At 41.5% G+C, this 288,358-nt stretch overlaps 3 protein-coding genes and 1 long non-coding RNA gene across 11 annotated transcripts in view; 2 read left to right on the forward strand and 2 right to left on the reverse strand.

Moving 5' to 3' along the window:
• Window positions 1-45, forward strand: part of LOC132869205 (somatostatin receptor type 2-like) — a 1,107-nt gene extending 1,062 nt beyond the window's left edge. Inside the window, exon 1 of the mRNA XM_060902540.1 lies at window positions 1-45. This exon is cut by the window's left edge and continues 1,062 nt beyond it. Coding sequence (XP_060758523.1) covers window positions 1-45 — 45 coding nt within the window.
• Window positions 46-6,468: 6,423 nt separating this feature from the next.
• Window positions 6,469-188,948, reverse strand: LOC132868486 (ubiquitin carboxyl-terminal hydrolase 22-like). Of its 6 annotated transcripts, none has more exons than XM_060901397.1 (14): window positions 171,141-171,228; window positions 122,232-122,261; window positions 91,575-91,707; window positions 71,482-71,595; window positions 57,484-57,585; window positions 45,905-46,071; window positions 36,914-37,061; window positions 36,514-36,619; window positions 34,070-34,228; window positions 20,474-20,600; window positions 16,262-16,353; window positions 12,615-12,677; window positions 12,041-12,190; window positions 6,469-8,906 (listed from the first exon to the last, which is right to left on the reverse strand). In XM_060901397.1, the coding sequence occupies exons 1-14, from the start codon at window positions 171,201-171,203 to the stop codon at window positions 8,864-8,866; spliced, it is 1,497 nt and encodes a 498-aa protein (XP_060757380.1). In that variant the 5' UTR covers window positions 171,204-171,228; the 3' UTR covers window positions 6,469-8,863. The 6 variants fall into 6 exon arrangements, with proteins under 6 accessions (XP_060757380.1, XP_060757384.1, XP_060757381.1 ...); XM_060901399.1 differs by lacking the exon at window positions 171,141-171,228 and adding an exon at window positions 141,136-141,183 and having other exon boundaries at window positions 6,471-8,906; XM_060901401.1 differs by lacking the exons at window positions 122,232-122,261; window positions 171,141-171,228 and adding an exon at window positions 179,514-179,693.
• Window positions 188,949-191,289: 2,341 nt separating this feature from the next.
• Window positions 191,290-192,502, forward strand: LOC132869206 (general transcription factor II-I repeat domain-containing protein 2B-like). Its single transcript, XM_060902541.1, has 2 exons — window positions 191,290-191,700; window positions 191,810-192,502. Exons 1-2 carry the CDS (start codon window positions 191,418-191,420, stop codon window positions 192,163-192,165), a joined length of 639 nt encoding a protein of 212 aa, XP_060758524.1. The 5' UTR covers window positions 191,290-191,417; the 3' UTR covers window positions 192,166-192,502.
• Window positions 192,503-221,144: 28,642 nt separating this feature from the next.
• Window positions 221,145-224,953, reverse strand: LOC132869207 (uncharacterized). Of its 3 annotated transcripts, none has more exons than XR_009650919.1 (4): window positions 224,919-224,953; window positions 224,360-224,512; window positions 222,858-222,945; window positions 221,145-221,455 (listed from the first exon to the last, which is right to left on the reverse strand). It is a non-coding gene; the product is annotated as an uncharacterized LOC132869207 (long non-coding RNA). The 3 variants fall into 3 exon arrangements; XR_009650918.1 differs by having other exon boundaries at window positions 224,693-224,942; XR_009650917.1 differs by having other exon boundaries at window positions 224,360-224,938.
• Between the last annotated feature and the right edge of the window lie 63,405 nt (window positions 224,954-288,358).

A 288,358-nucleotide genomic window follows, 5' to 3' on the forward strand; every position in this document is an offset into this window, starting at 1 on the left:
ACTCAAAGCACACTACTAAATGGAGACCTACAGACCAGCATCTGAGAGAGAGGAACAAAGCACTTCTATACCTTTAGACACAGATAAGGTTATACTCCAGGCACTTGTGAAAGAAACAGATGGACAAAGATATTTAGGGAAAAAATACCCTGAGGAAAAAGACTGCTGAATTCAACAGACGGTAGGCATCAACCATCTGATGGCAGGCATTTCACTAGCTGACAAAAGGAAAAAGCATGACTTATCATTTTTATCCAGTTATAGATCAATGTGAAACTGTCCTACTGATGAAAGAAAAGGAAGGCCAGCCAAAGTATTCATCATCTTTTCGGAACATTTGTCTTACTCTTCATCTGCAATATGTTGAATATATTAAAACATTTTTCTAGTAATATTTCAGAACTATTGTAGACTGTAGGTCTGTGGGCATTATAATGTTTTGACGAAGCCATTGCAAATGGAAGAGCAAGATGACCATGGATTTCTCCAGAAAGCAGACACTCATGTAACTCTACCACGTATGGTCATCTGTTATCAACAAGTTACCCCAAGAGTACAGTCTTATCATTCTGGAGCATGCTCACAAATGCAACTCATATTATTAACAGTGCAGTACCCATCTATCCTTTTTCATGGATTAATCTCTTTTTCTTTCATGAGCAAAATGTAAGAAGTACTATTTTAATGAATGAAATTCGTATTATTGTAGGTGCTGCAGATATTCAGGATTTTGGGCTATTGAAAAGTAAAGGTGCCCATGTGTGGCATTGCCTGTGAATGCTTACTATGAATCTACAGAAGGTACCTGAACTTGTCTAATTATGTAATCTTTCCTTTCGGACAGGATGAATAGTTTTTTACTTTCCCTTTTTCTTGTAAACAGTATTTGCTAAGACCTCTGCTGATACACCATTCATGTGAAAAGTCCATCTCTTACCCAAATGTAGCTTATTTATAATATTTAATGGAATAGCTGTTGGCTTAACATGAAACAAACTGCTGCTAGATTGTATAGATTTCGATTTAATTCTGGAGATGTTACATTCTTGATCTTGTCATAACCTTGCTTAAAATGTTCTATCATCTCTGACTGGGCACATGTCTATTACAAAGAATAAATTACTCTCAGTGCTTTATATAGTTGTACTATATGTAATTACAATCAGTAAATATCTTAAATATCTTGTATCAAAACAGCTTGACTAATATTTACATCCCCTGAAGTGTCGATGTATTTGTATATCAAGTCTTAAAGGTTTTTCTTCTATATTATTTGTATACATTGGAACAAAATTTTGTTTTATTCAGGACCACAATGCAACACATAATACAGCAGTACAATACACAGGAAATACAAATACACATCAGTGGGAGGTCCTTCTTTATCTATGTTTGTTTACACCAGTCTTTATGGAGATTTCAATTTGAGAAGAGCTAGAACATGTGCCTTCTTCGGCAGTCATGTTCCTTTAAATTCCTGACAGTTTCTTTCACTCCTCTGTTCCTGAGAATTCATTGCCTGCTATAGTTCCTGGTAAAAATGGTACCACACCAGGTTATTGGTGTGGTTACATTTATCTGCTTGAAAGGGTTGCTTGGTGTGTCTTTTCCCATGTTTAGACATGTCAAGGTGTGAAGGTGCTCTGTTTAAATAGAATCTATTTCTAGTTCTTGTCCAAATGTCAATTTACTGCAAGAACAATTGTGTTTAAATCAGAAAACATCTGACTACTTGTAGATATTTCAAATGCACATCATTTAGATAAATAAAGGAAACTGTCTGTAGACACTGATACAGTGCCCAAACCCTTTCAGACTCACTGTACAATTTAAAAGCTTGCACATCAATGCTAAATTGTATGCGACATGATAGCGCAAAGAGTAGAGCATGCTATATGATACTGCAATAATAAATATTTTGCACCTTAATTTCTCATTCTCATCTCATTATCTCTAGCCGTTTTATCCTTCTACAGGGTCGCAGGCAAGCTGGAGCCTATCCCAGCTGACTACGGGCGAAAGGCGGGGTACACCCTGGACAAGTCGCCAGGTCATCACAGGGCTGACACATAGACACAGACAACCATTCACACTCACGGTCAATTTAGAGTCACCAGTTAACCTAACCTGCATGTCTTTGGACTGTAGGGGAAACCGGAGCACCCGGAGGAAACCCACACGGACACAGGGAGAACATGCAAACTCCGCACAGAAAGGCCCTCGCCGGCCACGGGGCTCGAACCCAGGACCTTCTTGCTGTGAGGCGACAGCGCTAACCACTACACCACCGTGCCGCCCACACCTTAATTTAAGGTTCATTAATCTTAAGGATGAACAGACAGAACAGTGGCAAATCCCCATCCATTTGTTACTGAGAGTTCTTGTAATGGAAGAAGCTGCATGGCACTACAGCACATTGCATTGCATTGCGGGGAAACATTGCCATCTGGTGAGGGACACAGTGTTTGTTGACCCACTGATATACATAACATAAATACAATTAGGAGTGTAGACTAGTATGATGCAGCAAACATTGTGATGCCTGCTTTTGTCTCTCATATAATCACTTTACAATTTTGGAAGTGTGCAATTCCAGTGACTGAGTTTGAATACTTGCAAATGACTCAATGACTGTCAGTTATTCTATGTTTTATTTTAGATACCACTAACCAAATACAGCATTTGTATGCTTCTGTAAAATATGTTTAATATTAACATATTTTATACTCATGATGGTGTTTGTTCAGTATTTTTACTTGGAAGCAAAACACTTTCTCATTAACAATCCTGCAATCTTGCTTTATGCCAAGGATTATATAAATGTTCAGTAAAAGAGCAACTCCAGTTGCCTTTATTCCTTTCGTTGCACACCATCTGCATCACCAACTGTCATGGTGCATTTACAGGGGTTGGGCTTGAGCGAGTCCTTTAATTCCTGACCACAACCTTATAAAGCCCAATTATGTACCCTCAACAAAACTTGATTGCAGTCTTCGTTGTTCTGTATGATAGGTGGATGAGTGCTGTCCTTGTGGAAGTAAAAGCTCATTATACAAGTGTTATTGAATTCTTGAAACTGATTAGTTAGATGATGTTTAACTTTCTGTAAAACTGCTCAAACAGTAGCGCTGGCTGCAAGGCAAATCACAGATTTATATTAGTGTCATTGTTTCTATAGTAACAACTTAGCCAGGGACTTATATGGCAGATGCTTCCAATAATATAAGACTAATAACCAGATGAAATAAACATTTATTTAACAAGGAAAAGTGTATAGTCATTGATAAGGTGACGTTTCTGTAAGAGAACATTTAACATTCACCATTTTGGGGTGGTAACACAGCCTCACATAATGGCATTGACTATTTTTCTATAATAGCACACCCTGGAGTGTTTCATAAAGCTGATAACCTTTATTAGATTGTATGCACTGGTAATGTTTATAACAATCTGATGGTCCAATAGCTACAGACAATTTGCATAATACCTTTACTTTCTCAGAATGAGACAACACAGAAATGAAGTTGTGGGATCCAATCAGTGAAATGATGCCTTGGCTAGTGTGAATTTAATAAATGAGTCACATACAGATGAAATAAAGGAATGAGACACAAAGCAGTGTGAACTGAAAAGCTTGACCGACACAGTAGGCTAAATAAAGATTGCTGTTCTATTTCTTCCAAGCTTAATTTTCATTGCTTGATGATTGACTTTATCTTAAATGCATCTGAGAGAGTTGTACCTAACACTCAGTTCCAAATAATATACTTTTGGCTTAGGCGCAACATTCAGTAAAGCAAAAAATAAACCTATAGAAAGCTAGAAAAATGGAAGAAAAGAAACAGCCTTAAGGAGATTGAAAACTACCCATGAGTGGTTTTTCAAGGAGTTAACTACATTTCCTTTGTAGGTTTTCCACTAAATAATTAAAAACCTGCCACTTAATGTTAAATATGTTTTCTCTGATTTCTCATTTATAGCAGCAAACCTCTCATCACTAACTGCCTCTGAAACTATACATTTACTAGCTCTGATTTTTGCTGTTCTGTCATTGTGCTTGTCTATCCCACACTAAAGATGTGTTTTAACAGCATGGGATGAGCTGATGTCATGGTGTGGCTCTGTAAAATGTGTTAGCAAAAGAACAGTTCTTTTGTCAGAAATTAAATAAGCATGATTTTTTTTTTTTTTAAATGAAATTCACAGTAGTCGCTCTTTAAGGAACTGTAACAATACCTTTTTGTTAAGGGCTACAGCCAAGTCACTTACATATTGCCTTTTACTGAGATGTACATTAATTACATGCAGTTATTTAGTTGAGTAAGAAAAGAGTCTAGTTTCAGAGAAGCATTATGAAGTTAAAATAATCCACTGGTAAAGGGAATGTTCAATTTAATTATGAGCTTTGTGTTGTTATGGTTTTGTGAAAGTCTCAAGAGGCAACAAGCCTTACTGCGATTAGCTAGTAAATATTCCTGAAGCTTAACTGACATTTATTTAGCGCATGATTAAGTTATTGACCAGTAACAAAATCTGGTCTCTCTGTGGGTCAGTGTTGGGGAGTGAATATTCCCCATCTGCAGGCAGAAGTGAAAGAGAGAGAAACTAAATGCATGTTCATAACTGGTAACTGAGAGCTTCAGAAATTTGTCACTATTTAATTAAAATTAGTATTTCACTACTTTTGAGTTAGTGAGAGTGGTGACACTGCCTCTTAATTTAAAGGTCACAATAAATTAGCATTCAATAGCAAAGCATTATTTTCTTTCAAACTACCAGAATGTTACTCTGAATGCTAAGCAGACTATAAAGTCTGAGTTGTTTGTCTTGGTGCATAACTGAAAAAGAGGGAAAACACCTAACTTGCCTAAAGAAGAAATCACTTGTAAAGAGCTGATTTCTTTGCTCCATGAATTACTGTGACTTAAAAAGCTTGTTGCATAAACAACAGAATCAGACATTTCACTACAAAGGCTTATAATTTACATATAATTAAACTGTACTCAATTCTTGAAACAACCAAGAGGAACCAAACAAAGAACATGTGTGCAAAAGATAAAGAAAGACAAGACACGGGTCCAGTTGGGTTTTAATCAGTTAAATACTTCTCCTGTTTCCCTGAATGACCAAAGTGAGATTCCAGACAAGCCATGATCGTTTGCTTCACCCCATTTAGTTCTGGCATAGAAAGGGCAACAATGACTAAGAAATGCAACAATGGATAAGAAATGGATTCTGCAAAAATGAAGACTCATCTAGTACATTAAAAACAAAACAAAAAAAACACCACAAAAACAAAAACCATAAGCACACCAGTTACATTTCGAGGTATTCGATGTGGCATTATGTGACAATTGCAACTGCTGACTTGCCATAAGCCGTGCAACCTTGATGTAAGATATATTTCTGTGAAAACTGGTGTTGTTAAAATATCACACAGACACACAAATATACTGATGTGTTATTTTCTGTCTTTAGCTTCACATACAAACAGCATACGGATTTAAAAGAGCAGCACTGGGTTTGTGTGCAGAGGCACCAGTGTGCACAAGGCACGATGCCTTAGAGAATACTGCCAGAGGCAGCCCCTTGTATTCCAACAATCCACACCTCCCACTCTAGGGTTGGTTAGTATGACACATTTGCATTAGAATACTTTCTTGACAGGGGACTGTTTGTGATTATGAAAGAATTTTTGTACTTTTGGTTGAGGTTAGCTCAAGCTGGAAGCTTTGAAATGAACAAATTTAAACAAATTTATCCCCTTCCTTCAGTTTTCCCTCTGAAGCTATGCTCTCAAAACACATAATGGCTAATACAAGAAGGTGGAACATTCAAAACAAACATGATTAACATACAGCTAGTGATGCCCCCTTGTCCTGATTTTTTTGGAGGGCCACAATCCCCACCCCGAGTTTCTACTCTGAGCTTTGAAGCAGAGATGTGAGGAAGTCAAATAGTAAAACCCCATTTCCAAAAAGTTTGGATGCTGCATCATGTTAGGAAGGCACCATGAATGCTGAATGATGCATACAGGTTTTGGAGTAACTTGCTGCCTTTCAGATGACAGCTTTTTCAGGAAAGGCCTTGTTTATTTCAGCAACACAATGTCAAACTGCATTCGGCATGTGTTACAACTGCATGGCTCTGTAGTCAGAGTGTCCGGGTGCTAAACTGGCTTGCTTGCAGTCCAGACCTGTCTCAGATTGAAAATATTTGGGCATTATGAAGTGCACCATACAACAAAGGAGACCCTGAACTTTCGAGCAGCTAAAAAACTGTATATCGGGCAAGAATGGGACAACATATCACTTTCAAAACTACAGCCTCCTACTGGTCTCCTCAGTTCCCAAACATGAGTGTTATTATAAGTAGAGGTGATGCAACAACTTTTTTGAAATGTGTTGCTGGAATCAAATTTTTTTTAATATATATATATTGTATTAGTGTGTGTGTGTGTGTGTGTGTGTGTATATATATATATATACACACACACACACACACACACAAATTCTCAGTTTCAACATCCGATATGTCATCTTTGTATTTAATCTTTCAAGTAAATATAGGGTTTCCATGATTTGCACATCACATTCTGTTTTTATTTACATTTTACACCATGTCCCAACTTTTTTGGAATTGGGGGTTGGAAAATATAAAAAAAGTGTTCTTAAAACTGGCTTAAAAACTGCTGACCTCACACCTCACCATTACCCAATAACTATCAGGTGCCCTAGAGCAGGACGGGTCGTGTGTTGGAACACAGTACGGCGGGGGGGGGAACACAACCACATAACACACACTATGCTACCATATGCTAGGTCATGCTTTTAAGTGCATAGGCTTCGGCGTGCTGTAGTGTGAGAAAAAATAAAATTAGGAACATTTCAAATGCCTTGCTTTCCATACTACTATGAGACGGAGACAGACTACCTGAGACGGAGGTATAGAAACATTTAGGTCAGCAGGGACAGTCAGCAATACAGCTTGCATTAAAATGCTTACAGTAACCACCTACATGGTAAGGTCAAATTAAACCACATTTTATAGAATCTCTGTATCTAATCTGTAAGAAAGTGACCAGACGTCAAAACAAATGTGCGTTAGGACAAAACCTGTGGCCAAATTCTTATCCTGGGTCACTCGTTATTAAAAGATCCAATAAATATTCTGAACAAGAAGTACACTGTTCCTGGAAGAGTTCCTTTTTTGTGTCTCTACCTGACTGTCACATTGCAGGGACCATTCACAACATAATAGAAGTGACGCAAACTGTTCGACAGTTACGTCATTTTGCATGCGGCAAAAGCACAGCATCATGGCGAATATAGAGGAACATGAGCATGAAATGGTTATATTTTACTGTTTTATTGTGTTTTTGAGAATAGTAACAATATAGCTAATGGAACATTTGAAACCTGTTGCATGCACAAAGTGCAATTTTATACTTTATGTCTATTTTTGACTGCTTGCCACTTGTGTGATGGTTTTGACTCGCCACATCTCGCACAGCGGAGATGTTCTGCTTCATCAGTCATGCTGTGCTGTTAATACAAGACAACCTTTAGGAATTGCTTGTTACATATATATTTATTTTAAATGCCGAGTGAGAGAGTTGATCTCTAAAACATGCGTTTGACCAAATCGTTTCAGTTATGAAAATGGCCTCTACCAATCACAGATAAAGTTGAAGCAAGAAGATGCTGATCGAATTTCTTAAAACTGGCAAACCCTTCTTTAACACCTGCCTTGCATAGGCCTACTGTACAGGCTTGGCTCTTGTGGGATGATCAAAGGTAAATCACACAGAGGCTCACAACAATAAAATAACACTGTCTTGCCAAATATTGCCTCAAAAAATGGTCAGGTCTGCTACTCCTCTTCATCAGAGGGCCAGCATTAGTTTTACAATACCTTACCAAAATTGTTCACAACACAATAGAGATACAAATTATAAATTTGGGGTAAGGAAACCCTGCAGACAGAAACAACTGCACTTCAACAAAACACGGAAGAGAATTCTAAAAACAAAAAGTGAATGCGGATTGCGTACTCAAGAATATTGAAATAAACAGAAAACGGAAATAGCACACACTTGCCTAGGCTCTTGGCTTCCGTGGCAGTGCTGACCCAGACCTACATAATTTACTGCTTCAGGCAAGTCCATGCTTAAAATAAATGGAGACTAGATACTGAATTCATACAGTATTTCATGACCAATATCAAACAATATTCATAATAATTCCTTTAAAAACAAAATAAAAAACAAACCTTTCTTTGATGTGCTAGTCCTTTTTTTTTTTCTTTTGGACATTTTGCTGCACTGAGTTCACAGTTCATATGCAAAATAGACAGTGACTCACCCCAGCAGGCTTCTAATGCTTGGTCAGTTTGATTGAGAGCACCATGGGGAAGAAAAAACAGAACAACAAAAGAGGAAAATAAAAAAAATAAAATAAAATAAATGGGGGAAAACCCTCTATAAAAACAACAAAAACGAGTCAAAAGTTGAGATGTGCCTCTACTCTTGTTTTCACAGATCTGTTCATTTCACCCTCCTCTCCTTTTCTTTAGCGGTGGAGAAAGTGACGAGAGGCGGAAAGCAGTCATGCACTTCTTCCTCTCCTCCGCTTTTCTCACATCAAGTAACAGTTAGCTCAGTGCTGGTTTGAATGTGTTGCATGATTTGTTTAGTTTTTTGTCTCTTTTGCTTTGGCCCCTATGTGGGAAGGAAGCGATGGGTAGTCACAGTTTCAGGTAGGCTCGTGTTAATTGTGTACTCTGCTGCAGGGGTGATGTCCCTCTCAGCCACTCTCACTGGATGAACGAAGCATTCCACAGTCAGATGATCAGTGTGTTAAAGCTACTCATATTCAAGGAACTGTTTATGGTAGAATAACAAATACCTGCAGTGAAGAGAAATACACACTTACTCAATATAGCATCCTCACTGAAACACTGGATTTAAAAAAAATCTTTGCAAATGGACAAGTCAGTTGTGAGACTCAACTTGGACTTGCTTTCATAAGATGGCGAGATTAATATTTTGCGTAGAATAATGAATGTTTTGGATTAAATAAAAAAAGATTAAATCAAAAACAACTGTGCATATTATAGTGGATGGCTTACCCATGATCACAGTCTAGAGAATACTATTTAATAATTAAATCAAAACATTAGCCTCAGGCTGCCATGTAAAAAGACATCTTAATCACCATTATGCCAATAAAGTAACAGCCACTGAATTCATATATTACAGAAATAATTAAAATATGCTTGGGCTGTCATTGAGTGTAAGGTTTTGTTTTTGAATAAACAATGTATGCCAGACGTAAATTAAGAAATGATTTAAGCTGGAAATGTAGCTGTGTATTCGCTATAAGCAAGCCTTTGGGAACGCTAAAAATAGGGAGATAATGAGCAGATGATTTGGATCAATGCACAGAATTTAAAAGGCAAAGACTAAAATAATTTAAGGTAACAATAATACAATAATTCATTATAAATTGATTATTTATAAAATAATATTTTAAAATGTGTAAATAAGCTAGCAGGGTGTACTTCCTGTAACTCTGATAGCCATTTTCTACATAATCATTCGCAAATTAGCAGTAAGCCTTTCCCCAAATTCTGAACAGAGTGGGTCACATATCAACTGGAGGCTACGAAATTGAATCATCTTATAAATCATAGCAGATTCAGTGGTATTGTCAAATACTGAATCATTGTCTTATGAAGCAAAACTGAATCATTTTATGGGAGCTTAATGATTATACCCCTAGTTAACAGTGTGTGTGTGTGTGTGGGGGGGGGCACTGAAGCTAGAAATTATTCTTCTAGACTGTATATTACTGTTAAACAACAGCAAAGACAGCTGTTATTTCATAGCAAGTTGTTTAGGTTACAATGCTAACATTGAAAATAAATAAATCAGTACCATACAAATCAAAATAATAAAATTTGTACATCATATTACACGATTTAAGGGCATACAAATTCTTAAAATTCAAGTGTGTGGATGACCTGCGGACAGAGCAGTCCTTATAGTTCAATGAGCAGCCTTTTTTGTTTGGTTTTGTTTTTGAAGGAGGGTGCTGTGTCTACAGCAGTATCTCAGAGATTTTTCTAGGCTGATAATGACCCAAGATTTGAACTCTTGCCTCAGGAGGATTCTGCAGAAAAATGCATTCAGAAGCAAGCAGAGGGGAGGAGGACTTTTCCTAGGGTAATCTTATGTGGTGAAATATAGAATTGGCTTAATCTAGCAGGAAATATTTTCAGACTAACCAAGTAACATGTTTTCTTAGAAGGAACCAGACAGCTACATATATCGGTATGGGTTGCTACTGATTCTACACTACATGGCCAAAAGTATGTCAAAGATTCACCACAACACCCATATGGGGTATCTGGTCATTTAGCACAAAATTATTTTCGCACAAGTCTTTTAGCACAAATCTAAAAAGTCTTTTTGCACAATTATTGTAAACAATGAAGATGCTGAAGTGTCAAGTGTTTGGCTGTAAAAATAAGCCAGATCATTGAAACGGTGAAAAAACACAAACGGTGAGCACACTCACCCAGACTTTGGGAGCAATTTGCTGCCTACAAACTTCACCGCTGGCCACTTTTTTTTAAAATTAAACTTTCCTTTGCATTTTTATGTGACATAATGACTGTTTATATTCACTGAGAAAAGCGGTCTTTTTAGGAGGCAAGAATTGTGTTGCTATGGCAATGGGATTGCTTACTAGTATCTGCGTTGGCACTGCACGTGTGTTATCTAGCCGAGTGAGATTCAGACTTCATAAAACTGAAGTCTGTTGATTTCTGTATTTTGTTGCCAGCAAAAACAAAAAACCAACCAACCAACCAACCAACCAACCAACCAACCAACCAAACAAAAAAAACCCCACAACACAGTTGCAGAAAATTTCTGATTAGATTTTTAAAATTAGAAGCCTTTGCCACATATACATTACAAACCTGGAAGTAGCTGGACTGGTGTATTGTGTTAAATTGTTTGGAGGGAGAATTGGTGACTAACCTATGGGCATACATCAAACAGGACGGTTTCAAGATGGCGGAGTGGCAAAACACAATTGCTTGTATTCGATCGGAATCTCAGCAACTTCTATATTAAAAAAAAAAAATCCATCAAACATATTTAAACATGATCAGTGGGTATTTATAAAAAAAATTAAAATGTTCTTTGAAGTTGTGCTAAAAGACTTTTGTACTCAATGACCGTAAACCATATATTGCCTTTCCCAAACTTTGGCCACAAAGTTGAAAGCACATAATTGTCTGGAATTTATTTTCTTTGTAAGCTCTAAGCATTACATTTTCCCTTCACTGGAACTAAGGGGGTGGCACAGTGGTATAGTGGTTAGCACTGTTGCCTCACAGCAAGAAGGTTCTGGTTCGAGCCCAGTGGCTGACGGGGGCCTTTCTGTGTGGAGTTTACATGTTTTCCTCATGTCTGCGTGGGTTTCCTCTGGGTGCTCCGGTTTTCCCCACAGTCCAAAGACATGCAGGTTAGGTTAACTGGTGGCTCTAAATTAACTATAGGTGTAAATGTGAATTGTTGTTTGTCTCCATGTGTCAGCCCTGCAATGATCTCATGACTTGTCCAGGGTGTCCCATAGACAGCTGGGACAGGCTCTAGCTTGCCCGCAACCCTGCACAGGATAAGCAGTGATGGATGGATCTAAGGGACCCCAAACACTGAACACATTTGGGATGAACTGGAATACCGAGGCCTCCTTGTCTGAGATCAGTGTCTAATCTTATTACTGCTCTTGTGGGTGAATGGGCACAAATCCCAAAGCAACATTCCACAATCTAGTGAAAACCCTTCCTATAGGAGTGGAAGCTCCTACAGCAGCAAAGGGGGAGGGAACCAATTTGATATTTATGCCATGTCTTTGGAATAGGATGTTCAAGAAGTACATACGAGTGTCATAGCCAGATGTCCAAATACTTTTGGCTATGCAGTGTACATTAGGTTCCTTTCATTCTTAATAGAATCTCTACACACCCTTCACTGTCCAGAACGTCCTTAATGCTGGCCTTGGTGATAATGGCATCGTCACATTTAAACCATTGGTCCTTGTGCTGGCGGATGAAACTGGTGTAGTGGCCACTTTCTAATGTGCCCTGGTGATTCACTACAGCAAACAGGGAGTATCTGAGGAAAAATACAAACAAATGCTTTAAGACGCATTAACATACAAACATGCATGCACATAAACGCATATACAGTAATAGAGGCAGGGGAGTTTTCAAAATAGTTGGGCACTAGTAGCAGCCCAGTAGATAAGATTCTGTGCTAACAACCAGAAATTTGTAAATACAAATTGCAGAATTGCCAGAGAGTTACGTGCAGAGCAAACCTAGCTAGATATATTTTTAAAATCAGAAAACGCAGGCAATTCTGGTTTTGTTCATCATTCCCACCCCCATTTATTCACTGAATTTTTCAGTAATAACAGAAAACTAAGCTTTCATATGCAGACTTGCATGATTATTATAATTCTTGCCACAATAGACAAAGTGGATATGGCAAGAATTGTTGAATATAAAAATAAGCAATGACTGAAGCTGTTACTTACTTATTGTCATTGTTTAATACATCTACTGTTTGCTGGTACTGGCCATTTACTCTGCTCTCTTTACTGCCAAAAGGGAAAAAAAAAATCAATAGTCATCTCTCATGCTCTCATTTTGCACACACACACACACACACACACACACTGCACTAAAGTACATTTATTCCACTAAATTTTATCATTTTAAAAAATAAAACTGTTTCAAAGCCAATAAATATGATTTTATATGTCAATTTTGAATTAATATGTAGTGAAAAATAAGAGTGATGTGTCAATCCTGTTATCGGTCACATTATATTTTACCACAAGCATTTTAGAATGTGATATTGCTACTAGAAACTCAATAACAGAAGAGTTAAAAATGACGAAGAAAAGTGGCAAACTCAGTTAAATGTGGGAGGACAACGTCTGTCTATCAAGGATTTCAGCAAAGTTACTGAAGTTCAGCCTGGGTTTTAAAGAGGCAAAGACATGGGTGGCAATAGCCATGTAATGAAAAAGGCCTTGTATTTCACAATAGTGCAACCATGTTTGCGTTCGTTTATGAGTAAATAAATGTGTATTGTCCACATTTGTGAACTCTCAAAGTTCTACAAGCCTCCTTTCTATTGCTCCTAGAAAGTCATTTAAACACTTCAGGCCATAAACAGAGTTACATTGCATTCACAGTGATGGGGTAATGACTGATGAGGTAATAAGTCCATCACCATTGTTGAGCAACGTCATGTAATGGGTCACCTTGAAATTCATCTTTTTGGCAATGGACGAGGATCGAATGAAAATATTAAATGTGATATAAATCAGAGTTACACAATTTTTTTCTAGAGGAATCTGCACTTTTTAAGTGCTGGAACGCAATGGAAACCATATACAAAAACGATATACTTATAGGACACCCATTCGCAATAAACAATGCAAAATAAGAAAATTAAGGTTTTTCATTTGATTCACTATCAAACAAAAAACAAGAATGGAATGCCTTTCAAAGTAACCTATATGCAATACAGTATCAATATGGCCAGATTAAATTGTGCACACAATTAGCTGTTACCACACAAGTAAACTACAAGCAGGTAATTTTCATAATCTGAATGGGCCACCCAGAAAATCAACCCAAGTACCTGAGTAACATTTGAACACCTGAGAACTTTCCCCATGTAAATATGGTCCATGACTCATTTGTTAATAACCAGGCTGGGTAAGCAGCATTCAGTGATCTCTACAGTGCTCATGTGACAGTCGCAAGTAATCTCCCACTAAATGTTATTTGGAATAATTGTATTCCTGACTGCTGCCAGTAGGTACTTTATTACTTTTTTACTTGCATATTAAATATAATTATCAATATTGTGAATACATATTACTATTTATTGCTCATTATTAAATATTATTTAATAAATATAATCATTACTACACATTATTTTATTATATAATCAATTATACCACACCATTTAATGCATTCTGAACTGTATTCAGCTGCTATCATTACCTCCACTGTTATGTAAATTACATCACAATCTAGCAATTTCTACTGGTGCATTCTCTGTGATGTGTGTGTTGTACAGTGCCTTGAAAAAGTATTCATACCCCTTGAACTTTTTCACATTTTTCCACCTTACAACCACGAACTTAAAAGTTTTTTATTGAGATTTTATGTGATAGACCAACACAGAGTAGCACATAAGTGTGAAGTGAAACGAAAATGATAAATGGTCTTCAAAATTTTAAACAAATAAAAATCTGAAAAATGTGGTGTGCATTAGTATTCAGCCCCCTGTACTCTGATACCTCTAAATACAATTCAGTGCAATCAATTGCCTTCAGAAGTCATCTAATTAGTTAATAGAGTCCTACTGTGTGTAATTTACTCTCAGCATAAAAACACTTGTTCTGTGAAGGCCTCAGTGGCTTGTTAGAGAACACTGAAGAACAAACAGCATCATGAAGACCAAAGAAATCACCAGACAAGTCAGGGATAAAGTTCTGGAGAAGTTTAAAGCAGGGTTAGGTTATAAAAAAATATCCCAAGCTCTGAAAATCTCAAGAAGCACTGTTCAAGCCATCATTCAAAAATGGAAAAAGTATGGCACAACTGCAAACCTACCAAGACATGGCCGTCCACCTAAACTGACAGAGCGAGCAAGGAGACCACTGGTCAGAGAAGCAGCCAAGAGGCCCATGATCACTCTGGAGGAGCTGCAGGAATCCACTGCTCAGGTGGGAGAATCTGTGCACAGGACAACTATAAGTTGTACACTCCACAAATCTGGACTTTTTGGTAGAGTGGCAAGAAGAAAGCCATTGTTGAAAGACAGGCATAAGAAGTTCTGTTTGCAGTTTGCCAGAAGCCATGTAGGGGACACAGCAAACATGTGGAAGAAGGTGCTTTGGTCAGATGAGACCAAAGTTGAATTCATCTAATCTCATTATCTCTAGCCGCTTTATCCTGTTCTACAGGGTCGCAGGCAAGCTGGAGCCTATCCCAGCTGACTACGGGCAAAAGGCGGGGTACACCCTGGACAAGTCGCCAGGTCATCACAGGGCTGACACATAGACACAGACAACCATTTACACTCACATTCACACCTACGGTCAATTTAGAGTCACCAGTTAACCTAACCTGCATGTCTTTGGACTGTGGGGGAAACCGGAGCACCCGGAGGAAACCCACGCGGACACGGGGAGAACATGCAAACTCCGCACAGAAAGGCCCTCGTCGGCCGCTGGGCTCGAACCCAGGACCTTCTTGCTGTGAGGCGACAGCGCTAACCACTACACCACCGTGCCGCCCCCAAAGTTGAACTTTTTGGCCTAAATGCAAAGCGCTACGTGTGGCGGAAAACTAACACTGCTCATCACCCTGCACACACCATCCCCACTGTGAAACATGGTGGTGGCAGCATCATGCTATGGGGATGCTTTTCTTCAGCAGGGACAGGGAAGCTGGTCAGAGTTGATGGGAAGATGGATGGAACTAAATACAGGGCAATCCTGGAAGAAAACCTGTTGGAGGCTGCAAAAGACTTGCGACTGGGAAGGAGATTCACCTTCCAGCAAGACAATGACCCTAAACATACAGCCAGAGCTACAATGGAATGGTTTAGATCAAAGAATATTCATGTGTTAGAATGGCCCAGTCAAAGTCCAGACCTAAATCCCATTGAGCATCTGTGGCAAGACTTGAAAATTGCTGTTCACAGATGCTCTCCATCCAATCTGGCTGAGCTTGAGCTATTTTGCAAAGAATGGGCAAAAATTTCAGTGTCTAGATGTGCAAAGCTGGTAGAGACATACCACAAAAGACTTGCAGCTGTAATTGCAGTAAAAGGTGGCTCTACAAAGTATTGACGCAGGGGGGCTGAATACTAATGCACATCACATTTTTCAGATTTTTATTTGTTTAAAATTTTGAAGACCATTTATCATTTTTGTTTCACTTCACAATTATGTGCTACTCTGTGTTGGTCTATCACATAAAATCTCAGTAAAAAACTTTTAAGTTCGTGGTTGTAAGGTGGAAAAATGTGAAAAAGTTCAAGGGGTATGAATACTTTTTCAAGGCACTGTAAGTCATGTTGAATGAGTGTTGTGACCAAACACCAAGAAAAATTCTTAATGAATAAATGTGTATGAGTGGTGAAGGAGCTCACCTGGAGGCCATGAAAGGTGTCATGTCCAGCTCTAAGGGGAACGATACATAGGTAGTGATCTTTCTGCGCAACTTGGCTGAATGTTCAAAGCGCTGGTACAACAAATATTAACAAATTAGAAAACGAGAAAAAGAGGAGCAGAAGGGTGTGGGAGTGAGAAGGAACAGAAGGAGAGATATGAAGTGTTATTGCAAAATAAATGTAGTCCAGAACCTTTTTACACTAATTCCCTTGATTGCAACAAAAAATCCGAAAGCTTTAATTAAAAAAAAAATGTTCCATCAAATTTTCTTTAAAATTATAGCTGTTATAGGACTAGAAATAAACATTTAACATTACATATTTTCCAAAGACCTTCCATTTTTAAACATTTGCAGACAAGTTCTACTTTTTGAGTGACTAACCTGGCTAAAAATTTACAGCTTTATGTAATTGTAGTCAAATTCCTATATTATGGTTTATTTAGGTTACATTTTATAGTTAAAAATTCTATTCGAGGTGTTCCATCATTAAATACTGTATGTAATGTTATGCCGGTAATGTTGATGAACAACTCTTCCTATTGCTCTTCAATGTGTAATAGATAATATTTTGAAAATAGACAGGTCACGTTTTGAAGGACAAACAAAACAAATTAAAAACTGAGCAAATGCAATTTCTTCATTCTTTTTGATAAACTATCAAGGCTAAGAGCTTAGTCAATAAATACAGTAGCTTTCCTAATTAAATACTTAAAGTGACAGGTCGATGTGCTGGTTCAGGAATCATTTAATCCACCCCCTTTCTGAATTGTTTGAGCTGATACCCATCTCCATATTTGATACGCATCATCTTGTTTCAATACATTTTATTTCCTAATGCGGGGCGTCCTAATCACGTGTTAGTCCGTTTACAAACCACTCAACAGCCAGTCCGGAAAAGTCATGTGAGGTCATGCGTAGGTCAGAGGTCACGACCGTGGAGCCACAGCAAACATGGCGGATCACCCAGATTGAACGAAGACTCCTAAATCGAGACAAAACACGACGATTTTAAGGAAGTATCTGACATTGTCAGAGGCAAAACACGCCACAAAAGAGAGAGGAAAAAACACGTCAGACAAGTCGAGTAAATATTGCTGGTCAGCTTTCCTGATGGAGAGCCAAAAAGGAAAAAGCAAAATGTGGCATCTGATGCCAACTTGGCCAAGATGCTGCTGGACAGGTGAGTGACTTTGAGAAACATCAACTTTTACACAGGTTAGAATTGAAATACTCCAAGTCTAAACGCACTTGTGAGCTTGAAGGCTCTTGAGCGCTCACTTCTGTATCGGAGGCAGCCGGTTCCGCCATGTTTGTTGTGACCTCGCTCATTATAATATTATAATGAGGATAATACTTTAGCTGTTTATGTACCAAGTGTAAACATTAGCGCGCAGTGTTTTTCCAGCTAATTCTCCTTCACAGGCATGAGGCAGCGGGCAATACAGCGTGTGATTCAAGTACCTAGGGGTTATTCCAGCTCCACAGGGTACTATTCCTCTTTTTAAATACATCGATCTTTGTCACTTTAAATACTTGGACTGCTGTTGCTGTACGTTTACCATCTTTAAAAACATTGTTACAAGTATACAGAAACTGACACGAAGGTGACCATTTTCACACCTTTAATTTCTGATGCTGTTTCAGCTGGGAATCAAAATATATACTTACAGGATAATCATTATAAGTGTATTAATCTTTACTGTTTATTCTACTATTGCAGATTTTGATACATCAGACCTGGAACAATATTGGCTACTAGAGCATACCAGCAACTTGTGTTGCCAGATTATGGGCAGAATCCTCTGCACTTTGTGTCATGCTCCTGCCTGTAATTTGTCAAAATTTTATCTTTACAGCTGGTTTATATATTGGGATAAAATTGCATTATGTTTGATTAAGAGCAAAGTTGATCATTAATGAATTTTGCCTCATAGTGTGTTTTTCCCTGGTTATAATTAATCATCTCATTACCTCTAGGTGCTTTATCCTGTTCTACAGGGTCGCTGGCAAGCTGGAGCCTACGGTATCACAGCTGACTACGGGCGAAAGGCAGGGTACACCCTGGACAAGTCGCCAGGTTGTCACAGGGCTGACACATAGGTGGGGTTTACATTAGACCGTATCAGTGGATCATCAGATTAACGTTTTTAAAAACGATTAGCGTGCACACAGCAATGCCAATACACGATTCGCGTGCACACAGCAACGCCAATACACGGATACGCTAATCACATGACTAATTCGGCACGTAAGTTGAAATGTGTCAGTGCAGCTCATCGCTTCCTCCTCAGCGGCTGCACTCCAAATCACTCCGCCCTGAACAGCGAGTGCCCTCTGGAGGGTGCGCACTCCGGCCCTGCGCAGCTCACAGAGCGCGCGAGTGAAGCGCACGAGCAGTGATTCGGGACTTTTTCCCTGGTTATAATTAATCATCTCATTACCTCTAGCTGCTTTATCCTGTTCTACAGGGTCGCTGGCAAGCTGGAGCCTACGGTATCACAGCTGACTACGGGCAAAAGGCAGGGTACACCCTGGACAAGTCGCCAGGTTGTCACAGGGCTGACACATAGGTGGGGTTTACATTAGACCGTATCAGTGGATCATCAGATTAACGTTTTTAAAAACGATTAGCGTGCACACAGCAATGCCAATAAACGATTCGCGTGCACACAGCAACGCCAATACACGGATACGCTAATCACATGACTAATTCGGCACGTAAGTTGAAATGTGTCAGTGCGGCTCATCGCTTCCTCCTCAGCGGCTGCACTCCAAATCACTCCGCCCTGAACAGCGAGTGCCCTCTGGAGGGTGCGCACTCCGGCCCTGCGCAGCTCACAGAGCGCGCGAGTGAAGCGCACGAGCAGTGATTCGGGACTGAGCCGCTGTGCGCAAGTCACTTACCACTTGCAAGTGGAAGGATGGTAAGCCTAAAGACAATCATAACTACACAATGGGCAGTATTTGCATCAGTATTTGCAGTATTTTCATACTTTTATACTCTTTAATGAAAGGTGATACAAGGCGGAAGTCTGCGCCGTTTTTCAGCAGTCGCGTCACATGACCAACGCCAGCGAATCAGGAAGGTGGATGTCACAGTGACGTTGTCCAATGACGACGCCAGCTAGAGCTCAGCACAGCGTATCCGCGTATTCTCAATGTTTACACAGCACCGGACCAGACACGATCTGGATTGAATACGTGGACCCTGGCAGATTCCCGTTTCCCGGCGTTTCCAGGTGTTTTAATGTAAACGGACAGTGCATCCGCGAAGAAAACGAGACAGATGCAGTCTAATGTAAACTTGGCCATAGACACAGACAACCATTCACACTCACATTCACACCTACGATCAATTTAGAGTCACCAGTTAACCTAACCTGCATGTCTTTGGACTGTGGGGGAAACCGGAGCACCTGGAGGAAACCCACACAGACAACATGCAAACTCCGCAAAGAAAGGCCCTCGCCGGCCACGGGGCTCGAACCCGGACCTTCTTGCTGTGAGGCAACGGCGCTAACCACTACACCACCGTGCCACCTATAATTAATCAAAAATAAATAAAATGAAAGGAGGCCCACACAGTGGTGCAGTAGTTAGCACTGTCGCCTCACAGCAAGCAGGTTCTAGGTTTGAACCTGCCAGTCAACCAGGGGCATTTCTATGAAGAGTTTGCATGTTCTCCCCATGCCTGTTTGGGTTTGTGCCGGTTTCCTCCCACAGTCCAAAGACATACGGATTTGGTCAATCAGGTATTTAAAACTGCCCATAGGTGTGAATGTGAGTGTGAACAGTTGCCTGTCTTTCTGTGTTAGCCCCACGATAGATTGGCGACCTGTCTAGGGTGTATCCAACCTCTCGCCCAGTGTCAGCTGGGACTGCCTTCAGCTCACCCATGACCCACAAGGGATAAGCAGTATAGAAAATAAATGAATGCATGAATGAGGCACAATTTTTTCCCCCCAATGGTAAGAAGTTAAATAATAACTAATATAAAAAGCAACACTTCTTGTTTTTCAGCCCAATGAAATTTCAGTCCTAAATTTCAATGTTTTTACATTCTCATGACTCTTCTTCTAGAAAAATACTCTGGCTTTTGCATATGGTACTGTACATTGATATGATATGGTGCTCTTGGTAATGATGTGCTCTCCAACCACTGTTAATGTTTATAATTGATTAAACTTACCTTCAGATGAAAACATGCAACTATAGGAAGCTTCTTCATTGTCAGCTGTTTGGTGGACTCCTGATAGCTATGACAGCCTCCACATTTAATTTTGGCACTGCTACCCAGATGCTCAGGCCGAGTGAATCTGCAGAGCAGAAGGAATACAAGAGAAATGTAAGGGAGACATTTATGAAACCATTAAAAATACCATAATGAAACCATTAAAACAGAAGAAGCATTTATGTCACATGTACACTCGAGCACAGCGAAATTGCTCCTCTGCATTTAACCCATCTGAAGCAGCGAACACACACACGCACACAAGTGAGCAATGAGCACACACACATACCCACAACAGTGGGCAGCTATGCTACAGCACCCAGGGAGCAGTTGGGGGTTAGGTGCCTTGGTCAGCCATGATACAGAAGGAGGGGAAAATACTGTTCATTCACTCCCCCCACATTTTTTTCCTGCCAGTCCAAGCAATCAAACCAGCGACCCTTTGGGCCCAAGGCTGCTTCTCTAACCTTTAGGCCATGGCTGCCCATGGTAGTCTCATCTCATCTCATTATCTCTAGCCGCTTTATCCTTCTACAGGGTCGCAGGCAAGCTGGAGCCTATCCCAGCTGACTACGGGCGAAAGGCGGGGTACACCCTGGACAAGTCGCCAGGTCATCACAGGGCTGACACATAGACACAGACAACCATTCACACTCACATTCACACCTATGGTCAATTTAGAGTCACCAGTTAACCTAACCTGCATGTCTTTGGACTGTGGGGGAAACCGGAGCACCCGGAGGAAACCCACGCGGACACGGGGAGAACATGCAAACTCCACACAGAAAGGCCCTCGCCGGCCCCGGGGCTCGAACCCAGGACCTTCTTGCTGTGAGGCAACAGCGCTAACCACTACACCACCGTGCCGCCGCCCATGGTAGTAATGATTTTAAATATAAAACATACAATTTAGTAAAATAACAAAATATCATGATAAAGATGGTGTTTCTCTACCTTGCACAAAAAGTAATGTCAACATAGAAATTAATTATTTTTGTATTTATTGCATCGTTTGCTGAAATTCTCATTACTGCAATGCATCCAGCTCTGTCTATATATCTCATCTCATTATCTCTAGCCGCTTTATCCTTCTACAGGGTCGCAGGCAAGCTGGAGCCTATCCCAGCTGACTACGGGCGAAAGGCGGGGTACACCCTGGACAAGTCGCCAGGTCATCACAGGTCTGACACATAGACACAGACAACCATTCACACTCACATTCACACCTACGGTCAATTTAGAGTTACCAGTTAACCTAACCTGCATGTCTTTGGACTGTGGGGGAAACCGGAGCACCCGGAGGAAACCCACGCGGACACGGGGAGAACATGCAAACTCCACACAGAAAGGCCCTCGCCGGCCCCGGGGCTCGAACCCAGGACCTTCTTGCTGTGAGGCGACAGCGCTAACCACTACACCACCGTGCCGCCCCTGTCTATATATGTTAATTTTAATTTATTTAGCTTTACCTTAACGAGATACCTGTGTACATATGTTATGGCTGGGAAACCACTACAGCTTGTGCCAATTACAGTGGCCCCATTGTACCTAATCTGCATGTCTTTGAACTGTGGGGGAAACCGGAGCGCACGGAGGAAACCCATGCAGACATGGGAAGAACATGCAAACTCCACACAGAAAGGCCCCCATTGGCCATGAGATTCAAACCCAGAACCTTCTTACTGTGAGGTGAGGTGACAGTGCTAACCACTACATCCACAATATTTTTTGGAATATTTTCATTTATATTTACAACAGTAACTATAAATGAAAATATTCCAAAAAAGGATCTTCTTCTAGATGTTTTCAAATGATAAATTATTAACTGAATAATCCCATATAATAATAATAATAATAATAATAGTGGAAGCATGAAGTGTCCATGACTGATGTTTTCATCCTCTGCAACATTTTTGAAGGACTGTTTGTGTAAACATAATTTTAAATAAAGTTTGATTTTTCAATGAAGCAACACATCTGCCAATAGCTTCAAGATGGCTAACAGGTAAGCAAAACTCTTTATATTTCTTCAGTTAAAAGTTAAATATTCTCGTCAGGCATTCAAACTCACAGATACGCTTCTTAAAGAGCTGCAGGATGTGGTGAAAACAGCAAGATATAGGTCAGGACCAGTAGCTAGCAAAACCTCTTAAGGTGTACATGCACTGCTCAAGTCTGTTACACCGGCTGTGGTGAGTCTTCAGGCTTTTCTGGAAGAGAGGCACAGTGGCAAGGCAGTGGAGGTTTGCTAAGGGAGTGTGGATTCCTCAGGAAGAGGACTCTAAGACAGTACAATGTCTTGCAAAAGTATTCATCCCCTTGGTGTTTGTCCCATTTTGTCACACTACAAGCTGGAATTAAAATGGATTTTTTGGGTGTTAGCACCATTTTATTTACACAATATGCCTACCACTTTAAAAGGTACAAATTTTTATTTATTTTTTTTTTTTATTGTGACACAAACAATAATTAAGATGAAAAAAAACAAACAAACCAGAAATCTGGAGTGTGCATAGGTGTTTACCCCCTTTCATGCGAAACCCCTAAATAAGAGCTGGTCCAATCAATTAACTTTATAAGTCACATCATTAGCTGATTAAGATCCACCTGTGTGCAAAGTATCACATGATCAGTCACATGATGTCTGTATAAATCAACCTGTTCTAGAAGGACCCTGACTCTGCAACACTACAAAGCAAGCAACATTCAAACCAAGTGTAATGTGAATGTGAGTGTAAACCAAGCAGCACTCCAAACAGGTCAGAGACAAAGTTGTGGAGAAGTATAGGATCAGGTTTGGGTTCTAAAAAAAATCCCAAACATTGAATATCTCACAGAACACCATTAAATCCATTATAGCAAAATGGAAAGAATATGACACCACTACAAACCTGACAAGAGAAGACCGCCCACCAAAACTCACAGACCAGGCAAGGAAGGCATGAATCAAAGATGCAACAAATACACCAAAGAGAACACTGAAGGAGCTGCAAAGATCCAAAGTGGAGATGGGAGTATCTGTCCATAGGACCACTTAAAGCCATACACTCCACAGAGCAGGGCTTTATGGAAGAGTGGCCAGAAAAAAAGCCATTACTTAAAAAAAAAAAAAAAAAAAAAAAAAACACACACCCGCATTTGGAGTTTGCCCAACAGCATGTGTCAGTCTCCTCAAACACATGGCAGAAGATTCTCTGGTCAGATGAGACTAAAATTGAAGTTTTTGGCCATCATGGGAAACACCATGTGTGGCGCAAACTCAACACTCCTTCACCCTGAGAGCACCATTCCTACAGCAAAGCATGGTGGTGCTGTGGGAATATTCTTCATCTGCAGGGACAGGAAAGCTAGTCAGGATTGAAGGAAAGATGGATGGCATGAAATACAGGGCAATTTTGGAAGAAAATCTGAGTCAGCCAGAGGTTTGAGACTGGGATGAAGGCTCACGCAGGACAATGATCCGAAATATACTGCTAAAGATACACTGGAGTGGTTTAAAGGGAAACACTTAAACGTCTTGGAATGGCCTCGTCAAAGCCCAGACCTCAATCCAATTGAGAATCTGTGGCATAACTTGAAGATTGCTGTACAGTAATGCAACCCATCTAAACTTGGTGTTGGAGCAGTTTTGCCTTGAGGAATGGGCAAAAATGCCATTGGCTAGATGTGCTAAGCTAAGAGAGACATACCCCAAGAGATCTGCAGCTGCAATTGCAGCAAAAGGTGTCTCTACAAAGTATTGACTTTGGGGGGGTGAATACCTATGCACACTCCAGATTTCAGTTTTTTCATCTTATTGTTTGTGTCAGAATTAAAAAAAAAATAAAAAAATTTGCACCTTTCAAGCAGTAGGCATATTGTGTAAATCAAACAGTGCTAATCCCCCAAAATTCCATTTTAATTCCAGCTTGCAATGCGACAAAACAGGACAAACACCAAGGGGATGAATACTTTTGCAAGACACTGTACAGTGGTGCTTGAAAGTTTGTGAACCCTTTAGAATTTTCTATATTTCTGCATAAATATGACCTTACACATCATCAGATTTTCACACAAGTCCTAAAAGTAGACAAAGAGAACCCAGTAAAACAAATGAGACAAAAATATGATACTTGGTCATTTATTTATTGAGGAAAATGATCCCATATTACATATCTGTGACTGGCAAAAGTATGTGAACCTCGAGGATTAGCAGTTAATTTGAAGGTGAAATTAGAGTCAGGTGTTTTCAATCAATGGGATGACAATCAGGTGTGAGTGGGCATCCTGTTTTATTTCAAGAACAGGAATCTATCAAAGTCTGATCTTCACAACACGTTTGTGAAAGTGTATGATGGCACAAACAAAGGAGATTTCTGAGGACCTCAGAAAAAAAACGTTGTTGATGCTCATCAGGCTGGAAAAGGTTACAAAACCATCTCTAAAGAGTTTGGACTCCACCAATCCACAGACAGACAGACTGTGGACAAATGGAGGAAATTCAAGACCATTGTTACCCTCCCCAGGAGTGGTCTACCAACAAAGATCACTCCAAGATCAAGGCATGTAATAGTCGGCAAGGTCACAAAGGACCCCAGGGTACAGTGGGGCAAAAAAGTATTTAGTTAGCCACCAATTGTGCAAGTTCTCCTACTTAAAAAGATGAGAGAGGCCTGTAATTTTCATCATAGGTACACTTCAACTATGAGAGACAGAATGGGGGGAAAGAATCCAGGAAATCACATTGTAGGATTTTTAATGAATTAATTGGTAAATTCCTCGGTAACATAAGTATTTGATCACCTACAAACAAGCAAGATTTCTGGCTCTCACAGACTTGTAACTTCTTTAAGAGGCTCCTCTGTCCTCCACTCGTTACCTGTATTAATGGCACCTGTTTGAACTCGTTATCAGTATAAAAGACAGCTGTCCACAACCTCAAACAGTCACACTCCAAACTCCACTATGGCCAAAACCAAAGAGCTGTCAAAGGACACCAGAAACAAAATTGTAGACCTACACCAGGCTGGGAAGACTGAATCTGCAATAGGTAAGCAGCTTGGTGTGAAGAAATCAACTGTGGGAGCAATTACTAGAAAATGGAAGACATACAAGACCACTGATAATCTCCCTCGATCTGGGGCTCCATGCAAGATCTCACCCCGTGGGGTCAAAATGATCACAAGAACGGTGAGCAAAAATCCCAGAACCACATGGGGGGGGGACCTAGTGAATGACTTGCAGAGAGCTGGGACCAAAGTAACAAAGGCTACCATCAGTAACGCACTACGCCACCATGGACTCAAATCCTGCAGTGCCAGACGTGCCCCCCTGCTTAAGCCAGTACATGTCCAGGCCTGTCTGAAGTTTGCTAGAGAGCATTTGGATGATCCAGAAGAGGATTGGGAGAATGTCATATGGTCAGATGAAACCAAAATAGAACTTTTTGGTAAAAACTCAACTTGTCGTGTTTGGAGGAGAAAGAATGCTGAGTTGCATCCAAAGAACACCATACCTACTGTGAAGCATGGGGGTGGAAACATCATGCTTTGGGGCTGTTTTTCTGCAAAAGGACCAGGATGACTGATCCATGTAAAGGAAAGAATGAATGGGGCCATGTATCGTGAGATTCTGAGTGAAAACCTCCTTCCATCAGCAAGGGCATTGAAGATGAAACGTGGCTGGGTCTTTCAGCATGACAATGATCCCAAACACACCACCTGGGCAACGAAGGAGTGGCTTTGTAAGAAGCATTTCAAGGTCCTGGAGTGGCCTAGCCAGTCTCCAGATCTCAACCCCATAGAAAATCTTTGGAGGGAGCTGAAAGTCCGTGTTGCCCAGCGACAGCCCCAAAACATCACTGCTCTAGAGGAGATCTGCATGGAGGAATGGGCCAAAATACCAGCAACAGTGTGTGAAAACCTTGTGAAGACTTACAGAAAACGTTTGACCTCTGTCATTGCCAACAAAGGGTATATAACAAAGTATTGAGATGAACTTTTGTTACTGACCAAATATTTATTTTCCACCATAATTTGCAAATAAATTCTTTAAAAATCAGACAATGTGATTTTCTGGATTTTTTTTTCTCATTTTGTCTGTCATAGTTGAGGTATACCTATGATGAAAATTACCCGCCTCTCTCATCTTTTTAAGTGGGAGAACTTGCACAATTAGTGACTGACTAAATACTTTTTTGCCCCACTGTAACTTCTAAGCAACTGAAGACCTCTCTCACATTGGCTAATGTTAATGTTCATGAGTCCACGATCAGGAGAACACTGAACAACAAATGGTGTGCATGGCAGGGTTGCAAGGAGAAAGCCATTGCTCTCCAAAAAGAACATTGCTGCTCGTCTGCAGTTTGCTAAAGGTCACAAGGACAAGCTAGAAGGCTATTGGAAAAATGTTTTGTGGATGGATGAGACCAAAATAGAACTTTTTGGTTTCAATGAGAAGTGCTATGTTTGGAGAAAGGAAACACTGCATTCCAGCATAAGAACCTTATTCCATCTGTGAAACATGGTGGTGGTAGTATCATGGTTTGGGCCTGTTTTGCTGCATCTGGACCAGGACAGCTTGCCATCATTAATGGAACAATGAATTCTGAATTATACCAGTGAATTCTAAAGGAAAATGTCAGGACACATGTTCATGAACTGAATCTCAAGAGAAGGTGGGTCATGCAGCAAGACAACAACCCTAAGCACACAAGTCATTCTACCAAAGAATGGTTAAAGAAGAATAAAGTCCTGACCTTAATCCAATCGAAATGTTGTGGAAGGACCTGAAGCGAGCAGTTCATGTGAGGAAACCCACCAACATCCCAGAGTTGAAGCTGTTCTGTCCAGAGGAATGGGCTAAAATTCCTCCAAGCCGGTGTGCAGGACTGATCAACAGTTACTGGAAATGTTTAGTTGCAGTTATAGCTGCACAAGGGGCTCACACCAGATACTGAAAGCAAAGGTTCACATACTTTTGCCACTCACAGATATGTAATATTGGATCATTTTCCTCAATAAATAAATGACCAAGTATCATATTTTTGTCTCATTTGTTGAACTGGGTTCTCTTTATCTACTTTTTGGACTTGTGTGAAAATCTGATGTTTTAGGTCATATTTATGCAGAAATATAGAAAATTCTAAAGGGTTCACAAACTTTCAAGCACCACTGTACTTGCGGTCAGGTCATACCAAAGGCCATCATAAAAATTATACCTACTGCCATCTGGTGAGGCATGCCATAATACAGATATGAGTAGAGAGTCAAACTCTCTCAGTTACCAGAGGGCCAGTACCCCCACTGTAACCCTAGCTATGTAATAAATGAGAGGCTGAGGGCTACTGAAATTGAGATTGGCGCCACCCGATGTGCCTTCTGGCATGGGAAGTTCTTTGGTGTTGAAAAAGGGCAGAGTCATAAAAACAAGAGAAACAAAAAGTTTCCATCTCAGGTAAACAAATCCCAATCCTCTTAGGTAAGCCAGAAAAAGCTTGGGGAAGTCTTGATAGCAACCTCAGAGATGGGATGGCAGTCAAGCACACCTATAAGGAGCTGGAGGGTTGGTTGAGCAATGTCAACAAAGAAGGCCTCCCAGGGAGTTTTAAAGTGTGGCTTTATCCAAACAGGATACTGCCAAGGATTCTATGGCTACTGTTCTTGTACAAGTTTTCTATCACCACCATTGCAGAACCCGAGAGGCGTGTCAGTCACTTCTTGAGGAAATGGCTGGGTTTCCCAAGGAGCTTGAATAGCACTGACTGCTGTAGAAACACCTACAAGCTGAGGCTCCCTTTGAAGTCCATCGAGGAGTTGTTTAAAAGTTATGCAGGCAAGGGAGGTGTTACAGTACCAAGACTTGAGTGACCCTAAAGTTTCAGAGGCATGAGTGACGGTTAAGACTGAGAGGAAGTGCAAAGTAGATAATAATAATAATAATAATAATAATAATAATTATTATTATTATTATTATTATTATTATTAGTTCAATTTATGTAGCGCCTTTCTCAAAACCCAAGGTTGCTTGACAATAATAGGCAGGGAAAAAAAAATGCTGTAATACAGGCAAAGTCAAGACCATGCCGCAGGGGCCTCATGGGAACAGTGGGCAGAAGAAGAATTGGGCTGGGAACCATCCAAACCCTATGCTATGAAAAAGCCCATGGGAAGGAACATCGACAGCTAACCCAGGATGAGGTCAGAGCTGAGACTGAGGAGAGGTACAGCAAAGCAGTGGGGATGGGGCAGCAAGGTGCATGGACTAGATGGAAACAATTTGAGAAGAGGAAGATCTTGTGGACTGACTTTTGGCAGATGTAACCATACTGCATCAAGCTCTTTTTCAGTAAGTCCATTATGTCCTTCCCAGCTCTTCCAACGTGCACTGCTGGAGCTTGCCAGAAACACCAGAATCCCATGGACTTTGTTATGGGAGGGGGATGCTTGAGCACATATTAAGCAAAAGTATTGGCAGAAGGGTGATATTGCTGGCAGCACAACCAGGGGTTGACCATTGCAGACACCATCTATTACCATCAGTACCCACAGAAACAAATCCACTATGCCTGCATCTCCTTTGTTAGACACAGAGAAAAGCCAGGAAGAACACTCAAAACACAGTCAGGACTCCTCCTCAAAGTAGCCTGGGATCGGCAGCTATTAGTAGACTTGAGGAAGTAACTTAAGTTCCCTCAGCACATCACGAAGACTACACTCCAACCAGACAGACATGGTCATGGTATTGGAAATAATGAAGATTGTGGCCATGTTGGAACTAATGCTGCTTTGGGGGTTTCAAATGGAGGAACCCTTTGAACTTGAATCAATGTGTCAATATTGTCTCATTTATTTTCTACATAATAATCGAGAATATAATGTTTTTAATCATATCCCAGTCTTAGTACACTTATTATAGTTACTGATTGTTATTTATGTATCAATCCAGCAACAGCTGTTTATTTAATGCTAATTTAATGAATGGACAAAGAGTAGCTTGCTTTGAAATGCATGGACAATTCTATACATTATGTTCTTTCAGGTTTGCCACATCATTTTGAAAATATGCTAGGTTTCAATGAAATAAAAAAAGGTTGTAGATTGCAGAAACTATTGCAGTAATGAGAGAAATCCATCAAAATCAAATAAAAATGTTAATTTAAAATATATATTGTTCCAGATTTTCAAGTGACGGTGCATAACTTTTAATAATCAGTGTATTAGCTTTCCTAATGGCCTTGATGTTTTCAGACTGTTGAGGTAGTGCGATTTTTAAGGAATTGTTTTGGAAAATATGTTCAAAAGGTGTTAAATTGTCAGTAAAGGTTATAAAATTAATGCTTACAAATACTTCAGAGTTTGTTATTAATGGATAAAAAGGAAATTTGTTGTTGCAAGTCTTTATTAAAAATCTCATGTTTGAAATCTTTGGAACCAAGATTTTGTGAGAATCACACACATAAGCCAAACCCAATGGTGAAATATAGCCTGCTGTCTCATTTAACTGGCCCAGAGAAATATTACCTAGAATTCACACCATAGGCATCTTCTAGTGACTGCCCATCCAAGTCCAAACCACAAGTGCCATTGGCACAAGGTACACAGCAATTTTATAACAAAAATAATGTCTATATGTAAATGGGAACTGTTGATGTTAGACCAGTTATCACACCATAATTCACTTTAAAAAAAAAAAAAATAAAATAAAATTAAATAAATAAATAAATAAATATATATATATATATATATATATATAAAATGCAGGGGGACAGTCAAACTGTACATGTGCAGTTGTTCAGCATACCCATAAATCATTATGTAAGGGATAATGTGCAACAAGCAAAATGATTGAATAATAAGTTAAATTATTGATGAAGCGATTGCTCAACAAATGATTGATTTTTTTTTTTTAGTAAGCAGCCATGCAATAATGCTTCACGTTGGTGTCCTGCATCACCGTCAGAGTTTATTTTGTCAAATAATTATCATCTCAGTGTACATTCTCCCACTTATTACAAAACTACTTACTACAGAAATCATTCATTTGACACACAATATTGATTTAAAAATGATTTAAAAATGATTTTATTGCTTTTGCTTAAAGGGCTGATGACACGAACATGACTCTATGCAATTTCTTAAATAAACTATACAACATGGCAAACATGTTAGATTTCTGTTATAATTAGGTGAAAAGAAGCTGTTGTTACGCAAATATCCAACTTTTAATTGCACAGCGCAAGAAAACTGGGTCCGTGGCTCGCGGCCATGTTGTGACGTCAGCGGAAGAACACGCTGCGGTTCACTGGCTGTTCTACTCTGGTTCTACTCAATGGAAATGGCGCATGAAAACGCCGGTGAACTCTAGTGCTAGCTCTTCCTCTTCTGGGAGTCTAGAATTGTGTTGATCTCATCCGAATAGAATCTATGATAGCCTACCCTCTTTACCCTTTGCCTCTCGTTGCTAGGCGGCAGTTACATGAAAGCCGCAAGCTTTCACAAGCAAATACATGACTGATATCACGCCGACTTTATGATTACATTTATGATTATCATGTAGAATCTATAGCTCTACGAACCTTTATCTTATGTCGTTTCACAACACATGTTCTGACAGGAGGACTGTCTTTGGATCCGGCATAGCTACTAGTAGACCCCCTCCGGAATACTGGCAGTGTTGCCAGATTGGGAGGAATCCCGCCCAGTTGAGCGGTTTCAAGTGCATTTTGGTGGGTTTTGAACATATTTTGGGCTGGAAAACTTCAGCAGTATCTGGCAACAGATACTGCTGACGGTTTCCAGCCCAAAATATGTTCAAAACCCACCAAATGCACTTGAAACCGCTCAACTGGGCGGGATTCCTCCCAATCTGGCAACACTGTGTAGGTACTGCTGATGGTAGTAACACACGTTTGTGCTGAACTGAACACCCAAAAGATTCCTTTAAGCTGGGAAGGGTGTCAAAACAATCCAAATCGAAGTGTTCAGAGCACAGGACGGATGTTGGTGAGGGCTCCCACTTGTCACAAGTGCGCCTGACTTGCTTCACCCACTTCACATGCAGCTCGGGATCTCTGGGAAACTTGAATAAACTTACCCCATCCTTGTGGGTTTTGGAGCAAAAGCCGGCAACACAACGCGAAGGCATAATAACTAATATATATATATATATATATATATATATATATATATATATATATATATATAAGTATAATAATAATACTAATAATGACAAACTGAACACCTGTCGCATCAACAACAAACTGGTAAGTTAGGAGGAAGGTTCTTTCGCTGACGTCATATAGCTCCTCCTCCTCTTTCGTCTCCTGGGTGCTGCAGCCCCGTCAAATTTGCCCAAATAGGCGCGTTTTTTTTTCATAACTTGTAAAATAGGCGCCTTCGTGAATTAATATATGGATCATCGGGAATTACTTTTTATGTTACAAAACATCGCCAAAGATGTCAAAAACGTGTCATCAGCACTTTAAATAAATTAGATTTTATGGTTGGAACTGTGTCCATAGCAATGTAAACTCTGTCTCCTTCTTAAGATTAGCTTACTTAGTGTAATAATTCACATTAAATTGAACATTAAACTTAATATTAGAAAAATCTTCCATGGTATTTTCTGATGGAGTGCCACACGGTGTCATGAAGGAACTGATATTAATTTGATTATTAAAGCAACAAAAGTTTCCTGGATGTCTTTCTGTGGATTGATATTACTGGAAATGGTCCCTCCAGAGTATAACTGTGTCCATAGCAACAGTCTGTTATTCATAGGAGCGGTCTGCTATTCAGAAATAACAGACCACAGAATGTTGTAATTGACGATCAGAATTGAGTAGTGTGTAAGAATCATTATTACTTATTATTGTTTTTGCTAAATGCCTGTAATATAATGTAAATGCAATGTTCTGCAGCTACTGGATACACAAAAATAACAAATGTACAAAAATTCTTCACAATGAACAGCACAAAGTGCCCCCCCCAAGCATTTGAGCAGACCACTAGGGAGACACATATTTTACACACGGATTTATAATTCCATTTATAAATTGCCTTTAGGTTTGATAAATAACAGTTTTTGTTTGTTTGTTTTTAAACAAAATTACACTTATTTTGTTTTGGTCACTGCAACACCCAACATGCACAAAGCTAAGCTCAGTTACATGTAATAAAACAAAATGAAATTAAAAGGCTTAATTTTACTGTTACATTATTTCTCATGCACTTCTACCACCTAGTGGCCAGATAACAAACACATTCATTATCACTGTAAATAAAACTGATTTAAATAATGTATTATATTTCGAAAATGTTTCGTAGAATTTGGTTAAAAATGCACCGACAGACACTGGCTGTATATAACCTCAATGCTGCTTCATTGTATAGATAAGCTTATTGAGAAAACCTTTCCTTCTGGACTTGTACAGTTCATGTGAATTAAAACAATTTTAAAAAATTAACTGAGCATTTTACATCCCAAATGCCTTCCTTCATTTAAGGCATGCTGTGCACACATATTTTACACATTTGATATGTGCACATTTGATATGAACTTGAATAAAAACGGGCACACTGGCAAAAGTTTAGCCGGTGCACAAAGAGGATAAACCTGATAATATCTGACCTAATGAGAAACCGGACACTGGCATCTAATCCATTAGAGGGCAAATGCAAAGTAGTAAATGAGGCAATTCGTTACACTGTTAATATGTAATTTGATTACATCAATTTACATTAGATACATAGTTATGGTCAACTTGTTTGTTGTAAACTACTTTTTGTACATGGATGACAGTTGTATATTTTAAGTGACAAAAGGCTGTTCATTATACAGAAAATTAGTACTACCCATAAATTGTACAGGTTATTATTTCACGTTCCCCATAAATATGTTTACAGTTGAACATAAGAAATAAAAGTTCTAACAGGTGTAACTGTCATTCAGACTAAAGCGCTTCATCACAAGTCTCCAAATGTTAGTGTTAAAATATTACCCTCTGTGGCACTTTCTTTTCAAGAAATCCCTTGTAAAATCTGACCCTTATGTGTCACACTGCCCAGTCAAATGCAAGTCAAAGGGTAACCGATATTTCTCATGATATTTTGCTAATTTACGCCATTCTATTTTGTCTCCAAGTTTGTGCAACAAATCAGCCAGGTTAATTATATTCTCTATGGGTTAATTTATTATTTTAAATTTCATTTTCACAGATGCCAAAGTCTACTAAATCCTATGCTTAAAGAAATATTGTGAAATCAAGAATAAGAATTTCTGAAATACACTGATATTGATCCATATTTAAATATTTATTAGAGACAATATAAATTATTGTCTGTCATTTTTCTGTGATATAATATGTGCATGTTTATGTTATATATATGATGTCAATGAACCAAATATATGTTGGAACATTGTGATGTGTATATTTACATGCAACAACCCACTTAACCAGGAGCTGCATTAACCATCATCATATACCCAGCGTTTTGTGCTACACATGGGGTCATCATAAACTTTCTGAAGAAAAATCAAGCTAAACTGAATGAGATGGAGTAAATGTGAACCCACCGACGCAGGCAGTCTGTGAGTGTGGTGGAACCGGTCATGTGACCCTCTCCATTAATCACGGCGCTATCACCTCCCGGACTCAGAGGCCAGAATGGTGTGGAAGAGCCGGGCAGGTCCAGACTGATGTCCCAGAACGGGTCTATCGTAGTGGAAACACCACTGCAATAGAAGAGAAGCAAGTGTGTGTTGATACACACGCGTATATTAGATAAGTGCCAACATACAATTATATCATGGTTGTCATTCCATTTGGGAAGAGATTGCTTAAGAAGGCAACATCTACAGTATGAGCAGTGTTTGTGTCCCCAAGTTTAAAATCTGCTTGCTTATTTTGGCCAAAATCAAAAGCGGCAGTGAACGTGTCTTTTTAATCCTGTTTACATGGCACACAGAACACTATGCTTATGGCGCTCTCAGGTTTCAAATGCACCTTTTCAGTTAATGCAGTTCAATTAAATGCCTTAAACTCCCAGGACCTGGAAGTAGTTCAAGACTTAACATTACTCACTCTTGTAAATACAGGACAATTTTTTTTGTATTTGACACTGAATTATATGCTTTAACATAAATAACCAAATAATAAGTTAAGGGGCAGCAAAGGTGACACCATATGTTGCATTGTGGCCTCATAGAAGAAGCTTTTGTCACATGCACACTCAAGCACAGTGAAATTTGTCCTCTGCATTTAACCTATCTGAAGCAGTGAACACACACAAGTGAGCACTGAGCATGCGCGCACACACACCCACCCAGAGCAGTGGGCAGCTATGCTACAGTGCCCAGGGAGCAGCTGGGAGTTAGGTGCCTTGCTCAAGGGCACTTCCAGCCCAAGGCTGACCCCATGTTAACCTAACCGCATGTCTTTGAACTATGGGGGAAACTGGAGCACCCAGAGGAAACCCATGCAGACACAGGTAGAACATGCAAACTCCACACAGAAAGGCCCTCATCGGCCACTGGGCTCAAACCCAGAACCTTCTTGCTGTGAGGCGACAGTGCTAGCCGCTACACCACCATGCTGCTTGGGGTGGTGTTCCAGGGTCCTGGTTCTCCTTGTGTTTACATGGGCTTTCTCTGTGTTCTTCCATTTCCTCCCACATCCCAAAAACAAGCAGTGAATAGTAAGCCAAGAATTTAGGGGTAAATCCAATAAAACAATAAGAATGCTGCTCAGCAAAGAGGACAATTACCTTAGAATCTTTGCAAAATCAGAAAAAGCACTAGTATTAATATGATTTAGCGCTAAAAAAAATTTTTGTTCACTGTTTCACATCTAAAACGTAATTCCATCCTCATGGTTAAGAAAGGAAACAAAAGCGGCAAAGGTAAAGGAAACAAAAGAGGCATCAACATAAGTTAATAATAAGCAACCATTTGTGTAATTTCAATAAATGCCCAGGCAAAGGCGCTAAAGGACAGACTTGAGTTGCTCTGATTACCAGTAATTTACCACAGCCAGTAAATCTGACATCTGAAACGGTACAGTATCATCAAATTTCAGTAGTTAAAATTACTGCATTTCACAGCATTTTTCACAACACTTTGAAATTGCCTTCAGGAGCTTGCTCTTTCTCCCACCCTCCAAGACTAAGCCAGAAGCTCGTGGGGTTATGCAAGTCTAACACTAACAATGGAAGAGCTCTCCCTCTGACCAGTGACCATAACTTGAAGCAGTGTGGCATCTAGCCGAGTCTGGGAAGACGCTACGGATTCAGCAACTGCTGAACAAACTAGTGACATTAGATTGCTGAAACTTGTCAAGAAACAAGGCCCTTAGAGCAAGATATGGCTAAATGATGGGTACCAAGCTTGGTCCATGCTTAGTTTATTCAGAATATTTGCCATGCTGAATCTAGGTAACAGATGAGCCCACCTATAATAAGTTTAGCCAACCTAATGTTACACTGAGCTAGGTGGCAGCCAGCCACTGTGATGATAGCACTATGGCTGCCATTTGTCTTCCTAGTCTACTTAACAGTCTATTCCTTAATGAATTCATAAATGAAAGAATAACAAGGCTATAGAAATAACCTTAGTCAGATGTCAAAATTAGCCAACTTATAAATCGTTCTTTCTACACCCGTTATCTACAGGCAAACAGAAGCAGAAAGGCACTGTTTTCACTCATCTAATACAGGTATTTAAACAATACAACTTTTGAGGTTTATTAATCTCAGTTTCTGTGAATATTTATTTATTGCATTGGTACCAAGCTAGTACCATTACCGTTTCTATCATGCCAGGCACCGTAACAAACCCAAAATTCTGGTACTGAACGAACCCTAGGACTGACACAGAAGGAGGGAATGACTAACAGAGACCGCGAGAGTAAATGCACAATTAAGTGGGAACAGGCAGACTGAGCCTCACAATACACATCCTTTTGGACCCTTGGCAAATACATGCATGTGTACAGACACGCACAGACACAAAGTTGGCCTTACTGGCAAACTTGACAGGTAACATCTGACTGTAGTCCGCCAGTGAAGATTTGGTCAATGATGCAGTTACAATGATTTGGATTGTTGGCTTTCTTCCCATTGTCATCATCTGAGAGAGAGAAAGAAAGAGATGGACAGACAGAGACAACATATTCAGAATGTGTTATCCTTAACTTTGTTTCTTATTTACATTGCTTTGCAATTAAAACCTCATTTCATATTTGACCTTCTGAACACAATCTACTTTTATCAGTTTGCATTTTTAAATCAGTCACTTTTTTGTCTCATTACTTTCTCTTATTCCTTCCCCCCCCTCCATTTTCTGACATTGCTTCTCAGAGGTACAAAATGCATACAGAGGTCTTTTCAGTCATCTATATGTGATTAGTGCAAAGTGAGAGACCTTTACAGTGACGGTGCAGTACATCCAGTGCGGCGATGAGAAATTCATGTGCATCCTGCTGCTCATAGCCAGCCAGGTGACGTGCATGTGTCCACACCAGGTGCAGCAGGCGGAATGGGATGTGGGGAGACCGGTGGCCTGAATAGAACTTGAGAGAGGAGAGAGAGAGAGTGGGGGGGGGGGGGGGGGGGGGGGGGATTTATAACTCAAGTTTAACATTTTCGCTGACTCTAGAAGCAAACCAGATTCAACAAGTTCAGAAGAAAACATTAACACACTCCTTCTGTGGTCTCAGTTTTTTCCATTTCACTCTATCAATTTTTTTTCTTCTCGTCTCCTGGCAGTATTCACACACTTCACAGCTCTTTAGTGCAATAAACATGTGTGGAATAAGAAAATATGTGAAGTTGTGGCCATCTGGACCACTCATCTATGGTACGGTTGCTTTGTTAATGTCACATCATGTCTCACTTTTCCATACTTTTACAATTCTTTGTACTACAGGTGAGTACTGAGGAACAGGGGCTCTGTGTTGTTTCACTTCTGAGCCAGAATTGAGGCCTTTGTAAAAGGGACAGCTGGAATGGCGGGAACAGAGTCCAAAGGTGTGCCGTTTTTGACATTGACCTCATTCTTCCCAAGACCAGTGAAAATTCAAATATCTCCGTCTATGGCATCTAAGGTCCATGTGCCTTTCTGCCTCAAATCTCTTCCTATTTCTGTTCACTTTCTCAACATATTTCTGATCCACACGGCTCATGAGAAACAGACTTGAGCCCCCCCGCCACTCTATAGAAGGTTGTAACTTATACTTTCTGCAACCCTAATTAGGAAAAACAAAAAAACAAAGATGCCCCTTCAACTCAGAATTCCTACTCAGGAACTCAGGATGGTCTCTTCAACTCCAAGCTCAGCAAGCAATGTCAGTTTAATCTGGCTTCCAACAACAAAAAGTAAACAAAATAGTCCTTATAGAGTCCCTACCAAAAGTCCTTACTTTTAAATGAGTTATGCTACATATACAACAACCTGCTTTAGATCAACCAACACAGAATATTAGCTTGTTAAATCTATAACATTAACTATACAGTTTGCTGGAGGATGTAAATGTACATCACAGTTAGCTGACTAGCTTGTTCCTAACAAAAGACTAACATGAAGAAATTGATGTCCCCCCCCACACTTTGTAGCTTGAATGCACAAAGATCACAATCATGTAATTCCAAGTTCAGAGTTCCCACTTCCAAGGTAAGTCAAATGCAGCATATCTTTTACACCAATTCTCAGGTGGGCGCACGCATCAACAAACAAGATTATTCTCATCATTATTCAGATGGGAACATTCCTCTCATCATTCCGCAATCATGCCTAACACACGGGGCCAAAAGGTGCCAGCCGATGATGACGTGGTAACCGTGAAAGAAATGCTCAATCAAAACAAACAGTACTATGAAGACCTCCTGAAAAGGCAAGAATCTGTCTTCCAAAACTTTACCCAAATGCTAATGGACTCATCGAATAAGAGGATTGATTCGCTGGTTAGGGAAGTCCAGGACCTAAAAACGTCCCTCCAATACTCGCAAGCCGAAATAGACTCGCTTAAAGCTTCAAATCAAAGACTCAAGTAAGAATTCTAAACCGGAAGATGAATCAGAGATGGCCAAAAAGGTCGACTACTTGGAGAATCAAAGCCAACGCAACAATATCATCATTGGTGGGACTGAAGGAGACAATATCAGGGAAACTTGGGCAGACACTGAGATCAAGGTAAGAGACATACTCACAAAGAACCTAAAGTTGGAAGCAAAGGATATCGAGATTGAAAGGGCACATCGGAACAGCGGGCAAGATCTCACCTAAAGAACACACCAATCTACATCAATGAAGCCTTTTCCGAGGCAGTTCGAAAAAAAACGAGCAGAACTTCTCCCGGAACTGAGAGCCACAAGAAATCGTGGAGAGTATGCTGTACTGAATTATGATAGACTAGTCATCCGAAAGAAACACAACCCTGATATACATTAGAGATGATGATCCTCTTGTTAGTATTGTCATTATTGTTGTACATGTATGTTATTTATGACTACAGGTGCTGGTCATATAATTAGAATATCATGAAAAAGTTGATTTATTTCAGTAATTCCATTCAAAAAGTGAAACTTGTATATTATATTCATTCATTACACACAGACTGATATATTTCAAGTGTTTATTTCTTTTAATTTTGATGATTATAACTGACAACTAATGAAAACCCCAGGCCAGCAAACACGCCTGACCTTAACCCCATAGAAAATCTATGGGGTATTGTGAAGAGGAAGATGCGATACGCCAGACCCAACAATGCAGAAGAGCTGAAGGCCACTATCAGAGCAACCTGGGCTCTCATAACACCTGAGCAGTGCCACAGACTGATCGACTCCATGCCACGCCGCATTGCTGCAGTAATTCAGGCAAAAGGAGGCCCAACTAAGTATTGAGTGCTGTACATGCTCATACTTTTCATGTTCATACTTTTCAGTTGGCCAACATTTCTAAAAATCCTTTTTTTGTATTGGTCTTAAGTAATATTCTAATTTTCTGAGATACTGAATTTGGGATTTTCATTAGTTGTCAGTTATAATCATCAAACTTAAAAGAAATAAACATTTGCAATACATCAGTCTGTGTGTAATGAATGAATATAATATACAAGTTTCACTTTTTGAATGGAATTACTGAAATAAATCAACTTTTTCATGATATTCCAATTATATGACCAGCACCTGTATGTCCACTACTACTATTGGTACAGGAAAACAAGGAATTGAAACTATATGTCCAAACATATTTGAAAATGACAGTTTGATTTTTGATCCTTTCTTCTTGAATAGCAAATATGAAAATGACTCTAAATATACAGATAACTGGAACCCTGATATAAATTTCTTAAGAAACTCCAAAAGCAATTCATGCCAGTACCACTCAGAGAACTCGTTTAACATTTTGTGCAATACACTATTCCACAATACATTTTCAATTTTACATCTCAATATTAGAAGCCTCCCACATAACCACAACCACTTCGTACATTACCTGTCCACTCTCCACCATGAGTTTTCAATCATTGGTCTCACTGAGACATGGCTACAAGATTCTACTTGACATCTGTATGATGTACCTAATTGCGCTTCTGTACATAGTTGTAGATTGACGAGACTGGGTGGGGGAGTGTCTATCCTAATACACGAGAGCCTTCAACTCAAAGAACGAAAGGATCTTGCCGTACAAGTAAAAGAAGAAAAATTTGAATCAAATCTTGATAGAAATCCCTACATCTTCCTCTACAATGGAAAAAGGTCTTATAATAGACTGCATATATCGACCCCCAAATTCGGATATAAAAACATTTATAAGTCACCTTACCCCAATCTTAGATGCTATTGATAAGGAAGACAAAAACTGTTACTTAGTCGGTGATTTCAATCTTGATCTTTTAAAAAATGAAAATCACTCATTAACTGCAGACTTCCTAAATACATTGTATTCGTGTAGCTATTACCCAACCATCACCAAACCGTCAAGAATAACAAACAAATCAGCAACATTAATAGATAATATTATGATGAACTCTTTATCAAACTCATACACATCAGGTCTCCTTGTTGCAAATATATCCCATCACTTTCCAATATTCTACATTACAAAATATGCATGTAATAGAGATAAGAAAATAGAATGTGAAAAACGCAAGTGCCGAAAATTTAATAGGAATAATATCGACAGATTTAAACGTTTTATCAGACGAAATCTGGGAAGGTGTATATGAAAACACAAATGCAAATACTGCTTATTGCAATTTCCAACAAATTTTCAATTCGCATTTTGATACGTTTCCCACTTACAACAACTACAGCAAAGCGCAACCTGGGTATCGACAAGCCTTGGTTCACGACAGGCCTGCGCAAGTCCTCCAATATGAAAAATAGACACTACAAGAAATATATAAAGAATCCTACACCAACAACATTACATAGATATAAATCGTACAGAAATAAATTTAACAGTCTGATTTGTAAATTCAAAAGAAAATATTACCAAGACCAATTTACAGCTGCATCCACTAACATAAGAAACACCTAGAAACTAATCAATGAAATTCTTAACAGAAAAAAAGTAACTAATGTTCTTCCTACTAAATTTCATGAAGGAGAATTAGAGGTATCTAATCCAAAAGCCATAGTTGACAAATTCAGTGATTTTTTTTGTGAACATTGGCCCCTCTCTGGAGAAAGAAATAGATGTGACTGATCGTTCTCCCTAGTCATATCTTCAAAATTCTTACCCATCTATAAGCTCTTTCGAAGAACCTACCAAGACAAAAATTCACGATATTATCAATTTAAAAAATGCAGCCCCTGGTCAAGACGGAATAAGTGCCCTGCTCTTAAAACAGATTATTCTTGAAATTTTAGAGCCAATTACATGTTTTTAAGATTTCTCTGAAAAGTGGAATAGTGCCAACAGACTTAAAGATAGCCAAAGTGGTTTCTCTCCGTGCTTCCACGGAAGGCAGTCACATTCTCTGCTCTCCCTCTCCCTCCTTTTTCCCCCCGCTTGTGCTTCTTTGTCTTGTCTCGTCTGATGTACTTTTTGAAGAGACTCTTCCCGCATTACTTTCTAAACTAAAAAAAGCATGGAATTGATAAACTGGTCTCCTAACGAAATTGACACAGTTTTCTCGACGAGAACCCTGGGTTTGGGGGAACCCGCCTGTCCTGCCGGAATGTTTGCGGCTGGTTACACGATGGACGCGTGGGAGCGGTGGCGAGTCGTGTTCCTGGCGATTCTTTCTGTGGAGGACATTGAAAATATCTACCTATTCGGAACCATGATTACAGGACTTTTGCTGATTGGATTAGGCATTGCCCTGGTATATTGAGGAACTCAGACAACGGTGACAGCTATTCAAAGCCCCACAAAGCTGCCCGATATGATTGGAGCGGTGGGCAAAGCTGTTGGCACTCAGACTGTGGATATTCAGAACTTGAATCACAACACGGTTGTTATCTTGGAGAAGCTTTCGGCTTTGCAAGGAATAAATTTTTCGGAGACCAATTTGAACAGAATGGACGGAATGGACAGATATGGATGAGCGGTGTGGACGTGCAAAGACTGCGTCTGGAAAGACCAAACAATTTATATCTTATCGACATTCGGCTCCCTGAGACAGCACCAGCCTCGGTTAAGGCCATTGCTGAGGCAACATTTCCCCCTGAAGGTCACTGCTGGGAGACGCTCTCGCATTCCTTCTCCAACTTTCAGCGGTCGCCATTTTCATCCCCAGTGTGACAAGCGGGTGCGTGACCAGGGCCTTCATGGCTGCAGGAGCGGACGGCTGCTTGCTCATGCCGGGTTACCTCTACCTCCTCCCCTCCCCCCCGATTGCCCCCTCTTTTCCCCCCTTCCCCCCCCCCCCCAAGTCCCGTGTTTAAAGTGTACTTGTGTTATTGTGTGCTTATGTGCAAAGGTTTTCCCACACTGTACTCCTGACAGGAGCATAGTGGGTGGGGTGTTCTTTTTTCCTTATCTCTCGTTATGTTGTGTTTCCTTTTCTTTTATCCCCGTCTTCCTGTCCTGTTCCCCCTCTGTAAGAACAGGTTGATGGTCAATTTCACTGGCAACAGTGATAATAAAGGGTTCATTCAAAAGCTGGAGATCCCTGCGTATTCATCAATTATCGTCCAATATCTCTCTTACCGGCCTTCTCAAAAATCCTGGAAAAAGTAGTTTATAAACAGGTCATAAATCACCTAGAAATTAATAATATCTTATATACACATCAATATGGATTTCGAAAAAATATTCGCCATACATGGCACTTTTACAATTTGTTGATAAAATCATTACATCTTTAGAAAATAATGAATACACTATAGCAGGGGTTTTCAAAGTGTGGGAGAGTCAGCCCCCCCTCGGAGAACAAATAAATAACAGCGCCCCCCCCACAATTTTTGTTGTTGCTATACTTAATGTTCCATTCGTATTTTTAAAAAATGGTTGTTGTACACATTTTTATTTTTTTCTTTTTCACATTTTAAACATCTGTGCTTTTTAAAACATCTTGTTTTACACATTTTAAACATCTCATAGCATCGTTAGCTAGCACATCTTGGCAGACAACACATTGTGGCAGTGGAGCATCTTCAGATCCAGTCCATGAAAATCCAAACTTTAAATAATCATGGTCATACTTCCTTCTTTTTTCAGTCCCCCCAGGATTCCGCGGGCCTTTTTTGTGATTGTTGTGGGCTAAAATGTCTGATGTTGCGGGGGTTTTCCAAAAAATTGCGATGAAAGTTGCGGTGTTTTTTAGGTTTTTGTTGCGATTACATTGCGGGAGGAAGTGAAAGTTGCGAGAAATTGTTGCGATTTTCTCTTTTTGTAATTAAAATTGAGTGATATGTTAAATATTAAGTTATTACTGAAAAACTATTGATTAAAAAAACAAAGACACTGAGAAATGGCCCTATAAACAACTTTACCAATATAAAAGATTACCAGGAGTACAAAAATGCAGAAAAATAGGCTTTACTTATCCAAATGCACCTGTTGGTTCAAAAGTTAAAGTGCATAGAACCTCACAGCACAACATGAAGTTACCTTAAAATATAATATAAATGCCTCAGCTTTCATGTAAGAAAAAAAAACTATTAATACTAGTACTGTGTGCAGGCAGTCTCTCCTGAAGACTAAATAAACCATAATTATAAACTAATAAAATAAATGGCTCAGGCTTCATAGAAGAAAAACAACAATTTGAACAGAATCTCACAGTATGATGCTGAAGCTGCCTAAACAATGGAAAATAAAATACCATTTTGGCAAAAATGTTGGCATCCATTAATTTCTTGTATTAAGTAAAAAATAATGTAAAGTGCACACAGTCCTTCACTGTAAACATAACACACTTTCAGTAACAGAATTTAAGCCTACATAAACACTGACTCGCACACGCAGTGTTGCCAGATACTGCTGATGTTTTCCAGTCCAAAATATGTCAAAACCCGCCAAAATGCACTTGAAACCGCCCAATCTGGCAACACTGCGCGCATGCTGCTTCTCTTGAACGTATACACGGAAGTAAGGAGGAAGGTCGTTTGTCGACGTCACCTCAAGACGACGCCAATGATTGGTCAAATTTGCGGGAAAGTTGCGGTGATTGGATATAATTGCAGCACCGCCCTGAATTCGCGGGGATTGGTTGAATTTGCGTTGAAGTTGCAAATCGCAACATCCTGGAGGGTCTGTTTTTTTGCTTGGCCCAGACTCGGTCTCCTCACTCACTGTAGCTTTAGGTACTAAAAATCGATCCATTTTGTCTTTGGTAAAGGCTAGCTGAAGTTCGCTAAATGTCCACAATAGAAACTTATTCTGGTTTATTTTTCCTCACATTGTGCCCCCCCTGAAGAACTCTGGTGCCCCCCAGGGGAGGCACGCCCCACACTTTGAAAAGCCCTGCTATAGGAATATTTCTTGACCTTTCCAAAACTTTCGATACAATAGATCACAACATACTACATGACAAACTTGTGAACTATGGATTTAACGGTTCCGCCCTACATTGGCTAAAAGACTATTTGACTGACAGAAAACCGTTTGTCTCTAATCGAAATAACAATTCTTCCCAAAATGTCATAACGTGGTGTACCCCAAGGACCCATTCTCAGTCCCCTTTTGTTTCTGATTTATGTCAATGACTTGGCATTGGTATCAAAGAAATTATTAATTTTTATTTGCAGAGAGACAAATTTATTTATGTCCCACAAAAATTGTGACACCTTAGTGATATCTATAAATAAAGAACTGTACAAGGTAAATCAGTGGTTCAAGGCGAATAAATTGTCCCTCAACATAAAAAAAAAAAATTCATTATCTTTGCAGGAGGAACAAGAAATACGATAAAGAGAAAGCTAGAATCTATATAAATGACAAACCTATCAATCAGGTAAGTCACATTCGCTTTTTAGGTATGTTGATGGACGAAAAACTTACATGGAAGAATCATATTGATTTTATTAGCAAAAAAATTTCCAAGAACGTGGGTATCATAAGAAAAGTCAAAACCTTGCTCTCACGAAACATGACCCTTTACTACAGTTTGATATATCCTTATTTAATATATTGCAATATTATCTGGGCTAGTACTTACACAACGTCCATCAAACCACTCTATCAACTACAAAAGCACTTTGTTAGAATCACAGCCAATGCCTCTTTTACAGCACACTCAGCGGCTCTGTTTCATGATTTAAAAGTTATGACTGTATGACATCAACAAACTACAAATTGCCTTATTTGTTTATAAAATTGTCCATAATTGCTCGTTTACCTGATCAATACAAAGGTTCTCTCAATTTCAACTCAGATATCCACCACCACAGTACAAGACAGCAGAATCTTTTAAGACCAATTATGACAAAATCTAGTCAAAAACAATTTACAATAATGTTTAGAGGCCCCACCATATAGAACAATTTAAGCCAACTACAGCAAATTTGTCTGTTATTACCCAGTTTCAAAAAACTTCGAAAGATGGATTTCATAAAACACCCAAGCACTACTTCCACCTGATTTGTTTGTTTTCCTTGTTTCAGTTATCCGCTTTTCCTTTTATGTTTAATAACTTTAGTTTAATTTTGAATTTCATTTCATAGATTTCAAGACTCTTATGTTTTTCATATGTGTAAGCTTCCGATGTATATAGATATTTTATTTATATAATTTTGATTTGTTTCTTTCATTAGTTAATTTTGTTTGCTTACATATGTATACTTTAACTACAATGCTAACATTCTCATATTTTTAAGTTTTGGGGGAGGCCCACGAAAAACCATATAAGTTTCTGGCCTCCCCTGCATATTTTTTTTTAAATTGCTATTATTATACAATTTAATGTCCTTATACATGCGAATAAACAATAACAATAAAAAGAAAAAAAATTAGGCTCACCTCCTGAAAGAGCCGAGACATCTCACACACCAGGCAGGAGTTGGCCTGCATCTCACACTTGTGCCGGTCCGACAGGAAGAAGTCACGAAGCAGTGGCGTGTGTGTGAGTGCCTGCACGATGCAATTCATGAAACAAGTGTTGCCCAAGTTGATCAAGCCCCGTAAACCTGAAGAAAACGTGTGTGCAAGTCAAACCTCAAAATGGGTCAATTACAAGCATATATTACTACATGAATACAAATTGAATGAGATGAGCTAGGCAGAGCAATATAGGGAAAATATTTTCACTATGAATCCACATTGACCATGTCCTCTTCACTTACAACAAAACAGACTTCATGATTCTTGCTGATACATACACCAACACACAGTTGATTCAAAGCATCAGCATTCCCTCTGACCACAATGACTCCAGGTACATGTCACAAATTCTCTCACACACTCATCCCCTCCACCTGCTCCGTCCAGTTTACTGAACACACTCTAGGAATTTGTAAGTTTACTTGGTATGGGTGTGATGCAGAGAAGATGAATGAATCAGTGCTGTGCTGAAGATGAGCCAGCCTCTGCAAAACTGTTCTGTGTGTGTGTGTGAGAGACAGTGCCTTTCTAGCCCACAATGCTTCAACTGGTACAAAAACAAACACACATGGCCAACACACCAATATGTGGTTCTTCCCCAAACTAATGCCACAAATGTGGGAACATACAATTGTATGGGTGTGGCAGTGGGGGCGTAGCCAAGCCTTGGTTTGTGAATGGAGGGCAGGGTCAGGGAAGATGAGTGGCAAAGTCAGTACACCTGCTGTCAATTAACATTGTTTTTGTGTGTTTTGCAGTGAGGACGGAAGGTAGAAAAGGAGGGAGAGAGTGATGAGAGGCGCTCTCTCCCGACCAGAATACGTGTGTGCATAGATATATACACATGCATACATACAGTGCTCAGCGTAAATGAGTACACCCTCCTTGAAAAGTAACATTTTAAACAATATCTCAATGAACACAAACGATTTCCAAAATGTTGAAAAGACAAAGTTTAATATAACATTTGTTTAACGTGAAAGTAAGGTTAATAATATAAACTTGGATTACACATTTTTCAGTTTTACTCAAATTAGGGTGGTGCAAAAATGAGTACATCCCACAACAAAAACTACTACATTTAGTACTTTGTATGGCCTCCATGATTTTTAATGACAGCACCAAGTCTTCTAGGCATGGAATGAACAAGTTGGTGACATATTTTGCAACAATCAATCTTTTTCCATTCTTCAACAATGACCTCTTTTAGTGACTGGATGCTGGATGGAGAGTGATGCTCAACTTGTCTCTTCAGAATTCCCCATAGATTAGATTAGATAAAACTTTATTGATCCCTTTGGGCGGGTTCCCTCAGGGAAATTAAGATTCCAGCAGCATCATTACAGATAAACAGAGAAAATAAATAGAGAAAACTTCTAGATAAATTAAAATAAATTATTTACATATACAAATATAAAAAGAATAAGATATGGGGAAGGGAGGGGGGAGGGTAAAATAAATAAATAAATAAATAAATAAATAAAAGGGGGGGGGGGGGGGGCAGGAGAGATATTGCACATTGTCCGGTATTGCTTATTGTTAGGCTAGGCTACTGCTCCTTCCCATCCTCTGCCCTCCTGTTACCCCTCCTCCCCCCCAGAGAGGAGTTGTACAGTCTGATGGCATGAGGGACAAAGGAGTTTTTAAGTCTGTTTGTCCTGCACTTGGGAAGGAGCATTCTGTCACTGAACAGGCTTCTCTGGTTGCTGATGACTGTGTGCAGAGGGTGACCAATTGAGGGCGGTCTCTGGCATGCTGGGGATCTGGACCGCAGCTTCCACCTCCATCAAGGAACACTGACCCTGGGGATGCCCAGGCTCCCCACAGCGCCAGCATACCAGCCCAGACTTCACCTTTGTTATTGGCATCACTCACCGGAATCATATACCAGTGAGTGTTCAAGGTGATATGCATCATGCATTGGTGGATTCCGGCTGTAATCAGACCTCAAGCCACCAAAGCCTGGTGCAAGGTGAGGCACTGGGGAGAGCACAAGTGGTGAAGGTTCTGTGTGTGCATGGGGATGTTCACAATTATCCATTAATGTCCATCCAGATTCTATTTCGGGGAGAAAATCATGACGTAAAGGCGGCGGTTAACCAGTGTCTCACCCACCCACTGATTCTGGGGACTGATTGGCCAGGGTTTAGAGGCTTAATGGAGTATACAGTAGGAGGTGGGTCCTACAATAATGTGTCATGGGGGGGGGATCCCGGTGTGGCATTGACTGGGGAAGCTGTCACAGAGTTACCTACGTCAGCACCACATCAGGACAATACGAGGAGTGAGGAGCAGCTCGCCTGTCCTCCCTCTCTCAGGGATTCCCCATTAGAGCAGTTGCGAGACGAGACTCTGCGTCATGCGTTTGACCAAATGAGAGTAACCGATGGTCAATCTCTCCAGTGAAACATGACACCGTCCCTCCTAATTATAAAGGACAAGCTGTATCGAGTGATACAGGACACTCAAACCGGTGAACAGTTAACCCAACTGTTAATCCCAAAGAGTCGTAGAGAACTTGTATTCCACAAGGCTCACTTTAATCCGATGGCCGGATATTTAGGACAAGATAAAACATGAGCCCAAATAATGGCCCAGCTCTATTGGCCAGGGATTTGCAGGGATGTCCATTGGTAGCATGCAGCATGCTACGAATGCCAACTAGTAAATCCCATGGCCACCCCAAAAGCATCTTTGCACCCTCTCCCTCTAATCGAGACCCCCTTCGAAAGAATTGGCATGGATCTTGTCAGGCCATTAGATTGCTCAGCACAGGGATAATTGCTTTATTTTAGCTCTGGTGAACTATGCAACGTGATATCTGGAAGCGGTGCCACTCCACAATATTTCAGCATGCAGTATTGCGGAGGTGCTCTTTTGTGTTATCTCCCGAGTCATGATTCCCAAAGAAATCTTGACTGACCAAGGCAGTACATTTATGTCACCAACACTTCGCGAGTTGTAAGGGTTATTAGGAATTAAATCCATCCACACCAGTATGTCTGTAAAGATTCTCAGTCATCCAGGTCATAGTAAACTGTGGGTGGTAAAAGAGAGCAACTGGACTTGCTTGAAGATTCTTGAAGATGTTTCACCTCTCATCCAAAAGGCTTCTTCAGTTCTGTCTGACTAATAGGGAGTATCAGGTATTTATCCTCTCATGGATGAAAAGCAATCCTAAGGTGTCATTGAGTCATCCTGTTGGTGTGGGTCACTGGGGGCTGGGTGTGAACGGCCTCGAGAGTCACTGGGGTGATCAATGGTTGTTGGTTCTCTCTGTCCTCCTGTGAGTCACTGAAAACAGCTGGGTTTTCGTGTGCATTCAGTTGTCTGGGAAGTGTGCCAAGTACTGCATTGTAGGTGGCTGATAAATGGTGTCTTAGACCACCACCTCTGTTCAGTGATGGCCGTTCCAGGTTGACAAAAATGGCTTCTTTAACTCCTCGTTCATACCAACGATCCTCTCTGGCTAAAATGCGTACGTTGCAATCCTGAAATGAGTGTCCTTTGTTGTTAAGATGAAGATAGACAGCAGAGTCCTGACCTGAGGAACTGGCTCTCCTGTGTTGAGCCATGCGCCTGTGAAGTGGTTGTTTTGTTTCCCCAAAATACAAGTCTGTGCGTTCCTCACTGCACTGAATTGCATACACTACATTGTCCTGTTTGTGTCTGGGTATTCTGTCCTTAGGGTGGACCAGTTTCTGCTTCAGGGTGTTGATGGGTCTGAAATGTACCGGAATGTTGTGCTTGTAGAAGATCCTCCTGAGTTTCTCAGATAGACCAGAAATGTAGGGAATGACAATGTCCTTGCGTTTGTTCCTGTTATCCTCCTTGTCCGTTATGTTCCTTTTTATGCTCTTGAAGAAAGCCCAGTTGGGATACCCGCAGTTCTGAAGTGCTTTCTTGATGTGATTTTGCTCCTTCTCTTTTCCCTCTACCGTTGTAGGAATGTTCTGAGCCCTGTGTTGCAAGGTCCTAATGACCCCCAATTTGTGTTCCAGTGGGTGGTGAGAGTCGAAGAGTAGGTACTGATCTGTGTGGGGGGGTTTCCTGTAGACCTTGATGCCAAGGCTTCTGTCTTGTCCAATGTGTACATCACAATCCAAGAAGGCTAGGTTATTCCCACTGACATCCTCCCAAGTGAAATTGATGTTGATATCCACTGCATTGATGTGCTTAGAGAAGGCTTCCACCTCATGGGTTTTGATTTTAACCCAGGTGTCATCCACATATCTGAACCAGTGGCTGGGAGCAACTCCTGAAAAAGTGGTCAAAGCTTTATGTTCCACTTCCTCCATGTATAGATTGGCCACAATAGGGGACACCGGTGAGCCCATGGCGCATCCATGCTTCTGTCTGTAGAAACTTTCATTAATCTGGAAATAGGTGGTGGTCAGGCAGAGGTCAAGCAGGGTGCAAATCTGATCCGTGGTGAGGTTTGTTCTATCCAGTAAGGTGTTGTCTTGAAAGAGTCGTTTTCTAACAGATTCGACTGCTTCTGTGGTGGGAATGCAGGTGAATAGAGAAGTGACATCGTAGGAAACCATGGTTTCATCTGAGTCTAGTTTGAGGTCTGCAACTTTAGTAGCAAAATCTTGGGAGTTTTTAACGTGATGTGGCGTGTTTCCACACCAGTATTTACCACCCACAAACAGATGGCTTAGTGGAACGATTCAATCAAACGCTTAAAAATTTATTTTGAAAGTTTGTAAGCGAGGATGCACATAATTGGAATAAACAGCTCGAGTCCCTGTTATTTGTAGTACGAGAGGTCCCGCAAGCCTCTACAGGATTTTCACCATTCGAATTATTATATGGGCGAAAGCCTCGTGGCATTTTGGACATGCTGCAGGAAAATTGGGAAGAGGGACCTTCAATGAGTAAAAACAAAATTCAGTACATTCTCAACCTGCATGCAAAGTTCCACACCCTCATGCACTTAACCCATGAGAATTTACAGCAGGCACAAGAACATCAAGCTTGGTTGTACAACAGAGGTGCGCACCTTAGAGAGTTCAACCAGGAGATAAAGTGCTCATATTATTGCCTACTTCGAGCTCCAAATTAATTGCCAAGTGGCAAGGGCCCTTTGAGGTCACATGGCGAATCAGGGATGTCGACTATGAGGTGAGGCGAACGGATAGGGGAGGGGCACTGCAAATAAACCACCTCAACCTGCTAAAACATTGGAATGAGGGGGTCCCTGTAGCATTGGTATCGGTAGTTCCAGAGAAGGCGGAGCTGGGGCCAGAGGTAAAAACAAGTAACTACTCAAACCACTCCAGTCCCCTGTGGAGACCACCTCTCACCGGCCCAACTCACAGAGGTTGCCAGGTTGCAAAAGGAATTTTCCAACATATTCTCGCCCCTTCCCGGTCACACCCACTTCACAGAACACAACACTGAAATGCCCCCAGGGGTGGTGGTGCATAGCCACTCCTACCGCTTAGCTGAACACAAGAAAAAGGTGGTTCAGGACAAACTCAAGGCCATGCTCGAAATGGACATAATCGAGGAGTCCCACAGTGACTGGAGCAGCTCGGTGGTCCTGATTCCCCAACACCAATGGGTCGGTCCAGTTCTGTGTGGACTACAGAGGGAAAAGAAATTTAAAAATCAATGCGGTGTCTAAATTTGACATGCACCCAATGCCTCACATTGAGGAGTTGCTCGATCAATTAGGCGCTGCTCACTTTTATTTGACACTGGATTTGACAAAGGGATATTGACAGATCCCCTTGACTCCTTTATCCCGAGAGAAAACAGCCTTTTCCACACCATTCGGGTTACACCAATTTGCCACGCTTACTTTTGGGTTATTTGGGGCTCCTGCCACCTTCCAGTAGCTCATGGACAAGATCCTCCATCCCCATGCCGCCTATGCAGCGGCCTACCTTGACATCATATATAGCAATGATTGGCTGCAGCACCTAGAACACCTTAGGGCTGTCCTAGAGTCACTGAGGCATGCAGGTCTCACAGCTAACCTGAAAAAGTGTGCGATTGGGTGGGTGGAAGTAGGGTATCTGGGTTTCCACTTGGGTCATGGACAGGTATGTCCCCAAATTGACAAGACAGCAGCGAATGCGGCTTGCTTGAGGCCCAAGACCAAAAAAAAGGGGGGGGGGGGGGAGACAGTTCCTGGGGCTGGCTGCTACTATTGCAGGTTCATACCTAATTATTCAGACATCACCAGCCCGCTGACTGATCTCACTAAAAAGGGAGCACCAGATCCAGTCCAGTGGACAGAGCAGTGTCAGAAGGCCTTCACTAAAGTAAAAGCTGCACTGTGTGAGGGGCCATCCTTACATTCCCCTGACTTCTCTCTCCCTTTTATTTTACAGACAGATGCATCGGACAGAGGGCTGGGGGCCTTTCTGTCCCAGAAGGTGGAGGGTGAGGAAAGTCCGGTGCTGTATATCAGTTGCAAACTCTCAATGCATGAAAGTAAGTACAGCACCATCGAGGAGGAGTGCCTGGCCATCAAGTTGGCGGTCCTCACCTTCCAATATTACCTGCTGGAGCGTCCCTTCACCCTCTGTCTGGACCACGCGCCCCTCCAGTGGCTCCACTGCATGAAGGATGCCAATGCACAGATCACCTGTTGGCATCTCGCCCTCCATCCATTTAAATTTGAGGTGGTCCACAGGCCAGGGGCACAGATGGTGGTGGCAGACTTCCTATCCTGTCGGGGGGTGTCCACTGCAGGCCAGGCAGCTCTACAGCCTGAGTCGGGGTCAGAGAAGGTGAGTGGCAAAGTCAGTACACCTGTTGTCAATTAATGTTATGTCTGTGTGTTTTGCAGTGAGGATGGAAGGCAGAAAATGAGGGAGAGAACGATGAGATAGGATCTCTCCTGACCAGAACACGTGTGTGTGTGTGTGTGTGTGTGTAAGTAAAACAAGCAAAATACAATAAATAAAGTTGTGTGAGAGCATCATCTCCCCCCCCCCGCTTAGCTTCAGTATTCCACCCACATCAGGGACTTACTACAATGGGATGTCCTTGTATGCTGTAGCATTACAATTCCTTTTCACTGGAACTAAGGGGCCCAAACATGTTTCCATGACAATGCCCCTGTGCACACAGTGAGATTCATGAAGACATGGTTTACTAAGGTTGGAGTGAAAGAAACTGAGTGGCCAGCACAAAGCCCATCAACTCCACTGAACACCTTTGGAATGAGCTGGAATACAGACTGTGCCCTAGGCCTCCTCACTTGACATCAGTACCTGACCTCATTAAAAAGTTCTTATGGCTGAATGAGCAAATCCCAAAAGCCATACTCCAAAATCTAGTGGAAAGCCTTCCCACAAAACTGGAGGTTATAACAACAGCAAAAGGGGGGATTAAATCTGGAATGGGATGTTCAACAAGCACATATGGGTGTGATGGTCAGGTGTCAACAAACTATTGGCCATGTATGTGTGACATACAGTACCTTGTAACTGGCTTCAGGCCATTGGCTTTCTAAAATTCAGAAAACAATTGTTTTCGAGTTTAGCTCCTGTTTAGATCCCAATTTCCCAGGCAAAAGTCATAAAATAAGTGAATGCAGCACTTCTGGGTCAAACTGAATGATTAACAAAAGAAGGAACATGACAGAGAAATAAAAACAGGATGAGAGCCAGTGACCCAGAGAGGCAAGCTTGTGTATTTTAGGGCTTTCCAAGACAATTTCTCTATTTGAGTTCTATTTAATATTACTTAAATAATAATATTTAGCATTATGTGATAAGATCTTAGGTTCTTTTAGCCACCCAATGCAAGTCTACAGAAAGCCAATTCCTAAACCTTTTTGCCAAATTATCATTGGGGCTTGACTATGTCTGAATAAGTGCATATACACCATAATTTAAAGCTCACTTTATTTACTTTAATTATGCATCAATACACTAAGTAAATTACCAACTGTTATTATTTTCTACTGCAGCGGAGGAGCACTGCATACATTGACAGCTGGTATCTGATTAAAAACTGAGCCAATCAGGCTTATATCCATTTCTCTAGGGCACATAGCCATCCAACAACTTGATTGAGAGATGACATTCACTGCATGAGAAAATCACATTTAAGCCCCATCAGGACGGGATTAAATTTACATGTCCTGGGATAAATGTCCTGTTTTACAGGTGCTCCTCGACGATTTTATTTCCATCCAGATCGGCCATGTAAGGCTTTTTTTCTCCCCCCTGCTGTCTTCATGAGGGGACATGGGACAATTTGTATTCCCATAAATTAATTTCAACCAGTCAGATTTTAGATTACATCAGAAGTTAGACTTTGCCCCTTAGAGTAAGCTACTTTTTTAGGAGCCACAAAGCTGAACACTGCAGCAAGGTACTGTATGTGCAGTTAAATATTTGTGTCAACCAAAACTTGTATTTTGGACTTCGCAATTCACCTCCATTCCATGATGTAATGTACACTGGTGAACTCGTGATTTGTTAGGAATTAAAAGTATGTAGCCGAGAGTTACCATATATATAGTATTATTTATTAAACTTAAATGCTTGGGGGTGGGGTGGGGATGTTTCTTTTTTTTTAAAGGATTTTTTTTTTAAATGGCCAAATAGGGAGAGTTGGGACAGTTCAGGTTCCAGTTTTTTTTTCTTGTGGTTTACAAATATAAAATTGTTTAAAATTTTGTTAAAAATGTGAGTGTACACCTGTATGAGGATTAAGCTTATTTCATTCTTTCTTGAGAATGGAACCGTTTTGTTTAGTCAGGTTTTGGTAAACTGACATTTTTCTACAACTGTGCCAGCATTGTGTGTTCTCATTCTCATCCCATTCTCATTATCTCTAGCCGCTTTATCCTTCTACAGGGTCGCAGGCAAGCTGGAGCCTATCCCAGCTGACTACGGGCGAAAGGCGGGGTACACCCTGGACAAGTCGCCAGGTCATCACAGGGCTGACACATAGACACAGACAATCATTCACACTCACATTCACACCTACGGTCAATTTAGAGTCACCAGTTAACCTAACCTGCATGTCTTTGGACTGTGGGGGAAACCGGAGCACCCGGAGGAAACCCACGCGGACACGGGGAGAACATGCAAACTCCGCACAGAAAGGCCCTCGCCGGCCACGGGGCTCGAACCCGGACCTTCTTGCTGTGAGGCGACAGCGCTAACCACTACACCACCATGCCGCCATGTTACAAGTTATGATAATAAATAAAAATGAAACATGTAGGCCTAGGTGTTTTTTGTTCCATGTCTCCCTACTATGTCCCAAGTCTCTCCACAAAAAATAATGACAGAAAAAGTGAAGCTTGAAGGCCAGTATATGTGACGAGCAACTGATGTTGTGGCAAGAGAGTATAGTGTAGTGGATATATCAAGTGTGCACACCCCATTAAAATGATAGGTTTTTCTGATGTAAAAAAAATGAGACCACGATAAATAATCTCAAAACTTTTCCCACCTTTAATGTGACCTATAACCTGTACAATTGAAAAACAATTTAAAAACAACAAAAATCTGTTAGGGGGAAAAACAAGAAATAAAAAAAACGTACAACAAGCTGGTTGCATAAGTGTGCACACCCTTACACTAATACTTTGTTGAAGCACCTTTTGATTTAATTAGAGCATTCAATCTTTTTGGGTACACACCTGCCATCAATTAAAATGCCTGATTAACCCCAAATAAAGTTCAGCTGTCCTAGTAGGATTTTCCTGACATTTACTCAGTGGCCTCCTCCAGCAAAAGCCATGGTTCGCAGAGAGCTTACAAAAGCAATCTCACTGTTGAAAGGTATCAGTCAGGAGAAGGGTACAAAAAAATTTCCATGGCATTACATATACCATGGAGCACAGTGAAGACAGTCATCAAGAAGTGGAGAAAATATGGGACAACAGTGACATTACCAAGAACTGGACGTCCGTCCAAAATTAATGAAAAGACAAGACGAAAACTGGGCAGGGAAGCTGCCAAGAGGCCTACAGCAACGCTGAAGGAGCTGCAAGAATTTCTGGCAAGTACTGGTTGTGTACTACATGTGACGACAATCTCCCGTATTCTCCATATGCCTGGACTATGGGGTAGGGTCGCAAGACGGAAGCCTTTTCTTACAAAGAAAAACATCCAGGCCCAGCTAAATTTTGAAGAAAAAAAAAATCAACTCTCCAAAAAGCATGTGGGAAAATGTGTTATGGTCTGATGAAACCAAGGTTGAACTTTTTGGCCACAATTCCAAAAGGTATGTTTGGCGCAAAAACAACACTGCACATCACCAAAAGAACACCATACCCATGATGAAGCATGGTGGCAGCAGCATTGTGTTTTGGGATGGTTTTTCTTCAGCTGGAACAGGGGGTTTAGTCAAGGTGGAGGGAATTATGAACAGTTCTAAATACCAGTCAATTTTGGCCCAAAACCTTCAGGTGTCTGCTAGAAAGCTGAAGATGAAGAGGAATTTCATCTTTCAGCAGGACAATGACCCCAAACATACATCAAAATCAACAAAAGAATGGCTTCACCAGAAGAAAATTAAAGTTTTGGAATGGCCCAGCCAGAGCCCAGACTTAAATCCAATTGAAAATCTGTGGGGTGACCTGAAAAGGGCTGTGCACAAGAAATGCCCTCGCAATCTGACAGAGTTGGAGCGCTTTTGCAAGGAAGAGTGGGCAAATATTGCCAAGTCTAGATGTGGCAGGCTGATAGACTCCTACCCAAAAAGACTGGATGCTGTAATTAAATCAAAAGGTGCTTCAACAAAAGTATTAGTTTAAGGGTATGCACACTTATACAACCAGCTTATTGTACATTTTTTATATTTTAATGTTTTTCCCCCTAACAGATTTGTTTGTTTTTCAATTGAATTGTACAGGTTAAAGGTGGGAAAAGTTTTGAGATTATTTATCGTGGTCTCATTTTTTTACATCAGAAAAACCTATCATTTTAACAGGGCGTGTACACTTTTTACATCCACTGTAAATACTCTCTAATGTGTGATATAAATATAATAAATAAATGTGTGACTGCTACCTGCAAAGAATTTCACACAATCTGCAAAAGCTGAAAACTTATCCCCTGTCTCCCTGCTCCGCCCTACAGGCTGAATTATGTACTTTTTTTGTTTGTTAGATAATTTTAGTCCTGTCCGAAGGCACATGTCCATGATTTCTATGCAGAGGTCACCTCGCGTTGGGGAGGGAGAGGAGGTTTGACTGCAACTACTTGCTGCATTTAGTTTTGTAGTGCTATATTGTCTGCGTATGATTTTTTTGTTTAACAGTGACGATTTTTCCTTTCCATGGTTGAGGAGATATAAGCCCATGGATATAGCATTACTGATACCATTATACTGATATTTCGTACTTGCCAAATGTCCAACTAATCATGCAGCTCACATATTCCATGCTATCCATAGAGAGGACACAATGTCTACTTTCTGTCCCAATGCATCTCCCTTTGCAGGGCCCTTACCATTCAAATATTGATAGAAAATAAGCCAAATTAAACATGGAGAAACAGGCTTGTCATTACCTATGGTGCAGTTGGAAGTAATTTTTCTGCGCTTTGGATTATGGCGTAGCAGCTCCAGCTCCCTTTTGGTGGGCTCCCACGTTGAATACTTTTCCCCTACTCCTGGAGACAGGAAACACACAAGCTAATAATCTGAAGGAATGTTTTAAGCCAAGAAGCCTTTATTTGTCACACGTCCACTCAAGCACAGACTTAAGCACACAGTGAAATTTAACTTCTGCATTTCACCCATCTGAAGCAGTGAACACACACATGCACACACAAGTCAGCCATGCGTATACATACCCAGAATAGTGGGCAGCTATGCTACAGCACCCAGGCAGCAGTTGGGGGTTCAGTGCCTTGCCCAAGGCTGCCCTATGTTAACCTAACTGCATGTCTCTGAACTGTGGGGGAAAAACGGAGCACCCGGAGGAAACCCACACAGAGACGGGGAGAACATGCAAATTCCACACAGAAAGGCCCCCGTTGGCCGCTGGGCTTGAACCCAGAACCTTCTTGTTATGAGGCACCAGTGCTAACCACTACACCACAATGCCACCCTAACATCTGCCTTAAAGTGCATATCCTGGACCAATTTCTTTTTTTTTTTTATATGAAAGCATGTCCCTTTACACACTCATCCAGAAGGGTAATTTTGCACAAGGCCATCTGTCTACAGCAGAAAAAAAAAAAAAAAACACGTCTGGAAAAATCCCAAGGGAGTCTGGAGCCAGATTCGTGACGTTACCTGCGGAAGTGCCAGCAGGCTGCGAGAGCTTGCACGGTTTCAGTGCACAGCCTGTGTAAACCAAGCGTTCCCATTTTTCTCTCATTGTCCGGTCTTTTGGAAAACGATGAGTACTAATCCCATCAAAATTGGTGTTGCTACACCCTCCTATAGCGGTGTTCACATGGCACATATTTGCATTGATGCTGCACCGATGTATTTTGTTGCGATATATCTTACACCGGTGTAAATTTTGTGGAGTGTTCACACGTCACAAACCTGCTTACTAGAGAGAAGCGTGTTAGCACCGGTGCAGCCCCACTTGTGTTCACACGGCAGTTTTTGCGACTGTGCTATACGAGAGTAATAATGCAGAAATGAAATATGCGGATGCGTGAAAATGTACTTCCTTTTCCCGGTTGTCATGGCATCACCAAGCGCCGGGAAAACAACGTGGATGAAGACACCAGTGTTGCCAGATACTGCTGACGTTTTCCAGCCCAAAATATGTTAAAATCCGCCAAAATGCACTTAAAACCGCCCAATCTGGCAACACTGGAAGACACGCAGTTCTGTTGTTGCTGTTGTTGTTATTCGCCATTTTGGAAGCGCAAAATACCAGGATGCAAATTATGCAATGCCCGTATGTAATCAACTCTCCTCACGCGTAGCGAGTCTACCCCTGTAGCGTTCAGACGTCCCATTTTATATCGGTGCTGCCCCGCAAACTAGCATTTACTCCGAAGTAAATTTCTTAAACCACCTCCTGAGCAGGGTTAGATTTGCACCGGTTTAAGCAGCTTTCAGGGGCTACACCGGTATAACTTTGTACCGTGTGAACACTCTACCGGGGCAGCCCCGGTGCTACACCAGAGTAAAAGTTGCCGTGTGAACACCCCTTATGATACATCTGTTAACCATTTTAATAATTATGTGATAACGTTGAAGAAATTTGCAGAAAACCACCAGGTCGTTTTCTCATAAACAAACCAGCGCTGATGTAGGATTCAGAAGGAGGCGTCTCGCACGCGACGTCACGAAAATCAATGTTTGCCGGGAAATCCAAATGCCAAGTTTTTTCAGAGGCGGACGAATTCACCTCAAATAGCTTGATTTCAACTGAAATTTTCTGGTATTGCGCAAGGTAAAACAAAATTGCACAAAATGCAAAATGTAACAGATATTTGACCAAAGTTTAATATAAAATAGGAGAATTACATTGATCTTGCTCCTGAATTTACCTGTGATATGCACTTTAATGTATTTATATGTTGAAAGTATGTGGTATATTGTCTGTATTATTTTGTAGGCAGCTTTCAATCCAGAAGGATCATGCATGTGCCCATAGTTGACTAGTATGAGGAAGCAACATCTTGGGTGCGAGACTTCCTGCGGACTCTCTATCAGCTTACTGCCTCAGCATGAACTTGTGTTGTGAGAGTCCCTTCCTCACATCAAACTTCTAGGCTCTCCTGTCTGACGTGACCAACTGCCAAGCACTGGAGTTGATGTCAAGCACTGCATTACTGGTGATCATTTCTCTCCATGTGATATGAAGTATATGCCAGAGGCAGCACATGTGGAAGGAGTTGAACTGCTGTTCCTGTTTTGAGCACAGTGTCCAAGTTTTGCTGGCATACAGCAATGTGCTCAGCATGCAAAGTACATTTGGACTTTGGTATTCTTTGTGGGCCTGCTGTTGGCCCAAACCTTAGTCAGTTTAGAGCAGAGGCTACTGGTGTACACTTGTGAGGCAAAGTGAAGTGTGCTGTGGAAGTTTGAGGAATTCAGTGCACTTTTATACAAGCTTCTGAACTAGTATTTTTAAATAAATCAACACCACTCCTTAATTTACAACATTTGTAGGTAGTCACTTATTTACAACTTTCAATTTTTATCAATTTGAGTTCAAAAATAATTTAGGTTCGGGAAGTATCATTACTGTAGCAACTAGAAAAGGTGGTTGCTCTAATTGTTAGTTCTACATTGCAAGTGCAACGTGCGTGTGCGCATTTATACTCTGTGAAAAGACTCGTGTTTTATATTGTGCTATTAATTGAGTTTTTTTATTTTATTTTAGTATGCTGCTGTTCATGACCACACTATGTTGAACAAGTCCTTGTGCCAATGCACTTCAATGTATTTTACTTTGAGAGCGCAGACCTCTACCAAGGCCAGATGGCACATCTCCCCCACATTAGTGAAAGAAAAAATAAATTATTTGATCTACCCCGTGACTCAGAAGCGCTCCAAAATTTAATGGGTTCTTCCAGGGGTGCAGATCCGATGTCAGGAATGGGGTGGGGGGGTGGGGGGGGGACAAAAGTGATTTTTTTTTTTGCCCGTATGCAACTCATACCATGCAGAGATGGAATGCAGAGTCAGAAATATATTTGTCAAACATCATTTGTTCCACCATTTCTATCTAAAATATGAAGAATGTGAAGTCTGAAAATACATTTGTTTGTACAATTTTGAATAATTTAGGGGATTTTTATTGGGGGGGGACAATTCATGTTTTTCAGAAATTGGGGGGGGGGGGCATGTCCCCCCCGGGATCTGCACCCATGGGTTCTTCCTTGACCCATGCTACAACCTTCCATCAAGTTTGATAGAAATGGGACAGTAGGTTTTGCACAATCCTGCTTTAAAGACAGACAAACAGACTTCACTGAAACCATTATTACCTCTGCAAAGGAAGTTAACTGTATGATTGCCTGTCTGATTTAACTATCTGTTTAATAATTGATAGTCTGCTATAGTGAAATATGGGTCAAATCTTGCTAATGACATTGTAGCTTACCACAATATTGGGCAACATTCTTCATAAATGATAACCAACTTTAAGTCTGTGTTCCTTGATATGCTGGTTTGACCTTTGACATGCCTTAGCCACAAAAAGGTTGAAAATGTGCTCGTTGATCTCATTCTCAAGTGAAAGGTTGCCGGAGATCATTTAGCCCGGGTAAATGAACTCATGGATCACTTCTGGATTGTTGTCAAAAATATATTAGTGGATGTGTTGATATCGAAATCTTGGCCCACCACTTTCGAAATAGATGCCTTCAGGTTGACTGCAAGGCCAAACTCCTTGCAGACTTCGGCAAAGCAAGTCAGTGTTTGTAGCTCCTACTGAGACTGGGTGGTAATAGCCATGTCCTCAGCAAACAAGAAGTCTCAGATGTCTGATCTGCACCTTGGTTTTCACTCTGAGCCTTGACAGAGTGAAGTTCCTGTTTGATCTTGTGTGGATATAGATGCCCTCTATGGCCTTTTCTTTGAGATGATCTTTGAACAGAATCTTAAAGAACACCTTTCTGCTCACAAGGTTAAATGCCTTGGTAAGGTCAATGAAGGCAAAATACAGTGGTTTCTGTTGCTCCCTGTACTTTTTCTGCAGCTGCCTGACAGAAAAGGCCACATCAAATGGTAGATCATTCTGCTTTAAACTCGCACTGAGATTCTCTGCAAAAACACCTGAAAGCTCATCAAGGCAACTCAAGCAAAGAGCTTCCCCACAGCATTGAGAAGGGAGATGCAGTGATAGTTGTTGCAATCACTTCTGTCACCCTTGTTCTTGTACAGTATTACAATGTTTTCATCCAGTATTTCTTGTGGTACACTGCCTTCTCTCCAGCTCTGGCAGAGGATTTTGTGCAGTTCTGGCATGAAGGTCTTTAGCACACCTCAGAACCTCTGGTGGAATACCGTCATTTCCTGGTGCCTTTCTGGGGAAGTGTGCTTCCAGTGCCTCAGGTGGGGTTTACATTAGACCGTATCAGCGGATCATCAGATTAACGTTTTTAAAACGATTAGTGTGCATACAGCAACACCAATACACGATTCGCGTGCACACAGCAACACCAATACACAGATACGCTCGGCTCCGCAGGCATCCTGTGCTCCAAATCACTCCGCCCTGAACAGCGAGTGCCCTCTGGAGGGTGCGCACTCCGGCCCTGCGCAGCTCACAGAGCGCGCGAGTGAAGTGCACGAGCCACGATTCGGGACTGAGCCGCTGTGTGTGTGATCCCAGCGCACATCACTTACCACTTGCAAGTGGAAGGATGGCAAGCCTAAAGACAATCATAACTACACAATGGGCAGTATTTGCATCAGTATTTGCAGTATTTTCATACTGCAAATACTCTTTAATGAAAGGTGATACAAGGCGGAAGTCCGCGCCGTTTTTCAGCAGTCGCGTCACATGACCAACGCCAGCGAATCAGGAAGGTGGATGTCACAGTGATGTTGTCCAATGACGACGCCAGCTAGAGCTCAGCACAGCGTATCCGCGTATCTCAATGTTTACACAGCACCGGAGCTGACACGATCTGGATTGAATACGTGGACCCTGGCGGATTCCCGTTTCCCGGCGTTTCCAGGCGGTTTAATGTAAACAGACAGTGCATCCGCGAAGAAAACGAGACAGATACGGTCTAATGTAAATTTGGCCTCAGAGTTCCTACAGATTGGGCTCTGCAACAAGTTCGATCATGGTGGGCAAGGTCTCAATGGCATTTAGGGCCCTCTTGGTGACAAGAGGATTGCTGGCGTAATGACTGGGAACAATTCTGAGTAAATGCTCAACCCAGCATTCCATCTGTTTTGTTTGGTCCTTTGTGATCTTTCTGCTGACTATAGAGCCATCTTGTTAAGTGACAGTCCGATGGCTTGTGTGATCTCATATTACATCCCTCTGATGTTGCCTGTGTCAGCTGCCTGCTGAATTTGGAATAGAGCTGGAGCCAGTAGTCATTGTTGGCACATCATCTGGCAACCTGCTGAACCCTGCTTTGAGGAGCCCACAACACTTCAAGGTCTTCTCACTAGGAGGGGATCTGTACACTGTCGGTGCTTTCCTCTTCTTGTAAATCAGAGGTATCAGCTCCTCAAAGTGGGCTATGGACCAAATCAGCAGACTGGACCATGCTCTTTCCAAACGTGGACATCTCTATGTTGTAGACAGTATTGGGCAAGTGGTCCCATTTCTTGCCAACACTGCTGCCAGGTAGAATAGGCAGGGCATCCTCCATTGCTTTCAAGAACTCAGCTGTCTTTGCTGGGTCACAGGTCTTGCTGACATCAATACATGCTTTCCTTCCTTCCTGGAACAATGCAGTAATTTCAACTGACATTTTGCTGTGCTGCACACAAGGGAGTGGTCAGTGTCAGTCTGCACTTTGGCAGCTGCATGTAGTCTTGATGTCATGTAGGCTGCTATGCCTTGTGATGATGTCAAGTTGGTGCCAATCTTGGACCTTGGATGCTTCCATTATGCTTTGTGCCAGGGCTTGGTGTTGAAGGTATTGGTATAGCAGAGATCATGCTGACAGCAGAGCTCAAGAAGATGCTGGCCGTTCCAATTCATCTTTCCTGTTCTGAACAGTCACATGCATGACAGCCAGATGCAGTGGTCACTGCCAACTCTGGCATTAAAGTCACTAAGAATAAACAGTGGCACTTGAAAAGGGGCCACACTGGTGGCAGTGCTGAGCTTGCAATAGAACTTGTCCTTGGCTTCCTGGGTAGAAGTTAAAGTGGGCAGATAGTCACTAAAGATGTTAAGGAAGTCCACTGATGTGTGCAACTGGACCTTTAGTAGCCTTTTGGCTCCCTCTGTTACAATGGTATAAAAGAGCCAGCCGGGTTGTTTCTGATGGCAAAACCAAATTCCCTAATTTAGAAATTCCCTAAGCTCCATACACCCAGTGGAACAAGTGGACCCTGGTGAGGCAGCACCTAACTGTCTGGGTACTGTCCAGCTTAAGGCAGGTGGTACCTGCTCAATGAAATCTGAAAACCTCTCCCACCAGTGGAAGCAGCCCCTGGTACCTCACTCCACCCCAATCAAGTACAAAAACTTGTAAGTACTGCTTCCCCTGTTGTGTTCGCACTTATGTGGTGATGGAATGTCCTCTCCAGGGCACAAGCCTGAGCAAGAAGATATGAAGAACCAGCTGTTGCCCATGCAGCAGGTTTCCCGTTTCCACACTGACCAAGGGAAAGGCAAGAGCTAGTACAGCTTGGCACCAGTAACATCACAGTAGTTGCCAGAATGAAGTGTTAAGCAGCAACAGACCGTCTTGGAAACACTGGTTCCGGATTCCTTTTTTCTCCTTCAAATCAGTGTTTACATCCCTAGCCTCTGTTCTATATGGTTACAGCCACAAAGCAGCAGAAGGTTTAAATTTGAGGATTTCGTTCTCCTAGATGGATTACTGGCCAAAGCTAACAATCTCCATCTGCCTGAGTGTCATGTTGGGTGGGGTCATCTACCCAACCCCCCAAACAAGTGCATTTGCACTTTCCCCCTACCTGTCTGCATTATACTAGTGCATCTCAAACAATTTGAATATCATGAAAAGTTCAATATTTTCCATCAGGTATTTAAGAAAGTGAAAAGTTAATATATTTTAAACTCATTGGATGTAAACTACAATATTTCAAGTATTTTCGATTTTAATTTTGATAATTATGGCCTACAGTGGAGGGAGAAAAAACACACACACACACACACACACACACACACACACACACACACACACACCTCTTGAAATATTTGAATATTTCAGTTCAGGTTTGAGTAAAACAGTATAAATACAATGTATCTCTTGGTATAGTTCAGTACATGCAACCATAATCATGGGGAAGACTGCTGACTTGACAGTTGTCCAGAAGACAATCAATCATATCATCGACACCCTCTGTAAGGAGGGTAAGCCACAGAAGGTCATTGCTGAAAAGGCTAGCTGGAAAAGGTGCACAAGCACCAGAGATGACCACAGCTTTGAGAAGTGTGTCAAGAAAAGTCAATTCAAGGACTTGGGAGAGCTTCACAAGGAGTGGACTGAGGCTGGTGTCAGTGTATCGAGCCGCCATGCACAGACGTATTCAGGAAAAGGGCTACAACTGTTGCTTTCCTAATAACAAGCCACTCCTGAACCAGAGACAATGTCAGAAGCATCTTAACTGGGCTAAGGAGAGAAAGAACTGGATTGTCGCTCAGTGGTCCAAAGTCCTCTTTTCAGATGAAAGTACAGTGGTGCTTGAAAGTTTGTGAACCCTGTAGAATTTTCTATATTTCTGCATAAATATGAACTAAAACATCATCAGATTTTCACACAAGTCCTAAAAGTAGATAAAAAGAACCCAGTTAAATAAATGAGACAACAATATTATACTTGGTCATTTATTTATTAGGGAAAATGATCCAATATTACATACCTGTGAGTGGCAAAAGTATGTGAACCTTTGCTTTCAGTATCTGGTGTGACCCCCTTGTGCAGTAATAACTGCAACTAAACGTTTCCGGTAACTGTTGGTCAGTCCTGCACACTGGCTTGGAGGAATTTTAGCCCATTCCTCCGTACAGAACAGCTTCAACTCTGGGATGTTGGTGGGTTTCCTCACATGAACTGCTCACTTCAGGTCCTTCCACAAAATTTCAATTGGATTAAGGTCAGGACTTTGACTCGGCCATTCCAAAACATTAACGTTATTCTTCCTTAACCATCCTTTGGTAGAACGACTTATGTGCTTATGGTCGTTGTCTTGCTGCATGACCCACCTTCTCTTGAGATTCAGTTCATGGACAGATGTCCTGACATTTTCCTTTAGAATTCGCTGGTATAATTCAGAATTCATTGTTCCATCAATGATGGCAAGCCGTCCTGGTCCACATACAGCAAAACAGGCCCAAACCATAATACTACCACCACCATGTTTCACAGATGGGATAAGGTTCTTATGCTGGAATGCAGGGTTTTCCTTTCTCCAAACATAATGCTTCTCATTTAAACCAAAAAGTTCTATTTTGGTCTCATCCATCCACAAAACATTTGTCCAATAGCCTTCTGGCTTGTGCAAGTGATCTTTAGCAAACTGCAGATGAGCAGCAATGTTCTTTTTGGAGAGCAGTGGCTTTCTCCTTGCAACCCTGCCATGCATACCATTGTTGTTCAGTGTTCTCCTGATGGTGGACTCATGAGCATTCACATTAGCCAATGTGAGAGAGGTCTTCAGTTGCTTAGAAGTTACCCTGGGGTCCTTTGTGACCTCGCCGACTATTACATGCCTTGCTCTTGGAGTGATCTTTGTTGGTTGACCATTCCTGGGGAGGGTAACAATGGTCTTGAATTTCCTCCATTTGTCCACAGTCTGTCTGTCTGTGGATTGGTGGAGTCCAAACTCTTTAGAGATGGTTTTGTAACCTTTTCCAGCCTGATGAGCATCAACAACGCTTTTTCTGAGGTCCTCAGAAATATCCTCTGTTCGTGCCATGATACATTTCCACAAACGTGTTGTGAAGATCAGACTTTGATAGATCCCTGTTCTTTAAATAAAACAGGGTGCCCACTCACACCTGATTGTCATCCCATTGATTGAAAACACCTGACTCTAATTTCAAATTAACTCCGACTTCAAATTAACTGTCAATCCTAGAGGTTCACATACTTTTGACACTCACAGATATCTAATATTGGATCATTTTCCTCAATAAATAAATGACCAAGTATAATATTTTTGTCTCATTTGTTTAACTGGGGTCTCTTTGTCTATTTTTAGGACTTGTGTAAAAATCTGATGTTTTTGGTCATACTTATTCAGAAATATAGAAAATTTTAAAGGGTTCACAAACTTTCAAGCACCACTGTACATTTTGCATTTCACTGGAAAATCAAAGTCCTAGAGTCAGGAATGGACAGGCACAGAATCCAAGGTGTTTGAAGTCCAGTGAAGTTTCTGCAGTCTGTGATAATTTGGGGTGCCAGGTCATCTGCTGGTGTTGGTCCATTGTGTTTTATTAAGTCCAAAGTCAACCCAGCCATCTACCAAGAGATTTTAGAGCACTTCAAGCTTCCATCTACTGACAAGCTTTATGGAGATGCCAATTTCCTTTTCCAGCAGGACTTAGAACCTGCCCACAGTGCCAAAAACTACTACTAACTGGTTTGCTGATCATGATATTACTGTGCTTGACTGGCCAGCCAACTTGCCTCACCTGAACCCCACAGAAAATCTATGGGGTATTGTCAAGAGGAAGACGAGAAACACCTGACCCAAAAATACAGACAAGCTGAAGGCCACTATGAAAGCAACCTGGGCTTCAGTAACACCTCAACAGTGCCACAGGCTGATCACCTCCATGCCACACCACATTGATGCAGTAATTCATGGTCAAGGAGCCACAAACAAGTACTGAGTGTATAAATGAACATACTTTTCAGAAGTTGGACATTTTCTGTATTGTAAATCCTTTTTTGTTTGATCTTAGGAAATATTCTAATAATTTGAGATACTGGATTTCTGATTTTCATGAGCTATAAGCCATAATCATCAAAATTAAAACAAAAACAGGCTTGAAATATTTCACTTTACATGTAATGAACACAAAATGTATGAAAGTTTACCTTTTTGAATTAAATTAACTTTTCATGATATTCCTATTGTTTGAGATGCACTAGCATAGGCAAGATTTTGTGTTCAACATGCCAACTACATTTCTATTAAATATATTTCCAATGCAGCCATTCACATTAAATATTCAGTGCACATTGGTATTAATGCAATAAAACTACAAAAAAATGTGCAATATTCAAATCCATAAGAAAGTTATATGCAACAAAGTCAAATGACAGGAAAAGAAACCCAGTTGATTGCACCAATTAGTTCTCCTACAGTGCTAATTAGAATCAACTGGCTTAGTGCATGTTGGCAGGTAAGTACTTCCACTCATTGAAAAAGGGGAATCCACCTCTGAATGAAAGTAAACAATCATTTGGCTGTCATGCAAGAAACAGCTCATGACATGTGGAGGCAAAGAGCTCTCCCAAGACCTTCACAATAAGATTGTTGAGCAGTATAGCAATGACACTGGTTACTGACCAATTTCTCAACTCCTAAATGTTCCTATAAATACAAATCATGACTATTATCTGCAAGTGAAAGGATCACCACTCAACCAACAACCGGCTTTGCACAGGAGCTCCTTGAAAGATTTCTGACTGGGCAGTCAGAATGTTAGTCAGAAGAGTAGCCCACTGATTTATGGACCACTCAAAAAATAGCTGGAAGCAGTGGGCACAGTTGTCACCAAAAAAATAGGAGGCAATGCACTCCTCAGGCATGGTCTCAACTCTCGCCCCAAAAGACTCCCTTACTGCAGAAAAGACATGTTGAAGCTTCTTTGAAGTTTGCTACAGAACATTTGGAGAAGCCAGTAGTTTACTGGGAGAATGTAGTGTGCTCAGATGAGACCAAAAAAACACCCTTTTCAAAGTACTTTGTTTGGTCTGCATATATGACCTGGAAAATATCATACCTATGGTAAAGTTCAGAGGTGGAAACAATGGTATGGGGTTGTTTCTCTTCTCATGGTACCAGCAGAATCCAAATTATCAAAAGGGAAAAAGAATAGTCATGTATCGGAAAATTCTTGAGAAGAGTCTGTTGCCATCCACTAGGATGATGAGGATATGACTGGACTTTCCAGCAGGACAAAGGTCCAAAACATACTGCAAAGGAGACTCTTGATTGGTTCGATGGAAAGAAAATAAAGAATGTTGGAATGGCCGAGTCAATCACCACATTTAAACCAAGTAGAAAATTTGTAGAATGAACTCAAGATCATAATTCACCATTTCATTTAAATAACGATTGTGTAGACAAATAAGACAAAATACAACCTGAACATGGTGGGATTAATGTGTTCAGACAGGAAGCATCTTGAAGCTGCCATTGCAAACAAAGTACTCTCCACCATGTATTAAATAAATTTCAGTTAGCATGTTCAATACCCCCCGATTGTCATTATCCTTTATCATGTTAATACCAAGGTCTGCTCAACATTTCATGTGAATAGCTGCACTGTAAATATGTTTAATAGAAAAATAGTTGACACGTTGAATATTTACCCCACTATACAGGGAGTGCAGAATTATTAGGCAAGTTGTATTTTTGAGGATTAGTTTTATTATTGAAAAACAACTATGTTCTTGATGAACCCAAAAGACTCAAATATCAAAGCTGAGTATTTTTGGAAGTTGGAGTAGGGCTTTCTTAGTTTTAGCTATCTTAGGAGGATATCTGTGTGTGCAGGTGACTATAACTGTGCATAATTATTAGGCAACTTAACAAAAAACAAACATATACCCATTTCACTCATTTATTTTCACCAGGGAAACCAATATAACAACTCAACATTCACTAATATACATTGCTGGCATTCAAAAAAAAAATCAGTGACTAATATAGCCGCCTTTCTTTACAAGGACACTCAAAAGCCTGCCATCCATGGATTCGGTCAGTGTTTTGATCTGTTTGCGATCAACATTGCGTGCAGCAGCAACCACAGCCTCCCAGACACTGTTCAGAGATGTGTACTGTTTCCCCTCCTTGTAGATCTCACATTTGATGAGGGACCACAGGTTTTCTATGGGGTTCAGATCAGGTGAACAAGGAGGCCACGTCATTAATCTTTCTTCCTTTAGACCCTTTCTGGCCAGCCATGCTGTGGAGTACTTGGATGCGTGTGATGGAGCATTGTCCTGCATGAAAATCATGTTTTTCTTGAAGGATGCTGACTTCTTCCTGTACCACTGCTTGAAGAAGGTGTCTTCCAAAAACTGACAATAGGACTGGGAGTTGAGCTTGATGCCATCCTCAACCCGAAAAGGTCCCACAAGCTCATCTTTGATGATACCAGCCCATACCAGTACCCCACCTCCACCTTGCTGGCATCTGAGTTGGACTGGAGCTCTCTGCCCTTTGCTGATCCAGCCACGAGCCCATCCATCTGGCCCATCAAGACTCACTCTCATTTCATCTGTCCATAAGACCTTAGAAAAATCAGTCTTGTGATACTTCTTGGCCCAGTCTTGACGTTTCATCTTGTGTGTCTTGTTCAGTGGTGGTCGTTTTTCAGCCTTTGTTACCTTGGCCGTGTCCCTGAGTATTGCACACCTTGTGCTTTTTGACACTCCAGTGATGTTGCAGCTCTGAAATATGGCAAAACTGGTGGCGAGTGGCATCTTGGCAGCTTCACGCTTGACTTTCCTCAGTTCACGGGCAGTTAGTTTGCGCCTTTTTTTTTTCAACGCGCTTCTTGCGACCCTGTTGACTATTTTGAATGAAGCGCTTGATTGTTCGATGGTCACGCTTCAAAAGCTGGGCAATTTTAAGAGTGCTCCATCCCTTTGCAATATATGTCACTATTTTTGACTTTTCTGAGTCCGTCAAATCCCTCTTCTGACCCATTTTGCCAAAGGAAAGGAAGTTGCCTAATAATTTTGCACACCTGATATAGGGTGTTGATGTCATTAGACCACACCCCTTTTCATTACAGAGATGCACATCACCTGGTATGCTTAATTGGTAGGAGGCTTTCAAGCCTATGCAGCTTGGAGTAGGCCAACATGCATAGAGAGGGTAATGTGGTCAACATACTCATTTGCCTAATAATTCTGCACTCCCTGTATGTGGCTTTTGAACATCCCATTCCAGATTTAGTCTCCCCTTTTGGAAATTTAGACCTCCACTCTTTTGGGAAGGCTTTCTACTAGATTTTGGAACATGGCTGTGGGCATTTGCTCATTCAGCTACAACATCATTAGTGAGGTCAAGCAGAAATGTTGGGTGAGAAGCCCTGACATGCAGTTAGTGCTCCAGTTCATCTAACACAAAGGTGTTCAGTGGGGTTAAGGTCAGGGCTCTATGCAAGCCAGTCATTCTTCTCCACAATCCTTGGCAAACCATATCTTCATGGACCTCACTCTGTGCACAGGGGCACTGTAATCCTGGAACAAGTTTGTTCCGGTGAGGGGAAACTCAAGACAGTTGTGTGCTTCCAAATTTGTGGCAACAGTTTGGGGAATGTCCACATATGGGTGACAGTCAGGTGTACACAAACATTTGGCCATATAGTGAATGCTTTTTAGATACTGATTTTTATTATGCGATCACATGTCGTTTGTCATCTGTCTGTCATCATCCATCCACAATTTACAAAAATCACTACTCCTCCGACAGGATTGATCAGATTTCGATCAAACTCACACACTATGTCCCCAGGTGGGTGTGCATAAAAGTTGTCAAGATGGTGGCGCCACCAGTCATATTTACAATTTTATGGGCATCTTGGCTGGTATGAGCCACAGCCTCATTGAGGCTTTTTTCCCCCCAACAAATCTGCCAAATCAAAGCAAAGTATTTAGTAGAATTTTTATATATGGGGGGGAAAAGAAAGTGATGAGAGCAGAAAGAATTCAGTTAATGAATTGAACACCAACCTTGAAGTTTCCAGGCCTTCCTCTGTTCTTCTTTGGCAATCTGTTCCATGTCTTTGTCGTATATGTAGTCTTGGCAAGCAAAGCAGTATATCCCACCATATAACAAGTCAATAGCTATAGCAGAGGTGAGACAATTATAAATTGACTTTAGTTTGTTTTTCAACTGAACAATACCACAATATACTTCTATCAAGAGTCACAGAAAGCTCTTTAGAAAATTAGTAAATTGTGCCTCTCTCACCTAAGGAAGTTAAAGAATAATACATTTGAGATATACAGTACAAGATGATAAATAGTGGCTGATTTACTGTTTACCCATTACAATTAAAAGTTAAGCAGGTGAAACATAGGGGTCTGTTGTGAGCTTACAGTACCATAGAACAAGGTGTGCTTTAGTGTTAAAAAGTCTTCATAAACAAGCATGTACATGAATTAAACATCTGATCAAAGAATAAGGTCCAATCAAAAAGTGCAATTATCAGGGTCCAACAATAAAAACTGACCCCAATTCAGCATTGTATGGCACCCTTAACATATTGTGGGAGAATTCGGCCAAACAAAAACTGTAAAGCAAGGTTTCCAAATTAAAAATTGCTAAGTAATAACTTCTTTATAAGGCTGTCCTAATGCAAGTTTGTTTTTCAGAGCTGACAAAAAAGTAGGCACCTGAGAAACAAAAATTAAACTGACTATACTAGTTCTGACCACAAATTTCTTCAAAGTATGAAATTCTCTTAAAAAATAAATTATAAATGCACCAAAAATACTAGCAACTAGTTTTTGGTCAAAAGATGAAAAAGCGTCAAAAGTTAACAGAATTGTTACCCTATTTCACTCATGTACTTTGAGTGCAGGTTTGATACTCCACCTGAAAGCAATGCCATTCAGTATGCAGATCATGGAAATAGGTGTTATATGGGGAACATGAAGTGCTTGTAACCTTATTGTTTTGTTTTTGGTAGGGGTCATCGTCTTCTGATTGTTCACTAAAATGCGATGGTCAGCAAAAACAATAAGCCACAGAAAAAACAGACTGTCTCATGGTGCAGAATTCCCACCACTATTCAGGGAAGTAAAGGGACGAGCCTGATGCTGCTACAGTGCAAAGGTTTACATTTTGTCCTACAGTCTTGCTTGAAAGTTTGTGAACCCTTTGGAAATATTCTATATTTCTGCATGAATATGACCTAAAACATGATCAGATTTTCACACAAGTCCTAAAAGTAGACAAAGAACCCAGTTAAGCAAAGGAGACAAAAATATTATACTTGGTCATTTACTTATTGAGGAAAATGATCCAATATTACATATCTGTGAGCAGCAAAAGTATGTGAACCTCTAGGATTAGCAGTTAATTTGAAGGTGAAATTAGAGTCAGGTGTTTTCAATCATTGGGATGACAATCAGGTGTGAGTGGGCACCCTGTTTTATTTAAAGAACAGGGATCTATCAAAGTCTGATCTTCGCAACACATGTTTGTGGAAATGTATCATGGCACGAAAAAAGGAGATTTCTGAGGACCTCAGAAAAAGGTGCTGCTGATGCTCATCAGGCTGGAAAAGGTGACAAAACAATCTCTAAAGAGTTTGGACTCCACCAATCCATAGTCAGACTGATTGTATACAAATGGAGGAAATTCAAGACCATTAATTTGACCTCCCCAGGAGTGGTCAACCAACAAAGATGACTCCAAGAACAAGGCGTATAATAATCGGCGAGGTCACAAAGGACCCCAGGGTAACTTCTAATCAACTGAAGGCCTCTCTCATATAGAGTAATGTTAATGTTCATGAGTCCACCATCAGGAAAATACTGAACAGCAGTGGTGTGCATGGCAGGGTTGCAAGGAGAAAGCCACTGCTCTCCAAAAAGAACATTGCTGCTCATCTGAAGTTTGCTAAAGATCATGTGGACAAGCCAGAAGGCTATTGGACAAATGTTCTGTGGACGGATGAGACCAAAATAGAACCTTTTGGTTTAAATGAGAAGCATTATGTTTCGAGAAAGGAAAACACTGCATTCCAGCATAAGAACCTTATCCCATCTGTGAAACATGGTGGTGGTAGTATCATGGTTTGGGCCTGTTTTGCTGCATCTGGACCAGGACGGCTTGCCATCATTGATGGAACAATGAATTCTGAATTATACCAGCAAATTCTAAAGGAAAAATGTCAGGACATCTGTCCATGAACTGAATCTCAAGAGAAGGTGAGTCATGCTGCAAGACAACGACCCTAAGCACACAAGTCGTTCTACCAAAGAATGGTTAAAGAAGAATAAAGTTAATGTTTTGGAATGGCCAAGTCAAAGTCCTGACCTTAATCCAATCGAAATGTTGTGGAAGGACCTGAAGCGAGCAGTTCATGTGAGGAAACCCACCAACATCCCAGAGTTGAAGCTGTTCTGTATGGAGGAATGGGCTAAAAACAGTTACCAGAAACATTTAGTTGCAGTTATTGCTGCACAAGGGGGTCACACCAGATACTGAAAGCAAAGGTTCACATACTTTTGCCACTCACATATGTAATATTGGATCATTTTCCTCAATAAATAAATTACCAAGTATAATATTTTTGCCTCATTTGTTTAACTGGGTTCTCTTTATCTACTTTTAGGACTTGTGTGAAAATCTGATGTTGTTTTAGGTCATATTTATGCAGAAATATAGAACATTCTAAAGGGTTCACAAACTTTCAAGCACCACTGTACATCTTGGGAACTGTATATTGTACACAATTCTTTTTTTCCTTGGGTTCTGCTGAATTCGGCTTGACCCTGGTCACCAATTTCTGCCATTATTTTATTTTTTCCAATAATTTACATAAGATGAAAAACCTACTTTTGCAAATTAGTCCTAGGATTTTTGACCAATCTTCACAAACTATTCAGGAGAGTGAACCTCAATTTTCACAAACGTTGGCATTTGTAAACAATATGGCCACCATGTCAGTCAATTACAACAAGGCAGCACTTTACTCAAAGAGCTGTAACTCATGAATGCTTGGATCGATCCAGATGAAATTTGACATGGACATACAGGACAAGATTTTGAGGTCATGTGCAAAGCCTATGGCATGGTAATACATAGGGATGGAGTTAAGATCGCACAACTCTCTCAAGAACTGCAAGTCCGATTAAGCTCAAATTTAGTATGGTGCACCACTATGCTTATACAACCCTGATTCCAAAAAAGTTGGGACAAAGTACAAATTGTAAATAAAAATGGAATGCAATAATTTACAAATCGCAAAAACTGATATTGTATTCACAATAGAACATAGACAACATGTCAAATGTCGAAAGTGAGACACTGTGAAATGTCATGCCAAATATTGGCTCATTTGAAATTTCATGACAGCAGCACATCTCAAAAACGTTGGGACAGGGGCAATAAGAGGCTGGAAAAGTTAAAGGTACAAAAAAGGAACAGCTGGAGGACCAAATTGCAACTCATTAGGGGCAATTCCATGTAAATGTCAACCTCACCATGCAAAAATAAAGCAACATGTAATACATCAAAACCACTCCCAGAGAGATCACCTAGGCCTGTATTTTACAGATGTGAATAAGTTGAACCAATTTGTAACCAACCTAATATGTCACTGTCAGTCTTTCTTTCTTAAAATGTAAAACCCAAGCTAAAATCAACTTTGATCATGTACAATTCTATATTATTGCCACAAGCCACAGAAATGTATGCTAAAATCCACAAAACAGCAAAACAATAGTCATCCTAAATATTATTTCAGAACTTTGATAGTTTTAGCTGATATTTAGAGTTTTTCAAAGGGTTATGGTGGTTAAATTGCTGATTTTCTAAACATATGCCATGTCTATTTCAGACGCGTCACATCCATAACGGAATTTCGTCACATCCATAACGCTGACTTTTCCTTCTGAAACTCTGCATGAAATATAAAATATTTTAAACAAAGACTTTTTAAAATTCACCTTGGACCCCTCTATCAAATGGATATCTCCATTTCGACATTAGGTTTACAATTTCACAGAGTTTGATAAAAATGTCCAGTCACCCAAGAAAAGTGATACTTTTTCTGTCACATCCATAACGCATCTTTTATTGGCGTTTTCTGGCATGCCCTAGATGTACTATGGGAATTGTTCTTGTTCTATCACTTCTCCAGTATGGTACAGCCTTAAAATATGCAACACCTGTTTAAATACTGGGAGACAATAAAACATGCACTGGGTCATTTGTTGCCATTTTGAGTTCAAGTGTCACGTCCATAACGCTGGAATTGCTCTTAGGTCAATTGGCAATAGGTCATTAACATGACTGGGTATAAAAAGAGCATCTTGGAGTGGCAGCGGCTCTCAGAAGTAAAGATGGGAAGAGGATCACCAATCGCCCTAATTCTGCACTGACAAATAGTGGAGCAATATCAGAAAGGAGTTCGACAGTGTAAAATTGCAAAGAGTTTGAACATATCATCTACAGTGCATAATATCATCAAAAGATTCAGAGAATCTGGAAGAATCTCTGTGTGTAAGGGTCAAGGCTGGAAAACCATACTGGGTGCCCGTGATCTTCGGGCCCTTAGACGGCACTGCATCACATACTGGCATGCTTCTGTATTGGAAAATCACAAAATGGGCTCAGGAATATTTCCAGAGAGCATTATCTGTGAACACAATTCACCGTGCCATCCGCCGTTGCCAGCTAAAACTCTATAGTTCAAAGAAGAAGCCGTATCTAAACATGATCCAGAAGCGCAGACGTCTTCTCTGGGCCAAGGCTCATTTAAAATGGACTGTGGCAAAGTGGAAAACTGTTCTGTGGTCAGACGAATCAAAATTTGAAGTTCTTTACGGAAATCAGGGACGCCGTGTCATTCGGACTAAAGAGGAGAAGGACGACCCAAGCTGTTATTAGTGCTCAGTTCAGAAGCCTGCATCTCTGATGGTATGGGGTTGCATTAGTGCGTGTGGCATGGGCAGCTTATGCCGCTCACTACAAACGCGGCTGAGTCGGGCTGAGCCGTGCCGTGCTGAGTCAGGCTGAGCGGGGCTGTTGGAGTTGCATTTCGACTACAACCGCGCTGAACCGTGCTGGCTGGAAGTGGGTGGACACATTGGGTGGAGTTAGCGAAAGTGGGTGGACGTCAGGTGATGTCGTTAAGCGGCGCAAACAGTGACATCAGTGAGCTTTTAAGCGGTAGTCTCACGACCCGAATAGTAAACAATAAACATGGAGTCGTTAGTGTTGCTGGTCTTGGTGCTGTGGCTTGTTGTCACCGACAACACGGACAGATACTGGCAAGAGCGTATAGATGAGGCGAGGCGCATAAGGCTTCAGAAATTCTCGTAATTCGTAATTATTCTTCTTCCGGGTTTGCGGTGTTTACAGATCCCAGCGCGCTCGCGGGGCGTGTGTGGGCATGTGAGGACACTCCTGCTCACCAATCAGTGCACAGGGGAGTGTCTGCTCACGCCCCCAGCCTCACTCGGCTCAGTTTGGCTCGCTTCAGCCCCACTCCAAAACGGTGCGAGTTTTAGGGGCTAAGCAGGGCTGAAGCGAGCCGAGTCGTGCTGGTTTTTGGTAGTCGAAACGCGAGCCGTGTCGGGCTGAAGTGAGCTGAAGTGAGCTGAAAAAGGGTAGTGGAAAAGGGCCATTAGACATCTGGAAAGACACCAATGCTGAAAGGTATATCCAGGTTCTAGAGCAACATATGCTCCCATCCAGATGACGTCTCTTTCAGGGAAGACCTTGCATTTTCCAACATGACAATGCCAAACCACATACTGCATCAATTACAGCATCATGGCTGCGTAGAAGAAGGGTCCGGGTACTGAACTGGCCAGCCTGCAGTCCAGATCTTTCACCCATAGAAAACATTTGGCGCATCATAAAATGGAAGATACGACAAAAAAGACCTAAGACAGTTGAGCAACTAGAATCCTACATTAGACAAGAATGGGTTAACATTCCTATCCCTAAACTTGAGCAACTTGTCTCCTCAGTCCCCAGACGTTTACAGACTGTTGTAAAGAGAAAAGGGGATGTCTCACAGTGGTAAACATGGCCTTGTCCCAACTTTTTTGAGATGTGGTGTTGTCATGAAATTTAAAATCACCTATTTTTTCTCTTTAAATGATCCATTTTCTCAGTTTAAACATTTGATATGTCATCTATGTTCTATTCTGAATAAAATATGGAATTTTGAAACTTCCACATCATTGCATTCCATTTTTATTTACAATTTGTACTTTGTCCCAACTTTTTTGGAATCGGGGTTGTACATTTGTTGGAATTTTGATGATGACCTACTCAGTTTAATTAATTAATTAATTAATTAATTTAAAACAGGCATTTGAAAATGTTACCACCAAGTTGTCATGAAACTGGAATGGTGGGTTCAAAGATGGACCCACAACTTATCTGATGCAATCTCAACTTGGCCACTGGGGGTGTTAAACATGATTTTGTTTACAAAAGTGAGCACATTTCTGGGGGGGGGGACTGAATCTTGCTGATTTGTTGACTCAACCCATATAAATTTACAATTTAAATAATTTAGCCCTGCTCACTCCAATTTACATAATATTCAAAACCTACTTTTCCAAGATAGTCCAAGAATTTTTGCCATATGGTCACATATTTGGTGTCAAAATACTCAAGAGACCCTTAATAATTATCAAAAACATGTAAACAGTGTGGCTGCCACATACCAAACAACCCAAGAGCTGGTTTACTTATCTGTCCAGCTGTATTTCATGAATGCTTGCACAAAATTACACAAAATTTGAAATGCATGAATGACAAAAGATTCTGAGGTAATGTACAAAATTTGGAGCATAACCACTAAAAAGGGTCAGAGTTAAGTTGAACTGGCTATTTATCAGATACCAAAAGTCCAATTGTACTGAAATTTGGTGCAGTAATCTGTAACTGGATTTTTAAAATCACCACTGAATTACTTCAAAAACTTGGTCACCTTCAGCCAATTGCTTTCAGCAGGCTTTTCACACTAGCTTTGAGGTATTGTCACAAAACTTCATGAGTATGTTCATGTACGGTCTCTTTATTGTTCTATGCACATTGACATTCCTTTGAAACCAGCTCCCTGAACCCATATCCTTCCCCATTTTCCCTCACCACCATAGTTCTTCCATTCCAATTTCGCCACTAATTCCCTGTCACAACTAACTCCCAGTTTCACCTGCAGAGAGAAACAATCCCCCACCAAGAATGGGGCAAACCCCAGGCAGGCCTGCATTCATGGCAGGAAAGCCAGGCAGTTCAAGTATCGGCGCTCCTCCACAGAAGCAGGAATTTTGATCCAGAGTCCTGATGTGCTTCAGGCCTCCCCCAACCAAGCAGGAACATACCACATATGAGTGAGTATTCAAGGGAGTACACATCAGGCCTTGGACTCTGTGTAACCAGTCGGAGAAAGGCAAGCAAGCAGCTGTCCGTTCCTGCAGCCATGACGGCGCTGGTTGTGCACCCGCTTGTCACACTGGGGGTAAAAAGCGGCAACTGTGGGAAGTGGGGGAAGGAATGCAAGAGCATCTCACTGCAGTGATCTTCAGGGGGAGCTGTTGTTCCAACAACGGCCTTGACCGATAAGATAAGATTGGGATTGTTTGGTCTTGGGGCGAGTAGACGCATTCTTTTACACAACTACTCCGTTTGTCCATTCTGGTCTCTGAATCGATCAATTTTCCTTTGCAAAGCCAAAAGCTTCTCCATGATGTTATCCATGTTGCGGTTCAAGTTCTGAATAGCCACAGTCTGAGTGCCGATAGCTCTGCCCACTGCTTCAATCATGTCGGGCAGCTTTATGGGGCTTTGGACAGCTGTCACCATTTTCTGATTTCCTCAATAAACCAGGGCAATGCCTAATCCAATCAGCAAAAGACCTGTAATTATGGTTCCGAATAGGTAGAGGTCTTCAATGTCCTCCACAGAAAGAACCGCCAGGCACACGACCCGCCACTTCTCCCACGCGTCCATCGTGTAGCCAGCTGTGAACGTTCCGGCAGGACAGGCTGGTTCCCCCGAACCCATGCTCCTCGTCGAGAAAATTGTGTCAATTGCGTTGAGACACCAATTTATCAATTCCATGATTTTTAGTTTGGAGAGCAGTGCGGAGAGAGTCTCTCAAAAAGACAGCAGACAGACGAGACGAGAGGAGCAAAGCAGGGAAGATAAGGGAGAGGAGAGGGAGAGAAATGCGACCGCCTTCCATGAGAGCACGGAGAAGAAACAGGCTAAGAGCTGAGCCCTGATGGAGGCCTACATTGACTGGGAAAGCTTCTGTTGTGACACCTGCGCAGCGTACCACAAGTATCCAATGGTGCTCATCAGTATTAAATTCCAGGGAGAAAAGTCAAGTCAAGTTTATTTGTATAGCACTTTTAACAATAGACATTGTCGCAAACCAGCTTTACAGAATTTGAATTACTTTAAACATGAGCTAATTTTATCCCTAATCTATCCCCAATGAGCAAGCCTGTGGCGACGGTGGCAAGGAAAAACTCCCTCAGACGACATGAGGAAGAAACCTTGAGAGGAACCAGACTCAAAAGGGAACCCATCCTCATTTGGGCAACAACAGACAGCAGGACTATAATATTAACAGTTTTAACATGAAGTCAGTTTCATCGATGTTATAACTCTTCATTGATGGAAACTTGAGTGCAAAACTGTTCATGACAACTGCAGTCCTAAAGTTAGCAAGTCAACTGTAGTCCTCAGCCATAAAAGCATTACTGTAAGTGTCCAGAGCGTCTTCCAAGTGTGACTTCCAACTGTCCATATGGAGCTGTCCTCCACAGGAGCGATGTGATGAGACTCCAACCAGACATAGGGCATCAGGATGGATCAGGCAGGTCCGAGGAGCAGAAGACAGGTTGTTAGATATGCCCAATGTCACCTGAATAAGCAGGAACAGTATACATTTTATGCTGAGTACAAGCAGGGACTCCGGCAAAACTAACTATGACAGCATAACTAAAAGGGGAGAGCCAGAAGGTAACACAGGCATGAGGGAGCTCCAGGACATAAAGCAGCCAGCCACTACACCATCAACAAACTCGAGTGAGCAAGCGAGTGGGGGACTGACAGCATTCATACATCCCAGTTTACCAAAACAATATGTCCAAGGACCCTCCAGATCTACTCCTTTACCTCATAAACATTAACAAAAGGCTTGACTAAACAGGTATGTTTTCAGCCGAGACTTAAATGCTGAGACTGTGTCTGATTCCCGAACACTACTTGGAAGGCTGTTCCATAACTGTGGGGCTTTGTAAGAAAAGGCTCTGCCCCCTGATGTAGCCTTCGCTATATGAGGTACCAGCAGATAGCCTGCACCTTTTGATCCAAGTAGGCATGGCGGGTCATAAAGGACCAGAAGTTCACTCTGGTACTGTGGCACGAGACCATTCAGTGCTTTAAAGGTCAATAATTGTATTTTATAATCAGTACGAAATTTTATTGGGAGCCAATGCAGTGTGGATAAGACAGGAGTGCTATGGTTATATTTTCTAGTTCTAGTAAGGACTCTTGCTGCTGCATTTTGAACTAACTGGAGATTGTTTATGCACTTTTTGGAACATCCAGACAGTAAGGCATTACAGTAATCTAACCTGGAGGTAACAAAAGCATGAACTAGTTTTTCTGTGTCGTATAGTGACATTAAATTTCTTATCTTGGCAATATTTCTGAGGTGAAAGAAAGCTATCCGGGTAATGTTACCAATGTGAGTTTCGAATGAAAGACTGGGGGGTCAATAATCACCCCGAGGTCTTTTACTGCTGCACGTGAAGAAACAGAAAGGCCATTCAGAGTTATTATGTAATCAGAAAAAAAGTTACTTCTAGCTGCATGTGGTCCTAGTATAAGTACTTCAGTCTTGTCAGAGTTAAGCAGAAGGAAGTTAATAAGCATCCAGTGTAATTTCCTTTACACATTCCTCAGTTCTGTTAAGCTGGTGTCTCTCATCTGGTTTTGCAGAAACATTCAACTGTGTGTCATCAGCATAACAGTGGAAACTAACACAATGTTTACGAATAATAATATAATTTAAAAAATTCATGAAGTCGTTGCTACTACATACTGCAGGTGTGCATGTGTCTATAGTGGACTTATTCCTGGTTAATTTTGCTACAGTATTAAATAGGAATCTAATTTATTTAACACAGGTTTTTGTGTTACACCCAGACCATCATTATAAATAACCGCGACGCCTCCTCCTCTGCCAGTTAGACGAGGCTGGTGTATATAACTGTATCCAGGAGGACTAGCTTCATTTAATGCTATCTATTCAATTGGCTTAATCCATGTTTCAGTTAAACAAAGTACATTAAACTCCTGATCAGTAATAAGTTCATTAACCATTAGCACTTTAGATGTAAGAGATCTAATATTTAGTAGCCCCACCTTTAGATCAAAGGTGCTGGCAGCGGCTGTACACTTACTATGACCTAATTTTATATTGATTAGATTACTGGAACAAACTCTGAGTATTTCTACTTTTTTGTTTAGCTCAGGGAACAGACACAGTCTCGATGTAGTGGACCCTGAGTGACAACTCTGTGCAGCTAGCAGACAGTCGGTTTAGCCTGTTTGTCTGCTCCCTGGCCTTGGCTCTGGATTGTCAGAAATTAACTTGATTTGTTCTGAGAATATGACCTATGCTGCAAGAAATGAGAGCAGCACCTTCCCAAGTGGGATGGATACCGTCCCGCCCTAACAGACCAGCAGTGCCCTCAAAATTAGCCCAATTATCAATAAAGCCCATACTGTTTTCAGAGCACCACCTGGACAACCAGCAGTTCAGTGACCATCACCTGCTGTAAGCTATATCGCCACGCCGCATTGGGATGGAGCCAGAGCCCACTACAGCATCGGACATTGCCTTCGCTAATTTAAACACCTCTACAAAGTTACTCTTTGTAACCTCAGACTGACAAAGGTGTATATCATTAGCTCCTGCATGGATAACTATCGTTGAGAACCTGTGCTTGCCTAGGGCCCTAAGATTACCTGCTATGTCCGGCACCCTGGCTCCCAGTATACACCTGACTAAAGCTGCTGGTGCCCCTAAAGGCTGAGCTAATTTCACGTGCCGTATGATAGAGTCCCCTATAACCAGAGCTCTTTCAGGTTTCTCAGTGGGTGCATCACTAAGGAAAGCAAACCTGTTCGACACATGAAGCGGAGAGGAGTGGTGCTCCCATGGGTGAGCCTCAGCAGTAGCTTTGGCTCTAAGCTTATGCTGCCGAGTCGTCACCCATTCGCCCCGCTGTAAGGGCTCTAATGCCAGAGTTGGGGGATTACTCACGCCACCTAGGGCATCCAGACTTTCCCCTACAGAAACTACACTGTTCTCAGTCTCAGTGGCCTTCTCTAAAGCCTGGATACATGCTTCTAAAACTGCAATATTCTCCGTCAGATAGCTAACTAATCTGCACTTTTCACAAATAAAGCTGTCACTAGCGACAGAAGACGAACAACTAAACATCCTGCACTCAGCACACTGAACAAGCTGAAGGTGTGCCATGATGAAAAGATTCATGTACCTTAATCGAAGATCTGTTGATATTAAAGCAGATCCGATTTGGATGGCCTCTGCTTGTGGTCTTTACGCAGGAGGAGAAAAAAAAAGAAAGCTTCCGGTCTTGGCGTTCTTCCGGAAAAAAAAAACACCCATAGCATGAAAGCAACAGTTAATCCTTGCTTCACCCATCCACTAACTCTGGGAACATACTGGCCAGGGTTTCAGGCATGAGTGAGAAAAATGCTTGTGGATGGGTCCTGCACTGCATTGGCTGGGGAGGCAGTCCCTGGGCACATATGTCAGCACCACGTCAAGGGGAAACCCTGAGACATGCTTTTGATCAAAAGCATTCATTTCATTATTTTAAGCCATTTTTGTTTACAGCATTTCTTTACATGCACCTAAGACTTTTGCATAGTACTGTGTACATATATTACACACACACACACACAAATTTGTTGGTACCCTTCCACATGGGGGGAGCTACAGTAAAAGATCACATTTTTCCAATACTGATGTTTGACGTGAACATTAACTGAAGTTCTTGATTTGTATCTGCATAATTTTATGCACGGTGCTGCCATCAAGGGATTGGTATGGGTGTACCTAATAACGTGGCTGGCGAATGTGTGTAAATTTTCTTGAACAAATAATCTTTGCATTGCTGTTGTACTGTTATATGGCATTTACTGTTCTTTTTGAAAATGTTACATTGAAAGCAGAAGTCATGATACTAGGTTTTACCATTTTTATACTGTGAATTTTTCATGCAAGCTTAGTTTCACACAACACAGTAACTGCAATTAAAAACTGTTGACAGATCAGCTCTTATTTGGATATGTAATACTCAAGTCACAGTAGGTCCTTGCTAGGTTTGTCACAGACCTTCCACTGACACAGGCCATTACTGAGCCAGATGAATCTGCCGAGTTATAAGTTTTGATCTTTTTCTTCAATTTGCTTATATTTGAGATTACGGTTTTCCTTGTCCACTAATTAAAGATGAGTACAAATGTGTTGGGGTTTTTAAAGGTGGTGTTTAAAATAAGGGCTTTGCTACCTATGCACAGTTGCCATGACAACCTATTTATAGGTTTATGATGCAGAACTGGTGAAGAAACAAAGGGGCGGAGGCAGCAGGTGTGTGTGGCTGGGTGGATGATGCATCGTGTATTTACATGCGTGTGAACAAATGCTGCAGGTGTCCAAAATGAAAAAGTGGCCCTCAAGTCTACAAAACCTGACAGCTTGCAATGTATTAACTGTTCATTTATATGTACTGCAAGTCAAAAGAAGAAAGTTGTCAAGTCTTAAGAATGTTCATTCTTATGAAACAGTGTTCAGTTCATACTCTCAAATGTAAGGTCTGAGGCTCTCAATTTTTTCAATAGAAATTTAGCCTTTTTTTTTTTTTGCATTTGTGTGCCCTTGGAAAAATACCATGTTTTAGAATCCTAAAAATGCATCAAAATGTTACAGAAAAATTCTGTGCACCATTAAGAGTAAGTAACATGAAATAAAAGACCACTTTTCAGATGAAAACCATCAAGGTTGTCTGGGATGATTACAAAGAGAAAAGAGAGACAGCCAAAGTATGCTCCCAAGAGAAGCTGTGCAGAAGAACTGATGGAACACAAAAGAGAGAGAGCATGCACGTGCGCATTGGAGCAGGAATAAGACTTATTAAATACACTCGTCGGCCACATTATTAGGTACACCCACACACCTGCTGTTTTACTGTATGCAGTTATCTAATCGACCAATCCCTTGACAGAAACACAATGCAAAAATCATGCACATACAAATCAAGAGCTTCAGTTAGTTTTCACTTCAAACATCAGAATGAGAAAAATTGTGATCTCTGTGACCTTCACTGTGGTATGGGTGTTGGTGCCAGATGGAGGAGTTTGAGTATTTCAGAAACTGCTGATCTCTTGGGTTTTCACTCTCACACACACACACACACTAGAGTTTACACAGAATGGTGCAAACAAACCAACCAACCAACCAACCATGGCATGAGCAACAGTTCTGTGGGTGGAAATGCCTTGTTGATAAGAGAAGTCAGAGGAAAATGGCCAGATTGGTTCGAGCTGTCAGGAATGATACAGTAACTCATACAATCATTCTTTATAACTGTGGTGAGCAGAAAAGCATCTTCTGCAACAGAAGACAACCATCTTGGGTTCCGCTCCTGCCAGCCAAGAACAGGAATCTTAGGATCAAGAACAAGCTCCTATAAAAGTGGCCGGTGAGCATAGACAAGTGTTTTACTGGAAAATACACCACTCTCATTTTTCATACGAACTACATTCGGGACATTTAGGAATATATTTTCCAACATTCTTACTCATGAGGATATCAATAAATTATTTTGATTTACTTGCATCATTTTTGTTTGTGAATGTGTCTAAAGAATAAAAAGAAAAATCACACACTGGCTTGAAGATATGAAGTTTATCTTCCCATATTGAAAGATATGAAATTTATCTTCTCATGTTATTTTCACGCCGATGACACTGTTCCCACTGACTTGATGCGCGTTGTCAAAACGGCACTCTGGTTCAAAGTTAAAATACTTTTGATTAACTTGCATTTTTTTTCATGGATGTGTCTATATAATAAAAATAATATTACACGGTAGTGCGAACATAAACTTCATATCTTTGCACCGCCATGTAATATTCTTGACATATTGAAGGAATGGGACAAATGGTAACGAGTAAAGAGTCAAGTCCATAAGTATTTGGACTGCGACCATTTTTGTAATCTTGCCTCTGTACATCACCATAACGGATTTGAAATGAAGCAATCAACATATCAACAGAGATGTGAAGTGTAGAATTTCAGCAGTAATTTGAGGCATTTAACAAAAATATTGCATTTACAGTTTTTACATAGCCCCTGCATTCTCATAGGCTCAAACATAATTGGACAATTGACAGTGATGAGCGGTTATGGCCAGTTCCCTTATTATTTCAAAATTAAGAACATAAAATGTCTAGACTTGATTCCAAATGTCGAATTTGTATTTGGCAGCTGTTCATAGGAACTCTCAATATGTGGTCTGTGAGGAGTCAATGCAAGTGAAGGAGGCCATCATTAAGTTGAAAAAAAGAAAAAAAAAACCACAGGCCTATCAGAGAGATAGCAGAAACTTTAGGAGTGACAAATCAACAATTTGGTACATTCTTAAAAAGAAGGAATGCACTGGCGAGCTCAACAAACAAAAAGGCGTGGAAGATCATGGAAAACTAACTCAAGTGAACAAACTGTCCTGGATGATTCCACAATATGATTCTTTTCTTGGTGAAGAAAAACCCGTTCACTACATATAGCCAAGTCAAGAGCAGTCTTGAGGATATACACCTATCACTGTTAAAAGTCTACACTGAAGAGATGTCTTCATGAATGTAAATACAGAGGGTTTACCTGGCCAGATTAGATTTTGCTAGTGAGCTTGCCCAGTTCTGAAGCAAGGCTCTTTGAACAGATGAAACTAAGATCTTGTACCAGAATAAGTGGAAAAGTATGGACAAATCAAAAGAAAGGCTCATGATCCAAAGCAGACAACATTATTTGTCAAACATGGTGGATATGGGCACATATGACTGCCAATAGAGCTGGGGCACTGGTGTTTACTGATGTGAATTCTGAAGTATATAGAGCTATACTTTCTGCTCAGATTCAGTCAAATGCTGCAAAACTGATAGGATGGTGCTTCACAGTAAAGATTGGTAATGAACCAAAACATACTACAAAAGCAACCAAACAGCTCCTTAAAGGAGATACACAGAACCATGGCCTCATTTTTTGTTTATAAATGTCCTGAGACCTCAAAAATGGCACAGGAATAGTTTTAAGCGTTAACAATAAATCTAATATAGTAATTTTTACAATTAAAATGATTCATATAGGTAGCGGTCTGAGTGAATGACCTTGACATTGTGGTGTCATAGTGGGAAGGCTATCGGTCTCATCACCATTTTCGCTATACTAAAAAACAGCGCTAACTGCAACTTAGATCCTCCATTTTGAGCTAATTTATCACCATGCCACGTAGATGTGTTGCTGGCGGGTGCAGCAACATGACAAAAGGTGTATTTATGTTGCATTCATGGCCCAAGAATATTCAAACTGCAAAGATTTGGACACGTTTTGCGAGAAATTCACGTGCACATTTTGCTGATGACTCGTACGAAACCTCTGATCTGTTGAGAAGCATTGGCTATAAGCCCGTATTGAAAGAGGGTGCAGCACCAACAATTAAAGGAAAAGAGTGTAATAGTCGGCGAGGTCACTAAAGGACCCCAGGGTAACTTCTAAGCAACTGAAGGCCTCTCTCACATTGGCTAATGTTAATGTTCATGAGTCCAACATCAGGAGAACACTGAACAACAATGGTGTGCATGGCAGGGTTGCAAGGAGAAAGCCACTGCTCTCCAAAAAGAACATTGCTGCTCGTCTGCAGTTTGCTAAAGATCACATGGACAAGCCAGAAGGCTATTGGACAAATGTTTTGTGGATGGATGAGACCAAAATACAACGTTTTTGTTTAAATGAGAAGCATAATGTTTGGAGAAAGGAAAACCCTGCATTCTAGCATAAGAACCTTATCCCATCTGTGAAACATGGTGGTGGTAGTATCATGGTTTGGGCCTGTTTTGCTGCATCTGGGCCAGGATGGCTTGCCATCATTGATGGAACAATGACTTCTGAATTATACCAGCGAATTCTAAAGGAAAATGTCAGGACATCTGTTCATGAACTGAATCTCAAGAGAAGGTGGGTCATGCCGCAAGACAACGACCCTAAGCATACAAGTCGTTCTACCAAAGAATGGTTAAAGAAGAATAAAGTTAATGTTTTGGAATGGCCAAGTCAAAGTCCTGACCTTAATCCAATCGAAATGTTGTGGAAGGACCTGAAGCAAGCAGTTCATGTGAGGAAACCCACTAACATCCCAGAGTTGAAGCTGTTCTGTATGGAGGAATGGGCTAAAATTCCTCCAAGCCAGTATGCAAGACTGATCGACAGTTACTGGAAATGTTTAGTTGCAATTATTGAAGCACAAAGGGGTCACACCAGATACTCTAAGCAAAGGTTCACATACTTTTGCCACTCACAGATATGTAGTATTGGATCATTTTCCTCAATAAATAAATGACTAAGTACAATATTTTTGTCTCATTTGTTTAACTGGGTTCTCTATCTACTTTTAGGACTTGTGTGAAAATCTGATGTTGTTTTAGGTCATATTTATGCAGAAATATAGAAAATTCTGAAGGGTTCACAAACTTTAAGCACCACTGTATGGACCAGAATATAATTAAACAAAGAAACAAAATGGCCCAGAATGTAACAGCATCTACAACAATATAGCATTAAAATAAAAATATGACTTTCAAGATCATAATGTTTTTGAGAAATTGAGCTAAGCAGATAAATAAGGAATTTTCAGAAGTAAAATGTAAAATGAGTCAGAACACAAGCACCTTCCACTTTACAGAATTTCTTTATTTGGGACTTTTGCCTTGTACTTTATGACTGATACCTGCACTCATTATTTGAAATGTTCTTAACCCTTTCGGACACAAGGAAAAATGCTATGGAACTTCATGTGTACAACTGTACACTTTATATCCCAAGGGGTTAATTATCACAAATGACAACACATGCGTGGCAACTTAACATGTTCAGAGTTTTTAAAACACTTGCAGAAGATATTGCTCAGGGCTCAACATTAACTTTTAAGCCCACTTGCCCTTGGGGGAAGTGGGAGTTAATTTCCACTGCCCCCCCAATATTATCATTTATCCCCCATTTTGGGAGTACTACTTTTTTTTTTTAGGAAAACCACAGAATAGTTGTGAATTGCAATATAAAATGAAGATCACACATTAAGGTGAAGTTTGGTTATTGATTAAGTTTATTATTAATTTTGGTTATTGGTTACTTTTTATTTTTAATGGACAATAACAATTTTATCCAAAAAAGTTTTTCCTGCCTTAGTCGATTTATTTCCATTTCACATGCATGCGGCTGTTGTAAAGTTCAGTGTGTTTGTGTAGAATTCTCTCAGACTGTAGGTTCATTACGCCATTATGTAGAAATCATAAAATAGAAATCTATAACAAAAAGTTTGTATAAAGAAAACAATCAGGTGCTAAGATTAATTTATACATCATTTTTTTTGTTTGTTTATTTTTGTTATATCATCCATCTCTACGTTTAAAAAAACAAACACAAAAAAAACCCACGCTGCGTCATGACAGACAGGATAATGTTTGAGTTTAAAATTATTGTTTAGTGTGTAGGTTGAGGGCGGCACGGTGGTGTAGTGGTTAGCGCTGTCGCCTCACAGCAAGAAGGTCCTGGGTTCGAGCCCCGGGGCCGGCGAGGGCCTTTCTGTGCGGAGTTTGCATGTTCTCCCCGTGTCCGCGTGGGTTTCCTCCGGGTGCTCCGGTTTCCCCCACAGTCCAAAAGACATGCAGGTTAGGTTAACTGGTGACTCTAAATTGACCGTAGGTGTGAATGTGAGTGTGAATGGTTGTCTGTGTCTATGTCAGCCCTGTGATGACCTGGCGACTTGTCCAGGGTGTACCCCGCCTTTCGCCCATAGTCAGCTGGGATAGGCTCCAGCTTGCCTGCGACCCTGTAGAAGGATAAAGCGGCTAGAGATAATGAGATGAGATGAGTGTGTAGGTTGTGGGTGTTTTATACAGACCTGGCAACCTATAACTGAATCAGTGCAGCCAGTCTGTCATGACACAGTGTAGTTTTTTGTTGTTGTTTTTTTTTTTTTAAACCTAGGAGGTGGATGATATAACAAAAAAATAAATAAATAAATAAAGATATATATAAATATTTTGTACAGGACTGTGTTCCTCTGATAACAGAAACGAAGCTCCAGCTCTCTCTGCTCTTAATCTGTTCTATTCTTTCAGGATTTATCGCGCATGTCACTCCTTGTTGAGTTTTTAAATGCCCGAATTGTTTGAAACCAATCTGGGTTTTCTGTGTTGAATAAGGAAGCTGCTTCACCTGTAAGAAAATCAAACACATACTTTCATGAAGGAGGTAACTCAAATGCAAGCAGAAAAAAAAAACCAAAAAAAAAACCACGAGATTCTTAAAGCAAGCAAACTCTTCCACACTCACTTCCGACTTTCTGTTGTTGTAAAATACATTTTAAATACAATTGTGAATTTCTTTGGAGTTTTCAGGCTTAGCTCCTCTCTTTGTATTCTTTAACCACTCATTTCTTCATCGTTCTTGAAGCATTTGCTTCCATTTCTTAACATTTTTCTTGATAGCGGGGAGACTGTAATGCCTTTTATCTATTTCTGTTTGAGCAAGCAAAAACAGCACAAAACCATATTGAAGACAGATTAAGCCTTGCTTGCATGAAAGACGGTGTCTGTCTGACCCCAGCTGTAATTATCATGTGATGCATGACATCATGCACAAAGGGTCTATAAACAGTACATGTACCATACAACAGCGGGGACAGAGAAAATAACTTGCAAAGCAGTAAATGAAACAGAGACTAAGAAAACAGCCAAGACATAATGGCGGCTGCATAGTGAGGGACGCTTTTAGGAACAGAAATAAAAGATCAAAAAGCCTAATTTTTGTGGTGCTAGTTCGTAATATATGCTCATTCCAACTTGCCCAGTTGGGCATGTCGGGGACATGTCCCACTTGTCCGAATGCATGTTTCACTTGCCCTGGGCAATTGAGCAGTCCTTAATGCCGAGCCCTCTTGCCCTCTAAGAATGGGCTATGTTTGCTTTTGTAGTACGTAAAATTAAAGTTGTCTCCTCTTTTTAATATCAGCAAATAGAAGAAGGTAAATGTTTATTCGTCAAAGTGGCAATGTGTCAGTACAGTGCTGTAAACTGCAAAAGCTGTAAGCATGCTTGTGGGTTGAAATATCAGAACAGCACTTTCAGATCCTACCAAAAGCAATGGTGAGATTATGAGTAAGATCTATGGCCTTTGGGAATTAAAAAAATGAGTGTTAAAGTGCCTCAGCAGTCATTCTCTCTCTCTCTCACACACACACACACACACACACACACACACACACACACACACACACACACTGTGTGTGCAAGATAAATCTATGTTTCCCTACAATGCTGATTATGCCAGCAAGGATAATAACAGCATCTGTATGCATGCATATCCACAGGCTTGCCACAATGGGGAAAGTGAGTGGGAGAAGAGGAAAAACAGAATGAAGAATAACCAGGTTCATCTGAGGATGATATTCATATTATACCTACTGTGATGATGCTTGCTACACTAGCCTCAGAAACTTTGCTCAATGTGTGAATTTTTTTGCCATTTTTAGCCAAACCGTGAAATAAAGAAGAAAATGGAAATATAAAATTGTGAAAATCTCAATAATTCAGCTACCAACCCCATTAGGTCAAAAATGACAATTTTTTGTATCAGCAAGGATGTTCGTGCTCATACTTAGGAAACCAAATTACAGACAACCAATAATAAAACATCATCTTTTGCTCCACTGCCATATTGGCTAGGTGTGTGCCTTACCTAGGTTATGTCGTTTGTTTTTGGCGTGTTCGTGGATGTGTTTCTTAGAGAAGCAGCCGAAGAAGACACAGTATAGGCACGAATGCAGTCTGTTCAGCTGTGCACCACACATGTGACAGATACACGACTTTGCCTGGTGAAAAAAGAAAGAGGTAAACAAGAGACAACAAAAGAGATGGAGAAATGTTAGGATGACTGAACAATCATATTACAACCCCAAATCAGAAAAGGTTGGGATGGCATGGAGAATACAAATTAAATAAATAAATGGGGGGGGGGGGGGGGGGGGTGTCCATTTCTAAATTTACTTTGGCTTGTATTTTCATGGCAGACAGTATGAATCCAAGATATTTAATGTTTTGTCTGGTCAACTTCATTTCATTTGTTAATATACAGCCCGTCTGAAGTTTGCTAGAGAGCATTTGGATGATCCAGAAGACGATTGGGAGAATGTCATATGGTCAGATGAAACCAAAATAGAACTTTTTGGTAAAAACTCAACTTGTCATGTTTGGAAGAGAAAGAATGCTGAGTTGCATCCAAAGAACACCATACCTACTGTGAAGCATGGGGGTGGAAACATCATGCTTTGGGGCTGTTTTTCTGCAAAGGGACCAGGACGACTGATCCGTGTAAAGGAAAGAATGAATGGGGCCATGTATCGTGAGATTTTGAATGAAAACCTCCTTCCATCAGCAAGGGCATTGAAGATGAAATGTGGCTGGGTCTTTCAGCATGACAATGATCTCAAACACACCGCCCGGGCAACGAAGGAGTGGCTTCGTAAGAAGCATTTCAAGGTTCTGGAGTGGCCTAGCCAGTCTCCAGATCTCAACCCCATAGAAAATCTTTGGAGGGAGTTGAAAGTCCGTGTTGCCCAGTGACAGACCCAAAACATCACTGCTCTAGAGGAGATCTGCATGGAGGAATGGGCCAAAATACCAGCAACAGTGTGTGAAAACCTTGTGAAGACTTACAGAAAATGTTTGACCTCTGTCATTGCCAACAAAGGGTAGATAAAGTATTGAGATGAACTTTTGTTATTGACCAAATACTTATTTTCCACCATAATTTGCAAATAAATTCTTTAAAAATCAGACAATGTGATTTTCTGGATTTTTTTTCCTCATTTTGTCTCTCATAGTTGAGGTATACCTATGATGAAAATTACAGGCCTCTCTCATCTTTTTAAGTAGGAGAACTTGCACAATTGGTGACTGACTAAATACTTTTTTGCCCCACTGTACATCCATTCATGTATTTCAGGTCTGCAATATATTCCCAAAAAAACAAACAAACCCTGGAACAGGGCAATTTAGGGATACAAATCGGATAAAACAATTAAATAATTATGTGATTTGAAACCAGAGATGTCAACAGATGATTGCAATCATAATTTAATACAAAACCAGTATCCAGGAAAGGCCTAGTCTTTGAGGAGCAAAGATGCAGCAAGGATCTCCAGTTTGTCAACAAATGCCTGAGAAAATTATTGAAATGTTTAAAAGAAGAAAATTATTGAAATGTTCCTCAAAGAAGGATACAAAGGGATTTGGATATTTCAGCCTTTACACTGCATAATATCATAAAACAATTCAAGGGATCTTGAATGTCGGTGCATAAAGGGCAAGGGTGCAAGCTAAGCTGAACACTCGTGATTTCCAATAGGCTTGCACGGTATACCGGTACCAGTATAGTATCGCGGTACTGAGGCATTTAAAACGGTACTATACTGCATTTGTAAAGTATCGGTACTTGCAAAAGCGCGGCAAACTCACCACGTGACGTCGCGTTGTAACTAGGCTACAGCTGAGTGGAGCAGGAGAGGAGAATGACTGCTGCACCTGTCAATTCCCTAGTTGACAAACCAGGAGCGCGAAGTGCAATATGGAAGTATTTTGGCTTTACCCCAGATGCGGAAGGCCAACCAATAAACTCAGATGCACCCGTTTGCAAACGGTGTTTAAAAACATGTCTGGCAAAGGGCGGCAACACCTCCAACCTTGCTAAACACTTAAAAGACAACCACCCAGACCTGCATGCAGAGCTCAGGGAACGACAGGTAACTCATGAACTGTAATTTTTTTTTTTTCTTAAAATTCCAGGGAGCCATTAAGCTTAAAATATTTTTGGGAAGTGAGCAAGTCACGTCAGGCCAAAAAAGTCACAACTTTGCATGTATAACGGCATACGCCTTCAATAGCAGAGAATGCAACATGCAGGCTACCCTTTTCAAATGCAATAGCTCAGTAGCCTAGTTAATAGTTCAATGTGCACTCACAGCGACCAACCACATTTCACATTTTCCAATATTGTACACCTAAAAAGTTTGATTCAGTTCGTAACACCCTCGCTCAAAGACGATCAGTAGTCTTTCACAAAACAAATTTAGTGATGTGTCGGAGACCCGGCTCTCTGAAATGACAATGGGAGCAGCGATTGCAGGCTGCTTGTTAGGAGCCGTAGGTGCTGCACTGTCTCTCGCTCCCTCATGCCGTGCGCTGCTGCATGGAGACCAGTAAGGGTTTTTTCCCCCTTCGGTGCCTCATCTCGTCACACTCTCCCATGCGAGAACTCCGCAGATACAACATTGACCAATCGAGTGTAGCTTTCATTTAAAAAGAAGCGGAGGGGAAAATTAGAGAGGGGGAATTTTCTCACACACACTAAGGTTGACTGTATTTGGAAAATAAAGCCATAAATGATACACATTTCATGCCATGTATGCCTATTTTACATTAGAAATTCAGGTTGCATACATTGCATTGTTTGGAGAGAAATTGGGCTAATGAATTAGGATCTGGTTTTTACCTGCTGAATGAATTTTATAGGCTACTCGAGAGGACAACGCCGTCAATAATAATAATAAAAATGAAACAATTGAAAAAGTTGTGACAGAGTTTTCTGACATATAGTCTACATATAGTCTTCATGCCGCCACTAACTTTCGATCTGAGCCGACGTTTCGGCAATCTTGATGGTCAAGTGCATATATTATATAGTGTAACAGCCCTGAGAGCGCGAGGCTATTTTCCCCCATCATGCGCTTCTGCCCGCGCTTTGAATTTTTAACCACAATCTGAGATGCATTCATGTTTTCACTCCTCCTTTACCAGAAAACACACAATTTGTGCCATTAATAAAGAGATGCAGGTTGTTTCCCTGCCTGCTCTTTTCACGCAATGGCAATAGGGCACATTTCGTTTTCATTTAGGAGGAACACGCGAGCTCGAATATCTGCTAAACTATCTGCTAAACTATTTTCACTGCAGAGCTCTGGTGCTTTTGGTCCAGGGACAGTGCCCCCACCCAGTGCCCCTACTTGGTCGCAATCTACTCTCCCAGATGTTTTTGAGCAGCATAGAAAATATGCAAAAGATTCGAAAGATGCTAAAAGGCTGAACAGAGCAGTTGCTGAATTCATCAGCATGGACCAAGTGCCAGTACAGTTGAGAAGGCTGGGTTCAGAAACCTGATTCAGCAGCTGGACAAAAGATATGACCTCCCCTCAAGGAATTTCTTCATGTACAACGAAATTCCACAAATATATGAAGAGACAAGGTCAATAATTAGTGCACAGATGGCAGACAAGCCATTCTTCTCCTGTACTACAGACATCTGGACAAGCGTTCTCTTTTTTTATTTGAAAAAGTATCGAAAAGTATCGAAGTATCGAAATACATTTTTGGTACCGGTACCGAAATATTGGTATCGTGACAACACTAATTTCCAATCCCTCTGACAGCACTGGATCAAGAACCATCATTCATCTATAGCTGCTATAGCCACATGGGCTCACGATTACTTTTGCAAACCTTCGTCAACAAACCTCAACATGAGGCATTGCCCGAATGCCCAATTTGCCCGATCAAGATGTTCGGGCAGAAATATTTTCGTGAGTTAGGTCCATTCAGGCACACCTATGGTCAGCTTCTTTAAGCACAAAAGTGACTTGAGTGAGTACGTTACAAAAAACAAGACGTATTACCCAGCATCCTCGCCTCCCATGATCGCCGTTTTGTTTTTTTTTCTTCCCGATTTGTAACGGCGATTCAGATTGGCTCGCTTCAAGCACACGTATACATTCGTGCTTTTCATCACACAACAAGACAAGTGAAGATGTCCGGCGTCTGCTGTCTGAAGAAAACTACAGCTAAAAAAAAAGCTGTACTACTGGATTACTTGGAGAATCTTAGTCAAAAAGAAGCAAAGGATAGATATATGTGAAAATTTGAGTTTATTAGCAGTTCTGATCCATATAAAATTCCTCAAAATGACTGGAGTGATGGTGCAGATTTGTGGCCTAGCGTTAGCTACATGTTAACATTTTTCTCGATAGCGGGGAGATTGTAATGCCTTTTATCTATTTCTGTTTGAACAAGCAAAAACAGCACAAAACCATATTGAAGACAGATTAAGCCTTGCTTGCTTGAAAGACAGTGTCTGTCTGACCCCAGCTGTAATTATCATGTAATGCGTGACATCATGCACAAGGGGTCTATAAACAGTATGCATACCATACTACAACAGCGGGGGTATATAAAATAACTTGCAAAGCAGTAAATGAAACAGAGACTAAGAAAATAGCCAAGACATAATGGCGGATATGTAGTGAGACGCTGAACTGAAATAAAAAATCAAAAAGCCTAATTTTTGTGGTGCCAGTTGTAATATATGCTCATTCCAACTTGCCCAGTCAGGCATGTTGGGGACATATCCCCACTTGCCCGAATGCATGTTTCACTTGCCTCAGGCAATCGGGCAGTCCTTAATGTCAAGCCCTGCACCTATGCCTTTGATCCGATTTCCTCATCTCTCCTCCAGACTATCACTCCTAACATTATCACCCCCTTGTCAACTTCTCCTTGTCCTCTGGATACAGCCTTTACAGCTTTAAATGGGCCCACATCACCACACTGCTGAAAACCCCCCACTTCTAAGCTGGACACTCAATCAAGACTATGCTTCTCTCCATCAGTGAGGCACTTTATGCAGCACATGCCACCTACTGCTCCTCTGTTAGACCTTTCTGCTGCCTTTGACACCATTAATCACCATCCTCCCATCATCCCCATCAGCACTGGGGATCTGCGGGACAGCCCTAGATTGGTTCAACCTCTCTGGTTGCTCCCTCCAAATTATCTGGGCTGGGACAGTATTGGCACCATGCTGACTTACCACTGGTGTCCAAAGATTCACTTCTTGGTCCACTTCTCTTCTCCCTCTACACTCAGCCTCTTGGGCCCCATTATATCTGCTCATGATCTGTCCTACCACTGCTATGCTGATGACGATTGTTTTTCTCTTTTCCTCCTTCTGACACACGGGTCAGCACACACTCTGGTCAGGTCACAATTGCATCTCTGCTTGCCTGTATGACATCCAAATCTGGATGGACAACTACACCTGAAGCTCAACCCAGGCAAGACAGAGGTGATCAACAGTGGATATAAAAAAAGGTGTACACACCCCGTTAAAATTATATATTTTTTTTACATCAGAAAAACCTGAGACCACGATAAATAATTTCAAAATTTCCCCCACCTTTAATGTGACCTATATCCTGTACAATTCAATTGAAAAACAAATCTGTTGGGGGGGAAAACATGAAAATAAAAAATGTACAATAAGCTGGTTGTACAAGTGTGCACACCCTTAAACTAATACTTTGTTGAAGCACCTTTTGATTTAATTACAGCATTCAGTCTTTTTGGGTAGGAGTCTATCAGCCTGCCACATCTAGACTTGGCAATATTTGCCCACTCTTCCTTGCAAAAGCGCTCCAAATCAGTCAGATTGCGAGGGCATTTCTTGTGCACAGCCCTCTTCAGGTCACCCCACAGATTTTCAATTGGATTTAGGTCTGGGCTCTGGCTGGGCCATTTCAAAACTTTTCTGGGGTTATTGTCATGCTGAAAAATGAAATTCCTCTTCATCTTCAAGGCAAGGCAAGTTTATTTATATAGCACATTTCATACACAATGGCAGTTCAATGTGCTTTACAGAAGTAAAAACAAAAACAGTAAACATTAGAGAAATAAAATTACATAAAATAATTTTATTTTTATTGTAAAACAATTAATTAAAAGAATTAAAAGAAAATAATAAGAATTAAACAATAGTAGAAATAAAATAATAAAATGAAGTAGTAGTTCAAATAGGAGGAAAAAAAACCCAGCAGAATAAAATAAAAATTAAAGTTAAAGTAAATTTAAAACATGCAGAGAAAGTAAAGATTATAAAAAATGTAAAGAAGACAATATTAATTATTTAACAGAAAGCATCTGAAAACAGCTTGGTCTTTAACCTAGATTTGAAGCTGCCAACAGCAGGAGCATTTTTAAATGTCCTCTGGCAGTTGGTTCCATAGCTGTACTGCATAGTAGCTAAAAGCTGCTTCACCATACTTTGTTTTAACAACTGGTATTAATAGTAAATTTTTCTGTTTCGATCTGGTAGATCTGATTGGGTTAGGCCGCTGCAACATATCAGAGAGGTAATTGGGCCCTGTACCATTTAGAGATTTGCACACCAGCAGCAATACTTTAAAGTCAATTCTGTAGCTTACTGGAAGCCAGTGAAGGGACCTTAGAATTGGAGTAATGTGCTCTGTTCTTTTTGTTCGTGTGAGAACCCTAGCCGCTGCATTTTGAATCACCTGAAGTCGTTTGATGGTCTTTTTTGGCAGGCCTGTGAAAAGGCCATTGCAGTAATCAACCCTACTAGAGATGAAGGCATGTATTAGTTTTTCCAGATCATTTTTTGACATAAGTCCTCTTAGTTTGGAAATGTTTTTTAGGTGATAAAATGCCGTTTTAGTGATTGCTTTCATGTGACTGTCAAAGTTTAGCTCGCTGTCAATGAAAACACCAAGATTTTTAACCATTTCTTTAGTTTTAATCCCTTTTGTGTCGAGAATAGTGGTAATCCTTAGTCTTTCAACTTTTTTTTCCCCAAACAGAATTACTTCTGTTTTATCTGTGTTCAGCTGAAGAAAATTTTGTGACATCCAGCTGTTGATTTGATCGATACACTGGTAGAGACATTCAAGGGGGGCATAATCATTAGGTGATAGAGCAAAATAAATTTGGGTGTCATCTGCATAACAGTGATACAAAATTGAATTTTTATTGATACGTTGCCCAAGTGGGAGCATATAAAGGTTGAAAAGTAATGGTCCAAGAATCGACCCCTGGGGGACACCACAGGTCAAGGACATTGACGTTGAGGAACAATTTCCCAGGGTAACAAAGAAGCTTCTATCTTTTAAGTATGAATTTAACCAATTGATAACTTTACCAGTCAATCCAACCCAGTGTTCAAGTCGATATAGCAGTATGTTGTGATCAGCTGTATCAAAAGCTGCACTGAGGTCCAGTAATACCAGGACCGATGTTTTGCCTGCATCAGTATTAAGACGTATGTCATTTATAACTTTAATCAGCGGTGTTTCAGTGCTATGATTGGCAAAAATCCTGACTGAAAATTATCAAAACGGCTGTTTGATATCAAGAAGGCAGTTAATTGATTGAAGACAATTTTTTCAAGGATTTTCCCGATGAATGGTAAATTTGATATTGGCCTGTAGTTATTTAATACTGAAGGATCCAGATTATTTTTTTTAAGTAGGGGCTTTACAACGGCTTTTTTAGGGACACAGGAACAACGCCAGTCTCTAGGGATGAATTTATAATTTGAAGCACATCTGTAATTATAAGATGAAGAACAGACTTAAAAAAGTTGGTGGGCAGAATGTCCAATTCAGATGTTGAGGAACTGAGATTTTGTACAGTTTTTTCAAGAGTCTCAATCAATTAAACAAAATTCTGACATTGTGTTGAAGTTATCTATCTGTGTCATTGGTGATTGCAGTTTTTCAATTTTTTGCAACTGAGATATATTATGAGGAATATTCTGCCGTATTTTATCAATTTTACCTTTGAAAAAGGATGCAAACTCATTGCATTTATTAACTGAGAGAAGTTCAGGTGCTAATTGTGGTGGGGGATTAGTTAGCTTCTCTACTGTTGAAAATAGCACACGGGCATTGTTCATATTCCTGCTGATGATGTTGGAGAAGAAAGACTGTCTTGCTTACGAATTTCATAATTATAATTACAAAGCATCTCTTTATGGATTTGATAATGGATGTGAAGTTTAGATTTGCGCCATTTTCTTTCAGTCTTTCTACATTCTCTCTTTAGCAGTTTAACAGCCGGGTACTGCTTCCATGGTGCTTTCTGCTTATCATTGACTCTTTTGATTTTGAATGGAAAGCTTTCTAGCAGACACCTGAAGGTTCTAGGCCAAAATTGACTGGTATTTGACATATGGAGAATATGGGAGATTGTCGTCACATGTAATACACAACCAGTACTTGTCAGAAATTCCTGCAGCTCCTTCAGTGTTGCTGTAGGCCTCTTGGCAGCCTCCCTGACCAGTTTATGTCTCGTCTTTTCATCAATTTTGGAGGGACGTCCAGTTCTCTGTAAGGTCACTGTTGTCCCATATTTTCTCCACTTCTTGATGCTTGTCTTCACTATGCTCCATGGTATATCTAATGCCGCGGAAATTTTTTTGTACCCTTCTCCTGACTGATACCTTTCAACAATGAGATCCCTTTGATGCTTTGTAAGCTCTCTGCGAACCATGGCTTTTGCTGGAGGATGCAACTGAGTAAATGTCTGAACTTTATTTGGGGTTAATCAGTCATTTTAATTGATGGCAGGTGTGTACCCAAAAAGACTGAATACTGTAATGAAATAAACATCAAAAGGTGCTTCAACAAAGTATTAGTTTAAGGGTGTGCACACTTATGCAACCAGCTTACTGTACATTTATGTTTTTCCCCCTGACAGATGTGTTTGTTTTTCAATTGAATTGTACAGGTTATAGGTCACATTAAAGTGCTGATGACACGTTTTTGACATCTTTGGCGATGTTTTATAACATAAAAAGTAATTCCCGATGATCCATATATTAATTCACGAAGGCACCTATTTTACAAGTTATGATAAAAAACGCGGCTATTTGGGCAAATTTGATGGGGCTGCAGCACGCAGGAGATGAAAGAGGAGGAGGAGCTATATGACGTCAGCGAAAGAACCTTCCTCCTAACTTACCAGTTTGTTGATGCGGCAGGTGTTCAGTTTATCATTATTAGTATTTTTATTAGACATTATTTTATTTATATATATATATATATATATATATATATATATATATATATATATATATATATACACACACACACACAAGTTATTATGCCTTCGCGTTGTGTTGCCGGCTTTTGCTCCAAAACCCACAAGGATGGGGTAAGTTTATTCAAGTTTCCCAGAGATCCCGAGCTGCATGCGAAGTGGGTGAGGCAAGTCAGGCGCACTCGTGACAAGTGGGAGCCCTCACCAACATTCGTCCTGCGCTCTGAACACTTCAATTTGGATTGTTTTGACACCCTTCCCAGCTTAAAAGAATCTCTTGGGTGTTCAGTTCAGCACAAACGTGTGCTGCTACCATCAGCAGTGCCTACAGTATTCCGGAGGGGGTCTACTAGTAGCTATGCCGGATCCAGCAGTCGCCTGGGACAAGGCGACTCCTCCAAAGACAGTCCTCCTGTCAGAACATGTGTTGAGAAACGACATAAGATAAAGGTACGTAGAGCTATAGAGTGCTCTGACATGATGCTAAAAATAGTAACCATGCGGTCTGCGCGGCCATCTTGGAAGTGACTCGCTCCAGAGCGCTCACAGAGTACACATCATAGAGTACACATTCATGATAATCATAAATGTAATCATAAAGTCGGCGTGATATCAGTCATGTATTTGCTTGTGAAAGCTTGCGGCTTTCATGTAACTGCCGCCTAGCAACGAGAGGCAAAGGGTAAAGAGGGTAGGCTATAATAGATTCTATTCGGAAGAGATCAATACATGATTGCTTAAAAATTAGGTATTTTAACAATTTGCATCTGTTTTGTGATTATCGTGACACTTGTGTGTTATATAGAACTGTATGTCTTATCAGCACATCGAGGATCTTCCACCGGAGGCTTTAGCAAGTACTCGTAGCAACACTACACTTTACCCTTTGCCATGCGTTGTTAGGGAACGGTAGCAAGTACCCCGATGACCGACTTCAAGAATATGTAGAAAAAATTTAGAAATTATACTTTCCAAAAGTCATTTGAGCTTAGTATATTGCATTTCCATTTATATTGTAGGTTCTTGCTGATGTTTTTGCGGAGTATGACACAGCTGCTGAATCAGAAGCTGCAGAGTTTGTATGTACTAGTTGTGAACATTCACATTATTATCAATCTCATTTATTTAAAATCAGATAAAATCATGCCATCATGATCACTGCTTAAAGTACCAGTATTTGGTTGTTGAAGAGCTAGCACTAGAAAGTTCACCGGCGTTTTCATGCGCCATTTCCACTGAGTAGAACAGCCAGTGAACCGCAGCGTGTTCTTCCGCTGACGTCACAACATGGCCGCGAGCCACGGACCCAGTTTTCTTGCGCTGTGCAATTAAAAGTTAGATATTCGCGTAACAACAGCTTCTTTTCACGCAATTATAACAGAAATCTAACATGTTTGCCATGTTGTATAGTTTATTTAAGAAATTGCATAGAGTCATGTTCGTGTCATCAGCACTTTAAAGGTGGGAAAAGTTTTAAAATTATTTATTGTGGTCTCATTTTTAACATCAGAAAAACCTATCATTTTAACGGGGTGTGTACACTTTTTATATCCACTGTACATTCCCATTCCATCCTCTCCACCCCTGAACTTCATCATCTCCCTGGGGGATGTCTCTATATCACCTTCACCCAGCATAAAGAACCTGGGGTGGTGTTCAACGACAGACTCTCCTCTTCGGCGAGCATCGCTGCAGTGACCCGGACATGCAGATTTCTCCTTTACAATATTCAAAGGATCCGCCCCTTCCCCACCACCTATTCTACTCAGCTCCTGGTCCAAGTGCTGATCCTCTCCTGCTTGGACTATTGCAACTAGGGGAAGCCATGGCCTAATGGTTAGAGAAGCAGCTTTGGAACCAAAAGGTTGCTGGTTTGATTCCCTGGACTAGCAGGAATGGCTAAAGTGCCCTTGAGCAAGGCAACTAACCCCCAACTGCTCCCCAGGCTGCATATCGTTCCTGATAAGAGTGTCTGCTAAATGCCTATAATGTAATGTAACCAGGGCTTTACATTAGCACCCGCCAAATTCGGCTTTGGTGGGTAATGACTTTAGTCTCACTAGCCACTTTGGCGGGTGGTTTATTCTGTGGTATGACAATATATTTTAATTGTAGTTTTCTCTGAAGACATCTGATATAATAAACGCATTGCAATGTAATATTACGCGCCTACAACTCCCATGGGCACCTGCATAAACATTCTGACATCATGTTAGAATTGTTTAGAACATTCATTAACGTCTCAGATAAAATCAATGATACGGTAACCTGCGGTTAATGAACAAAACAAAGTTGCTGACGACTGACAAGCGCACTATGTGGCGGCATATAGCTGGAATTTCAAACCCTGCTGCTCAGGGAAAAAGGGGCAGAGATGAGCAGGGCCGGAGCAGCATTTTAAAATCACTGAGGTCCGTGATACGCAAAGCGCGCCGAAAAATGTTCGACATACAGTATTAAAATGAGAGGGGTGAATTACACATCACACAAGACATCTATTCCTGAAATTACTTTTAATGGTGTTTGAATTGAATATCATCTCATCTCATTATCTCTAGCCACTTTATCTTGTTCTACAGGGTCGCAGGCAAGCTGGAGCCTATCCCAGCTGACTACGGGCGAAAGGTGGGGTACACCCTGGACAAGTCGCCAGGTCATCACAGGGCTTGAATATCATCAGTTTTGAAAAAAAATCATGTATGTGGCAAGAGTAAGAATAATTTAAGCTTGTTTCAAGGTTTGATCTGGCCCAAGCAATGAGGACAAAAGATATCTTAACCATGCACCCTATGTAACTAAGATACATTAACAATCTGGCATCCGTTACACCGACACAAAAAAAAAAAAATTCTGGGGAAAAAAAAAAAAAAAATCAGTATACACCACCATGTTTTAGGCAAAGTTATCCAAGGTAAACATAAGTTGAAACTTTCCACTCTATTGCTTTGGCTTATCGAATTATTTATTTTTAAAATCACAAACAAGGCACCCTATAGAACAGGATAAAGCGGCTAGAGATAATGAGATGAGATGAGACAAACAAGGCAGGCTACAACTGCACTGCTTCGAAAATGTAAATTTAACAACTTCATGAAAGTGCGCTGATGGTTACCATGAAAACAACATGTCTGCTGCACTGTGTTCCTCCCCTGAGTCACGCGCTCATTCGCTTTTGTGTTCTTGGTCTCAGAGCCGCACGCACGAAACAGACACAGAAGACCGAATCAACGTTTAACATAATTAACAATGCACTTCTTACGGAGACGTTTTAATGTTATTCTTTATTTTTTTATCCAGTTGAATATTTAGCGTACAAATGTATTTTCAGTTCTTAAAAATGACCAAGGTCCGGACCTCGGTGGCCTCATAGCTGGCTACGGCCATGGAAATGAACAAGACGCTAATAGGAAGATAAGACAGTTCAATGACAAATGGAAGTTCGGGTGAGATTGGCTAGTTCATAGCAAAACCGAAAATACCCTGTACTGCGAAGACTGTAGAAAGTATGGCAAAGATAGGCACCAGCAATTTTAAACTCGAAACTATAAAGGACCACGAAAAGTCAAATGCACACATCGGTACTATAACATCAAAACAGGCGAAGACGGCTGGTTCACTACAGGACAGCATTGCTTTCAAGTCCCTGGCTGTCATGAAGTCGGCTGAGCTGGAGAGGATGGAGCTGCTGTTTAGAAACGTTCACGTGATTGGAAAGAAGTTGATCCGCCCCAGCTATCAACTTATGGCATGCTGGAAGCCTCAGGTCACGAAGACCATTTTTCATGGACTATTCAGACTCATCTGATGATGAATGTAATGAGGACATTTAATGTCTCTTTCTACACATGTTCTCTCACACACACACTTAATATATAATACATAAGACAGCGGTCTCAAAAGTAGCCGGTCACCGGCGGCAAATCGCCGGCTATGGCTTGTTATGCCGCCGGCTATTGTCAGTCGAGTCACAAAATTTAATATTAAATATTTCTGACAGCAAAAAAAGTTGTGAACGTAAATTACATCCACTATGTCATGTATGTCCGTTGCCACATCAAGGGTGTTTACATCCTCGACATGAGTGCAGCCATTACTGCCGCCTGTGTTGCCAGATTGTGTTTACATCCTTGACATGAGTGCAGCCATTACTGCCCCTGTGTTGCCAGATTGTGCATTTTCCCGCCCAATTTGGGCGGTTTTAAGTGCATTTTGGCGGGTTTTGAACATATTTTGGGCTGTAAAACGTCAGCAGTATCTGGCAACATATTTTTTTTACTTAATACAAGAAATTAATGGATGCCAACGTTTTTGCCAAAATGGTATTTTATTTTCCATTGTTTAGGCAGCTTCAGCATCATACTGTGAGATTCTGTTCAAATTGTTTTTTTTCTTCTATGAAGCCTGAGCCATTTATTTTATTAGTTTATAATTATTGTTTAATTTTGTCTTCAGGAGAGACTGACTGCACACAGTACTAGTATTAATAGTTTTTTTTTCTTACATGAAAGCTGAGGCATTTATATTATATTTTAAGGTAGCTCCATGTTGTGCTGTGAGGTTTCTATGCACTTTACCTTTTGAACCAACAGGTGCATTTGGATAAGTAAAGCCTATTCTGCATTTTTGTAGTCCTGGTAATCTTTTATATTGGTAAAGTCGTTTATAGGACCATTTCTCAGTGTCTGTTTTTTTAATCAATAGTTTTTCAGTAATAACTTAATATTTAACATATCACTCAATTTTAAACAACCCCCGCACCTCCCCCATGGCTTGCCCCCATAGTCTCCAAAATTTCTGTGGGAAACACTGGCGTGTGTAACAATGCTCATCAAGCTTAAGCTAGACGACCCGTCTCAAATACCCGTCCCGGGTAAATGGTATCCCAATTTTAGATGGCCTGTTCCAAACCATCCCGCCCCATGAAAAATTCGTACTTGCATCTATCTATCTATCTAGACGGCACGGTGGTGTAGTGGTTAGCGCTGTCGCCTCACAGCAAGAAGGTCCTGGGTTCGAGCCCCGGGGCCGGCAAGGGCCTTTCTGTGTGGAGTTTGCATGTTCTCCCCGTGTCCGCGTGGGTTTCCTCCGGGTGCTCCGGTTTCCCCCACAGTCCAAAGACATGCAGGTTAGGTGACTCTAAATTGACCATAGGTGTGAATGTGAGTGTGAATGGTTGTCTGTGTCTATGTGTCAGCCCTGTGATGACCTGGCGACTTGTCCAGGGTGTACCCCGCCTTTCGCCCATAGTGAATGGTTGTCTGTGTCTATGTGTCAGCCCTGTGATGACCTGGCGACTTGTCCAGGGTGTACCCCGCCTTTCGCCCATAGTCAGCTGGGATAGGCTCCAGCTTGCCTGCGACCCTGTAGAAGGATAAAGCGGCTAGAGATAATGAGATGAGATCTAGAGATCTATCTATCTATCTATCTATCTATCTATCTATCCCTGCATGCTTTGCGTGCATTATGTCTGCCGCTGGCAGACATTTTACCATTTTGCACCCTGCTGTAAATTATTTGTACCCTGCTATTCTCCCAAACTTTGAAGCCCCTGATAAGATACATATTAATACTTGATAATACACAATACTTGCATATCAAAACATCAAATGTTTTTCAATGGACCACGAAAAGTCAAATGCACACAAAACAGGCGAAGACGGCTGGTTCACTACAGGACAGCACTGCTTTCAAGTTTTGAATTGGACTTTTAATATTAGAATCAGTTCAGTTGTACTGCATGTTATTTTTCATATTATACGATATTTCATATTGTCAGGGGCTTGAATTTGAGTTCAATAAACAGAATACTCTGTTTATATTTTTGTCTGAATTGGTTGCATGTTTTCATATAGGGAGCTACCTTAACAGTACTGAATACTTGAGTGCTACATTATACGCTGCCATTCATAATTAAATCTAGATCTTCCGAACTTTAACGGAAAAAACGCAGTTTTTTCTTCATGTTGAAGAAAAAAACTGCAATTTCCTGGCAACAAAATTGTGGTTAGTGAAAAGGCTGAATGGCTAGTGACTCGGGAAAACCACTAGCCACAGTGGCCGGTGAGCAAAAAAGTTAATGTAAAGCCCTGAATGTAACGTAACGTAACCCTCCTTGCTAGCCACCCAGCTAGCAATTGTCTGCCACCAGACCCCTGCAGCTCATGTGGTGTAGTGGTTAGCACAGTTGCCTCACAGCAAGAAGGTTCTGGGTTCGAACCCAGCGGCCGGCGAGGGCCTATCTGTGTGGAGTTTGCATGTTCTCCCCGTGTCTGTGTGGGTTTCCTCCAGGTGCTCCAGGTTCCCCCATACTCCAAAGACATGCGGTTAGGTTAATATGGGACGGCCTTGGGCTGAGATGCCCTTGAGCGAGGCACCTAACTCCCAACTGCTCCCTGGGCGCTGTTAGCATGGCTGCCCACTGCTCTGGGTATGTGTGTGTTCACTGCTTCAGATGGGTTAAATGCAGAGAGGAAATTTCACAAATGTGTGATGAATAAAAGTTGTGCTTTCTTTCTTTCTCATCCAGAACACTGCAGAATTACACGAGGCGTTATTCTGTCACTTGTTCATTTGACACTAGAACTTTGTCAATAAGTTCAGCACTTCTTGTATCTGACTTTTATACTTGTACATCGCTCTGGATAAGAGTGTCTGCTGAATGCCTGTAATGTAATATTTACAAAAATCAATAAAGTTTATCAGTTTGAACATTAACCCTCTAGGGTCAAGAGCTTAAATTAGAATTTAGAATTTAATTCTAATTAATTTAATTAGAATTAAATTAAATTCTAATTAAATGAATTAATTAGATGAAACATAAAACTTGTCACCTTACTCAGTCACACCGGAATCAGTGCGTTGAGCGCCCACTTGCGCATTCATAAAAGACTATTCACATAGTAACAGCATGATAATCAGAGAGAAGAAACCTTTGTCACATGCACACCCAGAACCTTCGTGCTGTGAGGAGACAGTGCTAACCACTACGCCACTGTGCCACCCTCCTCCTTTTTTTTTTTTTTACTCTTTCAGTTTCCATTGGTTTCTGTTTCACCGTGGGAACACCCACCATAAACAGGATAAAATCTGTCAGACATAGTTTAGGCTGTTTGGAGGTAAAACTTGTTGCGAGATGGCACACGGATTTTATGCGCTTCGAATGATTCAGGACAGCAATTCAATTCAATCTTAAGAAACTACAACACTGATGAGCAGTGCTTTTTTTTTTTTTTTTAAAAGTTTGACCCAATCCAGCCAAAGCTCAACTCGAGTAAGTGTAAATATTCCTCCTATTTCTTATGAGCATATCCGTTGATATGCATGCACTGTAGGGCATACAAAGGAAAAAATGACTGACCAAGTTTTCCAGCGTTAAAAGTATTTTCCTCAAAAATAGTTAATTTTGCTCTATTTTGAGTTTAGAGAATAAAATCTAGAGTTGGAGTGGGAGCAAAATTACAGAGTAATTGTGTAACAGAGGTGGTTGTGGGTCTGAACTTAGTAAAATGGTACAAGAGTTAATTTCAAGACACACTGAATAGTCAAATACCAAAATAAAGTCAAATACCAGATAAATTAAGCTGTTGTAAAAAAAAAAAAAGAGTTTTAGAACGGTGTTGGAATGTGTGAAAAAAACTTTACCTTACCCATTGTGATGAACCGTTTTGACCACTTGACCTGATGGGATTAAGGAGTTGGCAATGGGAGGGGTATTCACTCTTCTCACTGAATGGAATGGAGTTTTTTTTTTTTTTATTTCTCACCTCATTGAATACCCCTCCCACTGCCAACCCTTTATCCCAAAAGAACTGAACAAATTTTTTATGGCCAATTAATTGTCCAAATCAATGGAGCAGATGCAACTTTTTGTGCTTGATACAGTCCTAAGATAGGGTAACTAGACGTCCCGGTTTTACCGGGACAGTCCCGATTTGGGGTTGTGTGTCCCGAGTCCCGACAAAAGTCTGTCGGGACATGGATATGTCCCGGTTTTCGCCACTCGCGACGTTTGCGACTGAGCAGCATGGGAATCATTAGTGGAGAAATGTCTGCATTTACTATTTTGATGAATTGACAGGAATCACAAACTTTCCTGGTTACTGCCCCCTGGCCCCGTGGCATGGGTGTTTATTTAGCCACATTATTCCAGACAACAGAACGGGTTGCCATGCAACAATAAAATAAACATTAACTGGCGCGAATGTTCCTTGCCTAGCAGCTAGCAGCAGTAATGCCGCAGCAATTATGCTGAAAAGAAAATGTACCTTTTCCAAAGATTTACAGGGCACCTACCCCTTCCTCCGAGAGGTGCAGAACAATGCGCACGAAGCCTACTGCACACACTGTAACTGCTTTGTTCCTGTACCGAGTTGGGTAGCCTGTGTTGCAAATGATGTGTGCTCCTGTGGGGGCTTTCCTCAGGCTGTCGCCCCTCTCCTCCTTTACTGCTGAAGCCGCGAGAGGCCCTTCATATAATCTTTTTTTTATTTCACCTTGTTATCCCGAGATAACGACATAATTAATTCAGGATCTCGAGAAAATAACACAACTAATTCGAGATCTCAAGAAAACAAAGCAATTATTTCATGATCTCAGCTGGATCACTGTATCTCCGTCGGTAGAGACGAAGCCGGGCCAGTCTTCCGCGGAGGTGCCACGGACTAATTTTGAAATTATCCCTTATTAAAAGACTTAATGCAATCTCTCCCTGTGTCAACCCCTGATCAAAATATTGCCTTATTAGGTGATCGATTATTCCAGACATTCTAATGACCAAAGTTGCGGCGATACAGAATGAGAAACAGCCCCAAAGTCAGCATATCACAAGTCTCTTGGCGCACCTGAATGAACCATTTCTCAGCTGTTTACTCGAGATCACGGAATAATTGTTTTGTTTTCTCGAGATCACGGAATAACGGTTTTGTTTTCTCGAGATCTCAGAATAACGGTTTTGTTTTCTCGAGATCTCGAATTAGTTGTGTTGTTTTCTCGAGATCCTGAATTAATTATGTCGTTATCTCAGGATAACAAGGTGAATTAAAAAAAGGATTATATGAAGGGCCTCTCTCGGCTTCCGTATATATTCTCAAATCACTTGTCTCTTTTTTGTTTCTGTTTAACGTACCCAGGGGCGCCGCTAGGGGGGGGAAAGTTAGGACGATTCTAAGGGTCTGGCACTGACGGGGGGGGCCTGTGAGGGATATTAATATTATTTTAATAGTATTGCCTTGTGTAAGTTTTTGAAATAAAATATTTAATTTTATCTGTTAAAATAAGCAAATTATACATGGTTATGATTTGCTATAACATTTTTCTTGAATTATTTATGATAGTCATTTCACCCCTCCACCCTTTTTACTACTGGTACAGTCTGATTCTGGGAGCAGGACACGTGAAATGTGTAGCTCCATGTATGCACAGAGCTATTAGCGCAGCTTAGATCAGCTGTCAGTTTTTCTATGTGCGCAACAGAGGTGTACATTCTAGAAGTTGCTAAGCAGGAGCAGGTGTGATAAATTATGAAGTCCGGATATCACACCGTGTGTGAAAAAAAAAATCACCTTTTTTCATAGGTATCTTTATTGTATAATTAAGTCTAGATGTTTTGCCATTGTTCATGTGTGGATTTGTTGATACTGTTAAGTATTTAACTTTAATATTTTGCACATTAGCTGTGGTCATAGATATCATTGCTATCGTTCATGTGTGGATTTATTGATACTGTTGCTAAGTATTTAACCTGAATATTTGAACATTTGCTGTGTTTTCTAATAAATGTGTGATGCCTAAAAGAAACCAAAAACACTTAGTGGATTTCTTGCAGTGCACTATGTAATTGTATCAGAAAACTAGTGTAGTTATTCATCAAGGCATACATTTGATCACATACAATAAGTCAATAAATGGAGGAAACAAAGGAATACATTTTGTAATCCTGATTATTGATGATGTTTGCTGGAGGGCTCTGGAGTATCCATAATGTGCATACAGAATGTTATACAGTAAATCCATACTGATACAGTGATGCATGCAATTTCTCTCAACACAAACATTTGGATTGAATGAACTCCATAGGCTACTGAGTGGCCTAATAATAGTTGCTCATAAAAGAAAAAAAATATATATATAATCATGGAATTTTCATTTCAAGGCAACAGTCTATTCAGTCTAATTCTGACAGTTCTGCATTTAAAATGTTCATATACCAAAATAATTGTATTACCTAAACTTGCTAGGTAGCTGATCACATGCATAGTAAAGTAGAAGTGCCAGCCAAAAACAGACTTGAAATTCAGTTGCTTGAGCTTGAAAATTTTACCGGGGGGGGGCCCTAAATTGTAATCTTTCATAGGGCCCAAGATTTCTAGCAGCGCCCCTGAACATACCATTCTGACAGTTTGGCCATATTGCTGTGTTGAACAGCTTGTTGCACCTTCAATTAAAGTGTTCACTTTTGTACACATCTTCTTCTCATCTCATCTCATTATCTCTAGCCGCTTTATCCTGTTCTACAGGGTCGCAGGCAAGCTGGAGCCTATCCCAGCTGACTACGGGCGAAAGGCGGGGTACACCCTGGACAAGTAGCCAGGTCATCACAGGGCACACATCTTCTTGCTTTATTCATTCAGTTGTAGGGAATGGTTAGTAAGGTTGATTCTGACCTAGGCTATGTTGAGGTCACATATCTACTTTTTAAGTTCATGCTATAGTGCATACAATTTTAGAGATATAGCCTACATGTGCATATGCATTATTCTTGGTGTTCTCACAAACAGGTGAAATAAATCAGTTTAAATTTGGCCTATGGACATAGCCTGGCCTATTCTCAGCCATTACAAAATCTGTTGTCTGACCATAATTTAACTGATCTGTATACCACTATGCTACTAGATAACAAAATGCCTGTTTGTTTTATTTCATGTGAGATGTTGATAAATGTGAGCTTCAACAAAATGATAAGAGCACCTCTCTGAGTGTCATGTTTACGTAAAAAAAAAAGGTGTGCGTGCACGAGCATGGTCGCGCGCAAAAGTGTCCCGGTTTCAGACTAGGGAAATCTGGTCACCCTATCCTAAGACTGAACAGAAATCACCTCAAGTGATCAAAATGATTCATCACAATGGGTAAGGTAATGTTTTACACACATCTCAACATAGTTCTAAAACTGCTTTTTACAACAGCTTCACTTAAGTTATTTTTTTTAAAGAACAATCATGGCATATATATACACAACAGATATTTTTGTAGCTGAACTTGTGCCGAATATACAAAAAAAAAAAAAAAGTCATATGACTGAAAATACTGCTTAGATTTGTTGAAATTGAAAAAAAATCAGAGCATACCAAAATTATTAGTGTGCCAGAAAATATCCGCAGACCCCAGAGGGTTAAATATCTTGTCTTTGTATCGTATCCAATTAAATATTGATCAAACATAATTCCCATAGCATTGCATTATGTTTTTGTGTTTTATACAGCATCTATTTTTGGAATAGGTGTTGTACACCTACACGTGTATGAGAAAATGAAACACTGATGGGTGTGTACAGAGGCATCACTACCTACAAAAATGCATTCCACTCATGCGGGGACAAAAGACAGTGTACGTAAAATACAGAATTTCAAGTACAAGATCGAAAACCAGCCTGTCAACATCACATGTGATTAAGCCATAAAATACAACATGTACTCTGATAAAAAAACAACACTTCAGGCTATCAGTAACGGATCATTGCATCTTGACTTGGAAGGGATTTTACTTGGTTTGTATCAAAACAACAGCATAGTGGCAAACATGAACTAACAAAGGAGAAAAAGAAATGTTTCTATGGGATATTTGTTTTATGTGGGGCGGCACAGTGGTGTAGTGGTTAGCACTGTCACCTCACAGCAAGAAGGTCCTGGGTTTGAGCCCAATGGCCGGCAAGGGCCTTTCTGTGTGGAGTTTGCACGTTCTCTCCATGTCCGCATGGGTTTCCTCCGGGTGCTCCAGTTTCCCCCCAACAGTCCAAAGGCATGCAGGTTAGGCTAACTGGTGGCTCTAAATTGACTGTAGGTGTGTGTGTGTGTGTGTGTGTGTGTGTGTGTGTGTGTGAATGGTTATTTGTCTCTGTGTAAGCCCTGCAATAACCTGGTGCCTTGACCAGGGTGTACCCCACCTCTCACCCATAGTCAGCTGGGATAGGCTCCAGCTTGCCTGCGCGCCTGTAGAACAGAATAAGCGGCTACAAATAATGGATGGATGGATTTGTTTTGTGTGTGGGTGTGTCCACTGGCCCAGTGTGGGTGGGTGTCTGTCTCACTCGCTCACCATGGTGACAGGTCTGTGGCCATGTGTGTTTGCAGTGAAGAGGAGCGTTCAGGTGCAGTGAATCACACTTGCACTGGAGAGAGTTTACAGGCCCAAACTAAGTGTGCACAAGTACAAATATGGCTGAGGGGTTAGTCACCACCACCAACTGGCATGCAAAAGTGGTATGAGGTGTACACTTCTATATATTGTCGTATTTTGAACACTCAATGCTGCCTGTGTTCATCTAATGTATAAACATGTTCTGAGTAAACATTACACTGTTACCCCTTTTCCACCAAAGCAGTTCCAGGGCTGGTTCGGGGCCAGTGCTTAGTTTGGAACCGGGTTTTCTGTTTCCACTGACAAAGAACTGGCTCTGGGGCCAGAAAAACCAGTTCCAGGCTAGCACCAACTCTCTGCTGGGCCAGAGGAAAGAACCGCTTATGTCGGGGGGGGGGGGGGGGGGGGGGGCGTGCGGAGTTGTTAAGACCAACAACAATAACAAGACCACGAAAGATCGCCATTTTTAAGCGATGAGAAGCAGCAGCTGTACAAATGCGAAGTCATCCATTATTATTATTATTATTATTATTATTGTTGTTGCTGCTTCTTCCGTGTTGTTTTTGCTTCGATATTTGCGCCAAGGTTTATGCAAACGTAGCGACGTAACTGACGTATACAACGACGTAACTGACGTATACAGCGACGTAATGACGTGGCTTCCCTTAGCACCACGAGCTATGGAAAAGCAAACTGGTTCTCAGCTGGCTCGCAAGTTGAACGAGTTGTGAACCAGCCCTGGAACTGATTTGGTGGAAAAGGGGTATGTGTGTACAGACCAAGTAAATCAAACCCTACCATGCTGTGTAGAACCTTTAGATGAATATTATTGCTTCAAAGCATGTACGTGTGTGTGAGAAAATGAAACATTAACGGTTATATTTGAGGCATCACAAGCTGTGAAAATGCATTCGACTCATATAAGGTTGAAAGACAGTGCAAATAAAAGAGAATTACAAGCGTAAGAAAGAAAACCAGTTTGAATCCAAGGCCAAACAATATTCAGACATCGTCCTCTCTGTAGTCCTTGAAGCTCTGCACAATGCCAGGGACAACATAGTGTCTCCAGGTTCTCATTCTTCTCGATCTCTCAGCAGGCTTTTGTACTGTCAATTTCCGAACCCTCATCTCCACTCTTACTGATCCTGTAAAAATGGTTTTCATCTACTTATGAGAAGCTGTGCTGATTGCACTCAACTCATCCTCTCCTTTCTCACTTCCAACACGTTTCTGTACAGATTTCAGCATGTCTGGCAGACATCTCCCCATGGAAGGCAGCTCATCAGTTGCAAATCTCAAAAAATAAATAAATCTCAGAGATGCAACCCCCCCTCATGTAACATTGCTAAACTGACTCACTCAGGCCATGCTCATGGCTCTACAACATTACGAGGATCTGGCAGTGTCTGTCCACTGAGACCACGGTGTTGCTTGTTCAGTCCCTTGTTATTCCAAGACTGGACTACTGCAGCTCACACCTGCCAGGTCTGCTCCTGTGCACCATCCAACCTCTGCAACTCACCCATGAATGCAGCTGTATGATTTGTTTCCCAACCTCCCCAAGTTCTCCCATACCCCACTGCTACATTCTCTCCACTGGCTGCCTGTAGCTGCCCACAATTAATTTAAAACAACATTTGCCTACAAAGCTAAAAGCAGACCAGAGGCCACAGACCTTAAAGCACCTTACATCACACCTCACTCTGCACTAGACTCCTTCCACTCTTCTAGCACTCCTCAACTGGACACACTAGCTCTCAGGGTACAAGGATGATGCACATCAAGGCTCTTTCCCTGTCCTGGCACCCAGGTGGTGGACCAAACTTTCCCCATCACTGGCTGTCTTCATATAAAGACAAAAGATCCACCTCTTCACCAAATTACTTAAATTAGCACTTTGTTATTTTTAAATAAATAAACAAACAAAAAACAAACAAATAAATAGCATCCACTGTCACGTATTTCATACTGTACTAACCTCCCCAACTGGGTTTTTGAGACCAACGGTACTCTGTCCCTGACCTAGTGAAATAGCATGAGAATGTATTTTTTTAACAGAGATGACAAATCATTTGTGCAAGTCAATCTGGATAAGAGCTAGGGATGTCCCGATCAGGTTTTTTTGCCCTCCGATCCGATACCGATCATTTGATTTTGAGTATCTGCCGATACCGAGTCCCGATCCGATACTTCTTATAAGCCATAAAAAATAAAGACAAGGAAAGAAACGGATCCAGGATGTTCCTCATTTTTTATTTAACACCTTATTTTAACATCCAACAACTCCGTTAGCAAACAGAGCACTTACGTGAGGCAGTTTCAACAATAAATAACAAATTTAAAAAAATAACCTTAAAATACCTGGCAGGAATGTAAACAAATAAAAAAAATAAAGTGCCACAGTGCCGGTAATTTGCTTTTAAGAACACATCTCACAGTGGTGTACAGTAATTTCAATTAAGGAAATGAACGTTTTTCTTGATGAAAACAAGCATTTCTACCCTTTCAGGTTTGAGCCCGTTTCTTTTGTCATCCAACAAAAAAAAAAATGATCTCATGCTTTGCTTTCCGCTTCGAACTGTTTCCGTGTTCAACTTTGCCGGCAACAGGCAGCCAATAACCAATAGCGTCTCCGCTACAAAGTGATGTCATGCCGCACGCGTTGGTGTTGCTGTGTTGAGACAAGAGGTCTGGTCTCACTCTGTGCCAATGCATAGCTATTGATGTGTTAAAAATGAGAATATATTATATAGATATATATCCGATCCCTGATCGGGAGGCAATGCCCGATTCCGATCGAGTCTGAAACCATGTGATCGGGCCCGATTTCCGATCACGTGATCGGATCGGGACATCCCTAATAAGAGCGTCTGATAAATGCCATAAATTTAAATGCAAGTTTGAGCTCTTAAAATGAGTTTGCTGGCCAAAAAATAGTTTGAGAATCTCTGCACAAAGGTCTAAAAACCTGCATACAAGGGATGTGCATCATCGCTAATTTTAAGGTGTGTAAGTGTTAAAAAGGTATTCTGTTAACTGCTAGGAGTGGGCAGGCTTACTGAATATCAACCCATTATTTTAGCCGGCAATGCTATTGTAGCACTGTGTGACCTAGCATCAGATAAAATTCAAGTTTTAACATAATAACTAAGAGTCAAACAGAAAAAAGTGCATACCTTTACAAAAAACAATTTTGTACTCGTTTCTGTATTCGTGTTCAAACTTAACCTTTGCTGTAATTCTAAAAACTGCCATTAGTCGTAAATGTTTTGCAATCCCTACAGATTCGCTAAGCATTTTAACGCTCAGTCTGCAGCAGTTCGAAAGGTCACACCTCTGTCCTGCAGTGCCAGCTGTCCCTTTTACACAGACGTTGATTCTGTCCATTACTACCAATTGTTTTGGCTCAGAGGTGAAACAGCGCAGAGCCCCCATTCAGACATTTTCTTTAGAACGCAAGGCGGAATAAAGGTGTAAGATTCCTGCCTTGAACAGGCTGAATAAAAGGGCCTTCTGACTCAGAGCAGTTGTGTAGAAGGAAAGAAGACCAATTGAAGCTGCCTATGTGTGACTCAGAGGTTGACTGATGAGTAGACATACTGCAGTTTAATTCTCGGGTCAACATTTACCTTGCAAGTATTGATCCAGGACTGGCTCCTCTCTGTCCATAAACCTGCATCATTAACCCTGTGTTTATAATGGCAACCTTCCCCCCACACAAATCGTGAACACAAAAACTGTTAGGTTTCACCTAAATTGGTAGAACATTTACTCTTAAATGCAATTAAGTAAATTGAACTTAAAGGAGTAGTTTTAATGCACCCTTTCACTGTTAAAGTACATTTATGATTTAAAAATTTACTTCTACTCTTACATTAGGCTACACATTTCTCGCTACTTCATTTATTAACATGCGCATAGCTTCCACAACATTGACTGTTTTGATACACGAAGTGCGAACACACAAGTGGACAAACAAATAAAGATTAGAACGATGTTGAGTTTTAAGAGCTATGACTCTTAAAAACAGTGTTGTGACTTTTTATCCTCCCGGCATACAATGCAGGGGGATATAGCTACTGCTCTGTCCGTCTGTCAACATTTTAGTGTCCGAACCATAACTCAAACTATTGGGAATTTTATCATGAAACCTGACAGTTATGTTAAGTGACTAGAGGAGTTGTGCCTTTTGACATTTCTGTGATTTTTATTTTTTCCATATTTCCATGGCAACCAATACAACTTAGGAAAATTTGGAGTGGGGTTTCATGTGGGGGCCGGGGGGATACGTCATCTCCTGATGACTCTTGTTTTTAAAGCAATACCAAAATACCAAAAAGTGTGCTTTATTTTCCTTCACTTTTCAGCAATTTTAGTCTATTCTGCACACAAGTGTGTGCATGCATATACGAACGCACATGACTCTGCTCAGCTCACTTTATCCTGGAAGATTTATAAAACTAATCTGTGGCAAAATTGCTTTATATGTTATTTAGCAATTATTATATACATTTTACAAAATGCAATATAAACAAAAGTCTGCGATTTAATTCACGTGAACCTTTTGTTAACTGACAAAAGTACAAAGAAAAGATTTTCAATAGCTTTACTGACCAACTTAATTTGCATCCTCTGGGTGCTCCGGTTTCCCCCACAGTTCAAAGACATGCGGTTCAGTTCACATGGGGCAGCCATGGCCTGAGGTTGGGCTGAAGTGCTCTTGAGCAAAAGCACCTAACCCCCAAGTGCTCCCAGGTGCTGTAGCATAGCTGCCCACTGCTCAGGGTATGTGTGTGTGCTCATTGCTTACTTGTGTGCGCACGTGTTCACTGCTTCAGATGAGTTAAATGCAGAGGAGAAATTTCGCTGTGTACTTAAATCTGTGCTTGAGTGGATATGTGACAAAGCCACCTTCTTTCTGATATAGAATTCTCCTTTTTCCTTGCAACTCTAAGCTTTATTTATTTTAATGTTTTAAATTGTCACTAAATATTGCTTAATTTAAAATTATTGTAAAAACAAATAAATGGTGTTTGCTTGTCATCTTGGCAACTTGAGTCAGTCCCTGTTATAACATTGAGACTCATCATCATAAATAAGAACATTTCATCATATTTCTGAGGTAGATGAAAACAGGGCAATTGTCTCAGCTTAACATGCTGTTCGTTCACACACAAGTCCCTTCAGTAAAAATAGTTGCAGTTAGATACTTGGAATTCAGCAGACTATAAAACACTGTACAGTGACTTGACCGAATCATATTTATAAATGGCAAACATATAAGAACATGTTTTTATATCCCTTTATCTGTGTACTGTATGAAAATCAGCACCCAAATGCCAAAATACCGTAAAAATCCCAAAAATATATTTTGAACGTGAATTCTTACTTATGGAAGGTGATCTCTTGATTTCTAATATCTGTTGGCATAATGGCTGCAGTTAATCAATAAGCATTCATGTAAGGAATTTTCAAGGATTTTCATCCACTTACTTACCTGTTCTAGGAAAGGACGCCAAAAAATTAGCTTTCCAAGATGCCGTCCTGATGAGCCCAAGACTCACCAATATGTTCGATGCAGCACATCCATTTTAGTGCGTTATAGGATTTGTGCACAACAAGCATCTTCTTTGGAGTTTTACGGCATCCGGCATTAAATTACTGCCACCTCCTGGAAATAGTCTGTCACTGATTCCAGGCAGAAAACAAAATGAAAACGAAGCTGATTTTACCTCAAATTCTATTTTTGTTTTACTTCATGTTGCACTGTTCATTGCATTTTTTTTTTAAACTTGATTTTTTTTTTTAATTTCAGGAAACATTATTTTTCACTGCTAGCTTTTGTTTTAGTCTTAGTTTTCATTAACTGTATTAACCCTGGTGAGAAATGATTGGGAGTGTTCATCACTGAAATGATAGCAAGTTTGCTATGAAAAAAAAAGCCTACGGTGGAATTTATGGCTAACTTGCATGTTAAACTTCCTAGCTTGACATTTACAGTGCAGATGTCAATCACATCTGGTCACCTAGAAATCAAGGATATACAAGTCATGTGAAAAATAAGAATATCCCATGGAAATTGCAGATTTTTCTCAACATATTTAAATAAACACGCAAGCATTTCACTCTCTTTGATACAATGTCTGGTGGTGGAAATGCTACAGTTTGGGGTTGCTTCACTGCCTCAGGGACTGGGAAGGTTCCATTCATCAATTCAACTATGAATTCTGAATCATATCAAAGAGTACTTGAAGATAACGCAAGGCCATCTGTTCAAAAGTTTAAATTGAACCAGAGGTGGACCTTTCAAAAAGATAATGATCCTAAGCACACAAGGAGCAAATCCACTGAGGAATGGCTCAGAAAGATGAAACAGAGGGTTATGAAAAGGCTCAATCAAAGCCCAGATTTGAACCCTATTGAAATGTTGTGGGGAGATTTGAAAGGGGCAGTAAATGCAAGAAAACCCTCAAACGTATTGCAAGTGAACAAATTTTGCATAGAAGAGTGGTCAAAAATTTCAGCAAGCCGATGTCAGAGACTAGTGGACAATTATGCAAAGCATCTACAAGAAAGAGACATTTTGTTTAAATGTGCTAACATGCTGACAAGAACAGGAACATAGAAGAGCGGAGACATGAGAGCAGCGCATGCATCGAGACTTTTTTTTTTTTTAAACACTACTTAAAGAGCTGGTACAAAATTACCTCGCAAGCCGGACTCAGCCCAAGGGCCACTAATTGAATAGCCAAAGGCTAGACCTATATATTATAATAATATCTTCATAATTCTATAGTTATTACTCATTTGCAGAAGGGAATAGAAGAGATTTAGGTGCAGAAGATACTCTGCATTGTTCAATTTATGGGATTGACTTTTTTTTTTTGGTATGCAAGTGACAGCGCAGCGGAGCACCGCGTATCCGCACTTTGGGGAAAGCCATGTTATTTTTATATAATATGGGACCCACAAAATAAATAAATAAACGAGGTTTTTTTTTTTTGGGGGGGGGGGCAGCAATCATATTGTGCAATTTTTGATCAGTCCTTCCCACACCATTCATGGCACATTTGGCGGCACAGATCTCTGTTTCACAGCCCTCTGCCTCTTGCCTATATTACATAGCTAGGGTTATGGGGGGGCTAGTCTGGTAACCATGAGAGTTTGACTCCCCACTCGCATTTGTATTGCAGTGTGCCTTGCCAGATGGCAGTAGGCACCATTTTTACGATGGTCTTTGGTATGGCCCGTCCGTGAGTAGAACTCGCAATCTCCCGATCAAGGGGCGGACACACTAATCACTAGGGCACTCACGATGCAATTTTTGGTACAGCTGGTAATTTAAAAAAAAAGTCTAATTTCTGATAACGGCCGAAATACATTCCTTGAAGAACGTGGGGAAAAAAAATGTGTTCATTCAAACAGAAATGTATTAAAATATTGTGAATAGTATTTAAAATTTTTTTTAAAATAAATAGCATTTCTTTTGTCCTGTTGAATAAGAGTAAAAGATAGTATCTTGCTTTATCTGGCCTCCACTGTGGAAAATGTTTTTGATTACAATTCAAATGTTTTTGTAAAATTGACTTACATATAAACTACATCATGAAGAATTAAAGCCCCTCCTTCACAGATAAGTGAAAATATTGAATAAATTTCCTCTTTTTGATTGCTTGGGTTAAAAATGCCAAGTTATGATGACTGAATTGATTATTCACTTAAATATGAATAATATTATACATTTTGGGGATTTGATATGGCGAAATAGGACAATAGGACACAATGGAAAAATCAAGAACACACCAGAAAGATGAGAATAACAGCGGTGGTAAAAGAACAGCGACTGTACCGGCTGAAGGTCGCACGGGTCTCTGCTGCGGCGCGTGAGCAATGGGACATCATTACTACATTGGACGAAGCGTGAGGCGGGGGCGGGGCAAAATGACTGGCCGTAGATTCTATCAAAAGTTTGATCTAAATTGACCATGGCTGCAAAATATTGGCCAAAAATAAGCAAACACTACGAAATATGAAAGTAAGGCCAAAAAAAAAAAAGGTGTGTTTCAGGTAACATGAAATACTAAAATAAGGTCGGTAGATAGGAAAAATTTTTTTTTCTTAAATTTTTTTTTATTTTGTTTGAAAAAATTAACACAAGTAAACATCTTACAAAATAGTATTTTGGCACAGAATCCTTTATACCACACATCATAATAAAATTTAAAAAAAGTGTTTCAAATATTTAAACGAATAAAAAAATATATATATATATCGCGAGAGTTCCAGTTATGATCTACGAACACGTATCGCTGCCACACTCAAAAAAAATTGGCTTAGAATCAAGTAATTACGTGAAAACTTTGTTGTAACAATATCTTATCACGTTTTTACAATATATTTATCATGTAATAACAACATCACGTAACTTCATGATACGAAATTTTCATGATACGAAATTATCACGTTATTTCATGATATTTTCATACAATAACGTGAAAACACCTTATCAAGAAATAACGTGAAAGTATGGTTTAACGTCCTAGACTAGGCTACTTCCATTAAAAGCAGACGGCCTAGCCTAGCCTACTGTAGAACTTGGGTCGAGCAAAAACACCGAGCAAAAACATGGCTGAATCCTGAATGATTCGTATAAATAGGGGACTACATAGGGGGCAAAATGTAGTGTTTTTCCTGCCATGGAAGTGCACTTGTATACTGAAGAGGAAGCAATGTGCATTACAGCCTTGAATGAGGATTCAAAATGGCGCCTCGGCTCAGTTTTCCCTTCCTCCTTCAGTATACAAGTGCACTTCCATGTTTATGCAGGAGGGCTGATAGAAGTGGCGAAACATTTTACTTTTTATCGTTTCTTTCACAACTTGAATGCGTTGAAACAAAAAATTATGACAAACTAACGCTGCTTACACTAAAATATCGAGAGAAATTTGTAATAAAAACTTTACGGTCGGCAATTTCGACGCGGAAATTCTCGATCGGTTGGGTTATCGGAAACACACTTTTTTTTTTTTGGCCCAAGATGAAAAAGAAAATCATTCTATTGCCTTATACTGCAAGACTAAAACAAAATAAAACTGTCAAAACTCACATTTTCAGTGATAATGTCCGAACAGGTCACCTGCGTAACAGAAAGACCACAAATGGAAGCACGATCAACTTCTAACTGTTGGAGTGGAAAATTCCATTCTACACATGCAAATTGTTAATGTGTGTCCTTCCCCGCACACAAATAACACGCTACGGTAAAAAATAGACCACAACTCATTTTATAGCTCAGAAATTCATACAAGACCAGCTACCATTGTAACATATTCTGTAAGAAACACATTCTATACCTAACTTTCAGCTTACGTTTTAAAACACAAAATCGCAGATTTACAACTAAATTTTTATATGGCATAGTGATTTTAAGTTACTACTTTTGGTGAGGTACTGACCTTGACCCTGAGGCTTTCCGTTTAGATCAAAACACACGATCATATTGGTTTTGGGTATGTGGAAAATGGAGTTACGACAGTGATCAAATATTTTGCATGATGTTTTATTACGGTTATAATTATTCTGTGAGCACACCAATCCTTAGGTGTATAAAGTTACAACTTAAAATACAATTAGTGATAACTGTAGACTTTTCAGTAGACTACAACTTCTTAAGGGAATGCGATGTAGTCAACCATTTATCATGTCCCAGACCAAGCCGCCATTTTTCCACAAATCTATTCAGAATTTGGCAAAAATTCTGCATTCACATCAAAGATTTAGTTTTATCTGTATTATTTCTTTCATCATTTTATTTTAAATTAAAACCAACATCAATATTCAAAACCGTATAGTTTATTGACTGAGTATATTTAGTGGGGTACCCCCACAGTATCCAGTTTCTGAGACAGACCAATATATATTATACACACACATACATACATACATACATACATACATACAACCCCGATTCCAAAAAAAGTTGGGACAAAGTACAAATTGCAAATAAAAACGGAATGCAATAATTTACAAATCTCAAAAACTGATATTGTATTCACAACAGAACATAGACAACATGTCAAATGTCGAAAGTGAGACATTTTGAAATTTCATGACAAATATTGGCTCATTTGAAATTTCATGACAGCAACACATCTCAAAAAAGTTGGGACAGGGACAATAAGAGGCTGGAAAAGTTAAAGGTACAAAAAAGGAACAGCTGGAGGACCAAATTGCAACTCATTAGGTCAATTGGCAATAGGTCATTAACATGACTGGATATAAAAAGGAGCATCTTGGAGTGGCAGCGGCTCTCAGAAGTAAAGATGGGAAGAGGATCACCAATCCCCCTAATTCTGCGCCAACAAATAGTGGAGCAATATCAGAAAGGAGTTCGACAGTGTAAGATTGCAAAGAGTTTGAACATATCATCTACAGTGCATAATATCAAAAGATTCAGAGAATCTGGAAGAATCTCTGTGCGCAAGGGTCAAGGCCAGAAAACCATACTGGGTGCCCATGATCTTCAGGCCCTTAGACGGCACTGCATCACATACAGGCCTGCTTCTGTATTGGAAATCACAAAATGGGCTCAGGAATATTTCCAGAGAACATTATCTGTGAACACAATTCACCGTGCCATCCGCCGTTGCCAGCTAAAACTCTATAGTTCAAAGAAGAAGCCGTATCTAAACATGATCCAGAAGCGCAGACATCTTCTCTGGGCCAAGGCTCATTTAAAATGGACTGTGGCAAAGTGGAAAACTGTTCTGTGGTCAGACGAATCAAAATTTGAAGTTCTTTATGGAAATCAGGGACGCTGTGTCATTCGGACTAAAGAGGAGAAGGACGACCCAAGTTATCAGCGCTCAGTTCAGAAGCCTGCATCTCTGATGGTATGGGGTTGCATTACTGCATGTGGCATGGGCAGCTTACACATCTGGAAAGACACCATCAATGCTGAAAGGTATATCCAGGTTCTAGAGCAACATATGCTCCCATCCAGATGACGTCTCTTTCAGGGAAGACCTTGCATTTTCCAACATGACCATGCCAAACCACATACTGCATCAATTACAGCATCATGGCTGCGTAGCAGAAGGGTCCGGGTACTGAACTGGCCAGCCTGCAGTCCAGATCTTTCACCCATAGAAAACATTTGGCGCATCATAAAACGGAAGATATGACAAAAAAGACCCAAGACAGTTGAGCAACTAGAATCCTACATTAGACAAGAATGGGTTAACATTCCTATCCCTAAACTTGAGCAACTTGTCTCCTCAGTCCCCAGATGTTTACAGACTGTTGTAAAGAGAAAAGGGGATGTCTCACAGTGGTAAACATGGCCTTGTCCCAACTTTTTTGAGATGTGTTGTTGTCATGAAATTTAAAATCACCTAATTTTTCTCTTTAAATGATACATTTTCTCAGTTTAAACATTTGATATGTCATCTATGTTCTCTTCTGAATAAAATATGGAATTTTGAAACTTCCACATCATTGCATTCCGTTTTTATTTACAATTTGTACTTTGTCCCAACTTTTTTGGAATCGGGGTTATACATACATACATACATACATACATGCATGCATGCACACATACATACATACATACCCATCTGGAAACATACACATTTATTAGTTATGCATTTTCAAGGTATAGCCTAGTTAATTAGAAAAAAAAATTAATTAAAATCACTTAAATATAGCATATACAGTCAAGCCAGAAAGTCTGCACACCCCTTTCATCTTCACCACATTTTATTACATTACAGACTTATTCTACAATAGATTGAGTTCATTTTTTGCCACAAAATTCTACACAAAATAGCCCATAATGACAAAGTGAAAGCAGGTTTTTAGACATTTGTGCTAATTTATTAAAAATCAAAATGTCAAATACATGTACACAAAAGTGTGCACACCCTTTGATATGACGCCCTGAGGTGAGCTGAGGTGCATTTTGTTTCCACTGATCCTGCTTGAGATGTTTCTACAACTTAATTGGAGTCCACCTGTGGTAAAGTCAACTGATTGGACATGATTGGGGATTGCCAACATCTGCCTATATAAAAAGGTCCCACAGCTGATAGTGCACGTCAGAGCAAACTCCAAGCCATGGGGTCAAAAGAATTATCTGCAGACCTCAGAAACAGGACTGTGTCAAGGTATAGATCTGGAGAAGGGTACAGAAAAATTGCTGCAGCTTTACAGGTCCCAAAGAGCACAGTGGCCACCATCATTCGTAAATGGAAGAAGTTTGGAACCACCAAGAATCTTCCTAGACCTGGCCGCCTGGCCAAACTGAGTGATCAAGGAAGACGGGCCTTGGCCAGGGAGGTGAGCAGGAACCCGAGGGTCACTCGGACAGAGCTCCAGTGTATCCTTGCAGAGATGGGAGAACCTTTCAGAAGATCAACAATCCAGGCAGCACTCCACAAATCAGGCCTTTATGGTAGAGTGGCCAGACAGAAGCCAATCCTTAGTAAAAAGGCACATGACCGCCCGCTTGGAGTTTGCCAAAAGGCACCTAGAGGACTTTCAAACCATGAGAAACAAGATTCTCTGGTCTGATGAAATCAAAATTGAACGTTTTGGCCTGAATACCAAGCGTCATGTCTGAAGGAAACCAGGCACCGCTCATCACCTGGCTAATGCCATCCCTACAGTGAAGCATGACTGTGGCAGCATCATGATGTGGGGATGTTTTTCAGCAGTGGGAACAGGGCAACTAGTCCTGATAGAGGGAAAGATGAATGTAGCTATGTACACCCAGATCCTTGAAGAAAACCTGCTCCAGAGTGCTCTAAACCTCAGACTGGGGTGAAGGTTTACCTTCCAACATGACAATGACCCGAAACACACAACCAAGAGAACAAAGGAGTGGCTTCAGAGAAAGTCTATGAATGTCCTTGAGTGGCCCAGCCAGAGCCCAGGCCTGAATCCAATTGAACATCTGTGGAAGGAGCTGAAAATGGCGGTGTACCGATGCTCCCCATCCAACCTGACGGAGCTTACAAGAATATGCCAAGAGAAATGGGCAAAAATGTCCAGAAACAAATGTGCCAAGCTCGTAGCTTCTTTTCCAAGACACCTTGAACCTATAATTGCTGCCAAAAGGTGCATCAACCAAGTATTAGGATTTTTTTCTTTTTTTTTTCCTTTTTTCTTTCCAAGATGGCGGCGCCCTGCTCGGCTGCAATGGCTCATGATAGTGGAGATAAAACGGCAGATATCCCATCAGTTATTTCAATGGAAGTCGGCAACATAGTTACTCCAGACCAGCATACAGTCTAGTGACTGTCAATGGTGTTGCGCTTAAGAACGTAAGAGAATTCTGGTATCTAGGACATCTGATGACAAACACTAACAAAACATCAGCCTTCCTTCACCAAAGAATTGCCTCAGCATTTGAGAAATGGAACGAGCTGAAATACATCCTTACTGAGCGTGAAATCTGTCTAAGTACACGAATGAAGATTTTAACCTCCTGTGTCCACTCAAGGCTGCTCTACAGTGTTCAAGCGTGGGATCTCACATCAGCAGAGACCCAAAAGTTAGAGGTTATCTGGAACAGCTTCCTGAGAAAAATGATCGCGGGAGGCTTTGCCCGTAAGAATGCTCCACCGAAAAACAAACAACGAAAGGGTGTGGACTAGGGTTGGGCGGTATTACGGTAAGAAGGTATCCCGAGGTATCCAAAAGTACCAACGGTATCGGTCTCATTACCGTCATTTTAAAAAAATATATAATATCTAAATAAATATGGAGTACATGAGGTCATAATATAAAATAATAAATTGAAGATCATCCCGAATAACTGGGTGATCGTATTTTCACTAATTCTATCAATTTCCTAAAGAAGTTCTCATCGCGTGCAGGGTTGTTTATGTCGTTACCATGGCAACCCTGCGTGACATTTGGAGTCTGACAGAAAACTTCGCAAGAGACTGAGACCGGGGGTGTCATGGCTCAGATGGCTAAGGCACCGTACCATAAATCCGGGGACCCGGGTTCGATTCCGACCCGAGGTTATTTCCCGATCCCGTCTCTCTCTCCCCCGCTCATTTCCTGTCTCTCTATACTGTCCTATCTAAAATAAAAAAAAGGAGACTGAGACCGCGGTTGAAAGATGGCAAGTCAAGATAACGAGTTAGTGGCAAAAAAAAAATACAACATCGGCAGTGTGGCAGTATTTTGGTTTCAAACCAAACGAAAAATCTAATATGTCCCCTAAGGCACACCATAGCAATGCGCTTGCTATCTTTGTTGGGTGTGTTAAACCGTATGGATTTAAGTGGAATAATTGTAAGGAGTTATGTGATCAAGACAACGTTTTAAGCAAGGTAAGGCCATTTGATTATTAATTTCCCCGCCATGGCATGACGTGGGCCCATATGATTTTGCCTTGTGCAGCTATCACGCATTTGAATTAGGTTCGCCTCATTTGCGCTGAAGAATATGGTTTATCGCGCAGTCTAAACGGACTTGGGTGTTGGTTGATTCTTTTTCTTTTTTTTATTTCCCATGCTTGAAAGGGTATGATCCTGCTCATCGTGTACTTTTTTTTGATGGAGTAGGTGAAATAGTGCTGCAAATGGCGTTTCAACGCAGACATGTGTAAACGACAGTTGAATGCTATTTTCAAGATGAAGGAAGAGTTGCGTGATGCTTTGAAATATCTCTTAATCCATTCATCAATGCACAAAATTCGCTTTGCTGCTTAATCCATACCACAATGCACACAATTCGCTATGCTGCTTTTAAATAGTACATTTGAAGTACACGTTACACAGTAGGCCGAAACAAAATATTATTTTTTTCTCGGTAATACCGTATACCCCGGGAAAACACAGACAGTTTAAAGGTATCAAAATTTGGATACCGCCCAACCCTAGTGTGGACTCATCCTCCCTCGTTGATGGAGAGCTTGACTGGGCACATAAAATCTCAAACAGTAAGCTTCAGAGCATCACTGGCTCTACACCGATAAAAAACACTGCTACCAGACCAAACATCTACAGTATCATGCACACATCTGTCGGATGAACAACGACTCCCTACTGAAGAAAGTCCTTTTCGATAGAAGAACTAACTGGAATAAGATGGAGGAATGCCTGAATATGGACAAAAAACAGATCTTGACAATGATGATGCACAAGACTGACTTCACGCAGCTGTTGGCCTCTTGTTTTCCATCAGCCAAGCAGCTGCCCCCCAAGGCCGACCACGTGCCACGCGGGAAAACACGACGATGATGATGAATACGACTGTCAGGCAATCCTAGATCTATGCAAATCCGGCAACGGAGTACTTGTAGAGGTGACCACTCTGGATCCTCTCCATAGCCTTGGACTGCTACATCGGCTACATCCAGCGGCCTATGGAGCAGCGGAACCTCGTACCAGAGGAGTCCGCCAGTGGAGGAGATGGAGACGGTGTGACAGAAAGTGGAAGCGGGGATGCCGAGTGGGGCTAACAGCTAAGCTAAAGGCTAACCCGTGTAGAACGCCGCTTCATTCCATCCTGCTGTCTAACGTCCGCTCCTTAGAGAGAACAAACTGGACTACCTGAAGCTGGAATTAACAACAAAACGGGAAGTGAGCAACTGCTGCACCATAATTCTCACAGAGACATGGTTAAAACCATCCATCCCAGTGGACGCCGTTAGCATGGAGGGGCTGACAACATTCCGGTCGGACAGATGCAGCTCTCTTACGGGTAAATCCCGGGGCGGCGGTGTTTGTATATACACCAACAATAACTGTTGCAACAACGGGGAGATACAGTGGTGCTTGAAAGTTTGTGAACCCTGTAGAATTTTCTACATTTCTGCATAAATATAACCTAAAACATCATCAGATTTTCACACAAGTCCTAAAAGTAGATAAAGAGAACCCAGTTAAATAACACAGTATCTGGTGTGACCCCCTTGTGCAGCAATAACTGCAACTAAACATTTCCGGTAACTGTTGATCAATCCTGCACACCGGCTTGGAGGAATTTTAGCCCATTCCTCCATACAGAACAGCTTCAACTCTGGGATGTTGGTGGGTTTCCTCACATGAACTGCTCGCTTCAGGTCCTTGCACAGCATTTCAATTGAATTAAGGTCAGGACTTTGACTTGGCCATTCCAAAACATTAACTTTATTCTTCTTTAACCATTCTGTGGTAGAACAACTTGTGTGCTTAGGGTCGTTGTCTTGCTGCATGACCCACCTTCTCTTGAGATTCAGTTCACGGACAGATGTCCTGACATTTTCCTTTAGAATTCACTGGTATAATTCAGAATTCATTGTTCCATCAATGATGGCAAACCGTCCTGGCCCAGATGCAGCAAAACAGACCCAAACCATGATACTACCACCACCATGTTTCACAGATGGGATAAGGTTCTTATGCTGGAATGCAGTGGTTTCCTTTCTCCAAACATAACACTTCTCATTTAAACCAAAAAGTTCTATTTTGGTCTCATCCGTCCACAAAACATTTTTCCAATAGCCTTCTGGCTTGTCCACATGATCTTTAGCAAACTGCAGATGAGCAGCAATGTTCTTTTTGGAGAGCAGTGGCTTTCTCCTTGCAACCCTGCCATGCACACCATTTTTGTTTAGTGTTCTCCTGATGGTAGACTCATGAACATTAACCTTAACCAATTTGAGAGAGGCCTTCAGTTGCTTAGAAGTTACCCTGGGGTCCTTTGTGACCTTGCCGACTATTACACGCCTTGCTCTTGGAGTGATCCTTGTTGGTTGACCACTCCTGGGGAGTGTAACAATGGTCCTGAATTTCCTTCATTTGTACACAATCTGTCTGACTGTGGATTGGTGAAGTCCAAACTCTTTAGAGATGGTTTTGTAACTTTTTCCAGCCTGATGAGCATCAACAACGCTTTTTCTGAGGTCCTCAGAAATCTCCTTTGTTCATGCCATGATACACTTCCACAAACATGTGTTGTGAAGATCAGACCTTGATAGATCCCTGTTCTTTAAATAAAACAGGGTGCCCACTCACACCTGATTGTCATCCCATTGATTGAAAACACCTGACTCTAATTTCACCTTCAAATTAACTGCTAATCCTAGAGGTTCACATACTTTTGCCACTCACAGATATGTAATATTGGATCATTTTCCTCGATAAATAAATGACCAAGTATAATATTTTTGTCCCATTTGTTTAACTGGGTTCTCTTTATCTACTTTTAGGACTTGTGTGGAAAATCTGATGATGTTTTAGGTCATATTTATGCAGAAATATAGAAAATTCTAAAGGGTTCACAAACTTTCAAGCACCACTGTAGTCTCAAGTCACTACTCTACTGATGTAGAACTACTGACTGTTAAATGCAGGCCCTTTTATTTACCCCGGGAATTCACTATCATCATCATCATCATCATCACAGCAGTGTACATTCCACCCGGTGCAAACACCAAAGAAGCCCTGAATGTCCTATACTGTTCCATTAGTGAACCGCAATCTACACATCCTGAGGGAATTTTCATCGTGGCAGGGGACTTTAATCAGGCCAATATGAAAACAGTGTTTCCTCACTTCCACCAGTATGTGGATTTTGCAACCAGGGGAGAGAACACGCTGGACCTGACTTACAGCAACATCAAAGAGGCATTCAGAGCTGCACCCCACCCCTACCTTGGCTCCTCAGACCAGGTCTTTGTGATGCTAATACCTGCATACAAGCCCCTGCTGATCAGGAAAAAACCCACAGTGAAATAGGTAAGGGTTTGGCCTGCGGGAGCAATGGAAGCATTATAGGACTGCTTCGAGCACACAGACTGGGACATGTTCAAGGCAGCTGCAACAGACAATGATCACACACAGGAGTATGCTGAGTCTGTCTCTGCATTCATTCAGAACTGCATGGAGGATGTTAATGTGATCAGAAACATCTCCACACGGGCCAACGAGAAACCCTGGATGACCAGAGAGGTACATGCAATGCTGAAAGCACGGAATGTCGCTTTTAAATCTGGCGACATGGTGGCACTCAGAACAGCTAAAGCCAACCTGAACCGTGCCATAAGAGCTGCAAAGCATGCCCATGGGCAGAAAGTGCAGGACTTCTTCCATGACCCCACGAACACCAGACGAATGTGGCAGGGTATCCAAGTCATCACAGACTATAAAGCTACTACTCCCCCCTGCGATGACATCAACTTTCTTAACGAACTCAGTAACTTCTTTGGGAGGTTTGAGACACTCAACACCACTCCTGTGAGGAAATTTATTCCTCGCCCTGATGAGCAGCCGATCAGTCTGGACACAGCTAATGTCTGCAGAACCCTGAAGAGAGTGAACACACGGAAAGCAGCCGGTCCTGATAGCACACCAGGACGGGTGCTCAAAGAATGTGCTGATCAGCTGGCTGGGGTTTTCACAGACATCTTCAACACCTCGCTGATCCAGGCTGTGGTACCAACATGTCTAAAGACTGCTACAATCATCCCGGTGCCTAAAAAACCCATAATCTCCTCCCTCAATGATTACCGCCCCGTAGCACTCACCCCCAAAATGATGAAGTGCTTCGAGAGGCTGGTAAAGGACTACATTATCTCCAAACTCCCCCCTGCATTCGACCCATACCAGTTTGCTTATCGCCCTAATCGCTCCACAGAGGACGCCATCTCCTCTGTACTCCATCTGAGCTTAGAACATCTGGAAGGGAAGGACACACATGTGCGGATGTTGTTTTTGGACTTCAGCTCAGCGTTCAATACCATCATCCCACAGCACCTAGTGAGCAAACTGGCCCCTCTTGGTTTCAGCTCCCCCCTGTGTAACTGGCTGCTTGACTTTCTCACCAACAGAAGTCAGTCTGTGCGGGTGGGCAACAACACCTCCAGTGTCATCTCTCTGAGCACTAGCTCCCCTCAGGGCTGTGTCCTGAGCCCGCTGCTGTTCACCCTGATGACCCATGATTGCTATCCCAGGTCCACTACTAACCATATCGTGCAGTTTGCGGACAACACAACAGTAGTGGGCCTTATCCAGGGTGACAACGACGTGGCCTACAGAGAGGAGGTGATACACCTAGTGGACTGGTGCAAAACCAACAACCCGGTCCTGAATGTCGCCAAAACCAAGGAGATCATCGTCGACTTCAAGAGGAGCCGGCCCACTCACACACCACTCATCATCAATGACACAGCAGTGGAGAGAGTCAGCAGCACAAAATTCCTGGGGGTGCAGACAACGGACACCAGGGCCCTTGTAAAGAGGGTTCAGAAGCGCATGCACTTTCTGCGCCGGATGGAGAAGGCACATCTCCCCCCTCCAATTCTCACCACTTTCTACAGATGCACTATAGAGAGCATACTGACTTGCTGCATCTCTGTCTGGTCAGGAGCCTGCAAGGACTTCCAGAGGGTGGTGAAGACAGCAGAGAAAATAATCGGGACTTCACTTTTAGATTAGATAAAACTTTATTGATCCCTTTGGGAGGGTTCCCTCAGGGAAATTAAGAAATCACTTCCTCCGATACAGGATATTGCAGAAAAACACTGCCTGACCAGGGCTCGCAATATCAGCAGAGACACCTCCCACCCCCACCATGGACTGTTCTCGCTGCTGGTTTCTGGAAAGAGGCTACGCAGCCTCCAGAGTAGAACAGCCAGGTTCTACAACAGCGTTTTCCCACATGCAATAAGACTGTTGAACTGAATTAATCCCCACCACCACCTAAGCAATATACTTTATATTCAGGCGATATGGGAAAGTCATATCATGATATTTTTTTTATATCAGTCAATATCGATATATATCACAATATAAAACAAATCACTATTTTGTGAATTTTAAATGTTCCCTGTTACTCTTAATTGAGATTTGATGATATCAGAAGGTTAATTTTTAATTAAATATTTATTTTCTGACGGCACGGTGGTGTAGTGGTTAGCGCTGTCGCCTCACAGCAAGAAGGTCTGGGTTCGAGCCCCGTGGCCAATGAGGGCCTTTCTGTGCAGAGTTTGCATGTTCTCCTCATGTCCACGTGGGTTTCCTCCGGGAGCTCCGGTTTCCCCCACAGTCCAAAGACATGCAGGTTAGGTTAACTGGTGACTCCAAGTTGACCATAGGTGTGAATGTGCTTGTGAATGGTTGCCTGTGTCTATTTGTCAGCCCTGTGATGACCTGGCGACTTGTCCAGGGCGTACCCCGCCTTTCACCTGTAGTCAGCTGGGATAAGCTCCAGCTTGCCTGCGACCCTGTAGAACAGGATAAAGCGGCTAGAGATAATGAGATGAGATGAGATATTTTAAATTAAAATCCTATATCTGACCGGTCAACTCCAAATAAATAAAAAAATTCTAAAACTTATATCTTAAAGCTTTCAAGTTTAACAGGAGAACATAATGTCTGTTTTGTTTATTTTGTCAATGTCAAATGTCTCGACTCTCTCTCTACACTCGTTATACATCTGTGGGAGTGTGGTCTGGGAGAAATGTTTATGCCCAGGCAATCTGTAATGAGAGTCCATAACTTTTAGCATCCACTTGAACCCCTTATTTTCCACTGTGCTTATTGGTAGCATGTCTTTTGCAAGACAATAAGCTACTGCATTTGTAATTTCACGGTGTCTCTTAGATTTTGTCATATGGCATGGCGCTGAATAAAGCAGACTCTGTGGTCTTCTGTTGCTGCTGAACAGGCGTTGTTATCGGGGGAACATAAGCACTTGTTCTGGGTTGTATTTGTAAAAGTTTGCATTCTCCGTGCTTAAACGGGTGGCGCTGCTTCAGGTGATGAAAAAGATTAGTGGTATTCCCTTGTCTTTGTCGGAACATGTGCTTGACATAATTTGCAGTGCACACTACTCTGTTTCATGTCAGACTTCACAAAACCAAAATACCTCCACACCACCGAACTTTTCGGGCCCTTCTTATCAACAATGTCATCAACAATGTCATCCCTTATGCCTTGGGCTGTCTTCCGTCATTTCTTCCGAGGGAGCACTCATTTTCTTTTTTTTTTATATGACTGCAGCAGCACAAACAAACACACCACGACTAGCTGCTGGCATGGCTCTATTCTAGCCATGTAATTGGTTCAGCGCTGCGCAACTCCCGTTGTCATTGGCTATTCGTATTGTCTGTCAAAAGATGGATGAATGTAATCTATCGAAAAGTATATCGACCATGTTTCATATCTCTATCGAGGAAAAGTTATTCCTCAATAGCTATCGTTATCGTTTGACAACCCCGATTCCAAAGAAGTTGGGACAAAGTACAAATTGTAAATAAAAACGGAATGCAATGATGTGAAAGTTTCAAAATTCCATATTTTATTCAGAAGAGAACATAGATGACATATCAAATGTTTAAACTGAGAAAATGTATCATTTAAAGAGAAAAATTAGGTAATTTTAAATTTCATGACAACACCACATCTCAAAAAAGTTGGGACAAGGCCATGTTTACCACTGTGAGACATCCCCTTTTCTCTTTACAACAGTCTGTAAACGTCTGGGGACTGAGGAGACAAGTTGCTCAAGTTTAGGGATAGGAATGTTAACCCATTCTTGTTTAATGTAGGATTCTAGTTGCTCAACTGTCTTAGGTCTTTTTTGTCGTATCTTCCGTTTTATGATGCGCCAAATGTTTTCTATGGGTGAAAGATCTGGACTGCAGGCTGGCCAGTTCAGTACCCGGACCCTTCTTCTACGCAGCCATGATGCTGTAATTGATGCAGTATGTGGTTTGGCATTGTCATGTTGGAAAATGCAAGGTCTTCCCTGAAAGAGACGTCATCTGGATGGGAGCATATGTTGCTCTAGAACCTGGATATACCTTTCAGCATTGATGGTGTCTTTCCAGATGTCTAAGCTGCCCATGCCACACGCACTAATGCAACCCTATACCATCAGAGATGCAGGCTTCTGAACTGAGCACTGATAACAACTTGGGTCGTCCTTCTCCTCTTTAGTCCGAATGACATGGCGTCCCTGATTTCCATAAAGAACTTCAAATTTTGATTCGTCTGACCACAGAACAGTTTTCCACTTTGCCACAGTCCATTTTAAATGAGCCTTGGCCCAGAGAAGACATCTGCGCTTCTGGATCATGTTTAGATACGGCGGCTTCATTGAACTATAGAGTTTTAGCTGGCAATGGCGGATGGCACGGTGAATTGTGTTCACAGATAATGTTCTCTGGAAATATTCCTGAGCCCATTTTGTGATTTCCAATAGAGAAGCATGCCTGTATGCGATGCAGTGCCGTCTAAGGGCCCGAAGATCACGGGCACCCAGTATGGTTTTCCGGCCTTGACCCTTACACACAGAGATTCTTCCAGATTCTCTGAATCTTTTGATGATATTATGCACTGTAGATGATATGTTCAAACTCTTTGCAATTTTACACTGTCGAACTCCTTTCTGATATTGCTCCACTATTTGTCGGCGCAGAATTAGGGGGATTGGTGATCCTCTTCCCATCTTTACTTCTGAGAGCCGCTGCCACTCCAAGATGCTCTTTTTATACCCAGTCATGTTAATGACCTATTGCCAATTGACCTAATGAGTTGCAATTTGGTCCTCCAGCTGTTCCTTTTTTGTACCTTTAACTTTTCCAGCCTCTTATTGCCCCTGTCCCAACTTTTTTGAGATGTGTTGCTGTCATGAAATTTCAAATGAGCCAATATTTGGCATGAAATTTCAAAATGTCTCACTTTTGACATTTGATATGTTGTTTATGTTCTATTGTGAATACAATATCAGTTTTTGAGATTTGTAAATTATTGCATTCTGTTTTTATTTACAATTTGTACTTTGTCCCAACTTTTTTGGATTCGGGGTTGTATCTCCCAGCCCATATATTTTTTTTTTCAGGTAATATACTTGCTGCTGTTTCATTCTGCACTACACTGAGCCAAAGCAACGAAATCTCGTTCTGATGTGTATTGTTTGATGCAAATCTGAATGATAAAGTCTAAGGGTGTGTACAGATATGTAACCCCTAAATAACCTATTTTTGTCAGTAAATTAAAATTGCATATTTTCTAAAAACCTGCTTTCACTTTGTCACTATGGGCTATTTTGTGTAGAATTTTGTGACAAAAAATGAACTCAATCTATTGTAGAATAAGTCTGTAACGTAATAAAACGTGGAGAAGGTACAAGGGGTGTGCAGACTTTCCGGCTTGACTGTATCCAATGTTAATATAACTGAAATACTTTAGCATAGTTTATTCATTTATTTATATAGGAATTGTCCCCCCCCCAAAAAAAATCAGTTAAATCTAAAAATACAATTTATACACATATGCCATTAATTTAAGTGTACAACTGAAACTGACATTTTTTAAAATAGCTGAATGTCTTCATCTGTTTGGCACGCCCTTTTCTGCTCAACTCTGCATAGGTTAGCTGATTGTTGTGATTTGTGGAGTTACAAACGTATTCCCAACAGTTTGAGTTGTAGTCTGCCCTCTGGTGGACAAAGTACACAACAGCAACCCTCATAACATAGTTAAAAGTAGACAGCCTTTCGATTTCATAAAATCAGTGAAATTTAGTTCCCTCTGAAATTTCGTCATTGTGATACATTTATTTCTTTAATATCTTTTTAAAAAAAAAACCCTCAGGCCATTCTGTGGCTGGGAAGTTATTTAATTTGAGGGGATTCCTGAGCAAATAATGTGCATGAAATTGCTCGCGTCACACCGTCAGCAGACAAAGGAAGTCCAGTGTGCGCATGCGCACACTTACCTTTGACTGTGCACTGACAGTTATATCATTCTATTGCCAAACAAATAGCTGATTGCACTGAGGTGTTCAGTGACCACCAATATTTATTAGTTTCGTCCTGAATTCAAATCACAGACTTTCAATTTTTTTTATTTATTTATTTTAAATAGAACAATTCTCTTTTGCAACATAACGTCTTTTCTTCTCGCACTCTGTTACCATAGTCGGTCTTTCACGGTTCATGTGCATACTCATGTCCCTCCATTTCCCTTTCCTGTTTCAAATTTGTATCCCACAATGCCTTACATGAACAGGCAAAGTCCACCACGTGATGCATGATGTAATCTCTTGTATTGAGTCACGGTGAAGCAAAAAAAAAAAAAATAGAGAATTTCGGGCCACCGGGCCCTAAATTCATGAATTGTTCTATTTAAAATAAATAAATAAATAAAAATTGAAAGTCTGTGATTTGAATTCAGTAGCTTTCAGTCCACTAAACAAAAATAACTGGGCGTCAGGGAAAATTCTTTTTATGACCTAAACTTGAAAAATCTGAGTCTGTCTACCCTTAAAGAATCCATCTTCCAGCTCTCCTTTTTTAAAATTGCCTTATTAGCCATTATAAAAACTGAGACCAATTTATCAGCAGTCAGCTCATATTGGCCAATGTCATCGGCTTGCTGATTATACAGGCATGTTGGTTGGGCCCTATCGCCAAAACAGCTTGCATCTGTACCTTCAGTTAGCAGATCTCTGAAGTTTTTAAATCAGCACCATGATGCTGTGGGCTGTGCAAATGACTGGCTTCATTGTGTCACCCAATAGAAACTTGGCTGTCACAGAGAGAAAATATTCAGTTCTTTCAAAATAATGAGCAATCTGTGTTGAACACCTTCCAGTGACTATATGTGTCATCATCTCAGTTTCTTTGAAGTTTTTGTGTATAAAATTGCACGCATCTGAGCATTGCATAGTTGGCTATATATATATAAAAAATTTTTTTCAGTCTGAGAGGAGTACATGCCATCATGTACGGGTCATGCAGTGTGAGCCATATTAAGATCACCAGTGCTGCATTTAACTGTGGTAATCAATACAACTTTTCTGAAATCATAACCAGCTCCAAAACACAAGCTGAGCTGAATAAGCTGGGGATTACTTTGTCGTTGTGTCATTTTCTTGTCGACTGTGTTAGCAGCCATCCATACTTTTAATAGGCTTGACAGCGTGCCGCTGTGCTGATGAACCTCCCATATGTTTGTATGAGAGAACAGGATGTTTTCATTTGGCCTTTAAAGACATTTAAAACATTAAAAAAAAAAAAAAAAAAAGTGTTTAATCTACATACCCTTACAGAAAAACACACATGAATTTCCCATGTATTTCACATGTGATCACATGTGGAATACATGGTATCTGATTTTGTAACATGTGTTACCATGTAGAGCACATGTGGAAAACATTCCCACATGTGATTCACATAAAATTGGGCCAAAACCACGTTTCCCATGTGCAAATAACATGTTTCCCATGTGCAAAACACATTTTCCACATATTTCACATATGAGAAATCACATGTGAAGTAGAGGTCTGCGCAGGTCGGATTTTTCAGTCCCGCTCCCGCCCGCATTGTGCATTCCACTCCCGCCCACGCCCGCGAAGAATTATGATTTTCAGTCCCGCTCCCGCCCGCGCCTGCCATATTTTGTCCCGCTCCTGCCCGCAAATCCCGCATGATGCAGACGTTCGCGTTATTTCTCAGGAAAGTTCTTGTCTTGACACAGCGTGATGGTGCCCCGCCCCCTACTTTGAGTGGATTTGAGCATAAATATCTACAGCTCACATTTGTTATTGTTTACCTTGTTTCTGAATTCAGCATGTAGTATCTCTAATAATAATAATAAATAATAATAATAATAATTAGTGCTGTCAAACGATTAAAATATTTAATCGCAAATTTTTATTACATGAGAAACCATTGTAATTCTCTGATCAGCATAAAAAAGTGAATGGGCTTGCTTTGTACCAATGTTTTTTGTTTTTTTTTATTGCAAAGCAGAGCTAGTAAAAGAAGTGAATTGATTTACTTGTTGCGTTAGTCTACAACTTTAATCAGAGAGACAGGTTACACAGTGACGGTAGGCTTGACTCAATGCTATCCCAGAAATCCTTCCTGTAATATGCAAATTTGGCAGCCTCTGATTGGACAGTCAAATTTGCATATTACAGGAAGGATTTCTAGGATAGCACTGAGTCAAGCCTACCGTCACTGTGTAACCTGTCTCTCTGATTAAAGTTGTAGACTAGCGCAACAAGTAAATCAATTCACTCATGGTTCACTTGCTAGCTGGGTGTGAACTGCGAGTCATTAGAGTGATCATTGGCAAGTTAAAGATGCCATTCCTCACTCAATCTGGCAATCTGACTTTGTCTGCAAATTTAGGCATCTTAAAATGTTTTTATTAATGTCAAATAAAATATCCAGCACAAATTATATATGATAGACATAAATTAATAATTTATAAATTTTATTTCAAGCACGTTTTTAGTTAGCGAGACTGCAGCTTATCACTGCTCCCACCCGCGCCGCATATGTGCACTCCCGCTCCCGCGCGCATATGCGCACTTCCGGTCCCGCCCGCAATGAGCTTTCAAAATTTGTCCCGCGCCGCACTGCTTTGCGGCAGGTCCCGCGAGTCCCGCGGGACTCCCGCGGGAGTGCAGGGCTCTAATGTGAAGTTCATGTGTTTTTTCTGTAAGGGTCAAACTAGTGTCGATTTAAGAATAAATAACATTTACCGAATATATTGTTCATTTTGTTCAGCGTTGTGAGGAGTTTTAACTTTAAGCTTTAACATTGTGTAATGCAATACATCAAACTTACGGGCACCATCATCTTGTTTTTTTTTTTTAGTGATAGTAGTCACTGGGGCGTGTTTTGTTGTTGCTTCCAGCTCGCTCACTGTTGGTTCAATCAGCTTGAAACTCACCACCTAGTGGTTGAATCTCTCATGCTGACTTGATTTTCTAATAAAAATCGGCTGAACACTTTGCTGTCTAGTGCCCATGAAAGATAGGATCACGAAGGAAAATTTTGTATCCTTCCTAAAAATCAATGATTTTCCTAATTTTTTTTTCATGGAGAAAAAATGAGAAGGTGTATAAATATCAATCATACTGATTTGAAGAGAATTCAAGGTTTGACCCTCTTATACATAGTGCATTTGAGTACAACCATCGTTAGTCATGCTTGGTGCCCACAATTTAAAAGTGAACATACCTGCTAAATTCTGGCTTTTATGTTTAAACACAAAGAATGGACTAATTTCATTGATGCATTACTTTTAAGCCTTCTAGGTGCATATACAAGATGAAGAATTTATCTATAATTTTTACCCTGGTACTCAACATTCTAAAATCTCTTTATTTTTGCCTTTTTGGTCTATTAATTTCTGATTGAGGTTTGTTCTCATCAATGGAAAATTAAAACCAGTGGAAAATGATTGCTGGTTTGGGACCGGGGCAACGGACAGAAATGGAAATTTTATAAAACCACTGGATTTTCAAATGTTCATAAATGTTTTTTTTAAAGACATATTTCCAAAATTAAACAAGTTTTCAATTCAGATCTTCACACTCTTTAATTTGATACATTACACAACACTATGACAACTACTTTATAAAATGGCTACTTTTAATTTAAGAACTTTTACCGACCCCCCAGTTTTTGAAAATGCTGTAGGCTCATTTGGGGGTGTTTGTTATTGAATAATCATTAGCAATTCACTTAAGCTCAACAGCAGCAACCACTATAAGCGAAGCAACTTTGCCAAGATTTCTGAAAAGGGAAAGTTTCATTCATTTCACCTCTGACCATAATGCAGAAAAAGCTTTTAAAAGATGAGCTTATGTCCAAGGCCAGTGGGTAACACCACTCCCCATTGCTCAATATTAAAAAAAAAAAAAATTTATTCACTTCATGTGCTTGGCTCAATTCTTTAGATCATATTTATATTATTAGTTTAACAAATTAAAAGTTAATCGAATAAAATTGGTTTCTGTTGCATTCGATCCATTACTTATCTGGAACCTGTATATATTCCTGCAGCCAGGAGATGCCTCAGGCATCCTTTATGTAGGGCTTTTGTACAGCTGTTTGAATAAATGCAGTGAAGATGTGTATACTAAGCATTTAAAAAACATCATTTACAACCGCACTGCTGTGAAATCAGAAGACTTGGCTACTGTGACTTGGATATCTGTTACTAAAAGAGTAGACTGAACACACAGGTTCGTTAAATCACACCCACCTATTCAATGGCTACACAATTTGACTCCACAGGATGGATAGCACTGAAAAAGCTGCTTCTGATTATGATTTACAGGACAGGAAAAACTGCAAAGGCAAACTAAAATTAGTGTATCTCAAACAATTAGAATATTATGAAAAAGTTCATTTTTTTAATAATTGAATATAAAAAGGTACATTTTTACATATTCTGTATTCATTAAACGTAAAAGTGAAATATTTCAAGCTTTTTTGTTTGAAATTTTGAAGATTATGGCTTATAGCTCATGAAAATCAGAAATCCAGTATCTCAAATTATTATATTATTTCCTAAGATCAATTAAAAAAGGATTTGCAATACTGAAAGGTCCAACTTCTGAAAAGTATGTTCATTTATACACTCCATACTTGGTTGGTTGGCATTATTGAAGACCAGGTTGCCGTAATAGCGGCCTTCAACTTATCTGTATTTTTTGGTCAGATGTTTCTCATCTTCCTCTTGACAATATCCCATGGATTCTCTATGGGGTTCAGGTTAGAGGAGTTGGCTGGCTAATCAAGCACAGTAATATCATGGTCAGCAAAGCGTTTGGTAGTAGTTTTGGCACTGTGGGCAGGTGCTAAGTCCTGCTGGAAAGGAAATCAGCATCTTCATAAAAGCCTGTCAGCAAATGGAAGCATGAAGTGTTCTAAAATCTCCTGGTAGACGGCTGCGTTGATTTTGGACTTGATAAAACGCAGTGGACCAACATCAGCAGATGACATGGCACCCCAAGTCAGTGTGCCAAAATTCAAAAACTTATTACCATACAGTTCTATGGATTGCCATAGAACACACTAGCCAGACGACTATGAATAAGAAGAGGTAGAAAGACAAATGGGTGCTTTCGCAGCTTCTCTGCTTGGCCCCCCAATTAAGCTGAACATCCGACATCTTGGTTTTAGAACTGTTGTCTCATCTCATTTTCTTCCACTTATCTGGGGCCGGGTCGCAGAGGCAGCAGTCTGAGCATGGAAGCCCAAACTTCCCTCTCCCCAGACACCTCGGCCAGCTCCTCGGGAAGAACACCGAGGTGTTCCCAGGCCAGCCGAGAGACATAGTCCCTCCAGTGTGTCCTGGGTCTTCCCCGGGGCCTCCTCCCGGGGGGGGGGCATGCCTGGAACACCTCCCCAGGGAGGCGTCCAGGAGGCATCCGAAAGAGATGCCCGAGCCACCTTAGCTGATTCCTCTCAATGTGGAGGAGCAGCGGCTCTACTCCGAGCTCCTCCCGAGTGACTGTGCTTCTCACCCTAAGGGAGCACCCAGTCACCCTGCGAAGGAAACTCATTTCAGCCGCTTGTATCCGTGATCTTATTCTTTCGGTCATTACCCAAAGCTCATGACCATAGGTGAGAGTCGGAACATAGATCGAGCGGTAAATCGAGAGCTTTGCCTTTTGGCTCAGCTCCTTCACCACGACGGACCGGTAAAGCGACCGCTGCACCAATCCGCCTGTCAATCTCACACTCCATCCTTCCCTCACTCGTGAACAAGATCCCAAGATACTTAAAATCCTCCACTTGAGGCAGGACTTCTCCAACCTGGAGAGGGCAAGCCACCCTTTTCCGGTCGAGAACCATGGCCTCGGACTTGGAGGTGCTGATTCTCATCCCAGGCGCTTCACACTCGACTGCAAACTGCCCCAGGGCATGCTGAAGGTCCTGGTTTGAAGAAGCCAACAGGACAATCATCCGCAAAAAGCAGAGATGAAATCCTGTGGTTCCCAAACAGGATTCCCTCCAGCCCCTGGCTGCACCTAGAAATTCTGTCCATAAAAATTATGAACAGAACCGGTGACAAAGGGCAGCCCTGACAGAGTCCTACATGCACTGAGGACAGGTCAGACTTACTGCTGGCAATGCGAACCAGACTCCTGATCCATTCGTACAGGGACCGGACAGCCCTTAGCAAAGAGCCCCGAACCCCATACTCCCGAAGCACCCCCCACAGAATACCATGAGGGACACGGTTGAATGCCTTCTCCAGATCCACAAAGCACATGTGGACTGGTTGGGCAAACCCCATGAACCCTCGAGCACCCTATGAAGGGTACAGAGCTGGTCCAGCGTTCCACGACCAGGACGAAAACCGCATTGTTCCTCCTGGATCCAAGGTTCGACTATTGGCTGAATTCTCCTCTCCAGTACCCTGGAGTAAACCTTCCCTGGGAGGCTGAGAAGTGTGATTCCCCAATAATTGGAGCACACTCTCCAGTCCCCTTTCTTAAAAAGAGGGACCACCAACCCGGTCTGCCACTCCAGAGGCATTGTCCCCAACCGCCATGTGATGTTGCAGAGGCATGTCAGCCAAGACAGCCCCACAACATCCAGAGACTTGAGATACTCAGGGCAGATTTCATCCACCCACCCCCGGTGCCTTGCCACCGAGGAGCTTGCAAACCACCTCAGTGACTTCGGCTTGTGTAATGGATGAGTCCACCTCTGAGTCATCAGCCTCTGCTTCCTCAATGGAAGACATGATGGTGGGATTGAGGAGATCCCACCACCCAACAATATCCCCAGTCGAGGTCAACAGCTCCCCACCCGCACTGTAAACAGTGTTCGCAGAGTACCGCTTCCCCCTCCTGAGGTGCCGGACGGTTTGCCAGAGTTTCCTCGAGGCTGACCGATAGTCCTCCTCCATGACCTCACCGAACTCCTCCCAGTTCCGAGTTTTGCCTCCGCAACTGCCCAAGCTGTGGCACGCCTGGCCTGCCGATACCAGTCAGCTGCCTCAGGAGTCCCGGAGGCCAACATGGCCCGATAGGACTCCTTCAACTTGACGGCATTCCTTACTTCCGGTGTCCACCACCAGATTTGGGGATTGCCGCCACGACAGGCACCAGAGACCTTGCGGCCACAACTCCGAACAGCCGCGTCGACAATGGAGGCAGAGAACATGGTCCACTCAGACTCAATGTCCCCCGCCTCTCTCGGAAGCTGGGAGAAGCTCTCCCGGAGGTGGGAGTTAAAGACCTCCCCGACAGAGTGCTCGGCCAGACGTTCCCAGCAGACCCTCACCATACATTTGGACCTGCCACGTCTGTCCGGCTTCCTCCTGCACCAGCGGTTCCAACACACCACCAGGTGGGGATCAGTTGACAGCTCAGCCCCTCTCTTCACCAGAGTGTCCAAGACATAGGGCCAGAGATCAGATGAAACGACAACAAAGTCGATCATCGACCTCCGACCTAAGGTGTCCTGGTGCCACGTGCACTTATGGACACCCCTATGCTCGAACATGGTGTTTGTTATGGACAAACCATGACTAGCACAGAAGTCCAATAACAAAGCACCACTCGGGTTCAGATCGGGGAGGCCATTCCTTCCAATCACGCCCCTCTAGGTGTCACTGTCGTCGCCCACGTGAGCGTTGAAGTCCCCCAGTAGAACAATGGAGTCCCCTGTCTGAGCACCTCTCAGTATCTCTCCCAGGGACTCCAAGAAGGCTGGATGCTCTATACTGCTATTCGGCCCGTAGGCACAAACAGCAAGAGCCCTCTCCCCGACCCAAAGGCGCAGAGAAGCGACCCTCTCATACACTGGGGTAAACTCCAACACATGGTGGCTGAGCTGGGGAGTTATAAGCAAGCCCACACCAGCCCGCCGCCACTCACCGTGGGCGACTCCAGAGAAGTGGAGAGTCCAGCCCCTCTCAAGGAGCTGGGTTCCGGAGCCCAAGCTGTGTGTGGAGGTGAGCCCAACTATCTCTAGCCGGTACCGCTCAACCTCCCGCACAAGCTCAGGCTCTCCCCTACCCCCACCGAAGTGACATTCCATGTCCCAACAGCTAGCCGCTGTGTTCGGGTATCAGGTCGTCGAGGCCCCTGCCTTCGACTGCTGCCCAATCCACACTGCACTGGCCCCCTACGGCTACCTCTGTGGGTGGTGAACCCACAGGAGGTCGGGCCCATGTCACCACTTCGGGCTGAGCCCGGCCGGGCCCCATGGGCAAAGGCCCAGCCACCAGGCGCTCGCATACGAGCCCCAACCCCGGGCCTGGCTCCAGGGTGGGGCCCCAGCTGAGCCATACCGGGCGACATCACGGTCCTTGATTTTTTTTTATTTCCATAAGGGGTTTTGGTGAACTGCTCTTGGTCTGGCCTGTCACTTAGGACCTGTCTGCCTTGGGAAACCCTAACAGGGGCGTAATGCCCCCGACAACATAGCTCCTAGGATCATTCAAGCACACAAACCCCTCCACCACAATAAGGTGGCAGTTCGAGGAGGGGATAACTGTTGTGGCTTATTTAAAATTTGATGTGAAAATCTGACACACATCATTATAGAGCACAGGAAGAGAGAGAAGGAAGGCCAGACTGTGTCTCGGCTGAGGTACAATTTGTTTCAGGAAGTACTGAACAACAGCTCAAGATGAGTCACACCACCAAGAAAGAGGCTATTATGAACCAAGTGGAGCATGTTACACTTAAAAAAAAAAAAAAAATTGTCTTCTACTTTTCTTTCTTTGCGCAGTAATTGAGCTACAATGATGCTCATTAAAGTTTAACAAAAGGTGCTTTCAGAGTGGAGGAACTTTTTCATAGCTCTTAGAACCACTGGAGGAAGTTCCCCCCCTTTTTTTTTGCATGTCCACACTGCAGGAACTGAGAATAATTATAGTTCTTTGAACAATGTTTTGAAGGACTTTTTTAGCTCCTACTTCAGGTTAGGTACTCTCTAGGGCTGTACGATGTCCCCTTAATTGGCATCGACGATGTTTACAGTGCAAACATCGTGATGGACGATCATATCGTGGGGGGGATTTTAATACCACATTATTAAATATTTTATTATTATTAAAATTATTAGATACTCATCCGAGGCTTTGGCACGTAAAGAAAAAAAAATTCCATTGCGCTGAGAATTGAGATACTATATCCCATAGCCTACTATCTCTTTAAATTTGAGCTACCTAATTTTCTATGTTTGATCTTCATGCCACAAAATCTGAGTTGATGGAAGAGATGGTGACAGAGATCGTTCCGTCGCTGTCAGGTGCTACAACACCCGGTCCGTCACATGATGAAGGGGAGGAACCAGGTGACGGCGCCGTGGCAGTGCCTAAGAAAAAAAGAGAGGGTCTTTGGGCAGCCTTCTTGGAAAGAGAGCAGCAGCCAGAGCATCCACGCTTACTGATGAAGAAAAGTCTGAGGCAGAAATGACCATGTACCTGCAGGAAATTGTCATTGATGGGGAGGATGTTAGGGTTTTGCTGGGATTCGAACCTGGTTCGTTGGTGTGATAATCCAGCAAACCCCCACTAGGCCACCAGGGGGATGACTCAAATGCAGAGGCGTGAGGCGGAAGTAGAAAAAGAATCAAAAGGTTTATTTAAACTATATACACTATATACAGGGCAAAACAAAAGACAAAAAAAAAAAACCAAAGAGTAAAATCCAAAAGAAAAGCAAAGTGCAAAAATACAAAAGCTAAGAAGATCAAAAAACACAGTACAAAGGAAACTGGAGATAAACATAACAGCACAAAGACTCCGTGACAAGAGGACTGAACTCAGGGGTATAAATAGACAAACTAATTAAGGACACAGGTGAAGATAATTAGGCAATTAACACAAACACAAAACACAGGAACAGTGGCGGCCTCTAGAGGCCAAAATAAACACGACATGAAAAGGAAATAACAGCGGCCTCTAGAGGCCAAAACAGTCCTAGTCCTAACAGGACCCCCCCCTCTAGGAGCGTCTCCTGACGTTCCCAGGGCGATCCGGATGGGCCGAATGGAAGTCCCGACATAGTTCTTTATCAAGGACATCCCGAGCAGGAACCCAGCAGCGCTCCTCAGGACCATAGCCCTCCCAGTCCACCAGATATTGCAACCCGCCGCGGACCCGGCGGGAGTCAAGCAGGCGATTCACAGTGAACACAGTCTGCCCCTGGAAGATGCGGGGGGGTGGGGGGTTCCTAGGGGCAGGGGCATACGTAGACGTCAGTACGGGCCGTAACAGGGAAACATGGAAAGTGGGGTTGATCCTCAGAGTCCGGGGCAACTGGAGCCGGTAGGAGACAGGGTTCACCCTGCGCACCACCTTGAAGGGGCCAATGTAGCGAGGAGCAAGCTTGCGGTTCTCCACCCGCAGTGGAAGGTCCTTAGTGGACAGCCAAACACGCTGCCCAGGGCGGAAAGCGTGTGCAGGTCTTCTATGGCGGTTGGCCTGAGTCTGGTTGGTTCTGGAGGTCTGTATGAGGGTCTTCCTGACCTTGCTCCAGGTCTTGCGACACCGTCTCACATATTGGTTGACCGAGGGCACCCCCGCGTCCTCCTCCTGGTCCGGGAACAGAGGTGGCTGGAACCCGAATTGGCACTGGAATGGCGACAGCTTGGTGGCCGATGACTGCAGGGTGTTGTGGGCGTACTCCGCCCATGGCAGCCAGGTGCTCCACGATGTCGGGTTATCCATAGCCAGGCCTCGCAGGGTGGTTTCCAGGTCCTGGTTGAGCCTCTCCGTCTGACCATTGGACTGTGGGTGAAACCCAGAGGAGAGGCTGGCAGTGGCTCCGATGACCTTGCAGAACCCGTGCCACACTCGGGAGGAGAACTGGGGCCCTCGGTCTGAGACGATGTCCTGTGGAAGACCAAAGACTCGGAAGACATGATTAAACAAAAGTTTCGCAGTTTCAAGAGCAGAGGGGAGTTTGCACAGTGGTATGAAGCGGCAGGCCTTGGAGAATCTGTCAACTAAGACCAAAATGACCGTGTTACCTTGTGACTCAGGGAGACCCGTGATAAAGTCGACTGCCACGTGGGACCAGGGACGCCGGGGAATGGTCAGAGGATGCAGGAGACCCTGGGGACGCTGTCGTGGGTTCTTGGTTCTGGTGCAAACCTCACAGGACAGGACAAATGACCTTACTTCCTTCTCCATGTTAGGCCACCAGAAGCGTCTTTTCAGGAAGTCCAGGGTCCTCCGAGCTCCCGGGTGGGCGGTGAGAGGGGAAGAGTGACCCCACTGGAGAACCTTGGCCCGGGCTTGATGTGGGACGTACAAGAGGCCTGGTGGCCCCGTCCCAGGACCGGGGTCCTGGCGTTGGGCTCGTCGGACAGCCTCCTCAATACCCCAGCGGACAGGGGCCACAATCCGGGACACAGGGATAATAGGCCCGACTTCATTCTCCCTGTTAGTGGCAGAGAACAGTCTGGACAGTGCGTCAGGTTTGGTGTTCTTGGAGCCGGGGCGGTATGAGAGGGTGAAGTCAAACCGACTGAAAAACAGGGCCCACCTAGCCTGTCGAGGGTTCAGTCTCTTGGCTTGCTGGAGGTACTCCAGGTTCTTGTGGTCAGTCCAAACCAGGAATGGATGTTGTGCTCCCTCCAGCCAGTGCCTCCACTCCTCAAGGGCCAGTTTGACCGCTAGCAGTTCTCGATCCCCCACATCGTACCGGGACTCAGCAGGACTCAGGCGGTGGGAGAAGTAAGCGCAGGGGTGCAGCTTTCCTTCCGAACGTTGAGAGAGCACCGCGCCGACACCACTGTCCGAGGCGTCCACCTCCACGATGAATGGTTGGGAGGTGTCCGGGAGAACCAGAATGGGTGCCGTGCAGAAGCGGTCCTTGAGGTCTTTGAACGCCTTTTCTGCCTGAGGAGACCAGCCATAAGATCCACCTGTCCCTTTGGTGAGGTCTGACATGGGTGCTGCCACAGAACTGAAGTTCCTGATGAACTTGCGGTAGAAGTTAGCGAATCCTAAGAACCGCTGAACCTCCTTAACGGACTTGGGAGTAGGCCAATCCCGGACGGCCAGGGTCTTGGCAGGGTCCATTTGGAGTTGGCCTGTCCGTACAATAAATCCCAGAAAGGAGACCTCGGGAACATGAAATTCGCATTTCTGGGCCTTGGCGAACAGATTGTTCTGTAGCAGCCTCTGGAGAACCTGGCGGACATGGTGGCGGTGCTCCTGCACGGTCTTGGAAAAGATAAGGATGTCGAATCCTGTTAGGACTAGGACTGTTTTGGCCTCTAGAGGCCGCTGTTATTTCCTTTTCATGTCGTGTTTATTTTGGCCTCTAGAGGCCGCCACTGTTCCTGTGTTTTGTGTTTGTGTTAATTGCCTAATTATCTTCACCTGTGTCCTTAATTAGTTTGTCTATTTATACCCCTGAGTTCAGTCCTCTTGTCACGGAGTCTTTGTGCTGTTATGTTTATCTCCAGTTTCCTTTGTACTGTGTTTTTTGATCTTCTTAGCTTTTGTATTTTTGCACTTTGCTTTTCTTTTGGATTTTACTCTTTGGTTTTTTTTTTTTGTCTTTTGTTTTGCCCTGTATATAGTGTATATAGTTTAAATAAACCTTTTGATTCTTTTTCTACTTCCGCCTCACGCCTCTGCATTTGAGTCATCCCCCTGGTGTTCTGTTAGGGTTTTGCTGGGATTCGAACCTGGTTCGTTGGTGTGATAATCCAGCAAACCCCCACTAGGCCACCAGGGGGATGACTCAAATGCAGAGGCGTGAGGCGGAAGTAGAAAAAGAATCAAAAGGTTTATTTAAACTATATACACTATATACAGGGCAAAACAAAAGACAAAAAAAAAAAACCAAAGAGTAAAATCCAAAAGAAAAGCAAAGTGCAAAAATACAAAAGCTAAGAAGATCAAAAAACACAGTACAAAGGAAACTGGAGATAAACATAACAGCACAAAGACTCCGTGACAAGAGGACTGAACTCAGGGGTATAAATAGACAAACTAATTAAGGACACAGGTGAAGATAATTAGGCAATTAACACAAACACAAAACACAGGAACAGTGGCGGCCTCTAGAGGCCAAAATAAACACGACATGAAAAGGAAATAACAGCGGCCTCTAGAGGCCAAAACAGTCCTAGTCCTAACAGAGGAGGACCCACTGATGTGGTGGAAAAGGAACGAGAAAAGACTTCCATTAATGGCAAGATTAGCACATAAATATTTGTGCATATGCGCCACCAGTACTCCATCAGAATGAGTGTTCAGCACCGCGGGTAGTATAGTTACCCCAATCCGCAGCTCATTAAAACCAGACAAAGTAAACATGCTAGTATTTTTGGCCAGAAACCTCGACATTTAAACATGGTGACCATTGCCTGCACTGTTAACCCATTAGGTTAAATTGCTTCGGACTACCTGCGTTTTCTTGATTTTGATTTTATTATTACTATTATTGTTATTTATTTACTTGTACTTGTATTAACGCAGGCTCTCTCATTTTTTTTAATCGCTGTTCTTTGCTAACTGAGTCGACTTCATGAATATTTGGTAGCTTTAATTTCACTGTAAAAAGTTAATGCCCAGCTATGTTAAACTTTGTGAGCGCATTTCGTGCTGCGCACGTTCCGGTTCTCTTCGTCTTGATCGTTCATCTTTAAATAAATATATGTTTACAAAATCATGTTCATGACACTTTATTTTGTAGCATTTTTACAATAAAAAGTTAATGCCTAAGCCTGGTTAATGCCTAATGCCTAAATTAAATTGTGTAGGCTGCCGTTAAGCGCATGCTTGTGCGTTCCTGTTAGACTTGATTTGTTGTTCAGCCTACTGTATCTTTTCACGAATACCGGTTCACAGAATCACCTTCATTCTTCCATTTGGTTTGACATTATGGCTTAGAGTGGACCATTCTGTGTCTGAAAGTAGGCCTATTTACCAGATTAAAGTTATTTGACTTCTGCCGAAGTCTGCGCTTCACTGCCGTTTGATAAGGTGCAATATTTCCCGACTGAAGTCGTTAATAGTGGCTATTTGTTTGAACAACATGACAAATTTTACATTAAAAAGTATAGTGTAGGCTAAAAAATGAAGTCAAAATTTATTATTAGTAGCATACTGCATTTGTGTAACCACGTTATGTTCACTAGCACGTCCCTGCACCATAGCCTACGTGAACAAGCGGTAATAGGATATTACTTTATAATGATTTATATAATTATGTATTTATATATAATATGTTATATAATATATTTATATATTAAACAAAACTAACAAACTAAACTAACAAAAAACTAACTTTTTAAGTTAGTCTTAAGAAACGAACTTAAAAGAATAGTTATAATTATCAGACATAATGAATTTTCACTACATATAACTTTTTAAGTTAAATAGGCCCAGATGATATATGCATGTTTATGACAGGAGGGGGCGTGGTATCACGATGGTGGCTCTCCATCGTGATGGATGACCACCATCGTCGATGGACGATGGCATCGTCTATCGGCACAGCCCTAGTACTCTCCCAGCATGAGAAGAACGATGAGTGATGTAATTGTACAGTGATTGGTTCAGGTGATGGGTTGAACATATGAGCCAATGCAAGCTGCATTACATAGCACTGGCAAAAGACAATCCATGTAAAATGTTAGCCAACAGCTCTTAAACATTAAAAAACAAGAGTGCTCCGAGAGCACAATATCCCCCGCTGGCAATTATGCCATACAGTAATTCTGGGAAAATGCAACTGAATTGAACAAAATTGCAATACATGAGTATTACCGACATAGAACAAAGAATCCTGTTAAGTTTCATGAAATTCCTCCAAAAATTGTGAAAGGAGTTGATTTCAGAAGGTGAGTACCCTTCCTGGGATGGATGGACATTGCCACGACATAATACCCCTTCGGGCCTTTTGGTCAGCAGGGAATAATAAAAATTGTGAGGGAAGTTGATTTCAGAAAGCAAGCAGACCTTGATGAAATTGAAAGTACAAGTTTGTTAATAAGGGCATAACTCTGGTAAAATCTGCCCAAATTAAACAAAATTTCAATATGTGTATAACTGTCATACAACGAAGTCTTTTGCCAAGTTTGATGAAATTCCTCCATAAATTGTGAAAGGAGTTGATTTCAAAAGAATGTGCACCCTCATGAAATTGTCAAAGTACAAGTTATTTAATCAAGGGTCAAAACTCTAGTAAAATTTTCACAAATAAAATTAAATCACAATACGCGTATTACTGTCATATAATAAGGCCTTTTGCCAAGCTTCGAGAAATTCATCCAAAAATTGAGAGGAGTTGATGTCAGAAGGCAAGCACACCTTCATCAAATTGTGAAAGTACAAGGTTTTTAATCAAGGGCCACAACTCTGGTAAAATGCGACCGCATTGAACAAAATAACATATGCGTACTACCGACATATAACAACATCTCTTGTCAAGTTTGGTGAAATTTCTCCACAAACTGTGAGAGGAGTGGATTTCATAAGGAAAAACACACAGTCATGAAATTGTCAAAGTATAATTTTGTTAATCAAGGGCTGTAAATCTGGTCAAATGTGACTGTAATTTCATTAAATTCAATCAAGTTCAAGTTTTATTTGTCACATATAATTACAAGTAATTACAGTGAAATTCTTATGTACCTTAGGTCATTGAGAGAAAAAAAAAATAAGATAAATTAAAAACAATAGAAATAAAGGGGAAAAAAAACTCCATATTAATGAGTGGAAACATGGCAGAGATATGATGATTGTGTGGTTACGAGTCCTTAAAGTCCAAAGTGCAGTAGTGCATAGTAGTGTACTTTGTTATCATTATGAAGAGTTCAACAGTCTGATGGCCTGAGGGAAGAAGCTCCTCCTCATCCTCTCAGTGTTGGCCTTCAGCTGTTGGTAGCGTCTCCCTGAAGGCAGCAGGGAGGACAGTCTTATTTGGGTGACTGGGGTCACTGGCAATCTTCCTGGCTCGGTCCCTGCAGCGGTTGGAATAAATGTCCTACAGGTTAGGGAGGGTGGTCCTGATGGTCCTCTCAGCAGAGCAAACCACCCTCCTGAGAGCCAGCTGGTCTCACCTGGTGGTGCTTCCCATCCAATTAGTGATGCTCCCACTCAGGACACTCTCAATAGTGCAAGAGTAAAATTCCTTTGTGCCGAGTGGGAGTATGAAGTCCTTCAGTCTCCTTAAGAAGTAGAGGCACTGGTGGCCTTTCTTAACCAGGGTGTTGGTGTGACAGGACCAAGAGAGGTCCTGTGAGATGTGGACACCCAGGTATTTGAAATTGTCCACTCTCTCTATCTGAGCCCCGTTGATGCAGATGGGTTGGAGGTCCCTCTACTGCTTCCTGCTGAAGTCCACTATCAGCTCCTTCGTTTTGCTGATGTTGAGTGTGAGGTTGTTCTCACTCCAGTCCATGAGATATTTAATCTTGGTCCAGTAGGGAGACTCATCGTTATTGGAGAGGAGGCCCACCACAGCTGTATCATCAGCAAACTTAATGATTGTGTTGGAGTCTGAGGTGGCCATACAGTCATGAGTGTACAGAGAGTACAGAAAAGGGCTCAGAACGCATGCTTGGGGGGAACCAGTGTTGAGGGTGAGGGGAGATGAAGTGTGGCAGCCTACACGTACCACCTGCGGTCTGCCTGTAGGGAAGCTGTGGCTCCACCGGCACAATGAGGGGTGCAGGCTGAGATCACACAGTTTTTGGACCAGCCTGGAGGGGATTATGGTGTTAAATGCTGAGCTGTAGTCAATGAACAGCAGTCTAGCATAGGATCCCCTCTTGGTGTCCAGATGAGCCAGGGTGGTGTGAAGTAGGTGAGAAATGGCGTCATCTGTGGATCTGCTGGAGCGATAGACAAACTGTAGCGGATCCAGGGTAGCAGGCAGGGAGGTGGTGATGAGGGGTTTGACTAGCCTTTCGAAACACTTCATCACCACAGATGTTGGGGCTATGGGGCGACAGTCATTCAGGCAGCTGGGCTGGGGTTTCTTAGGCACAGGAACTAGAACAGACTGTTTGAAGCAGGTGGGGACAATGCACTGAGAAAGGGAGAGGTTGAATATTACCATGAATACACTTGCTAGCTGGTTAGCGCAGGCCTTAAGGACACGACCTGTGATCCCATCCAGACCTGCTGCCCTCCTGGGATTCACTCTCCTGAGTGCCATCCTCACGTCGTGCTCCATCACAGTGAACGCTGTCTCCTCTCTGCCAGTGATTATGTTGGCGCGTTGGCAGGTCGTCTCGAAGCGGGCATAAAAGTTGTTCAGTTCATCGGAGAGAGATTTGTCGGTGTTCATCGGAGGAGCGCGGGCTGATTTATAGTCCATGATGATCCGTAGTCCTTGCCATAGCCCCCTGGGATCCTGCTGGTACAAATGATCCTCCAGCTTCCTCCCATACCACCGTTTAGCCTCCTTCACTACTTTACAAATATTGGAAGAAGCAGCCTTGTATTCCTCCATGTTCCCGGTTAACAGCCCGGTGTTGTAGGCAGCAGTACGTGATCTCAGAGCGTCGCGAACAATGTTATCCACCCATGGCTTCTGGTTGGGAAACGTCCGGACTATGCTTATGGGGGCACAGTCCTCCGCTAGCTTCCCAATGAATCCCACCACCGCTTCCGTAAACACGTTGATGTCATCACCTGAGCTGTGCGGGAACAAATCCCAGTCGGTGATGTTGAGTGCATCTTGTAAGATCGCCACTGATTGGTCAGACCATCGCGTCACCTCCCTGCATGGCGGGGCTTCCACTTTCAGTTTTTTAATGTACTTGGGCATGAGGAAAATAGTGGAGTGATTTGACTTACCGGGGGGGGGGGGGGGGGGGGGGGGGATGTAGCCTTGTAGCCCTCTTTGAACGGCAAGTAGCAGTGATCTAGAGTCTTGCTTCTTCTGGTAGGACAAATGATATGTTGCCAGAAGTCCAGTCTTATCGTCCTCAAGTTGGCTCGATTGAAATCGCCAGCTATGATGAGAGCTGCATCCCTGTGATTAATTTCATAGCTGGAGAGGGCTTCGTGGAGTTCAGATAGGGCAGTGTCCGTTTTAGGTGGAATATAAACGGCGCTAAAGATGACTGACAAGAACTCTCAAGGGAGATAGAATGGCCGGCATTTGAAAGTTAGGAGCTCCAAGTTGGGTGAGCAGGAACGGGTTAAAGGTGTTATGTTCCTGGGATCACACCATCTGTTGTTGACCATTAAGCACACTCCCCCTCCTCTCAACTTGCCCGACTCCTTGGTGCAGTCCATGTGGTAGACTGATAGAAACTCCGTCGGTTGCACAGCATGGTCCGGGACCGAGGGGAACAGCCATGACTCAGTGAGACAAATAATGTTACAGTCTCGTATATCCCACTGGTATTTGAGTCTAGCCCTGAGGTCATCGAGCTTGTTTTCCAGGGACTGGACGTTGGCTAGCAGAATGCTAGGCAGAGGTGGACGATGTGCCCTTCTCCTCAGCCGGTTCCTGATTCCTGCTTGGTTGCCTCTGGATCTTTTCCCTCGGCCTGAACTTGGCGTGCCCTCCATTGTTGTTGGACCCCCGTAGTATCTCGTCTGGCAGTGTGGAGCTGAATTCCCTTAAAAATAAAAAAACATTGCACTTCTGTCCAATGTCTATCAGAGTCTGTCTGGTGTACGTAGTTAGAGTGCAGGCTGTGCAAAAAAAAAAGCTGAAAATAACAATAATTAATGCTAAATACACAAAAACGACAGGAGCAGGTATGACAGCTGCCTGCCTCACTGGCGCCATCTTGGTAGGGGCCGGTGAGGCAGGTAGTACTACTATTGTACGTACTACTGACATATAACAATGCCTCTTGTCAAGTGTCATGAAATTTCTCCAAAAATTGTGAGAGGAGTTGATTTCAGAAGGTGAACACCCTTCCCGGGACGGATGGATGGAAATTGCCACACCATAATCCCCCTTCAGGCCTTTCAGCCAGCGGGGCATAATGAAGGAAGATGAAAAAAAAATGGTCAGATGAAGAGAGGCTTCACTGAGCCTATATGCAGTGGAGGAAATGCAGCATGATTTTGGTGTGTTTAAGTGAAATATGAATATCTTAATTGCACTAAATTTTGTTGCATATTTGGGTTTTTTAAGCCATCATGTAAGAAAACCTTTAGCCTATAAAATAATAATCCACACAAACATGTTAGGTAAACATATTTTAAGCATCCATTTTCCACGATGAACTTGCTCTTTATAATGTAAAATCAAGAATTTACTGTCAGTGCGCAACACTTCCTGGTCTCCCCCAATTCTACAGCACAGTAGAAGTTTCTATAGAAACATGCGACCAAAACAGAACACACGATAGTGGACAAGTGTAAATCCTAAATGTTGCTAGTTTGCTGTTTTCACAGCAAAACAAGAACCTGGACAAGAAGCACATTCATATGAGAACAACAAACTAGTGATGCCACCGTTGGCCAGTTTACGTCATTTCAGCATTCCTAATGGTGGTGCAAATGCAAACAGAAAAAAGCCCTTGAAGATAGTTCTCAGGAGAGTTCCCCAGAGGGTCGTTCCTCTTAATAAAGTCCCTAGAACTGTTTGGTCTGAAAGTGCCTAAAAGCACCTATCCCTTTTCCATATTTAACTGCCATGAAAGTCACATGAATGCTTCCCTTAAGGCCAATTTATGCTGACAACGCAGTCCTCGGAGATGGCGTCTGCGTAGCCCCCCCCCCCCCCCCCCTTCGCAGACACTCTGCGCGCACCTCCCAAAAATTGTGACCACCGCAGAAGCCTCGCAGACAGCACTGCAGACAAGAGGGCTCTGATTGGTCCACTCTACATCCGCTGTACACGCACTTCCGCTTCCCTACTTTCCCGGTTTGGTTTGTTTTCACTACCGCCATTTTTAAAAACACGAGCGAAAATGGAGCAGCACGAAGAGCGGTTGATCGAGGAAGTATGTACATCTATACGACTCCAGTTCTAGTCATTATAAGTAACCAGAGGATAAACACTCCACTAACCACACCCACCAACTACTCCTAGCGATTTCGCGACTTCGCGCCCCCTTGCGTTGTGGCGGTGAATAACATCGCGCACGCCTATTACTCCCCGCTCAACGATAAATTACAACTGTCTGCGAAAAGCTATCTGCAAAAGCCTTGTCGCAAGAGCATGCAGAGGCCCTTAGTTTTACTGATGCACCATACATGAAACAAATGAAAGCTTCTATGCCCATTCATACTGAATGGGAGAAGAGGAGAGCTGGGGGTGTAAATGTTTCCCTAAACAATGCAAGCATGTTGCCTTTAAGTAAGCCCGCATTTAAAAATGGTTAACTCCTATTAGTTGTTGGATTCTGATTTCAGCTGCATGGACAACTGTTTAATTTAAAATTTTAACAGTGTACAAAACAAAAAGCATATCTTTCAATTTACTGCAAAGACTGAGTGCTTTGTTATCTCACAAAACAGGCTCAACGTATTGATGTGCAAATTATTAAAGGATGATGACATGGTACCTGGAAACATTTAGTCAAAACTATAGTTCCTCACTAATAACATGAGATAATCTGACAGGTTTGGCGACTGCTAAAGGTACAGGATGTAAGATTTTGGAATTCCACCCTGGTGGAAAATGCCATTGCAAGCTGCTTGCAGAAGAATATTTCTTAAAGGGAGTTGTGCGGTGTTCTTCCTCCAGCACTGCGGATACATCTCACAGCTAAGTGCACACACATTTAGACAGAATTCAAGGCTGTGTCCCAAGAAGTATGACACATGCTATGTAGTACATCTAAATATCAATGATACAAAATGGTGTAGTAATTAACAATAAGCACTGCAGTATACAGTTTGGGGGCGGCACGGTGGCGTAGTGGTTAGCGCTGTCGCCTCACAGCAAGAAAGTCCAGGTTCGAGCCCCGTGGCCGGCGAGGGCCTTTCTGTGCGGAGTTTGCATGTTCTCCCCGTGTCCGCGTGGGTTTCCTCCGGGTGCTCCGGTTTCCCCCACAGTCCAAAGACATGCAGGTTAGGTTAACTGGTGACTCTAAATTGACCGTAGGTGTGAATGTGAGTGTGAATGGTTGTCTGTGTCTATGTGTCAGCCCTGTGATGACCTGGCAACTTGTCCAGGGTGTACCCCGCCTTTCTCCCGTAGTCAGCTGGGATAGGCTCCAGCTTGCCTGCGACCCTGTAGAAGGATAAAGCGGCTAGAGATAATGAGATGAGAATGAGATGAGTATACAGTTTGGGATGCAGCAACTTGGAGTCACTCAGTATTACAAGTTTTATAAGAATAAATGTTCTGTAGCAAACTTGTACAGATAGTGTGTGTGTGTGTGTGTGTGTGTGTGTGTGTGTGTGTGTGTGCGCGCGTGTGTATTACACGTTTCCATTTTGAAATGGTGTGGCTCTCAACAATTATGGACCTACCCACCATTATGTATCACTTCTGTTTTCTTTCAAAATGGCAAGTTAACACATTTCTCTGGAACCACAAAAATATTTTATCTCACACACACACACACACACACACACACACACACACAAATAAAAAAAAACACACATTCTATATATACACTTTTAATAATCTAATGTTTTTGTTAATCAAGACGTGCACTGCCATTTTTCAAGCTCAGACGTAATACAGGCGCGCACGGTTTTTGTGCCGTGTTGCCAAAGGCTAGTTGAAAATTGATTCATTCTGGGATTGGTGGCCTTCAACAGAAAAATAGTAAAAGAAAATATGATTTTTTTTTTTTAAATTCAATGAATGGAACACACTGCCAACATATGCATTGCCTTTTTCAACTCAAGTTCAGACGCTATATGGGTGTGCTCTGGTCACGCTGTGTAGCGAAATGCTCGTTCAAAATAAATTCATTCATGGACTGCTCAACTTCACCAGAAAAGAAATAAAATAAAATATTGCTTTCATGTTCTTTGGTTGTGATTGGACAAGTTTTAGAGGTATTCATCTCAAGTTCAAGTGACCATGCACGCTTCTGGCTGTTCCATGGATCTAAAACAGATTTAGTTCACTTGACTGAAAACACTAGCTCTACTGAGGAAAGGTAAGACAGAATTTAGCTGGTTTATTTTTTGCTTTCATTTATATGTCGGAAACAGATTGGCACAGAGCAGCACGGTGCTTTTCCCACATGTGATAATGGAAGGAGGGGTTGGGGGAAGAGAGAGTTTAGCTTCGCTTGCATTTTCTGGTTGTAAATATTAGTTTAGCCATAACAGTCGCCAAGGAAAACCAAAAAAAGTGTCAGCATATCTACTGAACGCCACTGACCTAAAACTGCAGTTCTGCAGTCAGATATTATCGGAGGCTGCAGCTTTCCCAGTATTGGGCGTGGTTTTAGTACCTTCAGCAGACATGCCTCCAGCATCTCCAAGCAGAGAATACTACTAATTATTATACATACGGGCAACTTTTTCCATGTATTCAACATGTATTCTATTCCCCTCTAGTTGGTTTATTGATGGCATGCAATATTATCATCATATCCCTTATCCTCCATGTATTACACCACTCTCCAATGGAGAATGAGCATGCAGTATTGTTATAATATTGCACGTTGTCAAGACAACACAATGTCACACATCAGAGCTCATGCAAAGATCCAATGACAAAACTTTTCTGCTGTGCACACAATCATTTCTTTGTCAGCCAGGAAAGAGAGAAGACAAGGCTAATCCAGTGCTAGGTTTAAGCACTAAATAAATAAACTGAAAACAAACTTAAGATGCACTGAACACCCGAAAGGCAACCAAAACTTCATTACATGTTCTCCACACATATTTACAAGAGAAAAACATATCAATGGACATCGAAAAACTGGAAGAGACACACATCGGAGATGTAAAACTATTGTGCTAGTGAGTGACTGACAGTTTGTAAACAAACATGGCTGCGAGGTTTACTTCATTAAAAGCAGATGATGTTGAGAGAATTTTGGCTGCCAGGTCCTGCCGTTGTGTGTAGTTGTCGATGTTGATTTTAAAAGTAACCAGGTAAATTACATTGGAAAATGAATACTTACAGTGGTGCTTGAAAGTTTGTGAACCCTGTAGAATTTTCTATATTTCTGCATAAATATGACCTAAAACATCATCAGAATTTCACACAAGTCCTGAAAGTAGATAAAGAGAACCCAGTTCAACAAATGAGACAAAAATATGATACTTGGTCATTTATTTATTGAGGAAAATGATCCAATACTACATATCTGTGAGTGGCAAAAGTATGTGAACCTTTGCTTTCAGTATCTGGTGTGACCCCCTTGTGCAGCAATAACTGCAACTAAACATTTCCAGTAACTGTTGATCAGTCCTGCACACTGGCTTGATGGAATTTTAGCCCATTCCTCCATACAGAACAGCTTCAACTCTGGGATGTTGGTGGGTTTCCTCACATGAACTGCTCGCTTCAGGTCCTTCCACAACATTTTGATTGGATTAAGGTCAGGACTTTGACTTGGCCATTCCAAAACATTAACTTTATTCTTCTTTAACCATTATTTGGTAGAATGACTTGTGTGCTTAGGGTCGTTGTCTTGCTGCATGACCCACCTTCTCTTGAGATTCAGTTCATGGACAGATGTCCGGATATTTTCCTTTAGAATCTGTTGGTATAATTTAGAATTCATTGCTCCATCAATGATGGCAAGCTATCCTGGCCCAGATGCAGCAAAACAGGCCCAAACCACCACCATTTTTCACAGATGGGATAAGGTTCTTATGCTGGAATGCAATGTTTTCCTTTCTCCAAACATAACGCTTCTCATTTAAACCAAAAAGTTCTATATTGGTCTCATCTGTCCACAAAACATTTTCCCAATAGCCTTCTGGCTTGTCCACATGATCTTTAGCAAACTGCAGACGAGCAGCAACATTGTTTTTGGAGAGCAGTGGCTTTCTCCTTGCAACCCTGCCATGCACACCATTGTTGTTTAGTGTTCTCCTGATGGTGGACTCATGAACATTAGCCAATGTGAGAGAGGCCTTCAGTTGCTTAGAAGTTACCCTGGGGTCCTTTGTGACCTCGCCGACTATTACATGCCTTGCTCTTGGAGTGATCTTTGTTGGTTGACCACTCCTGGGGAGGGTAACAATGGTCTTGAATTTCCTCCATTTGTACACAATCTCTCTGACTGTGGATTGGTGGAGTCCAAACTCTTTGAGATGGTTTTCTAATCTTTTCCAGCCTGATGAGCATCAACAACACTTTTTCTGAGGTCCTCAGAAATATCCTTTGTTCATGCCATGATACACTTCCACAAACGTGTTGTGTAGAGATGCACCGATTGCAATTTTTTGGGCCGATTCCGATTTCCGATTTTCCATGGAGTGTGACCTGCCGATACCGATTTTGGCCGATTCCGATTTCATTTTTTCAAACCACTTCACAGCACACACAAAGACTATTTTCTTTTTATCTTTTCTTTAATAGAACATTCTGCCAGATTTTCAGTAATAAATTTTCAACACCTCAAAGGTTGAAAACAAACAAAAAGACATTGTTCTTTGTAAAATCTTTCTTCATGTTTGGTATTAACATATTAATTCCTGTAATAGGAAATTCACACAAACATTTTTTCTTTTCCCATCCAATATCTGGCACAAAAACAACTTCCCCCTCATATATTATTTGCCAACTGCTACGGAACACACTTTCATAAGCCTATTTACATCTGAAAACTTATGCCTTATAGAACAACCCATTTCTTCATTCAGTATCAAAATACAAAAATAATTTCCAGTCATACTTATACCACAGCCATTCTATCATCTTTGTCAAATGTGTATTTGTAGAGTAATTTCCAATGGAATCAAGTGCAACCAAGGTCGTAAAACAAACAAAAAGACATTTTTTTCTTTCTCTCTTTGTACAAATCTAACTAGATGTTTGGTAATAGGCTAACGTATTAATTCCTGTAATGGGAAATTCACACAACCACAAATGTTTTCTTCTTTTCACATCCAATATCTGGCACAAAAAAAAAAAATTAACTATCGTGAATTTTTTTTTTTGTTAACGGCGCGCGCGCCGGTGCTCGTTAGGCGCTCAGGACTGACACTGTTCTGCGCAAGCGCAACACAATCGCACTAGAAAGCATGTTCAAGCTGCCAGTGTAGCTGCAGCCTTTTTAGTTGCGAATTACGAGTATTTCCACTTTCATCTCTATGTGATACACAAGTTGTGATCGGCAGAAAATCGGCATATTTTAATTTTGACCGGCCGGTCGCCGGTCATGGCCGATCACGTGAAAATCGGCCGATTCCGATCGGCAGCCGGTCAATCGGTGCATCTCTGGTGTTGTGAAGATCAGACTTTGATAGATCCCTGTTCTTTAAAAAAAAAACAGGGTGCCCACTCACAACTGATTATCATCCCATTGATTGAAAACATCTGACTCTAATTTCACCTTCAAAATAACTGCTAATCCTAGAGATTCACATACTTTTGCCACTCAAAGATATGTAATATTGGATCATTTTCCTCAATAAATAAATGACAAAGTATAATATTTTGTCTCATTTGTTTAACTAGGTTCTTTTTATCTACTTTTAGAACTTGTGTGAAAATCTGATGATATTTTAGGTCATATTTATGCAGAAATATAGAAAATTCTAAAGGGTTCACAAACTTTCAAGCAGCACTAAGTCTGAGTGAAAAATGCTGTGGTGAGTGTGCGTGGAAGAAGAGTCTTGGGACAGAAATCTTAGTTTCTCAGTTGTTAGCCTGTGCTACTGATGAACCCTACGCCGGCTGGAAGGTGACTTCACTGCTGCGCTGACAGCGCCAACATGCAGGTCAGCTAGCATTGGCCTACGAGAATGCTGATATAAAGGAGTGTGTGTATGTATTATAATAATAATAATAATAATAATAATAATAATAATAGCAGCTTTTTTGTGGTATATCAGATATATTCCACTGAGTTAGCATGATATTGAACTCATCTTCGACTCGTTCAATATCATGCTCGCTGAATGGAATATATCTGATATACCACTCAATGCCAGCTAATATTATTTAATTATTTCATGATTCTGTAAAACTTTCTATTAATTAATCTATAGAATAAGTTTTAACGGCAGCCCTCATGTTATTTTAATGTTTCTGCAAAGAAAAAGTGCATAGTGATGCGAATTTTATTTGTGGTTTTCAATATAAAACTTGGTAAAATTATTTTAGTTTGTGTATTAGTACTTTTTGAATATTTTCAGCACATTTTAATATCACAATAATACTGATAACCGTGATCATTTTTGTCAATTTGATCACCATTTCATCTCTAATCTCAAATAGGTATTTTCTTAATTTCATACTTGTTTTGGACAATGAAGCATCCAGTGAAGCTGTTCTCCAGCTTGTCAGAAGGGGCTTTGCAAGCATTCTTACATATCTGATGAAAATCCCCAACATTCTTCCTCAAGAGTTCTGCAGACACCAAGGTAAAACAAACACCATTTCAACTGTAGTGAATGAACTGGAAATGCAGGACCTTACTAGAGAGTACTAAGAAGAGGAAGTGTTTGTGCATGGAGCCCACTGACAGTAAACTAATGATGGGTATATCCACAAGCAGTGAACTAGTCTTGGTTCAAGTCCCTGCAGACCCCATAAAAGGCAAAGCTCATTGCACTGAAAACAAGAAACGGACATTTAGTTGTCAAAAGAGCACCCCCAATGGGCAGAGTGTGCTAAACCATAAAGTAGTATCACACTGTCATCTACCAGAGACACAGACTAACTCACATTTTATAGCATGCCATTTCTTAGCAAAAATTACAGCAATTTTTCTAAAAGAATGGCTAGTGTTATTCATCTTAACCCTCTGGGGTCTGAGGGTATTTTTTGGCACTAATGATTTTGGCATGCTCTGATGTTGTTAATTTCAACAAATCTAAACAGTATTTTCAAAGTCATATGACTTTTTTTGTATTCAGCACAAGTTCAGTTACAATAATATCTGTGTAATATGTCATGATTGTACTTTTAGAAAAATAACAAATGAAGCTGTTGTAAAAAGCAGTTTTCGAACTGTGTTGGAATGTGTGAAAAACATTACATGGTCACTTGAGGTGATTTTGTTCAGTCTCAGGAACGTGTCAAGTACAAAAACTTAAATCTGCTCCATTGATTTGGACAGTTAACTGGCCATCAAAAAATTTATGTCCTACTGTTTTGGGATAAAGGGTGGGCAGTGGAAGGGGTATTCAATGAGAAGAGTAAAAAACTCCATTCCATTCAATGAGAAGAGTGAATACCCCTCCCATAGCCAACTTTTAATCCAATCAGGTCAAGTGACCAAAACAGTTCGTCACAATGGGTAAGGTCATGTTTTTTTTCCACACATTCCAACAGAGTTCTAAAACTGCTTTTTACAACAGCTTCATTTATTGGTTATTTATTTTAAAAGTATAGTCATGATATACATACTACATAAATATTATTGTACCTGAACACACACACAAAAAAAGTCATATGACTGAAAATACTGCTTAGATTTGTTGAAACTGACCACGTCAGAGCATGCCAAAATCATTAGCGTGCCAGAAAAAAATGAATAAAAAAAATAAAAGAGAGCAAACAAGCACCAGTACGCATTTTATTTATTCAAGAAGCCATGCAAATCCATTATGCACTACATCGCACGCATATCACCTGACATGCTCATAAGAAATATTTACACTTACGAGTTGAGCTTTGGCTCGATCGAGTCAAAGTTCAAAATGACACTGCTCATCATCAGTGTTGCAGTTCTCAAGAGCCAATGAAATACTGAAATTAAATCGCTGTCCTGAATCATCCAAAGCGCCTCCTGAGCATCAAATTGGCGTGCCATCTCGCAACAAGTTTAACCTCCAAACAGGTAGCCTAAACTATGGCTGACAGAGGTGGGGTTTACATTAGACCGTATCAGCGGATCATCAGATTAACGTTTTTAAAAACGATTAGCATGCACACAGCAATGCCAATACATGATTCGTGTGCACACAGCAACGCCAATACACGGATACGCTAATCACATGACTAATTAGACGGCACGCAAGTTGAAATGTGTAAATGGGTAATGTGTAAATTTCTCCTCAGCGGCTCGGCAGGCATCCTGCGCTCCAAATCACTCTGCCCTGAACAGCGAGTGCCCTCTGGAGGGTGCGCACTCCGGCCCTGCGCAGCTCACAGAGCGCGCGAGTGAAGCGCACGAGCAGTGATTCGGGACTGAGCCGCTGTGTGTGTGATCCCAGTGCATATCAGGCATGCGCAAGTCACTCACCACTTGCAAGTGGAAGGATGGCAAGCCTAAAGACAATCATAACTACACAATGGGCAGTATTTGCAGTATTTTCATACTTTTATACTCTTTAATGAAAGGTGATACAAGGCGGAAGTCCGTGCCATTTTTCAGCAGTCGCGTCACATGACCAACGCCAGCGAATCAGGAAGGTGGATGTCACAGTGACGTTGTCCAATGACGACGTCAGCTAGAGCTCAGCACAGCGTATCCGCGTATCCTCAATGTTTACACAGCACCGGACCAGACACGAACTGGGTTGAATACGTGGGCCCTGGCGGATTCCCGTTTCCCGGCGTTTTAATGTGAACGAACAGTGCATCCGCGAAGAAAACGAGACAGATACGGTCTAATGTAAACTTGGCCAGAGTTTATCCTGTTTACGGTGGACATTCCCACCGTGAAAGAGAAACCCATCGAAACCGAAAGAGTGAAAGTAATTATCATTCCATTACCATGTGAATAGTCTTTTGTGAATGCATAAGTGGGCACTCAGCGCTCCTACTCAGGTGTGACTGAGGCCCTGTCCACACGGCAACAGATTCAGGTGAATCTGATAAAATTGTTTATCATTTCGGCCTGGCGTCCACACGGCACCAGCGTTTTGGGTGCCCCAAAACGAAATCTTTTGAGAACTGGTTCCAGAGTGGAAAAATCTGGCAACGGCGCTGTTGCGAAGTCGTCTGGATGAGTAGAACGGATTTGTTTACGATGACGTCACAACCACATGACTGGTCAGTGCTTCACGCCGGGTAGAAGTGTAACGAACTCGATGCAAGTCATCAACAAATCCTATAACTTGGTTCATGAAATGCGCTTACAAAGTATCTTCACTGCTTTCCAAAAACAAAAACAATCCCGCCAGCAAAAATAGGGAAAAAAAAAAAAAAAAGGAGTGATCTCACCTCTTCAGATGTTGGTTTAAGTCCGACAATACATTCCTCAAAAAGGGCGTAGAAGAACAAAGTAATCCATCAACGTGTAGCATTCAATTTATTCTGGACCATTAAAGAATTCTGGAGGATATCAGAATGTTGGCGTACCGGCTTCTATCTACCCCCATTCATTCCTCTTTCCACGTCTTTCGTTTTACGCTACTGATTAATAATCAAAACTTTATGTGGCTGATGCTACAGAAGAAGGGGTTTTTGCGCATGCGTCTACTTCTTCTATTTTTCTGGTGTCTCCGATGGGACCGTCTTACAGCGCACGTAGAGGTGTGGCATGTGTATTGCATCGTTTTCAGCAAGCGTTGCGTTGCCAGATGTACCTGATATTTTACTGATCCGTTGCCCATGCGGACGCGATATTTTTTTTTTTTAAATCTCGTTGCCGTTGTCGTGTGGATGTAGCCTCAGTAAGGCGACAAGTTTTATGTTTCATCTAATTTAGGTAATTAAAAAAATATAATATTGTTTGGCAGTGGGCACATAGGAGAGTGTAAAGTATAAAGTCTGTCAATATATTTATCATGCTTGGATAATAAAAACTCAAACATACTGATCTAAATACATGACCTACTCATTCTAAACCTGCGGAGCTTCGCCAGCGAAACTCTCGACCCCAGAGGGTTAATTCATATGTGGTTTGGATTGGTTTCTTACAAGTTATTAATGCGTCAAGAACATAATTATTTAATTAAATGAATGAGGTCCACTGAGTTTAAAAGCACGTATGCAGTATGAAGCACAGTTCCAGATACAGCCTCAAAGCCTTTATCATGCTTGTATCAGAATGAAGCCTCATGACCCATAGAGTAACGCAACTGGTTCATTTGGCATGCTGAGTCCTAGATAAACAGAAGTGAAGAACCGTAACTTGCTGTTTTTTTTTTCTTGGCACCACGTTTAAACCATGTCAAAATGAGAGCTTTAATTCATGCATATTTTGCATTCTGAGTACAAGAAATACTAAATAAACAATAGAGGTAAACAGAACTTTGAACTCATTCTTTTGCACATAGGATTATAATTGTTACACTGTCATAACATTGTCAACTATTTTAGAGTTTATTAAAATGCATATTTACTACTTCCAGCATTAAAACATTTGCGTTTTGTGCTGAATAATCAAGATTTTTACAGCCTCAGGGATGAGAATGAAAAATATTTAAAAAGTCTGAAAAAAACAGGGCGGGGCCCATGGCCCAGGGGGGCGGGGCCCATAGCCCAATGGGGCGGGGCCCATGGCCCGGGGGGCGGGGCCCAGGGGTTCCAGGGGCTAATGATTTTTGGCTTTTTTTTTTTTTACCCCAAAACCATTAATTTTATCAGCAAAAAGTTGCAATGTATTTGGAAATAAATTCCTCTTCTTGGTGGACTACCAGGTGAAAATGATTAATATGGTACAAGAGACTTGTTTTTAATCAATTCACATTTGATGAGTTCAAAAAATCAATGCACCTTTTAATATAAACGAGCTCTACAGTATTATATAGAGATCTTGCAGTCACGTGACCGGAAAGTACACAACCCCCATCTTGTCGGTCAAAAACACCGCTGAATACTGCTGCACTCGTGTACAGAATGGATCAATTTCAACCGACGGACTACACGGCTCATTTTTCTAATGAACAGATAACTATATGTCTAAAATAAACGATCTACAGATTTGTGACCCTTATGGTTTACCGGACGGAGTTTTCATGACCGGATTTTGAACTGCCAGCGGAATACCCAGACGTGTATGATTACCTCATCAACTTTCCCTCGCTGTTCAGTGGTGAAGCACTGCGTGCTTATAAATCTCTGGACAGTTTTCTTTACAGAAATTCAGGATTTGTCAGCGACTCAGATGTGGCATCTTGTAAACAAGAAAATAATACTCATTGGATGGGTAAGTCACTTAAGTATTGAGTATAGCACTGACCAGCCGATTATAGAATAGAATAAGGTAATTCCAAATCGTCCGTGTTGTTTACATGGATCTGGCGTTGGAGAGGTAGAGGCTTGGCAGTGGAGGTTTGAGTAGCTGTTTTCTGAGCTTAGTCAACAGGCCGGCTCTGCCTGTAGCCTCGCTTTTGCTTCGGCTCCCGGCGCCACCTCCTTCGCTTTGCTTCCAGTAACAATCCACGGAGACCCCGCTGGTCTCGCCATCTCGTCCGGAATATTTTTTTTTTCTCGTCCGGAATGTTGTGCATGCGATGGAAATCGCTACAAACTGTCATTTTCTGCTGGAAACCAATGTCCAGTTAGTCCATACGGTTGTAGTGGATATTCAAGTCCGGTACAGACGAACAACACGCAAAAATACACACAAAAAACATAAAAAACGTGCACAGGTAGGGAGAGCTTGTAGCCGCAGCCGTTGTAGTAGAATTGTATATAGTAGGGTTTTCCAGAAGAAAAGGTAGAAGTAAAAGAAGAAGTAGAACCAGAAGTAGAAGGCGGAATATGGCGTTTGACCGACACGATGGCGTCCATCACAATCTGGATCGGCTGTGACGTCACATGCAAGTGCTCCATTTCTGCATTTTTGCTATTCATGTCTTTGAATACTCTAATCCTTTACAATGAAGTGCAAACCAGAAAAAAGTTCTGTCATATAATTCTCTGAAGCTTTCTTCTGATGTTATCATGGTAGCAGGAGCTCTTGCATATTAAGCAGGCAACATTCAACATCACTCATCACTTCCCTTTCAACTGTTGTGTGTACTAACTAGGTTTTATCTGGACAGGATGTTGTGTAATGTAATGCATATACCATACGGTCAATTTGAAGATCGAGATGGTGATTTTGAGTTAAAGAACAGGCATGTACAATGGGCATTACAAATTGGAAAAAAATTTTTAAATCAAAAACTATAAGTTCATCTCGGCCTAAAAAAATGTGGGCAGACGCTCCCGCGCGGCACATCCCAGCAATTCCCCCCCATGAAATGAGCAATAAGTAGGAGAGTTATACACGGTATCATACCTAAAATTTTATCAGAAATATAGATATGATACTATGATTCTCCCCAACATGCTACATTAGACAAGCTAACCTCATTTATAAAAAGATACACACATATATGACGTGTATTTGATATATATGTGATATATATGATGTAGGGCGGCACAGTGGTGTAGTGGTTAGCGCTGTCGCCTCGCAGCAAGAAGGTCCGGGTTCGAGCCCCGTGGCCGGCGAGGGCCTTTCTGTGTGGAGTTTGCATGTTCTCCCCGTGTCCGCGTGGGTTTCCTCCGGGTGCTCCGGTTTCCCCCACAGTCCAAAGACATGCAGGTTAGGTTAACTGGTGACTCTAAATTGACCGTAGGTGTGAATGTGAGTGTGAATGGTTGTCTGTGTCTATGTGTCAGCCCTGTGATGACCTGGCGACTTGTCCAAGGTGTACCCCGCCTCTCGCCCGTAGTCAGCTGGGATAGGCTCCAGCTTGCCTGCGACCCTGTAGAACAGGATAAAGCGGCTACAGATAATGAGATGAGATATATGATGTATATTCATACATTGTTACTTTACGGAAATCTTCAATAAGTTTGGTCTTTTCATGACAGCCTGTTGTAGACCTATAATGCACATGAAATGACACTCCTCACCTCAACATGTCCTTTACAATCATTTAAGCCGCCATGGGCAATGCTGAAATCACTGCTGCAAACAGTACATTGCGCGAAACTGTCATTATTTTCTACCCTTATTAGACAGGGAGATTCTTTTGTGTAATCTGAGCTGAAGTGGGTTTTGTACTTTCGTTTTTTGGGGCGCGCGCTCTCTCTCTGCTATGCCGGTCAGTCCTCGAGAAAAGGGATAAAAGCCCGCCCACACTGAAAGCTGATTGGCTTATTTTGCTGAGTAACCCAATCAGGATGCTCTTTGTCTGGCATGCGCTACATGAACAGGCACACAGGCAGTGTTGCCACATTGGGTGGTTTTAAGTGCATTTTGGCGGGTTTTGAACATATTTTGGGATGGAAAACGTCAGCAATATCTGGCAACACTGCACACAGTCTCCCTCGCGCGCGCACATTCTAAGATGCGTGATGCAGACCTTAATGTTGCGCGCGCACGCTCTTGCTTGCTTCCATCAATATGCAGGAGACTCCCAGAAGTTCTGGGAGACTTGGGATGTCTGCGTTATAAGGTGACCACAGATCGTTAATCATACCCCCCCCAAAAAAAAATTTCTCAACGGATTTACATCGATCTCAAAAACGATCATTTTGGTCTGAAAAAGTCGGAAATCCACCGATCGGCGGAAAATTCTCATCCCTGCAGCCTTGAGATGGAGTCAGAAGCAAAAAGAAAATATTCACTTTTATGGCAACATTTTACAATGGAATTAACTAATAAGATACATTGTAACTTGTATTTATCATTGTTATTACGCCTGTTTTACCATTAGCATTGTTTTTCACATTGACATCATTAAATTACTACTTCTCCTCCCCAAAGCCCGCAACGGCCATAAGGGCACCACTGATGACATTTAACAGTCCATCATTGGTGTGTCTAGGGCATTTAAACTTGACAGAGCCCATTCCTCTCCAAGCTTGATAAATGGACAACTTAGAGTAGCCAGTTAGCCTAACTGCAAGTCTTTGGACTGTGGGGAAAACTGGAGCACCCAGAGAAAACCCACAGATACCCCTTTTCCACCAAATCAGTTCCAGGGCTGGTTCGGGGCCAGTGCTGGTGCTGGTTCACAACTCATTCAACTTGCGAGCCAGCTGAGAACCAGTTTGCTTTTCCATAGCTCAGGGTACTAAGGGGAGCCATGTCATTACGTCGCTGTATACGTCAGTTACGTCACTGCGTTTGCATAAACCTTGGTGCGAACATAGAAGCAACAACAACACGGAGAAGAAGAAGCAGCAACAACAACAATAATGGATGACTTCACGTTTGTACAGCTGCTGCTTCTGGCTTTACGGTGCTTCATTGGGATCAGAAAACGGCAGATCCAATATGTTTGTGTTGATCGACAGGTTTTGAGTGGACGGCGATTACGTTCAAGGAGACAGGTAATAACCTAATAACGTTTTGACTCTTACTTACACTGAATGAGAGATAGGGCTGTGCCGATAGACGATGCCATCGTCCATTGATGATGGTGGTCATCTATCACGATGGAGAGCCACCATCGTGATACCACGCCCCCTCCTGTCATAAACATGCATATACGGTATCATCTGGGCCTATTTAACCTAAAAAGTTAGTTTTTTGTTAGTTTAGTTAGTTAGTTTTGTTTAATATATAAATATATTATATAACAATTATATATAAATACATAATTATATAAATCATTATAAAGTAATATCCTATTACCACTTGTTCACGTAGGCTATGGTGCAGGGACGTGCTAGTGAACATAAAATGTGGTTACACAAATACAGTATGCTACTAATAATAAATTTTGATTTCAATTTTTAGCCTACACTATACTTTTAATGTAAAATTTGTCATGTTGTTCAAACAAATAGACACTATTAACGACTTCAGTCGGGAAATATTGCACCTTATCAAACGGCAGTGAAGCGCAGACTTCGGCAGAAGTCAAATAACTTTAATCTGGTAAATAGGCCTACTTTCAGACACAAAATGGTCCACTCTAAGCCATAATGTCAAACCAAATGGAAGAATGAAGGTGATTCTGATAAATGTAAAGACAGTAAAAAAAAAAATTAAATCATGATTTTAAAAGCTGGCGCAATAATTCAAACACTAATAAATTGGAAAAATTAGCGCGTTCAAGTGGCGGCACGGTGGTGTAGTGGTTAGTGCTGTCGCCTCACAGCAAGAAGGTCCGGGTTCGAGCCCCGTGGCCGGCGAGGGCCTTTCTGTGTGGAGTTTGCATGTTCTCCCCGTGTCCGCGTGGGTTTCCTCCGGGTGCTCCGGTTTCCCCCACAGTCCAAAGACATGCAGGTTAGGTTAACTGGTGACTCTAAATTGACCGTAGGTGTGAATGTGAGTGTGAATGGTTGTCTGTGTCTATGTGTCAGCCCTGTGATGACCTGGCAACTTGTCCAGGGTGTACCCCGCCTTTCGCCCGTAGTCAGCTGGGATAGGCTCCAGCTCGCCTGCAACCCTGCAGAACAGGATAAAGCGGCTAGAGATAATGAGATGAGATGAGAGCGCGTTCAAGTGCGCACTAAAGGCCGAAACGCATCATCAATTGATATGGTGTAAATAAACAGTCACTACGTTTACATGCACATAGAGAGAATCGAATTTCTGCCGTTGCTCGACTGAAATCGAAGTTCAAAATACCATGTATACACCTTAATTCGGCTGAAATTGAACCGAACTTGATTTCTCGGAATCGAGCTACACGACCTAGTTTATGCGATTTCTGCCGAGCTACTTTGTGCATGTATACCCTATCGAGCGAGTTGTCGAGCTACTTCCGGAAGTGACGAGTGACGAGACCACAAGCGGGAAACACAACAGCCTCGGTCGGCATGACAACGAATCATGACAACGGCATGAATCGTTTCTTTTTGTGGCATTGTTTGCACTGTTAAAATTTAGCTCACTTACTGTATCACCAAATACATCTGTACAGCTGTTGCATAGCTGTGAATTGTGTACATAAACAAGTCATTGTATTTGTGTGTGTATATATATATATATATATATATATATATATAAATATTAAAAAATCTCTCCTTCTCACCCCCGGCGGGGGGGGGTGGTATCCATGTCATCCTCAAGCTCGGGTCCTCTACCAGAGGCCTGGGAGTTTGAGGGTTCTGCGCAGTATCTTCGATGTTCCTAGGACTGCGCTCTTCTGGACTGAGGCTTCAGATGTTGTTCCTGGGATTTGCTGGAGCCACTCTCCCAGTTTGGGGGTTACTGCCCCAAGTGCCCCCACTACCACGGGGACCACGCAACCCTTGACCTTCCACATCCGTTCCAGCTGCTCTTTCAACCCTTGATACTTCTCAAGTTTCTCATGTTCCTTCTTCCTGATGTTGGCGTCAGCTGGGATCGCCACATCTATCACCACCACCCTCTTCTGCTCTTTGTCCACCACCACTATGTCCGGTTGGTTAGCCAGGATCTGTTTGTCAGTCTGGAAGCTGAAGTCCCACAGAATCTTGGCCCTGTTGTTCTCAGCCACCTTCTGTGGTATGGCCCATTGGGACTTGGGTATTTCTATTCCATACTGGTTGCAGATGTTCCTGTATACTATCCCAGCCACTTGGTTGTGCCTCTCCATGTACGCTGATCCAGCTAGCATCTTACACCCTGCTACTATGTGCTGGACTGTTTCAGGGGCTTCTTTGCACAGTCTGCATCTTGGGTCTGATCTACTCTGGTAGATCCTGGCCTCTATGGCTCTTGTGCTTATGGCCTGTTCTTGTGCTGCCATGATTAGTGCCTCTGTGCTGTCTGTCAGTCCTGCATTATCCAGCCACTGGTAGGATTTCTTGATATCAGCCACTTCCTCTATCTGACGGTGGTACATGCCATGTAGGGGTTTGTCTCTCCAGGTTGTCTGTTCCTCCTCCTCCTCTGCACTCTCATCAGGGTTCTGCTGCCTGAGACATTCACTTAGCAGTTCATCCTTTGGGGCCATCTTTCTGATGTATTCTCGGATTTTCGATGTTTCATCCTGGACCGTGGTCTTGACGCTCACTCGCCCTCGGCCTCCCTCTTTCCGCTTAGTGTATAGTCTCAGGGTGCTGGACTTGGGGTGGAACCCTCCATGCATGGTGAGGAGCTTTCTAGTCTTGATATCTGTGGCTTCTATCTCCTCCTTTGGCCAGTTTATGATACCAGCGGGGTATCTGATGACTGGTAGTGCGTACATGTTGATGGCTCGGACCTTGTTTTTACCATTCAGCTGACTTTTCAGGACCTGCCTTACTCTCTGGAGGTATTTGGCTGTGGTTGACTTCCTTGTGGCCTCTTCATGGTTTCCATTAGCCTGTGGGATGCCAAGGTACTTGTAGCTGTCTTGGATATCACCTATGTTGCCCTCTGGTAGGCCAATCCCTTCAGTCCGGATCATCTTGCCTCTCTTTGAGACCATCCGGCCACACTTGTCCAATCCAAATGACATCCCTGTGTCATCGCTGTAGATCCGGGTGGTGTGGATCAGCGAGTCTATTTCTCGCTCGTTCCTGGCATACAGCTTGATGTCATCCATGTAGAGCAGGTGGCTGATTGTTGCCCCACTACGGAATCGGTACCCGTAGCCGCTCTTCGTGATGATCTGACTGAGGGGGTTCAGGCCTATGCAGAACAGCAGTGGTGATAGCGCATCTCCTTGGTATATGCCGCACTTGATGTTGACTTGGGCAATGGGTTTTGAGTTGGCCTCTAGGGTTGTCTTCCACATTTCCATTGAGTTCTGTATGAAGGTCCTTAGGTTCCTGTTGATCTTATACAGTTCCAGACATTCCAGTATCCATGTGTGTGGCATTGAGTCGTAGGCTTTCTTGTAGTCAATCCAGGCAGTGCACAGGTTGGTCTGTCTCTTCTTACAGTCTCGGGCGACTGTTCTATCGACCAGTAGCTGGTGCTTGGCTCCTCTGGTGTTACTGCCAATTCCTTTCTGTGCCTCGCTCATGTATTGAGCCACATGCTTACTCATTTTTGCCGCAATGATGCCTGACAGGGCCTTCCATGTTGTGCAGAGACAGGTAATTGGCCGGTAGTTGGATGGGATGGGTCCCTTCTGGGGGTCCTTCATGATTAGGACTGTCCTGCCTTGGGTTAGCCATTCTGGGTGGGTTCCATCCCTCAGCAGCTGGTTCATCTGTGCTGCTAGGCGTTCATGGAGTGCAGTTAGCTTCTTCAGCCAGTACGTATGGATCATATCGGGGCCTGGTGCTGTCCAGCTCTTCATCTTTGACACTCTTTCTTGGACGTCTGCCATTGAGATGGTTACTGGTTCTTGTTCTGGAGGTTGCTGTGGTCAGCTCTTAGGTCAACTAACCATTGGGCATCAGTGTTGTGTGATGCCTTTCTTTCCCATACGTCTTTCCAGTATTTTTCCACCTCAGCTCTTGGTGGGTCTGACCGGTTGTTGTTCCCCTGCCATTGAGAGTACACCTTGGCTGGTTCAGTGGAGAACAGCTTGTTTATTCTCCTGGCCTCTCCCTCCTTGGTGTATCTCTTCAACCGGGTGGCCAGAGATGTTAGTCGCTGTTTGGCAGTTTCGAGTGCCTCTGGTATGGAGAGTGAGTTGTACTTCCTGGGCGCCCCTTTATTCACCATGTTCCCTTTCTGTAGTTCAGCTAGCTGGCTAACTTCTCTCCTTGCTGCCTTTATCTTGGCCTCTAATCGTCTCTTCCATGGTGGATACTGTTTGTTATGTCCCGAGCCCACCTTGTGTCCAAGCATCTCCATGATTACTGTTGCTGTACTGTGTATCAGCTTGTTGGTCTCAGTGATGGTTCTTGTGGAGATTGTCTTCAGAGCAGCATTCACATCTACTAGTAGATCTTCTGAAGGTACTTGGCAACTCAGCTTCGGTATTCGTCGGGGGCTCCAGGTTTCCAGTTGGGTCATGATCTTCCTTCTCAGGTCAGCAGCTCTTGTGTTGAGGCTGTTAGCTGTTGGGGCTTGGTACCCAATCTCTGGTTGTGGGGATGATGACATCTCCCCGCTGACCTGTCTTCCTGGCTCCCCCTTGCCGTAGCATCGTTGTTGTATTTCATTAATCTCTAGTTGTGATAGCAGATTTCGATTATGGATGTTGGAACACTGGGCTAATAGCTGTTTCTTTGTTAGCCTTGATTGTGGGTTTCGAAGTATCCAATGGTCCCACATTCTCTGCATGTATCCCCTCTCTCTGGGATTGCTTGTATAGTAGCATTCCAGCAAATCCATATTTTCTGTCCTCGTCCATCGATGTCTTGTTCCAGTAGCCCATTTCTCATCAGTTTGCCCTGGTTCCCTAGCAACTGACGCAGACCTTGTTGACCCGGGCGACGTCTGAGCCGGTATGACTATCAGTTATGTTTTCACTCATTCCTGAGGTAGGCTGATATATCATGAGGGGTTTTGCCTAAGGACCCTTACTGGATGATGTTTTGCCCCGACCGGGATTCAAACCCCGATCTCCTGCGTCGTAGTCAGTGAGCATTACCACTGTACTATCCAGCTGAGATATATATATATATATATATATATATTAAAAATAAATAAATAAATAAGGGTTGGGCGGTGTCCAAATTTTGATACCTTTAAACTGTCTCTGTGTTTTCCCGGGGTATACGGTATTCCCGAGAAAAAAATATTTTGTTTCGGCCTACTGTGTAACGTGCGCCTATGCCTCAAATGTACTATTTAAAAGCAGCATAGCGAATTGTGTGCATTGTGGTATGGATTAAGCAGCAAAGCAAATTTTGTGCATTGATGAATGGATTAAGAGATATTTCAAAGCATCACGCAACTCTTCCTTAATCTTGAAAATAGCATTCAACTGTCGTTTACACATGGCTGCGTTGAAACGCCATTTACAGCACTATTTCACCTACTCCATCAAAAAAAAGTACACGATGAGCAGGATCATACCCTTTCAAGCATGGGAAATAAAAAAAAGAAAAAGAATCAACCAACACCCAAATCCGTTTAGACTGCGCGATAAACCATATTCTTCAGCGCAAATGAGGCGAACCTAATTCAAATGCGTGATAGCTGCACAAGGCAAAATCATATGGGCCCACGTCATGCCATGGCGGGGAAATTAATAATCAAATGGCCTTACCTTGCTTAAAACGTTGTCTTGATCACATAACTCCTTACAATTATTCCACTTAAATCCATACGGTTTAACACACCCAACAAAGATAGCAAGCGCATTGCTAATTCCCACCAGAAACCTAACAGTTTACGCTACGATGTTTTCTTCCGTTTCTTCAGTAGATGACATTTCAAACGTTTATTACCCACATCCCAAATGTCATACATTATATTATTTTACCTTGTTGTTACTCATGTAACCTACTCAAAACACAACTCATTGGAGAGATCTCGTGGAAGTGGAGTACCCCAGGCTATGGTGTGCCTTAGGGGACATATTAGATTTTTCGTTTGGTTTGAAACCAAAATACTGCCACACTGCCGATGTTGTATTTTTTTTGCCACTAACTCGTTATCTTGACTTGCCATCTTTCAACCGCGGTCTCAGTCTCTCTTTTTTTTTTTAGATAGGACAGTATAGAGAGACAGGAAATGAGCGGGGGAGAGAGAGACGGGATCGGGAAATAACCTTGGGTCGGAATCGAACCCGGGTCCCCGGATTTATGGTACGGTGCCTTAGCCATCTGAGCCATGACACCTCCAGTCTCAGTCTCTTGCGAAGCTTTCTGTCAGACTCCAAATGTCACGCAGGGTTGCCATGGTAACGACATAAACAACCCTGCACGCGATGAGAACTTCTTTAGGAAATTGATAGAATTAGTGAAAATACGATCACACAGTTATTCGGGATGATCTTCAATTTATTATTTTATATTATGACCTCATGTACTCCATATTTATTTAGATACAGTGAACCCTCGCTATAACGCGGTTCATCTTTCGCGGCTTCGCTGTTTCGCGGATTTTTTTTTTTTTACAGTGCATTGTGTTCAGAATCCTGATTGGCTAAGGGACTGTAGTCTAGAAGTGAAAAAAGTTGATATTGGTCTTTCACTTACACCAGTGTCAACCGTTTCCGTGCCTCGTCTCTGTACAGCCTGCCAAATTTACGTTTGCAATTTTTTTTCCATGCCAAAACCCACAATGTCGACGAAACGTCCTGCACCGACAAAGGCACCTCCAGACGCGCCCAAAAGGCAGAGGAGGATGCTAACTATCGCAGAAAAAGTTAAACTTTTGGACATGCTGAAGGAAGGTAGAAGCTATGCTGCTGTGGGGCGCCATTACGGAATAAATGAATCTTCGGTTCGTTCCATAAAGAAGGAGGAAAATAAAATAAGGACGACAGCAGCAATGTTTTAACAAGGATGCAAAAAGGGTTGTGACTGTCCGCAACAAGACCATCGTAAGGATGGAGTCTGCTTTAGCTTTGTGGATTAAAGACTGCAGGAAAAAGAACATTACGCTGGATACCAACATTATCCGCACAAAAGCTAAAAAACTTTATGAAACCTTTGCTGACAGCGATGACATTCATGACAGCGAAGAGGAGGAGGATGTGGATCTCGGGCCATCGACGAGTGCTGTTCATGCAGTATCAAGCCCATTTAATGCCAGCAAGGGCTGGTTTGAGACATTTCAGAAGTGTTTTGGACTTAAAAATGTTTCTCTGCACGGAGAGGCTGCCTCTGCGAATACCGCTGGAGCAGAGGCATACGTGAACAACAGATTTAAAGCGATCATTGAGGAAGGGGAATATAAGCCTGAACAAGTTTTTAATATGGATGAGACAGGCTTATTTTGGAAACGAATGCCCTCTCGCACCTTTATCATGCAGGAAGAAGCCAAAGCCCCGGGATTGAAGTCAGAGGGACTGTGAAATGCGCGTGAGTCGCAATGTGTCTAACCTCGTATTCATTATTAAAAATATTATTTTACAGTATTTACAGTATTATTATTTTAAAAGTATTAAAAACTGTCAGTTATTTGCAAGAACGTTTTTTTTAATTTCTTAAACAAATGCTTTACATTTGTATTGTATAATAGTTGTAAAAAAATAAAGTTGACTATTTCACGGATTTCGCCTATCGCGGGTCCTTTTTGGAACGTAACCCCCGCGATAAACGAGGGTTCACTGTATTATATATTTTTTTAAAATGACGGTAATGAGACCGATACCGTTGGTACTTTTGGATACCTCGGGATACCTTCTTACCGTAATACCGCCCAACCCTAATATATGTGTGTGTGTGTCCAACATCTGAAGAATGTCAATAAAAACAAAACAATTGAACTTTTTGTGTGTTTATTAAGACATAAGTTAAATTGTAAGCAAAAAATGGACTTTAGAAAAATATTATTGTGCAAAATAAGTTGTCTTACAAAACAGTGGTCTGCGCCGGACAGTTTGTAGCCATAGTCTGTTAGAGCAAGCCTAACAGCTTGAACACGGAACTGCTAGTGTTGCCAGATTGGGGGTTTTAAGTGCATTTTAGCGGATTTGAACATGTTTTGGGCTGGAAAACGTCAGCAGTATCTGGCAACACTATAGCTCTTCTTCATGACGACAACCGGAAGTGTACCAACACGATGGGGTGTGTAGCGCCACGTGTGGCTCGGGTGCACAATGCACCTTGCACAACAGCCCGATTTCACTTGTGCATGTAGGATTGGATTTCTCTGGCACCCCTGCTGGGACCCTTTGCTCGATTACCAACAGCAGCTCGATTTGGACGTGCATGTAAACGTAGTCAATGAGTAATAGCTTAAGTGTAGTTTCTTCTCATAGTTTGAATACTAGTCTTTCATTGTTAGAGCAGATTAATATCTTACCGTGATCAGTGAGTGCTCGGGGAGGTTCATTTCCACCTGCGCTTTGCGCAGCTCATTTCTCCGAAGCCAGCTGTGCGCAAACGCAGTGTTGACTGCTCGGCAAACTCCAAACGCTCGGTCTGTACTGGCCCTCTGTTGCGCAAGCGAGTTGGTTATGGCCAGGTTCAAATTGTGCCCAAAACAACAGCCATTTCAATTGCCTGATGGCTGTGACAATATTCGCCCCGTTGTTATACAGTCAATCTTTTTCTCCTCTATTTTCCATTCGGCAAGTGTCTCGCGCAATGCGTCTTCTAAATTGTCTGCTGAATGTGTCTCTGGCATGAAACTCGTCTGCAGGCATTTGGACTGCATTGCCCACTCTCGGTCCACATAATGTACGGTAGCTGACATATAGGGCATCATGTTGCAGCTGGACCACATATCCGTTATCAAGGCCAAATATTCCACATCACCTAGCGCTTTTTTTTCTTTACGTGCCAAAGCCTCGGATGAGTATCTAATACTTTTAATAATAATAATAATAATAATAATAATATATTTAATAATGTGGTATTAAAATCCCCCCCGCCCACGATATGATCGTCCATCACGATGTTTGCACTGTAAACATCGTCGATGCCAATTAAGGGGACATCGCACAGCCCTAATGAGAGATGGTTATGTTAGCCTTTGTTATGAGCTAACGTTAGCCAGTGTTATGTCAGCTTTGGCGGTCTTGCTATTGTTGTTGGTCTTAACAACGCCGCCCCCCCCGACGTAAGCAGTTCTTTCCTCTGGCCCAGCAAAGAGCTGGTGCTAGCCTGGAACCGTGTTTTCTGGCCCCAGAGCCAGTTCTTTGTCAGTGGAAACAGAAAACCCGGTTCCAAACTAAGCGCTGGCCCCGAACCAGCCCTGGAACTGATTTGGTGGAAAAGGGGCAACAGACACAGGGAGAATATGCAAACTCCCATTACAGCTATTGAATATTTACAGTAATTTGCTATTTCAAAGGTGAAGTGCTTATGTTCCACAGATCTGTTATAACAACGCATCCTCCATGGTGAGGTATTACCATGCCGTCCATGATACAGAGGAGCGTGTTGCAGACCCTACTGAAAGTAGAAAATGTTAAAGCGTAATCTAATTTAATAGGCATTATATTGTGTATTATAAGATTGTAATAGCATACATAGTATTAGCACATTGCTTACTCTATTCATAGTATTCCACCCAGCCATCCATATCCGTAACCGCTTATCCTGTGTAGGGTCGCAGGCAAGTTGGAGCCTATCCCAGCTGACTATGGGCGAGAGGCGGGGTACACCCTGGACAAGTCACCAGGCCATCACAGGGCTGACACAGACACTACGTTTACATGCACATAGAGAGAATCGAATTTCTGCCGTTGCTCGACTGAAATCGAAGTTCAAAATGCCATGTATACACCTTAATTCGGCTGAAATTGAACCGAACTTGATTTCTTAGAATCGAGCTACACGACCTAGATTATGCGATTTCTGCCGAGCTAGTTAGTGCATGTATACCCTATTGAGCTATGTATTCGAGCTACTTACTTCAGCACTGCCCCTTCCGGAAGTGACAAGACCACAAGGGAAACACAACAGCCTCGGTCGGCATGACAACGAATCATGACAACGGCATGAATCTTTTCTTTTTGTGGCATTGTTTGCACTGTTAAAATTTAGCTCACTTACTGTATCACCAAATACATCTGTACAGCTGTTGCATAACTGAATTGTGTCGAAAAAACAGCCTCGGTCGGCATGACACTTCACCTTAGCCGCCCACTTTATTAGGAACACTTCTGTTCGTACATACAAACTACAAACACTCTTCTTAGAGTTTATTTTATTTTTAAAAGGGACAGTGTACAAATTAAACATTATCCTTGGGTCAGGACAGATGTCTGTCCCAGGTTATAGCAGTGCATGCTAATTTCCGCCTGTAGTCACTTTGTGAATAGCTCTTCTTCATGACGACAACCGGAAGTGTACCAACACGATGGGGCGTGTAGCGCCACCTGTGGCTCGGGTGCACAATGCACCTCATAACAATAGCTCGATTTAAACACTGTGCATGTAGGATTGGATTTCTCTGGCACCCTGCTGGGACCTTCCGCTCGATTACCGACAGCAGCTCGATTTGGATGTGCATGTAAACGTAGTCACTGATAAATCATTCACACTCACATTCATACCTATGGTCAATGTAGAGCCACCAATTAGCCTAAGCTGCATGTCTTTGGACTGTGGGGGAAACCGGAGCACCCGGAGGAAACCCATGCAGACACGGGGACATGCAAACTCCACACAGAAAGGCCCCTGTCAGCCACTGGGCCCAAATCCAGAACCTTCTTGCTGAGAGGCGACAGTGCTAACCACTACACCACCTTTCTATTCATAGTATTCTGTTCTAGTAACTAGGAAACAAAAGGTAGATGAAGCCTTGGTGAACATGGTGGTGAAGGACACAACCATTCAGTATTTCTGAAGATGAAGGGTTCAAAGAACTGATGAAAATAGTGGAACTGACCCATGTTTCTCCTACAAGGAAGGTGTGTATGTACATTTAGTATAAACACACAGGTGATTATAGAAAACTGCACACGCTGATTGGTCGAGAAATTCGGACCATTTCATGTTAATCACCTTGAGCAACTCGGCAAAACAGCGGCCAATCGCTTAGTCACCACAAGTGAGGAAGAATTACAAATTATGAAAGAAAATGCTTTTCCTGAAATCACTAAATATGCTATGAAGTTTGGTCTGAAACTATTTAAAGGTCATGTGGAATTGTGATTTAGTTCAGCCTTTCTCAACCGGGGTGCTGTGGCACCCTGGGGTGCTGTCTGGCTTCATTAGGGGTGCCGTCAAAAAATTATATATTCTGACATTGAAATAAATAAAATGAATTAAAATTCCAAAAAACGATAGTTACACTGATGCAGATCATCGCCGCCTCATGCATCATCAAAATTTGTTTCATGGCCCCCTTTCCCATGTCACAACGTCACTGCCGGGGTCAGCGTATGGCCAGTGTGACTGTGTATATTTTATATGGGGATGCCTTGAGAATTTGCATACTTCTGAAGGGTGCCGTGACTGAAAAAAGGTTGAGAAACGCTGATTTAGTTAATCAATTTCAAACCAAAGTATTTTATGTGACTCGGTATCGATAAGTAACAAGTCTGCATGCGCCTTTATTACATTTGCATGCCGCTTTTGAAGACTGAAATAATTTAATACAATTTTTTAATTCACCTGTGTATTTATACTAAAACAAATATCAGGCTCAGTGAAGATCGGTTAATAATAACCTCGACTTGATTGCAGTTATTATTCAGTGATCTTCACTTTGCCTTCAGTGAATAATTGCTAAATAGTATCTGTTAAATACATGTTCATTTTAACATCATTTCAACACTAAGTATTATATTAATACTTCAGGCTTTGAAAGCAATGGTTGGGAGCCAAATATAGCACTGAGAAAGAAGAAGCGAAAGCAGAGGTAGAAAAAGCAACCGCCATGAGCCTCACTGGAGATATGTGGACTTCAATCAATAGTGACAGCTACCTTGCTGTCACCTGCCATTTTATGGACAAGAGTACCACGGCAATGGCCATAGTTCTCCTTGGAGTTAATTACTTTCCACAGGCTCAGAATATATCTGCAGATCTTACACCTCTAATGGAAGAATGGGGCATCAAAGATTTACATGTATAGTCACAGATGGTGCTACAAATATGAAGGCCTGTGCCAAAGATTTACAACTGAAGCATGCAATTTGCATAGCCCACTGTCTAAATCTAATGGTGAAAAAGGCTCTCGACCAGACCCCTGAGCTACCAGAGATTCAAAACAAAGCAATAAAGCTTGTGGGATTATTTAGAAGCAGTACCACTGCAAAAATATGTTGCTGTAATTATTGTATATTCCTATAGTCACTTATATTGGACCATTTTAAAAACCCAGACATTATTTTTTCCATGTTTTACATAGGAGAGGCTCATACAGAACCAACTGCAGATAGAACTTCCTCAGTTAAAACGGATCCAGGAAGTACAAACTCGCTGGGAGAGTACGTCATGCTTGAGCATTTGTTAGATCTGAGGGAAGGCAGTAGGTGCTGCAATAACATCACTGACAACAAAGATTACCCCAATGACTGCAAAAAAAAAAAATGTACATGTATAGGCAAGTATTGGGTGATGACCTTTTTATGATGCAACCAAAGAACTTTCAGGAGAAGACAGTGTCTGGCTCAAAGGTTATACAATAGGGTGCATCAGTTGCCCCCTAAAAATGAAAAGTTCCTCCGATCATGATGCATTTTTGTTTTTATGTTCCTTTTGGTAAGAAAACACACTGGGTGAAATATTTTGACAAAATTCAAAAGTTTAATGGTGGCACCAGGAGCTCAAAGTTATGGAAAAAGCTGCTATTTTATGACTTTTATGACAAAATTTCGATCACTTTTCATGAAACATTATGGCACCTTATAGAGTATACCAAATATCTTAGATACACATTTTTAGTACATATTCTCAATATATTATCCAGCACAGTTTGAGTTTTAGCTGTTCATTGAATCATTGTTCAACTACTTTTAAACAATACAAATGTATTATGAATCACATTAATGCTTCTCAATCCCTTGCAAAGGTTCTTAACATGATCTCTGGGTCACAAGAAATCAATAAATGGAGTCCAACATTGTGATTCAAACCTTACGCGAAAACATAAAATAAGCGTTTTTTTTGGCAAAAAACTGAACCTCATGGTGCCACCATTAGACTTTTGAATATGGTCAAAAAATTTTACAGGATGTCTTTATTGGTGAAAAGAAACACCCAAACAAAAATGCATCAGATTTTATGAAAGTGAGGGCAACTGATGCACCCTATTATACAATTATTAAAAATGACTAATCAGTCATTGCAAGAATCGTTGTCTAACAAGACTACACCAATGGCACACCAAATGGGTGAGATTATCCTACAACAGCTCAGAGAGAGGGTCAGTACTCTTGCAGTCGACGAGCATTATGACAGCATCAACACTGCTGGACCCAAGGTTTAAAACTACAGGATCCCTCAGCCCCAACAAAGCAAACAAAGCAATAAAGCAATTAACATCTAAATGTGCCAACATAATAACAAGAGTGCTCTGAGAACACAATATCCCCCGCTACAATATATTGCAAACGAAATTGCAATATGTGTATTACTGTCCTATAACAAAGCCTTTTGCCAAGTTTCATGAAATTCCTCCAAAAACTGTGAGAGGAGTTGATTTCAGAAGGCGAGAACCCTTTCTGGGACGGACAGATGGATGGACGGACTTCACCATGACACAATTCCCCTTCGGGCCTTTCGGCCAGCGGGGGGAAAAAAAAAATCATAGAATCATCAACATCATCAAACCCACAAGTATCAACCTCCCAAGCTGGACATTATTCCAAAGCAGATATCTTCTTTATTGATTCTTGCTCATATTCAAATATAGCATTCGCCAACAAATGTCAAAATTCCTTTTATTAAACTCTGAGACCATTTCAACAACAGTCCAGGGTTCTCAAGAAAATCTGAAGCCAGCTTAAAAGAAAGGAAAAAAAAGTAGGCAGCTAATGCAATAATGCTAAGGGGGTCTAGGAGCATGCCCCCCCATAAAATTTTGAAGTTTACATGCCTTCTGGTGCATTCTCAGCTAATAAATTACTAACCATTTCCCTGTAAAATACTTGCAAAGTATGTATGAAATTTCCCTCCAGATGTATGCGCTTGGCTTTCTCAGTTACCCTCTGTATTACGTTGCCTGGCTCTGTAACATAACTACATGGTGTAATGTAACTACATACACTATGGCGTGGTCACATGGTCCAGCTCAGCCAATCACAGCACGAGAATCAATCAACAAATTTGGCATCACTTCCAGTCATGACCTGAATCAAAGACAATTTTGTGCTAAAATAATTGGATTTGCATCAAATTAGATGCAGTGGAGAAAATATAAATCCCTTGAATATTGAAAGGCAAGGGGTTTTTTTCTTTCTGAGATTGAGTAGCCGGCGCAGACCATCTGCGTAGGCAGAGAAAACTGCCTCGTGGACATCTTTGACAGTCTAAAGCCCCGTCTACACGATCATACATTTGTCCAAAACATTATCATACAAATGTATGATGATGTTCAAGTTTGTATGATCATGTTGTGGATTTCTGTCCACACGATCATACATTTTGTATGTCACATGACAGGCAGCGTAGATCACATGACCCGAATTAACAATCTGATTGGTGGATGACCCAAAATGTTGTAAGATGTTGTGAACATTTGTTGGAAAGTAGAAACACGATTCTAAAAATTTGAACATCATAATACAACGTCATACAAGTATGACGTTGTTCAAGTTTGTTGGGAAAACCGTCCACACGATTATACATTTGTCCATGAACATCATCATACATTTGTATGACGATGTCCATGGACAAATGTATGATCGTGTAGACGGGGCTTAAACAGACTTTTCAGAAGTTGGACATTTCTGTATTATAAATACAGGTAGTTGTCGACTTACGACCTATGCGACTTACGACCGATCGACTTTACGACCGTCTGGTTATGACTGGCACGTGTTTCCCAGCTGAGCATACGACAGTTTCCGTCCCAGCTCCCGGCAGCGCCCAGCATCCAGCCAGTGTTGCCAGATACTGCTGACGGTTTCCAGCCCAAAATATGTTCAAAACCCGCCAAAATGCACTTCAAACTGCCCAATCTGGCAACACTGCATCCAGCCTCGTCTATTATGTGTGCAGTGTTTCGCTAGACAAACAACGAGCGAGCTACAGCGCACATACGGCTTAACCAGATCTTGTGCTATAACGTGCGCAGCTGGTAATCAAAGTAACTTTCACTTTTCTGCTCTGTTACACTGTTCTGTGTCCAATGTCCAAAATGAAAAATTAGTTTTCAACTGTTCAGCTAAAAAAAATGTAATTAAAACGACTGTGTTGTTGAAATGGTGTTTGCATTTTATTTATAATCAAAAACTGATACAGGTGGATGAAAGAGTGATAGTGTGATAAAAAAAGTACTATACTAGTACTACTGAGTGATAAGAAGTCCTAGTGAATGCTTGATAAGTAGACAATAATAAATAATTAGGTGCATTTTTCGGCACGCGCTGCGCGTGCTCACTATGGCTCAAAATAATATACCAGCAAGAAATAAAAGTTACTTTCACCCAAGTATGCAGTGTTTGATTTAAACCAAATAATGAGCCAAGGTAATGAAATAAGAAAATGTTGATAAAATAAGACTTTAAGATGATTACAATATCATTACACATCACAATATACTTACGTTCATTTAACATAGGCCGACTTACGACCAGATCGGTTTACGACCAGTCAGCCGTAACCAAACACAGTCGTAAGTCGACGACTACCTGTAATTTGATTGATCTTAAGAAATGTTCTAATCATTTGAGATACCGGATTTCTGATTTTCATAAGATAAGACAAATATTTCACTTTACATATAATGAAACTAGAGTATATGAAAATTTACCTTTTTTGAAATAAATTACCAAAATAAAAACTTTTTCACATTCTAATTGTTTGAGATGCAGTAGTATATATGCGCCAACAGGTGTCTCTAGTGAGTACTTGAAGCCTCGAGAAATGGATCACTTTTCAGCACAATTTCAAAATTTTAAGCCTTTATCCATCACATGTACATTAGAGCACAGTGAAATTTATCATCTGCATTTAACCCATCCGGGGATGCAAGCGAGCAAGCACATACACACGTGGGCAGCTGTGCTACAGCGCCGAGGGAGCAGTAGGGATTAGGTGCCTTGCTCAAGGGCACTTCAGCTATGGATGTAGATGCTGTTCACTCATTCCCCCCCACCCACACATTTTTCCTGCTGGTCCTGCTTCATGTTTCTATTGCTAAAGACCACTGCCCAAAGATAATTTTGAAATGTCCTATCAGATGAGCGCTGTTCAGGCAGACATGGAAATGGCATTACTTTTAACTTGACAGTTATATTGATGACTGTCAGGTTCATAAACACGGCAGCTTTAGAAAAGCTTCAGGAATAGAACTTTGCCAACATTTAATACAATTTGTACACACTCAAGATGCCTAGAAGGCCTGAGGAAAACACAGAACATACTCTGCTTCAAACCTCTGAACGAACATAAAACAGTACTAGTTTATTTTTCAGCTACATTGGACCCCTTAAAGTGGCCCAGTGATTTCTACAGATGAGAGGTTAGCTGTGACTCCACACTTTCTACAAAGTGAAGGCTGGCTGCGTTTCCATAATCTCTACAGACAAATAGACGGACCTCATCACACCACACGGTTTGTGAACCTTGTACCGGTACATGCTCACAATCATGCAATCCAGATGGTCAGTCCTCTACATGTCTGAACCTCTGCAAATACACGATCCAGTTAATAGCAACAGGACCTGCAACAGCATGCTAGCTCAAATGAAGTCTACATCACTCATCATGGTGGGCGTTGTTCTAGCCTCACCTCACCTCCTCTCCACACACACACACCTCGACCAACTTGGACTATTGATAACTCTGAGAACTGGGCGTGAAAAAGCAGACAGGGCGGGGAGACAGCAGACAGCCCTTATCTCAATGCAGTAGTCGCCTTGGTTCTGAGCATCACGTCGTACACTGTATCCCATTTCTCCATACACTGACCGGCTAGAACGCTAGTAGCTGGCTACCCATACCGGATACACAACCACCCAGTTTTCCCAAGATACTCAGACTCTGTGGCTAGCCTGCGCCTGCAATGGGACAACTTGTACACTCAACTGCATGTAGATACATGGATTGTGTGTCTGGTGTGTGATGTGCTTCCAACTGTGCGTGGGGCGTCGTGCACAATACATTGAACTAGGTTACAATGAGAACGCAATTCGGTTTCACTTTGCATCTGAACCTTAGCTAGCCGTAGCGGGATTCCCTTTTTTGTTTGATTTTGTTTCTTATGTTTTACCTTCCGTCTCCTGGTTTCTGCGGTGCCGGTCCACACAAAGCACTGATATATGACGCGCAGGTTTTGCTTCCAATTGTCCACTTTGAAACCGATCACATGGGAGCACCCGGCCGGACACATGACAGAAAGCACATTCAGCTTTGGGGGTTTTAAAGGGAGGAAACGTGTCCAAGAAGAAATAACGTGAACTAGCCCTCAACACTAGCAAGCTAACTGTCCGGCACGGTTTCCGAATGAAAACAGATCCATTAATGTTACTGAAAAGTCCAGGACGAAAACCAGGCATCTACTAAGAAAAAGTGCTGCTCGTTATCTTGACCTTTGTTACATCAGCCGGTCTGTAGACTGCTGTTTGTAGCCGTATCGCGTTAGCTACGGTAGCATTTCACATTTGCTACTTCCAGCACTTGCACTCAACAGATTTTTATGGTAGGCAACAGCAACACGGATTTCAAGAGTACACCATGAGCTCTGCAGCGCCCGCCTACCTCGCTTCTTAATTGGCTTTCACGAAGGCGTCTTCCAAACGATTGGTTGGTGACATTACTATTTCCCATCTGTGCCACGCCCATACAAGTTACAGTATGAATATGATTGGTGAAGAGCGATGCCCTTTTTTTAGTGGTTCTTACCAGTCTGAAGTAACCTATGAAGCATACGGATTTTTTTTAACCCAAAAAAAATCGCAAATTAAAAAAACCCAAACTAGCACAAAAAGGTTTAGTCAATTTATAAACATTTGTAAAGATAATAATAATAATAATAATTATTATTATTATTATTATTGTGCTTGTAAAGAAAACTTATTATTATCTTCTGATTTCTGCAATTAATTCAGCTCGAACCGTTTAATGTAAAAAATTTGTTACTTTGTTTTTACGTCTATCTTGTAAATGACGTTTTTTAAATTTTGCTTCTCCCACCGTATCCCTTTTTCTTATCCTTCTATCTGTCTATCCCCCCCCCCCCCCCCCCCCCCCCCCCCGACTTTGAATGAGAAGTTTTTCAAACTTCTCCCCATATAGTAAATTTTCGAAATAATGCCTCCAAACTTACTAGGCATGTTCTGGGTAATATTACAAAGCACTCCACCTCTTTTCATAACTCCATTTCTTTTTATACCTCTGCTTTTTTTCATCCCTCGCTTTTCCTCCCATTGACTTCAGTTCATTTTTTGAGGCCTACCTGCACCTAGAGATTTTGTGCTAGAAACTTAATTCCAACTGTAAAATGTTTGGCCCATTGAGCAGAACTGTGTTTGTATGCTTCTTTTTGATATTCCACTTGCATCCCTCCTTTTTATCCCTCTATCTGTCCAATTTCTTCCATAGACTTTGAATGGGAAATTTTTCAAACTGCTCCCATTTAGTCAGTTTTCAAAATAATACCTCCAAACTTATTAGACATGTACTACAAAGTATTCTGCCTCTTTTCATACCTCTATCACTCCTGTTTTCTGTTTTTCATCCCTCGATTTTCTTACCATTGTCTTCAGTTCATCTATCTATCTATCTATCTATCTATCTATCTATCTATCTATCTGTCTGTCTGTCTGTCTGTCTCAACTGACACACACCCATCCATCATGAACTGCACTCATCTGTTTTTTGCACTGAGTCATCCATCTATCCCCCATAGGCAACAGTTCATTTGGCAGAGATTTCCCACTTCAAGATATTGACCCCAAACCAACTTTAAATCACTGTCCACTTTATTAAGAACATCTGAACAGAGAGGCAACTTTATTAGGAACACTTGCACATGCCGGCCACTTTATTAGGAACACCTGCACTAATGGCTAGCAGCTAAAATGCTAACAGCTAACATGCTAATGACTAACATGCTAATGGATAACATGCTCACTAATCTACCTGTACCACGCACAGTGAGGAGGATGGTAAGAGAACTTTTTACCATCACAGTGAAGAGATGGTAAAAAGTTCTCCAAAGCTCACTGTTAGAGAATTGTATCAAAGGAGTAGCATCTTGGGGTCACAAAGTTTCCATAACAACCATCAGGCGTTATCTACATGTCAACAAGCTGTTTAGGAGGCATACATGGAAAAAGCCTTTTCTCACTTACGTACAAGCGTAAACGTAAACGTCTGGAGTTCACTAAGCGGTACTGGGACTTCAACTGGGACCGTGTGCTTTGGTCAGAGACCAAGATAGAGCTTTTTGACAACAAACACTCTAATACATCACAAAAGAAGAGTATGCGGAAAAGCACCTCATGCCCACTGTGAAGTATGGGGGAGGATCGGTGATGCTGTGGGCCTGTTTCTCTTCCAAAGGCCCCGGGAACCTTGTTAGGGTGCATGGCATCATGAACTCTTTGAAATACCAGGATATTTTAAATCAAAATCTGGTGGCCTCTGCCTGAAAGCTGAAGATGGGTCGACACTGGGTCTTTCAGCAAGATAATGACCCTAAACATGTGGCCAAATCTACATAAAAATGGTTCACCAAACACAAAATCAAGCTCCTCCCATTGCCATCTCAGTTCCCAGACCTCAACCCAATTGAAAACCTGTGGGGTGAGCTGAAGAGGAGAGTGCGTAGGAAAGGACCCAGGACTCTGGACGATTTAGAGCTGGGGTGCCATGGTAACGGCCCGCGGGCCGGATACGGCCCGATTGGTCATCACATCCAGCCCGGTGGTTCATGAGACTTTTTTTTTAAATAATAAATTAATAAAAATCGAATGTTTTGTGTGTTTTTTTTCGTAATGATTTTAAATCTAATGTTTCAATTTGATTCCATTTTCGTGTAATCCATCGGTTCGTTTTTAGCTGCTCTCTGCTTGCTGCAGCACGCGCAGGTGCAATGACCCGGATTTAATGTAGAGTAGGCTAGTTGTTGCTCGTTCACAAGATGTTGTCTAAAAAGAGAAAAGTTGATTCTGAGGGTCGCATCTTTCAGGAAAAATGGAGAGAGAAATACTTTTTATGGGAAGTAGGGGGAAAACCTGTTTGTCTGATTTGTTCGCAACAAGTGGCTGTACCGAAGGAATACAATGTCAAAAGACATTACGAGACCGACGCCGACAAATACAGCCAATTCACCAGGCAACGCAGGACTGAAAAGCTAAATGAGCTTGCCTCAAACCTTCAAAAACAGCAAGCAGCTTTCTCAAAGTCTCGAGAGACACATGAAGGTTCATTTTAATATCATACATCATCTTCAGTTCTCCTTTAATGTTAAATGCGGCTGTTTTCAAAGAGGGGTGTCTCAATATCTTTGTTGTACATTTTATTTCATGTTAGGGGCAGTGAAGGCGAGCTACATCATCGCGTGGGAGATCGCAAAAGTGTCCAAGACATTTTCGGAGGGTACATTCGTCAAGGATAAATACGCATCTGTTGGAATCCAATCTTTCTATCAGTCATTGCCACCAGAGTACCCAATTATCATGGCCTTTGCCAGTAAAATACTCTGTATGTTCGGGACAACATATTTATGTGAACAGGCATTTTCAGTAATGAATATTAATAAATCGAAACTGCGTAGTCGTCTGACCCATGGACATCTCAACGATATCATGAAAATAGCAACTGCCCAGAGTCTGTCCCCCAATGTCGACAAGCTGGTAAAAAGTAAGACTTCTGGCTTCCACATGTAAAATGTAGCTGGTATTTCTCCCCCATGTAACCTTGTGCTGTGTGCTTGAGGGGGAATAAACAGGATGGGTGTGTGGAAATATATGTGGGACTTGACCAGCAAAGTTAATGTGCCATCTGTAGTTTGTTTTTATTGGTATGTTCAGTCATATTTGGCTCTTTTAAACTAATGCTACTGGATATTTAGTCACTTGACCTATTGGTGGAATTATTTACTCTGGCACTTCTTCTTTCTTTTGACTCATTTAGGCCTACTTGCCAATCGTTTTAATTGGCCTAATTAGGCCTATGCATTGACATGTTTTTGATGTGCAAGATCAATAAATCTGATCTAAGTCATTTACAGTTTACACTTGTGTTATTTGTGTCTTAGTCTATTTCTGTAGCATTTTTTTTTATAAATGTAGGCTACTTGCATGCTTAGACTGTCACATTTTCAGAGGGTAAATTGCTTTTGTCTGCCATGTTATTGTGCGCCTCATTTTGAGGCTATAGCTTTACAATTCCTTTTGGGCGTATAGGCCTTCAAAAATCATATAAAATAATGTCCTTTTGTTGAGTTAGTGTCTGGTCTTTTCAGGCCAAAAGTGTAATTCGGCCCCCAAGGTCCCACTTGAAAAAAATCTGGCCCCCTTACCAATTTCACCCTGGCACCCCTGATTTAGAGAGACTGTGCAAAGAGGAATGGTCAAATATCCCTCTCTCTGTATTCTCCCATTTTGTGAAATGTTATAGGAGAATATTAAGTGTTGTCTTGTTGGCAAAAGGGAGTTGTACAAAGTATTAACATCAGGGGTGCCAATAATTGTGGCACACATGATTTCATGTAAAAGAATTATTTCTTAATGTGGGATTTTTCCCCACTGAATAAATGCACTTGAATTAAAGGTTGGATTTTTCTCTTTCTTTGCATTGTTGTCCTATATTTTTTTTTAAATGAATTTATTAGACCCCTCCTAGAACTGCCACCTTATTGTGGTGGAGGGGTTTGTGTGCTTGAATGATCCTAGGAGCTATGTTGTCAGGGGCATTACGCCCCTGTTAGGGTCTCCCAAGGCAGACAGGTCCTAGGTGACAGGCCAGACCAAGAGCAGTTCACCAAAACCCCTTATGAAGAATAATCAATCAAGGACTGTGACGTTGCCTGGTATGGTGTAGCTGGGGCCCCACCCTGGAGCCAGGCCTGGGGTTGGGGCTCATATGCGAGTGCTTGGTGGCCGGGCCTTTGCCCACAGGGCCCGGCCGGGCTCAGCCCGAAGTGGTGATGTGGGCCCGATCTCCTGTGGGTTCACCACCCACAGAGGTAGCCGTAAGGGGCTGGTGCAGTGTGGATTGGGCAGCAGTCGAAGGCAGGGGCCTTGACCTGATACCCGGACACAGCGGCTAGCTGTTGGGACATGAAATGTCACTTCGCTGGGGGGGAAAGAGCCTGAGCTTGTGCGGGAGGTTGAGAGGTACCGGGTAGAGATAGTCGGACTCACCTCCATGCACAGCTTGGGCTCCGGAACCCAGCTCCTCGAGAGGGGCTGGACTCTCTACTTCTCTGTAGTCACCCATGGTGAATGGCGGCGGGCTGGTGTGGGCTTGCTTATAGCTCCCCAGCTCAGCCGCCATGTGTTGGAGTTTACCCCAGTGAACGAGAGGGTTGCCTCTCTGCGCCTTCGGAATGGGGAGAGGGCTCTTGCTGCTGTTTGTGCCTACGGGCCGAATAGCAGTATAGAGTATCTGGCCTTCTTGGAGTCCCTGGGAGAGGTACTGAGAGGTGCTCAGACTGGGGATTACATTGTTCTACTGGGGGACTTCAACGCTCACGTGGGCGACGACAGTGACACCTGGAGGGGCGTGATTGGGAGGACCAGCCTCCCCGATCTGAACCCGAGTGGTGTTTTGTTATTGGACTTCTGTGCTAGTCACAGTTTGTCCATAATGAACACCATGTTCGAGCATAGGGGTGTCCATAAGTGCACGTGGCACCAGGACACCTTAGGTCGGAGGTCGATGATTGACTTTGTTGTCATTTCATTGGATCTCCAGCCCTATGTCTTGGACACTCAGGTGAAGAAAGGGGCTGAGCTGTCAACTGATCACCACCTGGTGGTGAGTTGGATCCGCTGGTGGAGGAGGAAGCTGGACAGACCTGGCAGGCCCAAACATATGGTGAGGGTCTGCTGGGAATGTCTGGCCGAGCACTCTGTCGGGGAGGTCTTTAACTCCCACCTCCAGGAGAGCTTCTCCCAGCTTCCGAGAGAGGCGGGGGACATTGAGTCTGAGTGGACCATGTTCTCTACCTCCATTGTAGACACGGCTGTTCGGAGCTGTGGCTGCAAGGTCTCCGGTGCCTGTCGTGGCAGCAATCCCCGAACCCATTGGTGGACACCAAAAGTAAGGGATGCCGTCAAGCTGAAGAAGGAGTCCTATTGGGCCATGTTGGCCTCCGGGACTCCTGAGGCAGCTGACTGGTATCGGCAGACCAGGTGTGCCGTAGCTCGGGCAGTTGCGGAGGTAAAAACTCGGAACTGGGAGGAGTTCGGTGAGGCCATGGAGGAGGACTATCGGTCAGCCTCGAAGAAATTCTGGCAAACCATCCGGCACCTTAGGAGGGGGAAGCAGTACTCTGCCAACACTGTTTACAGTGCGGGTGGGGAGCTGTTGACCTCGACTGGGGACATTGTCAGGCAGTGGAAGGAATACTTCAAGGATCTCCTCAATCCCACCATCATGTCTTCCATTGAGGAAGCAGAGGCTGATGACTCAGGGGCGGACTCGTCCATTACCCAAGCCGAAGTCACTGAGGTGGTTAGCAAGCTCCTCGGTGGCAAGGCACCGGGGGTGGATGAGATCCGCCCCGAGTATCTCAAGTCTCTGGATGTTGTGGGGCTGTCTTGGCTGACACACCTCTGCAACATGGCGTGGCGGTCGGGGACAGTGCCTCTGGAGTGGCAGACTGGGGTGGTGTTCCCTCTTTTTAAGAAAGGGGACCAGAGAGTGTGCTCCAATTATAGGGGAATCACACTTCTCAGCCTCCCAGGGAAGGTTTACTCCAGGGTACTGGAGAGGAGAATTCGGTCAATATGTCGAACCTCGGATCCAGGAGGAACAATGCGGTTTTCTTCCTGGTCGCGGAACACTGGACCAGCTCTATACCCTTCATAGGGTGCTCGAGGGTTCATGGGAGTTTTCCCAACCAGTCCACATGTGCTTTGTGGATCTGGAGAAGGCATTCGGCCATGTCCCTCGTGGTATTCTGTGGGGGGTGCTTCAGGAGTATGGGTTCGGGGCTCTTTGCTAAGGGCTCTCCGGTCCCTGTACGAATGGAGCAGGAGTCTGGTTCGCATTGCCGGCAGTAAGTCAGACCTGTTCCCAGTGCATGTTGGACTCCGGCAGGGCTGCCCTTTGTCACCGGTTCTGTTCATAATTTTTATGGACAGAATTTCTAGGCACAGCCAGGGGCCGGAAGGAATCCTGTTTGGGAACCACAGGATTTCATCTCTGCTTTTTGCAGATGATGTTGTCCCATTGGCTTCTGCAAACCAGGACCTTCAGCATGCACTGGGGCAGTTTGCAGTCGAGTGTGAAGCGGCTGGGATGAGAATCAGCACCCCCAAGTCCGAGGCCATGGTTCTCGACCGGAAAAGGGTGGCTTGCCCTCTCCAGGTTGGTGGAGAAGTCCTGCCTCAAGTGGAGGAGTTTAAGTTTCTTGGGATCTTGTTCACAAGTGAGGGAAGGATAGAGCGTGAGATCAACAGGCGGATCGGTGCGGCCTCTGCAGTGATGCGGTCGCTTTACTGGTCCGTTGTGGTGAAGAAGGAGCTGAGCCAAAAGGCGAAGCTCTCGATTTACCGGTCGATCTACGTTCCGACTCTCACCTATGGTCATGAGCTCTGGGTAATGACCAAAAGAACAAGATCACAGATACAAGCGGCCGAAATGAGTTTCCTTCGCAGGGTAGCTGGGCGCTCCCTTAGGGTGAGAAGTACAGTCACTCGGGAGGAGCTCGGAGTAGAGCCGCTGCTCCTCCACATCGAGAGGAATCAGCTGAGGTGGCTCGGGCATCTCTTTCGGATGCCTCCTGGATGCCTCCCTGGGGAGGTGTTCCAGGCATGTCCCCCCGGGAGGAGGCCCTGGGGAAGACCCAGGACACACTGGAGGGACTATGTCTCTCGGCTGGCCTGGGAACACCTCAGTGTTCTTCCCAAGGAGCTGGCTGAGGTGTCTGGGGAAAGGGAAGTTTGGGCTTCCATGCTCAGACTGCTGCCTCCGCAACCCGGCCCCAGATAAGCGGAAGAAGACAAGAAATGAGATGAATTTATTAGAAGCCTACGAATATATCTTAACGAGGGGTGCCAATAATCGTGGAGGGCGCTGTACTTTAAATTGGAAAATTTTCAAACTGCTCCCATATAGAGTATTAGTCAAAAGTTTGGAAATCATTCATAGGTTTTTCTGTATTTTCTACACTGTAGAACAATACTGAATACATCAAAACTATGAAATAACATATTGAATATATTATTGGTAATTATGTGGTAAACAAAAAAGTGTTGAAAAAATATGTTTCATATTTTAGATTCTTCAAAGTAGCCACCGTTTACCTTGATGACGCTTTGCACACTATTGGCATTATCTTAACCAGCTTCATGAAGTAGTCACATGGAATGCTTTTCAATTAATAGGTGTGCTTAATCAAAAGTTAATTATTGCAATTTCTTGCCTTCTTAATGCGTTTGAGATCAAACAGTAAATAGTAAATAATACAAATACAGTAAATAGCGCTATTCCACAACTGTATTAATCCATTTTATGTCAAGAACTGCTCAACTAAGTAAAGAGAAACAACAATCCATCATTACTCTAAGCCATGAAGTATCTTTTAATTAATAAAAATAAAGAAAAACAATTGAATTAGAAGATGTGTCCAAAAGTTTGACTGATACTGTCGTCAATTTTCAAAATAATACAGTACCCTCCACAAATGTTGGCACTCCTTGTAAACATTAGTCAGAAGGGTTAGAAAAAAATCCACCTTCTGGTGAAGTAGGCCTAGCTTCATCTCATACTGAAAAAAATTAGAAAAATCCAACCTTAAGTTCATCCATTATCTGTAGCTGCTTATCCTATGGACCCTTTTCATGTGACGTCATGACAAACGCTGCCACCATTTTGGACATGTACTACCAGTAGTTTACCACAGCCAACATTGAGGAACGGCAGCAAAGAAAGTGTTTATTTTCAGCAAGACTTCCATCATGCCACTATAGAGGGATCCCGCATGACGTCACCGCGCCGCGAGATTTCGGTAGTCGCCATATTGGAAGACCAAGTACACATCTATGCAAGTACATACATACATAAAACAAACTACACCTGAAATGTAGCCAGGGCCGGTTCTGCCCTAATCTGGACCCGGGTGCAACATCGTGCAAACCCCCCCCCAAAAAAAAAAAAAACCCACACCAGTCTAAATCAGGACAACCAGTGTTCGAACTACGGGGGTACTTGGGGGATCCGAGATCCCCTGAAACAGACATGAGATCCCTTGAAAACATGATTTGGGAAATGTTGAGGGGTCTCTAAAACATTGGCAAAATGATGTTTATTGACATAGCAATCGTGTGTAACGGGAAGCATTTGCATATCCGAAGTGTTGTGTTTACATCAAAGATAAAATAAACCGATATGACAACGACTGCTGCTGCCAGGTTGGTTGTTGAGTAGCCTGACTGGTTTTTTTCTTGCGTGTGGTATCATTGTTGACGCGAGGTTGTTTTTTGAACATGCCAATGCGGACACGATTTCCCCTGATGAGTTATGACTTCAGATGCGATGCGTGTGTGGAGGTGTGGAGTCCACGTGATATGTGCGTAAGATAGGCTTCTCATGTGTTTGGAGATCCGCGCTCCGAGACAAGCGCAAGCACCCCCCAGGGAAAAAAGGGGACCCCCCGAAAATATCGGCATAGTTCGAACACTGAGGACAACCATCACATAACTATAACTATAAACATTTTAGATCAACTATTTTAACTAAATGGGCTATAATAAATAAGCCTGCAGGCAGCCACGGCGGGCTGCCTCAGAAAAGTAACCATTCAATGACACAACTGAAAGCCTGCAGCCACGGCGGGCTGCCTCAGAAAAGTAACCATTTGTCCTACCTTAAAACTCGTTTTGCATTTTCTGCCTCCTTTTTTGTATTTTCGACCCTGCGTTTATTTTCTTTCCTTTTCTGAAAACCCAATTTGTGTCCAGACATTTTGTTCTGCTCCCAACGAACTAACTCATCAGGTCTCGTCTCTTGAGTCCGCGATGAAGGGCAACAATTGATACATTTTTACAAACAGCCAATAAACAGCCAATAGGGAGGTTGCAACGTTCAGGCTCTCCTTTGCTCACAGACACTCAGTAATGCACTTATTCTCTGTCTCCTGGCAGAAAGCTCCTTAGTTTGCTCCCCTTGTGTCTCAATCACAGCTGGTATTCTGAAGAACGACTTCTTTTCACCTTTCCCATCAGCTTTGTTGGAACACCCTAACACAGCACAAAAGTTTACCATTGTAGGTTTATGATGAATCAAGTGCCTCATGGGTTTAAATTCCGCGCGCTGCCGTTATTTCCCCCTGATCACGAGTTTGTTGGTCTTCCAATATGACGCAGGGTCTGTTTACTTCCGGTTTCTGGTGACGTCAGTGGGAAGGGTCTATATTGTTGTCACCTGGATGTAGTAACCATCAACAAACAAGGCAAGGGTTATCATTTTATCGGATCCCGGTAGATGCTGACCGATGGAGAAGATGGATAGCGGCATACCAACGCTTGTGTAGTGACCACTTTGTTGGAGGTAAGACGAATAAAATTAGCCAGAAAAGGCATTACATTGCTGTTAACATTCCATTCTAGTTTACTGTAATTATGATCTGGCAGCTATTTACACCGGATCCAGTGTAAATAGCTGCCGGAGCCAATGTCCGAGGTTCCGGAGCGCGCTAGCTCGCGGCCGGCCGGAGCGCGCTCCGGCAAGCTCGGACGTTGGCTCCGGCAGCTATTTACACTGGATCCGGTGTAAATAGCTGCCAGATCATAATTACAGTAAACTATTAAATACAGTTTTCTGCATCTCGCTCCTTTTTCTTTTATGTTTGTCGCCTTCCTCGCATTCAAACCAATTCGAGCCGAAGTCCACTACATGTCCAAAATGGCGGTCATGTCTACGAAGGTCACGTGACTGAAAAGGGTCTATACAGAGTCACAGGCAAACTGGAGCCTATCCAAGCTGACTATGGGCGAGAGGTGGGGTACACCCTGGACAAGTCACCAGGTTATCGCAGGGCTGACACAGAGACAACCATTCACACTCACACCTACGGTCAATTTAGAGCCATCAATTAGTCTAAGCTGCATGTCTTTGGACTGTGGGGGAAACTGGAACACCTGGAGAAAACCCACACAGACACAGGGAGAACATGCAAACTCCACACAGAAAGGCCCTCGTCTGCCACTGGGCTCGAACCCAGGACCTTCTTGCTGTGAGGTGACAGTGCTAACCACTACACCACCATGCCACCCAACCTCTAATTGAAATAAATTTATTCAGAGAAAAACAAATAACCATTATTTTCAACAAAAATGATTGACACTCCTGGAAATTATGATGAATACAATGTAACTGAAGTCTCTCATCTCATCTCATTATCTCTAGCCGCTTTATCCTGTTCTACAGGGTCGCAGGCAAGCTGGAGCCTATCCCAGCTGACTACGGGCGAAAGGCGGGGTACACCCTGGACAAGTCGCCAGGTCATCACAGGGCTGACACATAGACGCAGACAACCATTCACACCTACGGTCAATTTAGAGTCACCAGCTAACCTAACCTGCATGTCTTTGGACTGTGGGGGAAACTGGAGCACCCGGAGGAAACCCACGCGGACACGGGGAGAACATGCAAACTCCGCACAGAAAGGCCCTCGCCGGCCACGGGGCTCGAACCCAGACCCTCTTGCTGTGAGGCGACAGTGCTAACCACTACACCACTGTGCCGCCCATAACTGAAGTATGTTTCCCATTTAAATTGTACATTTTAAGTTGATTGGAGTGTGTAGGAACTTTCAAACTATAATCCACTTGATAATCCGTAACTGGGGTACAAATATGAGGTGATATAGAGGCCAAATTCCCTTAGTCATCTATCTATCTATCTATCTATCTATCTATCTATCTATCTACTCACTCACTCATTCAGTCACAATATCTTTCTCTTTATTTATGTCTTTGTCTTTATTACCCTACCAATTTTAATCTTTATTTCTTTCTCTTTACATACTCCAGTCTCTCTATCTCTTTGTCCCTTTCTATCTTTCAATCTATCAATATTTGTGGTGGAATTTTTATGACTTAACATTCTATAACTGTTGATTGTCAACAGTCAGTTGTTACTGCTGCAGCTCTGTCTATCTTCCCGTCTCTCTGTCAGTCCTGCGCGCTGTGGCGCGTGCACCAAAAGGCATGCCTCGGGCTGCGCACGCGCCGAGTGAGCTCCAGCACGCGCGCCGTGAATAAGGCGCACCTGTTCTGATGCAAGGACGAGGTGGGTCTGGGAAACGGGTTTTCCAAAGCAACAACAGTTCGGGTTTCTTTGTCTTGATTGGCAGGATTAGAGTAGTTTGAGTGGAGGGAATACTCTGCGAGAATATCGGCCGACGGCCTGTGTGGGTCCGGTAGACGATATACACATTCTTTACCATGGCGGGGAGTCAGGGGGAAGATTGTTGGAGTACGGATGACTTAGATGAAGATGATGGTAGTTGGCAGTTAAGGAAGATATATATAAAGCTAAGCGGTTGAGGCAAAGTAACGAGAGTGAGGAGAAATGGAATGTTGTTGTGAGGTTTGAAGAGGGAGGAGTGAAAAATATGGATCCAATAAAGCTGACGAAAACAATTTAAGAATCAGGTTGGGGAAGTTAAATATGCAAGAATTTTGAATGATGGCAATTTATGAATTGGATGTGTATCTGAAGAACAGATTGGAAGAGCTGAACATTTGCAAGCAGTTGGGAAAGCAAAGGTAATGAAGATTGTGAGAGTTGATCAAGGAAGTAAAGGGGTGATTTATGGGATTCCTTTATCAATGGAGATGAAGGATCTAGTTAAGCATTTAAAGGAAAAGTGTGATGCTGTTCAGAGTGTAAAACGATTGACTAGGGGAACTGAGGAAAAGGAAACTGAATCAGTTTTAGTTTGGTACTAAAGAGATGCCTACAGAGCTATATTTTGGGTATATGAGATATAGTGTGAGAGTTCATTCATAAACCAATGAGATGTTTCAAGTGTCAAGTTTGGGCATGTAGCTAAAATGTGTAAAGGGGAGAAAAAGTGTGCAAAATGTAGTGGAGCTCATGATTATGGGGAGTGTGGAGAGAAAACAAGACCTAAATGTTGTAATTGTGGAGGGGCACACAGTGCAGCTTACTGGGGGTGTGAAGTAATGAGAAGGGAGATGGAGACTTATGATGTGAAAATGAAGAACAAAGTTACCTATGCAGAAGCAGTTAAAAGGGTGGAGCAAACAAGGGTTAATGGAAGAAATGTCAGAGGGGAAGTAGCCACAGGGAAAGTATGGCTGCAAAGACAAGAATCTGTTAAAGAGAAGGAGAAAAAGGGGGGGGGAAGAGGGACCTAGTTATCTTCATTGCAGGGGTGATTAATGCAACGGCTGAAGTTAAATCAAACTGAAAGGATTCAAATTATTACAAGGGCAGCAATTCAACATTTGGGTATGGCAGGTTTAAAATGGAAAGAGGTGTGAGATGGTCTTATTGTGACATCAGCAAGCCAGGAAGGAAGTAGTGTAGGATGATCATATTGATTGTTACTTTTACAATGGAATGCAAGGAGTATGTTAGCAAATGGTCAAGATTTTAAACAGCTTATAGATAATAGGAGTGCAAAACCAGATGTAAAGTGTATCCAAGAGACTTTTTTTTAAAAGATTTTTTGGGGGGGCTTTTTTCACCTTTATTGGACAGGACAGCGCAGAGACAGGACAGGAAATGAGCAGGAGAGAGAGACGGGGAGGGATCAGGAAATGACCTCGGGTCGGAACCGAACCCGGGTGTATCCAAGAGACTTGGTTAAAACCTAGATTTGATTTTGTTTTAATTATATTGTCATTAGACGAGACAGAGCAAGGAAGTGGTGGGGGCTGTGCTACCTTTATAAGGCAGGGTGTGCTTCATAGGGTGTTGCGTACAGGTGAGGAACAAGAATATGTGGTAGTGGAAGTATGGGCTGATAAAAAGAAAATAGTAGTAATAAATTATAACCCTTGTAAACTGTTAGAATTAAATTAACTAGAGGAAGTAGGACAGGATAGAGATGTTATATGATGTGGAGATTTTAATGCTCATAATACAATGTGGGGAGGGGAAAAGACAGACAATAATGGACAGGTGATTGAGGAGATAATGAATGATAGGGATTTAGTTTGTGTGAATGATGGTAGAGGGACTAGGATTGATATAAGAACTGGTAAAGAATCAGTACTAGACATTACGTTTTTGTCTAGTAAATTGGTGCCAAAGTGTGAGTGGGAAGTGTATGGAGAAAGCACTATTGGAAGTGACCCTTACCCAATTATATGTAAACTGGATGTTTACATATAAGATGGTAACATCTGGATGTTGATGTAAGGTTGAGCACAGAAGATAGCCATGGAAGGTGGATTTTCAAAAAGGCAGACTGGAAGAGATTTATGGAAATAAGCGATTTGTATTTTAATTCAGTCCAAGAAACAGATGATGATGAAATTGAGTTGCGGCAGGGTATTAATATGGCTGCAATGGCTACAATACCAAAAAGTTCAGGAAAACTAGTAAGAAAAGCGGTCCCATGGTGGAATGTTAAATGTGAAGAGGTGGTTAGAGAAAGGAATAGAGCCTTTAGAAGGTTAAAAAGAACTCATAATTTTCAACATATGATAAGCAAGCACAGGCAGTAGTGAGAAGGACGATAAGACAAAGGAAAAGATCATACTTGAGGGACTATTGTAGTTCAATTGGAAATACTACTAATATAAATGATGTATGGGGAATGATTAAACAGATGGAACGTAATAGAAAAGAGTGGAATTACCCAATCCTTTCAGATGGAAATCAGTTGGCTATATCAAACCTAGAGAAAGCAGAAATGATGGTAAACACACTGGGTAAGGTGCATAGTTCTGGTAATCTATCAGAAGAAAGAAGAGGTAGGGAAGAAACAAGGAGCATATATGCAGAGGTTATTCAAAAGAAGGGAAAATTAGAGGATAAATATAATGTTCCATTCACAATGAGAGAATTAAGAAATGCATTGGATAGGTGTAATCATTCAGCCCCTGGTAAAGATGAAATTTGTTATAGCATGTTAAGACATTTAAGTGATAAGGGAATTCAGAAGATCTTAAGTGTATTTAATAAAGTTTGGGAGGAAGGAAAGATTCCTACAGGGTGGAAGGAGGCAGTCATTGTTCCAATAAGAAAACTGGGAAAAGATGCTAGTAACCCAGCAAATTATAGGCCAATAGCTTTAACTTCTCATTTAGGTAAGTTAATGGAAAGGTTGGTTAATGGAAGGTTAATGCACTTTATTGAAGAAAGGGGGTTGATGGCTAGCTATGAGTGGTTTTAGAAAGGGGAGAAGTACTATTGATTCAATTATGTCTTGAGGATGAAAGAAGAAAAGCACAAGTAAAGAGACTGTTGTGGCAGTATTTTTAGATGTGGAAAAAGCATATGATATGCTATGGGTAGAGGGTCTTTTAATCAAAATGCATATGTTAGGGATTGGGGAAATTTGTTTAACTGGGTAATGGACTTTTTAAGTAATGGAAGTATTCAGGTGAAAATAGGGAAAGAAATATCTAGGTGTGTGGTTGAAAATGGGATTCCACAAGGCAGTGTTTAGTCCATTACTTTTCAATATAAAGATTAATGACGTTTTTTCTAATGTTCAGCCAGGGATTGAAAAGTCACTATTTGCAGATGATGATAGCAGATGGAAAAGGGGGAAGAATGTGAAGTACGCCCTGAAGAAGGTGCAGGAAGCTCTAACCCTGGTGGAGGATTGGGGAAGGAAATGGGGTTTTAGACTATCTATTGCAAAGACTAAGGTGATGTTCTTTACTGGGAAGAAAATAGATGAAAGTTTAAAACTGGAACTATATGGTAGGACTTTGGAAAGGGTTAAAAGTTTTAAATTTCTTGGTGCATTTTTTGACAAGACTTACATGGAGAGATCATGTATCAAAAGTAATAGACAAATATAAAAGGGTTATGAATGTAATGAGATGCCTTGCTGGCACAGAATGGGGAGCAGATGTAGCTGGGTTAGATATAGTTCAAGCTAAGGCACTGAGAATATGTACAAGAGCTGTGCGATCTTCCCCAGTATGTTCTTTACAGGTAGAAACAGGAGAAATGCCACTCTGTTTGCGGAGAAAGCAGCTTCAGGCTAACTATTGGGTTAATCTGATGGGTCAAAGGTGTGATCACCCAGTTAAAAGTATAATTCAGGCAAGCTGGGAGAGAGAGAGGTGGTGAGACGTCCAAGTTTTGGATGGGTAGGAGAGACAGTGGCACAGGAAATGGCTATTCTTGACAAGAACTTTTGTCCAGGAGTAATGTGACCATCAGTTCCTCTATGGCAATTGGAGTCCCCAAAGACTGATTTAGAATTGCTTGAGATTGTCAGATAATCCTGAGGCAGATTTGGTGCATGAATTTCAATGTCATGGAAGAGAAAGGTATCAGGAATACATATTAATTTTTACTGACGGTTCAAAGGATCAAGAAACGGGTGCTACAGGAGCAGCTTTTGTTGTTCAGAGGTGGAATATCCAAGCTGCTAAGAGAACCTCAAACTTTCTAAGTGTATTCACAATGGAATTGTACTGCCATCAGGATTGCATATAATGGGCTGAACAGATTCAGAACCATAAAGTATTGATATGTAGTGACTGTCAATCAATAGTATTGGGGAAAGGGTCATCAAAAAGCTGACAAGACCTTATATATGATATTCTTTTGGCAATTAGAGATGTGAAAAGGAGAGGGGTAGAAATATCATTTGTATGGGTCCCAGCACATGTAAGTATGGCATCAAATGAAAAGGTTGATACGTTGCCTAAGGAAGCCACTCAAAAGGTAATAATAGATGTCAACATAAATCTGTCCAAGGTGGAGGGTAAAAGTATTGTGTGGCAGGAAACAACTTTAAAATGGCAACAGCTTTAGGAGCAAGAAAACAAACGGAGGCATCTATTCTCAATTGTCGGTAGGGTAACTGATTCAGTTAATGTCTGTAAAAGGGGGGGGGGGGGGGCGCTAGACATAAGGAAGAGGTAATTATTTCTAGATTGAGGATTGGTCACATTTCTGAACAGCACTTTATTTTGGGAAAGCATCAAAATGGCCTGTGTTCTTGCCAAGAGGGCGAGACAGTGCATCATGTTTTGATTTCTTGTAGAAATTATGACCGCCAAAGGCAAGATTTAATTAGACAGCTGTGGGAGATTGGCTTGGAAGAAGTATCTCTGAAAGGTATATTAGAAATAGGGTCAAGCGGGAGGGGAAGACGATGTTTTTTCAAGTTCTTAATGGACACTGGTGTATATATAGCAGGATATAGTGCACTAAGGTGATAGTCCTGTAGATGGCAGCAATGCAACTTTTTGGATGCTGGCTGCCGTAAAACCTCGAAGAAGAAGAAGAAGAAGGACGAGGTGAAGTATACACCACGTTTAGTACGCATTACTGAGCCTTGTTTCCCGTGTTTGTGGTTTTCCTGGTTTCTTGACTCCTGGTTCTAGTTCTCGTTCTGCCTTCGACATCCTGTTTGCGCCTCGATCGACCCTTCGCCTGTTTTCATGTTTATGACCTCGCCTGCTGATTTGGACTGTTTGCTTTGTGTGTGTTTCATGCAGTGGCAGCTGGTAGTCTTTCAAACAGGGGAAGCTGGTCGGTTACGATATTTCCAGATTTTAAAAGAAAAAACACATCAATTTTTCCCATACTCTTGCCTCTGATCTGGCTGATTGTTGGCAGGGTCACAAACTGTGAAATAACAGGTTCTTTTGGCCCATTAGCCTACTGTCCAATATACATGATGGTGGTGTTGGGGGGGTATATTTTAACATTTTATATTTTAAAATTGTGGCATGTGGCATGTTGTTTAAAAATTGATCATTATTGAAAGCAGCTCTTTGTCAGGAACCTCAGCAGTAACAGCAGAGTGTTCTGGAATAGGCACAAGCACTGACCTTGGGGAGCCAAACGTAGAGCTGGGTGCCACACATTTCATTCAATAACACTTTCCCTATATTTTACTTATTTTGACTGAGAAATGGTTTTATTGACAATTTTGATAACCCTTCGCTTTTAATCCAGGTCTGTAGTGTGAAATGTTCTCGGCTGTGTTTTTGTTTAAAAATGTTTTCCAAATTGTAGCTGTGTTTAATTCATATCCAGAGAAATATATATTCCAATATAATATACTCAGCATAAACATTTTAAATAGATTCTATATTTTTGGTCCATCCATGACATATTACTAAAGTAGCCTATTTACTGTTGTTGATGTGGGTCACTTGCTGTTAGCCAATTCACTTTCTCGTACCAGGAGAGCTGAAAGGAACGAGTATTATTCCCTACCTTTTTCACCAAGTCAGTTTGAGGCATTGGTCTATCATGCTCTTTAATTTTAATTTTTTCCTCGAAAGGAAGACTGGCAAATGGCTTCGCCAAAATTAAATCAACATTGCTTGGCATCCGTGCGCAGCTTTCTTGCTAGCTGACTAGCCCCCTCAAGTTTAAGTTCAGTCACTCAAATAAACGAAATTTCTGGAACTAAGATAGCAAACTTGACAACACTATATTTACACTTTATTTACAATGAAAATATATACAAACTAAAAAAGCTGGTAGAAACCGTATGTAATGAATGAAATCGAAATGTAAGCTGATCTCTTACAATACACCACTTGCGAATCCGCATGGGACTGAACTGATTATTTGTCCAATAATTGTCTTGCATTTTGATATTGAAAAACGCATAGCTCCCAAATGCCATTGAAGTCCACTGAGGCTGGACTGCATCGCGTTGTCACGAGGGGGAAAAACTCACGCACACATTAGGCGAACTGGGGAAAGTTATAACTGAATGATTTCGCACTGTAGTTGGGTTGAGCACATATATTTCAATGATTCTGGATCTGAAATAGCAATGTTATAAGGTCGGCTATAACATAAGCCTAGCGCAATTCATCCTACACAATGTTCGTCATTTTTAGAGGAGGCTGAGCCTCCCTTGTTGTCTTTGAGCAATCGCCTGTGGTTTCATGCACTTTTTGTATAGATTGCACTGTATTATAATAAACACTTCTGCACTTACATCCGCCTCTCTCGCGCATCTGACACTTCTGTCTGTCTTCAATTTTGAACTTTTTACTTTGCAAGCACTCGTATTTCCTTCAGGAAATGCAAATCTTATTGTTTTTATTTATTAATTTATTAGAATATCTGAAACACCACACAGACAGGAACCCAAGTTCAGGATTGAACCACCCTGGAGCTATGAAGTAGCAAAGATATAATACATGTATGTTTCATTTTAAAAATACTTGGTCTGTGTTTCATAAGCTCTAGTGTAAAATAATTGTTTTGTATACCCTATAGTAAACCACATGTAGTGCATGCCATTTGCTATGTGGTGTAAAAACATATGATGGTCTCTGACATCATCTGATCTTGGCCAATAGGAGCATCTTTCTGGGAGAATCAACATGGTGGTACTGCTTATTATTACAGTTTCAGGACACCTTGTACATACATCCATATTTTTGCAGTTGGTTAACTATAACAACTATGGTTATATAACTGGTTAAATACAGCTAGCTAAGTGTTATATACAACATTACATTACAGGCCTTTAGCAGACGCTCTTACCCAGAGCAACGTACAATATACTCAGAGCAGCCTGGGGAGGTGCCTTGCTCAAGGGCACTTCAGCTATTCCTGCTGGTCCAGGGAATCAAACCGGTGACCTTTTTCTTTGACTGAAAATAAATAAATACACAAGGTGTCTGCTGTGACCTCTCTTTAGTGTGGAAAAAGTGGCCTATGTCTCTGTCTTTACATATTTAGGCATAATTGATTAAGATTTTGGGGCGGCATGATGGTGTAGTGGTTAGCACTGTCGCCTCACAGCAAGAAGGTCCTAGGTTTGAGCCCAGTGGCCGACAAGGGCCTTTCTGTGTGGAGTTTGCATGTTCTCCTCGTGTCTGCGTGGGTTTCCTCTGGGTGCTCCGGTTTCCACCACAGTCCAAAGACATGCAGGTTAGGCTAATTGGTGGCTCTAAATTGACCGTAGATGTGAATGTAAGTGTGAATGGTTGTCTGTGTCCATGTATCAGCCCTGCAATGACCTGGCAACTTGTCCAGGGTGTACCCTGTCTCTCGCCCATCATCAGCTGGGATAGGCTTCAGCTTGCCTGCGACCCTGTAGAACAGGATAAGTGGCTACAGGTAATGGATGGATGGATGGTGGTGTAGTGGTTAGCACTGTCACCTCACAGCAAGAAAGTCCTGGGTTTGAGCCCAGTGGCCGACAAGGGCCTTTCTGTGTGGAGTTTGCATGTTCTCCCCATGTCTGCATGAGTTTCCTCTGGGTGCTCTGTTTTCCCCGCACAGTCCAAAGACATGCAGTTAGGTTAATTGGTGGCTCTAAATTGACTGACAGTGTGAATGGTTGTTTGTGATGACCTGGCGACTTGTGCAGGGTGTACCCTGCCTCTTGCCCATAGTCAACTGGGATAGGCTCCAGCTTGCCTGCGACCCTGTACAGGACAAGTGGCTACAAATGATCGGTGATCAAGTTTTTTTTAAAAGTTATTCTTAGAAGTATAATTTATTTCTTTTGCCACCTCTCAATCTCAGTCCACTGTTTTGTGTTAAATCTTATTTAAAACTGGATTGCTGATAGAGACATGCATCTGCTTTTCTCGCATCACAAAAATCTCCCTCAGCTTGCTGCTTGCCATGCACACTGACCATGGTGATTACTGCTTAAAAGTCCTTCCCGCGCCATGTGGCGCATCGGGCGGCGCTGATCTCCGTTTCCGTAGCCCTCGGCCTCTCGCCTATTACATAGCTAGGATTACAGTGGAGGGCTAGTCCTCTGGTAACCACGGGAGTTTAAAAGGTGTGTCTATAACAAGTTGTTCCCACAAAAAAAAAGTATAAATGTGTGGCTTTCAAATATAAATTTTATTACTATGCCTATCAAGGTGGGCATGTGAACAGAAAATATGCCTTAATTCATTCTTTCATTTTGGCACTTTAGCTCATCTCATCTCATTATCTCTAGCCGCTTTATCCTGTTCTACAGGGTCGCAGGCAAGCTGGAGCCTATCCCAGCTGACTGTGGACGAGAGGCGGGGTACACCCTGGACAAGTCGCCAGGTCATCACAGGGCTGACACATAGACACAGACAACCATTCACATTCACACCTACAGTCAATTTAGAGTCACCAGTTAACCTAACCCGCATGTCTTTGGACTGTGATGGAAACCGGAGGACCCGAAGGAAACCCACACAGACACGGGGAGAACATGCAAACTCCACACAGAAAGGCTCTCACCGGCCATGGGGCTCGAACCCACACCTTCTTGCTGTGAGGCGACAGCGCTAACCACTACACCACCGTGCCGCCCCGGCACTTTAGCTACTTATTTTAACTCACCAAGAGCATTGATTGTGTTTCCAGAGACCTCACTAAAGAAATCTCTGTGCATGAATTTTTAGGAGCAATGTAATACCGAACTATAAATGCAGACCATGTTTTGGGGCCAGAAAATAGCATCTTTTTAGAACTAAAATTCTGAGGCAGAAAGTGGCAGTGGCAGAGTGTAATACAATGCTCAGACCATAATAATTACCAGATATTCCCACAACATGGCTCAATTCTGGATATTGTGATAGGCCTATTCATTAGAAGACGTGTCCTATAACTCCAGGTGATTTGAGATGGTGGTGATCAGTCTCTCTGTGCTGTTTTAAACGGTCTTCTTGTCATTTCAGATGTCCTGCCCCTATAAGAATATGACTGCTTTGATAGGTCAGAATGCCTGGAATGTTCCTATGATACACTAAACTGACATTGATGAGCATTGCATTATGCTCAGAAAGTTTAATCAAGTTCAACTTGAACCAATACTCTGCTCCTACGTCACTAGTATAATGCTAGTGGTATCAAGTGCCAAACTATCGCAAACAACAGAAAATCTGCCACTTCTGCCACTGCCACTTTTCAGTGTGATCCCCACCTTACCCTTCTTGAGGCCTTTGCCTGACTGGTTAAATCCAACATGGCTGCACATATTTGTATTAATTTAAACTTGCTGAACTCACTGCTTGAGTCAGATTTCACTGCACAGATCTGTCAGTGTGCTCCATTGATGTATGTGTCAGAGCAGGCTGAGAAAATGATGGTACTGGTAGCTTAGTAGACATGTTTCTGTGCTAGTGTTTGTTTGGGCTCTTGAGAAATAGGCCTTTTTCCCTCAACTGCCCTATTATTATTTCACCTTCACGAACTGCTTCCTTCTGATCTGGGTCATGGTGGATCCATAACCTATCCTAGGACCAGTGTGTAAAAACTCCACATCTCAGCCAGGTTCTACCTCAGACCCGCCCTTAAAGCAAAACAAAACCCAAATAATAAACTCTGTTTGCCGATTATGGCAAGATGCCCTGATGAATGCATGTTTAAATAAAAAAAAAACTATAACAATTTATCCATTTTAAAAGTTACGATATTGCTTGGGGCATAGCTTTCCCACTAGTACACTGTTTACCTTAGGAACACAGAGCCATCAAATAAAGGTTTCTAAGGCTTCTAATTCTTAAAAAAAAAAAATCCTCAGGTGCTGGAGCACACCTCCTCACTGCTGTGTGTGTGTGTGTGTGTTTTCAATGTTTCAGATGGATTAAATGCAGAGAAAGGACTTCACTGTGCTATAATGTATATGTGACAACTAAAGACTTCTAATTCTAAAAATCTAATCAGAAATTTTCTGTAACCATGTGATTTTTTTTTTTTTTTACTGGCAACAAAATACACGAATCAACAGACTTCACTTTTATGAAGTGTAAATCTAACTCAGCTAGATACATACACTGTGTGCACAATTATTAGGCAAGTGAGTACTTTGACCCTACCATTATTTCTATGCATGTTTTCCAACCGCAAGCTAGATACACTTGAATGCTAATTGGATTTAAGCATTCTCAGGTGGTATTTATTTGTGTAATGAGGGAGGGTGTGACCTAAAGTCATTAATACCCTATATTAAGGTGTGCATAATTATTAGGCAGCTTCTTTATCTCAGGCAAAATGGGCCAAAAAAGAGATTTAACAGACACTGAAAAGACAAAAATTGTAAAATGCCTATCAGAGGGATGTAGCACTCTTGAAATAGCTAAGCTATAGAAATGTGAGCACAGAACAATCAAACGTTTTGTTGCAAATAGTCAACAGGGTCGCAAAAAATGTGTGGAGAAGAAAAGACACAAATTAACCGCAAAAGACTTGAGAAGGATTAAACATGAAGCTACCAGGAACCCATTATCCTCCAGTGCCACAATATTCTAGAACTGCAACCGACCTGGAGTGTCCAGAAGGACAAGGTGTTCGGTGCTCAGAGACATGGCCAAGGTAAGGAAGGCTGAAACACGACCACCACTAAACAAGACTCACAAGTTGAAATGTCAAGATTGGGCCAAGAAATATCTGAAGACAGATTTTCCAAAGGTTGTATGGACGGATGAAATGAGAGTGACTCTGGATAGACCAGATGGATGGGCCCATAGCTGGATAACTAATGGACACAGGGCACTTTGACTCAGGCCCTGTCCACACGGCAACGGATTCAGGTGACTCCGATACAATTGCTTATCGTTTAGGCCTGGCGTCCACACGGCACCGGCGTTTTGGGTGCCCAAAACGCAATCTTTTTGAGAACGGGTTCCAGAGTGGAAAGATCTGGCAACGTTGCCGTTGTGAAGTCGTCTGGATGAGTAAAACGGATTTGTTTACAACAGTGGTTCTCAACCGGGGGGGCGCGCCCCCCTGGTGGGGCGCGGAGGTACTCCAGGGGGGTCGTGAGTAGGCTTCATGTATGGAGGAAAAAAAAAATCTGGGGCTAACAGGCTATAGTAGCTAAGCAGATGCAACACATTTACCCATGTCAAAATGCAGGACATTGGACTATTACATACAAATCAATACTATTATAAAATCTATCAACAATCTATCATAAAATCTTGTGTGTGTGGCCGCATCAGTCGGGGGAACTGTGATATGTTCCCAAGCCTTGCAGACTTTATCAGTAATGCAGGCACTTCCCACGATTTCTCATCTGTCTTTCAAGCAGCGTCAGAGCACCTGTCGGTAATTGAGAAAACAGTTTGCGGCATACTTCACAGAGGATTATCGCTCTTTTGCGTGGGTTCGAGATCCATTTGTGTGTACTGCTGACGAACTTCCAGTTGACATGCAGGAACAGCTTATTGAGCTGAAGAGTGACAGTAGACTTAAGGCAGTCTTCACCTCATGCCCTCTTTCGACATTCTGGGCAGCATTGATGCAGGAGTACCCGCAACTGTGTGACGTAGCCTTGAAACTGCTCATCCCATTCGCATCGACCTACTTGTGTGAGGCAGGATTTTCAAAAATGACTGCGCTCAAAACGAAATATCGCAATCGTGCGCAAATTGAGGATGACTTGAGACTGTGCTTGTCAAACATTTCGCCAAGAATCGAGGATCTTTGTAAGGCAAAGCAGGCTCAGGTCTCGCATTAACGCAAATGCAGATCACAAAGGCACAGTAAAAAGTAAAACCTAAATTCACGCCTGGTCCCAATTCCCAATGATATCAATAGCCAGCTAATGATAAGCCTAATAAAATACCTAATAAAAACACTCATAATAATAATAATAATAATAATAATGATGCCTATTAATAATAATAGCATAATAATAATAATAATATCAACAACAGCAATAATAATAATAATAATAATAAATAATAATAATAATAATAGGCCTAATAATAATAATAATGCCTGAAAGAACATAAGTCTTGTACTACTGCCAACAGCTTAGTAATGATAATAGGCAATAATAATAATAATAATAATAATAATGCCCGAAAGCAGATTAGAAATGTGGTGCTACTGCCAATTATAACAATAGCCTAATAATGATAATAGGCCTATGTATTTCTATGGAATGGATAATGCTACTACTGCTGCTACTACTACTACTACTACTAATAATAATAATAAAAATAATAATAATAATAATCTAGCCCAGGGCTATCTATCTATCTATCTATCTATCTATCTATCTATCTATCTATCTATCTATCTATCTGTCAATATAAGGTGCTGTAGGTCGGGTGGCGTCACTGCGGGTGAGTGTGTTGGGGGGGGATGGGGGCGGGGCGAGAAGAGGGGCCCCCAACTGCAATGAACCAGCTTTGGTGGGGCCCAGGTTGCAAAAGGTTGAGAACCCCTGGTTTACGATGACGTCACAACCACATGACTGTGAGTGCTTCACGCCGGGTAGAAGTGTAACGAATATCACCAGGAAAAAGCCTTACAGAGCACTAGTGAGAGTGAAACACGAGCTTAGATATTATTATTATTATTATTATGTTCAGTGTTAGTTCACAGTAGTAATGCAAGAAGCAGAATAATGACAGTAATAGTGAAGCAAAAACATGCAATTGTACAAACACTGCAGCTCTACAGCAAAATATTCATTTATGAAATGGTCTGATTCTTAACACCAGTAGTGCCAATGATCTTCTCATTGCGATGCGAGTTGTCAACAAATCCTATAACTTGGTTCATGAAACGCGCTTACAAAATATTTTCACTGTGAATATTTATTGTGTAATGGTGCAAAGTGAGAGAGAGAGAGAGTCAATCCCGCCAGCAAAAATAGAGAAAAAAAGAGCGATCTCACCTCTTCAGATGTGGGTTTAAGTCCTACAATACATTCCTCAAAAAGGGCGTAGAGGAGCAAATTAATCATTATTTAATTAGCATTCAATTTATTCCGGACCATTAAAGACACCGCCTTCCGCGTAGAATCATAGGTCATCCTCGCCGCCATTTTGGAGAGGTCAAAGCGGAGAATAAAGATGAGCTGCGTTTAACTGTACCAACAGGTTTGCCATCCAAACGAGATCACATGGGATTACCTTTCACAGGTGAGACTGGAAAAATACTTTTCATTGTATTTGGTCATTATAATGTAATTTTACAAACAGATTTTCCTGACTTTGTGGCTAATATGCATCCTTACTTCTTCTATTGTTCTGGTGTCTCCGAAGGGAACGTCTTACAGCGCCCCTAGAGGTGTGGCATGTGTATTGCATCGTTTTCAGCAAGCGTTGCGTTGCCATATGGACCTGATATTTTACTGATTGTTGCCCATTTGGACGCGATATATTTTTAAATAACATCTCGTTGCCGTTGTCGTGTGGATGTAGCCAGCAAGGTGGTGGAGGGGTAATGGCATGGGCTGCTATTATTAAGGATGAGCTAGTTTGACCATTTCAGGTTGAAGATGGACTTAACATCAACTTCCAAACCTACTGCCAGTTTCTAAAAGATACATTCTTCAAGCAGTGGTATGGGAAGAAGTCTGCATCATTCAAGAAGGCCATGATTGTTATGCAGAACAATGCACCATCACATGCACCCAAGTACTCCACTGCTTGGCGAGCCCACAAAGGCCTTAAAGATGACAAAGTAATGACATGGCCCCCTTCCTCACCTGACTTAAACCCTATTGAGTACTTGTGGCTCCTTCTTAAGCATGAGATTTACAGCGAGGGAAGACAATACACCACTCTGAATAGCATTTGGGAGGCCATGGTTGCTCCTGCACAAAAAGTTGATCGTCAACAAATCAAAAAACTAACAGACTGGATGGAAGGCTCATGGCAGTTATTGAAAAGAAGGGTGGCTATATTGGTCACTGAATATTTTTGAAATGCTAGAAGTGTTTATTTGTTAATTCTGAGTTGTTTATTTGTTACACTGAAAATTAAAATAAACAAGTGAGATGGGAAACTTTAAGCTTTTCATTTAGTTGCATAACAGTTCTGCACACTAAATGTTGCCTAATAATTCTGCACACTTGTATATTCCCCTGAGAAGGCCTAAACTCCCCTTTCCTTTGTTAATCATTCTGGTTTTAGGTTTATTAACAATTTGGATTGACTGAGAGCACTGTATTTGTTCAACGATAAAATTAATCATCAGGAATACAACTTGCCTAATAATTGTGCACACAGTGTATACAGTACTGACACAGATACTAGTAAACAATGGACATTGTCATAGCAATGCAATTCTTGCTGTCTCACTGAATAAAAACAAACAAAAGAATGTCACATAAAAATACAAGGAAAATTTAAATTTTTTGGGAAAAAACAAACAAACAAAAAACACTACACTGCGAGTAGCTAGTGATGGAATGTTTATAGGCAGCAAAGCAGCCTGCTGGCTGGGTATGTGTCTGCTCACTACTCACTTGTGTGTGTATTTTCATTTCTTCAATGAGCGGGCTTATTTTACTATCAAAACTATTTTTGATAGTTACTTAGTCTGTTTAAATCTTGCCTGCTTTGGGTTTTTCCACAACATCTCATTCAGCACACAAATTCAGGTGAGTTGGGATGAAGTTACTATGCATGCTGCAGGAATTGGGCAGTTTTTTTACTGATTGGATCCCATCATTCAGAGACCATACCATTGTTTATGATTAAATTGACCAGATACATTATTGTTTTAGATTTTCTCTGGTTGAAACGACACCACTTAAAGAAACAAACTGGTAACTGAAATGCTCAGCAGCTTGTTATCTAGAGATCCAGTTTCCCAGATTGGACCAGATCTCCACCTTCCTAGAAAGCATAGAAGGGTCATTCCATGCCAAATCAACAAATATCTGACAAATTTATGCTCGACCATCTCAGATTTCAATGAAATTTGGAGGGCTCAGAGATACTATTAAAAGAAGTTAATCCCCAAAATTTGAGCTTCCTATCTCCAACGGTTTCAGAGATACAGGCATTTGAATTTTTCGATTTTTTTGCATTTTGCTCAAAACATATTTCAAAGTGTAATATACAGCAATCTTTATTATGCAAGATAGAAACCTAAAATTTTGCACAGAGAGACTCAATGTCTTGTACTACAAGCTTCAACTTAGAATTTCAATGGTCATTGTATATTAGATGGTGATTTTAACAAGGAAATTAAAAAGGCAAATTTGGAACTGGACTAAAGAACTGGACTAAAGAAAGGAACTTTAGTCCATAGGAACTGGACTAAAGAAAGATTCTGACTGCCATAAACTAACATACAACAGAAATTGTAAGTTAAATACACTCTCTCAGTATAGTTTCATATTCATATTTCATCAGAAACAGTTTCTCATGATGCAGACATACTGTGTCTGTGCTTGAAATGTTCTCAAGTTCAGTTCTCTGTTTAATTAATGAAATTTGCTCCAAACTATACTGAGAGAGTGTATTTAACTTACAATTTCTGTTGTATGTTAGTTTATGGCAGTCAGAATCTTTCTTTAGTCCAGTTCCTATAGAACAGGGAGGAAGTTCAGCCATTTCTAGATGTCTAAGAACAAACTCATTTATACTGATCTCAAATTGAAAGCAACTACAATTAAATTCCCTAGTCAACTATTCAAAATATCCAATCCTTGCAAAGAAACACATTCAGTTAATAACATTGGTAAATTTTCTCAGTGCTCTGTATTACAATGTATTTAATATAATCCAAGCAATATAATGTTATCTGAACAAGTATGCAGTTTACAGACTCTAAAACTATAAGATATGAGCCACCTGTTCTGGTATCAAAGGTCACCTATTGTGCTGTGTTGATATTGATAAGGCTGGCTGTTGACTGGTACACAATAGCTGGTCATTGATTGCTAATGTTACACAGTCTTAGATTAAAATCAATTTACAAATAATTAATACTGAGCATTAATTGAAATTTTATTTAAAATTGAGGAAGAAACATGTCTCCTAACCTACTTGAGCCTTATTGAAGCATTTATTAACCCTCAAATATCAGTTATATGAAAATATATCAAAAATTCGAATTTGGTGAAAATTGATTTTTAAACCCCTGTAGTTTAAAAATACTTGAGAGACACAGAACAAAAATTTGGAAATATAAATTATGGGTCTTGGGGATTACTGAAAAAAATTTACAAGTTCCTAACTGCTATCCCACATTGGATTTCTTGCTACTGAAAATGGCATGTTTTAGAAATCGGCAAATTTCAAAACCCTATTACAGACAAACTAGAAATTGTGGAGACTTGGTAAAACTGAAATTGGTAGATATTTCTGTGTAGATTTGAATAACATTCTTAGTTTAAGCATTACTGCCACAGGCAAGCTTCCAGAATGAATAAAAAAATGCAAATTTGTCTTTTTAATTTCCTTGTTAAAATCACCATCTAGTATACAATGACCATTGAAATTCTAAGTTGAAGCTTGTAGTACAAGACATTGAGTCTCTCTGTGCAAAATTTTAGGTTTCTATCTTGCATAATAAAGATTATATTACACTTTGAAATATGTATGTTTTGAGCAAAATGCAAAAAAATCGAAAAATTCAAATGCCTGTATCTCTGAAACCATTGGAGATAGGAAGCTCAAATTTTGGGGATTAACTTCTTTTAATAGTATCTCTGAGCCCTCCAAATTTCATTGAAATCTGAGATGGTCGAGCATAACCTCTTGTTGATTTGGCATGGAATGACCCAGAAGCTAAGGGCATGGAGAGTGTGCCTAGAGCGGCAGTGGTCTTTATTAAACAAGTTACCACCAGACTCAGTCCACACCAACGCTGGGATTGTGCTGACCTGCTGGCAGGGGCCATTCCTCTATGCTCTGACATCTTTCCCTTGTCAAGGGGACTGTTGCTATGGATCAGTACACCTGCAGTACAGTGAAGGTAAAAATTCATTCAACCTTCTACATCACCAGAATCTGCTGGCTTCTTCTTCATGGAAAAAAACAGACAGATGCCTGCATTTGTGTACTGGTTACTGTAGTTTCACTATAGTTTCCTGAAGCCAGAGTTCTCACCAAACTAGACTTGAGGAGTTAATGTGTACTTTCTTCACATCCACTAGGCACTAGAAATATCTAATGCCCTTACACCTGGCCAGTGCCCCAGCTGTGTTCCTGTTGTACATTAATGAGGATCTCCATAGCATGCTCCACAGGTATGTAGTGGTTTACACAGAAGACCTCCTGATGTATTCTTGCAAACTAAAGGAGCCATGATGGCATGACTTCTGGAGCCCAGACTGTACATCAAACCAAGGGACTGTCAATTTTGCAATCCATGACTATCTGAGAACGACAGTGGTTCTTTGGTTTCATGAACTATCACCAGTGTTTCATCTTCAACCACAGTGTTGCCACACCTTTCACTTCTCTAATCAAGGTTGCTTCACACCCCCACCTACTGCAGAAGAGATATTCAACTCCCTCAAGCAGTGATTTACCACAGTAGCTGTTCTCTATCAGCCAGATCCATCTATATTTTGTGTCAGTCAGGTTCTACTTCAGCTATGCATCGAGTACTCCACTTCAGCTTAGTAGATTGCAGTGCACTTGCAGGTTGTACCTTACTTAACTAAGGACTAGTTGCAAGCACACTTTACTATTGTTCCTGCAACATTGCTCCATCTATATGCTCTTGCTCTGCCATGTTCTTGCCATTATTCCTAGAATGTGTAGTTCGTTTGATGTGTGTTCCTATATGTTGTCTAGCCTGTCATATATTTTTGAGTTTCTGTTATAGTTACTTAATGATTATTGATAGTTATTTAGTGGGCAGCATAGTGGTGACTATCTTCATAGCAAGAAGCTTCTGGATTCTAACCTCATGGCTGTCTGGGGCTTTTCTGTGTGGGGTTTGCATGTTCTCACCGTGCCTGCATGGGTTTCCATCCAAATACATGCAGTTAAAGTCAACTACTCTAGATTGTCCATCGGTGTGTGTGTGTGTGAATAGTTGTTCATCTCTGTGTTAGTCCTGCACAGGGCAGGAATTCCACGAGGGCCATGGCCCTCATGCCCTCTCAATTTGGCCTTGTGCCCTTGGAAAAAAAAATATCTGCCGTAAGGCCACAGTGGCCTTGATGCCCTGCAGTTTTGCTGTTTTGTAGTCTGCCTCGTGACTGTCAATAGGCTTTAACATCACCTGCATCTATTGAGAAAAAAATACATCTTTTGATGACATTCTGGATTCTTATTGGGCAACTCATCAGTGGTGGATCGGACTCGAGCCTGGCATGAACCACTCTGACGTGCTATAATAACACCAATCTATCACCAGCCAACCAGGAGACTTAATCAAACGCATCCCCCGCCCACTTGTGTCCACGTCTGAGACATTGAATTTTCACAGAAGGAGGGAAGAAGTTGACTAAGACTCATCTCATTATCTCTAGCCGCTTTATCCTTCTACAGGGTCGCAGGCGAGCTGGAGCCTATCCCAGCTGACTACGGGCGAAAGGCGGGGTACACCCTGGACAAGTCGCCAGTTCATCACAGGGCTGACACATAGACACAGACAACCATTCACACTCACATTCACACCTACGGTCAATTTAGAGTCACCAGTTAACCTAACCTGCATGTCTTTGGACTGTGGGGGAAACCGGAGCACCCGGAGGAAACCCACGCGGACACGGGGAGAACATGCAAACTCCGCACAGAAAGGCCCTCGCCGGCCATGGGGCTCGAACCCAGGACCTTCTTGCTGTGAGGCGACAGCGCTAACCACTACACCACCGTGCCGCCTTGACTAAGACTGTGTGATAAATTAACAAACGAATAAGATAGGAATTTCAACATATAGGGCTTAAGTTTGTTACCGTTAAATAAGCATTGCTTGTACAGTAACGGTATGTCATTACAACATTGACCCACTTTTAACGTGCCAAGTACCGACTGTAGCCAGTAATAAATGCTAATTAGCTTGCTGTCAAGTTTTTCCTTTGTCGAGCTTTAAGCATTAAGTCACAGGGTTGTGCTCCTGCCGATTACCAAAGCCAAGAATCTGTGGCAAGATGGTGGACAGCTGGCATCAATAAAAAGAGGCCAAACATTCACCCATATGGTCCAAGAGTGAGGCCCAAAACATGCACTTCAAATCTCGCTGACTCCCCATCCCCATCTTCAAATGAGGCTAGTAGTGACTCCGATTAAGGACCCACGTGACATAGTGACACAGCTGTACACTCCATAATATTATAAGTCAAATACCCTCAATTCTAGCTTTATTAAAAAATATGAATATTACATTTTAAAATGGGTGGCATGGTGGTGTAGTGGTTAGCGCTGTCGCCTCACAGCAAGAAGGTCCGGGTTCGAGCCCCGTGGCCGGCGAGGGCCTTTCTGTGCGGAGTTTGCATGTTCTCCCCGTGTCCGCGTGGGTTTCCTCCGGGTGCTCCGGTTTCCCCCACAGTCCAAAGACATGCAGGTTAGGTTAACTGGTGACTCTAAATTGACCGTAGGTGTGAATGTGAGTGTGAATGGTTGTCTGTGTCTATGTGTCAGCCCTGTGATGACCTGGCGACTTGTCCAGGGTGTACCCCGCCTTTCGCCCGTAGTCAGCTGGGATAGGCTCCAGCTTGCCTGCGACCCTGTAGAACAGGATAAAGCGGCTAGAGATAATGAGATGAGACATTTTAAAATATTATATTTAGAGTAATTTAATTCCAATTAAATTATTCTTTTGTCAATGACCACACAATGCAGTACATTTTATTTATTTTATTTAGACACACATCAAAGCAACAAATATGTATTAACAATGATGCTGTGTTAAATACCAGATGCAAATCCAAAATAACAGCAAGACCTTGTTTTCATAAAATTATTAAAGTGGGTCTTTGCCAACAGTATATTCTTACTTTTTGCTGCAGATATTACCTTATAGTACCTTTCTATGATGCAGCAAACAGAACATGTATATTGAATTAGGAATCGATTTCCTTCCAAATACAATCACAGCATAGTTTTTACATTTTTTGCTCTGTGCTGGGCTTGCTGGGCTTGCAGCACTGGTGTCCTCATAGCAGAGGATTCCCATGGGAATGTCCACAGAGTCTCCCTCATTAAGATCCTATAGAGGGACAGAAGGAGGATATTCAGCCCATGTTTACATTAGACCGTATCAGCGGATCATCAGATTAACATTTTTAAAACGATTAGTGTGCACACAGCAACACCAATACACGATTTGCGTGCATACAGCAACACCAATACACGGATACGCTCGGCTCCGCAGGCATCCTGCGCTCCAAATCACTCCGCCCTGAACAGCGAGTGCCCTCTGGAGGGTGCGCACTCCAGCCCTGCGCAGCTCACAGAGCGTGCGAGTGAAGCACACTAGCAGTGTTTTCGGGACTGAGCCGCTATGTGTGTGATCCCAGCGCATATCACTTACCACTTGCAAGTGGAAGGATGGCAAGCCTAAAGACAATCATAAGTACACAATGGGCAGTATTTGCATCAGTATTTGCAGTATTTTCATACTTTTATACTCTTTAATGAAAGGTGATACAAGGCGGAAGTCCGCGCCGTTTTTCAGCAGTCGCGTCACATGACCAACGCCAGCGAATCAGGAAGGTGGATGTCACAGTGACGTTGTCCAATGACGACGCCAGCTAGAGCTCAGCACAGCGTATCCGTGTATCTCAATGTTTACACAGCACCAGAGCTGACACGATCTGGATTGAATACGTGGACCCTGGCGGATTCCCGTTTCCCGGTGTTTCCAGGCGGTTTAATGTAAACGGACAGTGCATCCGCGAAGAAAACGAGACAGATACGGTCTAATGTAAACTTAGCCTCAGGTTAACAGCAATTTGTCTACAATCAGCTGTGTGGTCTTTTCGATTTTCATAATTCACAGTGGTTTTATTTTAGATAATATTGTGTAAACAAGCTATTAGAGGCATTTTTTGTGTGTTCATGTATAGGTGTCTGTTGTGGTGTAGATTCCCTGTTTTGACAATAGGTTGTGTATTGGACAATGTGTTATGTGATAAAGAAATAGAGAAGGGGTTAATTACTATTCAAGTATGCTGCTGACCAGGGAGAAGCACACAGTTTTTTGAGTATTAGTGGCCTAGAGTATTAGAGTTTATTCTCCATTCAAGTTATTATTGAGATAAGTGTGTGTAGATCATTAAAGGCAATATTAGAAATACATTGGAGATGTTTGGATTCATTCTGTGGAGCTGCCACAAACTATGCGTCGACTGGAAGTGGTTTAGGTTTTTTATTTTTGCAGAAATCAAGTGATTATACAAGCCCTTTGAATTTTAGCATAATTTGCAGTATTAAGTGCAGTAATTAATTTCCTCTTGCTAACAGTGAAAGCACATTATCAAGTTAAAATCAACTTAAGTTTAATGAAACATCTTCATAAATGCTAATTATCATAACTCATCATCCTAAATAAACAAAACATAGGAGAATGGAAAAACTGAGTCAAACACCAATCAAAAAACTTTACTCACCGAACTGCTCTTAAAGAACATAGACGCATCATCTCCAAGAATGACTGGAAGTCCTCTCAGCACAAGGCATCTATTGGCTGTTGGTGCTCTGCAAAGAGATATAACACAAGAAATATATTTTACATCAGTTTATTTGTTCACATAGAGAAGTACCACAAGAGGAGGTGGGAGAATTATGCCGCTTTTCCACTACAAACACGGCTGAGCCGTGCCGTGCCGAGTCGAGCTGAGCGGGGCTGTTGGAGTTGCATTTCGACTACAACCGCGCTGAACCGTGCTGGCTGGAAGTGGGTGGACACATTGGGTGGAGTTAGCGAAAGTGGGTGGACGTCACGTGATGTCGTTAAGCAGCGCAAACAGTGACATCAGTGACAGTGGCGGAACAAGTCAGAGCCGGGCCGGGGGCGGGGCAAATGACCGGGCCCTTTATTAAAGCTTATCATAACATCATTTTAGGCTACAAAATGTCCGCAACTGCGGTGTTTACCAATTTCAACACTACCGGGTGCAACTATGTTATTTAGTACATCAAGTCCTTCAAACGAACATGTTACTCAGAAACAAAAAACATTAGGATACTGTACATGGCTCATAATAAAACATCAATAGCCTACACTGCGCACATTATTTGAAGGGCATACGAATGAGCGCTCAGAGGTTGCAACGGTGACAGGAAGAGTCAGAAATAAAAGGAGGGCGGTGCAAACCTCACTGAATGCACTGTGTTTACCAATTTCAACACTACGGGGTGCAACTATGTTATTTTGTACATTAAGTCCTTCAAACGAACATGTAACTCAGAAACAAAAAAACATTAGGCGACATACTGTACATGGCTCATAATAAAACATCAATAGCCTACTGCGCGCATTATTTGAAGGGCATACGACGAGCCTTGCGCTCCGCGAACTCGTCCACGATGCTCTGTATGTCACTGATTCAGTGAGCTTTTAAGCGGTAGTCTCACGACCCGGATAGTAAACAATAAACATGGAGGACATGGTGTCGTTAGTGTTGCTGGTCTTGGTGCTGTGGCTTGTTGTCACCGACAACGCCAACAGATGCTGGCAAGAGCGTATAGATGAGGCGAGGCGCATAAGGCTTCAGAAATTCTCGTAATTCGTAATTCTTCTTCTTCCGGGTTTGCGGTGTTTACAGATCCCAGCGCGCTCGCGGGGCGTGTGTGGGCATGTGAGGACACTCCTCCTCACCAATCAGTGCACAGGGGAGTGTCTGCTCACACCCCCAACCTCACTCGGCACGGTTTGGCTCGCTTCAGCCCCACTCCAAAACGGTGCGAGTTTTAGGGGCTAAGCAGGGCTGAAACGAGCTGAGTCGTGCTGGTTTTTGGTAGTCGAAACGCGAGCCATGTCGGGCTGAAGTGAGCTGAAGCGAGCTGAAGTGAGCTGAAAAAGGGTAGTGGAAAAGGGCCATTTGTTTTTGTAATATGTATGAACTAACCATCAATATCATTGCAAGAAAAAACAGAAATATCAACCCACCATTGTCTGTTGTACCAGGTCAGTTAACTGCTTGCCTATCCAACCTGTCTTCCTCTTGTAGATTTCCATCAAGCTTGGACACAAACCATCAAGAACACCAAAGAACTCTTCTTTAAGATTTCTACCAACAACCCTGTTAAACTCCAAGTACACCTGAAAAATATGAAATAGAGTTACTTATAACACTAATAAGCCTCTCTGCACATGTTGTCCAATAATGTACAAAAAAAGACAATAAATTTATCGAATAATTTGAATTTTGCACTACTGTTGCAAAACTGTATGTAGAAAACACACAAGTACAATTGCAATTGTCCAATGCTCAAAATTTACCTAAGTCATCCTCAAAATTACACACATTCAAATGTACATGTTTCAAACTAGAAATGTTCCAGCAGTTTCTAATACTTGAATAGAGAAAACAACTCTCCTCATTCAGGCAGAAATGATCCTCTTTACAGCAGGCAAATGTCCTTTAAAAGCATCCAAATTTGCTAAAAACAGAAAAATGCAAGCATATTGTCCAAGAAGCATGCAAAGTGCAAAGATCTTAAATTACTCTGTGTAAATTAGAAAATGGCGCAACTTCCTCTGTAGCCATCAATGGACAAGCACAGACTTGTCTTGAGTTTTGAGCCAATCACAACAGGGCAGCACTGTGGCCTGAGGTAAAACATGATAGTTTAAGTTTGTTTAAATTACAAAAATGAATACACCCAATGACTGTCTCATATACTCATACTGTTTAAGTAATGCAATAAAACTAATCTTTAAAAGTGGTATTTACTCAAACTGTTTGCATAGAATGAACTTTCGGGTTAACAGTGTAATAGTGTTGCAGTGTTCTGCAAATTTGCAATTTAATATTTCAGATCTTGAGACATGAAAGTGCTATTTTAAAAAATAAAAGGTCAGAAATGTTTTCTTTGTCGTCTATTTAGTTCATTTTATTTCCTCAATAATTTTCCTTGATTGAGAAATTGGTCTGGGCTCTTATGGGTTAATCAGTAGCCTGCATGCTAGTATATGTTCCATTTACAGTCAAACATTTTGATGTACTCCAGGCTCAATTTTGATTAATCAAAAATCTGCATAGTAGTACAGTCTGAAGATGCTCTTGCACATTCGGTGTCAATTGAACAAAAATTATGGGAGGATATAGGTTTAATAAGTTTTACAATTTTTGAAGTGAGTGATGGATTGATAAGTTTAGATGTGTTCAATATTTTCTTATCTTCAGACATAATAGTGTAGGAGATGTTTCTTTACCTGCTTGATAGTTTCGACTGAGACTCCAATCTTCCTAAGAGTCATTAGTCCTTAAATTAAATTCATTATAGACGTGAACTTAAAATCATTGTTTTATTTTATGGCCTTGGTGCCCTGGCTTTTGGCCTTCATGCCCTCAAAAAATTGACAGCACAAAAGGCCAAGTGGCCTTGCCCCGAAAATGACGAAATTCCAGGCCTGGTCCTGCAATAGATTGGTGACCTGCCCAGGGTGTACCCCATCTCTCACATAAAGTCAGCTGGGATTGGCTCCAGCTTCCCCTGCAGCCCTGATAGATAAGCGGTAAAGGTGATGGATGGATAATTCCTTAGTCATTTTTTTTCTACTTCTGAGATGGGATTTTACCTGTTTACCTGCTATACCTCAAGTGCCCTTGACTGTTTGGTTATTTGAACCAATTTGTGTGTGTGTGTGTGTGTATGAGTGTTTAGTCTACGTCTAGTTCATATCTAGAGTGTTTATCCTGTTTATATTGTCTGTTTGAGTGTTTAGTCTGTGTGTAGTTCTTATCTAGTGTTTACACTGTTTATATTGTCTGAGTGTTTAGTCTGTCTTGTTTTATCTAGTGTTTATACTGTTTATTTATACTGTTTATATTGTTTGTCTGAGTGTTTAGTCTATATCTAGTTCCTATCTAGAGTGTTTATACTGTTTATATTGTTGTTTGTTTTTTTCAATTATTCTATTTTTATTTATTGCATTGCCTGTTTGCACCGTGGGTCAGAGAGGACTGAAATTTCATCTGTGCTGTATGTCGAGCATGTATAGCATATTTGACAATAAAGTTGACTTGACTTGATTAGATTTACATGGGGATGTGAGGTAATGCCATCACTTGAAGGTACTACTCAGTGCTACTCTGATCAACCATGTCTAATTTCAGTCAGCTCTAAAATTTAAGGGCATACTGTAATGTTATGTTTGCACCCTCCAGCATGATAGTGATTGTATTACTTTTAAATGATCAAATGATGAGTAATTTTATCACAGAACAAGAGGTTATTATTGATATTGCTGATGATACTGATGATGCCTTTCTTAGGGATGTTGCCTAAATGCAAAACTAAATTATTGTTAATGTTACAGTTAAGGATAAACAATCATTTGGTCTTCATTGTCACAAATCACTGAAAATCAGTGATCTTTTTTTTTTGCACATTTTTAACAAGGTGAATTGATATTTCAGTGGTTTAAAAACATACTTAATTTACTGTTTTACGTATTTAAATATAATTAATTCACAGTTATTTAATTATATTTAGTCTGGACAAAGCATGTGGCCATATGTATGTCCAGCTACTCAAGATGAATAAAATGTATATTACATGGACACAAGTGTTTTACTGGGAAATACGTCACTCACATTTTTCATACGAGCTACATCCGGGACATGGAGAACCAAAACCATGACACATTTCTTATACATACAGGACACTTTTTCCATGGAATAAAAACATGTATTCTGTTCCCTTCTAGCAGGTTTCATTCATTTGGTTTGATAGCATGCAATATTATCATATCGCTTATCCTACATGTATTATGCCACTCTACCCAATGGAGAATGAGCGTGCAATATTGTTACGATATTGCATGTTGTCAAGACAACACAATGTCACATGTCGGAGCGCAAATATCCAATGAGAAACTTTCCTGCTGCGCATGCGCACAACCATTTTTGTGTTCGCAGGGAAATAGAAAGACACATTGAACACCTGAAAGGCTACCAAAACTTCATTAGATATTCTTCACGCATATTTACAAGAGAAAAACATACCAATAGACATTGAAAAACTGGAAAAGAGACACGTCGGAGACGTAATACTTCTGTGCTACCAAGCAACTGTGACAATTTGTCAATAAACATGGCTACCAGGTTTGCTTCATTAAATATGGAAGATTTTGAGAGAATTTTGGCTGCCAGGTTGCGCCGTTGTGTGTAGTTGTCGATGTTGATTTTAAAAGTAACTAAGTAAATTGCATAGGGAATTGAATACTTAAGCTTGAGTGAAAAATACTGTGCCAAGCATGCATGGAAGAAGACTCTGGAGACAGAAATCTTAGTTTCTCGGTCGTTAGCCTGTGCTAACTTGCTCTTGATACAATTGATTTATTAGCATTTGCTAACACTACTGATGAAAGCTACACCGGCTGTAGGTGACTTCACTGCCGCGCTGATGAATGCTACACTGAATGGAAGGTGACGTCACTGCTGCACTGACAGTACTAACTTGCAGATAAGCTAGAACTGGCCTTTGAGAATGTTGATATGAAGAGAGTGTATGTATAATAATAATATTGGCTGGCTTTTTTCTTGTTCTATCAGATATATTCCATTCAGCTAGCATGATATTGAACTTGTCTTCAACTCATTCAATATCATGCTAGCTGAATGGAATATATCTGATATACCGCTCAAAGCCAGCCAATAGTATTCATATATGTCACTCATGAGGAAATCGATGAATTGTTTTGGTAAATTTGGGTATGTTTTGTCAGTGAATGTGTCTATATAATAAAAATAAAATCACATGTTGGCTTGGGGCAGCATGGTGGTGTAGTGGTTAGCACGGTCACCTCGCAGCAAGAAGGTCCTGGGTTCAAGCCCAGCAGCCGACGAGGGCCTTCTGTGTGGAGTTTGCAGGTTCTCCCCATGTCTGTGTGGGTTTCTTCTGGGTGCTCCAGTTTCCCCCCACAGTCCAAAGACATGCAGCTTAGGTTAATTGGTGGCTCTAAATTGACCGTAAGTGTGAATGGTTGCGTGTCTCTATGTGACTTGTCCAGGGTGTACCCTGCCTCTCACCCATAATCAGCTGGGATAGGCTCCAGCTTGCCTGTGACCCTGTACAGGATAAGTGGCTACAGATAATGGATGTTGGCTTGAAGATAAGAAGTTTATCTTCTCATGTTGAAAAACTAGCTTTTTTCATATGAAATACGTCGTGGATCTGAGTGACATATTTTCTGATATTTCGCTCTGGTGATGTCACTTCCAGTGTTTTCGCGCTGAGGAGTGCCTGGCCATCAAGTGGGTTGTCCTCACCCTCTGATACTACCTGCTGGGGCACCCTTTCACCCTCTGTTTGGACCACGCGCCCCTTCAGTGGCTTCACCGCATGAAGGATGCCAATGCGCGGATCACCTGGAGGTGATCTGCGCAATGGCTGGAGGTATCTCACCCTCCAGCCATTTAAATTCGAGGTGGTCCACAGGCCAGGGGCACAGATAGTGGTGGCAGACTTCCTATCCCGTTGGGGGGGTGTCCACTGCAGGCCGGACAGCTCCCCAGCCTGAGTTGGGCGGTTGGGGTATGTGGCAGTGGGGGCATGGCCAAGTGTTAGTTTGTGAACGGAGGGTGGGGTCAGGAAAGGTGAGTGGCAAAGTCAGTAAACAATCCTGACCAGAACATGTGTGTGTGCCCGCCCATCTGTCTGTATGTGTAAGCTTAGTGAAGCTGAAAATTAGCAAAATCCAAAAAATAAAGTTGTGTGTGAACATCATCTCCTGCCTGCCACACTTCAGTATTCCACCCACATCAGGGACTTACAGATAGTTACAGCATTCTGTTGCTAAATGATCACACCGAGGTGCTCCCTGACTGCCAAGATTTATTAGCTTGGTCCTGCGCTTCCTTTCCTTCGCAACATAACTTTTTTGTCTCACTTTCTGTTACTCAGAGATGTATAAAGTACTGGAGTAGAGGAGTGGAGTAGAAGTACAAGTACTATATCAAAAAAGTGACTTGAGTAGAAGTTGAAGTGTTCTTTAAACACTATATTTAAGTGGAAGTACTAAAGTATTCAAAATGTTTTATACTTAAGTATTGCAAGTAGAAGTATTTTAAAAATTACTACTCAAGTACTGAAAGTAAAAGTACAAGTATTGTGTATATTAAAGAAAGCAGTCAAAAGTTTGAATATCATATTGTTTATATTATTTCAAACATTTAAAGTTAAGGGCACAATTTCTTTGGCTGAAGCAGCAGTACAAGGACATAAAAGGCCATACAAGTGTTTTATGAAAAAAAAAAACCCACTTAAAACATCTCAAAGGCTAGGTATTCCAAGAATACGGCTAAGTGACAAACCTGGGTAAGTTAAGCCTAATGGTAAACCTTATAATAGAACAGCCTGGAAGCATCCTTCTCACAAAGCCAAAGGGCTCTTCCATCATCAGGTTAACCACTACCTCCAGGTTAACTTACTCAGGTTTCTCTCTTAATCAACTACTTGCAATAGCCCCCAGTAGGCCACATACAAGTATTTATGTAAAAACATGTGAGTAGAGCACCTTACAACACTGAGCTCTTTGTAAACACACAAATCAACTATCTGCTGCCCCCTTGCTTATTCCCTTCTTAAACTAGTGCATACAGTAAAGCAGTCTTTTTTTGGAAGATAGACATTTTTTCAACCTTAACTTGTCAGGACAACTAAAACATCTCAAAAGGCCAGAGGGGTATTCCAAGAATACGGCTAAGTGACAAACCTGGGCAAGTTAAGCCTAATGGTAAACCTTATAATAGAACAGCCTGGAAGCATCATTCTCACAAAGCCAAAGGGCTCTTCCATCAACAGGTTAACCACTGCCTCCAGGTTAACTTACTCAGGTTTGTCTCTTAATCAACTACTTGGAATACCCCCCAGTAGGCCACATACAAGTATTTCTCATGTAAAAACACACGAGTAGAGCGCCTTACAACACCTGAGCTCTTTGTAAACGATAACAGATCCCCCCACAGCATCCCTCCCTTCTCTTCCCTGCTTGTGCTTTTTTTCCCTTCCACAGTGTATTCCTGTCTTAAACTGGTATGCATAAAGCAGTCAGTTGGGGAGTTAGAAATCTTTTGTTTAATCTCAAAAGTAGTTGGTTTTCAAAATTGGAGTCATTCAGTCTCGCTCTTCCTTGGCTAAAGACTAATCCTGCAATACTAAAAAGCCTCTCGCAGGCTGCTGATGCTGGAAGGGGTGTGTTTAACCTAACAGACATCTTACACACAGCTGGAAAAGACTTGAGCAAGTCCATGTTATCTGCTGAACAGAACAAGTACGCATCTAGCTGTTTGGCGCTGTTTTGTGCCTTTGAACCCCTCATGCCAGAAAAAAAGTCATCTTCATCAGATGAGCTCGACCTGTTGACCTCACCAGACTGCAACGAGAAGTCTTCAATGTGTTGTTTGATATAGTCCATTCCTAAAATATAAGAGTACATTATAGACAATAATAGTTTCAACCAGTCATGACAGTAACCACAGATTTAAAGGGCTGATGACACGAACATGACTCTATGCAATTTCTTAAATAAACTATACAACATGGCAAACGTTAGATTTCTGTTATAATTACGTGAAAAGAAGCTGTTGTTACGCGAATATCCAACTTTTAATTGCACAGCGCAAGAAAACTGGGGGGGCGGCACGGTGGTGTAGTGGTTAGCGCTGTCGCCTCACAGCAAGAAGGTTCTCCCCGTGTCCGCGTGGGTTTCCTCTGGGTGCTCCGGTTTCCCCCACAGTCCAAAGACATGCAGGTTAGGTTAACTGGTGACTCTAAATTGACTGTAGGTGTGAATGGTTGTCTGTGTCGATGTGTTAGCCCTGTGATGACCTGGCGACTTGTCCAGGGTGTACCCCGCCTTTCGCCCGTAGTCAGCTGGGATAGGCTCCAGCTTGCCTGCGACCCTGTAGAAGGATAAAGCGGCTAGAGATAATGAGATGAGATAAGAAGAAAACTGGGTCCGTGGCTCGCGGCCATGTTGTGACGTCAGCGGGAGAACACGCTGCGGTTCACTGGCTGTTCTACTCATAGTCATCCTATGGTTCTACTCTGGTTCTACTCAATGGAAATGGCGCATGAAAACGCCGGTGAACTCTCTAGTGCTAGCTCTTCCTCTTCTGGGAGTCTAGAATTGTGTTGATCTCTTCCGAATAGAATCTATGATAGCCTACCCTCTTTACCCTTTGCCTCTCGTTGCTAGGCGGCAGTTACATGAAAGCCGCAAGCTTTCACAAGCAAATACATGACTGATATCACGCTGACTTTATGATTACATTTATGATTATCATGTAGAATCTATAGCTCTACGTACCTTTATCTTATGTCGTTTCACAACACATGTTCTGACAGGAGGACTGTCTTTGGATCCGGCATAGCTACTAGTAGACCCCCTCCGGAATACTAGCAGTGTTGCCAGATTGGGATTTTTCCCGCCCAGTTGAGCGGTTTCAAGTGCATTTTGGTGGGTTTTGAACATATTTTGGGCTGGAAAATGTCAGCAGTATCTGTTGCCAGATACTGCTGACATTTTCCAGCCCAAAATATGTTCAAAACCCACCAAAATGCACTTGAAACCGCTCAACTGGGCGGGAAAAATCCCAATCTGGCAACACTGTGTAGACACTGCTGATGGTAGCAAAACACATTTGTGCTGAACTGAACACCCAAGAGATTCTTTTAAGCTGGGAAGGGTGTCAAAACAATCCAAATCGAAGTGTTCAGAGCACAGGACGGATGTTGGTGAGGGCTCCCACTTGTCACGAGTGTGCCTGACTTGCTTCACCCACTTCGCATGCAGCTCGGGATCTCTGGGAAACTTGAATAAACTTACCCCATCCTTGTAGGTTTTGGAGCAAAAGCCGGCAACACAACGCAAAGGCATAATAACTTATATATATATATATATATATATATATATATATATAATAATAATACTAATAATGACAAACTGAACACCTGTCGCATCAACAATAAACTGGTAAGTTAGGAGGAAGGTTCTTTCGCTGACGTCATATAGCTCCTCCTCTTCCGTCTCCTGGGTGCTGCAGCCCCGTCAAATTTGCCCAAATAGCCGCGTTTTTTATCATAACTTGTAAAATAGGTGCCTTCGTGAATTAATATATGGATCATCGGGAATTACTTTTTATGTTATAAAACATCGCCAAAGATGTCAAAAACGTGTCATGAGCACTTTAACATGACATTGTCAGTAAGAAATAATGATTTTAATGGAAATGACGGCTTTATACAGGCTGAGAAAGGGCTAATGCACTACTAATATCCATGTTAGTAAGCACTTTGTGTATGATTAATATGCGAATCTTAATTGAAAGTGTTCCCTTTCTTACCCATTTTGATTGTCTCATCTTCCTGTGTCCAATTTGTCCAGAACTTTGGAAGCAGAATAGCAGCAGCCACCAGCTCTGGGTCTTCCATCATAGGGCCAAAGCGATCCTCAATGCCCACCTGCAGAGGATCGACAAGGGGCTTGCAGTATTTTAGCGGTAGCTTGATCCTGTCCAGCTTAATTTTCAGGAGCTTGATGGTTGGGAGCAGCCACCCCATCTGGACATTGGTTTCAGCTTGCAAGATGTTAGTTGCTTGGGCGACTGGAGTCATCACAACAGCAAACTATGACAGGAATGCAAGTTCGGCTGGATTAAACCTGTGATGAAGACAAGAACATATTTCATTAACACACAGGATTAGGTGTTAGGTGATTAGGTGTAACAATAAGAGACAAAAAAAAACAGCATTGCTACATGATCAGCTCATTATCATGCAATAGAATGGTTCATCATTCAATGTTAATCATTCAATTCAATTGTTGTACAAGTAGACAATATGAATTGAGCTTGAGAGAAAGTACAATATGATTTTTTTTTTAAACTTGCATTGGAATGTTCAAATCTGTGCAGACAACTCTCATGGCTGCCTCTCCCTTCTCTTTGACGATCCTGAGCAGTCTCTCCACAGCCATGAACACAGAGTTCCACTTTGTTGCAACCGGTCACACAAGCTGGAGGGAGCAAGCATCGTCCACAGTTTCAGCTGCTATTGAGGATCTTGACCACTTATTCCAAAGTGCATTGCACTTGCCAAATGTTGAATAGTATAATTTCTTGTACATGTCATTGGACACTGCCTTGCTGGCATTAGTAGTGGCTATTAGGTTAAGAATGTGGCATGCACAATGCTGGTGCCACATCCTCATCCAAAAGTGAAGGTACATCAACAAACTCTACCTCCTCCTCATCTTGGTCTGCTTCTTCTTCCTCCTCCTCCTGAACTTGAGCACCAGCATTGTTATTTTCATCTTCAGCGAAGACTTTGAAGGCTTTGATGAAGTTGGAGCCATTGTCTGTGGTTGCTGTGACTATCTTCCCCCGAATTTCAAACTCAGCATGGATATCATTAAGTGCGTTTGCCAGAAGGTCAAAAGTGTGAGAGCCTCTTAATCTTTTACAGGCCAGGGCCACAGAGACCCTTTTTAAACTTTCGGGGTCCAGCCAATGGGCCGTGACCCCAATGAAACTATGCCGCCTGGCTGACCAGCAGTCAGTGGTTGTTGTGATGTGGTCCACAGTTTTCATGGCCTCAATCATTTTGATCTTCATTTGTTTGGCAGCATCATCAATCCTAGATGTGAGTGATTCTTTACATTATTTTGGTATTTGGCACCAGGTCCGAACACAAAGTCCCGGAAAGGTTCTTTCTCTACGATGCTGAAAGGCTGAAGTCCTCGGACAACATGATTCACAATGGCCTGGTCAATGGATCTATGGGGCGCTGTCCAGCTCTCTAATAATGTGGGCTGCTTGATAGAGGGGGAGGGAATTGCAGTCTTCCTCATTCATTTAACTGATGTGAGGTCCTCATATCTTTTCAAGTGGCAGTCATGCTTGCTCTGAAACAAGACAAACATATATAGCTTTACTTTCTCAGAATTATATCATGAGCAACATAGGTGACAGTGACTGCTGTGATACTATTGATAAAAGCAAAATTAATTAAATTTAAAGGGATTTATCCACTATAATTCTACATTAAAAGACTTAAGCAAGCAACCCCATAACCAAAAATCCAACATTGGTACTCTAATAATCTGTCTACTTGCAAAACCCTGTAGTGCTAGGCCAAACTTGATACATCCAACAATGCATCATGAGAAACGGGAGTGCGCAAGGACCACTTGAAATGCAGACTAGTTGAGATGCTTTGTTCGTCATCACTTTGGGTTCATTACCAAAAAAGTCGGAAGAGAAATGGTCATAAATTGACCTAGGCTACATGCATCACAAAATGCCCAAACAAGCCATTAGCCAAATAGCAAATTATAGCAGAGTAACAGAATGTAGCTGCTAGCAGGCTAAGGTTCAAGGTCACATTCACGGCATGTCGGGCCATGCTGGTCACGCGAACGGATAACGTCAAGTCAAGAGGCTACATTACAAATGGTAAAAACAGAAATCCATTAATAGGCCTACTGCCCTGCATTTACCCGCAGCAACTTTGCAACAATCAGTTAAATTCATCTAGCATTAGTTATGCCAGTGCCACAACCATTAGCTAACCCTATACACTATAAAATAATGGGCTAGTGATTAGGCAGCACGAAAAGAGACATGGTCCACGATTTATATTTGGCAACAGTAGGCTATATGCCATAAAAAAAGAGAAAGTTGACATTAGTGATGTGTCAATAATAACACCATTCAGCGTGGCACAGCTAGTCAGCCAGGCTTGTTCTAGTTAACGTTAGCTGCTACATGCTAAGTGAACATCGCAGAACTGAACCTCTGTTAGCTAGTTAGCTAGCTGCTAGCGCTTACTGATAGCTCAAGCTGATGTGTCATTATGTTTATTAGCTATATTTGTAACTTACCTTGATATGTTTCTTCAAATTCGACGGTGAATTTTTGAAGGCCATTATTTCGCAATCTTTCGGGAGGCAGAGTAGGCACTTCATTCGATACGTATTGTCTTTTGGTCCGACAAAGGAAAACATGGACTCTAAGTAGGGCCAGGGGTGGTCGCTTTCATCACTCTTGCCACGATCATTCGAAGTCGAAGAACTTGGTGTTGATGGTGGTGTTCCTGGGTCTTCTTCCATCTCGAAATAGAGCAGTAGACTGATGCTAAGTGTTCCCAATGCATGCAGGCAGCAGTGCAAAAGGCGGAAGGGGAGCATGCGGTCTTTTTATATACAGCTTGATCGCTTGAATCGGCCAATGATGAGCCAGCTTCATCAAACCTGGTGACAGAGCAATCTACCGCTCTGGCATTGATACTATGGGTTTGGTATGATTCGTAACGTTTTTATAATAGTAACGAGTAACGATTCAGCACATGAAAAATGTATTGGAGTAAAAGTATTAAATTCATCAAAAATATGTAGTGAAATAAAAGTGGAAGTAGGAGAAAAAAATAATACTCCATTAAAGTACAGATACTGCATTTTAGTACTCAAGTACAGTACTTAAGTAGTTCCACTTCATTACTATCTCTGCTGTTACTGTAGTCCATCTTTCACCTTTCATTCGCACATTCATGTCCTCCATTTTTCTCACCTGTTTCACATTTGTATCCCACAATGCCTTGTGTGAACAGGGAAAGTCCACCACGTGATGCATGATGTAGTGTCTTGAATTGGGTCATGTTGAAGCAGGAAAAAATAGCAGAGAATTTAGGGCCACATGGCCCTAAATTCATTAATTCTTCTATTAAAAGAAATAAAATAGAATAAAATTGGAAATCTGTGTTTCGAATTCAGTAGCTTTCGGTCCACTGAACAAAAATAATTAGGTGTCAGGGAAAATTCTTTTTATGACCTACACTTGAAAAATCTGAAAGGCAGTCTGCCTTTAACTTGTGTATTTTTTTGTGGATGTATCTAGATTACATAATGAAGATTACACGGTGCCACGAAGATATGAAGTTTATCTTCTCATGTTGAAAAGTATGTTACTTGTTTGCTTCACTCACTCATGATATACAGTACTCTGCAAAAGTTTTAAACACCATATTTTTTCATACAAACTTTGTTATAGATTTCTATTTTATGACTTCTACATTACTGAAGTCAATACAAAAACATTTTAGAGTTCCAACCATTTATTCTCCAGCACAAAATTAAATGTTACAGGAATTTTTTTTGTATTTGAGCACCATATTACATATGAGAGCACTTTTCAGATTAAAAAAGAAAACATAATGAAGACTGGTGGGTTTTACTGCAAAATTAAGAAGCAAGTGTGACAGTCAAAGTGTCCAGAAGAACTGTGGCTGGTTCAACAAGATGCTCAGTAAAACCTACAGCTCATTTCCTTATAAAACTGCACTAATTGTACCTGAGACTACTATTTTTTTAAGCAAAGGGTAGTCTCACACCAAATATTGACTGTTTCATTTATTATGCTGTTAATAGTGGGGTTTTTTTTCCAGTTGAAACATTTCTGTGGCAGCGGGGGCGTGGTCAAACATCAGTTTGCGAATGGAGGGCAGGGCCAGGGAAGGTGAGAGGTAAAGTCAGTGCACCTGTTGGCAATTAATGTTGTGTCTGTGTTTTGCAGTGAGGATGGAAGGTAGAAAGGAGGGAGAGAGCTACGAGAGAGGATCTCTCCCAACCTGAGCACATGTGTGTGTATGAGCAATTGAATGAGATTAGTAAAGCTGAATAGCAAGCACAAAAGTGAAAAAAGCCTGTCTCATCTCATTATCTGTAGCCGCTTTATCCTTCTACAGGGTCGCAGGCAAGCTGGAGCCTATCCCAGCTGACTACGGGCGAAAGGCGGGGTACACCCTGGACAAGTCGCCAGGTCATCACAGGGCTGACACACAGACAACCATTCACACTCACATTCACACCTACGGTCAATTTAGAGTCACCAGTTAACCTAACCTGCATGTCTTTGGACTGTGGGGGAAACCGGAGCACCCGGAGGAAACCTACGCGGACACGGGGAGAACATGCAAACTCCGCACAGAAAGGCCCTCGCTGGCCACGGGGCTCGAACCCGGACCTTCTTGCTGTGAGGCGACAGTGCTAACCACTACACCACTGTGCCGCCCGAAAAAAGTCTGTGTTAACATCATTTACCGCCAGCTGTGCTTCAGCATTCCACCCACATCAAGGACTCACTACAATTTAATTTCATTATCTTTGAAGCCATTTTTGGTCTACAGGATTTCTTTACATGTGCCTAAGAATTTTGCACAGTACTGTATATATTTGCCACTCGAAGGTATCTTCACGCAACCATGTAATATCCTCTACATATTATATGGATGCAAGTATTTTACTGGGAAATACGCCACTCATATTCTTCATACCAGCTACATCCAGGACATGGAGAACCAAAACTGTCACATAATGAAATAATATTGGCTGGCATTGAGTGGTTTATCAGATATATTCCATTCCACTATCATGATACTGAACGAGTTGAAGACGAGTTAAAGATCATGCTAGCTGAATGGAATATATCTGATACATCATGAAAAAAAGCCAGCTAACATTATTCTTATTATACATACACATTCCTTTTGGGTGTTCAGCGCATCTTTCTCTTTCAAAATTCTCTTAAAATCTTCCGTATTTAACGAAGCAAACCTGGTGGCCATGTTTGTTTACAAATTGTCACAGTCACTCACTAGTGCAGAAATTTTATGTCTCTGACTTGTGCCATCATGTTGTCTTCACAACCGTACAATACCGTAAACCATATTCAACACTCATTCTCCATTGGGTAGAGTGACTTAATACATGTAGGATAAGCAGTGCTAATAATATTGCATGATATCAAACCAAGGGCGGCACGGTGGTGTAGTGGTTAGTGCTGTCGCCTCACAGCAAGAAGGTCTGGGTTTGAGCCCCGTGGCCGGCAAGGGCCTTTCTGTGCGGAGTTTGCATGTTCTCCCCGTGTCCGCGTGGGTTTCCTCCGGGTGCTCCGGTTTCCCCCACAGTCCAAAGACATGCAGGTTGACTCTAAATTGACGGTAGGTGTGAATGTGAGTGTGAATGGTTGTCTGTGTCTATGTGTCAGCCCTGTGATGACCTGACGACTTGTCCAGGGTGTACCCCGCCTTTCGCTCGTAGTCAGCTGGGATAGGCTCCAGCTTGCCTGCGACCCTGTAGAACAGGATAAAGCAGCTAGAGATAATCTCATTCTCATCTCATTATCTCTAGCCGCTTTATCCTGTTCTACAGGGTCGCAGGCAAGCTGGAGCCTATCCCAGCTGACTATGGGCGAAAGGCAGGGTATACCCTGGACAAGTCGCCAGGTCATCACAGGGCCGCTAGAGATAATGAGATGAGATATCAAACCAAATTAATGAATCCTGCTAGAAGGGAACAGAATACATGTTTTTCTTCCATTGAAAAAGTGTCCTGTATGTATAGTAATTTCCAATATTTCACTCCAATGGCGTCACTCCCAGTCTTTTCCCACTGACTTGATGTGCATTGTCAAAATGGTGAACCGGTTTAAAATGAAAATTCTTTTGATTAACTTGCATTTTTTGTAGATGTGTCCATACAATATACAGACCATTACACATTATAATGTACATACATTCACCACTCGAAGATAAACTTCATATCTTTATGCAACTGTGTAATCTCCTCGATGTACTGAATGAAACTTGGCTTTCTTTGTGCAAATAAAAACATATTTTAAATAAGTAACATTTTAATTAATTTATTTCAAAAATTTGTTTATATTAATTAGAGATTTGTTTATTTGATGATAATGAAAGTTTCTAAAGTAAATAAAAGCACAACTACATGCTGGTGAAGCAGTTAAATTTTCTACCTGATTTCAACTTTCATAAAAATGTATACAAAAAAAAAGGACTAGTGGGCAGTGTTGGGTAAGTTACTTTAAAAATGTAATTCGTTACAGTTACAAGTTACCTTGTTTAAAATGTAATTGTAGTGTAACTTTTTCAATTACTTTTAAAAAGTAATGTAACTAGTTACTTTTGGATTACTTTTTAATTACTTTAAGGTTTTAATGAATATTGACCCATGTTCACCATTTAATTTTTGAAAACCGACAGTGTGAACCTTAAAGCAGTACTAAGCTGAGAGGGAATTGCTGACAAGCAATCACAGGAGGTCCATAAGAGATGCTTGCACCGTGCATGTGATTCTCAGACTCCTGTCATAGGGGCCATACTCTTCTGTTCCTCCCCTAGGCTCTACCGTTTTCACAGTTTGCAGACTACACAAGCAGGTTCAGAAACCACTTCTTTCCCACAGCGGTCACCTTATTGAACTCTTCCCAAAGACCAGTCTTTCGTTCCCCTCTATCCACACCTTACCATCCATATAGTGTTCCTCTTCAATTCACATCTGTATAGCCCTATCTACAGTGGTATAGGATTACCTGTATAATGATTCCATCTGTATTCATCACATTTATTTATACCATGCTATTTTTCATTGCCCTGTGCATTGTACTGCCATAACTACATTGTACATACTCTGCGCATACATGATAGATTCCAATAACTAAACTGTGAAAAATCCAGATCCCCCCCTACTGCTGAGTCTAGTTGTTTATTTATTCATTAATTCATTGCTTGTAAGTTGGTAGAAAATATCCAGGATCTAGAACAACATAATACGTCAGGATATGGAACAAACTCGAACAGGTAGGCTAGTCACGTTCCATAGAACGATAGCTAGGTCCAATGATACAGTCATTAGGTAGGTAAGGTCATGTCATAGACATCTCGACAAACGTCTTTCATGCATTTTAAAGCGCTAAACAGTCATAAATATCAATTTGATACAGCCTGTCATTGTCTATAGACGTGTATGATTTCAACGAATAGCTGTTTAGGACTTTTAGTTAAGTTGGTTAGCCTGTAAATCGAGCTAGCATGCTAAACAATAAACACATTCAAGTGAATGGTAGTAGCCTAGCACTTAGCTAACTAGGGAAACGACATGTGTGCTTAACCGTTGTTGTGATATATGACATTGAATCAATCGTACATCATTATATTATGTTGCCCACTGGGATTAATAACAACGATGGTATGTAGGTGGGTGTCAGTTGTTCTAGAGCTGGTAGTTCAACATATTTCGTCAGCATAGCCTACCTTGCTGTTAATGTGCTTACAACCTCAAAATGAATGCCTTCTGATTGGAAATAAACCAGTGAGTTGCACTTACCTCTAAATGTTTCCTTAGGTTTGACATAGACTGCTTCGACGTGGACAACTTCTTGATGGCCGGCAAACACTGCTTGCATTGGACAGTTAAATTTGAGCCATTTTCAGTGATGTAGATGAAATGCTTCTTAAATTTCCAATGCTTGAAGGCGTCTGACATGACTGCTGCTTGAGCTGAACTGAACCGCGCGCTTCTTGCTGCTCTAGTGCTCAAGCACAGAAACAGAGTGGCGCTGCTGCTGGCAAACATGATAGGAAAACCCAGGACAGACAAGGAGCCGTGGCGGGAAACGGCAAAATTATGCGCAAAGCAATAAAAATATCCTTGCTCATGTCGCAAAGGTTTTTGTTTTTCATATGTAACTAAAATTGTAATTCTCAATATTTCCATAAGTAACTGTAACTGAATTACATATTTTCCTGTTGTAACTGTAACGAATTACAGTTACACTTTTTTTGTAATTAAATTACGTAACGTCGTTACATGTAATTCGTTACTCCCCAACACTGCTAGTGGGTGGGAAATTGCATCCATGCAGCAAAAAGCTGATTTATTATTTCAGCTCAGATCACTGTTTGTTGTGACACTGTTCAGCAGTTTACAAGAATTAAATGCAGAATTGTTTGTACATAATTTCTTGCCACCCGTGTTGGTGCTCATTCCCTTGCCCCTTTAATAAGGTACAATTTTTAGAGAGTTACAGTTGCAAGAAAATGTTTGCGAACCCTTTGGAATTACAAGGATTCAGTGGCGGCTGGTAGTCTTTCAAACAGGGGAGGCTGGTCGGTTACGATATTTCCAGATTTTAAAAGAAAAAACACATCAATTTTGCCCATACTCTTGCCTCTGATCTGGCTGATTGTTGGCAGGGTCACAAACTGTGAAATAACAGGTTCTTTTGGCCCATTAGCCTACTGTCCAATATACATGATGGTGGTGTTGGGGGGGGGGGGGGGGGGGGTATATTTTAACATTTTATATTTTAAAATTGTGGCATGTTGTTTAAAAATTGATCATTATTGAAAGCAGCTCTTTGTCAGGAACCTCAGCAGTAACAGCAGAGTGTTCTGGAATAGGCACAAGCACTGACCTTGGGGAGCCAAACATAGAGCTGGGTGCCACATATTTCATTCAATGACACTTTCCCTATATTTTACTTATTTTGACTGATAAATGGTTTTATTGACAATTTTGATAACCCTTCACTTTTAATCCAGGTCTGTAGTGTGAAATGTTCTCGGCTGTGTTTTTGTTTAAAAATGTTTTCCAAATTGTAGCTGTGTTTAATTCATATCCAGAGAAATATATATTCCAATATAATATATTCAGCATAAACATTTTAAATAGATTCTATATTTTTGGTCCATCCATGACAGATTACTAAAGTAGCCTATTTACTGTTGTTGATGTGGGTCACTTGCTGTTAGCCAATTCACTTTTTTGTACCAGGAGAGCTGAAAGGAACGAGTATTATTCCCTACCTTTTTCACCAAGTCAATTTGAGGCGTTGGTCTACCCTGCTCTTTAATTTTAATTTTTTCCTCGAAAGGAAGACTGGCAAATGGCTTCGCCAAAATTAAATCAACAATGCTTGGCATCTGTGCGCAGCTTTCTTGCTAGCTGACTAGCCCCCTCAAGTTCAGTCACTCAAACAAACGAAATTTCTGGAACTAAGATAACAAACTTGACAACACTATATTTACACTTTATTTACAATGAAAATATATACAAACTAAAAAAGCTGGTAGAAACCGTATGTAATGAATGAAATCGAAATGTAAGCTGATCTCTTACAATACACCACAGCACTTGCGAATCCGCATGTGACTGAACTGAAATTCACCGCTGCCTGTCTATATTTGAAACGAGCTGTCAATCAAAGAAAATATCCGGCTGCTTTCACCAATCAGCAGTCTCCTCGCGGAAAGCTTTGCCATGTCCCTCCCACTGTGAGGCTGGGAGTCCGTGGGCGGGCGTTTTCGCAGTATTTGTCCAATAATCATCTTGCATTTTGATATTGAAAAGCGCATAGCTCCCAAATGCCATTGAAGTCCACTGAGGCTGGGCTGCATCGCGTTGTCCTGAGGGGGAAAAACTCACGCACACATTAGGCGAACTGGGGAAAGTTATAACTGAATGATTTCACACTGTAGTTGGGTTGAGCACATATATTTCTATGATTCTGGATCTGAAATAGCAATGTTATAAGGTTGGCTGTAACATAAGCCTAGCGCAATTCATCCTACACGATGTTTGTCATTTTTAGAGGAGGCTGAGCCTCCCTCGTTGTCTTAGAGCAATCGCCCGTGCAAGGATTTCTGCATTAATTACATATTAAATGGTCTTCAGGTCATGGTATAGGAAAACACAAAACCCCAGAATCAAAGTTGTGTACTGTCAAATCTAATCACGGGCATCATAGTGGGGGGAAAAGGGGGACTGAGTTACCAGGGCCCCAAGTGGGGGGAGGGCCCTTGAGGAGTCTGTAATTTTATTTTCCTTTAAATATCAATACCATTTAAAGATCACAATATACACTATATTGCCAAAAGTATTTGGTCACCTGCCTTGACTCACATATGAGCTTAAGTGACATCCCATTCCTAATCCATCGGGTTCAGTATGACGTCGGTCCACCCTTTGCAGCTAGAACAGCTTCAACTCTTCTGGGAAGGCTGTCCACAAGATTTAGGAGTGTGTTTATGGGAATTTTTGACCATTCTTCCAGAAGCACATTTGTGAGGTCACACACTGACGTTGGACGAGAAGGCCTGGCTCTCAGTCTCCGCTCTAATTCATCCCAAAGGCGTTCTATCGGGTTGAGGTCAGGACTCTGTGCAGGCCAGTCAAGTTCATCCACACCAGACTCTGTCATCCATGTCTTTATGGACCTTGCTTTGTGCACTGGTGCACAGTCATGTTGGAAGAGGAAGGGGCCAGCTCCAAACTGTAAAAACAGGCTGCTCCTAGGTGCTTGATTTTATACACCTGTGGCCATGGAAGTGATTGGTGTTAGGCAGCTGGGCCATAGAAGGTTCACGCTGCACGCTGCATGCTGCACGCTACACGCGTGTAAAGAAAAGTGGACAAACGTAGCATGACTTGCTCTGGGCCATAGAACGGCGTTCACGTTGCACGCTGCACACTTCACGCGTGAAGCGAGAAATGAACATGCACACTTTTTTCTAGGCGTGAAGATGGAAATTCCAGTCAATGCATGCGGTCACCGCCACGCCAGCCAATCAGAACGGGTCTAGGGAGATAACTCTATGCTTTCAGGGGAAAACTTCAGAAAAAATATAATTGAATGGTATAATTGAAAAATAGTTCTTCATCGGGATTGTCAAGCAGATTATAGAATGTTCGGTGAAATTCACCACGGGTTTCTCTCAGAAGGAAGTGTTCTCGGCTCCAAATTCTGTTCCTTTTTCTCTTCCTCTGTCTCAGTAAAAGCAGAATGAGGCAATCGTCGTCATCCGAAGAGTCCATATTGTTGGTTACTCGGTCAAAGTAGAACAGACGCAACACGTGAACATCCAAGCATGAAGTTTAATGGCCCAGGGTCCGGTTCTTCACATGAACGTGTAGCATGCAGCGTGAACCTTCTATGGCCCAGCTGCCTTAGGGTTTTGCTGGGATTCGAACCCAGGTCGCTGGTGTGATAATCCAGCAAACCCCCACTAGGCCACCAGGGGGATGACTCAAGTGCAGGGGCATGAGGCGAAAGTAGAGTATCAAAAAACAGTTTATTTACACTATGTACAATATTTACAATCCGATGGAAAAAACTAAAAGAAAATCCAAAAGCTCAGAAGATAAAAATAAAAATATCCAAAGGGTAAAAGTCCAAAATCCAAATAAGAAAAAAGGCAAAAACTCAAACACTCAGAAGATCAAAAAGGTCAAAAACAAAATCCACAAAGTCCAAAAGAAAGAAGCAAAAACCAAGAATACAAAGACACAGGCAAGGTACATGGGCCAGCAGGAACTAGCACTAACAGCATGACATAGGAAAAAGACTCCGTGTCAAGGGAACAAACAGAGGGGTATTTATACACAAACTAATTAAGGACAGGGCGGGGCAGGAAACAGGCAATAAGACAAAAACAAAACACAGAACACAGTGGTGACCTCTAGAGGCCCAAAACAAACATGACCACCAGAAAAGGAAATAACAGTGGCCTCTAGAGGCCAAAACAGTCCCAGTCCTAACAGATTGGAACACCTGATTCCGATAATTTGGATGGGTGAGCAAATACTTTTGGCAATATAGTGTATGTTGCTAACTAATGTAAATGTAATGTTTTGGGTAAATAAATCGTTTAATTAATGGATCGAATTGTGTGTCCTAGCCTACATATAGTGTCTGTCCTACATATAGTATTGTGTGGTTAGGTTTTTTTTTTTATTAATTTAAGAGTTGTTAGATGTGTGGCTACATAACTGACTGGACTGGTAGTATGCCCTTGTTGTGAGATACTTTCAGCATTGTTAACTGCTGAGCTTTGTTTTTATTTTATTTTATTTTTTTTTTGGGGGGGGCATGGCCACAGCTTGTGCATAGGGCCCAGAATTTGGTGCTACTCCCCTGAATCTAATAGTAAAATGTACGAATGTAAATGATGCTTGTGTAACACACACACACACGACACTTTAAAATGCATAAATAAGTTCAGTGGTTAAAATGTACACATTTAATAAGTTAGTTAAATGAACGACATGAGTTTAATTGGAGCAATTAAAAGTCCGTCTGTCAGAAATTGTAATGACTCTTCCCCTTTAAGAAACTCGGCGTTTCTGGGTAACGCAGCGTTAGTTATCAGAAAAGCGCTAAAACGGAGTTGAGAGTGGATAAGGGACACAAAGAGAAAAAGTAAACGACTGAGAGAAAAAGAAACCTTATAGTTGATTTAAGACTTGAAGAATAAAGCCTACTCGGTCGGGAATTCATGAAACTATTTGTAATTAAACCACTGTAGTCTTGGTCAGTTCCCCCGTTGGAAGTTTTACCACGAGTGGAGTTTTTCCAGTGTGTGGAGACGGTACGCATGCAGATACAGGACACAAGATGGCGAGCCAACCCCGCTAACTGCGTCTCTAAAGCCCGATACTCGCGCTCATCGTGGAGGAAGAGGACCAGTTGTGCACAGAGACTTGAGTTTTTTGAGCTGCGTTTCTCGCTCTCAGTGGCAGGCGTATTGGATTTCTTGGACTGAGCTAGGTGAACTGAACTGCCATTAATGGAGCTGGATTTAAATGTTGCACGCTTTATATTGTACTTTGTTTTGATTGGAGGTATAGTGATGTTTCAATTTGATTTGAGACCGTGAAAAGAAAGGTAATAGAGTTAACTCAAGGAAAATAGTTGCACAAAAAACAGGAGCAGCCAGTTAACATACATTTAGATAGCTGCTCATAGAGTAGTCTAAAGTAACAAACTATCCAACTTGGATGGATTACCTGAACTAAACTCTCTCTGGATTGTTTCACAATCATGCCTTTTTTTTTTTTTTAATTAAATAACGCCAACTAACTCTTGCAGCTAGTTTCTCTGTATACAGTTCTGGAAAAAAAAAATCAAGAGATCACTGCAAAATCATCAGTTTTTCTGTTTTTGCTACTTATAGGTATGTGTTTTTGAGGAATAAACATTTGTTTTATTCCATAAATTACATTTTCCCCAAATTCCACATAAAATATTGTCACTTGGAGTATTTAATTGCAGAAAATGACAACTGGTCAAAATAAAAAATGTTTTCAGACCTTAAATAATGCACAGAAATCAAGGTTATATTCGATTTTAAACAGCACAATACGTTTGAACTAAGGATGAATTCAGTCAATATTTGGTGGAATAACCCTGGCATTTAAAGCAAGAAACCCTTTTGATTTCATAAAATCGGTGAAATTTAGTTCCTTCTGAAGTTTGGTTGTGACTTGTTTATTTCTGTAATATCTCAAACAAACAGGCCATTCTGTGACTGGGAAGTTATTTATTTTGAAGGGGTTCCCTAGCAAATAATGTGCATGAAATCACATGCTTCATGCAGTCAAGCAGAAAGAGGAAGTCCGGTGTGTGCATGCGCAAGTTTTCATTGACCGGGTACCCAGTTTCTCATTTTGCTGCGAGACGAGCTAATCATAACATTCGTATTGCAAGTTCAGTACTCAAGTTGTGACAGGAAATATGACTGAGCCAATGGATCCTACATATCAAATACTGGTTGGTGTTTCTCCCTATTGTAAATATTGTAATTAGTGAAGAACATGCTGCAATTAGTCCGAATGTGTATCTTTTTTTGAGGTGAACTTGAGCCTGGTCACTCCTTGTTGAAGTCTGTTTTTCACTGAGCATATTCTAGCCAATATTTGTTAGTCATAATAAATTATGTATTGATTTCACAGTGTAAATATTATTCCTGTGCATTAGATGGCTTACATAGAAGGTCCTTTTTTTATCATTGTGATGAAGACCGCTGAGCGAAAATGTGTGTAATTAGAGTATACACCTATATTGGACAACTTCTGGTGAACAACCACTCGATTCACTATCATACTGTGTAGTTTATTTCGTTGAGCAAAACAGTATACGGTTCTTTTTCACTGTGGCAGCGGGAGCGTGGTCAAGCGCCAGTTTGTGAATGGAGCGCGAGCCCGGTGGGGCGCGCGCGGAATGAGAGGATTTCTTCCTATGGCTGAAATCGCATCGGTACAGTGGCACATAGTTTATTTTGAAACTGTTGAAGTTTATTAGTGTTCAGTGACAGTTAAAAAATAAAAACCAAAGTGACCTTGATCCTGCTTGCCTGTTACATTCATCTTGATATTTGTGTTTGCTCATGTTTTTGCCAAACATGATGATCAGAAGTAATAGTTTTAGGAATACGAAGCCTCCTCTATCTTTGTAATGCCACTAATAGACTTTCCTAAACTTGACTTTAGTATAACCTTGTGAATTTCCTGTATAACCCACCTGTTTCAGACATGAGCCTGATGAGAGGGGAAAAAAAAGCTCAAGTTTGATTGAAGGAGTGATGGGATATATAGCTCTGATTGGCAGTATTTATTAGTTTGGTCCTGTTTCCTTTCCTTCGCAATACAGGGCCTTTACTTCTCACTTTGTTACTATAGCTGGTCTTCTGTATTTCATGTGCACACTCGTGCTCCATTGTTCTCTCAGGTTACAAAATTGTATCCCACAATGCGTTGCGAACGGGGAAATCCCACCATGTCATGCATAACGTAGTATCTTGGGTTAGGTTACACCAAGGCAAGAAAAAATGGCCTAGAATTTTGGGCCATGGGGCTCTAAATTCATTAACTGTTCTTTTAGGGGGAAAAAAAGTAATAAAATCGGAAGTCTGCGATTCAGATTCGGTAGCTTTCTGCCCACTAAAAAAAAAAAATAATAATTGGGTGTTTGGGGGGGGGATTCTTTTTATGGCCTAAATTTGAGAAATCTGAAAGGGAGTCTACCTTTAATCACAGCTTTCATGTGTCTTGGCATGCTCACTACCAGTCGGTCACATTGCTCTTGGGGGACTTTATGCCACTCCTGGCAGAAAAATTAAATCAGTTCAGCTTTGTTTGATGGCTTGTGACCATCCAGCTTGATCTTGATCTTGGTTTTCAGTGGGGTTCAGATCTGGAGATTGGGCTGGCCATGACAGGGTCTTGATCTTGTGGTCCCCTCCATCCACACCTTGATTGACTCGGCTGTGTGGCATGGAGCATTGTTCTGCTGGAAAACCCAATCCTCAGAATTAGAGTTGTCAGATCGGAAGGGATCAAGTTTTCTTCCAGGATAATCTTGTACATGGCTTGATTCATGTGTCTTTCACAAACAAAAATCTGTCCCATTCCAGCCTTGCTGAAGCACCCCCAGATCATCACTGATCCTCCACCAAGTTTCACAATGGGTGCAAGACATTGTGGCTTGTAGGCCTCTCCAAGTGTCCATCTAGCCATTAGACGACCGGGGGGGAAGCTGGAAATTGGACTCATCAGACAGGATGACCTTACTCCAGTCCTTTATGCTCCAATCCTTATGGTCTTTAGCAAACCTCAGCCTGGCTCTTTTTTGCTCCTCATTGATGGGCTTTTTTTCTAGCTTTGCATGACTTCAACCTTGCCCGGAGGAGCCTGTTTCGAACAGTCCTTGCCATGCACTTAACCCCAGCTGCCATTTGCCATTCTATTTGTCGGCCACTTGATGTCATCTTATGGCTGTTGAGTGACATTCGAAGGACTTGACGATGATCCCGGTCAGTAGAGAGTCATTTTTGCCCTCTGCCGGTCTGCAGCTTTGTTGTCCCCAATGTCTGTTGCTTGACCTTGTTCTTATGCACCGTTGTCTTGGAAATTTTGAGGATGGAAGCAACCTGATGCTCGCTGTATCCTTCTACCAGTAAAGCCAGAATTGAGCCCTTCTTTTTCTTATGCAAAACTTTTTGGTTTTTTAACTCTTGGCATGATTAATAGATATTTTTGTAATCCAATTAAATTTAACGTACTACTAGCTTTTTTTTTTGGGGGGGGGGGTGTAGCAAAACTGTCCTATTGCAAGAGGATTGTGATGACCACAGCAGATTTTATTTTATTTATTTATTTAAAATGTACTTTTCCTCATTTAAATAAGATTTGGTTTAGGTGATCACCTAATCAGTACCTCATTCAGTAAAATGCGGTGTACTTGTTTTGGAATTCCAGCACAGACACTAAAATGAAATGGCTATCATACATAGATATGTTGCTTTAAGAAAAAATTGAAGTGGTGTCCTATTTTTTTCCCAGAGTTGTACATGGTAGAGCTTCTTGGCTTATTTTACAGGGATACATGAGCCCTACCTATCTACAGCAGGAACATCTCTTATGTTCTTATGTTTGTAAGAGTCAAATGCGGGCTCAGTTTTGACCTTGTGGTCATTTTCATGTAATTCTACTTTTAATTATTACTCCTAGATTTTATTGGCTAAATTCAGAGTTGCCCTTTTTAAATCACTAAGTAGGTTTTACTTTGGAATGCATACTTTCATTCACAATAGAATATTTAAGTCCAAGTGAGGTTTTTTTCTTTTTATAAACTAAATGTCTCTGACAGTATCCTTTGTCTGTCAAATGCCTTGTATGGAAAACTCTCACCATATGATGAGGTAAATGTTTTTGTCTCTTTTGAAGCAGAATACTCTGTTGCACAGTAAAAAAAACAGGACTTGACACAGATGTGAGACACATTTGCATCAGAGCTTCACATGTGGTTGAAATGAGTCCATCAAAAAGTGTCCTGTCTAGAAAACCACAAGGATCATCACCACTTTAGTTGTGATTACAGTTACCACATGGGCGTCGCCACCATTGAATGTGAAGGGGACGTGTCCCCTTCATTTCATAATTCTTTGTTTGGACCTCCCCACATTTAACATAAAATATTAGTTCACCCATCACCGTTTCTATTGCTTCGTGAAAGAATCCATTCCACTTGATTGATAAGAGAATACACATACCACGGAAAATCCACTCTGGGTTTTCCAGGGGTTACCTACAACAACTTGCTGCACGCAAGTGAAGTGAATCTCAGTGCAAGCAGAGAAATTTTGGTGCAAGGTGCAGCTGCTCGAAAGTGGAGGAGGTAACGTCAGCCCCATTGCCACCTCACAATGTCTAGCTTTTGCTAAAACCTTTATTCTTTTGTTATATGCCCTCAAAATTAATCCTAGGCCATGTTAAATTAATGTTCAACTAAACCATGAAATAAGCTTAGCCTAATGGGGTATTCTTGGTTGTTGATGAATTGTTTGCAATATTTGCTCCCTCCCCAGACACAATGGACATAAGGAAATTCTTTACAAACAAGCAGAAAGTAAGTCAAAATTTCCCCACAGGACAGGGTTTTTTTTTTTTTTTTAAATCCCAGTGGAAATGTTAGTGCAGTTAGCTGGCTAGTCAACGTTAGATGTATCAGCTAGCTTAATGTTAGCTATCATTTAATTCAAACCCAGTAGGCCTACTTTTATTGTAATGCCAAGTATGAGGTCAAGTCTGCTCTGATGATATTTATTGATTCCCTGTTGTGATTTGAAGAACTTATTTTGTCTGGTCTTTAACAGTTTTCTGGAAAGTAACATGGGAAATCAGTGTATGGGGAAGGAATAGTAGAAAGGAAAGCAATGGAGAGAGATGGATGTTATTCCAGGTGGATTGAGAAGGAAAGGGGGATAAAAGTTATGAAGTGGTAGAAATTGTGGTGGCACCAATGTAAGGAGTTATATCTATAAATCTATTTGTTATACTAATCTGTAAATGTTACTGTAGTACCACCATTGCATGTACTGTAGGTTGACAAAACTGCACTTGTTCATTGTGTGAAGTTATCTTTTATGTGTCATTGCTTGACACTGTAATTTTGTGTTATGAAGACTGCATGATGCCATGTCATTTTTATGAGTATCACTAAATTGGAAAAAAGTAAAATGCACCCACTAAAGTCACTGTTGGTGGTTAACAAAATTGCACCTGTTCATTGTGTGAAGTTATTTGTCACCGTTGCTTAACACTGTGATTTTGTGTTATGAAGTTTGCATGATGCCATGTCATGCCTGTTCATTGTGTGAAATTATGAATATTATTTTTAAACATACAGTTGAGTGTCACTGTTGCTTGGCACATTGGCATGTTGTGTCACATCTCTAACTAAAAAAGGAAGCACAAAATAAAAAGTAAAATGCACCCATAAAGTCATTGTTGGTGATAAATTGTCACCATCTCATTATCTTGGGCATAGCAGTGGGTTTAAAAACAGGCTGATGAAATATATGAACTAGTTGAATGAGGACTTATTGTTGAGTCTCTAAAATAGTCGTTGAATTAAGTGACTTTTGTTGGTAAAATTAGGTGTTTAACAACCTGTTAAAAATACATCAGAATGCAGGAAATGGCATCTAATTAATTAAAAATGTTCTGGGGGAGGACCCGCGGACCCCCTGCCAATGTGTTGTCCCCCCCCCCCCCCCCCCCCCCACACACACACTAAAAATGCTTTTGACGCCCCTGAGTTACCACCATGTACAAACACTGCTGCATAGTACTTGGAGAATTTGTACTTTAAAATTGCATCCATTTCAACAATGTTTCACTTTTGGATACCTTACTATTGTGGACTATAAGAAAGTGGATCAGTTTTAGGACGACGCTATAATGCTGTCTTCTCACTATAGGTAATGTTCTCAGTAATTTATACAACCTGTAGCTCTGAAACTCTGCACAATTAAATTCCATCTCAAAAGGCTATTTTTGGCAGCAGAGGAACACAATCTGAGGTTTGATTTTTGGACTACTGTGGACCCAAAAAGTATACCCTGATTATGAAACAGCCCCTCTAAACTAGAGCCAAAGGGGAAAAGAAAATGAACTTTACTCACTTTATACCTTTTTGTTATTTGCAGGTTTATACTATATCACATTCTTCAGTAAAGTGCTGGCTTTTGTGTTCAAAGTATCTGGTCTAATTTTTTTTTATTGCTATGCCACTCCATTAGACCACAGAACTGGTCCAGCAGCTTAAATAGTGTCCAGTGCTACACTTGCAACATGTTCCAAAAACATTGGGACACAGGCATGTTTCGCACTGTTGTACATCACATTATCTTTTAAAAACACTCAGTGTTTGGTAACTCGGAACACTAATTGTATGTGCAGCATCCCCATGTTTTGCCTTTCAGATGGCTCTATTGTCCGAGCCATGCTGTTATAAAGAATTAATGTTGATCGATATCGGCTTATTTGACCTTTTAATTTAGCAGGAGGTATTTTGAGAAGTTAAATGAAGCTATAACCTAGATGGTTAAACAGGGACAATTCCATGTTTGTATATTCTCTTGTTTTCTATTTGCACTACAACAGTAATTTTGCCAGAATCAATTGAGCTCTTACATTGCTTCTGGTCGTTGGTCTATTTTCATACATCTCACACAGCGGCAGATGTGGAAATGCCTCATCACACATTGGCAGACATTTTGCATGTTATGCAAACTGGGTGGCTTGAATATGGGTCTGTCTCAGAAACTGGGTACTGTGAGCGTACCCCACTAAATATACTCAGTCAGTAAACTATATGGTTTTGAATGGTGATGTTGGTTTTAATTTGAAATAAAATGATGAAAGAAATAATACAGAAAACTAAATCTTTGATGTGAATACTCTATTCAGAATTTGGCAAAAATTCTGCAAGTTTGTGGAAAAATGGCAGCTTGATCTGGAACATGATAAATGGTTGACTACATCGCATTCCTTTAAGGTTGTAGTCTGCTGAAAAGTCTACAGTTATCACTAATTGTATTTTAAATTGTAACTTTATACACCTAAGGATTGGTGCGCTCACAGAATAATCATAACTGTAATAAAACATCATGCAAAATATTTGATCACCGTTGTAATTCCATTTTCAGCATACCCAAAATCAATACGATCGTGTGTTTTTGATCTAAACGGAAAGCCTCAGGGTCAAGGTCAGTACCTCACCAAAAGTAGTAACTTAAAATCACTACGCCATATAAAAATTTAGTTATAAATCTGCGATTTTGTTTTCTAAAAGGAAAGCTGAAAGTTAGGTATAGAATATGTTTCTTACAGAATGTTACAATGGTAGCTGGTCTTGTATGAATTTCTGAGCTATAAAATGAGTTGTGGTCTTTTTTTTTTTTTTTACCGTAGCGTGTTATTTGTGTGCGGGGAAGGACACACATTAACAATTTGCATGTGTAGAATAGAATTTTCCACTCCAACAGTTAGAAGTTGATCGTGCTTCCATTTGCGGTCTTTCTGTTGCACGAGTGATCTGTTCAGATGTTATCACTGAAAAGGTGAGTTTTTACAGTTTTATTTTGTTTTAGTCTTGCAGTATAAGGCAATAGAATTTTTTTCATCTTTTCATATTTTGTAGTGTTTGCTTATTTTTGGCCAATATTTTGCAACCATGGTCAATTTAGATCGAACTTTTGATAGAAGCTACGGCCAGTCATTTTACCTTGTTCTGTCCGATGCAGTAGTGATGTCCCGTTGCTGGCGTGCGGCAGCAGAGACCCGCGCGACCTTCAGCCGATACAGTCGCTGCTGTTTTACCAGCGCCGTTTTTCCTCATCTTTCCTGTGTGTTGTTAATTTTTCCATTGTGTCCTATTTCGCCATATCAAATACCCAAAATGCATCTCATTATTCATATTTAAGCGAATAATCAATTCAGTCATCATAACTTGGCAATTTTAACCCAAGCAATCAAAAAGAGGAAATTTATTCAATATTTTCACTCATCTGTGAAGGAGGGGCTTTAATTCTTCATGATGTAGTTATTTTATATGTAAATTTTACAAAAGCATTTGAATTGTAATAAAATTTCCACAGTGGAGGCTAGATAAAGCAAGATCCTATCTTTATTCTTATTAAACGTGACAAACATTGAGTGTTGGGTAAATGCAAAAAAAAAAAAGTAAAATTAGAAAATTAACTTTTTGACTATAACGTCCCAAATGAGAGACCAGTTTCCGAGATGGACCCATATGTTTAGATACTGTGTCTTTATCTAATGGGACAAACGTGTCAAAGGCCAAGTGTCTTGTCCTGATTACGCTGCAAAATATTCCCACATCCATAAAGAAATTTAAACCTTTTATTTATTTCCTCATATTTCCTAGAACATATCACTCTCTAACAGCTTTTCATAAAGACATTTGAAGGCAGGTGTTCCAGTTAATGAGAGATAAAAAAAAGAAAAAAGCATGCAAAGTTGAAGAAATCAGAGAGGACACTGTAAAAATATTTGTGAATAGCCAGAAAAGCATTTTTAAAGCCTTTGGGGTTTATTACTCCACAATCAGACAATGTTCAAATGAACAAAATTCAGCACTGTTACTACGGTTAATCACACTAAGAGCACAAGGTAAAATCTTGAAGATGGTGGTGTCTAAAAATTTTTTGTTCTTGTGACCACTATTAGAAAATGGATCAACAAAAATGGAAGAGCATAATAATATGAGGAAACCAACCACTACTGCATGTCTCAGGTTTGCAAAAGAACACAATGCATCTAGGACAATGTTCTGTGGATAAATGAGACAAAAATTGAACTTGGCAGAAATAAACAATGTTTTGTTTGAAGGGGAGGGAAAAGGTACTGCACAGCAAAACCTCATCCCAGCTGTGAAGTGTGATAGGAGCATCATGCCTCAGCAATTCTAGTTTTTAAACCAGTTTATATTTGTGTGTGTGTGGAGAGAGACCAAGACCAAATAATGACTTCAGAAAAATAATAGCCCAGGGAAATTAATGTGAAGTGGATTGTCAAGCAAGATACTGGTCGAGGTAGTTGAATATACAAATTTATCGTTGTAACAAATGGCATTCTGGAAAATGTTCAAGTAATATCCTAACAGAGCAGATAGCAATTTAACATGTAGAATCTGACCATTTAGGGCATAAAATCTCAATGTAAGCTTAACTAGCTACTACTTTTCATTTGCTTTCCTTTCTAACATATTGGTTTTATGCCAAGTAATTAGTCAAGCCATTTATGTAAACACACAAAACTCACCATGTGTGACAGTTGCTCAGGCTTACACTAGATGGCAGTAAATCGATGTTTTTAAACTTCATTGTTTGAAAAGTGGGCCTCAGGGAAACCTCACAAATGCCTGTGTTGGCAGTGTTTGGAAAACTAAGGTTACTGTTATGCAAATATGGTCAGCGACAGCAGTGGAAGTTGCAGTGTAAGGACCTTCATGTTCACTGAAAGCTCTAAAGGAAATGGAGTCAATAAATGCTAAATATGAGAAGCTGGGTCAGTAAAATACACACACGAGGTTTTATGATTTAGCACTCCACCCACTGTTACCATAATTAGCAGTAGAGTATTTACACGGAAATTAAGTGCCATGTTTAATTTTAGTTACATGGGCAGCAAAAAACTAACGTTCCCTCCATAATTTTCCAATAATAAAGTACTACAGAATATGAAATTAGAATATTGAACACAAATGAGTCCACCTCACATTTTAATGGAATCATAGTAATAATTTAAAGCCAGATTGATGGTCATTGTGACCTAAATTGAGCTATCATATGAAAGAAATAAGGACAAAATAAAGTGCTTTTATAATAATAATAATAATAAAATAGCAATGGCAAATTGTGAGACAGCAGACGATAATTTACCCACAAAAACCCTTTTTAGTGGGATGTTCACAAACTGACTTTAAACAAATACTGTATTTTCAAAGTAAAGTGACTGTGCCTGAGACTAGAGAATATTACATGAGTCACTAGTGTCTTTTTGGAAAGTTCAGCATGGCTGAACTCTTTGTAGACAAGGATCATTCAAAGATCCTTTGGGATTTTTTTTTTTAAATAAATAAATAATCCATAATATTTTGCTTTGTTCCTGTGTGCCTGCCTGGTTGTCCCTGTTCTCCTTGCAATCAGAGGTGTTTTTTTTTTCTTCCCATAGCAGTGTGTGAAGCACTACATTAAAATAAATACCCCCCCCCCAAAAAAAAAAAAAAATTTCAGGACTCCTGGTGCATGTCATTTAACATCCACTTCAGCCTAAATATAAAAAGTGGGGGCAAAAAAGCACAAGCTCAATAATGCATCACTTATAATACTGTTTTTTTTTTTCATTCAAAATAGCATAATTGTAGAAATTGTATTATATATTACAACAAAAATATTGACAGTCCTGAATCTAAGCTTACCAAAACCTAGTCATTGGTTAACCATGGCCTAATCCTCAACCCAAGGTTTTAATCTCAAATCTCATCTTAAATATTTTAAGCCTTAGACCATAGTTAAACCGAAGATTGTAAAAGTATTCACATTTGAAATATACTGTAGGTCTAATCATGCATACATTTATGTGAGCATTGAGCTATATTATCACTAATCCTAAATCTAAACCAAACACTAACCTCACTGTGACCTCAAGACTGGCCATTTACTACACACACACACACACACACACAGATTGTAAATGCTAAAAGAGCAAACAGTCTATCTTCGTTGTTAACATCATATAGTTCATTTATCTAAATAGCTCATTGATCTAATGAGGGCATTATCAGACAAAGACAATCTGGTGATGGACAGTTTTGGAGAATTATAAGAGTACTATCTAATGGCATAGTGGTCTCATTTATGGATACAATTACTTAGTGTGACACACACATTAAATTTTATATATTATATAACATGCAGGGGAGAGTGGGTGCGTCGCAAACTGTAAACAGAGCCAAATCGGGAAACTGGAGATGTAGTCAGCCATGGGTAAGGGTCAGTTGATCAGCGAACAGAATATCAGAGATCAGGTGAGAGAATGAAGTCAGAAATAAACGTTAATAGAGTTCAATAACGGGAAATAAGGTAGATAGTCAAACGGCTCGGTAAAGTCAGGCACGGGGACACAGAACGATACTTCACAAAGTCAGAGTGTGAGAGCTGAGCTTATATAGGGAAGATGGTTGCCAGTAAATTAGAGACAGGTGTTGAGGTGAGAATTCTGGTGACGAGGGGTGCTGTGGCACTTGGGAAGTGCAGTCCAGAGTGGCCATGTTTGGAGGCTGCTCCGAACTCAGGCTTTCAGCGCTGTTACTGACAGACCCCCCTGAGGAGCTCCCTCTGGGAGCAACTTCTTTTCTTGGGCGACCTCTCTTCCTTGGTGCTGGTTTGTCTGGGTGCTCCCTGTGGAACTCTTGAGTGAGGAGGGGTTCTAAGATGTCCTTGGAGCTAACCCAGCTGTGCTCTTCTGAGCCATACCCATACTGAGGAGTTGAGGATCTTATTGACTTGGTAAATGGGTTGCCTTCTAGATCTAGGGAGGGGGGAGGTACTTGGGTGGGTGTGTCTGTGGCTAGGGAACCTTGGATGGCAGGTTTTAAGCATGATACGTGGACTGTGGGAGCCATCTTACAGTGAGGTGGGAGCTCAAGCTTGTAGGAGACCTTGTTGACCTTGTACACTACCTTGTATGGGAAGATGTATCAGGCTTGAAGCTTCTTGCAGGTGTTGGGTTCCCTCAAGTCCTTAGTAGATACCCACACTCGGTCCCCTGGGACATACTCTGGGGTCTCCCCTCTGTGCTTGTCAGCATATTGTTTTTACTTAGAATTGACATGCTCCAGTCTCTGACAGACCTCCTCCCATACCTGTTGACTCCTCTGGAACCAAGAGTCTACTGCCAGGATCTGAGTCAGTGCATCGTCCAAGGGAAAAGTGGTGGTTGATAGCCTAGAATGCACTGGAAAGGGGTTAACTGAGTAGCGAGTGTTTTAGTGAGGTCTGTGCATATTCGGCCCAGGGTAGGCATCGTGCCCAGTCTTTCTGGTTACTCATGCAGAAGATTCGGTTGACGTGTTAGGGATTCTAGAGAGTGTGTCAACCTTAGTATTTTTGGAGCCAGGGTGGTAGGATATTGTGAACTGGAATCGGGTGAAGAATAGGGCCCATCTGGCTTGGCAGGAATTCAGTCGTTTAGCTGTCTTTAGGTACTCCAAGTTCTTGTGGTCAGTGAGGATGGTGAACAGGTGTGCAGCACCTTCCAACCATTGCCTCCATTCCTCTAGTGCCAGTTTAATAGCCAGGAGCTCTCTGTTTCCAATGTCATAATTTCGTTTGGTTGGGGTGAGCCTCTTGGAGTACAAGGTGACAGAATGTAGCTTGGGCTTTTCTCCCAAGAGGCTGAGAGAGAACCCCTCCTATGCCAGTCTCTGAGGCATTTACCTCCATGATGAATGGCTTCATAGGGTCTGAATGTTGCAAGATAGGGGCTATAGTGAAGGCAGACTTGAGCCAGTTAAATGCATCTTTGGCTGCTGGGTTCCACTGGAGGCAGTGTGGTCCATTTTTCAGCAGGATCATGAGAGGAGTGGTGATCGTGCTGAACCCACAAATGAAGCATCAATAAAAGTTTGCAAACCCCAAGAAACATTGTAGCTCCTTCACTGATGTGGGAGTGGGCCATGACATGACTGCTGAGACTTTGCCCTGATCCATGCTCACACCCTCTGAGCTGATGATGTATCCAAGAAATGAGATCTGGTTGACGTGGAACTCATGTTTTTCAGCTTTGACGTACAAATGATTCTTGAGCAAACAGGAGAGCACTGACCTGATGTGGTCATGATGGACATCCTCATCTGGGGAATAGATCAGAATATCATCGATGTAAGCGATTTATGAACCTCCCCAGCATGTCCCTGACCACATCGTTAATGAGGGACTGGAAGACACTTGGTGGGCAAGAAAGGCCATAAGGCATGACCAGATATTCAAAGTGAGCGGCGGTGGTGCTAAATTCCATGTTCCATTCATTGCCCTCTCGAATCCTGACCAGGTTATATGCATTACAGAGGTCTAGTTTGGAGAAGATCTTGGCTGACCTTAACTGTTCCAGAGCTGAAGGCACCAATGGAAGTGGATAGGGGTATTTGACAGTGATCTGATTGAGGCTTCGATAATTGATACATGGACGGAGACCTCCCCCTTTCTTCTCAACAAAGAAGCCGGCTGAAGCTGTTGATGGTCTAATATACCCTTGTTTCAATGCCTCTTGAACATGGTCCTCCATAGCAGCTTGTTCAGCTACGGGCAGGGGGTAGATAGGATTGTGAGGAGTTGTTGTACCTGGGAAGAGGTCTATAGCACAGTCATAGAGACAATGATATCTTTATTTCATACTAAACACTAAAATTTACAAATAAAAACATAAAACAGACAAATAGTGTGATGCTGCCTAGAAATAACTGAAAAGCTAATCGAGCTAGGCAGCAAATCTTTTTATGATTAATTGAAAAAGTCAGACAAGGCACAAATACAATCAAACATTGAAACAATGAGGAGGCAGGCCACTGGCTTTACCCTCACTGAACACTCCTTTGAGATCTCGGTAGCATGAAGGAACATTATCTAGTGAATTGGACAGAGGACTCTCCACAGAGCTGGAAGAGAGCACGAGCTGGGGGAGTTTCAGGCAGTTCTGGAAACAAGATGGGGACCATTGGAGGATTTTTTTTTTTTGCCAAGATATTAAAGGATCATGAAGCGGAAGCCATGGGAATCCCAAAATAAGGTCATGATGGGCAGTATGGTTGACAAACAGGGAAATTAACTCAGAGTGGATTGCTCCCACCTGAATTTCAAAGGGTGATGTGCGCACAGTAACAAGCCCATTACCGATGGGACCCCTGTTGATGGCTTTTAATTTGAGTGGTCTTTGGAGTTCGTCAGTAGGCAAGTGGAATTTCTGGACGATTGAGCTGCTGATGAAATTTCCTTCTGCCCCTGAGTCTATGAACGCAGAGAGAATATGGGTCAAGTCTGGCAGTTTTAACACAACAGGTACCTTAGGTTAGATAAAGATTAGATAAAACTTTATTGATCCCTTTGGGAGGGTTTCCTCAGAGAAATTAAGATAAACGAGTTAAATGAGTGAGACTTGTGAATAGCTTCGGAACTCACCGGGATTGGAAGAGTGGTTAATTGGTAAGTCTAATTCTTCTGCAGTGGGTGAACAGGGCACTTAGCAATCTGATGACCGGACCCACCACAGTAGAAACGGAGGCCCTCATGGCATCTCCTGCCTCTCTCAGACCGTTGTAAGTGAGCATGAGAGACCTCCATGGGAGTTGAGGAGGCCAAAGTAGGAGAGGGTCTGTTCTTGATGAAGTGACCCAGACAAATAGTGAGATTGATCAGTCGAGAGAGATGTTCATCACAGCAGGCCATTTCACTGAGCACTTCAGGGTGTAGACCTTGATGAAACATGGCTTTTAGTGCTGGCTCGTTTCAGCCACTGCCAGTGGCCAGTATGCGAAAGTCCAGCACATATTCAGTGACTCTCCTATCTCCCTGTCTGATGGTCAACAAGCTCTTGCTGACTTCAATGCCTTCAGGCTGATGATCAAACACTTGCTTAAAAAGCTCTATGAACCAGTCATAGGAGGTGGTATGTTCACCCCCAAGCTTCCATACAGTGCTAGCCCACTGTAAAGCCTTGCTTGAAAGGAGATTGATTAATTGAGCAATCTTCTGTTCTTCTGTGGCTCCTGTGAGAGTGGAGAAACATAGGGAGCATTGGAGCAGGAATCCCTTGCAGTTAGACACTTCATCCAAATACTTTTCAGGTCGTGGAGTCATCTAAGAAGCACCAACAGAAGATGAGGGGTGTGTGAGGATGGCCTGTGACACGGCAGCAGTGAGTTGTGACATCCTGATGTTGAGATTGCTGATCATCTGTTGGTGTTCTAACAGATGCCTCTGAGTGTTGATTGCAGTTTGCTTGGCTTCCTCTGCTGCATCCATTGATGGCAAAGTATCCTGTCAGGATGCAGGCACTTACGGATGTAAACGCAGGGTTTGCAATGGGTGCGTTGCAAACTGTAAACAAAGCCAAATCGGGAACTGGAGACGTAGTCAGGGATGGGCAAGGGTCAGTCTATCGGCGAAAAGAATATCAGAGATCAGGTGAGAGAACAAAGTCAGAAATAAACATAAACAGAGTTCAATAACAGGACATCGGGCAGATTGTAAAACGGCTCAGTAAAGTCAGGCACAGGGACACAATGATACTTTGCAAAGTCAGTGTGTGAGAGCTGAGCTTATATAAGTAAGATGATTGATGGTAAATTAGAGACCGATGTTGAGGTTAGAATTCTGGTGATGAGGGGCACTGTGGCACTTAGTCCAGAGTGGCCATGTTTGGCGGCTGCTCCAAACTCAGGCTTTCAGCGCTGTTACTGACAGAAACCCCCCACCGAGGAGCTCCCTCTGGGAGCAACTTCTTTTCTTGGGCGACCCCTCTTTTTTTTTTTTTACTGATTTTTTTTTTTTTTTTGTACTGCTCTTTTTAAATTTATGTACCGTATTTTTCGGACTATAAGTCGCACTTTTTTTCATGGTTCGGCTAGCCATGCGACTTATACTCCGGTGCGACGTATATATGTTTTTTTTTTTCACCGCGGAATAACTGGAGCTGATGCTGAGTCTGACGACAGCCACGCAGAAGAAGAGGAAACAGCGCTTCGTCTGCCGCTGGAGTTGGCAGAGTTGTTCAGAAGCGACACCGAGGATGAGGAATTCAATGGATTTGCTGATTTGGAGTGAAATCGCCAGCTTGATAAACTTGATTGACCTGTGTTTTATTATTAATGACAGGGCTATAGTTATTTAAATAAGTTATGTAATGATTTCAGGCAGTGCTTAATTTGTGAAGTGGGAGGTCCCAGAATGCAGGAGGTGGGTGGGTCCGGCGACTCAAAAAAAAAAAAAAAGGTGGGGGGTGGTTTACTATAACTTTACGCACACGCGCTTATTGTGTGTGTAAAAAAAATAATAATAATATCAGACATTATGATCTTAGAAAACGCTTTAGTGATGAACAGTTACAGACAGTAATATGTCGTGATATGTTATAAAATATAATTTTTATTAGGCTATATATTAAATTATATATTAAATTTATCTTCTAAAATAACAGACTACTCATATCACAACCGGTTTATTTCACCATTGGAGATCAGATCACACAAGACATGAGTTAAATTACTCTTTTTAAGGATTTAAGTAGGGTATTTAAAAGCGGTCGTTGTTGTTTTTTTTTCACTAGACGGTTGTCTTTGGAGATGATATACCTATAGCCTACTTGACCTCTGATTTAATGAAATAAAATTCGACAAAAATGAAGAATGACTCTCCTCGATGATGACTACAGCTTTAATAACAAAGATGAAAGAGCCATGGGGCGATAATAAGCCCTACCGGTAAAAATAATCTAAAAGCAAACTGATTAATGCATCAGTAATAGGCTACTAATATTAGTTATAATAATAATAATATAGGCTATTAGTAATAATGATAGTGATAGTATTAAAGATAGTAGTAGATATTTAAAATAATCAGACTAGGCTACTTACAGGGCAAAGGGCGCGTTATCACTGCTCAGCTGTTCGTTTATTAAATAAACAATGCAGTCGCGCAGTAACCACGCGTCGCTTATCAGATACAATCACAGATTCTATGGATAGAATAACCCTTCAAAAAAGTGCGACTTATAGTCCGGTGCGACGTATATATGTTTTTTTCGTCTTCATAATGCATTTTTTGGCTGATGCGACTTAAACTCCGGAGCGACGTATAGTCCGGAAAATACGGTAGTTCACTTCAGTTTCTGTCTCCTTATTATTAAGTTAATATCAACACCCATAATGTCTCGGAAACTGAGACGTGTCAATTGACTATTAAATATCACTAGGAAAATTTATAATCAGTTTCATAAAAATAGATCATTTCTTACTCACATATCTCTTCTTGAGGACCACAAAGACACAAAATACAAGCTACAATATTATATTACAACATTCAACATCCCAGATGACATCCCATCTCACAAGACTATGATCATATATGTCTTCCAAGTTTCTTTCTTTCTTTCTCTCTCTCTCACTCACTCACACACACACACACACACACACACACACAAAAATACCATTTTTTTCCAATGCATCCAGGCTCAGTTGATTGCAGCAGCACATTTGTGGTGTCTGGGCAACACAAATTTATGTTAACGTTAATACTGTGTGGCAGAAACTTAGATGGCAGGTAGATGGTGCCACTGCAGTTGGCTGCCTCTTGCAGTAGCAGCTCACTCATTTAAGTTTTTTTTTTCTATTTTTTCCTGCTTTTGTGTGTTTCTGTTTGCTTTTTTACTCTTCACCGTGTTAAGGGACACTAGTAACTGTGCGTACAGGGTACTCGTGGTTACTTTTAAAAACTTTTTTTTTCCCCACTCCACCATGTCTGTGGAGTCGCGGTTAGGTATGGCCTCTATTGTTTACAGCAGAGAGCAGCTGTAATGCTGCGCTGTTGCTGAGAGACAGACCCAAGGTCCCATGCAAGCTGAGGAGGAGGAGACGCGGGTGCCAAGCTGGAGTTCTACGCTGTGAGAGGAAGAGGGGACATCATCCAGTCCTCCCATCCATCGTCATGGGGAATGTACAATCTTTATCCAACAAGATAGACAAACTGGTGGCATTAACTCTGCACCAAAGGACCTACCGGCACTGCAGCTTAATGGTGTTTACGGAGACGATGCTGACCAGCATTGCCATGGATATGCATGCCATGCTGGATGGGTTCCAGCTGGTGAGAGCTGACAGGACGATGGAGAGCGGTAAGAGGAGGGCTGGCAGTGTTTATTAATAATAGTTGGTGTAACTTTGGGCACATCACTATTAAAGAGAGGCACTGCTGTCTGGACATTGAACTGTTAGCGGTTAGCATGAGGCCATTCTATCTGCCTTGGGAATTTTCACATGCTGTTGTAATAGCTGTGTATGTGCCCCCCTCTGCTAACGCTGATACGGTGTGTGACGACCTCCACTCTGCAGTGAGCAGGCTGCAGACTCGGAGCCCACAAGCCCTCTTACTGATCTCTGGAGACTTCAACCATGTCTCCCTGTCCTCCACTCTGCCCACCTTCACCCAGTACGTCACATGCAACACCAGAGATAATAAGACTCTTGACCTGCTATATGCAAACACCAAGGAGGCATATAAGTCATCCTCCCTGCCCCCCCCCGGGAAGATCTGATCACAGTCTGGTTTTCCTCTGGCCAGTGTACAAGCCTCTTGTGCACAGGCAACCAGCTGTGTCCTGTACCATGTCGAGATGGTCCGATGAGGTGGGTGAAGCTCTGAAGTAGAGGTCTGCGCGGGACAGAATTTTCAGTCCCGCTCCGGCCCGCTCCCGCATTGTGCAGTCCCGCTCCCGCAAAGAATTATGATTTTCAGTCCTGCTCCCGCCCACGCCTGCCATATTTTGTCCCGCTCCCGCCCGCAAATCCCGCATGACGTGACACAGTTGTTGGATGGGGCAGAATATCTCGCACATCGAATTTGCCTATTGTGGCTGCCGTGTCAACTAAGTGTTGGGCTAACTGAACTAATCCCCGACCAGCGATGCTGTCATATGGGCGGAGGTCCGCAGCAACAAAATCAACGCGTTTCTCCACGGTCTTTGCCTTCAACGCATCTGTCACTTTTGCGTTGTTCCCTCTGAACTCCAACAATTGTTGTCCTTTTAAGACAGTACATACATGGCGATTCAGGCCTGATGTACCTGATTTATAGCCGTTGTATGTCAGAACCTTTTGGCACTTATCACAACAAGCAAAGGGCAGCTGATTTTCCTCTGCGTCGTACAAAAGTGAGAACGACTTCCAAATGTCTGATTTCAGGACTCTTGACTTTTTAACGGTAAATGTACCTCTTTTTAAAGCAGCACTTACTTCTGAAGCACTGTGAGCTTCACTAGAGGAGCTCTGCTCTTCTTCCATGATCGGAGATCTCAAACACGGAAGAGTGGAAAGGAATCGGAAACGTACGCGAGATTAGACCACATCCGCAAATTTAGGCATCTTAAAATGTTTTTATTCATGCCAAATAAAATATCCAGCACAAATTATATATGATCGACATAAATTAATAATTTATAAATTTTATTTTAAACATGTTTTTAGTTAGCGAGACTGCAGCTTATCACCTCTCCCGCCCGCTCCCGCATTGTGCACTCCCCCTCCCGCCTGCGCCCGCAATGAGCTTTCAAAATTTGTCCCGCGCCGCACTGCTTTGCGTCGGGTCCCGCGGGACTCCCGCGGGAGTGCAGGGCTCTACTCTGAAGGACTGTTTCAATACAATGGTGTGGGAGTTATTCAAAGTTCACATGGGGAGGACATCAACAGCCTTATAGACTGCATTATGGATTATATTAACTTTTGTGTGGAGAACACTGTACCTACTAGGACTGTATGGTGTTTCTTCAACAACAAACCGTGGATTAACCTGGACATAAAGGCTCTTCTCAAGGGGAAATGGAGAGCTTTCAGGTCAGGAGACAAGGAGGACCTGAAGGCTGTGTAGAGGGAGCTGAGGAGGAGGATTAGAGAGGGAAAGAGGAGCTACAGGAGGAAAATGGAGGAGCAGCTGCAGCAGAACAACACCAGAGGAGTTTGGTGAGGATTAAAGACCATCTCTGGCCACCAGTCTTCAAACTCCCAGGCTGAGGGAGACCAGCAGTGGGCAAATGACCTAAATCTCTTCTTCAACAGATTTGATCAGGTAACTGCATCTCCCCCCTCCCAACATCTAGCAGCTCACTGCCACCACACACCACCCACGGATTCATACATCACCCCAAATTCAAATCACCACAGACAAAATACATCACACAAAATACACCCCACTGTTTTACGCATCACCCCAAATTCAAACAACCATGAACAGCACACAGCCCCCCTGCTCAAACCTGTCCCTTACAACACTGCAGGTGAGGAACCAGCTGAGGAAGATGAAGGCGAGGAAGGCTGCGGGTCCAGATGGCATCAGCTCCAGGCTCCTCAGGTCCTGCGTAGACGAGCTGTGCAGGATAGTTGGACATCTGTTCAACCTGAGCTTGAAGCTGGGGAGAGTACCATGGCTATGGAAGACATCCTGCGTGGTACCTGTGCCCAAGACTCCACACCCCAAGGACTTCAATGGCTACAGGCCAGTGACGCTAACATCACACCTGATGAGGACCCTGGAGCGGCTGGTCCTGGTCCATCTGCGCCCCGTGGTGAGCCCATCCATGGACCTGCTGCAGTTCGCCTACCAGCCAGGCATCAGGGTGGATGACGCCATCATCTTCCTCCTTCACCAAGCTCTGTCTCACCTGGAGAAGCCTGGAAGTTCTGTGAGAATAACATTTTTTGATTTCTCCAGTGCTTTCAACACCATCCAGCCCACAGTTTTGGGGGACAAGTTGGAGCATGCAGGAGGAGACCACCACCTCACATTGTGGATTGTGGACTACCTCACTGACCATCCACAGTATGTGAGGACACAGGACTGTGTGTCAGATGTGGTTGTCTGCAACACAGGGGCCCTGCAGGGAACGGCCCTGTTCCTGTTCACCCTCTAAACTGCAGACTTCTCCTATAATTCACCCACCTGTCACCTGCAGAAGTTCTCTGATGACTCTATCATTGGCCTCGTCACAGATGGAGACGACAAGGAGTACAGAGGACTGTTGCAGGACTTTGTGAACTAGTGCCAGCGAAACCACCTCCAGATCAACATGGGGAAAACTAAGGAGCTGGTGGTGGATTTTCACAGGTGCTTATGTGCAATAAGCGTGCTTCATCTACTTCATAATTCCTCTAATTTAGTATTTATCTTATATATATATATATATATATATATATATATATATATATATATATATATATATATATTTTTAACTTGTGGCTTGATATGTCCTCTTCTGGTGCTATCCACTTTGCTGCTGCAAACAGGAAATTTCCCCACTGTGGGTTGTCTTGTCTTGTCCCGTCCCGATATGTGACTAATATGCCAAAGGCTGGCTATGATATGGTTGGCTGGCTGGTTCTGCATGGGCTACATGTAGCAATAAAACATAATTAAATTATGTCAGGGCAACTATTGGTGTCAACAACCATTTGTCTTCATGTAGACCTGTTAAATAAACTTAGTCAGGGCAAATAGACCACCACACTGATCATACAGATCTTACACTGTAAATTAAACATACCCAGGCTACACAGAGTGGTTTTTGTGCATCAACATAATTTGACAGGTTACATTGTTGATACAGTGCCTTGAAAAAGTATTCATACCCCTTGAACTTTTTCACATTTTTCCACCTTACAACCACGAACTTAAAAGTTTTTAATTGAGATTTTATGTGATAGACCAACACAGAGTAGCACATAATTGTGAAGTGAAACAAAAATGATAAATGGTCTTCAAAATTTTAAACGAATAAAAATCTGAAAAATGTGGTGTGCATTAGTATTCAGCCCCCTGTACTCTGATACCTCTAAATACAATCCAGTGCAATCAATTGCCTTCAGAAGTCATCTAATTAGTTAATAGAGTCCAACTGTGTGTATTTTACTCTCAGCATAAATACACTTGTTCTGTGAAGGCCTCAGTGGTTTGTTAGAGAACACTGAAGAACAAACAGCATCATGAAGACCAAAGAACTCACCAGACAGGGATAAAGTTCTGGAGAAGTTTAAAGCAGGGTTAGGTTATAAAAAAAATCCCAAGGTCTGAACATCTCAAGAAGCACTGTTCAAGCCATCATTCAAAAATGGAAAAAGTATGGCACAACTGCAAACCTACCAAGACATGGCCGTCCACCTAAACTGACAGAGCGAGCAAGGAGAGCACTAGTCAGAGAAGCAGCCAAGAGGCCCATGATCACTCTGGAGGAGCTGCAGAAATCCACAGCTCAGGTGGGAGAATCTGTGCACAGGACAACTATAAGTCGTACACTCCACAAATCTGGCCTTTTTGGAAGAGTGGCAAAAAGAAAGCCATTGTTGAAAGACAGGCATAAGAAGTCCCGTTTGCAGTTTGCCAGAAGCCATGTAAGGGACACAGCAAACATGTGGGAGAAGGTGCTTTGGTCAGATGAGACCAAAGTTGAACTTTTTGGCCTAAATGCAAAGCGCTATGTGTGGCAGAAAACTAACACTGCTCATCACCCTGCACACACCATCCCCACTGTGAAACATGGTGGTGGCAGCATCATGCTATGGGGATGCTTTTCTTCAGCAGGGACAGGGAAGCTGGTCAGAGTTGATGGGAAGATGGATGGAGCTAAATACAGGGCAATCCTGGAAGAAAACCTGTTGGAGGCTGCAAAAGACTTGAGACTGGGAAGGAGATTCACCTTCCAGCAAGACAATGACCCTAAACATACAGCCAGAGCTACAATGGAATGGTTTAGATCAAAGAATATTCATGTGTTAGAATGGCCCAGTCAAAGTCCAGACCTAAATCCCATTGAGCATCTGTGGCAAGACTTGAAAATTGCTGTTCACAGACACTCTCCATCCAATCTGGCTGAGCTTGAGCTATTTTGCAAAGAAGAATGGGCAAAAATTTCAGTGTCTAGATGTGCAAAGCTGGTAGAGACATACCACAAAAGATTTTCAGCTGTAATTGCAGCAAAAGGCAGCTCTACAAAGTATTGACGCAGGGGGGCTGAATACTAATGCACATCACATTTTTCAGATTTTTATTTGTTTAAATTTTTGAAGACCATTTATCATTTTCGTTTCACTTCACAATTATGTGCTACTCTGTGTTGGTCTATCACATAAAATCTCAATAAAAAACTTTTAAGTTCGTGGTTGTAAGGTGGAAAAATGTGAAAAAGTTTAAGGGGTATGAATACTTTTTCAAGGCACTGTACACGGTCAATTACTTACTACGTGTTTTCAACTTGAAAAATCTAACAATAGTGGATTATTTGTTTTGAAGTCATCTTACAACCAGTTCTGAACGATGTTCTTTTCTTGTTGGTTACCAAAATTTTCAATGTGCACTGTGTTGCATCATACCACTCAATCATAGCCCCCTCCCCCATCTTTGGACACTGCAAATCAACTTCTGATCTGTTTCAGTCAGTTGTTTTCTGTTAATCTCTTACTCTTTTGAGGGCGAAAATGCCCAGGGCTAGGCTCAAAATATTGCCCAGAGTGATGGGGCCTAACAATGCCAAAATTTCATCAAACTATGTTCACTTCTTTCTGAGTTACGTTGGGAACAGAAAAAAAAATCCTGGATCCACATACATGTATCCGGATTTGTATCAAAATCTAACCAATTGTTCCTTGACCCATGGCTCGTCTTTCCTCAAAATTTCATCAAAATCTGTTCATGATTTTTTTGAGTTACGTTGGGAAAAGACAAGCAAGCAAACAAACAGGGGCAAAAACATAACCTCCTCCGGCTAAGTTGGAGGAGATAATCAAAACAGAAAACATGTAGAGAGAACTCATAAATATTCAGTATAGTTTCAGTACATTCAGTAAAATAAAGCACAGTATATAACATATTCATGATAATTCATTTTTTAAGTTCATATTTAGTAACTGCTTTATTCTGGTTAGTATTGCTGTGGATCTGGGTCTTATATAATTTTTATGACAATAATATGCACTGCCCAGGAAAAATGTTGTAGCAGATTATTACTGTGAGATTGTGGTATTGCTGTGAAGTCCCTGCCAACAACTTTGTTTCAGGACAGTCTGTCTGTAAACACATCTGTCTCAGAGCGTTCGTTATTCATTCTGACGAGCTCTGATGAGGCATGACCTCACAGGAGCTGAGCACGTGCTTGTTTGCAAGTCGGCAGTTTTAAAAACGTTTTATCAGTAAATTTGAGGAACATGACTCAAAGGTGGCACAAAGTGTTCAAGGCAGTAAGACATGGGGATAAGTTACAGTAAACCTTGACTGGGCAAAGAAGAAACAGTCCTTGTTTTTTGTCTTTAATGTGTGTTCAAAGAGAAAGGCAATCTGGCAACAAGGTCCAAGTCCTCAGTAGTTGTGAGCCATAAAATCATCATAAAAAGCAAACAGCTGCTCAAAATTTATATGCATTCTTCAAAAGAAGAAATACACATATACTAATGATCCAATTTGTGATGTAATAAAACACAATGGCACATGCTGTTATAGGAAAATAATCAGTGATGGGGTGATGTTACCATCCAGAGGTTGATGATTTTTCAATAACGTACAGTATTTTGTATTTTGTACAGTATTTTTCTCTTGTATAATAATTTTCCAATGATTATGATTTTAGTTACATTTAATGTTGTGGTATGTCTGCAAGACAAGCTACTCCCTCTTTTCACTTATATTAAAACAACTATATATAGTCATTATCTCTTCTCTAGCTTGAAGACAATAAGACAAAAAGTGCAGCTTGTCATGGTACTAAGAAACTAGAAAGCATTGTGGAGGAAAACTACAAAGTGCTAACAATTGAGACACCATCAATTAATGTGAAATAAATGCCCTTACAGAATGCTCCAGCAAGGATTAGACATTTTTCTTTGTTAAACAACAGCACATTTTTAATTAAAATCAGTTTATTAGCCTTAGACTATGTGGAGCAGATGCCATTCAAGACTCTGTGAATGAGCTGTTACTATGCAAACAATAAGATATTAGAACATGTGATTAAAATACAAACAAATAAAATACCCCCCCCCCCCCCCCCCCCCCCCCCCCCCACACACACACACACACAACAACTGAGAGTTGAATTCCAGCCAGAGCTATTGATATGTAAGGGTTATGTACAATGAGCTGGTCATTATTGCAAAATAAATCCCAACAAGGTGATTCAGGATCCTGCCATGAAGTGGAGCTATACAGGATCCTGCTTTTTACACAGCTACTAACTAAATAAAATCAACAATTTGACATGAAACATTGATTTAAAATAATTTTATTGAGACTGCAAAAAATGGTTGAAACTGCACTTAATAGCAACATAAACTCTGTAGCCTTATTTAGCTTAGCTTACTTATTATAAATCATGTTAAAGGTGTGCTACAGTATGTAAGATTTAGGGAGATCTATTAGCAGAAATGGAATATCCATCCATCTATACCGCTTATCTGTCAGGGTTGCAGGAAAAGCTGCAGCCAATCCACACTGACTTCAGATGAGAGGAAGGGTACACCCCGGGCAGGTCACTGATCTGTCACAACATAGAGATGAACAACCTCATTCATTATCTCATTATCTCTAGCTGCTTTATCCTTCTACAGGGTCGCAGGCAAGCTGGAGCCTATCCCAGCTGACTATGGGCGAAAGGCGGGGTACACCCTGGACAAGTCGCCAGGTCATCACAGGGCTGACACATAGACACAGACAACCATTCACACTCACACCTACGGTCAATTTAGAGTCACCAGTTAACCTAACCTGCATGTCTTTGGACTGTGGGGGAAACCCACACGGACACAGGGAGAACATGCAAACTCCGCACAGAAAGGCCCTCGCCGGCCCCGGGGCTCGAACCCAGGACCTTCTTGCTGTGAGGCGACAGTGCTAACCACTACACCACCGTGCCGCCCCGAGATGAACAACCATTCATGTCATTCAAATTTATGGGCAGAGTAGCCAGTTAACCTAATCTGCATGTCTTTGGACTGTGGGAAGAAAATGGAGCACCCGGAGGAAACCCACACAGGCATGGGGAGAACATGGTAGAGAACATCTACACAAAATTCTGTGTAGAGAACTCTACACAGAAAGGCCCCAGTTGACCACAAGGTTTGAACAAAGAATATTCTTGCTGTGATGCAACAGTGCTAACCACTGTACTACCAGGCCACTCAAAATGGAATATATTATTCATAATTGTTTTCATTAGTGTATAATTGCCTGTAACTATGAACCATTGTGTTTTCATAAACTTAGAATGAGCCTTTCTTATCTACATAGTGAGTGGGTCCTCTTCCAAAGACCCTACCGTGTTGCACCGCAATGTTTCTATAGCAGCCCAGAATGGACAAACCAACCACTGGCTCTAGAAAATGCCTTTTCTGATATGCATTTTTACAAGTAGCAGCTTGAATCCAGCACTGGAAGGAAGACAAAGAAGAATAAAGTAAGATTAAGAATGAAGGAGCCATTTTAGGATACTAATGGTGTTCAGTATATGTTTGCTTTTTCTTTTAATTTAGTTATCTGTTATATTAATGTATAGATGCTTAGCCCTGATACTTACTTATATTGCTGAGTTTCCCCCATTGCCTTCCATGGTTTTGGTTGTATAGAATAATTCCAGGCAGGGCCTGGAATGCCTGCTCTACCTAGTTGGTCCATAGCACCTTCTCTGGCTCACCCTTCTTGGTGAGGTCAGAGAAGGGAAAGGCTAGAGAGGAGGAGCTAGGCACAAATCTGCAGTAATACCCAGCCAGCCCTAAGAATGCACAAACCTGGTGCTTGGTGATGGGCCAGGAGTACTTCTGCACAGCCTTCACTTTCTTGTCATGATGCTGTAGCCAAGGTACTGTGCTTTGGTCAGCCCCAGATGGTACTTTCAGGGGTTGGCAGTGAGTTCAGCCTTTCTCAGCTCCCCCAGAACAGATTTTAGGTGGTGCAGATGATTGGCCTGGGTGGATGAATGGATGGAGGTAAACACACTGCAAAAAACTGAATTTGAGGAGAAAATTAATTAGTACTAGTGAAATTATCTTGCTAAATGGACAGATAATTTTACTTGACAAGATATCTTGGAATAAGTTGGTTACAGTCTAGAACTAGTTTTAATAATCTGAGTTGGTGTCTTGTATTCTTCTAATAGGAAAAGCTAGATCATTTCAACTATATTCAAGATATTCTAACTTAAGATATTTTTGCAGTGTAGAAGAATACAAGACACCAACTCTGAGATTATTAAAACTAGTTCTAGGTTGTAACCAATTTATTTCAAGATGTCTTGTCAAGTAAAATGATCTGTCCATGAAGCAAGATAATTTCACTAGTATTAAGGAATTTTCTCCTCAAATTCAGTTGTCAGATTTTTTGCAGAGTGGCAGTGCTCTGGGTGGGGGTGCAGCAAGATGTCACTCACTACGTTTACATGCACATAGAGAGAATCGAATTTCTGCCGTTGCTCGACTGAAATCGAAGTTCAAAATGCCATGTATACACCTTAATTCGGCTGAAATTGAACCGAACTTGATTTCTCGGAATCGAGCTACACGACCTAGTTTATGCGATTTCTGCTGAGCTACTTTGTGCATGTATACCCTATCGAGCTAGTTGTCGAGCTACTTCCGGAAGTGACGAGTGACGAGACCACAAGCGGGAAACACAACAGCCTCGGTCGGCATGACAACAGTAGTAGCGAGCAGCAGAAGAGGTCAGGAGGAACAAACGAAGAAGAGAAAATGGCGATGTAGAACTCTCTGAAGTGTGGGTGGAGCACAGAGGACGGCAGGACAAAGCTTCTGGTACTAATAGGCTTTTTATTGTCAGACTTTTCAGTTTAACAGCCTACTTTTATTCTTGAGAGAAAAACACACACACACGCGCTGTGTTCTAGTCCCGGGATGAGCTCTCCCCTCTACTCTCCCTCTGCCTCCTTAAATAGGGCGCGGTTACTGGGAAGACACACAAACACAGGTTAATTACCGTCAGGTGTAGTGATTCTGCCACTCACCTTCCCTGGCTCTGCCCTCCTGTCACAGACCGGCGCTTGACCACGCCCCCACTGCTACAGGCAAGCAGAAACGTGCACTTCTGGAGCAATGAGGAGAAAGAGTTCATGCTCATTCAGCTTAAGGAGTTGAATATATTAAAATTCATGGACGGGAGAAAAACGCGCAATGGAGAACACGGAACTGATAACTTTGTTTACACTCTTGAATAGCTCTTCATGACGACAACCGGAAGTGTACCAACATGATGGGGCATGTTGCGCCACCTGTGGCTCGGGTGCACAATGCACCTCACACAATAGCCCGATTTCAGTTGTGTGCATGTACGATTGGATTTCTCTGGCACCCTGCTGGGACCTTCAGCTCGATTACCGACAGCAGCTCGATTTGGATGTGCATGTAAACGTAGTCACTGAGCCATTGGAAGGTTGCTGGCACCCCATGGAGGCCAAACAAGAGAACCTGTTACTCCAAGTGGCCTGACACGGAGGTGAAGGCAGTCTTGGGATGAGCCCAGGTCATCAGGGCCACCTGCCAGCAGCCCTAAGTGTGGTCTAGAGTGGAGATGAAGCAGGCCCTCCTGAGCCTGTTAACCAGTTCGTCCACTCTGGGCAGGGGATAGCTGTTGATGCCTGAGACCGCTTTGAGCTTCCTGAAGTCATTGCATAATCTCAGACTTCTGTCAAGCTTGGGTATTGCCACAATGGGGCTTGACCAGGCTGGTAGACTCCTTGATGATGCAATTTCACAGCATTCGCGCCACCTCATCCTCAATCACATGACGGTGGGCCTCTGGAAAACGATAGGGGCGTTGGCAAATCACTATCCGGAGGAGGGTCTTGATGTTATGCTGGATCAGTTGGATCTGATCAGACTCTGCTATGAACACCTTAGAAAATTAAAACTTGTGCACCAATTTCTAGTGTTTTTTTTTTATTAAAGATGTATGCTGTACATTCTGCCACAGAAAAAGAACAGTTCAAAGAAATTACTGAAAGCCCAAATATTGCCATGACATTCATATCCAAGATGACATTCATGTCACTGGATGTAAACATCTGACCACAACTGTACGTTGCTCTGGATAAGAGCATCTGCTAAATGCCATGTAATGTAATGAGAGCTTCTGCATCTCTTTCACATGCTCAGTGGTTTCCAACTGTTCATTGATGGAGACTTGAGTGCAAAACTGTTCATGACAACTGCAGTCTTGGCCATCATGGCATTTGTAGTCCTAAGCCATCATAGCAAAACTGTTAGTATTAAGCATCCAGAGCCTTTTTGTATTAAGTGTATCTTTTGGCTGTCCATATGAGGCTGTCCTCCAAAGCAGCGAGGCGATGAGAAATGAGAACTCCAGCCAGAAGTAGGGCATCAGGATGGATCAGGCAGGTCCAGAAAGCAAGAGAGGTCAGCATCACTAGTATCTCAGGAATGACAAGTGTAACTTGAGAGAGAGAGAGAGAGAGAGAGAGAGAGAGATTGTTAGGTATGCCCATTATCGCCTAATAGTTAAGAACAGTGTGCATTGTACACTGAATGCAAGAAGGGACTCTGGCAAGACTAACTATTACAGTGTAACTAAAATGGAGAGCCAGGAGGTAACACAGACATGAGAGTGCCCTAGGACATAAAGCAGCCAGCCACCCCACCATCAACAAACCTGACTGAACATGTGACAGTGGGGGTGGGCAACAGCTTCCAAAACAGTTTTCCAAAACACCCTATAGATAGTTTTCACTGATGTCACGGCATTCCGGGGAACACCCCCCAGCCGCCATCTTGCAGGGCAAACAAAACGGACCATCGCCACTACCGGCTACGTTATCTCGGACGAATTTATTAAGTTATATAGTCAGTTTTCTAAAATAAAGATCAATGTCGGCAAAATCAGGCAAACGGAAGTATATGGATACATTGGACGACATCTCACGACAACGATATGTAGCCAAACTGGCCTTGATTGGGGGAATTGACCCCTACGAAGTGGACAAAGAAGCATTTTCAAGTGACTATGCAGGGCTGCCATCCATATCGTACCCTGATATTGTGAACTATTTCGTGAATACTAAAAGCGCCTACACACTTGACGACCTCAAAGCATACAAGTCGCTGGAGTCATACAATTATTTTGTCTGTGGCTGGGTCCATGAAGTCCACCAAAAACAAGTGAGAGCCATGTCCTAATTACAGCCAAGGTATGTAAACATTGGAATTTTAGAGCGCTCAACACTGCATATAAATATGTGTGTATAATATCGAGTTGATTTAAGACAAATTTTACATCCATTAGTGGTATTACAGTACCATGTCAGTATAAACTTTGTAATATAATTAACTGGTATGTAGGCTTGTTACACAATTGATTGTTTATTTAAACAACTTACCACTTATAAAATGATCGGAGCAGACTTTGCTGTGTTTGGAAGGCTGATAATCCTTGCGGTTGATTCTCGCAAGCCATAGATTTCTCCTTTGTATGCTGAGTTTCTTTGTTTGCTCGCCTTTGTGCTCCCGTACAGTGGGAATTCCATAAAAGCTCCGCTTGACGTCATCATCTGACCTATTACGACAGCCATGAATACAACAGGTGTGCACCATTGCTAGCTTTAAATAGTAATAATGTAACTATAAATGTAAATAATATAGGGATAGGCTCCAGCTTGCCTGCGACCCTGTAGAAGGATAAAGCGGCTAGAGATAATGAGATGAGATGAGATATAACTCGCGTGTTACAATGTGTGCTCAGTGACCCGTACGGTAAGCTTGCCCTACAAGATGGCCGCCACCAGGGAATCCCCGACTCTGTGACGTCATGTGAAAACTATCTATACCGGAGAATCTTCCAGATCTAAACAAAAAGCTATTAGCAAAAGGCTTGACTAAACAAATATGTTTTCAGCCTAGACTTAGACACTGAGACTGAGTGCTGAACACTACTTGGAAGGCTGTTCCATACTTGTAGGGCTTTGTAAGAAAAGGCTCTGCCCCCTGCTGTAGCCTTCACTACAGTGGTGATTAAAAGTTTGTGAACCCTGTAGAATTTTCTATATTTCTGCATAAATATGACCTAAAACATCATCAGATTTTCACACAAGTTCTAAAAGTAGATAAAGGGAACCCAGTTAAACAAATGAGACAAAACTATTATACTTGGTCATTTATTTATTGAGGAAAATGATCCAATATTACATATCTGTGAGTGGCAAAAGTATGTGAACCTTTGCTTTCAGTATCTGGTGTGAGCCCCTTGTGCAGGAATAACTGCAACTAAACATTTCCGGTAACTGTTGATCAGTCCTGCACACCAGCTTGGAGGGATTTTAGCTCATTCTTCCATACAGAACAGCTTCAACTCTGGGGATGTTGGTGGGTTTCCTCACATGAACTGCTCGCTTCAGGTCCTTCCATAAAATTTCAATTGGATTAAGGTCAGGACTTTGACTTGGCCATTCCAAAACATTACATTTATTCTTCTTTAACCATTCTTTGGTAAAACAACTTGTGTGCTTAGGATCATTGTCTTGCTGCATGACCTACCTTCTCTTGAGATTCAGTTCATGGACAGATGTCCTGACATTTTCCTTTAGAATTCGCTGGTATAATTCAGAATTTATTGTTCCATCAATGATGGCAAGCCATCCTGACCCAGATGCAGCAAAACATGCCTAAACCATGATACTACCACCACCATGTTTCACAGATGGGATAAGGTTCTTATGCTGGAATGCAGTGTTTTCCTTTCTCTAAACATAACGCTTCTCATTTAAACCAAAAAGTTCTATTTTGGTCTCATCCGTCCACAAAACATTTTTCCAATAGCCTTCTGGCTTGTCCACGTGATCTTTAGCAAACTGCAGATGAGCAGCAATGTTCTTTTTGGAGAGCAGTGCCTTTCTCCTTGCAACCCTGCCATGCACACCATTGTTGTTCAGTGTTCTCCTGATGGTGGACTCATGAACATTAACATTAGCCAATGTGAGAGAGGCCTTCGGTTGCTTAAAAGTTACCCTGGGGTCCTTTGTGACCTTGCTGACTATTACACGTCTTGCTCTTGGAGTGATCTTTGTTGGTCAACCACTCCTGGGGAGGGTAACAATGGTCTTGAATTTCCTCCATGTGTACACAATCTGTCTGACTGTGGATTGGTGGAGTCCAAACTCTTTAGAGATGGTTTTGTAACCTTTTCCAGCCTGATGAGCATCAACAATGCTTTTTCTGAGGTCCTCAGAAATTTCCTTTGTTCGTGCCATGATACACTTCTACAAACATGTGTTGTGAAGATTAGACTTTGATAGATCCCTGTTCTTTAAATAAAACAGGGTGCCCACTCACACCTGATTTCAATCAATGGGATGACAAACACCTGACTCTAATTTCACCTTCAAATTGACTGCTAATCCTAGAGGTTCACATACTTTTGCCACTCACAGATATGTAATATTGGATCATTTTCCTCAATAAATAAATGACCAAGTATAATATTTTGTCTCATTTGTTTAACTGGGTTCTCATTATCTACTTGTGTGAAAATCTGATAATGTTTTAGGTCATATTTATGCAGAAATATAGAAAATTCTAAAGGATTCACAAACTTTCAAGCACCACTGTATGTACTGGGCAAACAGAATGATGCTTCTCAATGGAGTGTTGTATGAGAGTGGCTTAAGTAAGGGGAGTGCTGATTAGGGAAATGTGTGACAGCTGCAATTAATACTCAGGTGACAGAGGGTGCTGTGGTTCTTGGGGATTGTAGTTCTGAGTGTCCATGTTTGTAGTTTGTGTTAACAGCAGATTTACTGACAGTCTTTTACTGCTGCACATGATGAAAAAGAAAGACCATCCAGAGTTACAGAAAGCTTACTTCAAGTTGCATGTGGTCCTAAAACAAGTACCTCTCTCTTGTCAGAATTAAGTAGAAGGAAGTTAATAAGCATCCAAAGTCTAATGTCCTTGACACATTTCTCAGTTTTATTAAGCTGTCTCATCTGGCTTTGCTGAAACATGCTGTGTGTCATCAACATAAAAGTGGACGCTAATACCATATTTATGAATAACATTACCCAGAGGCAGCATATATAAAGAAAAAAGCAGTAGGCCTAAGACAGAACCTTGTGGAACACTAAGCTTTTAGTATGCATAGAAAAATCACCATTTACATCAACAAACTGATACCGATCAGTTAAATAAGACCTGAGCCAGGATAGGGCCATTCCTTTACCTCCAACAATGTTTTCTAGTCCATCAAGGATAATAGTATGAACAATGGTGTAAAAAGCTGCACTAAGGTCAAGCAACACAAGCAAGGAGACACAACCCTGATCAAAGGCCAGCCGTAGGTCATTTACTAGTGCTATGTGTAAATGCAACCAGTGCTATATCTGCGATGATGAGGTCTAAATCCTGACTGATACATTTCATGGATGCTATTCCTATGTTGATATGGCCACAGCTTTTTCTAGGATCTTGGAGATAAAGAGGAGGTTGGATATTGGCCTATAGTCGGACAGCTGACAGGGGTCAAGGACAAGGGTCTAATAATCAGTAGTTTAAAGGATTTAGGTATATAGCCAGTCCTAAGGAAATAAATGATTATTTTTAGAAGAGGTTTGATTGCTTCTGGTGGTATCTGTTTGAAGAATCAGAATCAGAATTACTTTATTAATCCCCGGAGGGAAATTCAAATTTGCAACCAAGCTCCTGAATCAAAAAAGAAGTAAACATGTCTAAAAATAGAAGATAAAATAGTCTTTAAAAAAAGAATAAATAAAAATAAAATAAATTTAAATAAGTTCAATAACTTAAGTAAAAGCAAAATGAAGTGATTTTTATATACAGTGATTCCTATATACATATATTGCACCTGAGTTAAGGATACATGGTAAGACAGTGTACCACAGTTATACAATGGCATTGTACAGCTTGACAGCAACAGGTAGGAATGATTTCCTGTGTCTCTCAGTTGTGCAGCGTGGAAGAATCAGCCGTTTACTGAATGTGCTCCTGTGGCTGATCAACTCCTCATGTAGAGGGTGGGAAGGACAGTCTAAGATTGTTTTTTTTTTTTTTTTGGACAGTGTCCTCTTCTCCAACACCACTGTCAGAGAGTCCAGTTCCACACCTACAACATGATGATCTTATTGAGCCTGTTAGTGTCCTTCACCTTCAAGCTGCTGCCCCAGCAGACGACAGCGTACAGGATGGCGCTGGCCACCACAGACTCATAGAACATCCACAGCATCGTTCGGCAGATGTTGAAGGACCTCAGCCGTCTCAAAAAATAGAGACGACTCTGGCCCAGTTTGTATACGTTTTTGGACCAGTCCAGCTTATTATCCAAGTACACCCCCAGGTACTTATATTCCTCCACCACATCCACACTGACCCCTTGGATGTTAACAGGGTTCACCGGAGCCCTGATTCTCTTCATATCGACCACCAGTTCTTTCGTCTTCGTCACGTTGAGCTGTACATGGTTCTTCCTGCTCCATGTGACAAAGTTGTCCACCACCATCCTGTACTCGCTCTCATCACCACCAGTAATACGTCCAACCACTGCAGAGTCATCAGAAAATTTCTCGAGGTGGCAGGTCTCCGTGCAGTAGTCAAAATCAGTGGTGTAGAGAGTAAAAAGGAAAGGAGAAAGGACAGTCTCTTGCAGAGCCCCGGTGTTGCTGATCACTCTGTCCGACACACAGCACTGCAAGCGCACGTACTGTGATCTGCCAATCAAATAATCTACAATCCAGGACACCAGTGGGGCATCCACCTGCATTGCTGTCAACTTCTCACCCAGCAGAGCCGGCTGGATGGTGTCAAAAGCACTGGAGAAATAAAAAACCATGATCCTCACAGTGCTGGCTGGCTTGTCCAGGTGGCCGTAGACTTTGTTGAGCAGGTAGATGATTGCGTCCTCTACTCCAAGACGGGAGTCCTGTAAGTAATAGATCTAGTATGCATGTTGAAGATTTTGATGAGGAAATTAGCGAAATTAGTTTGGTCTCTCTACAGGGAGTAAAACATTCTAATCACTGATATGATATACAGTACCCTCCCCCAAAAAAGTCACACATTCTAATATTTGGTTGGACAACCTTTAGCTTTGATTACAGCATGCATTCACTGTGACATTGTTTCAATAAACTTATGCAATGTCACAGCATTTATTTCAGTCCAGAGTTGTATTAATTTTTCATCAAGATCTTGTGTTGAGAATGGGAGAGTTGAACCACTGCGTAAAGTTTTCTCCAGCACATCCCAAAGATTCTCAATGGGGTTAAGGTCTGGACTCTGTGGTGGCCAATTCATGTTTGAAAATTATTCCTCATGCTTCCTGAACCACTCTTTCACAACCTAAGCCCTAATTTTATGCCTGTGCCATCAAGGAAGAAAAAAAAATCCATTGATGTAATAACCTGGTCATTCAGTACATTCAGGTCATCAGCTGACTTCATTTTATTGCCCCATAATATTGCTGAACCTCAGCCTGACCAACTGAAGCAACCACAGATCATAACACTGCCTCCAGAGGCTTGTACAGTGGCCACTATACATGGATGCATTGCTTCATGTGTTTTCCTTCTCACCCTGACACACCCATCTCTCAGGAATAGGGTAAATCTGGATTTATCAAGCCACATCACCTTTTTCCATTGCTCAAGAGTCCAATCTTTATGGTCCTTGCAAATTGAAGCCTTTTCTCCTGATTAGTCTCACCAGCAAGTGGTTTTCTTATGGCCAAACAGCTGTTTAGTACCAATCCTGTGAGTTCTTATCACACTGCGAGTGTGGAAATGCTCTTAATTTCACTATTAAACATAGCTGTGAGTTCTACTGTTTGTTTTTTAATTATTTGACTTCACCAAGCATTTAAATGATCTCTGATCATGGTCAGTCAGGATCTTTTTCCAACCACATTTTTTCCACGAAGTTGATGGTTCACCACTATCCTTCCAGGTTTTAATAATGCATTGGACATTTCTTAACCAAATTCCAGTTATTTCAGCAATCTCCTTCGTTGTTTTCTTTTGCTTGATGTAGGCCAATAATTTGACCCTTCTGAAATACAGTAACATCTTTTCCATGAGCACAGGATACATCTTCCGACATATTTGTTTAGGAAATGAGAAGCTACTCACTGCATCAGTTAGAGTTAAAAAAAAAATTGTTACCAGCTGAAACACCTTAATCACTGCAGTACAGTAATTATCCAATCAATGGTGCTTATGTATTTGCTTATTTAAATCCAAATGGTGACTTTTTTTTTTTGGCCGGACAGTGCAGTTATATTGTTATCTATAGGTTTACTCCTCAAATTGTCTGACTTTAATGGTTTGATTTTTTCTTTTTTGCCTGATATTTTCAATTTTTCCACTGAAAAAAAAAATTGACGTCATTGCTACTACACATTGAAGGAGTGCATATTTCTGTATTGGTCTTATATCTAGTTAATTGAAAGTTATCACTCTTAAGCTGAAAGTTATCAGTCTTCTCTTTTCCAGGTAAACAAAACTGATTGTACACGCTGTTCAAATGCTGAGCTCATAACACTCCAGTATCCTGCAATACAGCATAATATCATTGCCTGCAGGTGTGAACTGGATAGAACCACCTGCATCCATAAATACACTATAGAAGCTACAATGATTGTTCATTCAGCTGATCTGTCAGGGACAGAAAAAAAACCAATCTGTTTTTCAAAAGTGATGAATAACTGTCATTAACACCTTCATGTTACCAATCAAGATTTTCCCAATATTGTTTTGGGAATTAGTTTATGCATGTTTACTGGAAAGGAACCATTACAACGGAATGTCACCGACATAGTTACACAACTGAAGGAAAAAAAAAAACATGATGAGACATGCTGCTATATGAAAATCAACATCCAAATGGTGCAATCTCACGTGAAGTTGATTATTTTCCAATAACAATTTTCCTGTTATTTTCCTGTCTGTGTTTTTATCAAGTGTTTTATTCATCTTATATCACAGCCAGTTTGTCAAAGAATATTTTTTTTAAACTTATTACTAAATGATACCGATACCTTTTAACTGTTTATTGTTACATTTAATGCTGTGAAACATCCACAAGGCAAGTTACTTCCTGTTATCATTTACATTATAGCAACTATAAACAGTTCCCTTACCAGCCTCTTTTTCTCTTTTTTGAAGTTAATAAGGAAAAAAAAATCAGCTTATCATGTTACTGAGAAACCAGAAAGTACAAAGTCTTCTGTCCTTAAGAAAATCTATGGACCATTACAAAGTGGTGACATCTAAGACTCCTTCCATAAACAATAAATAAATGTCTTCTTATGGAAAGTTACACCATATCATACATAATATAACAAGGATTGTATTTTTATGCAGTTATATTTATGCAGTGGAATAAATGTAGGAATGTAATAGCTAAAGGCAATGCAATAAAGGAGAGAATGACTACCCAGGAATGAGAGAGAGAGAGAGAGAGAGAGAGAGAGAGAGAGACGCTGAGGTCAAATGTTATGTGCACATAAACAATAAACCCACATGTGTCTTTATATAAAGGCATTTTCATCTCCTTTAAATAGCTGTGATTAGTGTAATCCTAAAAGAGAATTTACACAGAAAATGAGGCATAGACATGAGCAAAACATAAGTGAATGTATGTGTTTGCCAATTTACAGTGACTACGTTTACATGCACATCCAAATCGAGCTGCTGTCGGTAATCGAGCTGAAGGTCCCAGCAGGGTGCCAGAGAAATCCAATCCTACATGCATAGTGTTTAAATCGAGCTATTGTTATGAGGTGCATTGTGCACCCGAGCCACAGGTGGCGCTACACGCCCCATCGTGTTAGTACACTTCCGGTTGTCGTCATGAAGAAGAGCTATTCAAGAGTATAAACAAAGTGACTACAGGCGGAAATTAGCATGTACTGCTATAACCTGGTACAGACATCTGTCCTGACCACAAGGATAATGTTTAATTTGTGCACTGTCCCTTTTAAAAATAAAATAAACTCTAAGAAGAGTGTTTGTAGTTTGTATGTACGAACAGAAGTGTTCCTAATAAAGTGGGCGGCTAAGGTGAAGTGTCATGCCGACCGAGGCTGTTTTTTCGACACAATTCACAGCTATGCAACAGCTGTACAGATGTATTTGGTGATACAGTAAGTGAGCTAAATTTTAACAGTGCAAACAATGCCACAAAAAGAAAAGATTCATGCCGTTGTCATGATTCGTTGTCATGCCGACCGAGGCTGTTGTGTTTCCCTTGTGGTCTTGTCACTTCCGGAAGGGGCAATGCTGAAGTAAGTAGCTCGAATACGTAGCTCAATAGGGTATACATGCACTAAGTAGCTCGGCAGAAATCGCATAATCTAGGTCGTGTAGCTCGATTCCAAGAAATGAAGTTCGGTTCAATTTCAGCCGAATTAAGGTGTATACATGGCATTTTGAACTTCGATTTCAGTCGAGCAACGTCAGAAATTCGATTCTCTTTATGTGCATGTAAACGTAGTGACTGCCTCCCTTTCTAAAGCACAATTTTCAAGATACAAGAATGCAACAGCAGGCTCATGCCCCACAAAAACTGCAGAAGTGAGTGAAGTGACAATTCAGCCACAAAGTAGCAGGTCTGGAAGAAATGGGCAAGTGTCAGTCAATTTATAGATGTTTTTAACCTACAACCCCAATTCCGGGCGGCACGGTGGTGTAGTGGTTAGCGCTGTCGCCTCACAGCAAGAAGGTCCGGGTTCGAGCCCCGTGGCCGGCGAGGGCCTTTCTGTGCGGAGTTTGCATGTTCTCCCCGTGTCCGCGTGGGTTTCCTCCGGGTGCTCTGGTTTCCCTCACAGTCCAAAGACATGCAGGTTAGGTTAACTGGTGACTCTAAATTGACTGTAGATGTGAATGGTTGTCTGTGTCTATGTGTCAGCCCTGTGATGACCTGGCGACTTGTCCAGGGTGTACCCCACCTTTTGCCCGTAGTCAGCTGGGATAGGCTCCAGCTTGCCTGTGACCCTGTAGAACAGGATAAAGCGGCTACAGATAATGAGATGAGATGAGATGGGAACCCCAATTCCAAGAAAGTTGGGACACCATGTAAAACATAAATAAAAACAGAATGTGATGATTTGCAAATCATGGAAAGCCTATGTTTCATTGAAAATAGTACAAAGACAACATATCAAATGTTGAAACTGAGAAATGTTATTATTTTTTGAAAAATATATGTTCATTTTGAATTTGATGTCAGCAACATGTTTCAGAAAAGTTGGGACGGGGTAACAAAAGACTGAAAAAGTTGTGTAATGCTAAAAAATCAAAACAAAAAAACTAATATGGTCAACTGCCAACAGGTCAGTAACATGATTGGGTATTCTTAGGTTTCATGTGATGTCACATCCGCCTCATTAGTTATTCAAAACTTTAGCTGGTGGTCAACCAAAGCTCAGTTAGCAAAGCGTTTGTATGAAGAAGGTGCATTGCTCACATGAAAAATGCCTTACACTTGCGTTGTTGTTTTAGGTTGTTCAAATTGATCAAACCGTGAAACTGATAAAAGTTTCTTCATGGTTCCCCGTGAACTAGTAAAAAAGAGTGAATGAACACAGGATTTCATAAAAAAACTTTGAGAAAAGTGGCTTTTGAACCTTTCACTGAAATCGAAGGGAGCCGAGCCGAAGCTTGCTCAAGTTTGCAGTGATCACTTCATGAAAGGTTTGTATATCCCACTCAGCTATATCGTTAGTGTTTTCCAAGTACGTTTTTTGCTATGTGTCATTATTTTATGGTACTTTTTTAGTAAGAGTAAACACAAGTGAGAATCAAGCGAACTGTTGTTTGTGTACAGTTCAACTTGCACTTCAACTTCATTGTAAAGACGCGAACAAAATGCTTAAAAAAACCTACTGACATGGGCAAATACAATACAGGATTCATTCGGCAGCGACTTGATACCGAGATCCTTTACCTAGCCAAATATAAAAAAGTTGTAAGCCTCCATAATCTTCCACGCTTTCATCTGTTTTGTGGTGTAGAAGGATGTCTGCGACACCAGATAGTTTGAGATGTCGGGGAACTCGACTGAAGTGTAGTTTTCAAGATCGTATGACAAATCCTTCTTTCCCAGACTGTAGCGGTCTATTCCATTACACATAGCAATCTTCTGAATGTATCTAAAGTGAGCAGTGGCTTCTAGATTACGAGCATACTCTGATAAGTTATCGCTAGTTGTTTGCACTACAGCAGCTACTTTGGTTTGCTTGACCACCAGCTGTTTTACCAGAAGTGAAATCGCTAAGAAAAGTCACGTGACTAAAAGCCAAGAATAAAAAGAACATCCCAGAGGGGCTAAGTCTCTCAGAAGTAAAGATAGGGAGGGGTTCACCACTCTATGAAAGACTGCGTGGGCAAACAGTGCAACAATTTAACATTCCTCAGTGTAAAATTGCAAATAATTTGGGGATCACATCATCTATGGTACATCATATAATTAAAAGATTCACAGAATCTGGAGAAATCTCTGAATGCAAGCGACAAGGCTGAAAACTGACATTGGATGCCTGTGATCTTCAGGCGACACTGCATTAAAAGCAGGCACGTGTCTGTAGCGGAAATCACTATATGGGCTCAGGAACACTTCAGAAAAGCATTGTCTGTGAAAACGGTTCATTACTGCATCCACAAATGCAAGTTAAAACCATGTATAAACAATATCCAGAAACACCATCACCTTCTCTGGGCCTGAGCCCTTTTATGATGGACTGAGGTGAAGTGGAAAATTGTCCTGAGGTCTGACGAATCAAAATTAGAAATTCTTTTTAGAAATCATAGATACCACACTCTCCAGGCTAAAGAGGAGAGGGACCATCCGGCTTATCATCAGTGCACAGTTCAAAAGCCAGCATCTGTGATGGTATGAGGGTGTATTAGTGCATATGACAGGGGTAGCTTGTACATCTGGGAAGGCATTATTAATGCTGAATGATATATACACGTTTCAGTGCAATATGCTGCCATCCAGACAAAATCTTTTTCAGAGAAGGCCTTCCTTCTTTCAGCAAGACAATGCCAAACCGCGTTCTGCACATATTAAAATTGCACGGCTCCAGAGTAAAAAAGTCCGGGTGCTAAAATGACTTGCCTGCAGTCCAGACCTGTCTCCCATTTAAAACATTTGGTACATTATGATGCGCAAAATATGACAAAGGAGACCCTGAACTGTTGAGTAACTGAAATTGTATATCAGGCAAGAATGGAACAACATTTCTCTTTCAAAACTGCAGCAATTGGTCTCCTTAGTTCCAAAATGTTTACAGAGTGTTGTTAAAAGTAGAGATGATGCAACACAGTGGTAAACATGCCCCGTCTCAACTTTTTTGAAACGTGTTACTGACATTGAATTTAAAATGAGTATATATTATTCAAAAAACAATAAAATTTCTTAGTTTCAACATTTGATATGTTGTTTTTGTACTATTTTCAATGAAATATAGGGTTTCCATGATTTGCAAATGATCACATTCTGTTTCTATTTGCAGTTTACACAGTATCTCAACTTTTTTGGAGTTGGGGTTGTAATACAGTCTGTACGTTGTGTTTAGTTGCAAGTTTAGGTACAAATAGTCAGGCTTATTATGTCCTTTACTTTTATGTTGCCTCTACTGAATGCAGAGATGGACAGTAACGAAGTACATTTACTTGAGTACTGTACTTAAGTACACTTTTTGAGTATCTATACTTTACTTGAGTATTCTTTTTTTTGGCAACTTATGACTTTAACTTCACTACATTTGAAAGACAAAAATTGTACTTCGATGATTTCTCTGCAGCATTATTTAACACGATCAGTTGAGGGCAGAATGGAAGGAGGTGGTTCTTCTGGGGAATGCACGCACCCATGGCTATACCTAGAACCCATGTTTCAGTTTTCTTAAAGGAATAAAGAGTTGTTTCATTTTAAATGTTTGTTCTGTTTGTCTAAAACAAAGCACATCATAGCCTACAAAAACTTGCTATCCAACCTGTGGAAGCATATTGAGGTATGTAAACATTTTATTCCAAGAGAAAGCTTGCAATGAAATTAGATGTGCTTTTAGAGCTAGTGATAATGTTGCAATAGCTATGTAGTCTGGTTAGTCAGATGACTTTCTATGGATTTGCCTGCCAAGATGCCATAGTCTTGTCCATGGCTAATGTTAACACATAGCTAGTTAACGTGGACACTGTTAGTTAGCATGTAAAAATGAAGTTACGCTAACATGAATAATGTTAACTTATCCAAAATCCTTTCAGAAATATGTTTTAGCATGATCTTGCCAAATACAACCCCGATTCCAAAAAAGTTGGGACAAAGTACAAATTGTAAATAAAAATGGAATGCAATGATGTGGAAGTTTCAAAATCCCATATTTTATTCAGAATAGAACATTACTGTAGATGACATATCAAATGTTTAAACTGAGAAAATGTATCATTTAAAGAGAAAAATTAGGTGGTTTTAAATTTCATGACAACAACACATCTCAAAAAAGTTGGGACAAGGCCATGTTTACCACTCTGAGACATCCCCTTTTCTCTTGACAACAGTCTGTAAACGTCTGGGGACTGAGGAGACAAGTTGCTCAAGTTTAGGGATAGGAATGTTAACCCATTCTTTTCTAATGTAGGATTCTAGTTGCTCAACTGTCTTAGGTCTTT

Source organism: Neoarius graeffei, chromosome 20, assembly GCF_027579695.1.
Source record: "Neoarius graeffei isolate fNeoGra1 chromosome 20, fNeoGra1.pri, whole genome shotgun sequence".
Taxonomy (NCBI): domain Eukaryota; kingdom Metazoa; phylum Chordata; class Actinopteri; order Siluriformes; family Ariidae; genus Neoarius; species Neoarius graeffei.

Bases quoted from the DNA above. Each gene is read 5' to 3' on its own strand.
- LOC132868486 (XM_060901396.1), bottom strand. From the start codon at position 188,663: ATGTGTCCGGCCGGGTGCTCCCATGTGATCGGTTTCAAAGTGGACAAT. The intron at 34,229-36,513 runs GTAAGGCCAACT...CTTCTATTGCAG, and splicing joins GTTACCTGTCAAGTTTGCCA to TGGTGTTTCCACTACGATAG. The intron at 16,354-20,473 runs GTAAGTTTAATC...TTGTTGTACCAG, and splicing joins TTGCATGTTTTCATCTGAAG to CGCTTTGAACATTCAGCCAA.
- LOC132869206 (XM_060902541.1), top strand. From the start codon at position 191,418: ATGTTGTCTAAAAAGAGAAAAGTTGATTCTGAGGGTCGCATCTTTCAG. The intron at 191,701-191,809 runs GTTCATTTTAAT...ATTTCATGTTAG, and splicing joins GTCTCGAGAGACACATGAAG to GGGCAGTGAAGGCGAGCTAC.